The sequence below is a fragment of the Larimichthys crocea genome, chromosome XVII, assembly GCF_000972845.2.
Source record: "Larimichthys crocea isolate SSNF chromosome XVII, L_crocea_2.0, whole genome shotgun sequence".
Lineage (NCBI taxonomy): Eukaryota > Metazoa > Chordata > Actinopteri > Sciaenidae > Larimichthys > Larimichthys crocea.
Window position 1 is genome coordinate 14,205,433 of NC_040027.1, and position 288,358 is coordinate 14,493,790.

The 288,358-nt window shown below is 40.1% G+C and overlaps 7 protein-coding genes across 12 annotated transcripts in view; 1 reads left to right on the forward strand and 6 right to left on the reverse strand.

Annotated features, from left to right (window-relative positions):
• Positions 1-19,555: 19,555 nt before the first annotated feature.
• On the reverse strand, positions 19,556-42,224 carry tprg1 (tumor protein p63 regulated 1). Its single transcript, XM_010739537.3, has 6 exons — positions 42,071-42,224; positions 41,491-41,826; positions 39,383-39,474; positions 35,519-35,695; positions 24,137-24,290; positions 19,556-20,733 (listed from the first exon to the last, which is right to left on the reverse strand). The coding sequence occupies exons 2-6, from the start codon at positions 41,806-41,808 to the stop codon at positions 20,539-20,541; spliced, it is 936 nt and encodes a 311-aa protein (XP_010737839.3). The 5' UTR covers positions 41,809-41,826; positions 42,071-42,224; the 3' UTR covers positions 19,556-20,538.
• Positions 42,225-68,740: 26,516 nt separating this feature from the next.
• On the reverse strand, positions 68,741-211,604 carry lpp (LIM domain containing preferred translocation partner in lipoma). 6 transcript variants are annotated; one of them, XM_019275360.2, is made up of 12 exons: positions 211,321-211,604; positions 204,067-204,141; positions 187,177-187,222; positions 157,918-158,117; positions 145,385-145,482; positions 142,172-142,294; positions 123,749-124,345; positions 107,359-107,455; positions 94,559-94,728; positions 77,561-77,739; positions 74,979-75,099; positions 68,741-73,999 (listed from the first exon to the last, which is right to left on the reverse strand). In XM_019275360.2, the coding sequence occupies exons 4-12, from the start codon at positions 158,111-158,113 to the stop codon at positions 73,871-73,873; spliced, it is 1,710 nt and encodes a 569-aa protein (XP_019130905.1). In that variant the 5' UTR covers positions 158,114-158,117; positions 187,177-187,222; positions 204,067-204,141; positions 211,321-211,604; the 3' UTR covers positions 68,741-73,870. The 6 variants fall into 6 exon arrangements, with proteins under 6 accessions (XP_019130905.1, XP_019130899.1, XP_019130901.1 ...); XM_019275354.2 differs by having other exon boundaries at positions 145,385-145,485; XM_019275356.2 differs by lacking the exon at positions 211,321-211,604 and adding an exon at positions 210,675-210,772 and having other exon boundaries at positions 145,385-145,485.
• Positions 211,605-234,227: 22,623 nt separating this feature from the next.
• On the forward strand, positions 234,228-240,770 carry bcl6aa (BCL6A transcription repressor a). Its single transcript, XM_019275343.2, has 9 exons — positions 234,228-234,258; positions 236,368-236,539; positions 236,639-236,860; positions 236,960-237,916; positions 238,166-238,347; positions 238,438-238,605; positions 238,700-238,830; positions 239,128-239,265; positions 239,392-240,770. The coding sequence occupies exons 1-9, from the start codon at positions 234,228-234,230 to the stop codon at positions 239,533-239,535; spliced, it is 2,145 nt and encodes a 714-aa protein (XP_019130888.2). The 3' UTR covers positions 239,536-240,770.
• Positions 240,771-242,359: 1,589 nt separating this feature from the next.
• On the reverse strand, positions 242,360-246,532 carry smx5. Its single transcript, XM_010739531.3, has 5 exons — positions 246,400-246,532; positions 246,121-246,188; positions 243,177-243,207; positions 242,986-243,045; positions 242,360-242,820 (listed from the first exon to the last, which is right to left on the reverse strand). The coding sequence occupies exons 1-5, from the start codon at positions 246,400-246,402 to the stop codon at positions 242,695-242,697; spliced, it is 288 nt and encodes a 95-aa protein (XP_010737833.1). The 5' UTR covers positions 246,403-246,532; the 3' UTR covers positions 242,360-242,694.
• A 1,780-nt stretch (positions 246,533-248,312) lies between these two features.
• inpp5d (inositol polyphosphate-5-phosphatase D) lies at positions 248,313-261,839 on the reverse strand. Its single transcript, XM_019275373.2, has 27 exons — positions 261,530-261,839; positions 260,991-261,054; positions 258,285-258,420; positions 258,067-258,199; positions 256,581-256,721; positions 255,829-255,919; positions 255,668-255,745; positions 255,498-255,578; positions 255,268-255,391; positions 254,463-254,569; positions 254,239-254,341; positions 253,953-254,149; positions 253,761-253,878; positions 253,576-253,672; positions 253,117-253,255; positions 252,807-252,915; positions 252,534-252,622; positions 252,356-252,437; positions 251,370-251,459; positions 251,179-251,289; positions 251,008-251,087; positions 250,835-250,922; positions 250,603-250,749; positions 250,459-250,522; positions 250,174-250,371; positions 249,643-250,091; positions 248,313-249,553 (listed from the first exon to the last, which is right to left on the reverse strand). The coding sequence occupies exons 1-27, from the start codon at positions 261,667-261,669 to the stop codon at positions 249,513-249,515; spliced, it is 3,297 nt and encodes a 1,098-aa protein (XP_019130918.2). The 5' UTR covers positions 261,670-261,839; the 3' UTR covers positions 248,313-249,512.
• Positions 261,840-262,037: 198 nt separating this feature from the next.
• gpr17 (G protein-coupled receptor 17) lies at positions 262,038-268,382 on the reverse strand. Its single transcript, XM_010739529.3, has 2 exons — positions 268,021-268,382; positions 262,038-265,325 (listed from the first exon to the last, which is right to left on the reverse strand). Exon 2 carries the CDS (start codon positions 265,315-265,317, stop codon positions 264,301-264,303), a length of 1,017 nt encoding a protein of 338 aa, XP_010737831.2. The 5' UTR covers positions 265,318-265,325; positions 268,021-268,382; the 3' UTR covers positions 262,038-264,300.
• Positions 268,383-269,210: 828 nt separating this feature from the next.
• myo7ba (myosin VIIBa) overlaps positions 269,211-288,358 on the reverse strand; it is a 20,103-nt gene continuing 955 nt past the window's right edge. Inside the window, exons 5-48 of the mRNA XM_019275351.2 lie at positions 287,668-287,852; positions 286,792-286,913; positions 286,563-286,705; positions 286,325-286,438; positions 286,079-286,232; positions 285,925-286,001; positions 285,714-285,833; positions 285,315-285,454; positions 284,991-285,201; positions 284,773-284,908; positions 284,525-284,688; positions 284,287-284,427; positions 283,529-283,687; positions 283,342-283,434; positions 283,155-283,249; positions 282,983-283,067; positions 282,667-282,885; positions 282,315-282,527; positions 282,018-282,227; positions 281,766-281,930; positions 281,384-281,686; positions 281,138-281,298; positions 280,925-281,051; positions 280,724-280,843; positions 280,382-280,555; positions 279,781-280,008; positions 279,532-279,699; positions 279,325-279,442; positions 277,269-277,395; positions 276,989-277,155; positions 276,717-276,898; positions 276,501-276,622; positions 276,251-276,405; positions 275,902-276,055; positions 274,777-274,932; positions 273,984-274,089; positions 273,779-273,892; positions 273,605-273,692; positions 273,402-273,508; positions 272,672-272,857; positions 271,287-271,403; positions 271,030-271,113; positions 270,836-270,955; positions 269,211-270,749 (exon numbers count right to left, since the gene is read on the reverse strand). Coding sequence (XP_019130896.2) covers positions 270,654-270,749; positions 270,836-270,955; positions 271,030-271,113; positions 271,287-271,403; positions 272,672-272,857; positions 273,402-273,508; positions 273,605-273,692; positions 273,779-273,892; positions 273,984-274,089; positions 274,777-274,932; positions 275,902-276,055; positions 276,251-276,405; positions 276,501-276,622; positions 276,717-276,898; positions 276,989-277,155; positions 277,269-277,395; positions 279,325-279,442; positions 279,532-279,699; positions 279,781-280,008; positions 280,382-280,555; positions 280,724-280,843; positions 280,925-281,051; positions 281,138-281,298; positions 281,384-281,686; positions 281,766-281,930; positions 282,018-282,227; positions 282,315-282,527; positions 282,667-282,885; positions 282,983-283,067; positions 283,155-283,249; positions 283,342-283,434; positions 283,529-283,687; positions 284,287-284,427; positions 284,525-284,688; positions 284,773-284,908; positions 284,991-285,201; positions 285,315-285,454; positions 285,714-285,833; positions 285,925-286,001; positions 286,079-286,232; positions 286,325-286,438; positions 286,563-286,705; positions 286,792-286,913; positions 287,668-287,852 — 6,426 coding nt within the window. The 3' untranslated portion in view covers positions 269,211-270,653. The remainder of the gene's footprint in view (positions 270,750-270,835; positions 270,956-271,029; positions 271,114-271,286; positions 271,404-272,671; positions 272,858-273,401; positions 273,509-273,604; positions 273,693-273,778; positions 273,893-273,983; positions 274,090-274,776; positions 274,933-275,901; positions 276,056-276,250; positions 276,406-276,500; positions 276,623-276,716; positions 276,899-276,988; positions 277,156-277,268; positions 277,396-279,324; positions 279,443-279,531; positions 279,700-279,780; positions 280,009-280,381; positions 280,556-280,723; positions 280,844-280,924; positions 281,052-281,137; positions 281,299-281,383; positions 281,687-281,765; positions 281,931-282,017; positions 282,228-282,314; positions 282,528-282,666; positions 282,886-282,982; positions 283,068-283,154; positions 283,250-283,341; positions 283,435-283,528; positions 283,688-284,286; positions 284,428-284,524; positions 284,689-284,772; positions 284,909-284,990; positions 285,202-285,314; positions 285,455-285,713; positions 285,834-285,924; positions 286,002-286,078; positions 286,233-286,324; positions 286,439-286,562; positions 286,706-286,791; positions 286,914-287,667; positions 287,853-288,358) is intronic.

A 288,358-nucleotide genomic window follows, 5' to 3' on the forward strand; every position in this document is an offset into this window, starting at 1 on the left:
TGATTTTAGGGAAGTGAAACACACTCTTTGGCTGTTTAATGAGATTTTAGCGGAGGGTAATTTGTAAAAAGATGAAAAAGATTCTTCCATCCTTTATCCTCTTTAAGAATGAACAAAAGTGATGAGACACCAGACAAATATATTTCTGTATTTAAATCCTTTCCGGTAGCTTACATGAACTCTTATTTAAGCATACACACATTTCGTGCCACATCCTAGCACATTCTTCAAATTCAATATCCAACTCTCCCTCCCACCCAAGCAGCATGACACTGTAAACCTAGAGGTCTTGTGTGGTTTTCAGAGATGAAATGCAGATGAATCAGTAGGCTAAAATAAAAGGTAGGGTCACAGCGGGGGGAATGATAATAAATAGATGTGGTGTATCCAGGGGACACAAACCTATAAGCTGCTCTCTTGTACTTTTAATAAAGACATACAGTCTCTCTCACTCCTCGGACAGCCTGCTGTGCACCTATGACAGAGGGCAAACATGCATGATGTGGGCCAACCTGGTGACGTGACTCTGCGGTCACACAGCTGTTATTTTGAAGATCTACTCTAATCTACTACTAAGTACAAGCGATCGCTACCAAACAATATTTCATATCACACCAATAAGCACGCCAAAAACAATCACACACAGAATAACTTTATATTTGGTCACGTGCTGATCTTCCGTAGGTAATGTTTACTATGGCAGCGCATTAGCATCATATACAGTATAAAACATGGACATTGTGTCCGTGACGTTACCCACAGGATTCTGAAGAGCCGCTGTGATGATGAGATTGTGGTGGCTCTGATTGCCACTAACTTCCTGCCTCCGTCGTCTCCCGGATAATCTATAAATGGGCAAGATGTGGATCGCCAGCGGGCTGAATGACACCTGGGTGCTCAAAAAAGTCACTTGTAATGGCACCAACCTGTCAGTTGAAACAGCCATACTGTTAATTATGCATAACTTTGAGCCTTTATGTAATTTGAACAGGTGAGTTATATGAAAGTTCACCCTCTGTACAGGTATAGAGACCAAAACAGTTTTTTGTACCAGGCTGTAAACATGTTTATTTCTGCTGTGAAGTTGGTCATTTTAACATGGGGGTTTATGGAGATGGACTCACTTCTGGAGCCAGCACAAGTGGACGTTCAAGGAACTGCAGTTTTTGGCACTTCTTCATTTCACACGGCCACGGAGGTTGCCGCTTGGTTAGCTTTAGCTCAGTTAGCTGTTTTCAGGTCCACTTGTCTTGGTCTGTGTTAAAACTGGAGCTGACAAGCGGGCAATGCAATCAGGCTCAGCAGCTTATAGGAAATAGTTAATGGCAGTTAACTGAGTAAGAAGCCTCTGGGAGTTGTCAGCGACATCTTCACAAAATAAAAATGGGCTTCTAACTGTTGGACTAATAAATAATATCAGTTGGCCTGCTATGTCTTATGTTGTGGCAAAGTTGTTGAAAGTCATGTAATCATAACAAATGCACATGTATACAACAGAAGTATTGTGCTCTGTAACCAGGGGCACCAAATCTAACATAATGTTCACCTCATTGTGGCAATGACCAACAGATCCCTACCACAATGCCACTATCTTGACTAAAACTAAATTTTGGACAAAAATGTGTGAAATTTAGTTTTATTACTCATCCTGTTGTTTCCTTCTTTGGCTAAGATGAGTGGTGCATAAGTACTAGTAAATATCAAACTTGCAATAAAATTTGGGTCATAATGTCGAATATTCCACAAAATCAGGACTTAAGTATCTACAGTAGAGATGTGATATGATTACATGAAACACACTCGTTTTGTTAATTAATGAAAAAAAAAACACAGCAATTTTCTGACAACATGGAAAAAACACGTTTCCGGATGTCAAACCTCAAGGAAAATACCGTTGCTGTTACCATGTGCACTGGACTGTGACTGTCTCACTATATTCCCCAGGGTCACTTCTGTAAAAACAGTTGTTGTTAATCAAATGACTCTCTTAAATAAAAGTGGAAAATGAAGCTCAGTCTCTTCTCACAAAATCACAACCACAATAAAACCTCACTTGTAAAAGTTCAGGGTGATTATTATGTTATTAATACAACAATTTCCCTCTAATAAAGCTTTTACACACACTGTAGCTTTGACCATGGTCTCCCTCTCAACATAACAAGGACAAACTGACCTCAAGATGTCATTAAATATGATATTTACAACGACACCTGAAACCCTTACATCATTAATTACTCTGAAGCTCAAACGTTGGGAGCCAGTCACCGAACCCCTATTACTTCATTTGAGATGTATGTGTGTGTTTATGAGTTGGCAGCTACGTCAGTGACATCTCTGGTACTATCATCAGTAGGAGTGCACATATGTCTAACGTGGTTATTATCCTCGCAAGGCTCTGATTTGAGAGCGTTAAGCTCGCTTTAATCTGCAATTGTATCTCCGGTCAAACCCATAGATGGCAAACAGCCTGTGTGACTGTACAGACAATGTCGCCTTCATTTACTTTGGTGTATTCATTGTCCTGAAGGCATTATGAGGCCCCATTCAAACAGCCTTATTAATGTCAAGAGTTTACATACGGGATGCCAAAGAGCAGTTGGTGGAGCAGCTGATGAAGTAGCCCGGACGTTTGCTGCACTATGGAGAGATGTATTATGAGTGTCAGTCACATACACCGCACTGTGGCCAATCACTCTCACACCGTGAGGGGGTTATGTGGGCATACTTGTGTGCGTCTGTGTGTATATTCCAGTTGGTGACTAATGCAGGGGAAATCCAGATGAGTCAAAACTACCAGTGTCCGGTGCAGTGTCTGAGAGGTGATAATTTACAGCCTATGCACTAAACTGCCCAGCAACTTGGCATTGTTCATAACATCCCCATAGGGAAACTATTTTAATTTTTTCTATTTTAACTGACAATATATCAGGGGAAATTTGAGCATCAAGAAGATGAATCCACTGCTCGTACAAAACAACAAGAAACTTTCAGTTGAAGCAAATAAATTCAGTTCCTGGAGCAGGGAATATTTTCATTCTCATACAACCAGTCCCTCATTTTCATAATGGCACTAAGCTAAAGAGCCGTAAACTAGCACGAGTTTTTCCATGTGACCAGTAAAACCTGTATATTCACTGAATCACTATTTGCGGTAATATCCAGACTCCCAGACAATTACTGATGCTTTCCCACGGTGTGATTCAAGTTTTTTTTGTGTGTCTTTTGTCACAGTGACTTTTACACCTGATATCAGGCTCTTGCCTCGTTGGGAAAATCAATCTTGCCTGCAGCAACAAAAAGGCAACGAGCCAGAATTGAATAATTCATCCAGTCTAACCAGCGTCAGTTGGAACCAGATTTGTTTGGTAGATGTTTATACGCTACATGAGTGATTATGTGTGATCATTTATTTTAGTCAAACTAAACAACAGAAGACAAGGGAATTCAAAATTGTAATCAGATTACAAAAAACGTCGTCTAGATTAGAGCAGCTGTAATTTTTTTTTTTTTTTGAAACTGTAATGTAACTTTAGTTATTGTACACATTACATTTTTGGTGTTTAAGTAGGACCTCACAATATTATTCATTTTATTATATTTATTCATTATATTTATATATACTGTATTTATAGGAGTAACATTTAAGTTGCCATTTCACATGCCCTTTCCAAGAGTATTTTTAGTTCCTACCTGACAATGTTTTACGAGGGACAGTTGTGACCGTGACAGACTCGAGAGCATCTTCGGTAACAGCAGAGTGAGGAGATCTGCTGTGAACCCAGAGAGAGTGGAGTTGGTGTTAATTAAAGAAGATTATTCAGAGAGAAACTGTTTTCCACTCATTAGCCACAGGCCAGAAGGACCAGAGAACACTATCAACAAAGACATTAGGGTTACAATTACTTACAAACACACATATTATCATCGCAACAGTTACATAGCACACAAACAATTAGCAGACAGTTGCCTAAAGGACATGGAGCAACATTAGTATGTTTGCGACCTGAAGAAAGTCCAACATTTATTCTCTGGTCTACACCAACTCCTATGGGAGATATCTGGCTGTTTGGCTGCTAAATGTTAGCAAATAGCTGGTGACCACAGTAGACTGTTTTCAGCAGCTAATCTCTAACTTTGTCTGTTTCTGGGCAGGTCGCACACAGTTTTTTGGGTTTTTTTGGCTTTCTTGCCAAAAAAAGCTGAAATTCTCGCTGTTTGTGCTTGATTGAAAGCAGAGTTTCTGGGCTATAAAACCAAAACAATGAGCTAAAAGTGGCTAAAAGATCAGTAGAGCTGAAGGGCATCGCTGTTTTCTCAAAAAAAAAAAATCCACATGATGTTTTCCTGGCGTTGTCTTGGTGACAAATTTGTTATGTTGATGGTTTATTTATTGATTTTGGATTGGTTCAAAACACAGACGTTCAGTTTAGTGTCATATATGACAAAGAAAAGCTTAAAAATCTTCACATTTGAGGAGCTGGAAGCCGCGACTAACAAAAACAATTAATAGATTATTGAAATAGTTGAGGGTTAATTTTCTGTCAGTTGACTAATTGAGTAATTGATTAATTGTTTCAGCTTGACAAGTGAACCCCATTCACATTACTTATGATCTAATTTGTTGTCAGTACAAAAAAAAAATACTAAGCATTGTATCTCTAAGTTCATGTTTGCTACCTAAACTTTAACTTAAACTTATTAATGGGTCATAAAGCGTGCTGCACTAATGTTACAGGGGAATCTGAATGCAGGAGGATGTATAAAAGGGGGACAGAACAACACTGTGATTCCACAAACAGCACCCTGCGTACAGTGTGTAGATTTAGTTAACCAGCAGGCCATGAGGGATCGCAGACTAAACAAAAACATGAAACTGTAGATTAAAACCTGCTTGGGTTCAAACGAGTACCACTGCACCGCTTTGTTTTCCACAGAAGTGCAGAGTCCCATCACGGACTAGAAGTGAAACACTTCTGGCAAACACAATCAAAGCTTTCTACCTACCAGCCCCAGATCTGAGAAGCAGACAAGCAGTGAACCACGAAGCATCAATCATAACTAATCCAACACTAAACCTGTCTTTGCTGTCTTTTGATGTCAGTCAACATCACTCATGGTATTAGCATAGCGCAGTGTAATTTCACATTCACAATGGAGAAATGACTGAAATACGGGCTACCATGTAATTACATAAATAAATGCCTAATGTGATATTCATGTGGTCCACACACACACACACACTGAAATAAATCTGTGTAGCTGACTGCTAAATCTCGGTCATTAGCAAACTAAAGATAAAATGTAACTCAACCATTATCACCTGAGATAAATTACATGACGCTCAACTTAAAATGCTTGCTGCTACTAAACATGCTCCTCTGCCTTTCTAATCATTTCTAGGCAGCAGGTTTATCAGGATTAGATGGTGATCATCTTCTCAATTGAGAGCTGGCATTAAATGAGGAAATTGTCCGGACTCGGGGGCCGGGGTGATGATATTTTACACTGAAAGAGCAGGTGTTCCAGGGACCTGCTTCAGCACTTCTCTGAGGTAATACAATCTTTCATATTCTAACTTTCAGAAATATAGTCCATGATGTAAAAGTTGTGGACCGGTGTTTAGCAACCACACCGCCGGTATCCCGGCAACAGGTTGACAAGTGTGATTGGTCTGCCCCTCAACCCATTAAAAAGCATGTATGCGTAGGACATAATGATGCCTGGGGGCAGCTCAAAGACACATTACCCCCCCATACATGAGCTTACACTCGTCCACATGTAATCTAAGCGAGGGGTTGAAGTGTCCTTTGTCACTGGATACGCTTTAAAAATAAAACGCGCTGTCGATGTTCTGGGATGCTTGAATGAAAGTGGATCTTTCAGAGGCATTTCTTAGAGTCTCTGATGAGTAGATGGATATAGTTCATCTGTAACATACCAAAGCCATCAAACAATTGCACGTCGACCACGGTGTTCATCGAGATGCCAGAGCACAAAAAAACCCTCTGAATACCAAAAAACTGGGTCATCGTCATTTTCTTTTTTAAACAGAAGAAATCAAATCTTGTGTCAGCCTAAGCATCCATGCATGAGCGAGCATGTGGCGCTGGCTTAACAGCAGGACAAAGGCTTGTTTTTATCACCATTAAATTTCAATCATGAGTCACAGACGATAAAACGGCATGACTGGCAGCATTCAACAATGACCTTGATTTTATTAGATTTGTCATCCTCGTTTTTTTGCCGACCTGTTCTTCGTGTACAGGAGGTGACGTTAGCTCAAGCCCGAGACCCGTGTAATCCTTTTCGCTAATTGATAGGCTCAAAGAATTTACATGGCAATGACCACATCTGAAAGTTGATCCAGGAGAGCAGGAGGCAGTGGGATGGGAATGTTTGCAGGGTCAGGTAGACCAGGTTCCAGCGGGATAACGTCACACGTCAATCTCCGATAGTGACAAGGTTTTGTGATTGTGCATTTGTTTAGGTGCTGTGGTATGGCTGTGTAAGTTTGTTGGCAGCGTGCTGAAGGCCAGTTCTGCTCTTCTCGTCTTACTCTTGCTATAGCCGTACATGATGTCTCTATCTGCTGCCAAATCATGCCAGCATTGCAAAAATGCCTTCACAGCAGGTGATGTGGTGTTTTCAGGATACAGATGCAGATCGCGGAGAACCGGCATCCACATCTGATAAGTTCATAAAGAGACGGTGTCAGTGTTCACTTATAACCAAAGTGGAGTCTGACTCACTAGGCAGCGTGTCTGGTTGACACCTGGCTCAGCACTCAAACACCTTCGTCAACCATTTTTGTTCACAAGCACAGCAAAGATATCACTACTCTGTTGAGTTTAGACATTTATTTACAGTTTTCTGCAGCAATATTTCTGTGACCAGGAATGTTTCTGAAAATACACTTTGACATCATACCTACTTTGCAAAATGGTGGTATCATATGTAGCTTTATATCTAATTTAACTGTAACAAGAGAACATACTCTACTCAATGTTATCATCCATGTGATGAAATTCAGTCTTTCAAGGCGTGCTATGACATTTTAGGAGAATTCCTGAGAGTTAGATGAGAAGATCGATTTCTCTCATGTGTCTATGCTAATCATGAGCAAGCTGCTAGTTAGCTTATCATAGGACAAAGATTGGAGGTAGGGGTAAACAGCTAGCCTGGCTCTGTCCAAAGGTAGAAAATGTGTTTCCTAGCACCACTAAAGAAGTAATTTCAACAGGCCAAGTGGTGACCTCTGGGGCTGTGAGGTGAAGAATAAAAAAAACTGTAGTTCCTTGAACGGCCACTCGAGGCTGGCTACAGAGGTGAATCAGTCTCCATAAGTCCCCATGTTAAAATGTCCAATTTCACAGCAGAAATAAACATGTTTACAGCCTGGTACAAAAAACAGTTTTGGTCTCTATAGCTAATTTCCCCGTTCATGACAACTGTACTGAGTCTGAATTTTTATATAATTCACCTGTTAAAATTATATTAAGGCTTAAAGTTATGCAGAATTAACAGCGTGACAGTGCAATTACAGGTGGCTTGAGCACCCAATTTTTGAGCCAGTGGAGGCAGAACTGCCAAGATGGTGACGGGGTTTAGGGTTTGTGTGGATAAAACAATGTAAAGTGTTAACTAATGAGCTTTAAAGGTGTTTTATGTATTAACTTTTTTAATAAGCTAAGCTAAGTGCCATATGTTTCATATTTTACATATAGATACGCCTTTCCAACTCATCTTGTTTAACTGAAACGTTCGTTGTCGCAGACATTTTTCTGGCTAGACACGTAAGATAAGTAAGTAAACAAATCACTATTTTGGCTGTTAGCAAGTTGTTACATTCAGTTCAGTACAAAACAAGGCTCACACAAGCACTGTTTATAAGGTTAATGGATCAGCAGACAGTCTTTTAATAGACTAAGTGTTTAACCAGGCTGTAACATAGTGTGCTGCGCACGGCTGAGTTGACAGGTTAGTGAGTTAGTGGAGCTCCACTGCCAAAAGCCACTGATTCGGTCAGTGACCCCAAAGATTCAAGAAGTCTAGACAGTTCAGGCTGTACATTCTGTGTTAATGATTTGTTTTAAACTTTGAGTACGCCATGTAATTCATCCCAACAGCACACCATGAATCAAATGACTACTACTACTGACCTGCATGCACTCTTTGGTTAGAGTGGCTTTGGAGGGAGGCCTGAAGAAAGGTGGTGTGATTTTTTTTTTGGTTGCATGCTTCCAAAATTCAGCTTTCATTTGCTAGTTTCTCCAACCTTACCTACCACAGCTTTAACGTGTACTCCGGACCATTAAATGGAAGAGGGATCAATCCTTTCATCAAACTCCTGGGAAGAAAAAGCAGACTTCCCCGAAATATTACATCAGTTTCAAAAGAAGCAGTTGTGTAAATAGACACGTCATTTGTGATTACTGGTCCATTTCGCAGCACAACACGCCCCGAAATGTTTTAATATGTTTGCTACTTATTATATTATATTACTTATATAATTATTGTCATTTTGTAGGTGATTAACACTTTCAAACTAATAGTGTGTAAACTGCAATAAAAATGCTGATGATGTCTCTTACTGAGGGGCTTTGGTAAAGGTTCATGAAAGATATGAGAAGTTTCTTTGCTGACCACTTTATATCACATGTAGCATTAAGAAACAAATCTCAACTTTAGTGCTCTTCTTCAGGCAAAATCCGACCAAAAGAAGGTGGACCAGAGAGCAGATATGAGTATCAAGTTTCGTGTTGAAATTCCTGGGAAAATGTTAATCTCATATGTAATCTAATATAGCCTAAAATAATAAGCATCGATCACACACGCAAGTCACGCAGAGCGTGAAAAATCAAAGTTTGTCATATTAACAAGAAGCAGTGTTGCTATGCATACACAGAAATATACTGTTGTTGCCTTCTGGGTTTGTTTTTGCTTTGTAATGCAAGAAGTCAGTATTAACCAAGCAGGAAAATAACAGGTCTGAAAAACAAATCCGTTCTTAAGAGTACAGCGGGCTGGCTGAGAAGGTTGCAGGACAGGTTTGTTGAGCCTCGGGGGCCTGTGGATCCCAATCTGCTCCTGCAGTCTCTCCTCACTCAGCTCCTACAGTACGACTTGTTGCGTCTACATAAGGCGCATAAACCATTTGAAATATGTGTAATCCTGACAGACGCTCATATGCAGCTAAGTTAAGTGATCCCAAAAGATCTCAGAGTCATGCCATTCTCGGTTAGCCTAAGAGTTCTAAGAGGAAAAACCCACCTGATGACAAATCTCTGAACTTTCACTGCTAAAGCAAACACATCAAGCTGATGGTAAGGTTTAAATGAATGCTTGTCCAGTGCTGTTTTGGGTGATACTTGATATGCATTGCTGGCTTTTAGCATTCATTATTCCCTTCAGGTTTTTGTTTCGGCGGGGGAAAAAAACGAAGAAGAGTGGAAAATGTGATGAATATGTCATCAGTCAGCTTTTCCATGTAATCTACAGCCGCCAAATTACTCCTTTTCAGCTCCACCCCAACCTGACACAGCCAGGTGCTTAGTTGTAACACACACACACACACATGCACACACACACCCTCAGGTGGACTGCACTCATAGCAAAGGATGGGAAAGAGATCAACCGTGGGGTGAACTCGGACGAACGGTTCGAGTGCCAAACCTACTGTAAGGTGATTCTCCTAAGGCATTTCTATAGAATGCCACACACACGCACACACACACACGGAGGCGTCATCACACCTCTTCTCCCTCCGTCAGTATTAGTCACAGAGAGTCATTGCACAAAGAAAAGAGGCTTATCTTTCATCATGCAAGGCCTTTCAAAACACCACACTATCCCACTTATCAAAACAATTTTTAAACGGGTTGAATAGATTTCAGCAATGCCAGGAAGTGCAGAAATGTAACTTAAGTCATTTCGGGCTTGGTTCTAATCACGTTGAACTGACCCGTCTGTGACCAATCTGCACTGCGAGCCAGACTCAGCACTGTGTACTCTGTGGCACAACAGGAAATGCCACAGCCATGTCAGTGGCACCTAGTGTCTCATGGCAGACTGAACACTGCAGGAATGTAAACTCTGTCCGCACACAGACATCACACCCGTCAGCGCTGTCTGACCAATAGGAAGGCGTCACAGTGCCACCAGCAGGTTTGTGCACAAAAATGTGGCCCTTAAATCTTTCCTTTAAATCCTTTTCCATCTCTACGATCAGCCAATCAGCCTTGAGAGCACGTAGGCATACGTTTATTTCTCAGCTGGGATTCTCTTTAGGTAAAACACTGGCTGCATTTCATCAGTACATGCCTCAAGATCATATAAATCAGGCCAGTGAATGCTATGGCCATGTGAGCCGTGACAAATGAATTCTGTTTTGCGCCTCCTATGAGCTTCGTGTTGAGAAAATATTTACTGTGCATGTAAAGTACGTTCAGGGGCTGGCCGGCTCATGTCTACTGAAGGTTAGCAACGACGGACATCTGGTGAAATTGTAGCCCACAGCTGTCGCCAGCCTGACATCTCCTTGCTCTCAAATTTATCTCCCGCCACTGGGACATCTGTGTACGACATGCCAACCATATCAAGGACATATTTTCAAACTGTGAGGAGGTTGCTGGGGACACAGTGGCTTGACACAAGAAGCCCCAGGGTTGCTGCTGTTGGGCGGAGGGAAGAAGGTCAGAGGGAAGGGGGAGCCGGGGCACTCACTTAGCGTCAAGACATCACATTCTTCCCTCCTGTGCCGGAGGTCAGGCTTGGGGACAGTTAAAGGAGAGCGCTGTCTTTAACCAGGGCTCAGACTGACATCTTAACCTCACTCATAAACTGCTCCACTCGCTGAGGAAACAGGCCCTCGAGGCAGAGATGGTCACTGCTCAGACCAGTGTGATTAACATTCTTAAAGGATAATAACACTATTTTGACACATGGCTCATGTGTGGTATGTTTTCACACCCATAGACTGCGGTTAGACTCTAGGTTTGTCATGGTTTTGTATTTCTGAGTTTTTGGTTTTAATTTTAGGCTGAACAATGCCCAAAAAATGTGCCTTAAAAAATCCCTAAGACGTGGCAGCGGTGGAAGAAGTTCTCAGATCCTTTACTGGTAAAAGTAGCACAGCATACTCAGTTACTAGTATTCAAAATGTTACAAAATAAAATACTTTAATTAACAGACAAAAGAAAGAATCAAAAGGAAAGTATTCATACAGAATGGCTATGAGGATTATTATATTAATGAATTATGATCATTGATGCATGAAAGTGCTACTTTACTGTTGTAGTTGGTCATAGTGGAGCTAATTCAACTCCTTTATGTATATCTGGTTCACATTTAATTGAATTACCTCAATGTTTTGTTAAATCTTAATCTTTAAAGTAACTAACTATAGGTGTGAAATAAGTGAATAATGTACAATCTCTCCTAAAATGCTGAGTTGAAGTTTAACGTAGCTCAAAAGTACATTACTTGTGTAGAACTCACATTTATAATAACAATAGGGGTGGTGGTGGCGTTAATATAAATTAGACAGATGTTAAAGTTAGATTTAGAAATAGAAAAATAAACACTTTTATTTATATTTTCCTCAATAATAATAAAATCATTATTCATGTTGCATTTCCTGTATTTTATTATTTTTTCAAAAATGCCCCCTCATGCTTAAAATTTAGATGAGAGTTGATGACAGTTTCACATAGAGTATGTATGCCTCAGCACTTTAAAGCCATGTCTCCCCAGTGTGAGTGAAAAGTATGGGAATATTTCAGACACCTTTTGCATAATTCCTTACACATCTTCTTAAAATTCTTCACAGCATATCTGTTATCTTCTGTATCTGCACTGCAGCATTTGAATAAAGGTCTGTGGTTTAAATAAAGCTTAGCTGCACAACATGAGCTTGTATACATGAACCCTGCAGTGGATCTGTCAGAGTTTAAGAGGCTTAAACTGTAGAACATAAACTTACCTGATAAACTCATTGGACATGCTTACACTTACAAACACTGCTGAGCCAAGCCCATAAAAAATGAACTTATTTGCAATGTTTAAATCAAACTTACCACTGTGCATTCAAACATAGGGTGCAGCAGTACATTTCCAATGGCTGCACATGCTGTCCCTATATGCACAAAAGAAACCAGACTGTTGTTTCCCCCTGTTGGCAAGAAGGTGAATGTTAAACACTAAACACTAAAGTTAAATAAATGGAACTTAAGTTGATTTAAGTTAATGACAAACTACTGTAAATCATACCTCAGACATAAATCAAACATGTTTTCCTCTGTAGCAATAAAATTTGGCATTGGCATCATTGGTATCAGATTGCAGACAGCTATGATGCGTATGTGTATGAGGATTTTAATATGAATGTGGGTTTAGTGCGTGTGTGTGTACATGTCTGAGGCTCAGGCCGGTCCCTGTGCAGACTCTGCTCATACTCCTTCACTGCAGCCTTTCCAGCAGCTTGTCATCAGCGCTTAGTCTCGCCACTGCTGACCGTCTGCCCAGCGTCTAATGGGGGCATCCTAAAACAAGGAGCCGGATGACTGACATGGCAACACAGATTCACTCTCATATACTGTCTGACATGTGAAATATGGCAGAGAATGCAGTCACCATCCACTCAGTGAACAGTGCTCGTCTAATGTTGAATACATGCCAGTATGGTGATATTCATCAGTTACACAAGCTGCATGTACGGACTGGAGCTACAGCTCAGTCAGCACACTTTCACTTGACACTTGACATTTTATAACATAATCATACTGGTACACGCTGCTGAACTTTAAGTAATAATAACCTACTGAAGAATGGACCTGTATATTTACAATGAATAACTGGTGAACTATAAACCATAACCTCACAGTGCATGTGTACAGTATGTAATTTACACAGGGATAAAAACTTAAATCAACACCTCCTGTATCAGGGCCTCACATGTTTGATTAGTTTCCATAATATGCTGTAATTACTACTCTTAAAAATTTGATTGTATTTTCACAATGACCAACTTAAACTAGCAATTATCCTTATTTAATAAACACTTTGCAACTAAAGCAATGAGCCCTCACATTTGTCCTCTCAGTCAGGACCTCTGTTCATAATTTGTAGTAATTTAAAGTGTAAATAGTCCTACCAATCACAGCACAGTGGAGTGGCAATATACAAATACTGCACACCCTTCAAAATAAAGGTTTGAGTTAGTCGTTCTTCATGGTGATTCCACAGGAGAAGCTTTCACCTACTGTTTCTTCAAAGGACCATTTATTATAAAGTTCTTCCCAAAATTTGGTGTAATTTGGTCATTAAAGTGCAATATATAATAATCATTTTAATTAAAATATTACATTTTAAGTTCAACATTGCGTAATCTCTCTCTCTCTAAAGAGTAATTGTAGAATTTTACAATTTACAATTAGAAATGACACCACAATTATTTCTACACACAGCCACAGATTAGTCAACATGTTAGGCGTATAACCGCTATAAGATAAAGGCATACCTACTTCAAGTTCACAAAAAAAGCCTTTTTAATGGTGTATAAACTCTCCCTTTGTTGTTGTTGTTATTATTTTTAATCAAAATCAGGTCACATTGCTGCAAAGGGTGACTTAAAAAACAGTCGTCAGTACTCCAAAAAACCTTTAAACAGAAAAAAAGATTAATACACATAAAAAGATTCTTCAAAGTAACAAAAGTGCTGCAGTTGTGACTTACAGAACTCGTTTTATGCATTCATTTAAAATGCATAAAAACGTACCTCTAAATGAGTGTCGACTACATGCAAATGAAATAGGAGTGTTGAGCCAAAAGTAAGCAAACATAGAAATAGAATAAATAAACATTACTGCAGGGCTCCAATAAGTAAATGAGTGGACACCGGAGCCCTGCGGTGTGTGAGCTGTGACAAACGAATTCTGTTTTGCGGCCTCCTATGAGCTTTGTGTTGAGAAAATATTATTTAGCAAAAAGAAAGCAATGGACATTTAAAATACCTACTAGACAGATGATTTAAACTAAATTCCTGCCCGTCACTGGACAGATATGCAATCATACTTTAGCCGCACCCTCTCTGGACACGCCCCTGCTCTCAGCAGCTTTAAAGCCTCATTATATCATGTGACGCAATTTAATTTGGGTTTTTAGCAAATTGTTTGAAAATTCCCTTAGAGAAAACAGAGAATTTTGTTGTTTTTTTTGCAATTTTGGGACAAAAGTTTATTTGCTTTCTTGCCAAGAAGTAAGACAAAGAGACTGATGCAACTCTTGTATCTGTCTGCACATTATGAAGCAAGACAGATCATTTAAATATAAAAACTGAAAACAGATCTGACTACCAGCAAAGCCAAGAAGCAGTCCAGCACAAGGGCGGGTAAAACTGCAACTTGGGCCAGGCCCCTTCGTCTTTGTGCTAAACTAAGTCAACTGGCTCCAGGATATAACTTCATATTTATCGTACAGACACAATTGTATATGATTTTTAATTAAATTTTTGGCAAGAATGCCAATAAGCGTATTCTCCGTAAATTATATTAAAAAGCCTTTTAATACTTTTGATACTTTAAGTACATTTTGTTGACAATATTTCTTCTCTTACTTGAGTAGAACCTCTAGATGCAGGGTTTTTGAGTTTTTATTGAGTATTTTTATGCAGGGACAGTAAACAGTGATTTAAATACTTATTCCACCATTGGAGGAAAACTATGCATAAAGGAAATAAATTATGTTTGTGTTATATTTGTTTTTCTTTAGTAATCCAGGGTATTTAAAATATATCAGCTACATTTGGTGACTCCTTCTCCTCCTTCACATTATTTGAGGTTCGAAGCAGAAAAAAAGCTCTTATGTTAAAAAATTGCATTATAATCATAAGAAAAAGTTATATCAATGCATTTTGAATGCCTAAAAAAGGAAAATGATGAAAGAATCAGATTTATTGCTGCTCTGATTTCACTGTAAACAAAAATATAAAGGTAGAGGAGTCAGATAAAGGTTGCACATTTCTTGAATGTCCCTCTCAGCTTTTGTTTTCCATAATAAGAATCCAGGGTGTGTTCTGGGCTGTAACATTCTGCATAGTTGGGAGGGTTAGTGGATTTGACAGTTCTCCAAGGGTCCCATAGCCCTGAGTTCAACGAACTCACTCCAGACACAACAGTGACAGCTGAGGGGAGGGATAAATAAAAACAGTGTGTCTATCTCCATTACGAGACAGCAATCCAGACAACAACCCAGTAGCCTCTGCGCTCTGCCAGAAGATCCACATGGAGGAACAAACACATGCACGCTTTTCCTCACACATTTGCTCCTTCACACTTACTGTAGTTACTGCTGCGAGGGCAACAGATGGAAAAACCAGAGAGGCGAGAAGAAGGGGAAAGCGCCGCAAGAATATAATAAATGCTGTTGGACTTGGCCCGTTAGCAACCAGCATTCCTCTGACAGGTGTAACATGTTTACCAAACAAACAAGCAGCACAGATGTCAGAGAAATGAAAATGGGGACTTCAGCTTGCATGACCTGTGAAAAGAAGCCTGGTATCCAAGCTGGCATATCTTTGAGGGCTTTGAAGGTATTTCAGAGAGATGAGAAGACTGCGTGCCACACCAGGACAGCAAGAGTGTCTTGCAGAATTTGTCTTATGTTACTCGCTCCAGGCATTCCAGGCAGCTCTGGTTGTTAGCTGGGGCCATCCAGGGTCACAGGCACTGATGGACAGTTTTTAAGCCTCTCACTTTCCTGATCACATTCCACTTCAGGGCAGTGGGAAAATCATCTCACATCACGATCCAGCAAAATAACCACTTGGACCTGTCGGGCTACACATAGAGACTTCCGATGAGACCCGTGACTTTGACCTCCAGCAAAACCACTTGCACCGCGCCGCCTCTCCAACAGGCCTCACGTTCACTCGGTTATTTGTTCAGTGCTTATTTAGTACTGTTTTCGTACACAATTGTGCTTTCCAACAAGTCACTGAGCAACTTCTGAGATTGTGTACAGACTAATAGTGTCAGTCTAAAGTCACAAACTGCGAGCTGATCAGTTTGATGTTCTACTGGTGGAAAATAATTGGAGAAAAGCGCAAGGCATATTATCTAGCCCGAGGCACTAACTTACCTTTTCAGAAAGGAATGCAATCATTAGCTTTGAAAGTCGTTCATCTTGTGAGTCCATGCACTTCTCTTTGACAAAGCGGTGATATACACTTACTGTACTGTACTGTGAGCAAAGGAAAATGTGATGAAAGAGATTAATCGCTCAGATTCAGAAATAAAAAGAATTGCTGTTTAATTTAGGCGACAATGTTCAAGTAGTTTAATAATTCATTATTTTACTGTCCATGTTGATACTATTAATCATTTCTAAAGCTGTCTCTCTCATACTTCCACCATAAACACTATAAAACCTATTATTAAAACCCCATATTGTTGTGTAATCAAATCAACTTAAAGCAGCACTAATCATTTTTTTAATGTCAACAATGAATCAAATGACTATATGCACTGTGAAAGAGGTAACTTGTATTTATGAACCCACAGAGTAGTCACTCTACAGTTCCCCTCAGTTTTACAGAGCCTTTTAGTGTCTTTCAGCTGATTGTTTTGGTTTACTAAAAAGTTTTAAGTCAAGTAGATTATAACTTAACCAAATTTACATTTTGTTTGTGGCTTCTTTTTTTCTTCTTCTCTGTCTCCTCTATGTCAAGAACTGATCCTCAAACTCTTAAATGCTAACTCTTGTTAATATGACTGAAAAATTGTTAATTGCATTCTAATAATTAAGATTCTTATTTGTTTGGCTCAGCTGTAAATGGATATATAGGTTGCTCTTCTTTTGTTACATTACAGTGTGGCTGCTTAAAGCACAAGTACGTCCAACAGTGGTCATGTCTTTAGTCTATATAAGCTGTTTTGACAAGTTAAGTAAAGATAATGTGTTTTATTACAAGTTAGAAATCTGAAGTAAATAAAACTGACTTGCCTTTTTTTAAGTTAGCGTTGTGTTATATTGTTCAGATGAAATAGCTTTAAATGTTTTACAGTGTAAATTTAACAGGCTGCTGTGCTGTGCTGAAATGTCGCTGTCATCGCTGTCCTTAGATAAAACCTCTGATCATCATCACTGCAAATCTGTCAGTTGTGTCTAATAATAAAGTATCTACCCACATGTCCTGTCTCAGTAGTGAATCCTGAGTACAGACTGTGCATGCATAATTCAGTACCTTAAGGGCTGAACATAATGATCTCTAATGCAAAAAAAAAAAAAAAAAAAAGAGCATCTGAGGACAGAGATGGATCATACACAATAACACACCCACACTCCCTTCTGTTCCCCCCACATACACACACACACACAGAGAAAGGCCAAAATTCACGTTATATCCCGACATTAAGAGCAAGTCACATCACATCTAGATGTCAGCCAAGTGAAGTGATGCTGGTAATTATTATGAAAATAAAGGTTGACAGAAAACAGGAGAAGAGGGGAGATTGGGAGCTTCATTAAAGTTGAATTCAGACATGACAGAACATGTGAAGTGCATCATGTGAACGGCACACGGCATAATCACAAACATTACATCGCGGGAAGTCCATTATTTCAAATGATTTGTGACATGACAGTTAAAGAATATAATGATTACAGATATAAATGTAATCCATGGAAACCAAGCAAAATAAATACACACACTTTTTTTTAAATAGTATCCTCTCAATCATCAGGTGGCCTAAACGTAAAACTTTACGTTTTCTCGAGGGGGGCTAAGCTATGCAACTTTAGGAGTCCTCATTTATTTGGCAGTTAATCCTTTTTTCTGAACATCTTTTTTACAACTTGAAGAGCAGAAATATGGATGAGGTGCTTCGCTCCAGGCCAGAGCAGCGCTTGATCCAGGATTAGAGACACGTCCTCGTTCTGGGAGGAAACACGTTAACCCCTTCAAACCCTAAGGTTATGATACATGATACTAAAGGTGCTGAACTTAAACATATAATTTACCTTGTGCAATAACAGCTGCATGTATTCCTGAGACGCTCTCTACTTAACCTTGTTTCCTGAAGAGAATAAGAGACTAAATACACCCCTGGCTTAGTTTGTCATTCACTTGTATTGGTCACTCAGGAACGGATGTGTAATTTGTACACATGTGGTGTGTTACACAATTTCAAATAAGATTTTCATTAGATCAGATCCTGCTTTTGCAGCTATTTCTGACTGGCATATTAAAATGATGTAATTACCTCTCTATATAGTAGATCTCATTTCTACTGGTGAGGCCCGCCATTTCCACAGCCTACCTATGAAGGAGTGATTCAAAGAAAACACTGCATACATGCAATCCACCCACCAAAACGGGAGAAATATGAATACCGGTACTGAGAAATGCAGTTCACTGTAATCCCAATGTTGTCTTTTTCACGTTGTTTGTTCTTAGCTGGCTTGTTAATGAAATCCACAGGTAAGCCTAGATTGAGGAATCACCTGGTTTCGTTAAGAGTCGGATGGTGTGTGAACCACACAGCTTTACCGTGAGGTCGGGACTTCTGTGTGCAGACTAAGCCAGCTTGCTAGATGATCAGTAAATCCCTCCAAATTGTAGGGCTGCTCATTTAAATGAAATGTCTCATTTCTATTTCTACACCTACGAAGACGCAATGTCAGGGTGTGGAAGCTTTGAAGTCGTTTAGATGCACCTTTGGCGTAGCTGAGCTGGGAAGGATGAAAGTAATGAGTAATGCAACACATTACTTTTCTTGCTGCGTAATTAATAATTTAATTAGTTTTTAATGAGTAATGTGAAAGTAAGTGAGTGATTGATTACAATATTTCAAGTAACATGCCCAAGGCTGATTTTCTTTACATCAGAAAGTATTTAACTGGTGACTTTTTATTGTAGCAGTCATGTGAAATACTATTTGTCACTGACGGTACATTCACAAAGAAAGCGAATATAATTTTTTGCCAGACAAAATCAGTGTAAAGCCGGGTGACGCAACTGTGAATTTGGCGATACGAATACGTGAACTTCATGTTGTTGCACCTATGATGCTACTTCACATTTAAACAGAGACTGGACCAAAAAGGAGAAAAGTAAGCAAGGAAGTTACCCGAGTCTACCTGGAAAGTGCCTCCAGCTATCAGTTATCAGTTATGCTTTTCTATAAATCAGGTTAGCATTTGGCCATAAGCGTTTTAAAAGTTGTTTGCTTCAGACAGACCTGACAGTATGAATTCAGACTTTTTCACAGATCAACAACATGATGTAGTTATTTCTGCATCCTCTTGATCTGCTAATTAGCAAAATCTGTTTATTTTGAGCTCATACTATTGTAGTGAGCGAGTAACAGAGGTAAACTCAAACTTGGAGTGAAGATCTGCTCTGTGTTTTGTGGGAACACAGAATAAAACCAGCACTGTGTGAGCACAATCGTCAAAAATGTGGCATTTTGTTGTGTCAAATATTGCAAGATGTAACGGTACAGTCAGTATCAACCACAGCAACTGTGCGCAGCATGAAATCAGATTGCAGTTTAAACCATTACTGATCAACTTCTTTATTAAAACGTTTGATTGAGTTTGGTTTGGCTGTAAACGGATACACAAGTTGAATTCCTGTCAAAGTAGCTACTCACTGAGTGTTTACTGTAAATGCACCAGCTAACACAAAAGAAACAAGTGCCACTATATCAATCAGGACTGAAATCATCAATATCATTATACAACTTTAAAGGTTTGATAACATTATTACATTTTAACTGCAGCAACAACAGGACATCACAAGATGTGGCGCTGCTAAAGAGTCGATGGTCATCACCAGGTTTTTATCTTTCAGCAAATGCTAAGACGAAACCAGGGTATGATAATGTGCACTGAACAAAAACAGCGCACAGGAATCTGCATGAAAAATCTGCATATCTTACACCACTATAAAGGAAAAGAGAAGACAAAATATGTAAGCCTATATTTTCTTGTATGTGTCACGCTCACAAGCCTAACAGATGATACCAAAACAAGGCAGAGCGACACACAGTAAACACACAAATCAAAGGGGAAATTCCAATATGACTGTATGCACTGTAAAAATACACTAAGAGTGATAAAAACCAAACTGACAAACGTGCCCCCATGCTCCAGTGAATCTCTAAGGAGCAAGAATGGCAAGGGAACGAGCTTTTAACAGAGACACTGGAGGAGGAAGAAAGGAATCTCATTGCGAAAGAGTTGCATTACCATATCACTGAGGAGCAAATACAAAGCTCCTTGAGAGCAGTGGGGGATCCGTCATCCAGTGAAGAGCGGTGTTGAAATGTGGATATTTCTGAGTACTCAGACACCACGCACTGGTAAATAACAGCGGGGGAGAGGTAAACACACAGTTGTTTAAACCTCATACAGAACATCTGCCAATGTGACACAAACCTGAGAAATCTTTGGTCAATCCGTGAAGAATTTAAATGAACTCACTGACATTAACTCAACACATAATCTGATTAGCAACAAAACTGGAGAACATCAAAAGAGTTAGTAGCCCAAGTTTCCCCGAGCCATGCAGTATCCGAGTCTGTTCTGGTTCCCGAGGAAAGACATGAGGCCCACGTAAGCGTCGATATGGAGGTCCTGTTTCAGGACCAGGACGCCGTTGGCCTTACCAGGAACCGGCTTTGTGGCGTGAGCTTTCTGCGCCGCAACCTTGAGATGCTCACGAAAGTTGTGGATCTGTGGAGAAGAGAGCGGGAGGATCAGAAATATATCTGAAAACACATCTCCTCTTTACAGATCTTACAGATTACAGATGAAGGTTTTCTTATTTCATCTTTTCCTGTTTTCATTAAAAATGTTAACAGAGAAAAGTATCATAAATATTATGAGAGGCTCATTGTCACTTCTGAGCTGAATGCTGCCCTCAAAAATCTGAGGAGCTCGATATTAGTTGTTTGGGTTTTTACTGTAATCTGATCTGACTCCATGTGGGATTCAAAAGGGCTAATGGCTCAAACAAATCCTACTTCTAATAATACTAAAATCAGTGGAGGGGGAATCCAAGCGACAAACTCTGTGGCTGAGAAGTGAAGTCAACAAAGAAGTGCCAAAAACTGCAGTTCCTCAAACGTCCACTTGAGGCTGGCTACAGAACGAGTTAGTCTTCTACCAACTTAAGAACATATCCAGAGTTAAGGGCTTTATGTCCCAAACAGATCAGGAGAAGCTGATCCATGCTTTCATCTCCAGTAGACTTGACTACTGTAATGGTCTTTTGACTGGACTCCCCCAAAAAAGTATCAAACAGCTGCAGCTCATTCAGAACGCAGCAGCTCGAGTTTTGACCAGAACAAAGAGATCAGAACACATCACCCCAGTTCTTAAGTCTTTACACTGGCTCCCAGTTAGCCACAGAATAGATTTTAAAGTTCTGCTACTAGTTTACAAATCACTGAATGGTTTAGGCCCACAATACATAAATGAAATGTTAGTAGAATATAGACCCAGTAGGGCTCTGAGATCTACTGACTCAGGTCAGATAGTGGAGCACAGAGTTCAAACCAGACACGGTGAAGCAGCATTTAGCAGTTATGCTGCTCACAACTGGAACAAACTACCAGCAGGACTGAAATCAGCCCCAACTCTTAGCACTTTTAAATCCAGGTTAAAAACTTTTCTATTTTCACGTGCTTATGGCTGAGCTCTTTTGAAGAACTTTTAAAGAATTTTTAATCATAATCCAGTGATTCGCTTAATGTTTTAAATTGTTTTCAAATTTGCTATTCTAATGATTTTAAATGACATTCTGATGTTTTTAATTAAATTTTCTTCTCTTTTTAATTTTTTATTTCTATTGCTATTGCTTGTCTTAATGTCAAATGTTTTTCCTTGCCTCTGTAAAGCACTATGAATTGCCTTGTGTACGAATTGTGCTATACAAATAAACTTGCCTTGCCTTGCCTTGCCTTCATAAGTCCCCATGTTAAAATGTTAAAACTAATTTCCCCGTTCATGACAACTGTACTGAGTCTGAATTTTCATATCAATCACCTGTTAAAATAATATTAAAACTTAAGGTTATGCATAATTAACAGCATGGCTGCTTTGACTGACAGGTAGGTGCCGTTACAGATGGCTTTGATTGGATCCACATACTGACAATAACTAAAACTGTAGGCTAAACAATAAGGCATACACAAACAATATATTCACAAGCTTTTTTCCCTGTACAGACTTTGAACTACATGATGTCCACGTGCTGCTTCCTGGCTGGTAAGCAACCTCTTGCCATCTCAGGTGCTCAGAAGCTGAGAGAGGTCAGTCACTGCACTAGAACGTCAAGCATGAAGTTAAACCAGCTTTATTTTCAGAGTAGAAATGTAACATTTATTTTGTTTTTATTAGTGTTTTCTGTTAGTTCCTTTTTGCTCACCCGAACTGTCAGATTTGTTTGTTTGATCACTCAATCGCTCGTTGATAAAGAGAGTATTCTGGAGCATATGCTACAAGCTGTAAAGTCACCTGACTAAGGTGATACACTTAGTAGACCATAATTCATAGCTTATTATGAAAGTAGCAGAGGTCAGGGGTCAAATCTAAAGCCCTTTGTACACAGAGATCCAGCAATAGAGCCGTAACAAATGCCCACCACTATGACGACAGTATGCTTTTTCACACTGGACCAAGCAACTGTGGCATAATGCTGCTCCAGCAGCGTGTGATTTTGGACAGCCCGCCGGCATTCAGGCAGGGCTCAACGTAGGCGGTGCTGAACGTCATCGCGATGCTATTCCAGCAGTTGGGAAACAACACGGGGGAGTTTTACCGTCCCTTTATTCACTGACAAACTGTAACATAAACTGCACATTTTCTGTCAGACTGACAACTTCACTGCTCACCCTGTTTTCCTCTGCTCCGCTCGCATTCGTCGTCACTTTCTGCTGCTCTCTTTCGCTTCACCCTTGCGATACAGATGATTTGTTTGCCGAAAACAACTATGATCCTCCGTTCTGTCTTTGTATTTTTTTATACAGAATGACAAAGCGGAATAGCCCCGCAACAATCTCGCCTTGAACAGGCTGTGTAAAAGAGGCTTAAATCACCCATCTGCTGTAATAACAATAAAGAAGGCACATTTCACAGTGTCATATCATAATAAAGATAACACCGCATTCTTAGTAAATGTGCTTGAAGGTCTGAGTCTGTCAGGCTCTCATGTGTACAGTCATTCCTTTTGTTTTATTACTCAGGGTGATCGCAGAAACAGTATGTACCGTATGACATGTTGGAGAGGTTACAAAACAGGTGTGAAATCTTCATTACATAGTACACGATTGCTTCATTGCTTTTTTTTTCCTCATGCTGAGTCGTCAGTTGTAATTAAAACATCTCGGTGTGCTGAAATACCCATACAGGTTTTGCAAACATGTCATATTTTTGTTGTTTGGAATATGACACAAAGCTAAAAATAAGTCGTTGGAGCGTTGTACATGTTTACAGTTCATGTTTATCTGATCTGATCCAGATGTGTCAGTTGTGAGTTTTGTTCTGGTGAAAATGACACATGAATGATATCTAATGCCTAATTCCAGTAAATCTTTCTGATGTGGTGACTCATTTAACCACAAGATGAATCTCACCGCACCGTTTGTTTTTTTTAAGTGATAATAGTTAAGCGTTTCTCATGACTGTCAGAGGACGCACCTCTACCTGGATTAGTCATAAAACAAAATGTAATCAAATCACATATTTCAACAGACTTTTTTTTTTGGTGACAATTTAGGAAGGTCAGTTCGCTCCAATCGCAAACTTTCTCCTACAGCTGTCTCATAGTTTCAGTTTTATGAGCTGAGATTTTATGAGATATGATTTTTCAAACTTGTGCCAGCTTTCACTGGAAATAGTACCAGCGATTGCTCGGGATATTGTTCCCGGAAAGAAATGTTGCAGTTGAGTTTTGTTTTTTTTTCTAATGCTATGAACATATAATTGGGTGTTGGGTGTTTTTTCAGACATCTATTATATTTCACAACGTCAGCAAATAAAACCACAACTATTCACATGGCTCCACACCACAAGAGGTAAGTGAGAAAAAATGTTCAAACAATACCATACTGTTGGCACTGATTGATATACTTACGTCACAGAGAGCGAGGAATGTGGCACTGATGTTTCTCACGGGGTGATAGGTGAAGGTGATGAAGGGCAAGTCGGTGGCAAAGGGGTTCCACCTGGAGGTAAAAGTGGGCTCTCTCATCCGGTCCCAGAAGATTCGTACCCCGTCCCCCTCCCTCCTAAAACACAAAGAGAGAGACAGTCGAAACACAGATGACAAAGTGTCTCTCTCTGTCGGTGGCACATTTGTGATGTTGTCACCACATCAATAACATTACTCACTGATTCCAACCCGTTTGTTTTCCATGGAGAATTATACACAAAACACTGAATATAAATGTTGTTTTTTTGTTTTTGCCTCTGGCCACATCCCCCCAAAAAAGCAACAAATTACAGTACCAGCCACTCAGAATTGTCGGCTGCCTGCCGGATATATTCAGATAAGCAAGGGCCTGTCATGGACCAACCGGCAATTTTAGTTGCCGCCTGCATTTCTATAGGCTGTCACTCATGTAAGTGACAATTATGTGGCATAGAAATGTTTTCTCCTATGGCTTTTATCACAGGCATCACATACTGTAAGTAATAAGTGCTGAGAGAAAAAACAAACTACTTTTTTCCTCCCAGCTACAAATCGTAATGAGCTTGTTAATTTAGTTTCTTATCACAAACACACTTTGACTGCCATCTCTGTGGTCGGGGTTTGGTGTGGTTACCTTTAAATTACACATTTCAGAGTATTAAATAGTATATCATTTCTATTTTAATATTAATTGTAGAGTATTTTCTTTAACTAGTTCAAATACACTAATAGTAAATTGCCCCCTTTAACCCCAAACGTCACTGTTTCATATTGTTCTCTGCCTTTAAGTACTTTCAGTCAGTGTGCACAAATAAAAATGTATAGTCTCCCTCTGACATGAAAACATGGCACTAATCTGTCCTCAGGGTAAATACTTAATGTGGGGGTAACCTCATGTTTACCAGGCTTAGAGGTAATCTACAGAGTGTTCATCATTTTCTCTTTCTTCTGCTGCTTTAGTCATTTTAAAGTAAATACCATAGGTTTTAATGAAAATGCCCTAGGGTCATATCTTTCATCAGCCTAATGACTGAGAGCAAACAGACCTCTGAACGCATGTTGGAAATGATTTTGGTGTTGCTCTATGTGCTGTGAAGATCCTTACAGCTCTCTATTTACTGTTTGTCTATTAAATGTGATCAGGAGCTCTTTTACATCTAAGACGATAATATCTGGGCGGGACACAGCGTCTTTGTTACTGTTCAAAAGGTACATGGTCACAGTGAGGTCATAACACACTCCGCCTGCAACTGTTAGATATAAACTAATATAAATGATGTTCACAACCACACTAAAACTCAAACCTTAAAAAACAGTTTAGTTTTCAAGAGTAGTCTACCCCAGAAATCAGAAAAGAAATCTTTCAAGAGAGAAGATTTCTCACTTCCAGCTTCTCAGCTGTGATGATTTGCTGTTTTTCTTTGTAAAAACTTAAAAGATTCACTACGTTTGCGATGTACTCTATAGAATTGTTGGACTCAAAGGCTCAAAATTGATGCAGAAGAACCAGCAGATATCAGCTTTTTTTTTTTTGCTCCATGCATTCTTATTCTTTGTACAGACTTACTGCCTAGATAGCACACAATGCAAATCAATCTAGTGGGAGGTTCGGATGTGATATGCTAGTGGTGACCACTGACAGTATAAAGAAAGGACTAGAGTTGTCACGATACCAAAATGAGTAACCACGATACTCTACAAGTATCACGGTTCTGAGTATTATCGCGATACTGCTGCCTTTTTTTATTATTATTATTATTTTTATGAACTGTAATGTATTTGTACAAGTACAGTGCATGATAAACATGATACTGGTGAAGTAAGAATTAGACTGAAACAAGTTTGAAATAACGAGTTTGGTTTTTTGAGCAAAATTAGTAGTGCAACTGCTGACGACGACGCGGCAGACTTGCCGTTTGGGCCCGGTGCTTCTGCCATGGTGAGTGTGTTGTCTCCTGTTTGTGACTGTAAGCCGTGCGCGCATCTTGACGAGACAGAACTTTAGCTTGTTGTTTGTTTTGAAGTGAATTTCTATCAAAGCGGAGCTGTCTTTGTGGAGTTTGTTCTTGCCGGCAGAAACACACGAACAGCCAATCAGCTAACAGACGGGCGGACCCAGCGTGTGGAAACAGCCTATCATATCCCCGGACATCACCAGTAACAGGCAAACAGCCAATCATTCAGCAGCTGTGTAGTTCGGTTGCAGTAGTTGCCATGTTGGTTTGTTTACAAGCGAGTTTCTAATATAGTAGGAACGGTTACGATTTGGCACCGTGGGTATCGTGCAACTCTAGTTGGTTTCATGTCACAGCTGCTTGCTTCAAACCCAATGACGCTGACTCAAGTGACATCACTTGAGGACATTTATCGGACTTCCCACAGCTCCCTCTGGTGCCACAGAGAACTTTAAACACCCTTTTGTTTTCATTTTCATTTGTAGTATTACTCCCAAACATCTGTTAACTGATGTATAGACCAACAGATTAATTGATTAATCATGAAAATAATTTGCAGAATTATTGCTAATTTATAAAAAGAACACTACATCATCAAGTATTTTATAATTATATATATTATTTTATGAGATTTTTCTTCTGTTAGACTGAAAGGAATACTAATAATGGCTTAACAAATCGTCGTTAATTGATTTCAGCAAAACTAAACACTGAATCATTTCATGGTGAAGTTCAGGCTACATTACCATCCCTTTTCTGTTGTAGTCGTCTGATCATCACCTGTTTGACAACGCAGGTAAACAACTCCCGGATTAACCCTGATTCAAAACAGTAGCTAGAAAAACCTGCAGTGACAGGTTTGACTCCTCCGTCCGACATAATTACCCTCATTGTAGAACAACACAAAGAATACTGTTACAGTAAACAAAAGATAGAAAAAAATCAGGTGGAAAGAATTGATATCCATGCTTCTTCTTTTTTTTTTTTTTTTTTTTTTTTTTTTTTTTGCTAAAACATACAACCAGTGGTTGAATTTAAACATTTTGACAACACGAGGGATCACATTTGTCCATATCTGATGTGGTTTTTAATTCAACAACATGGTGTTTTCCTCCTTCCTTTCTCAAAGAAGCTAAAAAATTTGCTGGAAAAATGAGAAATGCCCACACACCGCCCTCAAACAAACACAGATTCAATATCAGAGATGCCTGTCAAGATTTCATTGTTTTCTTAGGCACTGTGCATTGTTGAAACCTTTCTGCTCTATGTTATGTTATGCAAGTCATTTGCCTGCTGCGCACTTTTAACTCTGACTATAGTATAATAAGTATTTTTGTAATTCAAACCCACAAACAAGTCCTTGCTGTCTTTGTAACCTCTGCATTTGATTTGTGGACGTGCACACACTTGGGTTTATTTAGGCAGCTTTCAAGAAGCAACTTGCTAAACAATTTAACACATAAAAAATTGGTGCAAGCAGCGGTCATAAAATGTAGCCTGTTACGACAATCAAACAACCTGGTGCATCTATAGTCTACCTGCTGCTTTGCATAAAACAGTACCAAAGAAGATAAATAAATCAGGATGAAGGCGATTTCCCAACAGTGTTCTGATTTTCTTAATGATCTGTCACGCTGGTGTGCTCATTTCACCACAAACCTTGTGCAAGAGTACTTCCTGCCAAACAGAATTAAACACCTGAGGCTAAACAATAGTGGTGTAGCGGTTGATATGTCACGGTCCCAGGGAGAGGCTGCATCATAATGCAATCATCTAGCCCTGTTTACACAAGTACTTTCAAAATGACAATGCTGCTGCTGAACATTATGCGCCTCCTCCAGAGCCGGTGTTGTGCAGGGAGAAAAGGGGGAGGTAAAAAAAAAAACTTGGTACAAAAGCAAAGCCCAGACTAAAAGACTGATTATATTTCAGCAAAAGAGAGTGAGGATGGTGGGTTTACATTTGTACACATTGCCCTTTGTAAGAGCACATAGCTATTGCCCTCGTATAAATGGGGATATGAAAAAGCTTAAAAGCTTAAATTCCACAGGTAAGCTATCACTGGGAGAGGGACCAGCCCAAACAGGCAGAGCAGGGCTGGGCTTTCCAGCCAGAGGCCTTGGAAGTCTTCACTGTGTTTATGTGGCAGAGCTGGGGTTTGGACTTTCACTGCGCCTCACTTTGACACAGTCACAAACTACAGAAACGGTGAAAGCAGGCTACACCTTTCTCCATCGGTTTCTCTAAAGAAAAGTCCAAAACCTGTCTCACAAATACTTCAACAAAGAAGCCAAACCTAGAGAATCCACCCACTACTGACTTTTCCACTGGAGTTCAACTTAATCCACTGTGTTTATACAAAACGCACACATGCATAAGAGAAACACTGTATTCTCAGCTTAAGGGCAAGTGACGAAAAATTCCTCCCTGGGCTTTCAAGCACTTTGGACTCATAAGTCAACACACAAGATAAATATCAAGCCCCAGTTCCAGTTGTCATGGCAAGTGTCCCACATTGTTTAAGAGTGAACAAACAAATCTGGTCCGATTGCTCAATAGAGCCTGCAGGTTTGTCAGCCATCCATACACGTATCCATCCAACAAGGTTTCATTGAACATGTGAAAGGACTAAAAAGAGAGGAAACAAGTAGGAAAAAGTTAAACACAAAGAATTGAGCTTACCTGTTGTACATCATTTCTATAAAGTATTCAAGCCTCAGCAAGATTTTTTTACATTATTCATGATAAAGCTGCTCATGCAACCTACAGCAATGCTACTGTGGATGTCATGATGCAAAAGCCGTGTTATCATAGCTGGAGGCTGTTGGCAAAGATATTTTTCTAACTTGAAAAAAAGTCCACAAGGTTGAAAGCTGCTTCCAAAAAGGTGTATGAATTTAGATCGGCATGGCCGAAACATTAGACATCTACCTGCGTTTATCAGTTCATGCTTTAACACCCTGGGAGCAGCCTGTGTGCAGACTCTGCTGCTGATCTGTGCTTTGTTTGTAAGGATTTGAGTGTTTTTTCATTCTGTTTAGTGTTTGAAACAGGACTCACGCTACAGGAAGAATCCAATATCTGCAATAAGCTGTCACAGTTACATAAACGACTCAAGTGCGAAATCTTTACTTTAAAGTCTGTATTTATTTAGTCGTTTTTGGCAATCCATGCAGTGGACATCTTATCAATGAAAGTGCAGTTGAGGTCAGAATTAAAGGAAGTTTCATCCTCACTGTTGCAACTTTATTTTACAGCTATAAAAGAAACAAATGCAAAGCTTTTTATCTCTTAGCATACTGTGCAATGCCAATCCTTAATGTCAAAATGCTGAAGACGCCTGTGCAAGTAACACCAACAAGTATTCAGGGCTTGTTTATTTAAAACCCTGTTATCATGGCAACAACTACTTTCCCATGGCTCCACAGTACAATTAACCAATGTTCACACTTAGATCATCAGTGCAATCAGTCAACTACATCAAAATTGAGCGCATGGCAAATGCCATGCCAGCTAAGAGACATTATACAGTCTTGACCTGTCATACATGAAGATGTCACTGAAGCTGCTGCAAGGGCCAGAGCTTACCAAGATAGCCTGTGCTAAAGAGCTAGGAATCAAAAAGAAGAGAGAAGCTTTGGAGGTTGAAAAGGAAGCAGCAGCTGCTCAGATAAAAGCTGAGGTTTTAGAAGCAGCTGCAGCCCAGGAACATGAAGACGTGCAATATGTAAGAGGACTGCAAGAACCAACAGCAAATGAAGCTCAATACTCAAGATTATGCTTCAGTGCTGCACAACACTGTTGTTGTGTTGTTGTTGGAACAGTCCCACGCTGAAGACATCACCTGTTGTCACAGAGGAAAGGCCCACACACAACGTGTTCACACCCTCAGTGAACGGGCACACATCGACAACCGATCACATACGTGCGTCAGAGACATCAGACAACATGATCAGCAACCTTCTCCCTGCCAGAACGCTCCGTCAAGTTGTGCGCCATACTTGGCGATCAGAGCAACCACTTCGCTGGCTCTGTCTGAATTATTCCACCTATTTGGGATCAAAGGCAGCCTATCATCATCTGATGAAGACGTGTGCCGGCATGACGGAGCTGACAGGGAGGAAAGGCACGGACTTTCAAATCGAGGTGTGTGCATGGATCTCCCACATGGAGAGCAATGCAATAACGACCAATAAATCTGAACACCAGAGGTCGCTCTCGCACATGCTCACTATAAAACACATTGCTCCTTACATTCCCGAGCTAAGTCTTGACACTCAGATGATGAGCATGCTGGGGAAAGATGATATGAGTGCATAAGGTCTCTGCACAGTGTCTAGAGGCTGGGTAATCAAAGTGTGCACTGACAACCCTCACGAGTGTCTTTAGAAACCACTTCCTGCTGAATCGAAGCATGGCTACCACAGCATTCTGGTCCATCCCTTCTGGTTTGCACTTAGTGGGACCATCATTTAATTTTCAACATGACAATGACCCCAAACGCACATCCAAGCTATGCAAGGGCTGTTTAACCAAGAAGGAGAGTGACTCTGCTGTAATCATCCGACCTAAACCTAACTGAGATGGTTTGGCATGAGTTGGACCGCAGACTGAAGGAAAAGCGGCCAACAAGTGCTCAGCAGCATATACAGGAACAACTTCAAGACTGTTAGAAAACCTTTCCAGGTGACAAGCTTGTGAAGCTGATTGAGAGAATAACAAGAGTGTGCAAAGCTGTCAAAGTAAAGGGACGCTAGAATATAACATAACATATAACTTTGTTTGTTTGTTTGATTACCACATAATTCCACATAAGTTTTTATGTCTTCAGTGTTAATCTACAATGCAAACAACCACTGAACGAGAAGGTGTGTCCAACCTTTTGACTGCCACTGTAGTTGTACAGAACACATAACAGGAACAGTGCAGTGGAAATGTAGTTCTGAAGGCTAAAGTTTAACCTGAACTAGAGACAAATCTATGATATCTCAGCCTCTGCTATACATTTTTTTGACAGCTATTTTAAAAATTTGTTCCCTGTGGGTCCCTTAAGCACTTTAGGAAAGTGCAGCTCTAAATCACTCTAGTGCCCCTTTAACCTTTCTTGTACTGTCAGACATACATTTTTTTATAGATCTTAGCAAAGTGCTAGTTGCACCACTCTACTCTATAAGAAGCTTTTTTTGCAGCAGCAGTTTACTGAGCAGACGAGACTGTACCACAGTGTGTATAACATGTAAGGTCGACACACAGTATAATAAATACTCTTTTTCCCATTTTTACAACTGATTTATTCATATGACTCCCCCAGGAATGCAGCCTCACTGTCATGAGTCCTCGTGAAAATACTGTGCTATTGCAATTCAAGTAAAGTTTGCATTGTTTGATTTGGTTAAGGGGTAAAAACTGGAGTGTCAGTGCATAATTAAAAGAGAATTGGTGTGTGTGTGTGTGTGTGTGTATGTGCACACGTCTCACTTGCTAAGGGAGGAAAATGCTTTCTTTACATTTCAAGCCCAAATTTCAGCATTTAATTTGCTGCTGTTTCACATCACAAGTCGTGGCTCTGACTAAATTATCATCTGATGAGGTATCCTACGGTACATTATGCTGATGATGTCTTAAATAGCTACTATGTACTGACTGCCCTCTGCTGTCTGAATGTGTAAGCTGCTTCCGTTTGTAGGTGCGGTCGGAAAACCTGCAGAATGAGAAACTACAGATTTAACACTCTGCTGATTTGCATATTAAAACAAATGTAAAAAATAAATAATCAGGCTTCTTGTCTCTGCAACTGACAATGTGAGGAAGAAACTCTAGTTAATAAAAGTGTTTTAAAAAATTGAAGGTGGGGGCTAAATAACACATTATTCCCTCTGAAGCTTTATCCAGATATAAAAACTACATCTGATCAGATGAGAAACGAAGACGTGCAGTGCTGGGATTATTTCCACCCATCATAAATATATATATTTTCTACAACAGTTACTGAAGCAACCTCTAGTGGGACTTCTTTAAACCTCCACACCCAACTCTTTCAGACAGGAATAAAAAAAATAGATGATGTGCTGGGTAATTAGTTTGTCTAGACAGTTTGGAAAGAAGGCACTTAAAACTCATCTTTCCCAACAGATGCAGAATACACTGTGCTTTTTCTTCATGGGCACACCTGGAGAATGTACGATGAAAACAAAATCATCAGGACTAAAAATACTGGCACTCCCTTAACATGTTCTGTTGGCATCGTCAAGGTTTTGGGGAGGCTGATGGAGCACAGACGAGGCTACGGGCACCAAAATAAAACACTCCACAGGGAGACTTTGTTCTGAAGAAGATGGTCCAGGAACTCTGGGGTCAAGTGTTCATGAACGTGCTTTTGAGTCTCAGTTCAGTAAGTATTAATGATACTGTAAAATATACACAACCTAAGGAAGCCTTGATGTACAGGTTAGCACGATGATATCCAAAGAAAACAGAGAGAAAAATGATGGTGGAGGTCTGAGATGTCTTAACTTTGATTTCATGACATTTTACAATCAAATGTTTCAAGAAATGAAAACTTAAAAATATAACAAAAAAGATCTACAAGCACTTCATACAGCATGTGCAACATCTCTATCAGTGTTGCTATAGCAAAAAGAAAGTGAGGAAAGTGCTTAGCAAGAACTGTGCAACATTTAATGCGATTAAATGTGGCAACGTGGCCAGAAAAAACGGCCTAACTTTTCTGATGCAACTCTGAAGTTGTCAGATGTGTTGCAGCCCGTGCAGTAGATTGACTTTTTCCGGCAGCAGCGATTCACACTAGCAGTTGCAGAGTCATCCATGACAACATCAAAGAGATGAAGAAATGTGATGTGGCGTGCTCCTGCTTTGAACAGTCTCTACTGAGGGTGCACACTGACATCAAGTGGTCAGATGACAACTGTCAGCTGGAGACAGCTTGAATCTGAACAATAACACCTCAGGAGTAACAGTCAAGTGTCATCGCCGTGACAGCTGAAGAAGCAGCTGATTCATGTCGATGTATTGATGTGGAGAAATGTAAACTTCCTTGTTTACATTAACACGTGTAGTTATAATAAAACATTTTATATTCCATCACTGTCTGAGCTTTACGATGTATCGGAACGGTCTTCAGTATTTTTCTTTTGTGTTTTCTGAAAGGTCAGCCTGTTGATGGACATTTTACTTCCAATGTTGAAGCACAAAACTGAATGTGAAACACATGCACAGACATATACAATAAAACAGACTTCATAACGCAGCTAACATCTCAGAAAATTAGTTTAACTCTTTGGGAAATGTGCTCATTTGATTTCCTGACTGAGAATGAAATAAGTAGCTCAAAATCAGTTTTACATCTGTCCTTGCTTTCTTAGCCAGAGAGGCAAAGTTAGCAACTAGCCGGTGAACGTTGTGGAGCATTTACTGCTGAAGAGGTAGTCAGTGAAAGGACAATCCCGATAGCTCACCTGGCAGGGCGTACGCCCCATGTATTGAGCCTAAAGTCCTCCAGCCTGTGTCCCTTCCTGCATGTCACCCCCTGTATTTACAGTCTATCTCACCAGGTATCACTATCAAAAAAAAAAAGAAGCAGAAAATTCCCCCCAAAAATATCTTCTAAAACGAATGTTGATGGAGACCAAAAGCAGAGCTAAAAGGAGAGTGTGTATCAGATTTAACCACGACTCCAAATGGTGCTCATGAATATGTTGCAGTGTGTTACAAACATTTATGAAAAGTTAAAAATGCTGAAATGTTAAATAGGCTTAAAATTAAGTGACATCAACGCAGCAGCTGAATAATTTCACAGCCTGACTTTCAATACTTTTCTCTCACACTGATTTTGTGATGTGGAAACAAAGTTTCATGCACTATTACAGCGGTTAGGGAGGAATCATTTTCATATATACATGAACTTTGCTGCAGATCAGTTTCTGCCAAAAATAAAACGGAATGACCTAGACGAAGAAAGAAGACACTTCCTCGGGGAGAGACAGAGAGGAAGACAAGGCGAAAGAGGGAGGAAGTAGTGAAGATGAAGAAAGAGGAAATGTTTGAGGCTCGAGTCTTTCTTATTTGAAACCGTCTTTTTACTGTTGGACTCCCGGATGGCTTTCACGAGCGTTTTATGTATAATTTAACGTAATGTGCAGAGATAAAGCCTCCAATAAAGGCAGCACTCTCTAAGCTCTTCACAGCGCATTACGTTTTATTCATCAAATTACTTTTAGTTGGTTTGGTATCCCCTGAGCCGTCTTTAAAAGGTTTAGATGAAAGGGCTACATTAATTTTGCCACTAATCAGTTAAGCGACAGCTCCAAGTGACAGCTATGCACTTCTTACCCCTGACAAACTCTCTGCACACTCGTCTCTCTCTCGCTCTGCCACAGTTTGTTTCAGCTCTGCTGTTCCACGTGTCCCTGGTCGCTCCCTGACCCGATCCTCTGCATGTATCCCTCTCACCACATGGCCGTCTGATGCTGCCCTCAGCATCCTGTCACTCAACTCAAATCATCGTTGACAGTTTTTAGTAAATCATGCATACTCTTGCAGTCTTTTGAAATTCATTTAAAAGGCTGCATGTTATTAATACCTTTCCTCCCCAAAATGTTCACAAAACTTTATGTGTTGCACGATGCATTAATTTAAAATAAGTTATGAAACGATTACATACTAGCAAAAAAAAAAGGCATGTTTGGAGTTACGGACAATTTCCACTGGGTACGGATGCGACGCATTTCGTGTGCGCCGTGACTGCCAGAGCTAATAGCGGTTGTTTTAGTCAATGTCACAGTCGTGTTTAGAAGCATCCCACAAACGGGTCTCCAACGAGAATACGTGGCTGTTTTACTAACACTGCAAACAGTTAATCTTCACAGAGGTCGATTTTCAGAATAAAACACCCTGAGCAAACTTCAAATAAAAACAGCCAAAAGGGAAACAAATTATCTACATAGCATATTTACATATTTAGAAGCTTATACACCAGGGAAAAATTACCAAATCTGAGCAAGTTAACAAAGTCTGGCAGGCAAAACACTGCTGGGTTTTAAGTCGCATTGAGGACGGAACAAAAACGGCGTCACAGGCACAACTTGATGAAGAGGGTGAGGTTTTCTTAACATGTTAGAGAACAGAACAATTTTAAAGTAGACTTACTGAAAATGTCTCAAACTGAACTCTGTAACACAACGCTGATTCAAATGTCAACCAATATGTTTATATTATATAAAAGTCTTAGAGATTCCTTGGTTACTGTTACCCACTGCAAATTACAAGATGTTGACCTTCTGAGGTTAAAGCTTCAGGTTTTATGGATATGAGGTACAAGTCTACTGTTGAAGAACTAATCAAGGGCACTTACTTGAGCAGGGAGCGCTTTGGGAAGCTGAATGTGCCGTGGGAGATGCGGTCCACAAAGTTCAGTGGGATCCTCTGGACTTGATCACAGTTGAACATGACAAAGTCGTACTTGAAGATCATAAGAGAGTTGTCGGTGATGAAAACAATACGCTCCTTTTCATTATTCCAGTGATCCACCCTGAAAGAGACAGAGAGCGTTGTTAGACCTTCAGCGAAAAATCTTTTCTTGAGAGCTATAGTTTAAATATCTATATTTTAAGAATAATAATTTATTGTCTCAGGCAATTCTTGAGTCAAAGTTGATTTATTTTTCAAAAAGAGGATGACTGGAAAGTCAATGACACTAAGAGCATCTTTAAAAACACACTTTCCTACATGCATGACATGTCTAATCCTTCATGTCTTTGTTAGTGTGTAAGGAGTATAAAAACTGGTACTTATTTAGTAACACTTAGTTCCCAATTTATTAGGTCCACCTAGTTACAACTAATAACAGAACTGTTTTATATTAAATCATCCCTTCATCAAGGTTAGAGTGTTCAGTTTTTGTTGAAACTGTCTTGTAGCAGAGTTTCAGGAGCAGAACTATACACCTCAACTGTCCCACTTTCTCCTATAAAAAACCCTCTTGTCCTCATTCGCTCTCGTATTCTGCACCTCTCCCACCCACCCGTCGGGCCTGTGTGCTACCCCACCAAAGCTTCCCCATGACACAGCGACAGGTCGAAAAAGTACGAGCGTTCATGCTCCTTTATTTTGTTAATGAATCATTTAAACGTATCCTGTTGATGGTGTGGTCCGTGCTAGTCAAGTGTTGATTAAACTGTATTATAAGTATGGAGCCTCGTGTAAACGGGGTGGACAAAATACTAAAAATAGTTGTACCTAATAATCTGGTAATAATATTTAAACGTAAAATGATCCAGTAGTTCATTAGTTCTGCGCTTCGATCCTGTTAATTATCTGAGGCTCTCAACCTCCACCGAGGGGTCAACTGATGATTAAAGGAATAGTTCAAGATTTGGGGAAATTTGTTTTTTTGCATAGAGTTAGACGAGAAGATCAATAACTCTCATGTCTGTATGCTACATATGTAGCTGCAGCCTCCTAGCTTATCTTAGCTCAGCATAGAGACTGGAAACAATGGGTAAAATGTAGCCTGGCTCTGTCCAGAGTAAAATCGTCCATCTATCTTTGTTTCAGAAATGCCCTTGGCAAAGATCATACAATATGCATGCAAGTAATTCCAAGTTTCAAAATTTTACAGACCAATAAAATTAAATAAAATAAAATGTATATTTACTGAAACACCTTTAAAGCAACAAACTAAAGTCTGCTCTGTCTCATGTCCTCATTGTGTGTTCAACAATGTCTGTCTTCCTAAATGAAGTGACAAAAAGCATCATCTCAAACACACACTTCCTCCCTCACCGCTGCGCACACAACTAATTCATGGTGGCATAGACTCTCTTGGAGTGGTTCTCTTTCTTACGGCCCACTGAGCTGAGTTCATGTGGACAACTCTAAGTGAAACCCTCTTGATTGCTGCTGGCAGCCGTAGGGCAAAAAGGACAGTTCACTGAACAGTCAAGGCATCATGGGAAGGTGTGGGTGAAGAGCTTTGACTGCGCTAATGAAATGAGTTAACCTTGACTGGGCACGGGCGTCATGGATGGTACAGAGGTGTTAGAGAGATCCAGGAACAGACTGTGGGTGTCTGACGAGCTGCCACAACAACAAAGCACAAGTCAGCAAGATGACGCAAAGGAATAGTTTGACATTATGGGAAACACACTAATTCACTTTTTTTGCTGAGAGTTAGAAGACTGACACCATTCATGAACACCAACCAGCCAATTAGAACAGGTTAGCATAGCAAGCTGTTAATTATGCATAACTTTAAGTCTTAATATAATCTGAACAGGTGAGTCATGTAAAGATTCACCCTCAGTACAGTTGTCATGAACGGGGAAATCAGCTATAGAGACCAAAACAGTTTTTTGTACCAGGCTGTAAACATGTTTATTTCTGCTGTGAAGTTGGACATTTGAACATGGGGACTTATGAAGACTGACTCACTTCTGGATTCATTTCACAAAATGTATATAAAAGAGAAATAAATTATAAATTAAAGTGCCAAAAAAACAAAAATGGAACAGTCACAATATTAAAAATAAATGAAGTGAGATCATCTTACTTTTTCTAAAACGAGTGAGAGACCTTATCCAGTCAGATCTGAGGAATTTCTCATGCTGACATTAGACACCAGCGTCCCTTTGGGGAAATATCAGCTGCAGCACTGAATTAGCATATAATGCAGTCTTTCTGTTGCAACAAATCCTGCAGCGGCTTCTGTAGCGCTGATAACCGCGGGCCAAATGTAGGACAAATGTTAACGTGTGCTGGACAGAGCTGCATAAATGGGATGTATTATTCATTCTCACACGGCCGGCCCTTTAAATGTTTCCTGAAAGCTTCTCCAAGGAGTGATAAAACCTGACATCTGTAAGTGCACTTGGTAAATGTCCTGCAGTCACTTCATTTGGCTTCGAGGCAGTTACATCACTGCTTCTGCACTTCTGACTGCTGCGATATTCTTGGAATTTGTGGTTAAAAAAATACATTTGTGCTAATTATGAGCCTGTACTGCAGTATATCATATATGTGTGCAATATAAGAGAATCATAACACCCTCTCCCGATGAACAGCAGGTTACACAGTTGAATGAGCAACACATGACACTGTGAACTCAACAAGGTAGAGTAATAATTAATTTTACCACCTCCCCTATTTATTATTAATGAACACCTTATTATAAACAATTATAATCAACAGCTTCTAACACACTGTAACAGAGCATATAAGAATGTACGATTAGAGTTTATGAATCAAGTAATCGTATACCACTGGTGCTACAGTATGTGATATCCCTGAAATACTTTTTAAAAATGAAAATAACTCGCTGGAACGTAATTTAACATACTGTACACTTTGCATTTTTATGATTAGTTACGAACCTAAATTGTGATGGCAAGTTCATTAGTGGAGGTAAAATGAGCGGTTAAAAAACCCGACAATCGTGGCTCCAAATTGGAAATATTAGGAAGAGAAATGTGGATCAGTACAACGACTTTAACACCAAGCAAGCTCTGGTTCTTGAACTGGTTCTGTCCAGTCATCAATAAGTAATCTTAGGAATAAACTTGCCTTCTGCTTTAACGGTCTGTGGCTGAACAGGATCAGCTGCTGTATTTTAATGACCATTCTCATGGTGGTACTTGGAAAACCTGATATTTTATGAGGTGGTACTTGGCGTTAAAAGATGAAAATCATTAATATATTTGATATTTGGTTCACTGTGATGAGAGTGAATGTGAATCTTTAATGCAGAAATGCATACAAATTGTTTCCTACCTCTTAAAGGTAAACAATTCTTCTGTGGTAGTTATATACATATATTTATACTGCTGTTTGGACAAAACAAGTAATTCACATATGTCAACTTGGACTCTTTGATGGGCATTTTTCAGTATTTTCAGAATCACTATATATAAATGTAAATAAATCCTCATATTTTATATGAACATAAATTAAGAATTATGTTTTATATTATTATATTATTGTATTTATTTGGATAATTTGGATAATTAAAGTATAATATTTATAAAACTCATAAGTGGACCTTGAGTTACAGCTGCTTATAAAATATTAAAGAAACACTTCAAAATGTCATTATAGCTCATTATAACCCACTGGAATACTGCTTATAAATGGTAAATGGGGGTGATGGGGTTAAATGATACTTGGCACACATGACAACACAAACATGACGCTGTGTAACAGAAACATGGTATGATGAACTCACTCTGCCATCAGCCAAATGCTGCGAATGCTGCCATCTATTTCTTTATCCACCAGAGCTTCAGTGTCTTTGATGCCTTGATTCAGAGTGCCAGGCTGAGGAGACAGAAATGCACGGGTGTCACTTTCTAATTTCCCATTGTGACAATCACAATGTGTGCACAGAAAGCTTAAGGGGTAATCTTTGAGGCAGATATGCAGCTGGGATCGTTACTCCAACAAAATGTCAGCGCGTCGGTGTGTCAGACAAAAACAACAATAAACAAAAAGACGACGCCTCGGCATGTAAAAATGACTGCAAATGAAGAAAGCTGAGTGTGCAGCTTCCTGTATAAATCCGAGTAACTCAGGTGTTTGAAGAAACAACAAAAAGCTTCAGTACACAATACGTTACACATCCAAATTGGCAGCTGTGAGTTTTTGTTTTCTGCTGCAATCCGCACTCAACGTGTCATTCTCATAACATGCGATCCTTGTACTTTGTGTTTTATTATGTCAATGCCAAGTTGGAGAAGTTACGTAATACGGCCATGGACAGAAAAAAACATGGACGTCGTATCTGTGGCGTCACTCACAAGTTTCTGAAGAGCTGTTGTGAAGCTCAGTGTGTGGTGGTTCTGACTGCCGCCATGTTAGAGACCAAAACAGTTTTTTGTACCAGGCTGTAAATATGTTTATTTCTGTTGGACATTTTAACATGGGGGTCTGTAATGACATTTCTAACTTACTAATTACTTATGGGCCATGAGTTTAACTTCTGGCACAGTCATGGATTGAAATTATTGTATCAAAAGTGACTCCATAAGCCTCCATATTAAAACGTCCAACTTCACAGCAGAAATAAACAACGATGAAGTCTTTGCCAACACTGTGGCAGACAGCGGTGCATATTTTGTCTCTTCAGGAACCTGTGACGGTGACGTCGCGCATATGTTGCCCATTCTTTACCCTGTCAGTGGTGCAGATGTATTACACTGGGGAACAAATTGAAAAAAAATTCAGTTGAGTTAGATTTTCATGCTGATTAAAACTAAAATTGGCATGCTGATTCCAAAACTGCAGTCATTTATTTTTCTAGCACATCAAGTTTTTCTCCACATCTTACGCTCCACATAAGCAAAATTCCACTGATCAGCTGTAGTAAGACTTGCCAGCTGATTACGATTGGACTCATCTGCAGCTACGTGGCAACTTGTTTGTGCAGTCACAGTTGAGAGGGTGCGGTGAGAGGTGTGGGCAGCTGCCAATAGGTCAGTACTATCAATATCTGCAAACAGAAAGCTAACATAGTAGGAATGGAGAGGATTTGTGCTGCCTTTTCTCTTAACCTTGTAACCATGGGCATACCACTGTAAGTTCTATTTGGTTTGATGCTGTTTTTGTAGTTTTCAAAGCTTGTAACTATTCCATCGTAGTGTTTTATTTGCATAGGTAAATATATCCTTTGTTCCAGATCATGTCTGCTCCTGCTACTTCTCCTAGTAAATGCCTAAACCATTCTGACTCCTTTTGCTATATTTGTGGTAGTTTCACCATTCCAAGTCAGAGGGCAAATATCAGTGCATTTATCAAACAAGCATATTTTGCATATTTTAAATTAAAACTCTGTGATCAAAACAAGCCATGGGCCCGTCACAAAGTGTGCAAGCGGTGTGTGGAGAGTTTAAGGATGTGGACCAAAGGAACATGTGAAAAGTTGGTCAAATCTGGTATCCCCATGGTTTGGCAAGAGCAAAAAGATCATTGCAACAGACTGTTACTGTTTGTTTAGTGAAAACAAGCACATATCTGTTAAGTACAGTATTTTCTTATATTTTCTAAGAAAACTGGAATGATATAGTTCAAAAACTTGACGTGATAGAGAAAAACTGAGCACCCAAAAATTTGTTAAAAACAGCTGCCAGACCTAACTCAACACAAATTGTGTTCCCCAGTGTTATTATTGCATCCTGGGCCACATCATCATATAACATCATATATTTAAAGCCTTAAAACTAAAAGTACGGATTATGCAGGATTAAACGCTGTTTGATCATCAAACTTTTGAAGCTGGCTTTAAGTACAAGCATCTTGTTCACTAATTTAGCTGTTGACAAGTGGAAAAGTTTGTACCCTCAACACAAAGAACCTCAGGAGCTTGAACTGGTCCACAGATGTCTCCAAACTGATGGCAGTAGGTTTGGAGGGGGGCGGTCCGACCTCCGCTGCCCGCTCCTCTGTGCTCCCTGTGCTGGCAGCAGGTGGGGCCGAAGCGGAGGAGGGGACCGCACCGCCGTCCTGCGCGGCCCGCTCCTCAGTGCTCCCTGTGCGGACAGCAGCAGCCTCACTGTCCTGCTGGCTCCCGGAAGAAGAGCTGAGCTGCTGCTTCTCCTGCTCCTTTTCCTGCTCCTGCTCCTCACTTGGCAGTCCTTCCTCCTCAGCTCCTGCCATGATGGAGCTTTAGTACACCTTTATAAAAAAATAAAAAAAAACACTCATGTTTAGTCATTTATTAAGCGAAAGAGGTTATTTTGAATCAATGCATGGTGACTTGCAGGTTGTCAGTCTTGTCCCTCCGGTGGTGCGGTGTGCACACCGAAACTTAACATCCCTCGACACAAGTTTACTCCTTTAAGGACTAAATCACGTTAGATCGACATTTAAAGGATTTTAAATAAAGCAATAATTACATAAAAGTATTTATGATACGTACCGGTGATTATCGAGGTCACAGAAAGAGTTCAGAGATGAATAACCTGCAGCAACAGGTGCATGACTTCCTTGTTCCGTGTCGTAAAGGGCGTAGGCTGCAGCAGGCTGCATGTCAGCTGTGCACACAGGCCTTTTCATTGCTCTCATCTGATTTACATCGAGACAAACTATAAACACTGCACACCTACTTTAAACAAGACAGGTTTCATGTACTGCACTGACTTAAAATCATCTCAGTTTTTATGCACTATCTATTTTTAATTGTGTGGACATGTAGTTTGCAGCTTTCACTTTATAAACAGTATTTAAACATGCAGATTTACATCTCACTTAAATTATACTACACTATATTTACTGTTATATGTGCATGATACAAATGATACAACATGCATATCTGTATACATGAAAGAAGTCTAACGTCTATATAAACTTTTTATTTATTTATTTATTTAATTTGGGGTATACCTTCATTTTTTTTTCCTATTTCATTTCTTATTTATTAAGAGTATTTTCCAACCTTGTGAGCTACTGTAACAAGTGAATTTCCCCAGTGTTGGGTTCATTAAAATCTATTATCTTATCTTAAGATAAGATAATAGATTTTTTTGCTACAAGGTGCACGGCTGGATTAACCTGTTAGGAGGATATTGGCTACAAAAAGCCGCTCTACTTGTGTGTTGTTGTTGTTGTTCTTACAGTAGTGGCACGTCCACTTACTCACCTCACTATTTTGGTGGTTTCGTGGGTATAGGCCAGTAAACTCCAACTGGTCAAGTCCAGCCTGTGAGATCCAAACATCTGGCCCTCACCGACCTACTGCACAATTGCAGCTGTCATAGCATGTGAAGTGAAGTGTATTTTGCCATTCACCACCAAAGCTAAGACATCTGCCACCTAAATGGATTATTACCAGTAATAATAACAACATGACAAACGCTCTAACACTCTGTGACTTACCCGATATAAAGAAGACAATTAACTTCATTAATCCCTCAATAGGGAAATTCTTGTTATATATGTAGACCCAAAATACAACCACACACAAAGGGCTCATAGACATACAAATGTGAAGACATGGTGGAGTGATAAGCAGCCATGTAGCAGCGCCCTGGGAGCAGTTTGTGGGTTCGATGCCTTGCTTAAGGGCACATCTGCAACCAACCAACCGGCCCACTTCATACTGTGGTCCATGCTGGACTTGAACCCTCCAGTTCTCATGCAAAGTCCCAACCAACGAGCTGGTAGCAAGAGCTACTTTGTTTGTTTCCTCTGCCCGGTCGCACAAGCGGTGAAATCGTCTCTATTGGACTGACACAGTACTTCAAGAGAAATCTGTTCGATGTGAGCGTGATTGTGTGTGGTCACAAGCACCATTAACCCAGCATTCATAGCATTTCATAGGATTAATCACAATTCAGTGCATGTGGTGCTCTAAACTGTGTTAAAGAGTTCAGCTCTTCACCATCACCTTTTCAGAGTAATGTCAATGCTCTTTTGCTGCACAACGTTGTTCGCTGGGCTGAGCAAAGACCATGTATTGTACAGGGTGAGACCTGCGTGATGTGTCATTTTTTATTCAGCCTAGTACAGGATCAAGACTGAAGAATAATTATTTAGGTTGTAATACAGAAAACACTTAGCTGCGGGCTAGATTAACCCTGCAGGCTTTTGCGACACTATTCATTCTGTTTATGAAAGATTTAGCTCGATTTGATTTCCTCTTTTTAAGCTTGTATTCTTGTCTTGACATCTTTTCCTAAAATACCAGTGAATGGCATTCGTAATTCAACCTGGACAAGAACACAATCAAGCAATCGCGGGATGAACCAGATCACTGAAAGCAAATAAGACTTTTCCCTCCCACAAATCCTTGAATAGCATCGCCATTTAAACATCAGTCTTCATGTGAGCTAATGTTTTCTGACATAGCATACTGTAGGGCCACTCGTTCCCCAATCACAACTCTTTCATGGAGCTCTTCCAAACGCCTTGTTGGAAGTTTAAAACCAATCCAGTTGTAATCTCCAGCCGTCAAAGAAATGCAGACAGATTTCTAAAGGCGTTCTTTCTGCAAGGTTGCTTAGCTACTCCCACGGACTGCAGGCTGAGATTTTCATGCTCTTTAGTGTTTAGTGTGAATGGACAGTAGCTTTCAGTCCATATCTCATTTAGGGTTTTTTTTTCTTAATAATGAATTTTGCACTGGTGCAAGAAGCTGTGAATTTCTTCACAATCTCCATGAAATTTGTAATCTCCCTGCTGTTGTTCCTTTATTTGATTCTGTGATAACTGCAAACTAAAGAGCAGAGCATAATTGAATCACAGACCTGGTGGTAGTTTTATGGAAATAGCTCAGCATAGCAGCACCATAACATTGGATTTCTGATGCTGCGTGTTTATGTAAACCGGTGAACTTAGAAACCCTTTGCCCCGTGATGTATTCGGAGAAGCAAGGATATTATGATATAATCCATACTGTTGTATCTAGGCCAAGTAATCAACACTGCATAACTGGTAATGTTGACTGTTGTCAAGCTGTAAGCGCTTCAGTCGGTGCTGTATAAGTTTATGCTTCAGTGTCTCCATGCAGGTTTTTTGGTGCTCTCCAAAGACATACATGTTTATCACCGATGGAACCATCAATTATTAATAGGTTAAATAATACATGTCATACTTCCGGTGGATGTTTTAGATGAAACAGCGCTGCATACAATATATAATGGCACGGTGAGTAATGCAGCACGTGTTTTTCTTTGTAGCACAGTGCAGTTAATGCTCAGCAGTAACTTGTGTATCTGTGTGTTTGCTGTGGTAGTGTGTAAGGTAGTGTATGTTATGTATACACTGTTTCCATGCATCCATCCATTTTCCAACTTATCCTCATTGGTGTCACAGTGGGGCTGGAGCCAATCCCAGCTGACTTTGGGCGAGAGGTGGGGTACACCTTGGAAAAATCGCCAGCTCCATCACAGGGCACATAGAGACCAACAACCATTCATGCACATTCACACCTATGGGCAATTTACCACCAATTAAGTCACCAATTAACCAATTAACCTGCATGTCTTTGGACTGTCAGAGCGAGAGTACCCAGTAAGAACTCATGCAAGCTACACAAAGCTGAGGTTCGAACCAGAAACCTTCTTGCCTGGGTGGCACAGGAGACAAAAACTCCAGCTGATGGGGAGACAAATGCTACAAAGTCTGCTTTACAGTATATTGAGGTAGCTGCAGAGTTGGAGGCAGAACCCCAAACAAAGCCATAAATGCTGTTGGTCGAGTCTTTGTACAAAGTGAAAATGAGTTGAATATCTGCGTCCAATAAGTGAGTAGTGAAGGGCAAGACCAAAACAAATGGACATGGGTGGCTGGAGCCTGGTGGCATCTTGTCTACATGGAGTCAACATCATTCGATTTTAGAAAGCTAAAATTGAAAATGCTTTTTTAAGATCTTGTGAATGAGCTGTATTAATATCATTTCAATATGTGATGAGTAATTTGTTTTCTTTCTTTGTAAATCCCATGGTAGTCTGTAACTTTACCTTGATCACCTTAAATGTTTGGATGGATGTCTGAGGGCCACCAAATCTAATTATTTTTTCTGTTTGCTCGGGGTCTTTTGGGATATAATTTGGAAAATTCAGTAAAAATAATTATTTAAAAAGACAGAAAGGATGAAAATGTTAATAAATTGGAATGATTTTTTTCTTCATGGGCATGTTGTACGCTGCTGGAAAAAAGCATCGTGAGTTGGTTGAATCTGGGCCAGAGAATCCTCTGTGAGATGACATCAGTTGACTTTACAGCTCAAACAAACACACAAACATGTCCAGGGGCACCCACCCTTCATCTTCAATGTTCTCGGTGGATGGAAGTAATTCAATTATGTCCCAGCACGTTTGTGTTTGTTTATCCATATTGCAGCAAAGCCTGATTTAACTCTCCTGAGATATCACACAGGATCAGCAGATGTTGCGTAGACCTCTGTGACCCCATAACTTCCACAGACATGATCTGTATGTGTGTATGTGTATGTGTGTGTGTGTGTGTGTGTGTGTGTGTGCAGTAGCTTGCTGAGGCATAGCTACACTGGCAGCTTCTTTTTTTCCCCTGCTTAGCCTGTGAGTAATGTTGAGACCAGAGCGCGGGGGCTGGGCCATGAGGGTTCATTAACTCAGCTGAAGCCTGATGAGCTGGAAAACTCCTAACCTTCAATGTTTTAGCCCAGTAAAAAGCTCCACAGAGCACTTTAATTTTCCCCAGCATGGCAAATAGCCTGAGTCTATGTTGAGGCCTTCTTTCATTTTTGAACACTGATTAACAGATAATAGAAAGAGAGGAGAAAATAAAGGTGCACTGCTGTCAGTGCATCCATATCAGTTCCTTGATTTGGATGTTTTACAAAGCTCCATCAGGTTACATGACAGGAAGAAAAGATAAATATTCAATAAAAAAGGTTAAATTAATACTTACCTAAAGTTAACTTTTGCATTTCATTTGGACCACACATAATTCTTTCTGACAGTAATGTTTTCTTCTCAGGACCACTGCATGTTGTCTTGAGCTGACAATAATGTGGCGTGGGAGAGCTGCACATATTGACTGTGAGCTGACCACAGTATTTACTGCCCAGAGGCTCCACTTCCAGATGACTGCAGACAACTGCTTCGCTTGACCTTGGCTTGACTAGCAGGCCGAGACCTGACCTGTCAAGTACGGTTCACGGGGATGTTTAAGGTCGATGATGGAGAGTTTCAGCCGAGTCTGTTTGGTGCTTGTTGAGCTTGAAAGTGATAGTATGTGCATAAATCAGTGTGACATGTGGCTGTCGTTTCTAAAAGTTTCAAAGCCTTGACCTTCTACATCCAGATCTAAGACAAAGCTTCACATGAATAACTTGTGGTTCATAGGCTCACACTTGGGGTTAAGAGTTGGCATGCAAAGTTACAGCTGAGTGCAACTAGTAGTACACATCCTGCAAATAGGAGAAAAGACATTTTAAAAGTTTTGTTTTGTTGGGGAATGCACATTTGCTTTCCAGTAGAGAGTTTCATGGGAGTTTTTTTAGCAGGACTGAACAAGCCTTCATCACCAGTGTGTAGGTGAGAAGGGTGTGATGGAAGTCCTCCGTACATCTCCAGCGTCTATCCAGAAAACCACATATTTAAAGAAGATAGTTTGAGTATGAAGATTGAGAAAGGAGGTGCGTAGTTATTTACAGTAGCATAAGACTGTCCTTTACTGTGTAACTGTTCCTGAAAAAGGGTCTTAAGACTGGAGATTTCCCAATCAGAATTAGCTCACTGTCCCAAAAACAGGACTTTGACTTTGGTGGCAGCGAAGCTGGATTGTCAACCAGCAAAGTGGGCAACTGCCCCAAGATCCTAGACCATGATCCCAGATTCATGAGGACCATGAAATATCCTTCCTTGAATGGTAGTTCAATCTGTAAGATGATCCCTGTGTCAAAATCTAGTTTTGTACCTTAGTATAGGAACACAATGCACAAAGAGCGCTCACCTGGGGCAGGTTAATCCAACTACGGCTCTACAAATGGTTCATGATTACTGCACCATACTAAAAAACTGCAAAACCTCACAGTGTATAGGGACATACAGTATTCAATAAGAGGCCGAATCAGTGTCAGAGCAGAGACAATGAGATGCATGGAAATATTTCAAAATGTTTACATTGCTCCTGAGGCTGAAACGCAGCTGCAGTTAAGTATGCAAAGCTGGAAAGTAACAGGAGGCTTTGCAGACATTAGTGGTACAAAGATTGTAGAAATACCACTTGGGTAATAACTTGGTATTAAATCATAACAGCAGAATGGGGGATACAAGCAGCTCAAACAAGACTTTCGCCTTGTATTCTTTCCCCATGCCCCACATTTAAGCACACAAAACGTTTCTCCCCTCGGGGCTCAACCTCAAGTGGTCCTCATGAGTTCAGTTATGGTGCAAATATCAGACAGGGCTAAGAGCTGTATTAGTGTACTTAAACAAACCTAGTAATGGGTTTTGTCCAGAGGGAGAGATAATCCAGCCACTAAGTGGCAGTGTTGTTCCAGTGATGATACAATACCAACAGAGCATGCAGAGTGGGACCAGCGGGAGCAAATCCATGTTCTACACGTGAGATTACAACATGCTTAACTCACCAGCCAACCTTTGTGTATAAACCAACACCCAGAACAACAGAATATAATATATTATCACTAAAGCTCACTGTACGCTTGCCCTTACTCTCTTTCTTACCTAATTCTGTTTCATCTTTCTCACATCACCTCTGACTATAAAGCCGACAAGCCCTCCTGGCAGATGTCATTACCAATCCAGACTGTTTCTCTGTGACATATCGTGTCACCATGGACATACTGACTGCTCCCACTTGGCCCATCCACGTAGCACAAGGCACAGATCAGATATCATACAATTCATCATAAATTGTGATGTTTCTGACTCATCTGAGTTGCACTTTAGCCTTGAGCTCGAGTGAAACTGGCACTGAAAAGTAGCCAGAAAACGATTGCTTTGATATGTTGTACTAACAGGAGGAGGATGAAAGCCAAATCAGAGTTGATGAATTAAGGGTGGCAAGTAACACATTTATTCTTAACTGCTGCCTTTTAGCAAGGCAGTATATTTCGGGCTTTCCTGCCACGCTCATTTGATATTACGTAACCTCAATAAACTCTATCAGGAACTTGTTTTTAGAACAAGCATCAGCATTTTTCTCTCTTGTTACTCATTTTACAATAGAAAAATGAAACTTCGACACACAGATACAGATGTTTTACTGGATATTTCATCATGGGAGTTTCACTCGAGGTGAGTAATATTAGCGGGGTTTCCTGGAAACATACAACCTCTGTCACTATGACTGGAAGGATAAAGGTATTAGTGAATGTTGAGGGTTTCCTCATGATACCACTGCTACTCTGGTGCTGCAACAATGATTTCCCTTTTGGTAACTACATGTTTCCCCGTGGTACTGAGGTGTCACTGGCATGTGTGTGAAGTCCTCAGGGAAACATAAACACATGCAGTCACTCTGGGAAAAGCCTGCTCTGCAAAGTGCCAACACTTTTCTCTCTTTTAGCATCAGCAGCATTTCACCTTAATTTGATGTCAAAGTAAAACTTCACATGAAAGACAAATGAGGCCTAATTTATGGTGCTCTATGTCTTTGTGTCTCCGGTTTGCCTGAGGTGAAACAGCCATTCAGGAATTCCTACAAACAATGCTCCACCTCTACTAAGTAGAAGTTCACAGATTTGTCATGCAATGCCTGTAGGAATACAGTGAATTTTCTGCTCTGCCGCAAAATCGCTTTATGCTCCACTGGCATTCCTCTTGCCCGTTTGTTGGGGCAGTGCACAGCCTCATGTGATTTATTGAGCTTGATTGCGAGACGAGCAGCAATTCACTGCCTCCCTGCCATCATTAACAGTGTGTAATCCTGAAACAGGCCTAATTTTTTATTGTTCGTTCCCTTCATTTCTTGCTGAAATGTGTTTTTCTCCACAGCTCAGATTCTAGTCTCGACATATGCCCTTGTTTAGTCGAAAAACTTTTTCGTGTGCAATTGTGGAACATTAAACCAGTAAGGTGCATGTGAGGATGTTGTCTCTGGTACGCCTCCATCACATCATCGCCCACAGTGTCACTTCTAACAGAGGAGAAGGCAGCAAACACTTCCTTTTCAAGTGATTTCTTTGGGAAATGAAAGGCATTGTGAGAGAGAAACCCAGAAAATGAGGAGGAATTACAACAAGGTAGCCACGCAAGGCACCGGGACTTGGAGATGATGAAAAAGAAGCCCACTTTAGAACAGAGAGCCCTACAAGTCCCCATGTTATCAAAGCCAATGCAGGAGGCAAAGCTCCTCCCAACTTTCAGTCATTTCATGCCCTCACATAGCTTCTCATCTCCGCAGAGAGGTGAAGTTTGAAAACAGATAAATAGTTCACCCCATTTAGCGGCAAAGTCGAACACCTTTATTTCCCCACGAATGTTTGTTCATTGTAGCTGGGTGGCGCCTCATCCAGAATTTGTGCCTTTGCTTGTTTGTAAAAAGGGATGTGCAATGGCTACTAAAAATAGCTCCATTGACCCACTTTTTCAATAGGACTCACTGGCATTGTTAAAAGGAATAGATCACATCACACAAGACCTTTAACAGAAACCTCTAGTCATCATCTTTTCAATATAGTCTTGAGCTTACGACGACAATACCCGCAACATGCTTTTCTTGTATTTAAATGTTCAGCTAGGCCAGTCTCTGGTTTCAATCAGTTTACTACAAAGGCCATGCATTGTGGTTTCTCCAGTGTCAATAATCTACTTGAACATGGACAGGACTGCCTTGAAAATACTCTCATACTAGCGCTGTAATAACACGTCTTTATTATGTGTCTTTTATTAGTGAGACCCAGTCTCCAGGCTGGTGATTTCAGGGACCATGGGTACTTGAACTGTAGAGGGTACTAGTGCAGTTACTGGAAAGATTAATCGGCTAATTAGAAAAAGGAGGAAAATAACCATCCAAAGTAGTGTTATGCTGATCTATAGTAAAAATACAGCTACAATGATCACTAAGCTATACCTGCTTCAATAAGCTACTGCACAGGATACACCTCCCACCAACCTGAGTCAGTTGTAATACCTTAACATCATGTGAGAATGCATGGAAATAATTACCTTAAAGTGATGAATAGGCCTACATGGTTGAAATTGTTAGCTAAGAGAGGAAAAACATTTGAAATAATATGGCAAATGTAATTGGATAAACCATTTAAATAATTTGCTGAATATAACAGATTAACAGGCGAATAAATTAGCTAAAAGTACTGGATTAAAGGAGCAGGGTGTAGAATTTTGATCTAGTGGTGTAATTGTGTATTGCGATGGTCTTATTTCACCCTGTACTGAACGAAAAACTATATACCCAAAAAGGGCTATGTACATGCCAACGGTTAGTTTATCCGTTCTGGGCTCATTCTAAGGTAACAAAAACAGAATAATCCTTATTTTCAGGAGCTTATACACTAATAAAAACATAGTTATACATGTCATATTCTATTTGTACCATATTCTGCAAATAGAGCCTGATAAATCTGACACACTGAACCTTTAATGGTTTAAAGATGCAGCTTCTCTCACTCCAAGTGTTTGTGGTAAGAATGCACACTTGACCAAATCAACAGTGACTATTTAATTGTATGAAAACATACTCAACAAAATATCAACTTTTTGTGGTGTTGCTAAACATCCACTTTAAAATCAACTTAAATTAACACTTTTGGAACATGATTGGTGTTGATGGAGGAATTTGAGCTCATGGGGATTTTGAAGTATAATGAAAACCACTGACCTGCAGGGGAGCTGTAGGGACATGTGTAAGCCATTTAGTTGTTTAGATCAGTGGCTGAGTAAAAGGTCCAAAGCAGTGGAGGGCAGTAAATGGCATGTATCCAGGACAGTCTGCTGACTTTTCTCTTTTCTGATTGAAGTCTCTGGACTCTTCTCGGAGCGGAGTGATAAATCAAAAGCTACAAAAGGGGAGCTTAGAAATTCTTCCAAAGAAATCTAGGCATGGGGATACAAAACAAAGGCTAATAAAATGCACTTTATAATACTCAGAGGATTCATTATCTTCTCTTCCTACAGTTCATGCTGCAGTATATATATATATATATATATATATATATATATATATGCTGCTTTGTTAAAGATCTGCTAAACCCACATTATTATGTACTCATGAATGGTTCTGCAATAATAAAGACCCTCTGAACTAAACATTTTCTCCAAAGTGAGCTGCAAGTCATCTAATAGAGGCGATGATAAGTGTAAAATCCTGGACAACTCCCCTGACACCTTCTTGTAGATCTGAATCCAGAGAGTGCGCTCTGAAGTGCTGCACTTTCATGGGAGAAAAAAAAAAGAGGCCTGCTCCTATGGCAACAGAAAATCAGTTTAAATGAAGACAAACAGGAGGCCTCTGAACCTCCACCTACGCGCGCACTAAAAAACACAACCTCCTTTCACAAATCCATCAATGCGGTAACTTTGTAGACTCGCTGACTGCTAATGGCTCGTAGCATGCACCGCTTAAATAGGTCACGACTGGGAATAATTGTATTAACTGCTGTAAATAGAAATAAACAGGGGAAAGTGAAGAACAGTAATGGCTTGTCGGGATCTATTCAGAGGCTTTCTCAGAAAACGGCGGAGAAGTCTTGAGGGAGGCACTCAGTGTCACAATTTGGCTTTTTGTAAAAAACTGCCATCTGCTTAAAAAAGCCAATTATGAACAGAGAGAGACGGGAAAGTAAGAAAAAGTGTCTTTAGGACTGGAAGTTTAAAACCTGATAACATTCTTCAGAAAATGAGCTTCAACAATGTTCACTCATATCTGAATTACAAAGATAATATGACTTTGGAGCTCTTATTCTACTTTACCTTACGTCTCTGACCTATTACACAGAATGCATTAAAATGTGATTAAGTGGTCGGTAAGTCAGAGTGTGGAATTATTGAGGAGAATATGAACTGAAACATTTAGTTATTTAATGTAACCAGGCCAGTCCACTGTCTCTCTGTTTTTCTGGATCTTCCCTACAATGTTTGAATGTCATGACTGATTCTGAGACACAATGCCAAGAACAAGCTGTTCCCTGAGCAGCCCACAAATATGTGCAGTGGAGGCTTTTGCAGTGAAACAGCAGGAAGTTGATCAGTTCTTCAATCGACCAAAAGTCAATCCAGCTGGTCAGATGCACACACATAAAACACGTTGAGCAATACACTGTTGTGCTCTCTGTGTGGTTTCACGGTGTCAGATGAATCCCTTGTAGCCGACTGTTATTTCCTGGTTTCTTTGCAAACATATCTCGAGGCCCTTCTATCTTGGGAGCTACATTTACTCGACAGCACATTTGTAATGTTTGCTGGTCAAGCTCCGCTACTATCTCTGGCTGGCGAGAGCAAGGTATTCTTTAAATGTTTGAACAGATGGCTCCCAAGAAGTCTGGAGGTAAAAATAAAAACATGTGCGTAAGTCCTGAGAGCTCAGAATGCTATCTATTCTTCATCCCTTATCACCTCTGGGATCCTGGCCTCGGGGCTGATGGTTTTGGAAGCACATGCACACTTGGCCAAAAACAACAGCCAAATGGTAATATATAATTTTGAGGTTGCCTACAGTATGAAAGCATTCCACTTTGAACGGTATTGTAGATGCAAATCATGACTTGAAAACCCTCAATTGCATTCTGAACGTCTGCAGAAACACAATTTAAATTCTGAACTTAAAATATTGTTCATGTCTACTAAGAGCGAGAGTGCAGTAACATTCACTGAAATACAGTTTTAACTTTTTAATGGTGCTATCCAGAAAAAAAAAAAAGCAATGGGATTTTATTCTTTTTAATTTCTTTGCTCCTTTGGGCATCCCCAGAGCCACGCTGGAGGCTGTAAGTTCAGTAATGGTCAGGATAAAAATATCAAAGAGCCACATGTGCAATGCGGTCTGATTGGACTTTAACATCTGTGTGGTGGTGGTGGTGGTGAAACAGCACAGTAGCTTTGATGGTCGATGAATCTTCCTCTTGTGGTATTTGGTACAAACTTGTCTTCAAATACAAGAAAACTAAATATTATCTACACATGTTTGTTTATCGTGTGGTGTGTTGAAGTTGTATTGCCCCCAGTGATCAGAGTGAAGTGGTCATTGTTCACAACTGTTATTGTGCTATTGTGTCTGTTGGTTGGTCAACCGCTTATATTCATGGTCCTCAGAGGATGAACTGACTCCCACTGACTTTTCCTCTGGCAGTACCATGAGGTTTAAATTTGTGATTTTGTCTGTGAAGGAACACTCATTTCCCTTTCAGGATTAAGCGAGAGCCAAACAGCCAAACATCACGCAAACAAGACACAGCAGCCAGCTAATATTACTTACAACAGCAAGGAGTCAAGCTTGGCGCCTGTCTTTCAACCGTTTATTTCACAAAGCTCTTTCCAACGACTACATGTCAGTCTCAGATTTACTACTTCTGTCCTGTGGCTTCTTGTTTGGTCACTCTCCTTTCTTTCTTCTCAGTTTCCTCTGTTAACGTTCCCTTCCATATTTAAACAATACCCATCTCCCTGCTCTCTATGATGGCCAGCTTTTCACTCGGCCATTCAGAACAACCATTAATATCCTGTGTAGTCTGACAACACATCTTACAAGCTAGTTCTGTCTGAGCATAACCCAACCTAACAGAGCTGCTCATAAGGCTGTTGACTTTCACTCTTGTTACAAAAGCATTACAAATTCATCAGACTTTTTCTGTCACAGCTAGTGTGAACAGGGCAACGGGGATAAGACCCAAATGTCGAGGCAGAATGTGACAGTTCAGTGATTTATTGCTGAAGTGCAGGTATTTATATAGCCATATGGGCTACAGGCAGGCGGACAGGCAGGTTCAGGTGGATTCCAGATAGCAGGTCTGGCTACAAGGCTTGAAAGCAGGACATGAGCAACAATGCAACTTTGACAAACTGACAGACAAACAATTGGTGTGGATTGGTGTGGAGAGCCGCTGATTGTTGGAACGGGTGTGAAGATGTGTGGGTCAGTTTGATGAAGAGGGAAGAAGGGGTGGAACGACACCTAGTGGGAAGCAAAGGCAACATAGGTGCCTAAGGAAACAGAAATGTAGTTTTAGACATGAAGAGTGAAAGGAGACAGACTGTGGCATTTTGGAGGGTTTCATTTCCATCATTCTTTCCAGTAAAGCCCTCCGAAATGAAACCAAAAAGAAAAGCTGCAAAAGAAAAAAACACCCGAAAAAGCTCTACTGAACAGTTTAGAAACCCATTAAAAGACTGCAAATCATTACATTTTAATTGTAACCAAGCAACCATAGTAAATTTTGACTTCCTCGTAGGTCTAAGAGTCTATACAACCCCTCCACAGCTACATCAGGCCTGTAGAGACATTACTAATAGTGCTCCAGGACCCCAGTGTCTCTCTTCCTCATCCTAAATCACCAGGCTGGCCAAATGGCCCTGGAGAAAAACATTTGACAGAAACAAAACATAGATCTCTCCAGTTTTTTCAATGTATGCCTGGGGTACATGCGAGATGAAGACACAGTGTGAAGGGTGACATGTATAAAACATGAGCAGATTGGGAGAGCGAGGTAAGCACTGAGCACTGCCTTGGAGAAAAGACTAAATATAAAGTATATGTCTGATTTATGACCCCTAAGATTTTAACGTGACGATTTTAGGCTGCTACAGTATTTCAGACAGTACATATAGTACACTGAGAGTAGTAGCACGACAGAGGTAACCTCCATTCACACAGCAGAGATGTACAGCGAGTACATCTTGTCATCAGAGACAGAAGGCTTGTATGGAAACAATAGGAACGTTTTTCAGATAACACAGGAATAACGTGAAATCTGTGTTAGGATGGTAGAAAAAAAAAAGAACATTATTCACATTGTTGGAGTCCTGCATTAAGTCTTTGCCAATCAAAGGATACAAGATAAGAGAGCTGACAGCTACACAGGAAAACACATTACTATTTCAGCTGGCGTTGCTGCTTCCGTGCCACTCCGCAACCATTTTGAGTCATCCCCGTCTTAATTGTTAATGATTTCTTCAAATGCGATGCGGTATCGCTCACACTTTCCCTCAGAAGGTGCCACATTCCAAGATGTAAATCCGAGGTTAATCCACAAATTAGGTTTCCGCAGGCGGTGTGCGTGGATATTGTGAGAATGGGAAAGTATGCCAGGAGCATGAGAGTGTGCTGTCAGCCATGCAAACCTGAACCACAGACTAGATCTTCAAAATGACTTTGATCATGTAGTTCTGAATCATTTACCAGTGAGATGGAGGGCATGAGAAACACGCGTGGCCGGTGAGCGATGTGGAAGCTAATGCTAAAAACACGGAAAGCATGGTTATCCTCAAAAGGGCTAATTAAAAATTAAGAAGAGCTGGTTTTCTAGGGGTCTGATCAGACACACAAACATTAAGGAACAATTCTATAAAACCTGTATGAAAGAGGGAAATGTGACCACCCAAAAAAGTCACGATCGACTCAAGTTCAAGCTCATACTTTAACTTCACACAACCGGGTGTAGGCAGCAATCACTGGACGTACAGTAGATACATACTGTGTGTGTGCACAGCGAGACAGCGAGGGCAAAAGAAAGCAGACTAATAAGATGCAGGTTCCAGGTGTGCACCAAGACATTGTATTGCTCAAACAACACCCATGTAAAAGAATTGTTGGCAGCATCTTGCGTGTTGTATATCGAAGTTCATTATTTTTGTCTGGGATGGGGGAAAAAGTTTGTAGAAGTTGTCTGGCAGCCAACCTCCATATCGATAGCTGTTGTCTTGAGGTCTCTTCCTCTCTTTGGGAACCTGCTCCAGCAGGCGAGACAGCAAAAACAAAAAAAAAGCTCATTTAGTGGCACCCGGGTAGCTCACCTGGTCCAGCTGGCACCCCGTATACAAAAGGATACTTCCTTACCACAATGTCCTGGGTTCAATTCCAGACTGTGTCCCTGGTTTCATGTCATCCCAGCTCCCATTTTCCTGTCTCGCTATAGCTGTCCTATCCAACAAAGGCATTGAAGACCCCAGAAAAAAAAAATTAAACAAACACAACATGCTGATATATAGATTGTATGTGATACAAACGTTTGTTATTAATATCATTTTATACTATTTTTGATAAACACTGTAAATCATTGTACCTGTATGAGAATACGTGAATTTGACAATGAGCTGAAAGACACTAAAATGGACTGCTTTCCAAAAACTACAGGTTTGTCGGCTTCGCACAGCGTTCATTGGATAAAAGAGATGGCAAGGCACATAAAGAAGAGCGTCGTGGAGCTATTTGAAGGCATTTCAGGAGTAAACAAATCTAATATCTGGTAAGACATTTCCCAAAATACCAGTAATCAGAAACTCTGAAATTTCTCTGAACACTAGTCAGTTCAGATGATCAAGTGCATTGTGTTTTCCTGCACTAACACTGACATTTAAAGGAAAGTCAACAGATTTATGAGACAAGCTGTTGTAAGGGTTTGCCTGTTGGAATCAACACAAAGAGTTAAGCTGCCGATTTTAGCCACAGATGTCAGTTTATAAAGCACTTCCTCTCAGTTTTATGTGCCTGTGCTAAAGCGTGAGCCATGTCTCACAATACAATGAACAGTTGGACACCTACCAATTGCAACTTCTTAACTGTAGATACCTTGAATAGTGACGGTCAAAGAACGACAGGTTGCTAGGAGACTGTCGCAGAAAGAGCCCAAGGAAGGCATTAATGCTGACCTTTAGCAGACGACAAGGTAAGAAAGTGAAAATGATGTATCACGTTGCTCATGCATCAGAGATAAAAAAAAAAAAAGGAAATAAGTTTTGTTTTGTGACTAAATGATGGAGAATCAATGAAGCAGAGTCACGAAGTTAACACTATAGATTTGATACTAACATCAGATACTTGAATCACTGTTTCCATGACTCATGGCATAAACAACACGTCACACTGTGGGTCTAAAACACACAAGTGTTGACACAAACACATTGTCTTTCAGTAACCGATGCTGAAAGTTTGATTCAAGTTCCCTAAATTCTGGTATGACTTTTAAAATGCACACCAGACACGCTGACCGCTGCTGCAGACCACAACATCATATTTGAAATTGCAGGAGAGTTTCCATCAACATCCATGCAGAGTTGTGTGTGGGCCCTTTAGTTGAACTGTGTACGAAATGTACCTCAAATATGAATCACCCCAGTGCCGAGAGCCGCAGTGTGAAAGTCTGGTCATATACTGTACAAGAATGTATTCAAATCAAGTCACTCATCCGTCTCTGTGACATGTAGTGATGTGAGAGCGAGCGCTCTGTTCATGTGAGAAGAAGGGACTAAACTTTGCTGGATGGATTTCTAAATCTGTGATAAGAAACGACACAAGAAGGATTTAGGTTTTAAGACAGCAGCATGTGTGGGTGTCAGTTTGCCACTTTTCTGACAAGTGGTCTAAATATTTCACATGGCCTACATTCAGGTGATCGAGACATTTTGCTAGCATTAATTAATAACACCTAATCTTCCATATCACAGTGTGTAACACTTCCAGGAAACTCATCATATTCTTATATAGGCATCTGATATTCGAATACTTTGCGTCCATCAGAAACTCTTGGATCGAGTACACACAGAAATACTTTACCATCTCGTGAAATACTATCAGTATTTATAAATACGTAGGAAATGCTGTTGAATGTCATCTCCAACCAGATGAATCTCTTGGCTGGCAGGTGAAAAGAAGCAGCTGGTGACTCCATGGACTCACATGGCTGTCGACGCTCTCTGCAGGCCAACGGGAGTTAAGTAGCATCTGGAAAGGACTGTCGCGTAAAGGGGAAAAGGTCATTCCAAACTGGGAATAAAAATGGCCTAACTGAAATCTAAAAACATCTAGCCAGAGTCAGGCTAGCTGTTCTAGCCTGACTTCTAGTCTTTATGCTAAGCAAAGCGCACAGAAGTGAGAGTAATACTGATCTTATCATTTAAGTTGACAAAAAAAAAAAAAAAAGCAAATGTCAAACAACCCCTATAAGGAGCTTTAATTAAATTATTACTGCTCTCAGGTTAAAAAAAAAAAAGAGCTGATAAAATTAGCCATGTTCTGTGAGAGGGTTTGTTTTGCATCTGAGGATTTAGAGATTTGTCACAGTCTGACAGGAACAACATGTAATTAAGCGTTCAAGTGAAAAAAAAAGTGAGCGGACAAAAATAATAACAAAAATACAGTAGTAGTGGTAAACTGGATAGTCTGTAATTTAAGTTAACATTTATTATGAATGACCTCAGAAGTAGCTCATAATTACAAATAAATTAGTATTAAAAAGATAATTAATAAATCACCTCTTAAGGATCGGTAATTACAGTATTAAGGTGTTCATTGTATTGCATGCACTTTTACTTATTTATATTTAATTTTACTCCCTCATAGTCACATGAGTATGTAATGTGTCATACATGAATTCATATATCAAATCACGCATAGTCATGCATTAATTAAATACGAATCTCATAATAAACAATTCACAAGCTGAACAATGAGGCGGCCAAACTCTCTTTTCAACTGTTAAGTGTCACTTGGTTAGAGCAACCACAACGTGATAGTTTAACTTTTTAGGAGAACAATGAATTTGTCTATCAAAGATCCAACAGCACAAACACCCGTTCACTAAATTATGTTGCATTCAAAGCACAGCTACTACACACAGCCTTGGAGACATAATCAATAATGTTGATTACACCATAAAGCATAGAAGAACATTGAGAGAAAGAAAACAACTCACCAAGGTAAAAACCTTCCAGAAACAAAGACACTATTGATATTAAAAATAGTCACTTTGGTTGATTCATTTCTTCTTTGCTTGAAAAAAATATTAGACATCTAAACTGTAAGACTTTAAAAACAAGCACGGTGTTTCTGCCATTGATTGAGTCCAATACTTGGTTGTTTCTGCTAATTTATTGCACTCTCGAGAAAAATAACCCACTCAAAAACAAAGACAGAGTGTAAAATCTGAATAATTTTCAGTGAGGAGCTGATTTCTGTAGCAGTAGCATTGTGTTGATACCTTTTCACTTAATCCACTCTGTGAAGTGAATAGACCCAGTCATGATCGTACACACAACCTGTGACATTCAGCTGTTTATACACAAATGTTGGAGTGGTAATCCACAAAATCCCCCCCAAATCCCCTTAATCACAGCTGGTTGATCCTGAACGAAATACAGTCTAAACCACTCACTCGGGCGTTTGATAAACTGGAGACATCAGAGTAAGAGAGGACGCGGGAAGACGACTAGAGTGGGTTAATGGAACAGCTTAACACCGTTTCACTGTCATGCAAAGTTGAATCATCAATGTACTGTAACAATACACCCTGGTTTCTACAGATGGATAATCATGTTTTGTGGGCATTTGGTCATAAACCGAAGTAAGACAGATACAAATTTGGACCCGATGCTTCATGAAAAATCAGGGGAGTCGATACAATTCATCCTGTGGGGAATGTGAATTTATCTCAAATTTCAAGGCAATTCAGCCAACAGTTATTGACACATTTAATTTAAAACCACAAATTTCAAATTCATTGTGACTCTCAAGGAAAAGTCCAACATTATGATTCATCATCTGGGGATCATGAATGCACAAAATTTGATTCAATCCATAATGTAGATGTTGAAATATTTCACTAGATAAGTGAGAACTTTCCATGGCAATCCATCAGAGAGTCAAAAGTGTTGAAACAAATGACTATGTAGACTGATAGCATATAATTGAGGCAAAATTGAAACATTGCTTAACTTTAACTCAACTTTGTTTAAAGGACCAGTGCGTAGGATTTAGGGGCATCTAGTGGTGTAGTTGCTGATTGCAACCCAATGGGCTCACGCATGTCCTCCTTGCAAAAGGCCCAATCTAGAGCCACTGTTTAGTTAGTTAGGTTAGGGGTGAGGTGTTGGATGTTACTTCTATGAAACAATGATAAAATAACTTCATTTCGCTGCGCTTCCTTATTCTCATTCACTGTCTACGTCGCATGACCACTGCTTGCACTTGCACTGTCTTGCTCTCTCACTGGACTCAGACCAAAGGAAACTTCTTTGTGTCTCTGTTTTGCAGCATAAACTGTGAGTCAGACTCAGATTTAGAAGCTGGATACATGAAATAAACAGAGCCAGGACACAACAGGTAGAGTATCACAGTTTAGTGCATGAATGCACCTGGATATTCTCAGTTTCCAACTTGGCTGCCACAATGTGATGCCAGGTTGCATTTCTAAAGAAGTTGGCTCAACTTTTCTGTTGCAGGTCGCTGCGTTATTTTTGGACACTCCCCAAAATGCAGTACACCCACTCAAATGAATGGAAAAACCTGCATTTTCAGAGTGGAATCTGAAATCTAATCTTTAAGTGCATCCAGCCAAGCGAAGATGTAAAATAATACACAGAGCTTGTTACCAGGCTATGCAACACATTGCATAAGGCTATTAAAACCAGTTTAAGAAAACCATGGAAAGAAGGCAGAAAGAACAACATGTGAACTTTATGACAGAGCAGAGGTGCATCTGAAGTCTTCCCCAGTAATTCAAGCCAAAGAGGCAGAGTTGGATTAGTTTGGAGTGTCTGGGCAAAACAGTGATGGGGAAGGGAGGGGCGACAAGTTTGATGTGAATAATTTATCACTGATGTTTCCACTGCCTTTGTTCTAGGTCCAAAGGATCCGGGGTTTCAAGTTTTAATAGCATTTGTGGCTGGACTTATTATGTGTGATCAAATAATTCTCAGTCCTGGGATTAAAAAACAAGTATTCTTTGCTTTTTTCTAGCAATGTAAGTAATTGAGGCCACATGGGTATAGCCCATTTCTTTCTACCCTTCACCCTCTGATTTTAATATTGCAAAACATACAGATGTGTGGGTATTTCAATGACTACGTACTCATCAAAGTTGTTCAATCATTTATTGATTTAAACATTTACTTTGGCGAAAGTTCACATTATTAACTGGAAACAACAGATGCATCCAGTAAGACAGTAAGTAGTACTTGTTAATTCTTAATCTGTCTTGCAAAGACTCCTTTGTTGATAGGAGTGCACCCAAGCAAGATATGCAAATCCACCCTCATGCAATCTTCATGCACAGTCTTGATATATATTGTACTTTAAATGCAACAATGACAGTGGCCACAGAAGTTTATACTACAAAGATACAATAAGTTTGTCTATAGATAAAATAAAAAAGACCTTAGTTTGGAAGCTGGCATTTGAGATAATTTTGGAAACTGATGTTATCTTGTTTAAGTGTAATTATGACATGGGTGATATGTTAAGAGAGAAATTCAAATAGAAAAACGAAGCTGAAGTGATCAAGAGACGTCTCATTTCATCATGTGGGGTTAACAGTTGAACTCTGTGATGTCTGGAGTTTCTAACACTGTTTGAATTCTGCGCTTCTGAGAGAATTCAGGCACCTCAAACGCACATTCATTAAAAGCTCATGAGCTAAAAGAAAGATTGCTGGATGGATGTGAAAGGGTAACTTCTCTGGCATTTTTCCCTGAGGCAAAATTTCAATTATCCGACCTCCTCTGAAGAAAAAAAATAAAAAATAAAAAATGAAAACACTTGATCAAAATTGCCTTATTTCCAGAGCCGTCTTGAGCTTTGACATCATTGCGAATGATCAGTTTACATCAATAAACATGAGTCCTTAACATGCTGTTCTGAAAAGAAAAGCAACAGTTTGTACAACTGCCCAAAATGGAAACAACTCTTTTCAAAATTGGTATAATGAAACGAGGCTGATGACCAAATCTGAAGTGTCACTTCAGGGATCATTGAGCAGAATGTTACAGCCGCTTGTACAAGTGACTCACAACCAGGGTCACTCGTGAAGCTGCTATGGCCATGTGGAAAAATGGAAAAACTCAAGTAATTAAAAAAATTTAAATAAAGAAAAAGGATGATTTTATTTAAAAGATGCCAAACATATAGCAACATTTAGTTTAGGAGGAAAATAACCATCCAACCTCACGTTGCATTTGAGCTTTTAGTGAATTTATTATCTCACTAATGATCAACTAATATTAGAGGGCATAAAAATAGGTTAGCTAGCCGGCAGAGAAAACCAAGTAACAGCAGTAAGAATGCAAACTCATCCATCCATCCATCCATCCATCCATCCATCCATCCATCCAAAACAGAAATCTAGATTCCAAACCGACTTAAACATCGACAAGTAAACTTCCTTGAAAATGATTCCTTGAGAATGTCCAATTCAAACTCAGTTGAACACATTTGGAATATAACGGGTGGTGTTAATATATGTAGGTGGAAACAACTGGCCCACCACGGTACTTGGACCTTATCGCCACATGAAAAGGTTCTTGTTTTCAGTATGACGTGACGCATTCCTGTTTGTAAGCATAAAAAGCAGCCTGGTTCACATGGAAACACATGGCTCTATATCTATTAAAATCTTCTCTGTGGAGGTTCAGGTATAATTGGTTGCACTTAACAATCCCACCAACTGTCAAGGAAACAAGAAAGTGGTATTCATTTTGTGCCCACTGTTCGAGCATTCAGATATCCTCCGCTGGCTTAATCAGTCTGCCTGCTTTAGTGTGAGAATGAAAGTTCACACTGAAACACAAGGTTTTGCATTAAATCCATGGACGACTCTCTGCCTCTTACCCTTAGGTCAAGAGGTGACAGCTCAAAGAGCGCCTTAAATCATGAGAACTGCTTTACCTTTCAGTGGAGCTGGAGAGACGCACCTACACTAAGTCAGTAAAGTCTGTGGATTTACGCGGATCTCGATCCTTCCTCTGCGTTGCATATAAATCAGCTATGATTCGGTTTGACTCGGTGGGTGCAGTATGAGCCTGACAGTTAGACTGTGGTAAGGGGGGGGGGCGATGGTTGTGATGTGGAGAGAGCGAAAGGGCATCAAGCAGCACTGCACTGTTACCTCTTCATAGTGAAAAACATACACATTGTGCTATAATACTGCTATAAAAAGTAGTAAAATCATCTAAATGAATGATAAAACATGATATCCTGTAGGCTGGTAACAATACACCTTATTACCACAGGATCCACCAGAATCTACAGCCATGCAATGCTCATAATGACAGCGCTACCATGTATTATGTTCACCAACTACCAAGCCATAGCATGCCATTATTAAGCCACATAGCACAATGCATTAAGTACAACAGAGGATGAGGCTAATGCCAGGCGGGAATAATGTTGGACAGTTCTGCAAAACCACAGAATTACGTCCATTGACAAGGTTTTAAAATTATTTTGTTCTATAATATTTGGACATCAAATCTGCATGATGCAAGTAACAGTGGTGAACTTATTTTCAGGGTTAGGAGTTGATTAAGGGTAGGCGTAGACTCTTGGCAACAGTTAATTAAAGCTAAACTGGAACTCACTAGACATCAAATGTTGAGGCGCTACTGTATATATGAAAAAATACCTCTGGTTCTCCTGTTTGTTTGTTTTTTAAAGCAACATTGCGTAAAAAATTGGTATTTTTGCAATTTAGCTTGCCAAGCTCCTGGTTCTGGCACACCACTGGTTGAAAACCTCCTGTGGTCCAAAACGCCTGTAATACAAACACTAACACTAACCACGGTGCTCTGAACTCATAGTCTGGGCAGCCCGGCTAACAAACTGAATTAACAGCAGCTAACAGCAGCTACAGTTCACAGCAGTTTACCTCACTGTCCACCAGAAAACAATTCCTTCATAAAATAGGATCCAGTTTCGCCAAAATCAGTGAAATAGTTGGTTGTAGTATCACAGTTATTTAAAATGTTTTTAATGGGAGAAAAAGGAAACGTATGTCACATATGTACATATATTGTGGATGTAATTTATGAAATGTGTAGGCACTGTGTATGTTGATTCATCGTGACTGACATGAGGTATCTTTATTCTTGTCGTTTTAGGAGAGCAAACGTCAGCTGTATTTAACAGCTGATCTGTATTTAATAGGTCCTTGCAGCTCTAAAAAAATCCCTGAAAACACACGGCCTCTCTGAACCCTTTGCTCGGTTCAGATCCAAACAGTGTCAGTCGGCTGAAATAACAGTGGGAACATGGAGAATCGTCCAACATTAACAGAACGACTGTAATCTAAAAGAGAAATGTGAATCGAATTGTTGTTTCTGGTGGACTCTGCCAATTGTCACTTCCTGTGTGTGTGTGTGTGGGAGTATGTGAATGAACAACATGGGGACACTTTCTCTGTGAGCATTGTATAACTGTAACTAAGTAACTGATCCTGGAGTGGCTATAATGAATCTCAGTTATGAAAGGACACCCTTTGACAAAGCACAGCGATTCAGACGAATGTTATCGGCGTAGTCTCGCGTATCAAATGAGCAAAGTTGATTTTGTGTTATTTCATGATAGATTTTTGGAAAGACATATTTGATAGTTTGCTCTCAAATGCAGTAATTAGCAGTACTACAGTACCACGCTGTGTTTCATTCAGCTGAACCCGAGCCTTTTTCTGTCACTGGCAGTTTAACAAGTGTTCGCACCACAGCTCACACGCCCCGTACTAAATCAATTACCATTCATTTATTAATCTCTGCCAGACTGTAGATAGTGGAGCCTGCTTCAAGTCTTTCTGCGATAACGTCACCATGTCCAATGTGGCTCCACGGCTGCTGTTGGTTCTTATGTAAATCAAACTCGCATCTGTACAAGCCAGCGTGTAGTGTGCATCAGCAGCTGCTCGACAGCTTTACACTCTGGACAGCAGCTCTTCTTTGATGAATGATGCCCAAGTAACAGAAAATAAAGAAAGAGTGTTTGAAATATGACTACGGTTTGTTCTTGGATTTCTCTATGAATGACTTATTAGTTGCTGCACTGGTTGATTCTGATTATTATTGTTATTTCCCCACAAAACAACTTTGTATTTCTAATTTACAGTCAGAACATTCAGAACATGTTGAGTGGAAAAATATTTTTGTATTGGAAAAGAACATTTCAAACGGATGAAGTATAATGAGCACCACATGCAACTCCTGGAAGTTTAACAGTTCAGTCTGAACTAAAGACAGTTACTGAAGTCATGATGTAAAAATTGATGTTTGGGTGTTTTTATCACATCTAGTGCTTTATGTCACCTACAGTGTGGACCGGTATCTGGTCCAACAATGACAGAAAAACAGTTTTTTCTGGGTATTCTTTGTGGTATTTTAGAGCTTATCATTTCCTAATAAACAACAGAAAGTTGCTGACTCATCCTGATTGCGTCCAAAGAAATGTTTTCTCACATATTGCACCACCGGAGCGGAGTGATTCCTGATTTATAGTCTATGACTGATTACTGATTACTGCACAAAAGCACAAACTTTGTAACTTTAAGCACTGATTTTGGTCAAACTGGATCATATTTTATACAGAATATCTTTGCTGGTTTTCCCCCTGATGCCCTTTGCCTGCTCACCTTCAACTCTCTGATATTTACAGAGTTTCCTGACGGACAGATAGCGTTTGCTTTACGACTTAGCTGCTAATTAACTGCTTGCCTGCTGTTAAACACCAAGGAAATAACTCTAATGTTAGAAGGTGATTTACAGACTAACGTACGGATGTTTAGCATCTGATGTCTGCCATGTACACTATGCCATTCACCAGCATGCTAAAACCCCCAAAAGACCGACCTACATTGGTATATGCAGAACCAGCCTGCTAGAGTGTTTAAAAAATGACTGTTTGTTCATGTTCAGATACAGTATCATAAAAATATGCAAAGGATTGATTCAGATCTGTAACACACGACTCTTAGGATGAACATGGTGGTGACATATTTTATACAATAGATTATATGATGAAAATTGTTTATTGAACATTTTAATGCTAAAAATAAAGACGTTAACGAACGAACAAAGAGAATAACAGTCTGCAGTGCAGTAGTCGCCTGCAGCAGAATATTGAAACAACCAAACACAGTTCTCATAAACCAGTCTGAATGACGCTTGTACAACAGAGTGACCGCCAGAGGTAAAATTTTCATTTTACATGATTGCAGTAGTTTTAGAGGCTCCGCTGCATGAATAACGGCACTTAAAATGTTTAGTGTTCATTCATGAATGAGTCATGCAACATTCAGACTTTTGCATCAGCATGAAAACGGAGGCACGTTAACCGAGGGAAGGAAGGAAGTTTGGTTTCTGAGCAACCTGTGACAAAGTCTACAGCCCTGATCAAGTGGAAAGTTTCACGTCTATGTTGCATTATTACTCCAAATTGCAGTTTCTCTTTCTCTTTATAAAGTACTACAAACAAATGACTGGCATCCTTGAACTCTATGGGCACCTTGGCCAGTCCTTGGACGCTCACAAGATGAGGCACTAATAACGGTTTCATGCAACGTGCACGTTGGGATGACTCGGATTTGTGTCTCGTAGTGATCTAGCGAGAGCAACACTGGCTCAGTGATTACATCACTGCCTTTAGCCAACTCAAGGACGCCCAAAATCAATGCTCTTGATGTAAATGCACAGTGGGAATTTACTTTAAAGCTAATAACATTAAGCTCAGAGCGCTGCGATGTGGGCCCACATTGTAATGTTATGTAAATCTGACCATATGACAGCTTCGTTTAAATGGGAGTGCGCAAGATTATGCATGATAGTGGCCCATTTTGCTCCCTTGTGCTCATCTCTGCTTCCCGGTAAATAATTCAGACCATAATTCTGCGTATTAGAAGAAGACATTCAGAAATGCCGAAGCAGGCCCCCGGAGACTTGACGCTGGAATTTTATGCAGGGGAAGAAATTGGAGGGTACATCATGTTGGCTGGAGGGCCCATCACTCATCAATTTGTTTGCAAACACCAAATTTATGTGCAGTAAAGCAAGTCCTCGGCTAAACTGCTGGAGGGCTTCACTCCCTCTCTCAGACACACACACACACACACAAACACACACACACACACACATATATTAATATATATATATATATATAGACAGTATCGCCTTCAGCATATTTAGGAAAAGATTACGAGGAAATATCCAGTTGCTGCCTTTTGGAAATCTTCAGTATACCAGTTGAGAATAACGGGGCGAGTTTGTGCTCGTGCTCGCATCAGAGGCCGGAGAGCAATAAGCTAATCACTGTATTTACTGTAAGCATCAAGTCGGCTGTGGATAAATACTTCTGTTATGATTATGCATCACTTCTCAGTGACCAGAACCAGAACCCCCCCGCCCCACCATGCTGCTGCTGCTGCTGCTGCTGTTTCATATCTGACATTTCGAATAATAACACAGGCTTTCTAGTTTTGTCCACAGAGATCACTTTGCCCCCGCTCTAACATTTCTGACTGCTGCTTCAATTTAGCAGTCTGCAGGAAGGAAAATGAAGTGCTCAGTGACTTACTGCTGTTATGCAGCACACAAGTAAAGATGACAAATGGAAAGGATTAAATCAAGCGGGTCTTTAAATTATTCTAACAACTCCATCAAGCTGATCCAAGCAGTAAGCATACTTCATAGCTGAGTGCATTTGCTGATCGTGGCCACAAGAAAGAAAAAAAAGAAAAAAAAGAGAGACTGCACACTGTATCTCTGTGTAATTAAACCGTTGTCCCAGACGTACACTCAAAAGACTATTGCAAGTGTTAGATTTCTATTAAGCAGGTGATTTCAACTCGTCTAAAGTGCGGCTGGGGACTCGCAGCATAAGACGGGAGGAAATGAATCGGAGCTGTGTAAGCACGGGGCATTTGCTCTCGCTGAAGAGCTTTAAAATGACTCTTGAAGAGAGAGAGAAGGAGCCGTGGATTATACCGGTATGCTGCTCACGAGGTCACCGAGAGGTTTCAGTGGGAGCATGAGGAGAAGACTGAAAGATAGAGGTTATTACCTGGGCAATCCCACAAAGCAGGAGACAAAAGGGCCAAAGTGTTAACCAGTGATGAGGCTGCACAGTCAGGCAGGGCAGGGCTGGATCAGAAGGAGAGATTTTGATATTTTTTGATATGATTCCCCCCCAAAAAACGCCTTAAAGCAAACAAAGACAAAGATGCTATTGCAAAGCTTTTATTGAAGAAAGAAAAACAGTTGACTACATGCCCCTTCCAAAGATCAAAAACAGATCAGATACTTTACTTTAACAACAGAGGGTCGAGCTCTTTAAGGCGAGTCTCTCTCATTTAAGACTCCGCCTGATGGAAACATCGACTGTATGGACTCAGAGTTGGCCCAAACAAAAGGATCTTTTTTACTCAGGTACTTTGGTAAAGACAAGTAAACATGGCTAAATCTTTGAGTGAAGCACAGCAGTATGCTGCTCAGTCAAAGGCACTTTTACAAACATGGGTAGAACAAAGACAGTAGACAACACAAACACACTGAACATATAAAAAAATCATTAAACGGCCTTTTCTTTTTAGACTCGTAGCATCAATCTTTTGGAGAAGATTCATGTCAGATATGCTCCCACAAAGACGTGTGATGTGTGCACAGACTGCCCGTACAAATATACGTAAACAGGAGAGTTTAATACAGTTTTTATGGCACGTCGACAACCTCCAGCAGAGGTTTGACTCTGTGCTCGTGGATCAGACCAGGGTCGGCTCTGTAGAAAACATGTGCTAATAAGCCAACACTAGAATATTTTAAAATTTTAAAACCAGAAAGACTCGAATAATCAGTATTAGTGTAATGTATTTATCATTTAATTAGCAGTTTGAAGCCTGTAATTTAAAATAGCACTTATCTTAAAATAATTTTTTAACCAACCATTACACCATCATTATCTTATCTCATCTATCACAGCTTCACCTCATCAGGGTCGCATGGGGCTGGAGGAAGGATACACTATGGACAAGTTCATCTCAGGGCTGACGCATGACACGCTCACTAGAGTCTCCAATCAACCTGCATGTCTTGTTGGAGGAAGCCGGAGTACCCGGGTGAACATGCAAACTCCACATTACCTGAGAACCTTCTTTGCCGTGAGGAGTCAGTTCACCACCGTGCCGCCATTGACCAGAACGTCTTCAATGGAAACAGACGCTTGTTATGACTAGAAACACAGCTGATGAGAGCGAGCGGTGAGACTGAACCGAAAACAATCTGCAGAGCTGAGGGGAAAAACTTGATGATAATTCTCTGTGGGTTTGTCACGAGCGACCCTATTTATATTTGATCAGTTGTTAATATGTAAATGTTGATTTGCGGGCTTTAAATTGTTGATAAGAGATTACAACACAGTACTTTTTTTTACTAACAACACGTCTTGTTCTTTTTGTCTCAAACATGCACAACGGTGTGAACGCGAACCAGGATTTCCAGATTTGACAGCAGTCTCTAAGAAGAAGCTGCTCTGTAAAGCAGACTCTCTGCAGTGTTGTGAATCACATTTGTACGTGGACGTTGACGTTTGTAGCTCATAATTACTGTATGCCTCCTCCCGCCGTCATTAATTAAGTTAACCACAGCACTAGAATGATTCAACTGTGCAATGGTCATGCCTGAAAGCACAGCAAAATGTTCCTACAACATATTGCTCCAGTATTGCAATAACATGTTTTCCTGTAGAGTAAGAACCAGAGGCGGATCTGAATAATGGATACCACTTTGGCTTCAGAAGACTATTGAAGAAAACCAAAGCACAAAGGTCCACTCACTAACTTCTGACCTAGTATTGCTTTTAGAGGCAATCGGCTATGAAAAGTACCTGAATTAGAATTTTAAATCACTGTATTACTTTTGCTCCGATACGGTTTTTGAATTCATTATCAATCTTCTTTTCTTTTTATTTTTGCACTTTCTGCCTGTTTATAGTCACTCTGGAAATCTCCATCCGAAGATGTGAGATTGTGCTGTCTAATTATCCGAGCAGGTCAGAAAGCCTCGTGTCGACCTTTAACAGACAGCCATGAGATGCTAACTTAGCCGAATCACTAGCAGCATCCCTGCGAGCTGAAACCAGGCAACACATATGACATAATGGTATATGGAGTGTGTATTTTTTGTCCTCTGTTGCCTAACAACCAGTGCTAACAGATGAGTCTGTGGGTTTTTTTTTGTTTTTTTAAAAGATGTAGCATTAAAATAAGGTGATTAAATGTCTTCTGTAACCAGAGAGACGCACAGAGCCGGATCTCTTTTTGATAACCGGTAACGTACAATAAAACACATTTTTGTGCCAAACATTTCTTCAGGCATTTAACCAATTTCTTTACTTGAAGTCTCGAGGAGTGCACTCATCGTTTATGACTTTCACTCAACTGTAAAAGTTGTTTTTTGCTTTCTATATATGGCAGGTACGGCATTGATGTACTGATGGAAAAATTCCTGTGGAAATGGAGTTTAGGTTGCGTAACCTTGTATATACCTGCAGTGCAGAGCTTTTACTGTATTTCTTTTCTTGTGAAAAGAAAAATGAAATATTTTAAATATTCTACAGTTCGTTGTACTTTGCTATAGAAAATGTATCACTATTCACCGTTCTTTCAATAATGGGCTTATTAGCACAGTTATTTACAACATGTTACCCTGGTTAAACATCGCCACAGTCAACTTGATCACAAAGACTCTGATGTAACCAGACGTACTGACTACAGTAGATTACAGTATATAGAGAGGTTTTATTTGTAGAATCACTTTCTGATATCTAAATGGCACGAAACACCACTTCTGAATGTGCGAGGAAAACAGTACAGAGAAGTAAAATTACAATTGATTTGTTCATAATATATCCATCCACATGCACGGGAAATACTCTTGTCTTGCATTATGTGGAAGACTGTAAAGCAATCCAGCTAATAAATAAGCAAACCAGTCCTTTACTTTAAAGGTACCCTGTGGAGTTCTTCAGTGTTTCTCACCAAAATAAAGCGTGTCGAATTAATTTCTTGTTAAAAATTTGTAAAGCTAATGTAACGTCTGTATAGTTAAAATCACGTAACTTCTAGCTTGTAGTCGTCTTCACTGCTTTCGCAGAAGTGTTGCTATGTTCTTTGCACGTTATGGCCACCAACGGTCTATTAGCAGGACAGCATGAAACCAGCTGCATGTGTTTCACCTAACGACAGCATAAAGACTGGACAATGCATAGTATAGTACCCGCAGCCCCGTTTTGAAGCTGTCTGAGACTGACTTGTTCTGTGACCCAAATGAAATGCCAAGAAATGCAGTTCCTCTAAAGGCCACTTGAGGCTGGCTGCAGAACAAATCAATCCCCTTAAGCTCACAGCTATGCCTACAGCTATAGAGAGATTATGACACAATTGGCTGTTTTGTGACGATGCAAAGATAAAAAAAAATAAAAGGGGGACTCCACAGGACACCTTTAACTCACCATCATCAGAAGTCTTATAACTCGTGCTGCTGTAGGAATTATATTTAAGTAATTATCAAATCAAACAGTCAAACTACTGGTCATTAATTCTTGGATGGAACAAATAATAAAATCATTTTGGGGAAACTCTCACGGTCCCTTCTTAGCCCATTAAACTTTAAACAAACACTAAATATAAAAGACAAGTGTCAATGGTACAATCAATACTGACAAACAGCACAGTGACACACAAAGTCACGCAGTACCAACAGCATAGTTTTGATTAAAGGATTACTATAAGGACACTTATGCTTGAATCTGTACAGGTAAAATATTTCCTTATTCATAAAAATTTCTTATAAAGTGTCGATGCAATTAATATTAAAAATTGCATAGCCATCTTGAATCCGTTATCTCTACCAGACTGCTTACACTAAAATCTCTAATCTAATCTATGTAATTGTAATTGTAGAGGGAAAAATTACATATTTATTTGCTCGAGAACTATATAATTTTATATTTATATGAATGGAATGCCATGACTGTACTGTTAAGGCCAAACAGAAAATAATCGATTGTGTACACAAAAGCAAATTCGATTGGAAAATTCAAAGAAAATATGATGTTCCACATTCCACAGCTGCCTTATTCAGGATTTTGTCTTTGTCACTGTGAGCGACTGTTTGTGATTCCTGTGGTCCCAATCAATATAATGTATGTTTAATATAGTTGCATACAAAATACGTGCACGGTAAATATGGCAGTTTAAATTCAATTCTTTGGTGTTCAGTTATGCAGAACTGTGTCGCAGTAATGAGTTTCCCTATTTGTGTACCGTCTGTGGATTTACACTGTAATGAACACGAAAGAATAAAAATGTACTGTTTGCTCATGGATTATTCTAAATACTGCTAAAGCTTACAGGCACATCCATCCATGATATCTTCACCTGCAGGGCAGATGTGTCAAACATTTTCTATGTTTTGGAGTCAAGACTCCTTTTTTTTAGATCACAAGAACAAGTCAGCGCGAAATATTTGGCCGTGCATACATACGTGCATGCATGCATGCATGCATACGTGTGCACCCTGGCTAGAACATGTTGGTTAAAGATGATTATAACATTATATAGTAATACTGAGTGACGATGTATATGGAATCTGGTGGATTTTTAGTAATTATAAGCACAAGTTTGACATTTTTGGTAATATATAAAAGATTGAAGCCACTTTTGTACCTGTGCAGTCAATAGATGGCCACATTTTATGCTTAAGTTGGCATAAAGACTGGGAACTAGTGCAGACAGTTATCCTGACTCTGTCCACAGGTAACAAAAAACACCTACCAGCACCTCTAAAGTTCGCCAAGTAACACTTTATATGTCATTCCCTTAAATACGTACAAAAACTGAAGCTGTGGCTTCACAAAGGGATATATGGTGGACTGCACGAGAGACAACACGAGTGAACTTTGAGGATACAGTTAGGTAAAGTTTTTATGCTATATTTAGGACACATGAAAAAAGCATCAATCTTCTTACTTCTTACTCTCACCAAGAAAGTGTGTAAGCATATTTCCCAAAATGTCAAACTGCTGCTTTAAAAAACACACAGCTTGTTTCTGCTGTGCTCGTACCAAGTCAATGGATACACGTATGTAGGTGAACATGTGATGCTATTTCTTGTTATTGAAAGTGAATATATATATAGAGGGATATATGTGTATATGCTGAGGAATGCAAGCTTCTGTGGATCGGTATGTTTGCGAGAGAAAGAAAGAGAGAGAGAGAGAGAGAGAGAGAGGGAGAGACAGAAGGAGCGAGTGAGCGTTGGGTTATCACAGTGGAGGTGACCGGGCGGTGGGTTGCTCAGAGGTCAGTGGTGGCCTTGGCGGTGAGGGCCTGGATGCGGCTGGTGTTACAGTTTTTGCAGAGGACGTGTCCGTCCAGAGGGTAGCAGCCCTGGTTGTCCCCCTCTGAGAGCAGAGAGCCACAGTCCTGCAGGACACAGATACTCTGTTAGTCCACAAGCACTAACAAGAGTCATTAGCCACGCTCACCGATCAGGCACATTCATACGCTCACTGTGCTCACACCCTAAATGAGACATTTACTGCTGTTTAAAAAAAACTCCCAGCCAGAGTCAAACTGCAGGAGGCTCCATGTGGAAATGTCTGTGAGGCTGAAGCCAGAGCTTTGAGTTTCTTCCTGCTGGTGAGTCTGGAGGGGCAACAACTGGTTATTACTGCGTAACAAACAGACAAAATCTTAAATCGACGTGTTTGCTCTATTAAAGTGCAGCGTGTGAATCTTTTGTCTGACTCTTGCCTTCAGTTTGTTGTTTGAACTGGCACCTGTACAACTCATCGGTCTTTTTACAGAGTAATAAACACACAAACCATGTTGGCAATTTTACACACACACAAATACAGACACATACATCTTACTTTATGGCATTTTATTCTCATTGTCTTTGACAGTCTCTCGGTCTCTCTCACACACACACACACTTTGAGAAATACAACTCTGTCTACCCGTGTCTCCCTGGTGACAAAATTCCTCTCTTGTTGAGCCCCTTCAGCTGAACTAATCTGCTTTGCTTTCTTTTGACCTTTATGTCTGCCAAACTCTCTGTGTACTCACACTGGCACGGCTCTTTGACAATGTGACATGTTACTTCTTTTTTAGCCGGGCACGTAATGTCTCAGTGCCGCTTATCTGCCGGCGAGCGGCGGCTGACAGATTGGTTACTATGTAAGTCCATGAACTTTGCAGAGGAGAGATGGAAAAGCTATTTCGAGGCAGGTAAGAGAGGGATGATTCAGTCGTCTCGCTGAAAAGGTGAATCGGGGGACGGGCATGTACATTATGCCTTATACCTTCACGTCGTAATGAGCCGTGCAAGATGGTACATAACCGCTGCTGCTAATTATAGGGAGCTCACATGTCAGGAACAACAAACACTTAGGGAACATACCTCACAGCGGTAACACTGCACGTGGAAGTCACGGTCCAGGGCCACGATACGGACGGTCTCTTCCTGGCCCGGTGCTGGCATTATTGGCTCAGAGCACACACAGCAGCGTGGAGCGAACTTCCTGAAAGAGAACCAAGGATAACAGAAATCAGCTCCGCTTATTAACAATAACAAAACAGCAAAAACAGCAAAACTACACTAAGAATACAGATGTCGACTGACTAATCTGGGCACGTGGAGGTGCAGTGGTTAGCGCTGTCGCCTCACAGCAAGGGTACCCTGGCTTCATCCCACAGTCCAAAGACATGCAGGTTAATTGGTGAGTCTAAATTGGTCGTGGGTGTGAATGTGAGTGTGAGTGTTTGTTTGTCCCGATGTGGCCTGTGATGATGGATCTTGTGACTTTTCCGTCTCTCGCCCAAAGTCATTTGGGATAGGCCACCAGCTGCATGCGACCCTGATAAGGATAAGTGGTTACAAAAAATGCATGACTAGTCCTGGCTTGTGACCCTTAAAGTCTATCTGATCATTACGTATGTGGCGGCAGTAGCTCAGTCCATAGGGAACTGGCTTGGGGAACTGGAGGGCTGGTTAAAGTCCAGCATGGACCACAGTACAGTGTGGACTGGTAACCAGAGAGATGTCAGTTTCACCTCCTGGCCACTGCTGGTGAGCTGCACCAAACCCCTGACTGTTCCCAGAGCGCTGCTACATAGCTGCCCATCACTCCACCACATTTGCATGTCTATACGCCCTTTGTCTGTCTATGTGGTTACATTTTGGGCCTATACGTGTAAAACATAAGTGAATAAAGAATTTCCGCATTGAAGGATTAATAAAGCGAATCTTCCTTTTTCTTTGTTTTATTTCAATGATAGGTCAAAAAGGTCACCTAAGCGATCGGAAGAATGTATTATAAAGACAAATGCACAGGATGAAAGTATTTAATTAAAGAAAGTAACTCTGGAAATGCCTTCAGCGGGAAGAGGTCTATCTAACAATAGGCTCAATGAGGATCTGAAAAACGAACTGAGTTTTCAGGTCGTGTCAGGTGACTGAAGGCTGAGCAAACACTTCTATTTCACATGCTGACTGAATGCTTGGGAATCAGGAAGTGATGGGGGTGTGTGTGGCTTTGGGGAACCACGGCCATTCTGTATTAGCCAGAAAAAAAAAAGAAAAAAAAAGCTGAAGCTCAGGCGGGAATATTCCTCGACACAAAGGGCTGCGCTGTTGAGGTCACACTTGTCATGTGGAATTAAAGAACAGCCCAGTGCAGCTACTCCACAAATAAAAAAAGCTGTGCACTCACACCAAGAACCAGCTGTTTACTTCTGTTTCCCTTCTGGTCACTGAGCAAACATTTCTGGTAAGGTGGTGGTTATGCAATCCGTGGATTGTGACACAATGACAGGAATTTACTATTAAATTCAGCTGCATCTCATAAAGCACTTCCCGAAAAGAAAACACCAAGATCCCATGTTGATTAGGTGGAATTTGTTCAGTCGTCAAAGGATTTCAAAGCAGCATTAGTTGATTTTAGCCACTTGGGGGCCGAGGAACAAGCTCTAAACACAACACTGGCATAATATCACCTTATGGAGTTGTTACCCAGGAGGCATAGAACAACATTAACATTCATTTGGAGTTGCGTTTCTATCCTTCAAATGGAGGATTGGCTCGTAGATGCGGCACAAATGGACAAAGAATCAGCTCAAGAGGAAAGATTTTTTGATTCACGAGGGCTTTAAAAGAAAAAAAAAACTTGCTGCATTGTTTGTATATTTGTCTTGTGTTCCAGTTGGTGTTCTTTCATATATCAATGTAATCTACCATAAGTCATAATATTATACTAATAAGAACGCTTGGATAATTAAATGTGGTTACTACAATCAGTGATGTCACTAAAAAAGGTAAAAGGGTGTGCTGCAAACCCAAAGCCGAAATTACCATGAGCATTCCTCGCCTCGTGGACCATTTCCTTGCCCATTTCCTTCCTTGACATTTGGCCTTGGGAGAAAGAACAGGTGCTCCCTACTCCTTTTGGAAATTTCTCTTCTCAGATTAACATGGGAGTAGATTGGGCAGTAGGTGTGTGTTGAGGGCGAATCTTTGTGTTTGACGCCAAAACTATAAATCTGACAGCTTCCGCAGTGTTATCACTGCGACTGCCTCGAATTTTCCTACATTTGGAGCGGTACTAATGGTGGTTATAATATATTTAGTCAATACGAATTGTACAGCTATTTTAAAGGTTTTAAATTGGAGCAAGAAATCTGACATGTCCGTCAAATATTCACTCTCCTTTTGATCTGTCTCTGTAGCTGCTAAATACTCCATTATGTTCACCTGCTAGTCGCTGTGTTTATCTGTTTCTTAACAGAGAATGACATGACTCAATCAAACAGTAAAGTTAGACGCCATACAACCAAAACAGTGGGCTGAAAGATGCTAAAACGCGCTGAAGAGCTGAGGGGAACTTCAGAACTGTCACAATTCACTGTGGGTTCGTCACTGAGAGCACACGTTACATAAAGTCATTTGATTCTGATGTTAATTGCATGAAAACCTGAAGTACATACTTGTGAAAGTCCTCGATGCAGTGGATGTGGTTGGAAGCGTCCACGGTGAAAGGGATGCCGTCCAGGCTGCGGTGGCACACCACGCAGGTGAAGCAGTGAGGGTGGTAGGCTTTCCCTGTAGCCCTCAGGATGCGCTCCATGATGGGCTTACTGCAGATGGTGCAGGTCTCAAGGGTGTTCTGTAGACACAAACCCACAGACACCCACATGATTACACAACCAACCTGATGATGAATGTGGTGATACTGATGATTCATTTTCAAAGGCCCTTGTTTACAATTAGCACTCTGCTGCTAACAAATTTGAACCAGCATGACACATTTTTTTAGTTTTTTCCAGATAAAGTTTTTCTGCATTTCCTCCACACTTTGTGATTTTTAACTTCCTGTTGACAGCGTTACACTTCAGGTGGCTCGGCTCCCACTCGTGCCAGTGCATCAAATAAATCCACACTCGGGACCTTTAGCTCGGCTGTCCTCAAATGCCTCCGAAGCTGAAGGAATCTGATTAGCACTCCTCTCGAAACACAAACACAGTCATTTTTCAGCTGCCCTCACCCACACTTCATCCTCCCATATGCAAGAGTGTGAGCAGTAAATATTTCCACTTTGTGATGACTGCAGGTTTTCTGCAGCCAGCCGACTGGGCAAGCGGCCCGCGGGGGGACGTGGCAGCCGCCTGCCTCTGACTTATCTGTGGCATCTCTCTTCTTAATATCTGCCGGGAGACGCCATTTGTTATTTCAATATTTCATAAATAACGACTGCCTCTCTAAACAGCAATGCAATTACGGGGGGTTGGATATATCATGTGAGGGTGATCGATGTGCGGCCTGATGTGGCTGTGTGCGTGCTGATGGGCCCTACTGTCACACTGCTTCTCGCTCAGGCATTTCCTGGATCTCAGCGTCTCACTGTTCTCCCCCCTTTTTTCTGCGCTTGGTTGGGCTAAAGAGTGCACGGTTCAGCTGTTCCCATTGGCTCCCACTGTAGTAGCAAGCTGCCTCAGTGTTTCCAAACACAGCTCGGGGTGTGTAGCAACACTGCGCTGCGTCATCCGGCTGCCTCCCAGACGCACCGCCGGGCCCTGCCGTTTAAAACGACACTTCTGTGACCGCTCGGCCGAGGTAAACTCCCAGCCGTCCCCCTGTCCGGGGCTGCAAAGCATGTGCAGTGGTATTTATAGCCTATATGCTAATGAGCAAAGCAGCTTTACGGACTGAGGTTCACTGAAACTACAATGTAAGAACGTTCCTGACACGAGGGGTCTTGGCTTTTGCTTCTGAGGCCTCCTCATAACACGATCATGCCTCACCGGAAGGTAAGAGGGCAAGAGATGAGAGCTTCTGATGTATGACTCGAGGCAGTAAAGAGGTGGTTTGAAAAATGGCCGTTTCTTCAAAGCACTCCTGGAGAGGCATTATTTCATGAAAAGCAATGTGTGCAGACAAGCTCTGCATTCTTATTTGTTCTTTCTTTCTATTTTTTTTTTCTCTCTCTCTCTTTTCTCTCCCCGCCTTGTCCAAGACGGTAATAGAAATAAACATTATTCCCAGGGCAACATTTGTGTACAAACAATGTCCATATTGCAATCCTGCTCGATCCTGGAAGTGGAATGAAGCCTTTAATGAGCTCGCTGCACTGAGCCCTTGAGGTTTGCCTCACGCACGCACACACAGACAGAGAGAGGTAGAGGTAGAGAGGCAGAAAGAGAGACGGAGAGAGAGAGAGAGAGAGAGAGAGAGAGAGGGAGGGAGAATATATTTGCAACCTGAGAATGTGAGTAAGATACCGGGGCCAAACAGGACTAAACCATCCTCAACTCTTACTCATCTGTCTGCTTTTCCACTTACTTATTCTCATCTGCCCTTCATGTGGGAATACCTTGCCCTTGTTTAGCTTAACTAGAGCATATGATTTCACAGCACACAGTTCCTCCGGGCCATTGTAATGAGTACAGTACTCAAAAGACAAAATTTCTCTCTTTCCTCTCTCATGGTAAGATTCTATGACCTCAATTCATTCATTCTGCTCAGCTTCTGTTGTTTTTTTTTAGTCACTCGTGACTCCTTTTATTTAGCATTAGGTAACATCTATTAGGCCCGTTACACAAATGTGGGTCTGATGTCAAAACAAGGGTTTGTGTTTGGGTACAACCTCCACAGATGGTTTAAGAAATTCTGCATAAATCACTTCATGCCCTCTCTGTCAGACATCCAGGTCCTTTGCAGTTTGCCACTAGAGGGCTGTATACGTCTGCAGATGTCCGGGTTTTGCTTTTCCCCTGACTAAATGTGATGTATTCAAGCATATGTATTCTTTTTTTTCCTTCTCTCCCTCATACATTTCTCTAAGTGTTTGCCCAGAAGGCTAAACAAATGTCTAGGCAGATGAGGTAAAGTGAATTTAGGTCAGACAGCCTCGCGCTGAACTGAGGGGTGAGCGGAGCGCGTTAAAAGTCAATTGTGGCCCCCTTTCCCTCATTGTAAGCCGTTTCCCTTTGCTACAAAGTGCTATCATGGCCTCACACCAAACACACTGATGCATCGCGCGGTCCGCTCCAGCTTCCCACTATTTCGCAACGGGCTCCCAAACAACGTTTGACACAGCTGTCTGTTGGAATGAAGAGTGCGATGACAAACAAAGCATGTAACAGGGAGTTAAGAGGTCCCATGTGCTCTGCTCTGAACATGAGACACGAGACCTGACGGAGAGAGAGACGAGAGGCAGAGACATGGATAGTCGAACATCACGCACAGAGAATCATGTCAGTGTCAGTTTGAGTTTTTTTATCTCAAAGACATTTAACGTGAGGGATAATTTGACTCATTTCTACAGCGGGTCGGCTTCTGATTTGTAACTTTATTGGATCAAACGACAAACTTACACACAGCACAACTGTCTTTTCTTTTAAACACAGGCTCAGGAGACTAAATGACATGATAAGAGTCATTTGCAGCTCATTAATTTGCTAGTATCAGCCCAGACTGTTATCCTCAAATTGTTTTCTGATAACTATAATGTACTGTAAGACAAGAAAAGCAGCCAATCCTGACATTTTAGGAGCTGGAACCATCAAATGTGCAATTAAAAACGAACTATTAATCAATTGTGAAAATAGTTGTCCACTTCTTGTTATTAAAATACTGCTGCTCACCTATTTTTTTTGTTAAATTAGAACGGTTTGTGTCTTCACACACTCGGGAGGTCAAGGATTCACCCCCAATTAAAATATCACAATTAATTCAGACTATAGTTTGTATGTTTCCGTGTGAAACAATGCTGCAACAAAGACGTGTTCTCCGTGTTTGCGGATGAACCCGTAAACAGCTGGAAATCTGTTGTGGCATGCTGCTAAGTTTAAGCTGTTCGCCATCTCCTCTGACCGTATCGACAAAAATTTTACACCTATCTGTTCTTTTTTTTTTTTCTTCACATGGCCAAGTCAGGCTGACAGGAGGCAGGCTGGAGTTCAGCGAGACTGCACGCGATTTATGACCTGGCACGCTGAACTCGAGAGTGGGCCAAATTTACAGATGATCTGATTCAGTATGTGTGTCCAGGCCTTCACAGAATGTGCCTGTCGGTGCCAGGCCATGCTGTCTGAATTAACTACACCCTACTGAAGGTAGCTCGAACAAGAGCATGTTTTGAAAGAATGGTCTGAGAGCCACTGCTGCGTTTGGTTTCCTCTGCAGCGAACAAGAAGAAACTGACTCGGTCGTGAACTACGAGTCAAATCACTGACCCTCCTACTTCCTGAGGGAAGGTGTCTGCTGCGCACTTAATGAACCTTGACAAGCCGCCTCTCTCCCTCTTTTATTACTTAATATGGGTCAATCAAGCTGTACAAGAAATTATTTTGCCAACAGATATATAATTATGTACTCAAGAACTTATTTTTCAGCAGGAAGTCCTTAGAACAGCAAGGATTGGGAAATAATAGAGATGAAGGAACTATGATTCATAATGAGAGATACTACAGAGAATGTGAAAAGTCATAAACAAGCAGGAAATTAATTCATTCTTGCTGAGTAGGTGCAAAGACGGACACAACTCGCACGTCTCTATGATGGACGTATGGAAGTAAAAAGATTCATTCCCATGGATGTTACTTCCTCTAACTTTTCTCACGCTATAATCACTTTGAGTCACTTGGCGTGACGTGATGGCGTGCATCATGTGATGATCCCTGAAGTCCCTGGAGTGCTGCTCCTCGGGGTTTTGGTCTGTACAATAAATAAGAAACTAGCCCCAGCAGCTGATTGGCTTCTTGGCTAGGTGTAGCGCCTTCCTGGACTCTCTTCCGGTTGCCTGGCAACCTCACAGTGATGACAAGACTCCAGTAAATCACTGCGCCCGACTAGCCACCGGCAGAAAACGCAACTTGTTGTATTTACACTTTGTTTTTTTGTTTTTTTAAGGTGCTGCGAGGCTGATTTGGTGCTTCCTTTAGACAGAGCCAGGCTACCTGTTTCCAGCCTTTATGTTAAACTGAGCTAACTGGCTGCTGGCTGTGAATGTTTGACACAGATAGGAGAGCGGTGTCAATCTTCTCATCCAACTCTCGGCAAGACGGCGAGAAGCAAAATGTTGAATTATTCCTTTAAACAAAGACTGACAGTTTCCGCAGTAACAAAAAAAGCTAATAAACTTCACACGTAGGATTTATTTCAGTGCTTTTTATTTTTTATTGGGTTGCATTTTATTTTCAGGCACTCCTGTTATTTTGTCCTTCCTCTAAAAATACTACACAGTCTTCTCTTTAAAAGTGAAACACCTGCTGCTCGCTGAAGATCAAGAGGACTATTTAAGACCTGCTAAGCCTCACTTAACCTTCATTAAGATGCCTGAAAAACACTCGAGACATTTTACTTATTTCCAATGTCCATCTATTTATTTACAAAATCTCATTACGTACAAGCTTTGAGTCACTCCACAAAGGTCAGTATTCATGCCGCACCGTATTTGTGCAGATTTCAAGGACTTTTTTTTTTACAGTAATTGGGAAGTTTTGGGAGCTACCTTGAGTGAGTTTAAAAACCATCTGACACAGCAAAAGACAGGATTATTGTGGTCGGGGGTTAAAGAAGGAAAATGAACTTGTTTTCCACATTCTTAAGCCAAATCATGGAAGTCTTAGCCTGCCAGAAATCTGCTTTGGTCGAGGGAGGTTGGGAGCTCATTTAAATCTCCACACATTTGCGAAGGGATTGTGGGAGCACCACCCTTCCCTGATCTGTGGTCTGCTCAAGCCACAGAGGTGGAGAGGTCTGTGCGTAACGAAGTGTGTGTGTGTGTGTGTCTGTGTGTGTGTGTTTCCTTTCAGCTTGTTGAGTTCAGTGATCACGATCATCTCTCCCACCTCCTCCTGCGAAGGTTAACAAGCGAACAGCCCCCTGCCATTTCCACTCCCTGAGGTCCAACACACCCAAGACCCCCCGACACGATCTCATCCCCAGCCCTTGATATCCAACATAAATTTGATTTTACATATCAGTGATTGCTTTCCAGTGACCGTCGCTCTCTTGCCATCCTGACTCTGCCCATCTGCCTGTGCAGTTTCAAAGCACATGAAGATATTTTAACATGATTTGGCTCCGTTTGTGTCTTCACTGCTGCCCGGATGCAAATGACGGAGGTGTGTGTGTGTGGTTTTTGTTTACATGTAAGTGTGAGTGAGCATGTCACGCAGTAGAAAGTGATTCTTTTAACGGTTTTGGTAACTCTGAGGATCACTGACCTTGACACTATCAGCTGTATAATTCACAGCGTTTGTGACACTCATCAGTGTGCACGCCAGACACTCACAACGAGTGAGCGCTAAGGTGTCTCTGACCTGGAACGGCCTTGCTTCCTCTGAGCGTAGGTCTGCCCCGCTCAGCTCGCCTCAGTCTGTCTGTGTAATAAATTCACACTGGGTTATGGATGACCAGTACGTGCAGGAATTGGGTGGCACTCAGCCAGCCGGAGCCTCCTCTCCTGTTGTTTTTTACATTTAGTTTCTATCTCTGCCCGGACGTTTTATGAGCAGCCATGAGATCCTTTTCAGCGGCAGCTGCTCAGCACAGTGCAGGTTTCGCTTCTTTCATTCCTCAACATGCGGTTTGTCAAAAGTTACACAAAAAACTCCCAGCGTCAAAAGAGATTTCAATATTCATATATTCTATTACACTTCAGCTGAGCGGCTTTATCGGTCCGCACACGTTTCTTATTTTGGCCAAGTGGTAATATGGGGCTGCAGCCAACATGAAGGGACAGGGCTGACACACAGATCATGCCTCGCTCAGGCCTTTCTTTACAGAATAAAAGGTGGCAGCGCGGGCCCCGATCTCTCTCTCCGGCTCAGCCAAAGTGGTTAGCCTGCCTGTCTGCCTCTCTGCCTTAAATTCAGCTCCGCAGCAGAATGTGACCCCTCTGGACTTTGGGCAATGTCTCCTGCTCTGGTTACAGAGAGAAACTGACAAAGACCCCGGCAGTAGTTCTCTCATGCCATGAGTTAGAGTGACATTGTGGTGGGTCAGCAGTGGGTCACAGATATTTTTCTCCTGCTCGCTCCTGGGGTGGCAGGCAGGAGGGGGGTCTGTGCTTAGACAAAAAACATGTTTTAGAGAGCCCGGTGTTCGGAATCACTCTCTGTTTTCCAATAACAATGCTGCTTTTCATTTACTTGCTTGTAATGGATAGGACAGCTGCATTTCCTGTAGTGCGGATCAGTAATAAGAAATAATGACCTGCTTGAGTTTAGCAAGCTCACACCCAGCGTACAGTGCAATTATACACACACATAATTGTCTTGGCAAGTCTGGAGACGTACTAAGATGTGAAATCCTATTCATGCAAGTGCTATCTAATTGGCTCACTCCTTTGAGGAATTAGACCGAGTTAATCACGTCTGAATATACAGAACTCAATTAGAACTCTGCGAGCTAATGCAGACAGCCATGAATATTTGATGACGAAGTCAGCAGAAAGCCGTGCCGCTCTGTGTTCGCGAGCCCGCCTCAGACGACATGTAAAAACCGAGGGTGGGTGTATACCTGCCGCCGCCGCTCGCAGTGTGCGTGCCAGCTCTCCCGGTGTGAGCAGCAGCTGTGCAGCCGATCGCAGACTTGCGAACCCCGCCGGCGGTGAGCTGCAGCGCCGCAATGATGAGCAGGGGAGGGGGCCCCTGAACTCACCACGCTGGCTGCAAGTCTCCAGATCTGACTACCTGGATATCCATCACAGAGAAGTGACAGGTGTGTGGGTGGTGTGCAGTCATTTCTAATCAGAGACATATTACTGTCAGAGAAGCTACATTACAAAACTTTCTTCTGACTGGATGTGAGAGGAGCGATCAGGCTGTGATTGGTTGTATCCTATCGTATTACCCCCTCTCCCTCTCTCTCAATGACAGCGGGGGCTTTAGGAAAGTTCTTGGGGATATCCCATTGTTAGGTGGGTACGATGTGCTGTGGAGGACATCCATCACCAGAAGCCCAAATACAGCTGGCACCATGCCTGTCGCCTCTGGGTGCTGCGCCACCCTCAGAAACTTCCCTTTGCTATCTAGATTGTGCGAATATGATGCTTTTGAAGTCACTTGTAAAACTGAGTAAACAAGGGCAGCTTTTTTGTCTGATGTACCCCCACATCACTATCGGGATTAACCCCTTCATCAACACCACCCGTCATGTTCCAGATGTCTGCATTTCCACCAGTGTTAAAGGTCCAGTGTGTAGGATTTAGGGTGCACATAACAATGTTTTCATTAGTGTATAAGCATCTGAAAATATGCATATTTTTGTATTTATTACGTTACAATGAGACATCACAGGTCCTCTCCAACAGAGTCTTCCACGTTAAACCACTATGTTTCTACAGTAGCCCAGAATGGACAAACTAAAAAGTAGCTCCAGACAGGCCACCCATGCCATGGTCACCATAGTTTCCCCTACAACACTTGATGTCACTGAATCCTACACAGTGTTCCTTTTGGTAACACCACAAAAAGTGTATATTGTTACAATATTTTTTTATTTTATTTCGATGTTTAGGTCAGTTTTGTTGAGTTTGCATTCTTACTGACACTGGGCGTGGCAGAATCTGGATCTTTCAACCATTCATCCATGGCTTTTAGCTGTAAACTTATATCCATTGTTCATCCATAAGTTACAGCTAATTACCCGAAGAGATAAAGATCTAAACCATGTATGCATTACTTTAACGTTGGCTCACTTGTTAACTAGTTTTCATGCACTCTGTGCAAAGATTAGTTACAACTCACAGGTTCAGAGGTTCAGTAGTCTATGATTGTGACAATAACATTAGGATTGGTTGAGAATTACTGAACTGAAAGTGAAATTAAAGTCAAGTGCATTACTTTTGAATAACAGCCTATGAATTACTTTGAACAGTATTAACGTGTACAAAATGTGTGAATTTTGGTTATTGCAGACTTCCATATTCTCTTGGGAACCACACTGCACACTTCTTGTTCACAGGCTTCCCCTTTTCTTTTAAGAAGAACCATTAAAAAGAAACAAATGACAAATTTAAAAACGAGATGTTTGTGGTCAGGAGAAGAAAGCAACTTAACAACAGTCTGAATATGAGGGATATAAAAGTGACTAATTTGCATGTCTCAAAAATATGGAAACGTGCAATGCTGATATATAAAAAAAGAAAATTCATATTAAGAGTTTGTGCTCAAAAAGTTGGTCTGCATGACAAAATTAATTACACAAAGAAGGCCTCTCTGATAGTTAAGCCATGAATGGGTAGCCAGGATGACATCACCATTTTCCAAGATAGACAAACAGACATAGAGGGTGAAAGCTCATCAGTCAATCATGAACGTTTCCTGGTGACTGGCAGGTCAGGGCTGCTGTGTGCAGTTATTCCTTTACAATAGCAGAATGGAAAATCTTTTGGAGAGTGTAGCCAATGAGACCAAAGCCCATTTATTTTAAATAACACAGACGTAGTACAACACCTGATAATGAACGTAATTACATTCAAGCAACTTGGTGTCCGTGACCTTGGTGGTCTCTGAAATTCTGTCAAAAGAGGCAGAAACAGATTAAGGTTTTTGTGTGGGCAAATCCCTATCTCTTTATTACTGCTCTTTCAATATTAAGCTCTGCTCCTGGTGTGACCTTGTGTTACTTACATCAGTCTCATTACAGTACACTTAAACTGGCTGCACTTTGGATGATCTATATTCATGGGAAGTGGTAGTATAAACAGGAAAAGTGGGGACGTGATTCTACCTCGTAGAGGGAACTGAACATTGTCTGTAACCTTTTTACCGTTCGCTGGTGTCAGTTAAGCAGACTAAATAGATCTGTCATTTACATCTGAGAAACTGAAACAAAGGGCAGGTAAGGAGTCGTTAAATTACCTGGGCGAAAACCTGGCTGTGGGAATGCTGAAGAAATTTGTAAGGACTAGTAACAAGGACATAAAACCGACTTAGGGCTAAAAAAGACTCTACCCAGTGTAAGCAATTAACCTCACTGACACTGAATCCCACTGCTGAACTTCTTCAAAGACCAGCCAAGCTATCGGATAGAGGACGAGTCCTTGTTGCTCTCAGCACTGTTAACTAATACGCTCTCGTGGTTAGAAGCGCGATTTCTAAAGTGAAAGGAGACATAAAATTACTATTCACTTATAAGAGTATCATTTCAAATAGATGTGGTGACCTTAATAATTCCTCTGACTGAGAACATTTAGGCTTGAACTCTCGAGAAGGTAGAATGACTGCTCGAATATAATTATTTCATTTGCTACAATGTGCAAAAATCTCAAATTCATATTTAGAAATCAGAGACCATCAGCCGGCATGTCAAGGTCTTTCAGATTCCAGCCCTGGTCGATGAGGTTCAACAGTGTACTCTAACAGCACTTGTACTTTATATCGACTTTCTATTGACGCTTAATAGAAAAGAAAACTCTCCTTGAGCAGCTACTTTGTCAGAAATACAACCGAAGTGCAACCTGTGTTTCAGTCAGGTCAGTAATAATTTGAATAACCACAAGTAGTTTTCCGCCCAACAGTAAGTTGCTGTAAAGTTGGGTTATTCTGTTAAGAAGTTGGAGGTGAGAAGCTTGTTGCCTGCAGCTCTTTATCCAACCGCCATTACTCCCTAGCAAAAATAAGAAATGATCCACTAATGTAAAGATGACAGTTGTTTTGTCTTGTGTACAAGATTGTGTTCGGCGCTGACACTGTGTTTCTCGCGGCTGTTTCACCAATATAAAGCTCTTATTTGAATTAGTAGCAGTAGGAAATGTTTAGTTTGCTTCATCAGTAACGTGATAGAGCTCTGCTACGATGGTAGATAGATACTTTATAAAATAATGAATAGACCATACAGCAGAAGGGGCTGTAATTACTGTATGTCTCATTGATGTCAGCCTCAACTCACAAATTCAGTGTGGGAATGGAGGACGCCACTAACAATGATAACCACTATATAGAAAGGTACTTATAAAGGCTATATTGAACTAGGCACATATGCAACTTGTTTCCTGTACGCTGCTGCCATCCCAGCTAATCGCAGCTATTCCAGTCAATGTTTAAAACCCAGCCATTTGTGCCGTGGTCTGTGTCAGGAGTGCTGCAGAAGCTGGTCTCCGATGAGAATATGCAGCTCACGTTGGCTGGAAGCCAAACACAGAAACAGCATAGAGAAGCCGGATGATTTTCAAAATAAAACACCCTGTACAAACTCCCGATCCTAAAAACAGCCAAAGGGAAACAATTTAACTACGTAGCATATTTTCATAAAGAACATAAACCATGAAAAATGACCAAATCTGAACAAAATCTGGCAGATAAAGCGCTTCTGAGACTCCTGGTAGGGTTTGAGGTCACATGGACTGGAATGTCTACAGCTTCAAAAACATGACGTGATTTCATGAAAATCTAGAATAGATTATAACTATTTCTGTCATTACGACGACAGACATGAATACCCCACAGAAACTGGCACAAGCGAGTGCAAACAACAGCAGAATACACTCAGCACATATCTGGATGTAATCTGTCTGTAGCTGACACACTGAGAGTACTCTTGCCCTTTCAAATTACAGCATTTTCCTCTAAAGTGGAGCACTCTTCTTAAATGTATTACATCTCATATTCCTGCTCTCAGCAGGCTTTGTCTGAGGTCACGTCCTTCAAGAATGTAAAAAAGCCCCCCCCCCCAAAAAAACATCAACTTTCTGCACCTTCAAGTGCAATTTACTGCAAGACGATGACTTGTGGCTAACTATAAAGGTTTAGTTTGATCCTTAGGTTTTGGGTGAACACATGAAACACATGCAATAAATGTCATTATGCTGTAAATCTGTTTACATAATTGGATCTCCAATTATGCGAGACCCAGTTAGGCCTGCCTGGCTGTTATGGAAAATACTGTTGTAATATCGTCCGGCCCCACTGGGTTTCTTTCCTATTTGTGAATTTCCAGATGCCCTGTGATTAATTTGTTCTAGTTCGCAGAAAACATAAAGTCAGCAATACTTTATATCTGCTGGAAAACGTCTCACATGAGAGCTTTCTTGGAAAACACTTAGTGGCACTAAAACTCAAAACTGCTGTCTCTCAGTAACAATGATGGACGGCTCGCCGGGTGGTGTTTGCACAGGCACTCTTACTGCCGTACTTTGAAGTCTTATCGTGTGTGCAAAACGTGTACTGAGGGGAAGCTGTGGGACACCTCGGGCTGAGGCACGTGTGCAAAGCACTCCATGCAAAACGAGACATTAATTGAACGTCTGTATAGTTTTATCAACATTTGTGTGTATTCAAATACGCAGCAATTACACCTCTGTGGAGGTAAGACAGGGAAGTGCCGAAGACAAAGGCCGACTGCTAGGCTGCAATTTGTGTCGCCAGTGGTGTGACTGAGGTTGGTTAGACAAGAGAGATAGCGGGTCGTAAAATCAGGAAGTACACAGGTGACGATAACAGATGTGGGTGAGTTCCTGCACATTACTAAAAGGAATTAATGATATCTAGACAAACAATTTGAATGAGGCAAATCACCCAGCGGAAGAGATGGATCTCGCTAATACAAATGCCGGCATTGTTCCACAGAATATGTAAAGTCTGAGCCCAGATAAGGAGGCTGCTGATCGCCTACTTTGATACATGGCAGAAAACTTTATTGGATGGCAATCAGCGTGCTGTGCAAAATGTATTCCTGCAATTCCTGGCAAAGGGATTAATAGATTTTTTTCTTGCATGCTATTATACTGATTGTACACACAGTAAGCTTCCTCAGGCACCTGTTATACCTGTAAGGTATTCTACAACAAATGTAATACACTGCCAGAGGGTGTTTTAATCTATTTCACACAGTACAACACACACGGGATAGCAAAAATACACAAAATACTTAAAGTAATGATAATATTTTCACTAAAAATACAGTTACAGTATTCACCGATTGTGAAATTAAATCTATGTTTACTTATTTTGTATCAGCCCACCTGTGAGTACAATATTAGACTGAATTAGTCAAAAAGTATCAATCAAAAATGCACATTTTAAGCCCCTATTTTAATTTAATACATACAAATCTAAATTTAAAGGGCCACTCCATCAATTTTACAAAGCAAGTTCAGTTTGCTCGTCACATAGAGAACTATTCACCTGATGAAAAACAGGTTCCCAAAGGCTAAAAATGATAATGTCATCACTGCTTGTGGACTATTGATGTTTAGTAAAAAGCCACCTATCATGTCTGCTACAACTGCTGTGAACCAGGATAACAAAGGAATTTCTGGACTGAAATGGGTCAACTTTGGGACAAAAAAAACAAAACAAAAAACACATAAAATGAAAAATACTTGGTACATTGGTTACCATTGGTTAAATGTGTCTATGCAGGGTTGCCTTGCTGGTAAAACTAAACTGAACCATTGTATCTGAGGAGTTGTTTGTTGTTATAAGACACTATAACCCCAATACTGAAGGACTGGTTTATCTTCAGAAGACTGTTTTCTCAGTGTAGGTTTGAACAGCGTGAGACCTCAGCTTAAAGACAATTCTGTGGAGTAATGTTCCTCCAGTGGCAACATTTAGTTCTGTTTTTTTTGTTGTTATCTTTTTAAGTTTATCAAGCCTGCTTCGCTGCGAACATCTGTGAAAAATTACCCTGATAATGTCATCACAGCTTGTGGGTGAAAAATGTTTAATAAGACGCCAAGTGGGAGATTCTAGTTTAAAACGTTCCAAGCAAAGGACGGTCTAACTAAACACACTGGATTATGGGAAACGTAAGATCCAGTGTCCCACCTTTACTTCAAAATAAAAGTCAGCATATCTAGCAGGCTCTGCTGCTGTGTGATTTTACTTTTTTTTCCCTTTAGTTTATTTACACTTTGGACAGAGGCAGGATAACTGCTTTCCCTTCTCTCCAGTCTTTATGTTAAGCTAAGTTAAGCACCTGTAGGCTTTGGCTTAGTATCAGTATAAATGACTGATGTGCCCCTTCAAGATGGAAAACAAGGGGTTAATATGAATTTAATATGCTGTTACTATAACGTGGCAGGTTGAGGTGGAAAACTTTTGTCAAAAAACAAATTCACCGTTTCATTTATGTTCGTTTGTTCTTAGAGATTCCTAGACTGACTGACTTGAAGGCTAATTTGAAGTTTTCCTCTTTCTCTCTGGGATATGACATTTCTCTTCAGAGACTCAACTCTCACGTTCATTCTCTAATCGTACAGAGGCGTATGACCCTGAGGATGGGAATAAAAGAAGAAGAAATTACTTTCATTAAGAAATTCAGATTTCCCCCCATCCTTTTGATCTTGTGCCAGAAGAACATTTATGCTGATGAAATGCATAAATAAAGTTCTTAAATTATCCCGTTCCTCTTTAGCGCATGTATCAGAGTTGGAGAACTTCCAGACAAGACAACTACAATCACAGTGAGTGCCTCTGAAAAGGGATGATTTAAGAGATGGCCTGCCACTGGTATAAACGTCATGTAGCTCAACTTCGAGACTTTACTGGTAAAGTGCACATCAAGCCATTTCCTGCAAGTGATGTGAAAGAAAATTGAGAGTATGAGTTAATATGTGCTGTGTAAGAAGAATCAACAATATCAGTGTGTGTTCCAATTTATTTCTTTAGGACGATTTTTCATCATTATTCCAAGATGTTTTCTAAAAAGCATCTACTGTATCAGTTTTTTAAAGAAGATGCCCTGGTCATCAAGATGCTTCATCCCTTTTCCAAGAAAAGTCAGAACCTCCTCGTCAGTTAGCAAGCTGCAGGCTGCATTGATACCACTGACAGCATAAATAATGGACAAACTAAACATGAACTCTAGATCGAGCATTTGGCGTGCATTTGACAGCCACTGTAATTTCGAGTGTGACTTACTTTCAGGTTGCAAAGCACAGATACACTGCTAGATGTTACTAAATCCTTTTTGGCTTTTTCAAGCTTTATTTTTGATAGAGACAGCCGAAGAGTGATAGGAATGTGAGGAGATAGAGACGGGGAATGATACGCGGGAAAGAGCCACAGGTGGGATTCGAACCCTGGGCCGCCGCAGCAAGGACCGAGCCCCTGCACACGGGGCGGACGCTCCACCAACTGAGCCAAACAACACCCCCAATCTTTAAGACCTGTGAACAGTCTTTCAAGCTTCACGTTTTCAAAGCCCCCCCCAAAAAATGAAATCCCTGCACATTTTGAAAAAAAACATGAAGGTAATCTATTGCCCAACATTTCCTGCACTCATTGTCCTGCACAGCCGTTGTCCGTCTCAGCTTCCAAAAAAGACCCACAAACATGATATTGCTGACAATAAGAAACTTTCACCCTGTCATATCCAGCAACTGGACTGATGACAAAACCTGGCCATATTCTAATGAACTGAATAAGGGAAACACTTCTGCAAAACCATTTCCTTGTGGCCTTGCAAGATGACGTGTCTTTCCTGACAATATTGTGCAAGGAAATACTTTTATGTCTGTTGCACAACACACTGGCAGGGAAACCGGTCACAGATTTGTAAGAAGGAATGAAATTTAAAATAACTTGGGCCCCTTCTGGGATATCTTCTTGTCAGTCATCTCTTTAGTTTGGTCAACTTTTGATCAGAGGAGTGATTCAGTTCAGTAAAAATAAAGAAATAGATGAGACAAAATCTTCTAATCCACAAAGAGAATTAACGGCATGTTAGATTCTAACATGATTTTGACTTTTAATAACTCAAGTGAATTTAAACCATATCAGACTGCTTATCGGCTGCAGATAGTTATGCATCAGCTCACTAAATGATGTGCAAGTGAAAACAATGTAATTATCATCTAATTCGCCAAAGAAGAGATATCTGAAAATATAAAAACACAATGAATGCATCTCTGATTCATTATTCAAGGAGAACAAATTAATAAATCCATCAGGTTGTTCTGGGTTACAAAAAGTTTTGTGCTAGCCTCACTGCTAATGACTATCACTAAGGTTAAATCTGAGACTAATTCGTTTCACAGCTTCTATTAACATTAGGATTTGATATCACTGTCACCAACAGGCAACAATAAAAATGGAAATTTCTTGGTCTTAAAGCTGCACCAGCACACATGACATATTATCATATGTTGTGGAAATTTCTCTGCTGCTGGTGAAGAATGAAATAGAGACTTCTGCCGGCCGACAAGGTTTTATTTTCTTTGCAAAGAAAAGGTCAATCAACACGCGAGCGGTCAAGATGAAGAAAGACCCCAAGCATGGGGACACCTAGATATTTATACCTGAGGGACACTCCTTTCACACCTCTTTGTCTGCTGCAGGAGTCGGACCCTTCAGGAATTGTTTCCACACCTGTTTGTCTGTTGCAGGTATCAGCGTTGATTGAATTTACTATTACATTACAAAGACAAAAGGACCTGGTGTCTTATGTGGGGAGGTTGTGCGTCTCTAGTGGTTGATTGAGTTTACTATTACACATATGTATGTCATATGTATGAGCTGTGTCATTAATTTAGAGTCGTATATTGACTCCTCTATGTTTCAGAGCGGTTTTGCTGGAAAGAGCTGTGAAAACTTTCCCCGATTATGTCATCACAGCTTGTGGATAACATGGAAATGAATCAAGCAATGGAAGGTCTAACTAAACACATTGGATTATGGGAAACGTATGATTCACTGTTTGTTTTTTTAACCTTTCCCTTTTCTTCGGAATACAAGTCATGATGTTTGACTGGCATGCTCTGCTGCTTTAATTTATTTTATTGCGATTCCTCTTTTTAAATTTTAGACAGAGGCATGAAGCTAAAGCTAACCAGCTGTAGGCTCTAGCTTGATACTTAGTGCACGGACATGAGAGTGGTGTCAATCTTCTCAAACTGACGAAAGCGAATAAGTGTATTTCCCCAAATTCCTGTAAGGTCACGAGAAGTTAACGTTAGGCAGCTAGCATGCAGTGGGCTTTTTGGGGCTTTTTTTTTTTTTCAGAGAAACAAGTTGATAAAGTTTGTAGAGCTGAGCGAAACTGCAGAGTCTGGTGGTGAATTCTGGTAGTTTTAGAGTGACACTGATTCATTGTTAATACACAAGTACTGATTAGTACAGCCTTAACATGAGCTGCTGCTAATGGTGTTAGGAGTAAGCCGTTAGCCAGCTGGATAGCGCTTACCATTACTGAGCTCAACTCAGCGTCTATAAGTTCAGTACTTCATTCAAAGCTGTGTATTTTCAGGAAATAATGAAAGACAAGTTTCACCGAATGACCAAAAACAAAACAAAGCGAATAAAAAAAGAGGAATTGAAGATGTGTGTGGAGAGAAGTGGCAGCTTGTCTGGCTTTGATGAAATGAAATGTGATCGCCTGAAGCGAAAATATACGAACATTCCCTGGCACAGGGCTGCCAAAAAAGCCCACCTCTGATATCATAATGTGCATCTTTGAAACATGGACACATAAATAACCAGAGTGAGCCAAAACCAGGCGGTGTGGCAGGGGGGAAAAAATTAGTTACTTACAATATAGCAAGGCTCACAGTACGCCTTCTTCTCCACGGCGAAGAAAGGCTTGCCACGCAGCTTGGTGCTGCAGGTCATGCAGACGAAGCAGTCGACATGGAAGACCTGATCCATGGCAGTGCAGCCGGTGCCTTCACCCACTACGTTCTCTCCACAGCTGGCACAGCGCCCTGGGGAGAAGAAGAGGAGGGGAGGCTGAGGACAGATTCATCAGAAATCCACAGATATACAAAGTCAGATGAGATTCATCAGGAAACCAACAGTCATATTCCACTCACTGAAAAAACTGCAACGATCCTATCACGTACGCTGTTAGGCAGGAGAGCTGTGAAATATGAGTGTTTCCGAGCACTGGCAGATGCTCTGATGATAATACACAGCTTGACCTGATAGGAAATATCCTACAGTGTGCGGTGATTTCTCACAGTTTTAGGACAATGATACAACATCTAAGGTCAAGAGAAATGAGCAAAGAGATCTAAGAAGAGAATCAAGTATGGCTGAAATTAATGATTAATTTGATTATGGAGTTAAAGGACATATTTTATGTGCCCCTGCGCACATAAAAACTTTAGGAGAGAAGTTATTGACTCTCAAGGTGCTGTAACATCTGACTGAAGTTAAGTAAATCAAATTAGAGGTTCATTTGTGTTTCATTTGGCAACAGTGCTGCTGTGCTTTGTTCACTTTGTTCTGATTCACGTCTCTGACTGGCCTCTTAAACTCATGAGTAGGGCAGTAAGTAGAACAATCTGCCATGGCAGAGTGATGCCATTTCCAAGAAACAGAAGTGAATTTATAAAAACTGTAGCGATCACATAAACATGCAAGCTTGTTTACAAGTCTTAGTTCACTCAAATTATTACTTTGACTTTAGAGGGCAGCTGTGGCTCAGGAAGTCGAGCCACTAATCAGAAGATCGGTGGTCGGATCTCCTTCAGTCTACGTGTCAAAGTGTCCTTTGGGCAAGTTACTGAACCCAGTATTGTTTCAGATGGCTGCACCTTGAGCGGTCAGAACGACCTGTTGACCTTTTAATCTAGAACTTGTAGTAAATGCTCATCACAAGTTACCCGAGTTGACATTGGGTATTGAATTAACAGTTAAACAGTTAAGAGGCAGCAAATTCTTACATTTAGTTTTTCTGCTTCATAGATGAGTTAAAGCCTAATTGATTGATCAACATTGTTGCCTTTCTAATTAATCAATTGTTTTAGTCTTAGAAACAGGCATCAGAAATCACACACTAAAGAGCTTATGTTCTACTGTGAAAGACGAAATTTATTTATAATTTTATTGCTGCTCATTTCTATCCGACAGGCTGCCGGCTGGCTATAGATTTGTTTTAACCACAGGATACATGAGCTGTTTGTTGGCTGTGCATCAACATCAAACTACCTTTTTTTTTTTTTTTCTAAAAAAATGTTAAGCGATCCCTTCAAATGCCTAATCTTCATTTCTATTTCAAACACCGGATAAGGAAGGATTAAATACTATAATTATGCGACATTAAAGAAACCATACGCATCACCAAAGTGTGACACGGACAACATCTATTCCAAAAAAAAAAAAAAAAGAAAGAAGAAAAATCAGGCTTTAAATGATAAAAAGAAAACTTTAGAAGTACAACTAAGTCTTTGTAAAAGGGGGCACAAGTGAACTGATACTATTGCGCCAGAAAGAGCCTGATTGCATATTGCGGGACATGGCATTTGGATATCTTTAATTGAGTTGGAGATATCTTTAATTGAGTTTAAGATGTCCTCGACTCAATGCAAGTTATCTTCAACCCAATTAATAACACTGTCAATTTAATTACTGGTATCTTACAATAATAGGGTTTAAAAAGATATCTCAGAATGTTTTATTTTTTACACATCTGAGGACAGATGCAATCTCTCAGAGGAAGTATGATACAGTATATTTAATTAATTCAAGTTCAGTTGTATAGATCATTTTTTTGGTTCCCTTTTTCATTTTTTGCTTCATCTAAAGGCTGATTTGGGAGATGATTGACACTCTGTATGTTCTGAACAGAGCGGTTCAAGCGTGTTACAGACAGAGGCGAGACACTAACCGGGGGGAGATAGAGTATCTGATGCTTGCATTTTCACAGTTCCACTCGCTGTTTTCAAATCAAAAATTCAAACGGAGTGTAAAGCTGAATCTGTCTCAGGTATCAGCACAACTTTTTGTAAGTCATATTGTTGTTGAGATCAAATATCTGCTTGACTGCGAGGCCCCGCTAATGGTATTCTAATCTCAGATAACTCATTATCTTATTGTCAGCCTCAGTGGAAACTAAGAAAAGTTGCTTAACGAACGACTGGATCCGCAACTTCTCTAGTAACATTGTAACACAGATATTCGGGATTGTGTTTATTGCAGGATTTGTTGTTCACTGTCTCGGGACACATTCATAAACAAAGCAGCTGACAGATTGCTGTTATTAGATGTTAACATTTTGAATTCTTATCACAGCAGGTTAATTTAGCGGCTGCCGTCATCCGTGGCGACTTACAGCGCAGACAAGTTTTCATAGAACCTGCTATCGGTTTCATCTGTTCCCACAGCTCTATCCACACCTCAATTATGGCTGCGTTACCTACTGTACAGGGAGGCAGATTAAACAAACTAGTGAAGGCACGTCTCGGGGGGACATGTGGGTGTCAGTGGAATCACAAGCAGGGTAATCACTTCAGAGAGCCAGAGGGAAAGAGAAAGGGAGAGAGAGTGAGTGAGAGACAGAGATGGAGCATGTTGAGCCTGTTAGTGGCTTCAGATCAGAGGCCATCTTTAGTGAGTGGATGAGAATGCCAAACATGTCCCACAGGGCTCCCACTTTAAACAGCGAGAAGGAAACCTCTCAGAAATCCTTTTCCTTTTGGCAGTCTGTGATCGCGAGGGCCCTCAGGAGCTATTTGTGCGCGACTGTGTGTACAGTCACACACACACACACACATACACACACACACACACATACACATATATAAAAATAAATAAATAAAAAATCTCGCTTGCACCAGACATGCCACACATGTAGACGAGCATATATACAAACACAGACACATGTATCATATACTGTATGCATAACCGCAGACATGTCGTGACGTGCTGTGCTCGCACATCAGCAGCCCACACATGGATTCACATGATCACGTAACAAAGAGCAGCACATCTGAAGCTCTGTACATCTGGCACTGAAACTGCTTTTTTATTATTAATATTTATTATTAATATCACCCAAAATGTGAAGCACTGAATAATAATAAGAATCTAAAAGCACAGGAGCTACATAATAAATCATTATATGTGACGTCACATCGGACAGTGCTGCAACTAACGATTCATTTCATTGTGGGTTAATCTGATTGATTATTATTTTATTTTTTTTATCAATTAATTATTTAAACTATAAAATGTCAGAAAATGTCAAAATCTCCTGAAACCCAGGTTGAAATATTCAGACAGATTTTCCTCTTATAGAAGACAAAGAAAAGAAAAGCAAAAATTCACAATGAAGAGATGGAACCAGAACATGTTTGTCCCTTTTGTTTGATTAAAAATGACTAATTGATAAATTTTTCATCAATCAACTAATCAACTGATCGTTTCAGCTCTAATCTCTAGGAAATAAATAACTTTGTTTCGACAAGAGACTGGGTCGGAGGTCGTACAGAGGATGTAGTAAAGTAAAGTACAGACATTGTTACTGTAATGTTCAACACCGTGTGGACTGTTTTAAAGTTTATGATTAAAAATGGTAATGCAAACTGGAGCTGCAACTAATTCTTATTTTGATTAATGTGATCATTATTTTCTTGATTAATAATAATAATTTCCCAGAGTCTGAGGTGAAGTCTTCTTATTTCTTGAGACACTCGGTTGACTTTCAAAGGACACAAAGAAAAGCAGCAAATTTAAGAATCTAAAAGAACTTTGAGTGTTTTTGCTTAATAAATTATCAAAATAAATAGACAGAGTATTTTATTGATCCCTGAAAGGAAATTCTTGTGGTTTGGGTTATAACTAATTCATTGACAAATTGTTTCAGTTTTATTTTCATTATTAATTAGGCTGTCCATTTTCTCAATATTATTCAGTCTATAAAATTCAAGTTCCAAGTCCCAAGTTCAAAACACACTGAATTTACACTGACAATCAAACTGATACTTTTGGAAGAATTACAGCTGCCCTTCAAGTCCTCGAGTTTTATTAAACATACCACAGCACATTTAGCCCTAACTTGTACTTCCACAAGTATGTCGTTCATTGTGTGGTGTGAAAATTATTTAAAAAATGTGAAGCCTTAGAGTGACTCTAACTTTTCTTCTCCAACAGTCTTACTGTATGATAATAGAGAGAAGTGTTTTACAATGCTTCACATCAATAAATTACACACGTCTGTGTCGGAAGTAAGCATTTTCAATTTTCAGACTCTACTTCAACTGATGTCTTGAATAATACAGGACAGCAATTGAAGCAACATTCGTATTTACCCCCGTGGAGATGATCGCAAACACTTTCGAACTATTTCAGCTGGGCATAAAGGAATCATGAAAGGCCTCGCCGCTCCCCAGCGTCCCTTTGCACGGGGAATGGAACCAGAGCCTTAATATCAAAACTTCAAATAGTTCCTGTAGAACCAATGCAATGGTGACGGGGCGGGAGGGGGAGTTCATTTACACTTTACTCACTTTCTTTCCTTTCATTCTTCAACCCTCAGAAGTGTCTCTTCTCTGTTACATCGAAAGTCAAAAGAAGGACTGAAGAGAAAACCTTTTCTTCTTCTTTTTTTTAAAGAAGCACATTCCCTGTGAGCTATACAGGCTTAGAATGGTTAGACAATTTAATTGGATAAAAGGAAAAGATTAAAGAGGCCCCGACTCTGTTCCATAAATAATTGATTTCTAATGTATTTGTAGTGGCAGTGAGACGCTGTTGTTTGGGAATGGGGGATGTTGAGTGGCAGAACGCTTCAGATTTCCCTCAGTCTTTGCCTTCTTTGTTTTTTCACGCCGTGATATTGAAGCAGCATGAAAGGCAGAGAGGGAGCACACTTGCAGCTCAATTTGATCTTACATCGTCAGAAATCAAAGATCGTGCATGTAAAGAAGGAATCGCAAGGAACTTTTTTTTTTTTTTTCGTGGGAGACCAAAACTTTTCACACTATGTTACTAAAGAATACAATTCTGCTGGTGCAACCCTTGCAAACCCCAAAGGCAAAGCCAGCGACTCTAGCTCGTATCCAAAACTAATAAAAGAAACCACAAAATCCATTTTGGGACTTCAACTAAAGTTTTGCGCTTGGATTAAAATATCTGATAGATATTGTGGTAAAAACACAAAAGCACTTTTCAACTACAGCAACACAACAAAGAACGATAAAAGCAGCAAATTAAAACACGACTAATACAAATGTGAGTCCAAATAATTATCTTGCTCTACCTCACATTTTTACTGCGCTTCACCTTCTAATACAGCATTAATTTATTGAAGAGTGCAGCCAAATAAAAGGTACACAGTTGTGATAACTTCTTCACAGTTAATTAAAGTCATAAACAATAGGTCAGCGAGTGCTTAACAGCAGAAAATAATAGTCTGTCGAACACATTAGGAGTGTAACTGCCAGAGGCCACGATTTGTGCACTGTTTCATGTCTTTCCCCTCTAGGTTAATCTACTTTGTTGCTTCATATTGCCCTGCGTGCAGCCTGACAATGGCGTGGCCTTCGTTCGCCTTAGAAGGACGAGAGAAATAGCTGTCATCGCTGTATTTCAATCTCTGAATGCCTCTTTCCTAACCCCCGCCTGTAATCTCATTCCCAATGTCAGCAAATAGCAATCTGCAGAACTGCTGCGGCGATGGCAGAGGATGGAGGTTAGGCGAGCCTGTGCCACTAAGCATTACTGCTCGGCCCGTCAGGGCCCGTGGTGGCAGAACGAGGGGGGGAACTGAGTGTAGGTTACATGTTTTAGAAGCAGGTTGGCAGAAGCGACACGGAGGGGTGCCAGGGAGCGAGCAGGGCTGATGAATGGGGGGTGAAAGTAGAAGGAGGGAAAGGGCGGGGAACAGGTGAGTGTGTGTGCAGCAGACAACATGGACAAGCTGTGTGTGTTCAGAGAGATCTGTGTGTTTATATGCTGTTCATCCGGGCGCACCCGTGTGTGCTTGTAACTATGCATGCGTTTGCGTGCATGAGCATGCGGATGTCTACTCATTCCTGAGGTCAAACGCTCACTCACAAATGAAATCTAGCAACGTGAGTGCCCGGAAGCCTCAGCTGGGCTTGCACGGCAGCTGATCTTGCAAGCCTCAGTGGAGCTGTCTCAATGAGGCAGGATAGCAAGCGCCCAAGCCTGGCGGGGAGAGGAAGGGGAGGGGAGAGAGGGGCGGTCACCTCACGTGAACCGCTGCCAAAAAAGCGGGCTTCTGTCGCCCGGGAAGAGAAGCCCCGTGTTGGCACGCTGCATCAGTTGAGAAACTAGAAAGCAGCATTGCGAGGTCAGCGGCAGTGCTGGAACAAGATAATGAGATGGTGGGGGGGGGACAAAGTGGCAAAGAGGTCCCATACACTACACTGAAAACACGACACAGTGTTGAAAACGCCACGTGAGCAATTACAAGCGAGGTGATGACGTGGCAGTAAAAACGGCTCCGATCTCATTCATGAAGGATCAGAACTATAGACAGTTTCAACTGAAAACTGGAGGCTGAATTTCTTTTCAATCTGCCAGATTTGTTGATTCAAAGCAGTTATCATTATTTACATAAGAAAAAAGGGTCTCGGAAGTCAAATCCGCAGCCTCACACTGACATACATACTGCATTTTTCTTATAAAAAGGCAGCTATGATGGATCATCCGTGCCTATTGTGTTGTTATAATCTACTCTTTTGCAGTCATACATTATAATCCACTGTAGGTGGTATAGTGATGCATGGGCTTTAGACTAGTTGCCATGTCATCAGACTGCCTCATATGATGTCCCCTCTGCCCCCTGGGTGGTCGTTGACCTCCTTCCAGCAGCATTATGCTCACTTCTGTCTCATAGAGCTTGCTGCAACATATATTTACACACATCAAGAACAGCACAGCACAACAAAGGGTAACACTTATCCGCTGTGATTGGAGGAAATCCTCTGATAGTCGAAGAGGAAATAGACTCTTGAAGCTGAAAGGCCTATGACGAGATTACTGTGTGAAAAGAAATGGATGCAGGTTCAAACTAAAATGAGCTGTGGTCATGTTGTAGATAAAGAACAAAACTGAATCCAAAGATTCTATATATTAATCTGTATTTACTTATTTTTTGCCTTTATTTGATAGAACAGGCAAAAACCTGAGGAGAGACGACATGCAGCGAAGGACCACAGGTCGGAGTCGAACATAGGTTTGTACGGGAAGGACTCAGCCTTTCGTAGCCAACAGGGCACTCCAAATACTTTCAGCTGATATCAGTGAGATAAAATTAAACAGTAATGCTGGATTGGAGTGGCGGACTCTGCCACTAACAATGAATACTGCTGAATGATTAAAGATATATACTGAAGACAGTTACTGAAAAAATATATACTTTTTGTTTATGTAACTTTAGCTGCATTTTATGTATAAAAAAGTTCATTAAAATGTAAAATTATGTTGTATCAAAGTCGAACCTGAGTCGCTAAAGCAAAGCAAGGACTCAGCCTTCTGTAACCACCAGGGTGCCATGAAATACTTTATTTTTATTCAGTTATATAACGTTACTCTGTGTTTGGTACTTGCTGTTTTTTATCTAGATTTTATTTTATTTTAAAGTTAGACTTAAGTCCTGGTTGATTTGGCGAAAGCTGTGGTTATTGCCGTCACAGTAAGTAACATTTAATTTAATTTAATTTAAGACTCGTTGAGATGCTACTTTGTCAGAAATACAAAAAAAAGGAGCAACTAATGTATCCGTTCACAGTACAACCAACATGAACTCGCTCAAGTCAGTCAATTAAAATGGCAACAAGATCTGACTTGTGCTGTTGTTGTGATTTTGTAGAAAGCCACCCTGTTTTTTTGCCTATAGAAATCTTTTAATGTGAAGCAATGTGTTGGATCGAAACTAGAGCAATGGAATCTACTATAGAGGCAATTAAAAGAACGTAAATATGTAGAATAAAATGGTTTAATATTTTTCGTTTATGTAATTTTAGCTGCATTTTATGTATAAAAATGTCTCTAAATTTAAATGGATTATCATATTGTGCCTGCATGTTTACAAGAAATGTTGTTTTTTCTATGTATATCCGCCATAAAATGAACTTTTCAAGACTTTAAAGGTATACCTTCATACACTAACAGTCTTTATTGGGGGAGACGGTTGGCCAAAGGCATTTGGAGACTGTGGAGGTGGAGTGTGGTGGGGAAGCGGGGGTTAGGAGGTGGGGGGCCTTTTTTGCATAAAGGTTTCACTCTGACACACATCCCACTTGTTATGACATGTAGAGACACATCTAAAAGCAAACTCCTAAGAGGTTGCTGAGGGCGACCTCAGTAATATGCAAATAAATTCCACCAGAGCATCTTAGACAATGCACAAAGCTGTCTAAACTGGAAGCCTATTAATACATTAAGTTATGATTCTCAGTTGTGTTGTAAAGAAACAGAGGCAGCTCCACAAGAGCGCAGTGTGTGTGAACCTAAACTTTTTCTGACCCAATTACCTTAGCTGATCTGTTCTGACTCCTCTGGCCTGTACTGTTACTGGAGCTACACTGCCATTTGTATCTCTTCCAAGATTCCTCATGAACATTTCATGTGAGGTGTCTTATAAATTATGAGGGCTCCTTCAGCTGACATTATGAGGAAAAGTGGCAAAGCCTGCCTTTTCTTCTCCGGCTCTTATCATGAAACAAAGGCTAGCTCAAACCAGGAGGAAAGGCTTTCCCGACAGCTCAGAGTCCTGCGCGGAGCACAATATGCCCAAATGAATCTCTCTGCTTATTTCCAATGACTATCTCTCCACCGTCTGATAATAACATTACAAAAACATTTATGCCACTGCTCAAGAATCCCCCTGGAAAAGCACGCTGTATAAATATTGATTAGATATTAAAATTTCACATCTTTCTTAATTCTATACGGTGAAATACTGAAAGTCTGGGATTGCATGAAGGGTTTCTCAACTTGTCATTTTGGTATTAAAAAGGAGAAATAAAAACGGCAGAATGAACTACAGTGCATAAGTATCATCATCACTAATTGTAAATAATGCAAAGCATCTCATGCTTTCAATTATTCAGCTTTATGTCCTGGTTTTGGTTGACAGAAATGTAGTGATGACAAAATATTGTAAGTTCCTCTGATGCTCAAATGCCAAGGCATCTCTGTACTGCAAGCTGAGTAGCTGTGTCTTATTAGATTTCCACAAACACAGTACACCTACGCACAACCTAAGTGGATTAAACATGACGGATGATGACATTTGGAGAAAAGGCTCTTTCAGATTACTCAAATCTAATCTGGAACTCTAAATCAGGACTAATCAGTTGCTTTTCAAAGACGCTTCAATCATAGGAGGAATTTCTGGCTTGCTAACTGGGTTTCTCGCAAGAAAAGACGTTCTTTTATAGTGCATCATTTTCAGGTTTTTTTTAAATTATTTATTTTATTATAATTTTTTTTTTTTACAGTTTGAGAGAGGTTTTTTTGAGGACGGCTGCTTTTTATGTGCCTGCTTTGCCTTCAAAGGCATGACCGCTGTAATTGCTGGTCTGAAGTTGTTGTAAAAGAGTGTAATAATGTTGTGCAAAGGAGCTCAATTGAGTCTTATGAAAAGTTTCCCTGTGACATCACAGAGCAGAGTGTAACATTAATTCAATTGAATTAACCCCCTGTGGACCAATGAAAACTCACTATAGCTGTTTCAGATTAGGAGCTCATCAAAGACATTAGTGACACCAATAAAACTTTGCTATAGGAAGACAATGATCCAGTCCAGTAGTGCGCTAGAGATCGCAGCCCCACTTTGATTCATCTTGTTAATTACTAGCCTTAGGGTTTCAGCAGCCGCTCGCCCTCTTCCCCCTGAACCCCACCAAAAAAGAAGAGGCTTTTGTGCCATTACATTTTTTTGTAATTACAAAAGTCGTCTCATGCCTTGGGACCGATTCTTCCACAGCCCTGGATATACAGTTAGAAACACGCCGGACTAAAGTAAATTTTGAAGTAATCTTGACATTAGCGTGGTGACTATATGTACATTATTCAGCGGGGGAGGACGGGGGGCTCTGTGGACTTGCAAAGCAGCGTGTGCCTGTGCTTGAACTCTCTCCTAATGAGTCCCTGCAGTCACCTCAGTTGAAGACTCCTGCCCTCATCCTCTTTCTTTTCTCTTGGTTAATTCAGCTGTCGCCTTGTTTAACCACAAGATGACCCTCCTCCCCACCCACCCGGCTCCATTCTTGTAACAGCCAGCCTCTGTCAGCTCGGGACACCATCCTTAACTTGTTCTGGCTACCTCAGCTCACATATGACCCATTTCTACCATGTCCTTGTTTTAGGTGCCTTCAGCTTTATTGTTAGTGTATGGTATAGCCTAGCCCGGAGTTCATGCCAGGTCTGCTTTATGTACACATCCACCCACAAAATTAGGCCAACAAGGCTTTGAGGGCCATTCCTCTGTAAAATGACTACACTTTGCTTAAGCCAGCAGATCCATTTGACCTATGTCTAATGTGAACCAATTAAGGTTTTTACATCCGCGCGCACCAACGTGAAGCCGAATATCCCTTAATACCAGTTAAATACATGTCCCTGTAGCTATAATACACCTACACATGCTATCGTGGTGTGCTGTGTGATTATGTGCTGATATAAAGCCTGCTCCAGCGTCCCATTGAATGTATTGAGTGAGGTATCTAATGGGCATGGGAACTAATTCCAGGGCAAAGGGGATTAAAGGCTAGAGAAGAGGAGAGCACCAGAGGGCTGGCAGTCACTGGCAGCAGAGGGTGCAGAGGGCGGAAAAATAGAAATGAAATATAAATGCACACAATCCTTGTCTCTGTCTTTTTGAATCCTATTTTGCAAAATAGTATTAAAATTGGTATTTTGTTTAATCCTGGCAGGTTTTTTTTTTCAAAGGATAATATTAAATATAGTTTAATTTAATAATAATAAACGCTTCAGAGAGAGACTGTTAAAAAAATGCAGCTGGACAATCAAACAGGATACAGAGTTTTATCAAAATCAGGATGTTTCATCTCTCATTCTCATTATACCCTCAGCGAGAGGTGCACCTTTATCCTTTGATCAGATTGATGTAGTTTTGAGACTCTACCTTGAGGACTGCTTCCCATACTGGTAGATATGCCACGGCTGAGTCTACACTTGGAAATCAACGAATAGGAAGCAGTGAGAATACTGGGTTAACCTTGCCTGCATAATACACACACCTGTACTCGACAGCCTCCAGCCATTTTCCAAAAAACACTGCTCCTGTGATACGAAACTAACTTTGTGGGTCACTGGGTGGGCTAATCTAGGAAACCTTATGCCAGTTTTATCTATTAACCCACTATCCCACATTGTTTTTTTAAGCCTTTATCGCCATAAATGTGGCGCGGGTTTGCTTTTTGTAGTACAACCAGTTTCTTCTTTTAGTTTCACAAAACGTCATATGACAGAGTGAGCGCTCCTAATGAGACGACGCTCCCTGCGCTAATGTCTTCAGATCTGATCTTGTGTGTGTGTGTCTGCAAAGCTTTTCTCAGTGTTCGTGTTACACGTGAATCAAACAGTGACTCATGGGCTAATTTTAGCCACTTGACTACTCTCACCTATGAATGCTACATTGTGACTCTTGCTGTGTCAGAGGTGCTTAGAGCAGAAGGTATAAGACCACTTACAGCAGAAGTGATTACATTCTTTTGTTTGATGACAAATGCACACGAGTACGTGGTCCTGTTATAATGTGGTAATAAGAAAGTGGAGTAAATTTTTCATTGATTGCGTGTGTAAATAATGCGTCTCAAGAGACTTAATCTATTTATATCTGTGAAATAAATCAATACAAATAAAATTGATCTTCTGTCAATACTGTGTGCTCTTCCAATGTGAGAGAGGATGCTGTCTCTATTCGCGTGGTCCATTATCGAACAGTCTTTGGCTGCTGTAAATCTCTGAGTAGTTAAGTAGCTAATATAACGGCAGCATAAACGCTGTGATGCTGAAAGACACAGTATCTAGACATGAATTAAAAACCCTGTTTGGTTTAAATGTATTTCATTCTAGGTAACATCATTAACTAATTGCCTAGCCCACAGCTAGAAATGCTTCTTGTAGCAAGAAGAAAGTAGTCAATCATAATGCAGGATTGCTTCAATTATTCCAAAATAAAGGTGCAACAATGTAAATGTAATAATACTAATGTAGCAAGATAGATAGATAGATTATCTTCCTATACAAGTCTTAAAACAGTGAAACTAGGATTAGAGTTCAAACTGCCATGGGACATTATGGGATTCAGCTTTTTGGTGACAAAAATACAGCAAGCTATTGTTGTTGTAATAAAAGGCCTTAGTCACAGCAGTCACAGTTTGACTTGTCCTAGTAGAAGGAGGTGTTAGTATTAAGACAGGCAATGGTTATGTTCTGTTCAGGTGTTCATGACGGTATGACACAGTATCAGGACCCTTCAACTAAAACAATGTAATAGAGTAAGAGGTCAGTCATTATTATTTGCTTCTGAGGCACATCAAAATGTCTTCTGTGAAAAAGGCTACTGCTAACCGAGTGTGTGTGTGTGTGAGATGAGCCATCTTTCTTACCAAAATATTCCTCAGACGGTGGGTTGTCCATGTCAAACAGCATCTTCTTGGTCAGGCGCTCCAGTTCATCTTCGGGGTGGGCAACAGGAGCACTGCCCTGAGAACCAGAAAAGGAACATAGTTGTGATTCACAAAGCCGACCCGGCTAATGACGAAACATTTCAGCGGTTTCTTGAATTTATTTACCACCTCACTGATGGATATTATCTGCGGTCTGTGCGATACAAACGCTGCTTAAAATGCAGGAAAAGTGCAGGCATGTGTTGCTTAACAAAATACGTCCAGGTTTGACTTAAGGATTCACAAAAACCTGAATTCAATAAATCAGGATGAAGCGCGCAAGGTCAAACAAAACACATTCACTGTAATCAACATGCAGTGGATGGTCTTGAGTCTGCCTTTCCCCTCTGAGATATCTGACCCTGGCTCAGGCCCCAGTGGTGGTGCAGCCTAGAAGGTTGTGCATAACCTTCTGTGCAATACAAGCATGTGGAGGGGAAAAAACTGTGACCCTGACTAATCCTTGTAGTTTGGAAAATAATGATAACAGCAGAAAAAAAGAGGAGGTCAACATTAGAAGAAAGCTACTTTTTAAGTGTTGTGCATTTGGGTGATAGGTCAAGAGATAGTCATTTAGACACTGAGCTTCCAGGTGTGAGCGGTGTCGAGGCCTAATCTGTAGGAGATTTTAGAAGGATGACATAACTTTCTGAAGATGCCACTTCCTTCCTTTCCTTGTGAGCTCTGACATCTACCTGCTGTGTGTCTGTATGGGGCTGACGTATCGTGCCTGACATTTTCTGCCAATCATCCCGCTGCTCCCCTTTCACCACCATCCCAGCCCCCGGCTCAATCCCATCACAGGTGTGTGTATGTGTGTGTGTGTCCTTTCCAGACACCCTGGAGACCTGAACTTGACTCTTTTCTTGCTGCGCGGCTGAGCTTTTTCTGAAAATCAGTGACACTCGGATGACCCTTCCTAGATCTGGGGCCGGGCTGGATCTTTACAGTAGATTTGATTTTCAATATTCTATCACAAGCCGAGATCTGAGCTGACCTTTGAGGTGTTCCTAATTGTTACATCTGGGAGTTGGGTGAATGTTAGCGACCGGTCTGGTTTTGTCTTAATTTATCCGTGGCTTACTGTGTCGCATTAAGTGATCGGATTTGTCAATAGAAGATTGAGTGAAAAGATGTTTTTGTATCCAGAATGAAAGAGCAGTTACAGATCGTGTCAAACAACTCTTCTGGTGTTATTGATGGCTAAATTTGTATGCTCATAATTTTCATTAATTTGATTCATTGTATGTGTCAGTCCGGTTGCAAGGGTGAAGGGTATTAGATGATAGATATGATAATAGATCTATAATAGATATTATATATATATATATATATATATATATATATATATACTCTTATGTATGTATATGTATATAAATGGAAATGCAAACGTACAGTAGGTAGGTTTTGGTGTAAGAACATGCACCAGTCGACTGAGTTTAACTCCAGAGATGGTGAGAAATGCTGAGCTCTGATTACTGTCCACAATGTATCAACCAGCACCCAGAACTTTATGATGCATGACTTTTGCTCAGCCCGGCTCGGGATGCAGCAGGCTGATAATGGAAGCCCAAACAGCAGGCCTCATTAACTGTGAGGGATCGACACGTTCGATGTGCAAATCTTTCTGCCATGCCGGAGCGTTCTCTAGAGAGCAGCTGGCACCTTGCGCCTCCTCGGCCCGCTCGACCGTAAACGGCCAGGATCACATCATGGAGGATTAAGGGGAGATGAAAGGAACATTCCTCAGCGGTTGGATATTCTCTCTGTTCTCGACTTAAATTACGCAACCTTGTTTTAAAAATAATACACAACGGTCAGTGTTGGGTGCGCGTGTGGAAGAGGCTGAACTCTAATGCGACAACCTGTATGAAAGAGTAGATAATAAGTCTGTACAATATCCAAACACCTCAAAGAAGTGCTCTTGTTGTAAACATCCAGCTCATTAATGCCTGTGTTGTTAGTTTGAGACAGTGAAGAGGACGATTTAACACTGTTAATCTTAGCTCCACATCAAAAGCACATTGGAGAGGGAACGAAATGCTGCTATTACCAGAAACAGACTTTTGAGTTTAAGCTTCATTTATACCTTATCCACTCTTTGACACCCTGCAGCAATGCACTGTCAGGGAGTTTAAAGCACCTTGTTAGGGAGTCTTTTGTGACAGCATGGAATAATTTTTCACTTGAATAAGAGAAAGAAATTGCTTCCCTGCATGCTTTATGATTGCTTCGCAGTTCGTGTTCGGCTTTTCAGGGGCAACAATAGAAACCATACAGCAGCTATACGTGCCGGAGACATGGTTTTTCAGTTATGTCTGGCTCAATTCAGTAAATTGTTTGCCTGCGCCCTCAGGACACTCAAGACATGGTTTCACTGAAGTTTTGTGCTCAAATTCAGCGGTGACTGGATTAACAGCTGCACCTATTTTCCACTGTTTTCCCAGTACATGGAGGATTATAGTTTCAGGTCATCTGCCATCTGCTTTTTAATAGCAAAAATCCTATCAGTTGTAATACCCCTGAAAGACATCCTGATGGATCATCAAATGCCATCCACTTGACAAACAATTCAAGCTGCTAAATGCCAGACCACTTAAGATCCAAAACAACAATCACACCTGTAAATGGCCGTGCTACCTGATACAGCATGACAGAGAACGGTGAGCAGACAAAGCAGAGCCTGGGAGTGGAGCAAGGGGGGTGGTTGGGCATAGAGGCATGCTCTCACCTAATGCCCTGACAGCACGGTGTCCTGCTAAGAACCAACCAACCAACATCCAGCCCAGTGATAGAGTGAACAGGAGAGACAACTGTTCTCAGGGCATCAGGTAGAACAAAGGAGTCTAAGTGAACAGGAAGCAGGTACTATTTACATATCATCACCTACACAACAGAGGGAACTTACAGATCTGCTGTGTTACAATAATGATGCAACGTTACTAAAGTTATAGATTAAAGTGAGAAAGAGACAGATAGTTTATTGTTCTATTTGTCCTGCTGTCTGAATCCAGACATACAGACAGAAACAAATTAAAGTCACACTGAAATTAGTCAGTACCCAGTGGTAACTTCTGTGAAAAATGAAGCCAAGCCCAAAAATGCAGTTCCTCAAACGTCCACTCGAGGCTGGCTACAGAACAAGTCACTCTCCATAAGCTCCCAACTTTAACTTATATTAGGTTTAAAGTTTTTCATACGTGAGAGCAGGCAGGTGGCTTGTTTGAGCTGCTTACAAAATCCACTGAGTCGTGGATATGGTGAGTAGTGCTGCCGACCAATGAAGCTAGGATGGTGGCTACGTGTTTGGTACAAGTGGCAACCTCCGTGGTTGTGAAGTGAAGACTATGCAGAAGTGCCAGAAACTGCAGTTCCTCAAACGTCCACTTGAGGCTGGCTACAGAACGAGTCAGTCTCCATAAGTCCCCATGTTAAAAACTTCACAGCAGAAATAAACATGTTTACAGCCTGGTACAAAAAAAGTTTTGGTCTCTGTAGCTAATAGTTCATGACAACTCACCCATTCAAATTATATTAAAGCTTAAAGATGTATGACGGGTATCAGGTCCACCAATGAGGCATGCTTAAAGATGTATGACGGGTATCAGGTCCACCAATGAGGCATGTATTTGCAGATTTTTAGAGACGGGAGGCGGAAGAGACAGAACCGCCAAGATGGTGGAGGCGATACTGATGCTCCTGATTATTGGCCTGGGCAGAGCTACTCTTGGTGAATCTTTGTGAAACTCTATATGCTCAGGATGATTCGCCCAGGATATAGTCTGTGATGTAGTTGCTAGTCTATGGTTTCTTCTTTTTGTAACTGTTACTCTATAGACTCTTTCTCGTATCCACTAGGGGGGTCGCATCTCAGTGATTCAAACGTGTTCGAGGAGTGTTAGTCAGTTGTGTTAAGGACATGCTTCATCTGCTGGAAGGATGGTGATATAGAACATATGATTATGGCGTAGTAGTACCGCAACACAGGCGTTGACGGAGCACCTCCCATTTCTCAAATGTTAAATGCCCATCCAGAGGTTTGAAGCTTAAATATTGTTTACACACAACGATTTCATCCTTAACTGGAACATGTAAAATATGCATAAGTATCATTATAGTTTGTATTTGAGTTCAACTTTTGAGGAATCATGATCTGTATCAGCTCATATTTAGGCCGGCACATTTTTTTTTGCACGGTTCAAAAGCAATATGGAAAGACAATGAGACAGAGAGCCACTGCATAAACAGCACAAACCACTGAGCCGAAAGTGATAACCAGAAGGGAGGAAAATGCAAACACTGTAGCGAGAGAGGACCCAGTGAAATGCTAACACTAATCTATGTCTCTAAACCTGCAGTCATCTATCAGCTGTGCTCCGTTTTACTTCCTGTAAATACAATATCGCACCTTAAACCAAAAACAATTGTCTTACCTTTTACAATAGCTTCGACATTTCCCGCACGATCAGCACAAACTAAAGAAAGACATAATCACTCGCAGACATATTTATCCACAGATTAAATGATGATGGACTTTACAATACAAAATGCTCTTTAGTGTCAGTGCAGCTGCAGACTTAACTCAGGCTTTTAAAAGCTTTAAGTCAGCTCTCCATCTGACGTCCTGGCTTTTGTTTCCTTAAATCATCAATGATATCATGTGAAATGGACACAGAGCCTTTGAAAAGGAGATGTCTTATTAAAAATAATAGTAATATTAACAACAACAGCAGCAAATGGACCATTGCATTAGTTAGGGTTCTTTTTTTTTATTGGATTGGAATATCTAAAAAAAGCATTTGTTGCTGCAACACTAAACGAGTGATTATAGCAGCTTAGGCGACTCTGTTTTACCAGTGAACAATGAAAGGATTGCTGGATCAGTCACACTATCCTTTCAGTGAGTTGGTGTGTGTTTGCGTGTGTGTGTTTTGATGAGGGGGGGAGGTGTTACACTATGTCGTGTGTCTAGAATCAAACATAAGGGTTAAATACTTAAAGATGTTTATTTTATTTTTTTTTATTAAGAGCCATCAATGTATAATGGATGGCATTATTTGAATCCATTCCCATTTTCTCAACTGCCTTTGAAAGCTAGAGATTGTTTGTGTCACTATGACACAGTGGCGCACTTCAGTAGAAACCTCTGAGGGAACCTCATTCCTGTGATTCATTCGTAAAAAGACTGGCCAGACGGAGTTATATTGATAATAATATAAAAGGACAACCCTGTTTTGATTACATAGCCGAGGTCAAGATGCCACTCTGAGCAGCATTAAGGATGCAGTGGGTATTCCCGGGTATTTGCGGGAATGTTGCTTTGTCATTCTTCTGGCAGCCGCATGTTTAATTGAAGAATGTGTTGAGAGGAATCACATGTTAGTGGCTTTATGTAATCCAGTTGATGAATTTGCTTGCTTGTGATGTTAAACAGGTTATGAGTAATCTGTACTGCATTACACTCGGAGAGGAACCATCACAGCGCTGCATATTAAGCTCAAGGCCACCTTCTGAGGAGGCACAGATAAAGTATACATTCTCTCCAAACAAAATAGGTCATGCTGTTTCAGCTCCAATTAAATGCGGAGAAAGAAAAAAAAAACAACAGTCAACTGTAGAGCAGCTGTGTACAGAGCAGCCGACAATAATTAAAAATTAACCAATTCTATAATTGACATTTTTCACAGCCACTCGAATCTTTGCTTGCAAACTGAATTCATATAAAAAGGGGATGAATTTCAAGGCAGTATGCAGACATGTAATGTATGTAGAGGGGCCTTTCAGTGTTTGTAAGATTGTGCATGTGTAAAAACTAGGTCATCTGTTCGGAACTGACACATCCCCCTGCAAACAGATATTTGAAAATCTAGAGTCTAGAGAGGGAAGCCACAAGCAATCTGAAAAGAAACAAGAACAAATGACTGCACAAATTGTCGGGACGAAGATGAAACTTATTTGGCGTCTCTTTGTACACCATTACAATCCTGTGATTGTAGCAAACACCATATTACACAGGATGCAGGTTTCCCTGGTTTGGGTGAGAGCTCCAAGTATTTCCCTGTTGTTTCCTCATGTGGTAGCATGGATCCATATTTAAACTCATGTGGTGGACATAATGAAGATTCATACAGGTTATGTCTTCAAATCGATGTATTGGCAACCTGCGCTTCCCTTTTGTAATACACAGTGTTGTTGATCTCCTGTGTAATTTCGCCTCCTAGCAAACCATGATATATCCTTTTCCTTTCCACCTAAACAACCACATGGTTTAACTGAATGACACCCTGACGGATATCCGTTGACCAAACACTACCACTAAAATGCTGGAGTCAATGATACACAAAGCCCTGATCCGCTGAGAGATGCTTCCTTGATGAGAATAAATGTTTAGAAAGTGCACACGTTTCATGGATTCTGAGCCAGGGGCCGGATAAGAGTCGTTCTGTGGACAGAGGAGGATGTTAAGAGGGCAGAGAGGAATCTAGTTTCAACAACAGTCAAAAGAAAAAAACAAAGAAAACTTGTTTATGTGCAGAGAGGTGTTGGAACTGACGGGAGACCATATCGACAAGGAGCCAGCAGGGGCCACTGTTTATGCAGGTGGTTTTGGCTGCCTGGTGTCTGACAGCTTCATACCTTTATGCAGCTGTACCTGTATGTGTTATACTACTAAGACATAAGCACAGTCAAACAGTGTCACTCAGTTGACCAGAGTTAATCAAATGAACTCCTCTTGTGTTTTTCACACTATCACAAAAGAGGCTTTAAGCTAAACAGATTCATGTGTTCGAACAGCTGCTGAATAAATCTGTTGTGTCACCCAGCGTGCCGCAGGATTATGAACTAACCATTGACATTGCAAAATCTACATCTGCATCTCTTCACTACAGGCCTGTGAGGAGAGGTCGAAAACGAGAAAATAAACAAACTGCTCAGACATTTTAGATTGCCGGGGCTCACTGAACTGCAATGACAAGTATCGATCCGGCCAGTTATTTACCAGCCATGCTGTTCGTCTCAGAGGGGGCCAGAGGAGAAGAGGGTGGCAGGGCCTATTATTTATGAGCGGTTATGTGACAAACACTTCTGATCTACTGAGGGTTACCACTGACCGAACGAACCGGCCAATCAACAAACTAACAACAACAACTAGACAACGTAGTCCTTAATTTTTTTGAGTGAAACCAATAAGTTAATGCACAAAAATGAGTAATTCTTCAAAAATCAAATTGTTGTAGGTTAAGAGTGCAGCATTTCCCTGGAACGCTCACCAGTGTTTTTCTCCTATGGGAACCCCAATGCTTTTTGCATGTGTACACTTGTTGTAAACTCTAGAATAACAACAAAGAACATGTGTAAAAACAGATTATCTCTACCTCAAATATGTACTTTTACATACAAGGATTTATTGTTTACTACTACTAGTAAATCACTACATAATTTAATTATATTATTATTAAATTAATTAATATCAAAGAATTTCACTAGACAAATAGAATAACCACCATTTCATGACTGATTTCAAGAGTTTCATGTTTAAAATGATATATAATTTATGGTTAGAAAACTCAAGGATTTCCAGGGCAAGATGTTACAATCACCAGAAAACCTTGAAACTTATTATACACCAACTATATTAGGCAGTTATTTTGCAAGGCAATTCATTTGGAGACTGGATGTGACATATTCTATAAATAGATACATAATACAAGTTACTAAATTTGTATTAATATTAAAAAACAAAAAACAAAACAGCTAAAGAACTGTATTTTTCAGGCTATTTCCAGACCATTAATGGTTTCAATGACAGGTAACAGCTCCTTTTCACAGCAGACATTTTTACAGGAAAACTAAATTGTCACTAATAACATTAAGTAACCCACACCACAAAGCAAAGGTGAAAAATGCCTACAGTAATTTAACACATACGGTCCCCTTCCCCTGTAATTTTCGAAAATTACAAAATGAATGAGAGCCAAGGAAGGAGGTGTTGACAAGACATGATATTAAAACGTTCACTGCAGGGTTTTTTTTTGTAAACAAACAAGCTTCTGTTTACACTCTTTATTTCTCACACTGAACGTTGAACTGTTGATCAGAGGAATAGCCTGAAACAACTAGCAAGAATGTATTCGAGACATTGCTCCACAGCACTACTAGTGGTGAAAAATTATACAGTGTATTTTCTTTCATTTTCCAGCTGTTGATTTCCTAATGGCAACCTCCATGGCTGTGAAGTGAAGACTATGCAGAAGTGCCAAAAACTGCAGTTCCTCAAACGTCCACTTGCGGCTGGCTACAGAACGAGTCAGTCTCCATAAGTCCCCATGTAAAAATGTCGAACTTCACAGCAGAAATAAACATGTTTACAGCCTGGTACAAAAAACAGTTTTGGTCTCTATAGCTAATTTCCCTGTACTGTTCAAATTATATTAAGGTTTAAAGTTATGTATAATTAACAGTGTGGCTGCTTTGATTGACCAGTACAGTAGGTGCTGTTACAGATGGCTTGTTTAAGCACCCAGGCGTCATTCAGCCCACCTCAGATCTATGTCTTTGCTCATTTTTAGATTAGCTAGGAGGCGGCAGATACAGGCGGCCAGAGCCAACACACAGCTCTTCAGAAACCTGTGGGTGACGTCACAAATATAACGCCCATGTTTTATACTGTCCATATTGATTTCATAAATCTAACACCAAATATGGAAAGTTCTGTAATCCACTCCACGAGTCTGCCATGAATTCAAGAGAATAATTAAAAATGTTAATTAATTAGTAATCAGTTTATTAATTTAGCAGTCCACAAAATGGCTTTACAATGAAAACTGTTCTATCAATCCCTTTATAAACTCTCATAGCCTAGCGACAATTTTGAATGTTCTGGTGAACAATACACACTGTATCTGATACACAATAAACACAGTGAGAATTAATTACACAGAAAAATGACTAATACAACTTTTACCTAATTATTTTCATATTTGAAAGAAGGCCTATCACAAAAGGTCCATAGCTTTGACCATTAATCACTTTAACACAGAATTCATAGTTCCCTATATTTATCAATACTACTAATGCCTCTGTTACACTTAATGGGTCTAATTCATTTTTGATGTCGCTTGTGGCTACATTTGCATTTGAGATTTGTTAAAGTCCCATTTTGCGCCTGGAAGCAGCTACTGTAAGGAACATTTCTGATGTGCTGGCATGAGAAAATGAAACATAAGGAGACCCACTTTCCACCACTGACCTAAAGATCAGGTCTAGAGGACTGACCTTTAATCTATGAAGCATTCAGTAACCAGAGCCTGTGTGGACCACCACCAGACAGCATGTTATCCAACAACATGGTTGTAGGCACAGCACTAATTATATGCAGTAGCTTGTATATGTGCAACGCTATAGCAGTCCAACCGATCCCTGTCACACAGTCTGACCTGCATTAGAGGTGTAACGACTTCTGCGAAGAATGTGTGCTGCATGGTTACAAGGTATAAATCAGTCAACTGATATGTGCCAATAGATTTAATATTCCAAACTGACATGAGCAGGGAGGGTGAGAGGGTTCAACTGCCTCCAGTGGCTTTTTCTGTCGTATGTGCCAGGCTCTCTGCATGGACTTCAAATGACTATGAGAATATTACTTTTATCTAAATATTTATATGCACGTCATCTTTTTTTTATTTCTAATTTTAGTAAAGGAGGGTTTACACTATTAGCTGTATCCACCTTGTGAATGTATAATGACACAGTGTGTGTATATATACATGAAGTTACAGTGTCTCTAAAGCCCTTACACATTCTTCCCCAAACCCACAAATTTCAACTCGACTCACTACTGATATTTTGAAACCTCCTACTTTAAAAACATCAACAACAAATTGTCATGCACATCTCTACCCAATGCCTGTTGTAGCTTTGAGTAAAATATATATAGCTATGATGTTTATGTGTATCGAAAATAGTGCCTTCAAGAGGGGTCGTATTTTCTGTGTTTACAGGCTGTATCAACTTGAATGACCCACTGCTGTGGTTTTCATTCACTACATGGAAAAAAGGATATCTTTAAAAAGAAATCAGAACTCATGACATGTGCTGATGTTTTTAAAAAATGAGTTTACCTTTCTATTTTCAAAAATCACAGTATTTAAAAAGGTACCATGTTGAGTTTTTTTTACCACTAGTAGTGCTATGGATGTGTCCCTGTTTTGTTTCTTGTGCATGCACACAAGGATGCATGTGCATTAGCACACAGCTGCTATTCTCTGGTCTACAGGTCACAGTAATGTGCCAAGAAATATATAAATGTACCAGGAAAGGCAGTGAAGAAGACTAGTACATCACGCAAACATCAGATTTTCAGGACACAATATAACTCAAAACATCTGAAGTTGCACTGAAGTGTGCTCATCAGAAAATAACTTTTTATTTTGCTGTTTAACCAGCTTTCTCGATGAAGGCACTCACTCACTCTCATTCACTGTCTATGTCACTCAACCACTGCTGTCTGTCTCTCTCACTGTCTCTCAAATTATTTAACACAAACCAAAGGAAACTTTTTTGTGTTACAACTATTTTGCAGCATAAAGCAACCCAGCCACAGATTTAGAAGCTGTGTTCATGAAATACACAAAGCCAGAACACAACAGGTAGACTTTAGTCCATGAACCCACCTGGATAGTCTCAGTTTTCAGGCTGACTGTGGAGGTTTGACAGGTCTGATTGGCAGCCACAGTGTGATGAAGTTATTCCAAAGTTGGATCTGGATCAACGTCTCTGCCACAGGTCAATACATTTTTTGGTGGCCCACACCACTGCAGCCAAAATGCACCGCCCCCACTTAAATGACTGGAAGAATCCTGTCTTTGTCAAAATGTTCGCTTTAGGTCAATAACTACTGTATGAGAGAGGTAATTATAATAAACAAAGTGCACAGCGCCTGTTTTTTCTTGTATTTTGATTCTTTGTCTGATCTTGGTTTCTTGAACAGAATAGGAAGAAACAAAGAAATTGTTGAAAGGGCAGAATGGCTCACAGGCGTAATTGGAGTATTCATACTTAGATATGAGTGGGTGTGCTTTTTCAAAATCATGACTCATTTTGTTTTTAAATTATGCTGTAAAGACAATATCACTGTCTGAGAAACTGCACGGAATATGTTCTAATTATATTTTCAGGTTCATTACTTGCACCTTTCTCGCAAATTGCGTGCACACACTGAGTTAATTTTAGCGGGGTCATTTTTCTTAAAGCTCCACTGTACATTAAATTCGTAGAAATTGCAACAAAGAAATAGAAATTATGATTTTCTCAGTGGCATGTGAATATCAAATAGAAAGGTAGAGGCTGAGAATTTAAGGCTGCTTTTTCTGTTAACACTCAGGCTCAGTAAAAAAAATACATTTTTAAAATTCCTCGGGTTTCTAAGGAAGTATTTATTTCTTTTTCATGTAGCCAGAGGGAAATTCTGTCGATAGGAGAGTAGAAAAACACACAGAATTTGTGGATGGGCTTTCAATGTAATGGTTCGATAGTGTTGTGATAGAAACAAAAATGCATCAGGGGTCAGAAAAAGATAATGAATGTGAAGAATATCAATCAATGATCTGAACCATGTTTTTCCAAAAAAAAAAAAAAAGAAGAAAAAAAAAAGCTACTTCATCTATACAACAACAAAAAATGGGACTATTCATCATGACAACGCTGTAATGTTTTTTTGTTTGTTTGCTGTAGAGATTCATGGTGCATCTAAACAGAGTGAAGATCACAGGGCTGCAGATAACATGTCTTCATCTTGTCGAGGCCCTGGGCTCTCACTTTGTAGTTACATACGGTAACCTTGCACCAGGCAATGACTCCTGGTAACCCTGCACGCAGTCCGCTTGCTTTTTTAAGAGCTGGTCATAGCTCTTGAGATTAGGGCAGCTGGGGTCAGTCACCTGAGGAGAAGGGATCATGTATGATGTAAACAGAGCAAGTGTTTAACCTGATTGCTTTTGCAGGTATAAATATAATTACATCCCGTGCATATGCACAGCTGCTTTTGCTGTGATATTCAACTGTACTGAGGGAGAATTTATTTTAGAACTCACCTGTCCAAATTATATTAAGGCTTAAAGTTTTGCGTAATTGACAGTGTGGCTGTTTTGATTGACAGGTGGGTGCTGTTATAGATGCTTGTTTGAGCACCCAGGCTTCATTCGACCCGCCTCAGGTCTACCGATGATCGATACCTTTGCCAATATTTAGCCGACGCAATGTGGAAGAGATGCCAAGATGGCCAACGCTACTTATTTTGAGCTTCGAAACATCTCTTCAGAAACCTGTGGGTGACGCCATGCATACGCTGTCCATTCTTTATACTGTCAGTGTCGTGAATGCTATATCTTTTTGTTTTTGTGGAGTCCCCCAAGAGTCTATCCCGGGAGCCCTCTCATTCCCTATTTACATGAATTACATGACAGACATACAGTAATATATGTATGCAAATATACACAACTGTATGCCCCAATATGTAAGTCCTGTATTATGCCTATCCTTGCTGATATTAAAAGCTGCATCTCCTGTACTTGAATGACTTCAAATCAGAGATCCCTATAATTACCCCTCCTGATCCCAGTACTTGCATTATTAACAGTCTCTCATGTAGTCTGGGTGCCTTATTTCATAATGTCTAATTAAAAGCCAATAATCTAGCTGTAATTTTGGACTCACAGCTGTTTTTGGTGCACTTGTGACATTAATGGTGCAATCTTGTTTTATTAAACTTTTTCATTTTTGTTTTTTGACTTTTTCTGTTACTTTAATTATTATTTCACGATTTGATCTCATATTCATTTATATTTTTGGATTTTATTAACTTTGCTGATTTTTTTTGTTTCACTGTAATGCTCTTAGTTATTAGAGAGCTAGTACAGTTTCCAATCATGATACCTCTTTAATTAAAATGAACAGGTGTTCATGATGCATTTCAATGACGTGTGAATAAAATAGATTGCATATAAATCAGGAATTTCCATTTGAATACAGAATTAATGATTTAATACACTGTCAAAGATAATTTCTTAAGTAATGTTTACACAGACAGTCAATTGCTCATTTTGATGGATTTTCACAGGTGTCGGTAACTGCGTTCTTTCAGACGTGTGTGGAATTTTGTGAAGTGACTTCAGGGTTCATGTCAGGTCGCCACGTATATATATATAAAGATGGGTCTTTCAACACATCCTGATGGCACCATATGCAAACGTTCTTGTGTGGGTCAAAAGGCAAAGTGGCCAGTACCAGAAGGCAGAGAAATGTCAGATATTTAAACATGTTTGACAGTTGAAACCATCATTGACCTTCGAGGGGGCTTTAACTGGCTGCGGGGATTGAGCGGTTCAAAATAATCCTCCCCTGTCAAACGTCACTCAAGCTCAGCAATAACACAAGTCATCATCCAGCTTAGCTTTCCTCCAATTTCGGGAAAGACGGAGAGACTCGTGGAAATTGGTATGTTAACCGGCAGCCATGAAATCTGTTAATTTTTTGGACTACAATAGAGATCAAACACTGCTGGATTTGGGTAATTAAGCGTCCTTGGAGCCTGTTGATGTGAGAGGCTGTTTTTACACCTTCACTTTACGTGTGAGTAAGGGCACATTGGGAGGATTGCGTGCTGGGTGACAGGGGGTAACGTGGGGTGAGGCGGGGGGCAGAGCAGCTCAGCTAATCAGAACAAGTCTACATCATAGAATTTCATCCAAGGAGTTCATCTTGGACTTCTAATGACACTGACCTTCTATGAATACCCTCAATTATGTGAAACGATCTCTTGAATAAAGTCCTCAATCAAAGTCACAGACCCCCTACTGAGAAAGTATCGGGTATTACATAAAATCACTGTTAAGTGACTCGACTGATAATTATGACAAATACATGAATAGTTCCTTTAATTGACTATGTTTTGGTTTATTTACATAACAGATTAAAAGAGGCACATCCCACTTTTTTTTAGTAGATTTAACACCATTTGTAAAATGTTATGAACGTGTCACGACATTGGGTCAAGCAGAGTGATGATCATAAAGGCAACGTTGACGGATTTTGCTTAATCTTGCTTTTATTAGTGTCTCTGGTTTATTAAAGATCTGCTACACTATGCACAAATAAACAAAAAAATCTGATTAGAGCTAAAGTTTGGATACAAAAGGTTTGGAGGGTGGGGGGTCGGGGTCAAACATGATGTGACACCATAAAGTCATTTACAGCAGATCATCGAGTTGAATACGTGCATATGGAGCATTAAGTTTCCTGATGTGTTTCAAAGCATTCAAATAAAGAATGGGGGTGGGGAGGGAGGCACAGAGCCTATTATCCTGCTACAGTATATCCTTGGGAAAGACAAATATATATAGCGTACGCTATATCTGTAGTTAGCGATTTGCTTTTATCTGAAATCAAAGAGATGCCTACAAATCTATTAAACGCCACCTTTTGTTTTTTAATAATGCATCATGCAGGGACCGAAGCGAGCTTTTCAAGCAAAATGTAGACTTTTGTTCTGAACAAATATAATTAGACTTATTTTTAAGACTCTGCAATGTTGAAGCTAATTTGTATTTAGTAAAATACAGTCCTTGATGAGCTATTCCCAGAGGCTGGTAGGCCCAGTTTGTATTTTGAACCAGCATAAAATCCTTGAATTAAACAAAACTCAAGGGCCTTTCACTTTCCAGAGATTGTCGACGGCTGGATATATTGAGATTAGAATAGCTGTCTCTGTGGCATTGACAACTCTGTTCTAAGGGACGACAGTATTTTGTAATTTTTCTCAGTCATGTACAGTTCTATAAAAAGGTCCATTGTGCAATGCTTTTGAAATCTTAAGGCCAGGCCTCTGACAGTCTTATACCACTCTTGCCAAGATTAAATGTAATGCTTTTAGACCTTATTATAAATGTGCTTTTTTTGTGTGTGTTAGTATTTCATTGTTTGTGTGAATGACATGGTACCCCTACGACATATTTTCAGAATAGACTTTTAAATCTAAAAATTTAAATAGTTTTGAAAACAATAAAGATTTATCACCTTGGTCATCATCTCGCATGAAGTTTACTGTGATTAACAGTGACATATTTTCAACTTCAAATATTTTCAAAAATGGGTCCTTGATACCGGATAGAGGTAGACCGTTTAGTTATGTTTAGATCTTCACCCTCGGATATAGTCTTTCTTTCTTTTCTAAATTAAATGAAAAATAAAAATCACCATAAAGGTTTAAGCTTAAGTTTACTATGCACAGTGGGTGGATATACTGTATACACATAAATATGTGCTGCCTTTTATGAGACAAATGAAAGCAGATGGTGTAAACCCCCAACAGAGAAGATGTTTCAAAAATTCATAAAGGTTAAAACAACTGTTTATTCAGAGCATTTCAATGAAAGACGGCAAGCAGCTCCCCATTGCATTGCTGACTGATGCTGCACAATTATATGCATACTGTACGTACACACACAGATGGCACAGAGACAGAAGAACTAACAAGTAATGACTTGAACACAAGCTTGACAATACCAGGCTGACCTCCTGGGCTTAACGGCACTTTATCTGAGGACATGGTTTACTGTTGAGAGCATGTTTCTGATACAAGCGAAGAGTTTTAAAAGGTTTGAATTATGTTCATGATGATAAAATGGAGCAGGACTCCAACAGACAGATGTGATTTCAGCCATGCAGATGTTGTACTGAAGTAAACCAGAGCTCCTTATTTCCCTTCTGCGTTCTACATGTTCAAACCCTTTCTTATTGTCACAGAATTTGAGTTGCGACTAAAAGGACAGAATTTTAGATACAAGGGTTCAAAGTTAGTTTTCCTCCCATGGTGTCTGGGCCCAGACTTTGAGATAGAAGGGCTGAAATATCCCAGAGAGGTTTGGCAAGAGCAAGTTGAGGTGGTTCAAGAGCAAGTTGAGGTGGTTCAAGCATCCAATCAGGACGCCTCCTAGACTCCTCCCTGTGGAGGTATTCCAGGGATATCTAACTGGGAGGAAGCCCCAAGGCAAACCTTTAACACGCTGGAGGGATTAAATATCCCTGCTGGCTTCAGAACGCCTCAGGATTGTCAGGGGGAGCTGGGAGATGTGGCTGGGGATGCTTGGGCTAGTCTGCTTAGCCGACTGTCACCAATTCAGAGTATGAAAAGTGACGAAAATTATGACGAGGGTAGCTGCAGTATGGATGGATGGATGGATGAATACCGTTTTCCATGATTTTTCCCAGTTACGTTTACATAACTAAAAATGATGGCAACTGATGTTGTATGTATGATTGAAAACATTCTTACCTTTGGTGGAACAGCTGGTCCAGCGGTGTATGGAGCCAAGCTTGGTGGTACATCTGTGATGTAGGTCTTCTTGGGGCCTGGAGGTTGGTATGCTTGGGCGGGGGCCATGTCAGGTCTCCTGGAGCCTAAGCCACCTACTTGAGGTACTCCTGGATGGTGCTGTTCTTGATACCCACCCTGAGACATCGGGGAGAAGCCAGGCTGGGGTGGTCCATAGGCAAAGTCGGGACCTTTGGGCTGGGCAGGCATGTACTGCACCTGCGCAGGGCTGCGAATGGGCTGCTGGCCAAAATGGTGTCCACCTGGGGCTTGATGCTGGGGACCAGGTTGGGCCGACCTTACCTGGACATTGAAGGTGGGCTGGCTTGGGGTTGAGGCTGTAGCATAGGATGCTGGGACAGGCTGAGGGGCTGTGTGGCTTTGAGGTTTGGCCACCGGGCTGGCAGAGGAAGGGGCGATAGATGAGACTCCCCCAGGAGCCTGAGGTTTGGGTGTAGACTTCTTGGTGGCAGTCAGAGGTGGCTGGTTTGGAATGACCATACGTTTGTAACCAGTCACTGGAGCATTCGGGGTGGAGGTCGCCGAGGATCCAGAGTTCTGAAAAACAGCAGCAAAGGTTGGCTCCAGTTAAAACGACCAAATAGCTAAATTACACTACTGCTCAATGAAAGATGCAATGAACTATGAGCTGAAATAGACATCTATGGACAAAGCTATACATTTTAGACACAAGGCAACTAACCTAAAGACATGCTGATGGTAAGAAGAGATGTTCACCATCTTAGTTTAGCATGCTAACATTAGCTAATTAAAAATATGGGATGATGGGAATGTCATTAGTTTTGCACATATTTGGTGGTAAACCAAAGTACTGGACAACTTGAAATTTGGGCCTGATGACGGCGACGGATTCAGGCTCATGAGAGTTCTTAAAATTCATCCTGAGGGTGGCTTAAAAGTGTGTCGCAAACTTCATGCCAATCCATCTGAAAGTCTTTGAGATATTTCACTCAAAACCACAAATGATCACCAACATCATTAGGATTCATCCATGAATGTGTGTGAAAATGCCATCGACTAGTTATTCAGATGAAGTGGTGTACTGACATTCAGCTAGCATGGATAAAACACATTGTAACTAGCAAGTTACAACAACTGGACGAACTGAAAACTCTGATAAATTAAATGCTGCTGAATTGTGGAAATACAACAGTTGCATTCAACGTCTATTTACTGATACTGTGGTTTACACTCAAATGATTATCCACCCTGCCTCCCCAGAGTCAATTACAAGGCTACCTCGACAGCAGAGGCTCTACACTGTCCACGACCACCCATAATCTATTGCTAATAAAGCAGGAGGGGAAGCAATAAATTGTTTGGCAGAGGACGCCATGACAGCAGATTGGCAATGGCACATGACACTTGTGCTGACTCCGGCTGTTTGGACGGGAAAGATGTTAAATCACTGAGATTTGTGGTGCTGGTGTTCCTGGGAAGAGACGACTGCAAAGCAGCTACACAATCCACTGCTGGGATCCTCACAGTCTGAACAACTGTGGCATCTTATGCACTGGCTAAGGCTGTAACAAAATATAGCAGCGAATAACACCGAGAATAACAGCGTTTCGCTCAGATGTCAGAGGCTCCTGCCCTCATGTAAGTAATAATTGTTTTTCACTACCACTACATATCGGTGTCAGACGTTCAGCCAGTCTAAAAAGGGTCTATCATTAACCTTGGATGGCCTTATTAGGTTATTGCCTGAAGCCAAAATTCAGAGTCAATTACTAAATTTGCAGCACTGTGGGAACAAAAATGAACACTTGTAGTCTTTAGACCCTTTGCAACTCAGTTTTGATGAGACGTCTTCTAAATTGGGGCAGAGCAACAATTCCAATCGATTTCCCCTTAAAAGTTGATCAAAGCCTGCTGCACAGCAATGCCCCAAATAGCTGTTTTGCTGCATTGCTACACTCCTCTGTAATTCCTCGGTTAAACTGATTTTTTTTTAAAAGCACTTGTGTTGTATTTCTACCAGTGAAGAAATATACAGTAAAATTTAGTCTGGGATTCTTATAATGTACTGACATAAACAAAAAATTCCAAGTTTTGGTAAAAGAGGTGCACACATCAACTTTCTAAATCCCATCTAATCTAAGTCAGAGGGGAGCCCCTAAGGAACCATTAAAAGCTCCAGAAAATATTTTCTGCTTTCACCCCGATTTCTGTCTCAGTGATTAGTGCTGATGTTTATTTAAAAGTGTGTCTGTCTGCATATGTATGTAAAAAAAAAAAAAAATCTCACAATATGCCCTTTAGGAAGTGAAATTACTTAATTTAAATGTTTCATGGGTTTTAAACACTCTAGATTATTAATTTATCTTTAAGGCCTTAGAACCTACAGTAGCATTTAGTTAGCAGAGCAGTGGAAATGCAAATTGGACCGCTCAAAATAATTACACTGTCATGGTACATTTTCCACAAATTACATTAAGAGAATGGATTCACTCCTTTCTGAGGGTGATGAAACTAATCAAATGTGTACAATCTGAACAAAATGTCTACGTAGTGGAGAGGATTTTCATATTAACTTAGTTATCGTTTTAGTTGCTGCGTGTCTTTGACCCGTGAGTGTTAATGAGTGTGCTCTGAGATAATGTCATGACTACTAAGTGAAGAGATTGATAGGTGGGACACGGACGATGTGTTAAAACCCTTTCAGAAGTCAGATTATTTGGCTATCAAAGAGAAACTGGTACTTTTTAACTTTGGCCCAACTGTGCATACAGTATATAGGAAGTCATGTCTTTTTATACAGCTAACTTTATTACCTGTATATATGTATTAACACTTACATATATTTTTTTCACATTATATTTTATATTGTTCTTTTCTACCTAAGATGTTATAGTTTTGTATTTTATGCTTTAGCTGTTGAGTGCTCTTGATGCTGAGCTGACCAGTTCCTCTTTTCCAACACATTTCATTGTATTGCATTGTTGACCCTGTGTTAACTGGTACATGACAAATAAACCAGAAACTTGAAATTTCCCATGTTGTTGTACCTAAATGACTAATGAGAGGAAACATTTCTGAAACTGGTCCAGTATCGAGTGAGTCTGCGAGGGAGCGCGAAATTAGTGTGCAGGATGTGTCAAAGTATGCCCACTAAAAGTGCTTGTTTGTGCCATGGACAGCCTCAGATGAGAGTTAGTTGTTTTTGTTAAAAAGTAAGATGCTTTTTGTTTAACCAGAAATTAAATCACTCCTTTCAAAGCCACCAGACTCCACTGAAGAAAGCAGTGATTTTATGTTGCTGGTCTAACAGGCACTGCAGCGAATCACCACAGTTGTTGTGTGGTGGTGTGGGTGGGGTGAGAGTGGCGTGTCTATTTGTGCTGAACGTAACTACTGTGAAACAAACTTTATCAATGCCGGTGCTTGCTCACTCTCATTCACTGTGTATGCCTCTTCAACCAGTGCTGTCTCTCACACTCTAACACAAACCAAAGGAAAATTCTTTGTGTCACTATTTTTGCAACATAAATTGCGATCCAGACTCCGTGAGACAGCAGAGTTTAGTCCATGAGTCCACCTGGATAGTCTTAGTTTCAGAGACCTTTCAGGCTGACTGTGGCTGTATGACCGGTCTTATCGGTGGACGTAGCATGGCGTCGGGCTGTGTTTTTCTAGAAGTGGGATCTGGCTCAACTTCACCATCTGTTGCTGCGTTTTTTGGTGGACACCACCAAAATGCACTACCCCTACTTTGGTGGACTTTGGTGAGTTCGAACAAATGTGTTAAAAACCCCAAAGTCACACAAAAACAAACCAATCGGTGGACCGACACCTTCTGTGTTCTGTGACGCATAATTAATGTTTTTTTCCCCAATGGAGTATGATTTAAACTGTTTCCACACATTAAAAAAACAAAACAAAGAACTCAGTTTGTAATGTTCACAATTTGTAATCTGAGACTGATTTGGACAACATCATTTTGTAAAACAATAATTTGACTGTATCATCACAATAATATTCCAGTGAGTGTTGGCAAAAGATAATACTGAATTATTACAAACTGCTAATTTATTTATTTATCTTCATTTTACAAGGCTGACAACGCTCATCTACATCCACCTACAATCAAATTACATAAAGATTCAATATTTTTGTATCATCTGACCTGCCTGTGTCAGGCACAGTTTGAAATCTTCAGTTCTGACCCAACATATAGCATCAGTCTGAATGCATACTGTGTCGTTGTCTCTAACACCCCCTCCATACACAAACAAAACACGCACAGTTTTTAAGAAAGTTTTCCCTAACGCCTTCAGAAAAGTTAACCCTCACTCCACACTGTAATTCAGACTGACTTTGCAAACAACTTAAGTGTGAAATTTCACAGAGGCTCTCAAGAAAGCCTTTTGACACATTAAAAAAGATTAGGAGAGACTATACAAGCCTTGGGGGGCTGAGTAAAACTGTTAACTTTGCATTTCAAACCACGAGGGTGGGGGGATTTTTTTTAAAGCAAGCTTGGGGAAAACCCCTAAAGAGGAAGAAGTTCTGCATCTTTTCAGTCTCATCTAAGACCTTGGATATTTTTTCACTCAACTTTTTCCCTGCTCCTTATTCATACAAAACTGATGCTCTCGACTGTTGGCTCTACAATCCATTTGCATCTGTCTATTTCAGCACTTACACTATGACCATGGAAGAATTCCCAGTCAACACTTAAGCATTCACGGATCTTCCCTCCAACTTTCAGTCATTTTGACTGCACAATCAGGCACAATAGTCACATTTAATAAACCATCAGGCTCAATGCAGTCATGCAATTGAGGGTATCAATTCTCTTCCTAAAATAGTCCGAGATAAGGCACATTAAATATGATTAAACAATGTCTCTGTGGAACATGGCGAGACCTCTAGCCGTTTTGAACTATCTCTCCGTTTGCAGATAAAGTGTGTTCTACACATACTGGGAACTTTTCGCTCTGCGTATCTTATATCAGCATATCTGATTCCTTTTTTTGGCTCTTTCAAGTGATAGTTGCATGACAACCCTCGCCTTTAACAAGTGAATATTTCAGCAATGTTTTCACCCACGCCATATAAATTAGAATAAATGTTTAATGGGTGCCCTGTATACACATTTTGTCCTGAAATACTACTACTGTGACTCGTCTTATCACTACTGATTATATCCTGGGATTACATGTAATGGTCTTCTGAGAAGCATTGCTTTAAATTAATACATGTTTTGGTGTCCTAATTTATTTCTCATGGTCAGTTGGTCGGGTGCTTTTACAAGTTCTCACAACTACAGTTATCTTTAAGTGCTTTTCCATTTGGACAGAATGGAAAAAAAAAACATTTTTACGCTCGGCAGAGGTGGAAAAATGTCCAAATAAGAGCAGATTCAGACAGAACCCGGTGCTGCGTCAAAAACACAAACCCCATTTGATCGGGGTAGTGCGTTTTAGCTGCATCGGTGCAGGCCGAAGGGGTGTCCACAAAGAAATTCTGCAACCTGCGGCAGAGAAGTCGAACCGGATCCAACATTTAGAAAAACGCAGCCCGATCGGGCAAATCTTCCACTGTCACCCTGAAATGTCTCTGAAACTGAGACTATCCAGGTGGATTCATGGACTAAGCTCTGATAATCTACCTGTTGTGTTCTGACTTTGTTTATTTCATGTACCTACAAATGTACCAAACAAATGTTTATCTCGATGTGCTAAACTTCTGGTTGATGGAAACATGCATTCATTCAGATTTTCATTCAAACTTTGTGCTTTGTGTTTCTTTGGATCTGAAGTATCACACTGAAGTTGGACAGTTGCGTTTAAATGTGCAAGTATTCACACACAGTACATCCTAAATTTTACACATGAGAGTCAGACTGTAAAAGAATGGAAAATCAAACAGGCTAACATTATCTGAGGACATGGGAACAGTTTAGATTCAGGATTTACTGGCACTGCTGTGGAAGAAAACTCATGAGGCTTTTGAAGCTGAAATAAAAAATAAAAAAAAATCTACAAAATCAGTTACCAACTCTCCAAGTAGTTCCTCTTGATAATATCACAACTATTGTATTTGTTCTGTGGCTTCTAATATTTAAACACTTTATCATTTTTACATAAACGGACTGAAAAGGAAACATTGATACACAAAAGTACAATATTATCTACTGATAAGACTTTTTTAAACACAGGTCTTTAACAAACAATCTCGAGAGGGGATCCCTCAGATCTAAAATTAAATGAGAAACTGTGACCAAGATACATACTGAACGAGAGATTTTACAGCACGTATTACAATTTCTTGTTACTGACCGACAGATAATGACACCACATGAACTATTATGGGCCGATATATATCGATTGATCAAGCTGCATTTCAATACAAAATTATAAAAATTATACAATTTGCTCAACAAAGTCGCAATCATCAGTCCAACTGTGTCATTTAAAATATTTATAAGTTACTGGTTTAAAAGACTGCTTAAAGAAAAACTTACTTTGTTTCAGAAATTTGAAAGATTTTACAAAAATAAAATAATAACAGCTTGCTTGCTTTTTATTTGTCTGGCCTAAGAAGCGTGTAGGTCTTTGTACATTTTGTCTCATTACAGTGGCTAAGTAATGTCTTCAGTCTGCCATACAGATATTAGACACACTTACAAATGCAGGGAGAGATATGAAAACACAGAATAAATTAGGTGCTGGTCACTATCTATGCAAACATAGCCCAATACATTTCATTTAAATCATACCATGCTGTGCAATTATATGTTCCTGTGCAGTTATATCTATTCATTTACACTGTTTATTTCTCCTGCTGTTCTAACCATCTTTTCATGACAATATTACCTTTCCTTTTTCATTTCCAATATATACACACACACACACACATTTTAATATAATGCTACACATCATGTGTGTATTCAACAGGCTCATTTAATAACAATTTCTGCATGTCTGTATATTTGAAAGATGTGTATCACTCATTTTATTTTACCTCTTATTTCTAGCATATCTTTGATTGATCTATTTTTATTTGTATTTATTTGTTTATGATCTACCTTGTGTACTGTGAGCTGCTGTAACAAGTCAATTTAATGAATGTATCTTATCTTATATCCAACACATGACGTAGAGAGTCTTTGGTTTCACCACCAGGACAACCCAAAGACAATGTAGATTTTTTTGCAAAATTTACAGTTATGTAATCCCCTAAAAAAAAAAAAAAAAAAAAAAACTGGGTTTCAGAACAAAAAAAAAAAAGTATGTAATGTTTCTGGTATGATGTAACAACATCATATAAAGTAGGGCGTGCTACTCACTGATGCAACTAAAAAATCATTTTCTGGGCTTCTGTGTGAAAAAAGAAAAGTCCCTGAGAGTCACCGATTGTGGCACTTCTGCAGGCTATCTTTACAAAAGAGGGAAATGTGTGTTGTGTAGCTCTCACACAGCAGAAACTAATTGTTTCATTCACCTCCTGCAGTACTACAGGCCAGTCTCTCACCACATGCATCCCTGACTCATCCCTGTAATGAGCTTTTCATGCGTTTGTGACCCCCCTCCTGCTTCAGGAGGTGAAATTCTGCATCCATCGCTTACAGTATGTCGATGTCATCAATCCCACAGACTGGCAACTGTAACCGTTCTCTCCGAAGCTGCGTGTTTGTGTGCGTGTGTGCACATGTTATTGGGACAATGGTGAGCCTTTTAGCATTGTTACTGGGACTTCATGATGTAAAGAGGCTGACTGTCACAGCTTTTTGGCTCAAACTAAATTTGTCATTGGCTCACCCTGTTAATAAAAGACAAAGGGGTGATACTATGCAGTTTATTTGACTAACAAACATTGACGGAACACATTGAGCGCCCGAAGGCGTGCGCCTCTCTCCACAGTTGGCTGCCCCTGTCAAAACTCAGAACCTGCTGCCAGATTGACCTTAAGGTCAATGGGAGCCACCGGCACTGTGGCAACATCTCTGCTCCATGCAGCAACAAAGCAATCAAAGAGAATAGCAGCACATGAAACAAACAGAGAGGAAAAAGTTAAACACCACCCAGCCCTATAATTACAGAGCTGGAGTGTCATCTTGATGCAGTTCTGGCAGCTCTTAGAAATAAGCTGCTGACGCCACACACTTGTGGAGTCAGAGCCCTGAAGAGTAAAATATCCATTGCAAAAAATAGCTGCCCAGGGCTTTGACCTTTTATAAGGAATAAAAGTCGCTGGCTAGCATACCAGTGTCATGCCAATGACAGCAGCACAAGCTGGAAACAACTGAAGCCAACATTCCTCAGCTAACTGTCACCGTCAAAGAGTAAAAAAAAGGCAATGTTTTAACTGAAAATCTGGATTTGATATGGGCAAACTGTTTTGTTTAAACAACACAGCAGCGGCTAACCATTCATTTTCTTTATGACTGACCTTTGTGTTCGCAGGAAACCATTTGCAAAACCAGCAGTGATAAATAAAATATAATATGTCACTAAATGTACCTCATTACATGTTTTCCTGACTGATGCAAATTTATTCCGCCTTAAGAGACGCTTAAATCAAAGCGTCTCAGTGTTGTGACAGCCGAAACATGTGAAGGGCATTCCTGTCATTATAGTATGACAGCAGCTCAAGTATACATGGAAACAGTAAAAGTAGATACACTAAAAACAAGGGCATACAATGTCACGGTATATATACTGCAAAGCCTTCAAGTGGCTGTGACAAATAGGACAGGTGAGCGAAACAATGATGGAATAAATGAATGAATATTTCAGTGAGTCACGTTCTACATCCATGAGTCGCTTCCAGTCAAAACAGGCTGGATATAATAATATGTCTCCCTAGAAAAAAGTATAAAAAGATACACTTTTGGTATCATCTGACACCTGAGAGAAAATGGAAATGAGACCATCACCAGAGTGCGTTGGTAGATATCATGGATAAGGGAGAAGCTAACAAAATAATAATAATAATAATAACAATAATAAGATTTAATTAATTGATCCTCCAATGCTTAAAGTTTTACACGAGGCCCGAAAGGCAACCACACAATTGTGTGATGGGCAGCCACGTAACGGCGCTCAGGGGCAGTTAGGGTTTTCAGTAATCTGGTGCCCAGGAGGTGAACTGGCACCACTCCAGACACCTGTTCACGCTCCATGTTGTGGTCCATGCTGGACTTGAAGTGGCCACTGTGTGGTTCATTCATAATGTCACATAATGTCATTTACAAGCAAGTTAACATGATGCCTGGCTTTGTCGAAAAGTTTAAAAAAACAAACATATATAATATAAAATGTTTATTAGCGAGCGTAGAGGTGCTGGTAGGGAGGTTGTGTTGCCAGTGCACAGAGCCAGGCTGTTTCCCATCTTTACCAGTCTGCTAAGTAAAGCTACTGCTGGCTGTAGCCATATATATATATATATATATATATATATATCACACATTGACAAATTGGCATTGAACTTCTTAACTCTTGGTGAGAATGCAAACAACAACAACAACAAACTGTCGAACTACAGTTATCCTTTAAAAACCAAAAAGGGCTTAAAGTGCTGTATATAGATAGATTCACTTTTTTTTCTCAATGAGAGATCTCAGAGAAGCCAGGCTGCACACTCTACCAATTTAAAGACTGTGTTCATTGTTGTATTTCTTATTATATGTTAAATATACAGTGTGTAAACTTCTGAATGTGACTGAGGTCTAATTTATTCAGTTCTCCGTCACCTCCTGATTCAACAGCACAGGAGAGGGAGGTGTGGGTGGAAGTCAAAGGTCCTCCACAGCTTCACTTCACTTCAGATTCGATGTGACTCCATTCATTAACTGTATCACTTCTATTTGGTATTTGAGGTATTTCTATCTGTGCAGCGGTTAGGTTACCTTATGTACCTTGGCGATGGAATGACATGGTTTTCTTACGCCATGAATCTTACATTTAAAAAGAATAAATGACACACGAGTATACCTGACATAAAATATGAGCGTAGCTATTCCATGTTAACCCATAAATGAATTCATTTCTGCACCCATCATACGCAGAATTTAGGTTTAAGCGATGACGAGTGCTCCTGAAGGGATGACGAATTGAAATCTGGAGGCCGTCCCTGGAGATGCCTCCAGAGTTTGAGTCTCGTACGGAGGGAGCAGAGGAAAGGTCACCAACCCTATCATGCTCTCGGGGAGCTGAGACACCGCCAGGGTGGTCTAGAGTCTGCATTCTCTGTGATCGTTCAGCAGACGCCATGATCAGTGGGAGAGCGAGGCAGCGATTTTGCCGTGTTGTGACAGCGAGTGCCATCCGCAATGCTCTGCCTGTTGAGAGACGGGAGTGTCACGGCATGGCTTGACTGGCACAGTGTGAAGGGAGGCCTCCTTAGGGCACTCAAGTGGAAGGATCCATCTCAGCAGCATTTCAAGCACTTGGCTTTAGCTAAACTGTCAGCAGACTTCAATAATGCTCATCTGTTTGGTATGGACGTGACAACTTATTACACAGACATCAAGGTATTTGACACAGAGTGAAAATACAAACAGACCAATGCGTGCAGGGCTGCAGCTTGTCTGCTGACGCAGTAGTGAAATGACAGTAACACAATGCCCTTCGTGTTGGTATTTCATACAGTATGAATCATGTAGAGCAATACTGTACCTGCTGCCGATAGAAATGCAAATACACATGCTGTGTTGGGACACTCGAGGACAACAAACAGATTGTATTTGCATTAACAGTATTCAAAAAGTAAATAAATCTGCCCACGTCTCTGCAGTATGTTTCAGTATTTCACCAAAAACAGATGGGATATACACTTAGTTTAAAAAAACAAACATTTTTACCTGTATATAATCACAATCAAACTTGATTACGTAAAAAAAAGTTTAGATTTATTCAGTTCCCTGAATCACTGAGATACCAAGGAGACTGTTTTTAGTTTTGCAAAGTATTTAATGTATGTGACATGGTGAAGCCATGTGAGTCTCTTGGACCTGAACTGAAACTGACCAATGGAAAACCTGTTTTTTCTAATCTACATGGTTCTTCAGATCAGGTGTAAATGCAAACTGGATTTTTAGTGTTGTTTAATTGGCTTGAATTGGTTCACCATCCCTCCTGCCAAGATTCCTTTGGACAAATCTGAACACAGCGATCACAGTACAAAAAGTACCAAAACATACACACCAAAACCTTTCAGAGGAAGTGGTGGTGGATGGGAACACGATCCAACGATCGATCTGACCTCAATCTGCAAGGTGCACTCAAGAAGAGCTGAACAGATCCTGTAGCCTGTAAGTGTTCTTTGTATAATGAGATGCAGATGAGGGAAATAATCAGTTGCTAGCAGCCAGCCAGAGAGCGAAATGATGTCTCACTTGGACAAGCAAAGACAAATGTTTCCTTATTGATGTTAGGGTAAAAGGACGTTCTTACTGAATTGACTTTTCTGCTTACATCCCAGGCACATCTGACCAAAGATTGGCTTGAGCATTCTCAGATGGTTTTTAGTGACACGTTTGGGTTCACTTAATTTTTCTGTATGAAAACAAACAAAACCAATGGAAACACCAGCGGAAAGGTTTACCAACTCCTAACCAGAGCTAATGAACCATAGGTCTGAGCCTCTTGAGAGGTGAGATGTCTTCATGGATCTACAACCAAGTCCAGTTGCCCCAGATGGAACACTTCTTAAAGAAAGATGACTTGGATGACTGAGAAACTTCACAGACTTCATTTTTGAGTTTCTTCGTCTTTTGGTACCACATTTTCTGTAACAGAGCAAATTCAGGGTTCAGGAGGCCCACCACAATAGAACAGGACCCTACCCAAATCAATCAGACCCAAGTCAAGTCCTATGTCATGCTTCAAATATTAGGAACCAAGTGAAGACGTCTAGTCTTTAGGCCATATCAGACCAGATCAGGAATTGTGGTGAATCACCACAGGGTTGTGCGGCATATTTGGTCTGACTCCAGAATTTAATAATGCACATATGAACTCTGAAGTTCATGTAACTTTTCTAGACAGCATTAAACAAATGCACACTTTAGTTTCCAACATGGACACAAACAAAGAGGCAGCTTCACTGTTCCACTTGACTGTAAGTGAGTCTTTGGTCCCAGAAGTTCTGGCAGAACACACACACACACACACACACACACACACACACACACACACACACACACACACATACATAAACACAAACACCCCTCCTGATGCAGCGCAGCGTAACCGGGGAGGTTTATCCTGGTGGCTAGTGTATGTCGAATACAGAGCTGAGGCGTTCGATATTTTATTTATTATGCCGCGCATTATCGTTTCGCAGCGCGTGGATGAATCAGACAGGAAGAGCTTTTTAATTTCAACTTAGATCACATCACACCGGACTGAATCGGATCAGATAGAGGCGCAGCTTTAAGGGAGGAAGTGCATTAGAGTTTAATTAAGACAAAAATGTCACTGCTTAAAGTGGAAAAAAATAGTAACATGGTTACTTAATTGGTTGTACAGTGGAAGTAGTTAAGTGCATCAACACATAATAAATTAGACTATTTAAGTGACCATCCTAATAAAACACAGACTAAACAGAGTACGGTGTTTAATGCGGTATTTTCCATTCAGAAAGCCTAAATCAAGGACGAACTTACAACACCAGTTACATTTTATTGTGTGTAGAACAGGAAGACAATAACCCACTGTGTCTGGAAAAGCTATTTACTCTCACGCTTGCATTGTTTTTGTAATTTTTCATGTGCACATTAGCAGAATATGATTGCTAATTTTCAGACACCTGCCCACAAGCATTTAAGCCAAAACTATCAATCTCTGTCTATGAAGGAGGTAAAAATAAATTGATACTGGCCAAAATGTGTTACTCAGAAAATTACAATAAACAAATCAGATGTGACAGAGCCTGTTTGGATTTAAATACTGACACACATTCATATTTTGAGGTCTTCCTCTCATATTATCTGGTTATTTTCTGATGGCCACTTTTCTTCAGGCTGTGTAAAACATCTTCATCTCGATGTATTTGTAGATTCTAAGCAGGAGGGAGGGGTGATGCGTTTGATTACTAGAAAAACACCAGAGGTCAGAGTGAATTAGAGGTCATCGCAGTCGACGCTTCTGCAGCCTCCACCAAAGCAGCGCGGCTGCTCTGCCCTTTGATGAACGCACTATTTTGACACTCATCTGGGCCTCCTTGTTAACTCCCCCACAACAGAGCTGATGTGCTTAGACAGGCCTACGCTGCATATTAGTTGGGCTGGTTGAGTTCAGATTGCACTGCAGTACACTTGAAGGATTTAGCATGAACACGCGCTCTCGTGTGTTTCTTCCTATCAACGTGCCAGACGTGATCTTAAACGATGTAGGGCTGAAAATATACAGGGATGAAGATCAACCAGACAGTTCACCAAGTCACTGATTAGCTGTTACAGGTCATCAGTACAGCTGCTCCAGTTTTTTTGTTTTAACGTTTTTGAGTAAGGATGCTAAATGCTAAATACCACCGGGCACGACCGCAGTCGTTCTAGGGAATGTTTGTAACTACACCACAAGCGCCGCAGGCACAGAAACAGCATAGACAGTCCGGTCAGTTTACAAAATAAAACACCCTGTGCAAACTTCGGATCGTATAACCAACCAAAAGGGAAACTATTTAACTACGTAGCATATTTACTCATTGTAGACACACATAACGCAACGAAAAATTAAGTTATCGAAGTGTGAGAGTTGCAGCTGAGATGTGACGGGGACGTGCCCAGTGGGGGTCCTGGCATAACTTTAACCTAATGCTAACTTGCAATCAGCCTGCAACCAAGTCTAAGCAGGTGTTTAGACTGAAAACAGACCTGCGTTAAAACAAAGCAGGCGAACGGTGAGATGTGAAATACACTCTAGAAATTTAAGTCGCAACAGTAGATCTATGAGGTTTTGAAGGTTTATCAGATCTTTTTTAACCGTCAAATAACATTAATGATATTCTGCGCAACATGATTTGTGATATGACAAGAAGGAACAGAAACCTCTAACAGAATAAAGAGCATAACAACATTATGAGGTCTGGCTTAATTCTTTTTGCTGTCGGAGGATAAAACAAACAAACTGTAACACAAACTTAGTTAACTGTGTCAAATAACAAATGGCATCTAAGATGGAAGTGGAGAGAGAACAAATGGGAATTATATAATGATCACGTTTCATTACCCACTGTTATGCCACAGAGAATACCAACTAAAGCAAACAAAATTGTTTTGATGTCTGTGAAGCATCAGTGCCGGCTGAATGTTTGCAGGAATGCTCCTTAAGATTTTTATGAATGAGCAGTAACGTCCATTTCAATTTCATCTGGGAGGCGAGTGCGCATAAGGTCCCTTTGCTGATTCCAAATTTAACATCGGGAGGAGGAATCCTCTCCTGGAAGCTTGAAAAGGGGGAGCGCGAGCTGGCCTATTGATTTTGGAGAGCTGGCTCTGTAATTGCTTGAGCGCGGGAAGCTGTAAATCAAAACCGCTGGTTACTCTTTGCTTATACAAGCGGAAGATTACTGTGCAGCCGTTGTGCCAATGGAGTATGAAACCTGGCTCACGACACACAGACCAGTGTTATGTTGTAGAATAATGCATTGAAAGGAAGCCGAGCGCGGACTGACAGGAGCAGCTGGGTAGGGGAAAAGGTCAACCTGAGTTAATCAGCTAGAATCAGCATCAGCTGAGGAGAGACTAACAGTGTGTGTGTATGTGTGTGTGTGTGTGTGTGTGTGTGTGTGTGTGTGTGTTTGCAAATGCTCAAAATGCTGAAAAATAAACAATTAAATAGAAAGCAATTCTCTTCCATGCGCAAAAAGCTCAGAGAGAGAGATCACACAGCAACAGTGAAAGGGCATCATGATAGCACAGAGAAGCTGTCTTAGACCGCAAAGGCAGGGTTAAGTCAACAAAATGACTGATATATAACATGTCATGATTTATACATGTCATAACATGTATGTGTACTCTGCTGAGATACAGGTGGTGTATAACTCCAAAAGCTTGCAGCAGGTTGTGATAAAAATAAAACATGCAGCGACTTTGACCCTGACAGGTAAAAGCACCACGACAGCCATACATTAGTTAGTATGACTGTTCACCCACTCGTTCTCCAGCTGGGCTCTCAGAGCTATACAGGTGCACATCAATTTTTCAAGTCATGTTGACAAAAGCTTTCAGACTTCTGCTTAAAATACAGTATATATACCAGAGTTTCTATCCCAACAAAGGTATGTATGGAAAAAAAAAAAACGCAGCAGCTGCAGAAACGCATCTTAAAAAAGTGTTTACCCGCCTATCCGACGTGTATATGTGTCTTTACGTGAAACACTGAGACAATAAATCGAAAGAAAACAGTTGTGTTCACATTGTGTTTGAGATTCTTTTTCATGTTCATTTGCTCTGAAGGCAAGTTCACGGTGTGAAACTTCAGGACCTTGTCGCACTGACTGCTAGCAGCATGTAGAGGATTCATTACAGATACTGAAAAAAACAAAACAAACCCCACAACACTCAAGGTGTCAAAGAATGTTTTCTGCAAAAGGTCAGGGTCAGGTTAAAGGTCCCGTATAGTATATTTATAGAATATGTCAGAAATGGAAAATAAGATACGTTGTGTTTAGAATATCATCAGACCCTGCGGGTCCTCTTTAACGAAGCCCGCCATGTTGAGCCACCGTGTTTCTATAGTAATGGAAAAACTAGATAGGACCTTTTCTCCTTCATGCTAGGGAGGAAGGGGTGAAATGAGGGGGTTGCAACCTGCATCTACACTGCTATATGCCTCTAAATCCTGCACACTGGGCATTTAGGGGAAGTTGTTTAGTTTTGGGGAACGTTGTTGCCACGAGTAAGTTAGATGAACAGATTGGTGCCACTCTTCTGTCATGCCTGTACGCTAAATATGAAGCCACAGCCAGCAGCTGGCTATCGTAGCTTAGCAGAACATTTTCTACTTTTGGTTGCTCGTTTAATCCGTGATTAAAAACAACAAGTTGTGGATTTATGAGAGAGTTATGTGCCAGACTGTTTGACTGTATTACATATTGTTTGCTTTAAACAAACGATATATAATCGTTAGAGCTTTAAAAGGTGCTGCTGGGTGGATTTTGGTACATTTGGTAGAGCCCGGCTAGTTGTTTCCCCTTGTTTCCAGTCTTTATGCTAAGCTAAGCTAACCAGTTGCTGGCTATAGCTACATATTTACCATACAGATGTGAGAGTGGTATCAGTCTTCTTGTCTAACTTTCAAGAAAAAAAAAAGAGGAAATGACATATTTCCCAACATGTTGAGCTATTCCTTTTTAATAAGACAAACCATAGAAAGTGCATTATGAGCATGGTGAACCAGTGGCTGCATTTAACTGTGAAACAGAAGCAAAAACAAAAAGTCTTTTATCACCTGGTACACCTGGTCTGTGCAGACGGTGGGTCAATCCTATAATACGATGTCTTTATTGTACTACAAACTGTTAAATGTCCATTTGATTTGTCAAAAAGGCCCTTTACCATATTTTATGAGCACATAATTTTATGTTATTACAGTATCACCAGAACCCTTGAACACACTGACTTACCACAACAATAAGCATACTAGAAATCCTCAGGTCATATTTTACTTACTGGCCTTAAATGTGTATCATTTCAGAACCACATGGTTTACTTCCTTTCACTCTGTATCCGCTAGGTTTCCCCTGTGTGGTGCCATAATTCTCACTTTGTGTGTACTACACCCATTTTTCTCCCTCTAATCAGAGAGGCAAGAGTCACCAAACCAAAGGACGTAAGCACATGCGACCAGCGGTCCTTTGTCTGTCTTTATTACACTGCACACAGACATTTTATGTGCATTCTAGTCTAAAGAGCATAGTCACAGATGTGCTATGAATGTTAGAGATGATTTTTTTCCCCCCTCCACATGACAGACAGACAGACATAACGGGTCAGTGGGGGTAAACATGTATGTCTTGCATGAGGGCACAGACCCTCATCTGAGGCTAAATGAATAGCTCTGTCAATAATTTATTGTCTTAACCCTGTTTTCAGTCTTACATATGCATCCCTAATGAATAAATAAAACATGTAGACGCACAGTAAATAACCCACAGAATAAAAACTGTGACACCTTGAAGAATTTCGTACGGTGGTGATGCCGGTGTTGCCGTGTCTGTAGGCCTCACGGAGAACAACCTTTCAGGTATAACATTATTGCTCGAACATCTCACTAGAGATATGATCTGCGTGGTGTTCAGAGCCCCTCCGAGCATTCCTACTCCAAACACAATTGGTTAGGTTTTTTTATCCGCCTGTCCTACATTTATTGTGTGTCAAACAATTTAGTGAACTGCCCAAGGCTTTGACATTTTGAAGTTGCTCTTATTATCGTTTAATATCAACTAATGATATAGGTCGAGACTCACTTTGTCTTGGCTGCAAAACATTTTTTAAAGGATGCAGCATATGCTAATTTGTTACAGTTTATCGTCTGGTTTAATTCGTCTAAAGAAAAAAAAAACACTAAAACTATAATTATTTCATAATTCTGCATCATTCATCCAGCAGTAGCTTTTAAGGGAACAGTGCATCATATTCCTAAATATTTTAGCAGTGATCTAAGAAGGTCCCTTATTTACAACTAAATCTTACAAGGACCTACATAAGTAAAAGTACATCAGTATTATCAGGAAAATGTACTTAAGGTTTGTAATGCTGATGCATATATTATTTTTTACTGTCTAATTTTACTGTTGTAGCTGCTGGAACTGGTTTTAACCATTCTGTTAGGTAGTTTAGCCCCAAACTATGGAAAAGTTTTTTAATTTTCATCTTTTTTTCTCTGGTAAATATTTTGATATTGTTGCTGCTAACATTTGAAATATGACAAGTAGCCACAGCTAGACACTCTTTTTTTAAGGGTCACAAGCAGTACAATATATTATAATTTATAGACTTATTGACAGTTTCTGTATGTAAGAAATAAAAATGTTACTATGCTAACTTTTAGACCCGAGTAAGTAACAGCATTGATAAAGTTATTTCCTGATTGTTTCACCCTGCTTGTGATGCATAGTTTTTTTTAATCAGACTTCAGGAAGATCACTCTAAAGCCGTAGAAGACAATGTCTTGATATGATGTAGAACTGTTTTCACAGACTCCTAATGATGAGTGAACTGACCTCAATGTGTAAAATTGGACTTTTGATTTAAAATATGACCAGAAACTACAGATTCAGATGAAAAACTACATTTACCTCTAAAAACTATGAAGTGGTAGCAAATGTACTTCAGAATAAAGTAGTTGAGTAAATGTACTTAGTCAGTATGTTAGTATACACAGGTGTGAAGTTGTGTTGGGATCATACTTGTGTGCTCCGTGGCTTGTAGGGCGAGCTGCTCTCCAGGTCTGCCAGGATACTGGTGAGGGAGTCGATCTCAGCATCCAGACTGGAGCGCCTCTCCTCCAGGGTCTTCTCTGGTCCTTTAATCTGTGACCAAACATCACATATACGTGCAGCACAATGAGTGAACTTAACCAAAACAGCCCGTAATGCACTCTAAAGTTAAGGACAGATAATCGTTAATGAAGAGTAATTCGGAGATATTCTCTAACATTTTTTTTTTCACCCTCCTTACACTTTGCATTTTTAGTTTCTGAGTTCATGTTTAACCTTGACCTTAGACAATCCTTTTGAAAGCCACACATCAATAGCAGAGACTTCTCTCTGAGAGAAATGCGGTGAGAAATAAAGAAGCAATGTATTGTCTGAGAGAGAACTTTCATAAAGGTGGTGCACTATTCACCCCATGCTTTTCAGCGCAGTTGGATTTACAGTACCTCATTCTTCATGCATTATTCATCACAATCCCATCCAGCAACATTTCAAACAAAAAGGTACATTTAAAAAAAAAAAATTAAAGTCAGTTTTTTTTTCTTCCGTATCCCATATTTGAAACGTGCGCTCTATAAAAGATGATAAGAAATGTTGCAATTTCTATTTAACTAGTTTATTATCGGAGGAAGCCTGAAAGCGTCAGCAACAGGATCCAGCAGACTGAAACCTCGGTGATTTATTCATCTGCATTTTTTTTTGTCAGTTTCACCTCAGAGAAAACACAACTGCAACGTTTTTTTTTTTTTTTTGTGTGTTTTGTTTTTAAAGACAACATATCTCGGAAAAGAAAAACAAAACTGTTGCACAAAAATCCGGAAAGTAGTTAAAATGATTTGACCATTAGTGACACTCGGCTTTCTACAATATTCCCGGGATTTTCTCCATGGAATGACAGATATATTTTTAGTCTTCTGTACTATGCTGCAACTGCAAGAAGACTTCTTGCAATTGCCTGCGGGGGCTTTTTGAGTTGGCTGGATCAGTGACTGCTTCTTATTCTAATGTTATGTGTTTGGATTACCTGTCACAATCTATTACAGGCAGGGTTTGCCTCCATTTGGAGCAGAGCTGCTGCTTAAAAACATCTAAGGCAATCATGAGCAGGGGGTAAACAAAGCAAAACACTAATGGCTTGTCTCAAATCAACAAAAGAAAAACAGGCAAACTTGTTTAACGGTGATAACGAGGAGGATGAAAGGGAAGTCTTTGTGATGGGTTGGAATTTGCAGTGTAGGGCTTCATAATGTGAGCAACAGCCATGATGAGAACTAACTGTGTTTCCTTTTTTCCTCCCCTTTCTCTCTCCTGCTAAAGGTTTCGGCATTAACGCGTCATAAACCAGACATCTCTCTCAGCCAGGGTGATGAAGACAAGAGAATATCTCTGCCTTCTTCTAAGGAAATACCACTGATTTATTCATTTTCTGTGTGTGTAATTTCTTTACTGAGGCACAGAGAGTAAGATACGACGATGTTTTGATTGATATCTATCCCTTTTTTCTGAACGGCGCCTACGATTAAAGAGTTCTGCTCTGGCTACAGGACACATAATTAAGATACCAGTGGTGTATTAAGGAATTAGGTTGCATGGCCAGCGTGATTATGCAGCCAATATGATAGGAGAAGAATATATAGAAAGATGTTTTATATCTTATATCAGTAAAGCAGTTTAAAACTAATTAAGCACTAAATTTCTTGTGTAATTTCAGACCTCAAATATCATTGACTTCTACTGACTGCTGAGAGAAAAGGACTGCTGTGGCAGCGGTAAACAGGGAAAGAAGGAGTGATAAGGATTATCTCCGTTATCAGATCTGCTTATTACATATCATATACACATACACATACATATATACACACACATCACATCAATGTCAAGGCTGTCCTACGTGTTTATACAGAGCACATTGAGGGTCTGACTCAGTTCAGTTCAGCTTGTGGTCTTTTTATTCAAAATTCAAAGCTATCCTTCTATCTATCCATACATGATCTAACACGGCAGCTTTTCATTGGTCAATAAGATTTTAAATGCTAACCATACATATTACTGATAACTCTGAGTAGCCAGGTTGAATATGAAATACCAAAACAATGATCTTGTTCTGTTTTTTTTGTCAGTTGTTATAAAAATGTAACGGTACGATTTCATGAAACACGAGCCTTACACGAATGTTACCTTTAACACAGAAGAATGATCTCACACAGTTCTGCAGATTTCACACCCACGTATTATAAAACAAATTCAAATTATATATAGAACGAACAATAAGAAAAAGGATTTGTGTGGAAGTTTGGGTATCTGCTGAAAACTGACTCCCAGGTTTCTAATACGAGAACTACATTTTGTTGATGCCTTATCCGCTCGCGTGTCACTGTCTCTACGCTCAGCCAATCCTAAATGCGTTTGAGGAAAAGCAGCTCTGTTGAATGATTCGGCCAAACTCCCCCTTTGGTTAAACAAAACCACGAAATTGAGAAGTGTAACTGTCGTCGCTCAGCGCCTTTTAAAGTAATGTACAAGAATGAGAGCGCCCACAGTTTGCATTGAGGTCATAACACCACATGAACGGACAAACACTGGCTAATCCACAGGATGCAGTCTCGTACTGTCTGTGTATAAACTTTGTGTGGGAAGAGCAGTGAATTTACACACATTGCACAACTTATTTAAAGGATGTAACATTCTGTCTCCAAACTTACAAAGAAAGCATTCATTTTGGATGGAGAACTGGTCAGATCAAATGAGGGGCTTGAGGAGGATTTCTTTTCCCCTGCTTACATTTAACAAAGGAATGTGAAGCACTTGGTGGATTTCGCAGCAGAGGTCAAGTGCTGAGAGTCCAGGCCAGATATCCCAGGAGGGACAAATGCCTGTGGACATTAAGACCAGCAAAGCGAAGACAAGTGACCAGGCTCCACCAATAGGTGTCAGCCTTCTATCCTGTCCGTGCATCTATTGCTGTCAGAACTGAAGAGTTGGGGTGGCTGACTCCAGGCAGCATCTGGAGCTGGAGACGTCTCTGCAGCTGGCTACAACTCAAATGAACAGACAGTTTCTGCTGGACTTGGTGAACATGAACTCGGTGTAGAGCTTTGGGCTTTCTTCGCCTTGCTTTTGCGCTGACTTTCAGAGAGTTACTGACGACCAAGAAAATTTAAATACGCAGCAACACTTCTCTCTCACCTGAAAATCGTACGAGTTCATCGGTGGAGGAGGGAAGGAACCAGAGGATGGAGGGAAACCAGTTGAATCTTCCGCAGGTGGCGGAGGGGGAGGGTAGTCTGCTGGGATGAACACACACACACACACAAGAGAAACAAAAACGGCTCATTAAATACTTCCCCTTTTTTCTTACATTCAAACTGTCACAGTTCTCACAGAACAAACACGGCACCGCTAAATTAACACGATAGTTAAAATAGATATTGAAAAACTAGTTTGACAGAGGTGGTGCAGTTGAGAAAGAGTGGTTCATGTAAGCTACACAACAGTTCTCATGATGCTCTCCTTAAAAGTAGATTACACGGTAAAGTTGCTGAGGTTTCTGTGTTTAAAACATATGAATGGATCTGCCAGAGCTCCTGCACACGGGCACGTGAAGAACGTGCACACACATCCTTGTGCAACCACGTCCATCCATTAAAAAAAAAAAAAAACCCAAAACATGAAATTTTGCCCAAAATACACATGGAAAAGTGTGTGCGTGTTTGAATTGTGCAGATATTTGCAGTTTGGTGTGTTAAAACAAATCAAGAAAAAGAATTATGTCTTAAAATCTGTACAAAATGCTGAGGGGTTTGGATTATTCATCATAATTTCTCTCGAAGTATAAAATCAAAAGAGGTTATTACAAAAGAGACAAAGAAACGGAGCCTTGTCATCCCATGTCAACGGATTGACACATTATTGAAACAGTTTGGTTAACTAAGAAGGACTAATCTCGAGTGAGCACGTCACGAGATTGGAAATGTAAATGTTGTTGGACTAGGTGTTTGTTCTGCCAGAGGAGGGGAGAAACAAGCCAAATTTGTAGTTCTAAAGTCCACGCTAATCCAAAGGATTGCATCCAACCACATGTTTCAGACAGGATAAGGAGTTACGTGCCAAATTAAATTCTGATTTGGCTTCTCTTGGCACACGACTTAAGACCGCATCATTTGACCATGTACTTCTAAGTACCAAACCAGACATGAGCTTTGCAAATTAAAGGCTTTTATGAGACGTAATGGGAATTTGTTCCAATGCTAAGACTTTGATGAGTCCTGTTCAGAAATTCCATTTGCTTTTTTCATGGCTTTTATCTGTTTTCATTAGAATCTAATTGATGTCATCAATGTAGTTTATCCAAGGCAGCTGACCAAATTAATTAAGCGTGGTTTGCACTCGCCTCGACAAAACAGTCAGGAAAGAAAGAAAGAAAGAAAAGATAATGCAGCATGGTTAAATTTGGACACATGTCTGCGTCTTGAGCATTATAACATTTCAGAAATTGTGAGCATTGCATTAAACATTCCCTCTGGGTGTTTGAGGGCCTCCATGTGAATTGTTTATATAATAACCTTGTGACCTCCGCTAAAACTCCAGAGTGTAACAGCTCCTCTAAACCTCTGGGAAAGAAAATAAAATATGCTGCTCGACAACAAGGCTCTGCCCCCTTCCCCTCCCTTCCCTCCTCTCTCTCGCTCCAGCACGGATCCTTTTTGCCAGAGTAAAAGTCACTTGTAACTTAGAGAATTAAAACATTAAGTTTCATGTACGTCTCTCTCGAACATCAAAGATGTTTTGGATTTATCGTTTCAGGAAACATAAGAGTTGTAAATGTTTCAGAGATGCATGTTTTATTGAAAAGGTCTTCGAGTTCTGTATGTGCAGCGGTGGAAAGGAAGACGTGGAGCCGGAACAGGAGTCATTAAACATCTTAACTGAAAGGATATTTCTGGTTATGTTCTCATTTGACCTTATTCTTGTAGTATCTGTCCATGTTGCCAGTTATGTAGGGTTGAAATGTGTTAATGTGCTAACATAATCACTACTAGTGTTTGTACTCTGTTTAATGGACACCTTTTCAATTGAGTGGCATTTAATATTATAGCCTTTCTTCTTAATTAACATTCTTCAATCAGAGGAAAATCCATCGCAGATCTTCAGCTGTAGCATTTTTTAAAAAGTGTATGGAACGTGCCTCTACAGAGCCGCAGGGACTCAAATTTGATGAAACCAAAAAGTAGTTAACATGCCCTTTCAACACACATTTGATATATGCAGACATTTAAATAGCTGTGGCTGAACAATTATCACACAGCAAATATATAAATAAAAAAAGTAAAGACGCCCCGTGGAGTTTTTCGCTCAATATTTCTCACCATAATGTTCTGTGCATGTCCTTGAGGTCAGACAAACATGTTGAATGTATTTCCTTCCTCATAAAATATTTGCAAAGAAGATATATTGGGAGCAATTTAAATTTTTGTCCTTTCTCAATGCAACACTTCTTTGCCTGTTGACTACTGCTGATCCACAAAAAATATAACGTGAAACCAACGACAAGAGGTGTATTTGGTCACCCAAACGTACATCTCCACCTCTGCACCTTTCCAGCTACCAATCCAAGTCTGCTGGACTTAAACCGGCCACCCTCCAGTTCCCAAACCAAGTCCCTATGAAATTAATAAAGAAACTCATGCTTTTTCTTAATGTTTTCTTAACGCCATGCATTACTCATCCCGTTACCGTGGCGCCCTCCCCTGCCGTAGTAACTTGTTTGTGTACATTTTGAGTAACTACAGTTTTTCCCTTTTCCCAAATTCAATGTAACATTTCAGTTGAACTCTTTAGTGAACATGCGTCTTTCTTGTGATGTTGATGGTGTGCTCTGAGAAAAACCGAGAGCAATTTGGTCTTTGTCACAAACAACGATGCCACTTGGAAATGTCGCCCCCACGTTAACTGAATGTACTGCAGTAAAACTAAGCTACCTAAATAACAGCACACTGCAGGTTTGGTGTCAAGTGGCCCTACATGACCCCAGAAACTATTCAAGGAACTTTTTTTTAGAAACAAGATCTGGACAGTGGACGGATCTTCAACAGTTAAAAAGAGTTGAAGGGTAAAGTATCGAGTATCAAGCGAGCAGGCAGGAAACTTATTTCCTATTTTTTTCGTTCAATATGTTCCATGTTAAAGCAAGAAATAACCAGAACTTCCTAAAACATGGTTGTTATGAAATGGGTAAAAATAGAAAAAGAATATCTCCATACTGAAAAAACACATTTACTTTTAATACATTTTTCTCACTTCTCTATCTTTCACCGGAAGATTTCTAAACTGTCCATCAAAGGTCAAACCCTTCTCTCGAAACATAATGATAACACAGACATACATTATAAACACATAATAATAATAGTGACAAAATGATAAATGATATCTTGAGGAGGACGACAAACACGCAGGCAGCTGTGTTTACCGAAAAATACGACCAAGCCAACGGCACCACCTCAAGAAAAAAAAAAAATCCTGGATCTCCGCTGTCGTCCGCAGAAACTTCGTCCCATCTGTTGATGACGATGTTGATGTCTGCCATTTCTAAAAATCAACACGGGTTTGAGCTGTTAAGCACTTTATGTTCGGCAGGTCTGCATGGCGCTTATGCTGCCAGGCTTTAAAGCAGTGTGAGAACAGCTTCTGTGCCGTGAATGAAGCTGGCTCCATTTGTGACAATAGGGAGTTGAAAGCTCCAAGTGAGCACTAATGGGAGAAGCAGCAGGAAGATTTACTTAATACGACAACTTCCCCTCTCTTTATTGAGCAATTACTTTTAAGTAGCTTTTCTGTGAACAAGGAATCCTAATCAGTGATTAAAGTTATTTGAGAGGCCATAAGAGGTGTAATTGGTTATCGGGAACCGGAGTATTGTTAGGGGGAAGATAAAAGGATGGAGAGGGATCCTGCTGTGACACTGGGACTAATATTAAACTTTGTTTTTTTTTCAAGTAAGTGGTACATTTATAAACACTTCAAGTACTGTATATGACTAATGATTGGCAGCTGTGATAGTCTCGTACTTGCATATCTTCTGTGTAAATAGAAACAACAGTGAAGAATCTGTGGGAACAAAAAAAACCTTTGCAGTTTGCAAATGAGTCTTTTTTAAGTAGTTCTGCTCTGTGGTACAGATTAGTGCGTTCTGTGGGGGCTGGAGGTTGAGCATATGTTTACAGATTTACATATGTACACTATTGGTAGAGTTACACGTATGTTAGCGTCGGCCATCTGGTCCTTAAGGACTTAGGACAGAGCCTAGCACAACTGTATTTTCACATAATGTATCCACTATTTCAGTGGAAATGGAAGGACACTGTTTGCACAAGCGACAGCAGAAGAGATAAAATGAAGAAACATCGGGGGAGTTTTGTCCAATCACTATAAAAAAAAAATGTGTGTTTGAGTGCAGAGAACATAAATTATCTCCCACCATATGAGCTTAATTTATTGCTGAAAGCTTGAGTTGTTGGTGTCTGTTCACATTAACACGTGCTGCAATGAGCCAAAATAAGGGAGAGGGAGACACCACGGACAGCGTATGCGTGATGTCAGCCAAAGGTTTCTATACGGTTGTTTTTAAGCTCAAAATATGTGGATCTGGCTCCCGCCATGTTCACAGTCCTGCCTCTGCAGCCTCCCAAATTATTTAAAAAATCTGCAGACATGGATCATTGGCGGACTTAAGACGGGCCAAAAAGGCGCCGAAGTGCTCAAACAAGCCATCTGTAACGGCACCCACCTGTCAATTAAAGCAGTCACTCTGTTAATTATGCATAACTTTAAGAATTGATATAATTTGAACAGGTGAGTTCTATAAAAATTCATCCTCAGTTCAGTTGTCATGAACGATGAAATTAACTATAGAGACCAAAACTGTTTTTTGTACCAGGCTGTAAACATGTTTATTTATTGGACATTTTAACATGGGGCCTATGGAGACTGACTCAATTCTGTAGCCAGCCTCAAGTGGACGTTTGAGGAACTGCAGTTTTCTTTCTTCTGCATTGGCTTCAGTTCTCAGCTGCTGCTTCTGTTGCACCTGACAGCTCTACCTGCTTCAAAGTGTCGGACTGTTTAGCTGAAAAAAAAAAAATAAAAAAATCTACACTACATGACCCCTAAATTGTTCATTCTTTTATTTTTGCACAAACCTGAAGTCATCTGTATTAAAAAAAAGAAATGAGTGTCTTCCCTTTATTCAAAAATCCATAATCCCTTCCAGACAAAAAAGAAAAAGTGTTTTAAGTCCTGGGTGTCAGTCCACATGCTTTATCTCCACATACCCCTTCCAAATGTGCTGTGGCAGAGGTTGAGAGCACATTGTTTTGACATAATTATGGACCCATTTTATTCCATCTTTCCGCTGGAGAAGAGAAGCTGAGCCCTGCACTTAATTAGCATGATATGTATAGAAGAGTGATTTATGACTTCATTTGGTTTAGAGAGGGAGGGATTTGAGGTCTTTGGAGATATACTTGTTTTAAGTGTAAAGGAGCAGACAAAAACTGGCTTCTGCTACTCTAAAGGAAATTCCCATGAGAGGGGGGAGAGAAAACTCAGATGAGGAACAATAGACGGATTATGTTTTTGTATGAAAGCAGAGAAACAAATACTGTGAAAAGGTGTTGGCCCTTTTTTTTATATATTAATAGTTGAAACAATAAACGGGCTGAAATTATAATTAGTGCCTGAAAATGCGATGTTAGTAAGGTCTACTGATGAGTAAAAGTGTGATTCATCAAAGGCAGAGAAAGCAGCGTTCGCTGTCATTTCTTCTAAACAAACTGGAGAGAGAGTAAATGAAGCCAGTCAAATGTCGCTGCTGTGTGAACTCAGCCAGTTTCATAACGTGAAACCTTTCCAAGCAAAACCCCACTGTAAACGGAAAGCCACTTATTCAGTGTGTGACGTAACAGGCCATGCATCAACTTATATCACACGGCTTTTATGATGTTTAACATGACATGACTTCCACAGTGTAAATGGTGACATTTAAACATAATTACCATTTAATGGATACTTAGTGTCATTTATTGTCTCTTCATTTATCTCTCTGACAGAGAACTTTTTCTCTGACTTGTTAACTGTTATCAAACAGATTAAAAGATCATAGAGCTGCTAATGACCTAATGTGATTATGTAAAGTTTTGAGTATATTAGAGATATCATCCAATGCTGACTTATCTCATATATTGTTATATATCTGAAAGATGTATATAGTGTTTAGAACTTTATTTTTTCTATGTACTTTTCCTTGGTGGGGCATCATTAAAGTCGATCATATCTTAGCAAACATCTGAATCTGTAGTTTGTCCACGAGGGAGTACGAATATGTTTATAACATAAAAATAACAAAGAATTTAAAGTTAAAATCTGAGCCCTCTCTACTTTTTGTGATGGAAATATAAGTGACGATGGACAAAGAGTCAGACATTACCACTGCAGCTGTTGACCGACACTGGAGCGCCAGCATTGTGAGTAGACGTGCTGAGCTACTTGACTGGACCATGTTGTAGTTGTTTTCCAGGTTAAGCTATTTTACATATATATAATTTATCATACAGTTTGTATGACAATGTGTCCAACATCACCTTATGGCCACTTTTCTCACATGCGTGAATTCGTTCTTGAAATCTTACTCAGCATTCAGACTTCCTTTGAATATGTATGACACCACTTTGAAAGAACAGACCGGATATGGAGAGAAACATTTTCACAATGCCACTCACTATAAGTACATAAACATTTAGAGAAGTGAAAAGTTTCGTTTTTGGCTGCACGAGAGAACTAATAACAAATGAGATGTTATACAGTGTAGACAAAAAAAAAAGTTCAGGGCTATAAAAAACATCACGAAACCCCAAAAAAACAACATGAACTTTGTAGCAAAGATGAAGAGCCACACGCTAATACAGACTTTACACTGCAGATAAAGTACAACAAGTAGTTGAGGTATGTGTTCTAGTTAGATAAAAGTGTCCTTTGTATACGCTCAGAGCGTGAGCCTGTGGTTTCTATGGGGACACTGACACACTCATTGGTGGATTTCCTGTAAATTCTCCTGGTGACACCCATGAGGGACTCTGACATAACAACCGGTAGTCAGTTTGCCTCTGGCCAGTCAAGCAGGCAGGAATAAAAAAAAAAAACAGGTTATGCACATGTTCGACACTTTTGAACCGCTCTGAGCAAACAATTAGCGCGTTTCTGGTAACCTAGTGTGAAAAGTTTGATGAAAAACAGCACTTCTCAGGATGTTTGGAACTTTCACTATGATTATCTCGCTACAAAAACTTATTAACCCTCATAATGAGACAAAGCGATGAGACGAAACACCATGTGTCATGGCATGACTTCAGTGTACGTGCATTGTTTGAATAAAAAAAAAAAATCTGATTCAAAATACTTTCAGTTATATATTTGAATCACTTAACATTATAATATTCTGAATGAAGCTGATAATAATGACTCATTCCAGTGTGAATCATTTTATTTTGGCAGCAGACACAATTTGCTCACACACTTTAGACTTTAAAAAATCCCCGCCTGACTAAGATCATTCTAAACAGACATGAAGAAGCTGTTTAAATACTATATACTGTAAATTAAACAATAAGCCAGAGCTTAAGAGGTGTGCATGTTTTTATTAAAATCATATTATATAAAACGAAACACATCAGTGAAAACCTTCTGGCTGGAGTCAACAGAAACTGAGCCTACACTTTCGGGAATTTGACCTCACGTTTAACACTCTTCTCTCGTGCCACATTTAAACTGAAACAGAGAAGTCCCAGAGAGCACTGATTATATCTAGTCACCAGACCATGTTGTTGTCACCATCAGTATAAAGAATGAACAGCATATACGTGACATGGCTCATCATTGGACCTGAGGCAAGTTAAATGAAGCCTGGTTGCTCAAACAAGCCAGCTGTAACGGCACCTACCTGCCAATTTAAGTGGCCACGCTGCTATTTATGCATAACATTAAGCTTTATTATAGTTTGAACAAGTGAGTTTTATAAATATTCAGACTCAGTACAGTTGTCATGAACGGGGAAATTAGCTATAGAGACCAAAACTGTTTTTTGTACCAGGCTTTAAACATGTTTATTTCTGCTGTGAAGTTGGACATTTTAACATGGGGTCTTATGGAGACTGACTCAAGTGGATGTTTGAGGAACTGCAGTTTTTGTCATTTGTGCTGCACAAAAATCCAATAGCATGTGTGCAAAAACATTTTATAGGATATGTTTCTATGAGTCGTGGTAGAAACTAAGCTAAAACAAGAGGATTCCAGCCTGTTACCAGCACCTGTTACATCCTCCATCTGCAAATAACATTTCTTTTTTTTTTTAAACTATTTTCTAAAGCTTAACAGCGAACAGTAAATGACACACTGTTGTCAATACTTTAAACAAAACCAAATATAATATGCTTTAGAAATGTAGTATTTATTGCAGAGCTATTGCACTAGATTGCATTACCTTGTACAGTTATTCAGGATACTTTGTCCATCTCTCCTGCTGTGTGTTGCAGAGCTGCTCCTGATTCTAATCACATAATGTTCACATCAGTGCACCTTTAAAAATTCTTGCAAAAACACAGAAAAACATCTTCAAGTTCAGATGTTGCAGCAGAGAACCTGCATTAAAGAACTGGACCGCTCTTCATGAAGCAATCATGACAGACCCTGTTCCATATCAGATCAACTTAAACCCTAAAGTCTGATCTGTTGTAAGGAATTTGGAGTGAAGGGTCACCGTCTGAGACCTATATGTCTTTCACTTCCTCCTGCTGGGGCTTTAATCTGACGGCAGACCTCGCTGACTGTTCACCGCCCCCGTCTGCACCGGCTTCTTTGTCCTCGCAGCGAACGCGGCCTCAGACTGCTCATTCCAGCCCCGATGCTGGCCTCTGCTAAACAAAAGGGGACAGCGAGGGCGCCGTGCCAAATTGACTCGTCCCTAATTTTTATGCTAATCCTCAATTTTACATCAGACAGTCCCCACATTTGATATAAAAGATATTAAATAAATAAATACAGAAGGACCCAGATAATCTGTTCATAAAGACGTCTTATCCTTTGACAAGTGGAGATGTCTGCCGATGGCTTTACATATTTGCATGTTGAAAATGTTGACAACAACCAGTCACCCGTGATAGTGCTGTGGCCACTACTACTTTTTTTGCAGCCTATAGGACAACTGCAATTAATTAGTGTGTCCTCCATATTTTAATCGACAGTATATTTCACCTTAACTGGATCTTATGTAATGGCTGCCAAAGTCAATTTGAACAGTGTAAGAGACGGGACATAAAAAGTGGGATTAACTTTTTTTTCTCTCTGCTGGTCTCACTGAGGTCATGAGATTTTAAAAATGTAACTCAGAAATGACTGAATTCATAAAAATTCTACATTACAACAAATGTATCCCCATCCTCTTTATATTCTTTCATTAATCCTCTTAATACACAGACAATGATTAATTGTGGAAAATAAGACTGGATTAAATATTTTGTGGTAAAATGACTTTTTGGAATTACAAGGCTTTAATTATTCCACAAATCATCAGCTGGGAATGCAATTTTTTTAATTTGTTAAAAATCTGAGATAAATACTCAGATATCCAGGGCTGGTTTGTTTGTTTCTTCTAGGTGTGATACTCAAATTTTGTTTAATTAAATACTCCTGTGCTTTGTCTTAGTCTGTCGCAATAATTTATCGACTCAGATTTAAAACACGTATTTTTATTGAAGCAAAAAGAAAATTATAGTCACCAGCAAAGTCCAAACTGGGAGCCTCTGAAACACATATGATTCAGGACAGCTTAAACTTCACCAGCACTAGCGTTGCTGTTTTTTTTTCCTCTTCTGTTCTATGTGACGGGCAGAGTGCAAACACGAGCCGTCTAAGAACATCTGGAGTACCAGACAGGTCCACAACTCAAACCACAAACCCCTACAGACAGCAGTGTTTTCAACCCGACAGTGTGCTCACTGCTTGCTGAATTTCATAACCGTTTCCCCTGTTTTTGGAAATCTAGGGTTCTCTGGGGGGTTTTGAGGGTGGAGGTTTAGATAATGTTCACATTACAACACGTATACCAGATGTGGAGGTGAGAGAGATACGAGAGTCACGTTCTACTTTTCCTGTATAACAACTTGGTGACCAAGAAGATGAAGTGGGCACTCACTAGTAATGGTTATGAAATTATTAAATAAAATAACAATGATAATAGAGATTAAAGACATATGAATCATATCGTGCAAAATGTAAATTGCTATAGTCACTACGAGCATATGGAAAAATGAAAGCGAAGCATCAAGGCCTGTAAAATACAGTGTGCACTTTAAGTTTTATTCCTCACCAATGACCGCAGAAGAATTCAAACGACATATTCTCATATTACTTTTAACAGTAGAGACAGAGTGAGGGCTCTTCATTTGCATAAATCATCCTTTTATTGTGTTCCTTCGAGTCAAGAAGTCGTGTGCACGTTTCTTTTCAAAAGGCAACTAAACATTAGATCTTATAATATGAGCCTCTTTCTCATCTCAGACATCTAAGATGATTATAAATGCAGTTGTCACCGGCACTGTGGAGTCACATCCGTGTCATGTAAAACAGACACAGACATGCTCTGTAGAACACAGCCTCCAGCCTCAGTGTTTCCCGACATTAGTAACTAACTTTAAATCATCTCTCACCTGAAATGGAAACCTAAATAATGCCAGACTTATTGCAAAGGAGGAAAACACTAATTAAATATGTTACACAAATCATAGTCTTTAATAGTCTATTAGTGAAGGTGTTTATTGCACGTTTTAACTCTTACCACGAGAAGCTTTTTCACACAAACAAACATCAGCTCCCAAGAGGCCGGAAAGAGCAGACAGCACAAGGCTTCCCGAACTCACACATGACTGCAAACCACAGCACTTACACTTTATTAGAAATTAGGCATTCAGCGAGGCGTCTGTCACAATTAACATGTGGAACTTTAATAATGTAAGTTAGTGAGGGCCAGGGCTAAAGAGATATCTTAAATTCACCACGTGTTGTCTTTTTAAATCTTTTGTTTTGCTGTTTTAAAATCGTGCATTTGAATCATTACCCTGACATGAGAGCTCTCCACACAAGAGGACCACACACACCAGTGTCTCTCCGACACACAGGCCTTGCAAGATACCACCAAATGATTGTGCAAACCTCCCACAAAGACGCCCGTCTGAACACCATCAGTGGTTGTTTCTGTGAGCAGCGCTTGTGTGAAACTTTTCAGAGGTGTGCTCAGACTGATCATGAAGCTAATTTTAGGGTTTAGCATGACTGAATAGAAAGTCAGTGCAAAAGATGTGAGTGTATGCATGAAGCCAAACTTCATCTAAAGGCTTTATGGCTGTAATTGATAAATGTACAGAGGTTAAAAAAAAAAAAAAGAAGAAGAAGGGGGAGAGAGACTACAGGCCAATAACAAATTACTGCAGTTCCTGTTGAGTTGTTATATTAGTCAGAGTTTGAGCTGCTACGTAAATACACACAGCCACATGCTGTCGGTTGATATGTACTGTGATAGCCGCAGCTTTATGACAAGACAAGAATTCACTTTCAGTCAGCACACAACTTGGCAATTCAATGTTTTTCAAACTGACAGAAACAAAAGTAAAAAACACAAAAACTAGAATTACACTTCGATGTTCAGGTGGATGATCAATATTACCGTGTTGTGTTTCAGTGTTCTACCCTCCGCTCTTTTATTTTATATTATGAACTGCTCCTTTTTGTTTTACAGGTGGTATAAAAGCTTTGTTGAAGTTGGGTCAAGATTTACATACCGGTACATTAATCTGCTGGCAGGAGTCACGTCTTTTATCAATGAGTTTTTAGGACCATGAAAATATATTATACTCTAACTATGGAAACCAATATTTAAATGATCTGCTATCTGGCAAATAACAAGAGAGTGAGGGTGTGTTTTCCTTAAACAAATGTGTTACATATTAATCATAATGAGATTTGGTTCAGTAGCTGTTTTAAAGTGAACACAGACACTTAAAGTTTGGGGGGTTTTGTGCTGATTTAAAATCAGCCTGCTGTAGACTGAAGGACTACTCACAATCAATACAATGACACTGCTACTCAAGTTCACTTGTTCATGAGGGAAAGATGCAGTGTTCATGGTTGAGAAAAGGAAATAATTTAAGCTGAAGTGGAACATGAACTGGAGAGTGCAACTTTAGTTTGTTTGATGTCAGTAAAGTCGGATATGAGTAATGTAGGAGATCCTGCAGTAACAGAGATAATTGAAGTGACGTTGAGACACAGATTGCGTGATAAACTTCAGCAAGTGAAGACTGACCTTAAAGCATAAATTAACTGATGTTAAATCATTTTGACTCGACTTTGAACGGTGTCTGTCATTTGCACTCTGCACCCCTTACATCTGTCAGGTACCATCACCTGCGAAAACTACGTAACACTTTGAATTCTGACGGGGAGCAGAGCTGGTGTCGTGCTAGAACTGGAGCTGGGCGCCGTGCAATGAGGGCTTTGCATTAACTCTTAGACATGTAGAAGAAGTCCATCAAATCTGTGTCTAAAGTGACAGTATAATGGTTTTTACCTTACATTGCTTGATATTAGTGATTTAGTAGTTTCTCTTGTGTTGTTACCTGCAGAGTCAGAGTGGGTGGGGTCTCCCATCTGTTTATAAGGGTTGAACTTGGGCTTGGGTGCGACCACAGGGGCAAATTTCTTGGGTGCCTGCTGCTGGGAGATGGAGATGCTCGCACTTCCCAAAGATGGAGTAGTCTCCATCCTGGCAGTCACTTGTCCCGTCTGGTCGTTAATGTTCGCTGGGTTCCACATGGTTCTGATGAAAACAGAAACGAATCGTTAAAACTAAAGTTTGTGAATTTAAAGATGATAAAATGTGAGTTAACGTAGCACTACTATACCAAGAGCTAAGCTCAAACTAGGGATCACGATACAATGAAGTAATGTCAAAAAACTTTACAGTTAAACTTTAATAAAATAACAATTATTGAATAGCATTTTCAATCTCAATCAGCATTTTAAAGTCTGCCAGCTGTAATCATTGGTAGAAATGATAATCTGTTTTATCAAGGACAAAAGCATCAATGAACTTGGCAGTAAACTAAAAGGCCTGGACAAAAAGCCAAACTGCAGACTACTACTCTACTTCCTTAGAACAGAAATATCCGTAGTAGATCAAAATTTAACTGCAAATTCCTAAAAAAAAATACCATATGGATTAATTTAAAACATATAAATCAGTTTTTTATATATTAAAACTGGTGCTACGCAATGGACAGATTACCACCTCCACTGCCAGAGGAAGTTAGCACATGACTAATGTCATGACATGTAGTGATGTAATGGGTAAGTGGCCAGGTTAGGACCTGACTGTGGTGGTTGTGGTTGTAATACTTGGAAACTATTTGTAAAAGAGCAAGTTATTTAAAGAATGCTATATGAGTATTGTAGTATCGATTTATTACACAAGTAGTATGTCACATATTACTGCATCTATTTTGGTTCATACACTAGATGGCGTAGTTACTGATGAGCAGCAGATCAGCTAGCCAGTCTAGTGTTGGTGCCTCTAGTAGCAGGTTCATGAAAGGCCACACCGTACTTCAAAGTGTTATCGTTTGACACGATCTAAAAGCTGTGCTCCAAAGAAGAAATTAGAGGCTAGGGACTGTTCTCTTAACTACTTCTGCTATGTTGTAGATAATCTGACAATGCAGATATGAGGAGGTGTGAAATGGGCATGGTTTCAGGTTCCATCTCAAGGTATCTTCAAACAACTGATTCTGTCACTTTTTACGTGTGAGTGCAACACATTTAAGGGGACCTGCAGGTCAAGCTAAAGAGACGCGACTCATGAAAAAAACACCAGAGATATAAGCGAAGTTTCAGAAACAGTTTCATAAACATCGAGCCCTGCCTTCTAGTGAAGCCATTCGAAACAGTACTGTGTCTCAGTTTGTGTACTTCCATACTTAAACTTGCCATTTTGAGTACATAAGTACACAAGTACATACACTGTCAGTTATGGTAGAAGTGTACTCTGAGTACCTGGATGGAGCACTCATACATATCAAAGAAAAGTTGAGTAACGCTCAGTGGTCATTTTGGCGGCTGAGGAAGCTGCTTGAGCTGAAATGAATGGTTGAAATGGAAAATGTTCCTAGTTTTGCAGATATTTGGTCATGAACGCCACATTTTTGACCCAACGATGGCGCTCAAAGAAAATTCAGGTAGATCACCAACATTCTCAGGATTCATTGCAATCCATCATCCATCCAATAGTTGAGATATTTCAGACCAAATTGGTCAGATCGACTGACTAACACAGCCACGTCACTACCGTGGCTAAAAAAGGTTGCGGTGTGAACTGACTATATATTGACTACATCCTTATTCGACCACCACCAGTGTATAATTTGGTCATCTTACTCATATTGTTAAAACTTTAAAACTGTTACAACTCAATCTGAGCTTTTTATTTTTGTCACGTTTTTTCCCCACTGTTTCTAAAGATTTGTGCAGGTGGCTGTCTCCACATGCAGCACAAGTCACAGTAATTATGTTTCCAAGATTCAAGTCTAAGAGGAGCAAAATTTTATTATATTATTTTATAAAAGTGATCTCCAATATACACCTAATTTTTCTTTTGATGAACCCAAACAATACCACACAATTAAAGAGAAAGAATAGGAGGTTGGAATAAACACAGACATGTCATTAAATACCTGGAGGGAGGTTTGCAAGGGGGGGCACATTTGATGAACAATTCTGATATTTGGACATTTGAATACTGCAAAAGCAGAGTGGGCCCACAGAATGGAAACCATGCGCCTAATTTCTGGTCATGTCCGAAGCTGAATAATATTGGAAAGATGTATGAGACGCCCTAAGAGAAGAGTTCCACCAAGACATCCCCAAAGACTCAAGGTGGTCCTCCTTGGTTCAATTGGATGGTTAAACCCTGAACTGCCAACATATAACACCTGGCTTGAAAAATAAGGGTGTGAAAAGACTGTACACATTTGTAAAGAGGTGGAGTCCTGTAATGAGTCTGTTAATGCAGTAAGGAAGTTCCTCCCAACCATATTCCCTCTATATACAAGTTAAATAAGTTTAAAAAACAGACCACAGGCCATTTTAGAATTCAATTTCATTTATATTTATCGTTTCTTCACAATAAGGTTCACAGCTAATCAATATAATGTCTGTAAAGTGGGTTTTATTGGCTGACCTATATGTCTTTAATACAGTTACAGTGATAAAAACACTACAAGTAAAAGAACTTGCTGTAGCTGAGGACACAAACATCCAGTATTTCACCATCGCATTCTGAAATCACTTGAAATATTTGAACTATTTATACGCCGCGCTTTTTCCCATCCATCTTTTTGTTTGTGTTTGTTGTGCTGTGTTCTGATGTTTTTCGCTGTTTATTATCCTCGGTCTGACTGATACAGGGTTTACATTCTTTCTCCAGAGCACAGTAGAGAAGCCCACGCACAATCATCTTTTAATATCTGCTCAAATCCCTGCTCCTCCTGCCGTCTGAATGGTTCTTACTTTTGATACCCCCCCCTCCCCACTCTTAATGCTACGATTCAGACGCGCGCTGGTTGTCTCACACCCACCTGTCCTTTCACTGCAAATGCTTTCATTTCTCGACGCTCGAATGGCTAACAAAATAAAAGATTAATTAAAAAGGAGGGAAAAAAGGAGATCTTAGCATGTGTGAGTAAGACTCAATACACGACGTGCTGAATGGAATTTCTGTTTCAGTATGTGCTCCCATTCTTTGATGATGGCAAATAATTCACAGTGGGTTGTCACTTTATGCATACTGTGTACTGAAGTGTACATTAAACCAACCGTTTGTCTGTTATTTAAAATAAACTTACTTCAAGTGATTTATGTGCCACATTGGGAAGACAATCCAGACCACACCGATGACCTCAGTATATAATAACTCTGGCCATTCATGACGTGTGTGAATAAAGACATCTAATTTCTTTGCCTCTATTAAATCAAAATCTTAAAGTGCATAATAATCACTCTAAATTGACTTTAATTTCAAATTAAATCTACTTTCTGTTAGTTAAATGGTCCCAGCATGTTCTCTGGTTTCTAAAGAAAGAAAATAAATGTGCACAATCACTTCTATTGTGTTGAGGCGGAGGAAGAAATCTCAGCCACATAAAACCTACTATACACCTAACTATCTGTATTATCGATTCTATAAGGACTAAGCAGATATATGTTGGTGTTTTTTATTTTATCTTTAAATATGTCAAGAGGGTAACACTGGTGTTGTTCAACACTGTGTTAGACCTTGTCCCAATACTTCCTGACATCCCAAAACAGCTGGGCATTGTAGTTTTAAGCAAACGTTACTCTAACAGGAGTAAATACTGCATTTGTTGTTGGACTATTTTCAGTGCCATATTTAGTTCTGTACTGAATATTTCGACAATGTGGTTCAAATTGTTTTTGGACAGTTGCCATGGCGCCATGTGGGTGGCAGAAAGTTACAGTAACTCTGAACACTTTTGTGTTTTTAGTACTTTTTTTTTGTTGGTTTTTTTTGTTGACACTAATCTTCATCTGTTTTTTGTGAAAACTTGCAAACTATAGAGATGAGTGATTTGTCTTTTTTCTGTTATACAGACTACTTCATGATACATCGGGTCACCCATTCAAAAGAAAAAAGCCAAGGCTCTCTTGTTTACACTTAAGAACAGCTGTTAGCACTAGGAAGTGCTAGCATACTCTCTGTGGAAAGATCGGAGATCCATCCCGAAGTGAGGAGGAGACGGAGATGCAGAGTTGGACCTTAGCGCCAGGAGCAGAAAAGACTATACAAATCATGAGTACCGTCTGTTATCATGGTGAATGTAAGATGGAGGAGTTATTGGCACTAACCAAGCTACAGAAGGAGTATCTGAATGAACTCTCGCTCAACTTGTGAGAGTGGACAGGAAAGCAAACAACAATGTCTTATCCACACGATATGTGTTAATCGGATCAATTATTGTTGGTTTTGGAAGAAAAAGATTACCAGTGTGAAGACAACAGTCAGGAGACTGAAGCTGAGAAGACCGAGGGGAAGCGATGAGTAAAAAGTCACTCAGTGGTGAAATACACAGCCACGATTCAAACATAACAGTATCTCGATTTCACTCTGAGGCCTGGCAGTCATATACTGTCAGCTGTCTGCAGTACATCACATCGGTTACGTATCTGAAGGTGACAGTGTGCATCAACAGATCTTTTTCCATCACCTTTTAACATCATGAGACATGTCATGTCAAAACAGAGAATGGACTGTAGACGACACAGAAGACCATCCATGTCCAGGAAGCTTCGGAAAATGAGTCAGGGCGAGAGAGAGAGACAGAAAAAGCCTCCTAAGTATGTATTGTTGCATTGATTTTTTTGTGAGTTCAGCATGTGAATTAATTGACTATGATCAACATGGTTCAATGACTCATGATGCAGTTTACACCAGAAGCCTCTCAGCAATGTATTTTATACTTGCCTCTGCCCTGTCACCACATAATTCTAGCTGCCTTTTCAAGTTTCTCACCTACAGAACTGATAAAAGCACTTATGCACATATACCTTTCATACTAATATTTTGGCTAATACTAGTTCTTTCTCTGCGGAGCAACGAAAGAAGTCCTTTAAAAATGAATCGAGTTTGGTTTGAATGACATAATCTTTGTCAGGTTTAAAAGACTGGTAGCGAACAAGCCACGATTACTGTCGTGGCAACTCTTTTTTTTAAACTTTTTTTTAAACCCACATAATAACAATGTAGAGCATGAAAGTGCTTTTCAACTGCTTTTACCAAGAAATAGGACCATGAAGAGGAAGCCGTTACATGTTGAAAATATAGTCATTAATAGCCATTAAAATGGGGGTTTTACTGTAAAAAATGTTGTAGATTATAACCATATAAAAATAAAGTCTAAATGGGTGCTAGTCAAGGTTTCATTGTGTAGCTACACCACCAGGTACATTCACTATGATAAGTATTAAACCAGAAAACCACTGAAAGACAGATAAGATGAGAAGATACACGATGAAGCACAGTACAGTTCATTGAAGCATTTTGTTTGCGTCCAGTGGCGTAGTCAAAGGCCTGCTTAGTTAGCTAATAGAGAGCTAATATTTGGGGAAGTCTCAGTAAATTTACGTACTACTGAGTTTTCTTTTGGACTCTTTGAAGTTTTGGTAGCCAAATTTTCTAACAGATGATTTGGCTCCTTCTCCTGTCTCCCACTTTCCTGGAGTGTGTGTGAAGGCAGGCAGCGAGGGCTGACGGCCATTAACGTTAAATGAGAAAATGAGTTATTGGTTGCATATATAGCAGGAAGTTTTACATCCAGTCACAGTAATGACAAATAAATCAGACAATGCACAGAAAACTTAATGATATCCCTGCAGTTGTGGTCTTGACTCATCTTGAAATACAATCCTGAGTCCTCTTAGACCGAGACAAGATCGAGTGAACGCGCAGTCAATCTGAGATGATCCAAAAGACCGGTCTCGAGAGCTATAAAGCTGTTTGCCTCCCATAGCTCCTGTAGGTGACAAAGTGCTAACTGTGATGACTCATGTTGGTGATTAAGTGGTTCTGCCGATGCCACCCACGCACCAAAAAGTTAGAGTATACATGATCATGTGACTTACTTCCTGTTTTATGTATCATTGTGTATTTTTGTCAACAATGCAGTTTTGAAATATTCTCGTGTTTTATCTGACGCATTTCATTTCTTCCAATTAAAATCCAGTAAAATCCAACTCCATCTGTGCATCATTAAAGGTTGCATGATGTTTCCTTTAAAGACCTGCTGAAGTTATTGTAGCTTTCATTTTCTCAGCTGCTTTCAGATCAGATCAGCGCATTTTTACAGCACAGTGTAACCTCCAGGGAAGCATCATCTTCTAGTCTCGGAGCATGCAGCTGTGACAGCAGTGGGTACACCTACAGTCGGACAGGTCATCAGTCTATCAGAGGCAGACGAGCACAGTCACAGTTTAAAGTTTCCATTTCATGTCATAAAACTGTGGGAGGAGACCAGAGCACCCAGAGGAAACCCACACAGACAGCACATTATGCAGCACATAACATGTGCATGAACTTTGCTGTCAGAAAGGTCTGATGACGTGATGGAGTGCTTCTTTGTTTATTAAACTTTGACTTGATTTCCGGCTACTTCATAAGGCAAATTATTAATTTGCTCGCCGCTCTTTTGTATCAGCTATGACGTGTGATTAAAAACTCCCTACCTCATAAGCATAAGCGAGTGAACGCACCACAAGAAGACACGTACGAATGCACACCCACTTGCAGAATACATTGCTATAAGTGAGACGTATTGTATGGTTTAGGTCGAAAGTACACACTCGCACACACGCACACACACACACACACAAAAAGGTGTCCGTATTGAAGCCTCATGAAAGGAAAGTCACTTCTGATTGTCGGGGCAGTTACAAGATGACTCACAAAGCTGTGACACCATGTTTAACAGTTTGCTTTATGGGGGCACGGCAGTCGGGCTGTCTTCTCACAGCTGTTCCGCTGCACTTTTACAGCTGTCATTGAGGAACTGCTACAGGTGTTTCTGCTGCATTAATCTTTCATACCCACCAAGGAAACTATCAAACAAAACCATCCAAAGAGGACCACAGAGAGTACAGAACATAAAATGGCAGGGTTCAGAGATTTTTTTAAGAGGGGGGAGAGAAAGAGAAAGAAAGGAGAGAGAGCATGACATGCTTTCTAGCAAATCTTCTTTGTGGAGAGACTGTCATATGTTGAAAACATGAACAAAACTGCAGAACTTGATCTGGCGGAGTTCTTTTAAAATGCTATCGTAGCTGCAAAAGCTTGTTTCTTAACGTAGATGAAAACACAAAAATCTATATGAAAATGCAGAAGTTAACGCTCTATAACTAGCGTATACATATTACATACAGTTTTTAGTGAATTTTACTTGAACAGGAGTGAAAAGCGCATTTGTTGGGGATTGACACACATTTGGTGGTCTGGTGAATGTTTAGCAACAGACTGGCGTGCGAACAGTTGACGGAAAATGAATGATTCATTGTACTGAAGGAACACGTCACTAGGAGTAACCGTGTTGCTCGCTGTGTTTCTAATTGTTTTTGATCAAATGGAGCTCACAGAGGAAAAGATGTACTGTATCAGCACTGTTGTTACTCTTTGGTCTAATTGTTGACCAAGAGAAAAATATAAAATAATTAATTAACAATTAAAGGCTGAATGTGACAGGAGGAGTTAGAAAGTCACACAGACCTAAACATAATGTCTCAATTTCAGATGAACAACTCAGTGGAAGTTAAATAAAAGATAAGACTAGCTGCTAAATGCTCCACCACGTATGTTCACCAGCTATTCACTCACTGTCTCTCTACGGTTATTAGAGTACAGTGGGTTTTTAGGGGTTTTTCTTGCTGAAAACCGCTGCTTGCTTTCCTCAGAAACATCACTGACGAGTGAGAGTGAACCACAACAGTAAAGTTGCGGGCCAGAAAACAATGAGCTGTAAGTCACTAAAACGCACTGTAGAGATAAGGGGAGCTGCAGAGTTGGGTGATAATTCTCTGTGGGTTTATTTCTACGAGCGACATTAATCAGGGTGATTTATTGTTCATATAAAAATGTTGATTAAAGCAGCTTTAAGTGTATGGGTACATTATTACGGAGTATACTGTAACATTGGGTGCATGCAGTATACGAGACAGGACTGGTCTCCATCTGTCTGTCCTTTATGGGCAGTATTTGTGGACTGTGCTGATCATATCTTGATTAAAGTTCAGGGAAGATTACAGCACTAACCATCACTTTGAAAATTAAACTGATGGGTACATCAGCAACTGCAGCATTTGTACGGACAGACATTTTTACTCTTGTCTTATTTTATTTTTTTACGAGTATAACTCAATGTGGAACTTTTTTTTATTTGTCACGAAGGGCTCATAAACATTTCAACTTCAATAAAGTGATGCCACATTATTTTGAGGTGCTGATATAAATATCATAAACCACCACAGAGGCAGTGGTGGCCGAAAGATTAGAGAAGCTAACTTGAGGGCCCACTTCGATTCCTGGACTAGTGGGATGATTCTGATGAGTAGCTATTACCCTTCTTTCTTCACCACCATTGAGGTGCCCTTGACAAAACCCTTAATTTTCCAGCTGCTCCAGTGGAGCTGCTTAGTGACCAGCAGATCAGACTGGTTTGTCTTGGGCAGCTTCCAGTTGTGAATGTGAATGTGTGACTGAGTGAGAGAACCTGGCAGGGGTTGCTGGGGTCGATCCCAGGGGCATACCCGATGCACCATAGATATAAACAACCATTCACACGCTCACTTTCACATCTACGGGCAACTTGCAGTCACTAATTAACCTGCATGTCTTTGGACTGTGGGAGGAAGCCGGGGTAACCGCAGAGAACCCACACAGACACGGGGAGAACATGCAAACAGAAAGGCTCCAACCCACTGGTGGGTTTGAACCAGGAACCTTCTCGCTGCGCTAACCACTCAGTGAAATTCCCCTGAATTCCCCTGCTTTCACAGCAGTAGAAGAAAATGAGCAAATGTCCTTCAAAAACTTTACAGATCCTGAATACTGCACATAAAAGTGTGTCCAGTGGTATTCCTATATGCAAAGCTTAGAAGAAACAGTGAATTAAGATTTTAAAAGCCAATTACGCTGCTTTTCTCCCACCTTGTGCTCCGTCCCATGAGTGGAGTTCAGTTAACTACACAGCCCTTGGTTCACTAGGCACAGATCAAAACATCACTTCAGAAAGACATTGCAAACATGAAGATGGAGATACACTTTGGCTGGCAGATTTTTCATACCAAAGAAGGGGTTGGTAGGCAACTGGGATTAGCACTCACGGTTCGTGACGCAACGTGCGGAGGATCAGCCATGCGGATGAAAACGCTTTAAAAATTTAAAAGGTTCCCATCTGCAAGACGCTGCTGCCTTGTCTTCCCAACATTGGACTTTCTCTGCTTTAGAGAGCTGGTTGAATGGCTGAACAGGTTAATGCGACATTACACAAACAAGGGCTCGTTCCCCGTGTTCGGCTGTTTGGAAACCAGGAAGAGCAAAGAGTTCAAGTGGTCATTATGGATCTTGAAATGTTTCGCGCAGATGGGTAAATATTTGAAAGTGCCGGAAGTCTGACACCATGCGTGTGTGCTGACATATTAATAAAAGCAAAAAGCTGTTTTGGGCCTCTTTCAAGTATTAAAAATTTTATAGCGGGAGAGCAATGCTAGTGTCAGGGCATCAGAGGACAGGGCAAGTCAAACATCATGTTTTGAAACATAGCCGCTGCAAACAGCACAGCGCGCTACATGACGAGATCATCTCGACAGCAACTGAGGGATTTTATTACTGATGCTGCTGATCTAGAGGCAGTATCGTGTAGGCATCATTGATTACCGTTATCATTAAAAACACAATGAAAAATATTGGTTATTATAGATTCAGAATACTGAAATATGTATGAAACATGACATTTTCTGTGCATTGCCAGCAGTTCTTCATCAGGCACAATGACCCAGAAATAATCCCCTTTCATTTAAAATGTTAGTGCATGTAAATGTGAGAAAGTAAGTCTGCATTTACTTCTTCATCCCTTTAAGTTCCCTGCGATTAAATGTGAAATTATTTTACTTATCCCTATAAAAACATGTAAGGATGGATTAAGTAAAGTAAAACATCACCGTTAGGTCCCAACACAGTGAGAGGTCTTGGTAAGTCCCCAGAGGGATAAAAAACGACTTGTGACTGTTGTGCAAGCAAGAATATTGCATATGTTACACCCCAACAAGTTAGCAGATATTGTGTCTTTGATTAAATGATTTTGGCTCATATTAAGCGAGGCTACAGTCAGAGCCAGCGTCTCGCAATAAAACACATCATGTCAGTCTAATCTGAGCGGGAAGACAATGATGACAAAAACAAGATATGTTAAGACGTTAGGAGGTCTCTTCTTTGTGACAAAACTTTTGCAGCTGTAAAACATTTAATCTGTATATGTTTTGAAATATAAAACTCTCTTGGGTAACCAAATCCAACCACTCAAGGCCTTTTAGACTACTATGAAAGATGCCAACTGTTCATCCGACAGAAGCTAATTCATCAGTCAAACACATTCACACGCCGATGGTTGGTTAGCCTTCGGATGCAATTTCGGGGTAAAGTATCTTGCCCAAGTACATTTCAACATGCAGACTGGAGGAGCCGGGGATCAAACCACCGATCTTCTGACTAGTGGACGACCACAGTCGCCCAGTTATCAGTTAATGCGAAGAGAAGCAGACGGTGAAGAAGATTGCTGTCAAGCAAACACGGTTATTAACAATGCCCCAACGCATTTGTCAGACCTCACGGACATGTACAACTCAACACTTAATAACATTATAATAATATAATTGAAAAAAAAATAGGTCCAATGTATGTAATATATAATTACCATAATATATATATATATATATGGTAAATTGATAGATTCATTTCAGAATGTGTCACAGTATTTGTTTAGATTGGTACGTATTGATTTTATTTATTAGATTTATTAGATTTCTGAAAACTCTTTAAAAAGGTTTGATATCTCACAGCCGTATAACGTTGACCCACAGTCCTTAATTTGTTCGTCTACACCAACTCTTTCCTCTGAGACAGAACAGGAGCTGTCACAAAGAAGTTAAACCGGTGACTTTACAAGAGTCTGACTTAACTGTGTGAAAAACAGGGATACATTACTGTGAAGCCACTTCACCTCTAATACCAACAGCTATCCTTTGTGTTTCAGCGTCACCTGCTGCGAGTCGGTCCTTGAACCGGCACTGGCCACTTAACACAAACCAGCATTGACAGCAAGAAGTGAGAAAGCCAGCAGGCATAATCACCACTTTATTGTGCCAAAGCCAGAGGGCTCAGAGTTCAGTGAAGAAGAGGGTCTCAATCACAACTCATCGTGTCTACACTGAGACAGTAACCCAACCAGAGGAGGCCGTTTCCAGTTTGACAGAAGCCGACGGGCAGTATGCGTTCCCCCAGAGAGACAAGAACAAACTCGTTGGGCGGGTTGCAGCAACGGACCTCAACGGTTACCTAACAACTTCAGTGCACTCTTTGTTTCTACCAACAAAAGCTCTCTACACAATCGTTTTGATTAATACCATTATCGCATGCTTCAACTTATTCTAACAGGAGGCAGCGCTTGAAACGGTCAACGGATGGAAGTTTTAAATTGCAAATTAATCTTTCGTCATTGACGGGAACATGTTTTACAGTTGCAGCCTACCTGACTCACAGACAGTACCTATTTGTACAAGGAGCTATCAGAAATTCAGTGTAAAGCCTCTCATAATTAGGCTAATTACACAGAGGGGATAATATGGAGGTTAATCAAATGATAAACACGGCAAATACCGATTTGTTTTCCCCATTAGCTATTGTGAAGACCCTAACCAGTTGATAACCATTACAAATGAGATTTGGAGCTGTGACTACTACAAAGACTAAAAACCTCACCGCCACCACCCTCCTGCACCCCGTCCCCGAGCAGAGCAGAGGATAAAAAAATGTTTTTTTAAAGAAATAACAAAATAACGAAAAAGGTAACTGCTCTGATTCAGCCATCATGTATTCTCAAGTTGAAAATAGCTTCAAGGTGTGGAAAAAGCTCTGCTACTGTACGTTTACTTAGAGTCATTACTGAAGCCCTGTTACATGGGAGGTGTTTGGAGTGGCATTTTCAGGATTGAGACTATTATAAAAGTCTCTAATTTAAAACAGTGTTTCAGTCTTTTTTCATGTGTTTTATTCAGGAGTAAGCATGTGTGTGTATCAGCCGACCACCAAATAACCAAAGAGACTAATGGACGTGAAAGGAAGGCTGGAGGGGCGTTTACATTGTCTGTGTCAGGAGGCCTGTTGTTTGATAATGCATGTATGTTTGACTGTGCAGGCATCTGTGTCTAGGCATGCATGTACACTATACATTTGTGTGCCTATAAATGTAAAACAAAAGTTTGTTTGTGTTTTTTTATGATTTCATTTTATGGATCCGAGTGCAGTCAGCTCTGATCACTCACTGATGGTTTGGCACAATGGGGAAGAAAACTCATCAAGTTTAAGAGGTGAAAGTATCGCAGTCATCTGTATTAGCTCTCTTGAGTCATGATAGTCCAGTAAACTGTGTTGTGATTACTTGAACTATGTGTGCACCTGTTTCAGTTCACGGTACTGTTCTGACTCAAGACTCTGGATCTCTCTGGTATCTATACAGACCGCATACTGATCCGCACTCACAGTTTGTCTTTGTTTACAAACCGTTAACTGGTTACAAGAAGTCACCGAGTCGACAAAGCAGTGTGCAGATCGTACTTTGTTCACTCCTTCATGATCCGGTGGGGAGCTAACGCTAGCTGGCAGCTGTGTTCAGAAATGAGGCTGAAGTCTTGTCAGGAAATACAAAAAGCGTGGGATGAATAAGTGTGCATCATTTCTGCTCTATCATCATTCAAATGGATGTCTGTTCTCTGCTTGAAGCATCTGGCTCTGACGGTCAATAATGAAAGACAGCCTTGCAGTTTTTATTATTATTGTTGTTAAACTATTTTTTGTTCATGAAGTCCTAAAACAAAAAAGAAGGAACTCTGATTGTCCCAAGGGCTATGAAAAATATTTACTCTACTAAACAGAAATTAATGGCTGGAATTTAATTGACAGATATTTAACTTGTATTTTCAGTCTTCGGACAGTTTATGGCGACTGTTGGCTACAAGTTTTATTGTTATTAGAGGTAAAAACAGGACTTTTGGTCCTTGTTATATATTTCTAACCTCTTGGTTTCATGAGTCTGCACATAATGTTGAGAGCCACAGGTGGATAGAGGTCTTTTATCTGCTCTAAATGTCAAAGCCTCCCCATATGTGAGGGTCTTTCTCTCAAGTAATCATGCTCAAATTACAACAGTTGTTTCTAATAGTGACGTCAAAGCCTTCTTGCTTTTTTCAAACTCTACTCCGCCCTTTTTTTTTTTTTGGGCTGTCATTGCTTTGAAGGTTTTGTCTGTGATAATAAACTGAACATGTCGTACAAAAAAGAGGCAGAGACAAAGTTTGAACGGTCAAAACACGTGCAAAATAAAATATCTGTTTGAATATAATCTCTACGCCTCTTTTGTGCTCAAAAGTGTCAACATTCATTTGATCTTTAGAATTACGGAAAAAACAAGAATTACATTTCTGCATCACCTCGGCATAAAAATACTTATTCCACTAGATAATAGCTGTGTTTGTTAAAGTAACACCTCAAAACTTCCCAACAAGATTTGCATGACTTTTCTGAACAGCTGTTGAGTAGTTTACTTGAGTTGTTGGCCTTTGCTCCCTAATGACAGCAGCACAACTTTTCTGTAAATATGTGAATCTGACTTTAATGCTGACTGACAGCTTGTATCGGCTTGGGATGTATCAAATAGAATTGGATGGCTTGCATGACTGGAGTATGTGCTCCTTGATACTGCAAGTGGTAAGATGCGACGTCTCAGGAGTTTATCTTATCTGAGTCTCAGGAGGTTAATGACTGACAGCTGTAAATATATCACAACACAACCTTAACCATCTGCCGCATACCTCTGTGTTAGATAGAAGACTTGAAATAAAAAAAATTTGCATCAACAAACAAAGAAAGGATCTGTATATTTCAACATTTTCAGCAAATCAATAGCAAATGACAGAAGATGATCTACCGTCACGTAATTGTAAGGGGTCACGTTCAGCTATTAAAGCACACAGGGATGGACAGCACGCTTTAACAAAACTAATGTAATCTCCCAACGCTGTGGCTGCATTATTCAAGAAAACATTAACCATTATTACGAATGGAGCTAAGGTAAGGTGTTCCAACTGAATAACAATGCTCAGAAAAAAAAAAAAAAAAAAAGGTGTCGACATCTCTTTGTGTGCGGCAGCGAGGAATTAAATCCTGATTATAAGAGAGAAGACAAAAGGGCAAAATATTAGAGGCAGACATTTTACTTAAAAATTACAGCATTTACATTTCAAATTAAGGTTCTCATATTTTAGTTAAATGTTGTTTGATCATTTTTCCTTCTAAAATACTGTCCCACACTCTACCTCATTTGTGAGATACTACTGAAAGGACTTGCAGTAGCTCATATAAATTCAAATACTACAGACTTATATCATCCAGTGTTTTACTGTTTAGGCAATGATACAGAAAACTATATATATATATATATATTATAATATATATAATAATAGAATATATATATATATATAATAGATATGTGTGTGTGTGTGTCAGAATACAGCTAAAGCTAATTGTTTTACAGTAACTTAATGAAAGTATAGAAGTTACTGAAATTCATCATCTGGGGAATATGAACAGATCTTGCTGCAATCCATCCAAACCATGACATGTCAGTGAAGAAATAGAATGTCAGCCTCCTGGCGATGCTAGAGGAAATATCAGAAGATGACCAAAATGAGCAGGATTCATCCTCTGGGGATCATGAACGTAAGTACAAGATTTCATAGCAATCCGTCTGATATTGGTGGGGATATTTTAGTGTTGGACCGACAAACAAACACTACAATCCTGCCTCTCTCATGGCTCAAAACTGTTTAGCTATAATCAATGTTTGAGCCATATTTTTGTAATTTATCAAACATGATTGACAAATACTATGGCTACCGTAATTCAAGCATAGTTTGTCTACTCAAGAGCATTATCAGGTTAATTTTTTAACGATAAAGTAAACGATTAAATAAGATCATTACAGGAATCCTTATCAAAATGTTTAGGCTATGTGTCTACAGGCCCTAAAAAACAAATTCTTACTGAGTGACGAGGTCCTTAAAGAACAAATTTTAGTTTTAATAGTTGCTTATAATTCATGAATATGTACAAATGCTTAATATCTGAAACAAAGCACTTTCTTTTATTTAAAAAAGAAGTTATAATACCAGCCAATATATCGTTCTCTTGGCCTAAACAGTCCAGTATGAATCTGGCTATAACGAATACCTTTCAAAAAACAACAAGTACTGAAAATTTTCCAAAACTTGGCAGACGTGTATTTAATTGGGCTGCATCACGTTGTTGTTCTTTTTTTGTGTTTTTTTTGGACAAACTCTACTTATCATTTCATACTTTCCGTTCAAACATACTGCACTTGTGTGTAATGTAAAATAATTAACGCGTGTGACGAGTGATTTAATATCCAAACTGCCTTACTGAGCAGCTTCAGGGAGAACATTGGTCCTTGCCTCCAAAAATGTCAAACAGCAGGCGTTGTGCTCGTGACGCCTCGAAATTAAATCAAACCGTTAATCCAGAAATTAGAGAAGTGACAATGAAGGGCCGTTATTCAACGCTGGCCTATAGCTACACATGTCACTCTCGGATAGGTAGCTAATAAGTGCCTTCGGCTTTGGAATGGACTGGGGCAAAGTCAACAAAGTAAAGCTTATCTTGGAGGGGATAACAGTGAGCGAGAGGAGTTGCCTTGAACAGATAAAACATCACATCAAGCCATCATTAATTGGCTTCATCTGACAGGCATTATCCCAGGGCGTCTTATCACAGCGGAGGAAATGCTTATCATCCAACAGGAAGCCTTTTTTTCTGTTCTGTGCCTACCTGCATGGACTAAAGAAATGGAAAAAAAAAAAAGAAACGAACGTGGTACCATCGTCAACCTTGATGTGTTAATTGCTGCCTTTCATTTCGGAAATGAGCACTTGATGTTAAGAAGTGACTCTCAGCAGGGTCTGCTGGTAGGCTGATACTTGAGAAGCTGCTCTTGCTCTTTTAAATATTTGTTCAGCGTGGTTGTTCCTCAGATGTTCAGCGAAGCAAAATGCTGAAAAGTGAGAAGACCCTTTATTGCAAACATACAATATAACTGGGCGTTTCAAGGACAGTCTACGGTGCAAGTCTAGGTGATAATTAAGTTGACTGAGGTTTCTCTGTAATAAAAAAACAAAAACACAAAGACTCTCTAAAAAAATTTCTGAGATGTAATTTATGAAGACACGGAGCAGACTGGAATCCTCGTCTCACGACAAAAGTATGAACTGCTAGAGGACACATTCTACCGTTGGACAGAGTTAATTATGATCCTGAACTCACAAACAAGTCAAGTGACCGGCCGCTCGGCTGTAACTGCTGTTGCTGGTGAAGCCTGAAGTGAAGAAATATGATAAAAAGGGAGGCAAGCGTGTAATTTGGGGGATCAGAATGTCACCCGTGTGTGTCTTTATAACGGTATGTGTGCGGTGTTGAAGTTGTAAATCAGTTTTGAATACATGTTTATTTAAAACCAACAGTGATTGGGATGTGGATATAGTTATCTCACTGCATTTTAATCAGTTTTTGACTAAAATGCATCTGGTCTTTGAACGCCAACGCTATGATATGAGGCTGATACATACAGAAGAGTTACTCCTAAACTTAACTGAATGGATGAAAAAGAGGAAAAGTTAAAACACCATCGTAACTTTGTATTTGATCATTACTATTTTACGCACAAATTAAGTCTTAACTTAATTTGGAGCATCAGGTGATACAGTACATTCTGTTTTTGTTATATTAGGGCAGGCAGAGGGCTGTGTCAACTCCTATTTATCCATTAGCATAAGTCCCAAATTCCACCATCTGTGTGCTCCACGACCAATGTTTCAAACCCCACCGACCCCACCGGAGTCCAGTTCAGAAGCGTCCCAGAAGCTGCTTGGGCTAGCCGGAAGCCAGACACAGAAACAGCATAGAGAATCCGGTGGAATTTCAACATAAAACACCTCGTGTAAAAGTGAAAGAAATTAAACTATGTAGCATATTTACACATTTAAAGGTGTATTTAACAATTTAGCCGAGGAAAACTGACAAATCTGAGCAAGTAAACAAAGCCTGGTGGGATAAACATTCCACTGTGGGGTTTGAAGTCATGTGGACAAAAACAGAGGAGTCTGGCCTGGTTTTGGGGTAACCTTGTAAACTGTCAATCCAACTCTGGTGTGGACTTGAACAACCGAGACCGACCTAAAATACCAGGTCTCAGTCGGTTTCCAAAACAGGTGTTCACTTAATTGCACGTTTTAGCATCGACACATTAGTGAGTGCTCTCGTTGTACTAGACTTGAGTTGCTCTGAGGGAACGTTCAGACTGGGTCGGGCGATGCAGTGAATCGCAGCAGGGTTGTGTGGCGGTGTGCTGAACAGAACCGCTGTGAAATGTATGTGCATGAATCATGGTTAGCTTTTCTAATTCTACTGCATTTGTAATAATACAGCATCAATCAGTCTGTAAAAGGATTGTCTCCACGTCCTCAAGTCAGCTCAGCTGTCACTTTGTACTGACATGTTAAGTATGAGAGCATGTTTCCTTTCAGGTCTACGGCAAACGTTTCATTCAGCTTTTAGATTTAGATTTTTCACATACACATAGCTCGTCTATATCTACTGCAGGCTGTACAATAATTATTAAGTAATTGTCTGTCCTGTCATTATAATTCCGACAAGCACAAAGCGGTCACACAGTTCATGCTACAGTTCTGATTCAGGCATCAGAAAAGTGGACTTTAAGACAGAACAGTTGTGTGAAATTACAACAAGTGTGTTTTACCGTGGTAACACGTGTAACACATTAGAATTTGAATGCAGGGTTTTTCCCTGATGTGATATTAAAACAGAGTATTTTCATAGTTCCTCATTAAAAAGAAATTGGGAAACCCACTGTCACTGTTATGACTATCCCACCATAATATTGCAATCGGACTGTCAACTGATATTGGGTCCATGTAGCATGATGACACAGGTTGACTGTCAGTCTGTATAAGTTTGTGGTTATACCTCTTTGGTTTGTAGTCTGTGTGGACAGGAACTGGACTGGGGGAACAGAGCCAACGAACCACAGCTGTGAACACATCCTAAAGACTAGAGACTTGAGGTTTGAGAGTTCCAGTTATTGCGACATGAGATAATGTGCAGCAACGGATCATTTTTGCCTGATTCCCCTCTGCAGTAATATTGGTTTTGTAACAAATACCGAAATTCCATCACTGTTGAAGACAGAAAAATGTTACTCGGGGAATCTAAGGAGAGGTTTACTGTGTTTATTTGCTGCAAAACATCATGAAGCTAAGAACTGAAAAGAACATCCTACATTGGTTGTAAACAAGAATTTTTTTTGGCAAAAACGCCTGCTGACCAGATGCAACGTCAAGTTAAGTAACACCGCTCATCACGGAATAACAACGATGATTAAAACTGTGCACAGACGATTGGAAAGCACGACGTAGAAACAGAAGAAGAAAGGGGAAAAAAAAGTCACAGAAGGTATAATCCCTATACTGTAAGGATGGTGGATTAGTGGTTTTCTGGATTTCTCACAGTCACTGCCATATGGTGCTGTAGTTACACCTTTCCAGTCACACTCAGTGGAGTCAGTAGACTAAACCTCATCAAAGATCTTCACAAAAAACTCTTTTAATTATGAACCTTTGGTTAACTGTTCACAACACAAACATCAAGTTGCCTTCAGTCCCTTAAAAAACTTTTGTCGACGCTCTGTGACGGTAAACAGAGATATTTCCCACTTAAGCGAGCCTTAGATTTCCAAACCTTTTCACATCACAGGTATTGAGCTGTTATTTTAATGTTGAACACAGCTTATCCTCCACTGCTACAATGAACACTACACATCTATCCCCTTATTCAAACTTGTATTGGGTTTTTTGGCTTGGGGACATAATCCCTTCCCCGGCTTGCTCACTGGCAAAGCCACATAGAATTAACTCATCAATAACACTTTGTTTACTGAATACAGATGACTTTGCCTTGCACGGCACAGGATATAAAGACATGAATGAGTGTAAGCTCTTGACAATTTCATCTGAGCTACCATTTAAGCAATTGTGGCGGACAGAGATTTCACGTTGCAATTGTACCTGAATCATTTGGGCTTGGCCCGTCGAGAGAGGCTGACAAAAAGCCAGGGTGCTTTACCCCTTTTGTCTTGACTTACAGGTATTGCTTCAATTGTACACTCCTTTTTTTCTCAGGAGCAGAAAAAGGCCCCGGTGGGTTGGCAGATACAGCGTTGTTTCAATCACCCTCTCAATATTCTGCAGCGCTGGACTGCAGGACCACAGATACATAACAATGAGGAGCTTTGGGTCTATAGCTTCATCATGTCACACTGAGCCGAGGTTTCCTCATTCTCTCTTTAACACTCCCTTTAATTCCACTGGCTCAGCTCACTACAATGTTCTCAGCCACTGTGAGAGACAGTTATTACTACAACAAGTTTACATCTATCAAGTTTCTAATGTGTCGCTATTTTGTCTTCTAGCTTTGGTTGCTATTACACACAAAAATCGCTGGGTTAGAAATGTATCCAGGACTTATACTTGATACCACATGTTTAAAAACAATACCATACGATTTAAAGCACAGAAATTATTAGACAAATTATGAACAAAATGGACAAAACAAATGGCCGTTTTAAAGCTCAAAATCTGTGGCTGCCTCTTCCGCCTCTTGGCTAATCTAAAAATCGGCAAAGACGTGGATCATCGGTGGACCTAAGATGGACTGAACGACACCTGGGTGCTCACACAAGCCATCTGTAACAGCACTCCAATCACGGCCAATCAAAGTGACCCTTTGCTGTCAATTATGCATAACTTTAAGGGTTCATATAATTTGAACAGGTGAGCTATAGAGACCAAAACATGTTTATTTCTGCTGTGAGGTTGGACATTTTAACATTGGGCCTCATGGAGATTGACTCGTTCTGTAGCTAGCCAATAGTGCTGTCGCTGTATGATACAGAGAGATAGAAACAAGCTGGTGTGTGTGCAGTAAGAGACGGGGGTGTAGGTGTGTGTGTGTGTGGAAAAGAGAAGGTAAAGGAAGTTGAGCAGTAAGTTTGTAAGTAAACAGTAAAATAAAGCAGAGGATTAAAATGGTGACACGAGAAATAACCTTCTAGAAATATGGTAATGTATTCAAATAAAATATAAAACCCAGCACAGTCGCACCATTCTGTGGGAAATAATGTAACTGTGTGCAGGCTGTTCATTTACCAAGTGCAGGCCGTGGTATGAAAAGAAGTAGCACAGCAACATAAATTGCATTGGATGTTAGTCAGGCTGTTGTTTTAGCCTCATTTCTCATCATAAGTCTCATTTCAGAGACTTCCATGGTGCTGGAGCTCATAAGGTCACTCAGATTTGTTTTCTTTGTACAGTTAACAATGTTATTTAAATATTTAGATCCACATGAGAGTTCTTCACAAAGAGCTTTTCCTCTGAAGCAGATGAGGAGTTTAGCTCTGGGATTTCTTGCAGATCGTTTTGACAAACATATTACAGCACAGATGTGTTTTTGTAATGTTTAAACATTTTTGAGAGGCCTTGATAGAACAGACAAACGTAGTTCGATTGTGTAAATCTTAAAAATGTGGACACATTTGGACATGATTCATGATCCGCAGATCACTTCTTAAAATAAATCAGATCGTTGTCGAGCTCCTGAAGAAAAACAAAGTGCTGAAAATCCTGCTTGGCCAGAAGCATCTGTGCAGCATCAGTTGGGGCTGGGTTAAATGCTTTGGTGCCCAGTTGTTCGGAGTCTTATTTAATCTTTCACTCCTCCACTGCTCACTCTGCAGCTCTATGACCCTTGCTGACAGCCACAGAAGATTAATTGAAAAGCAAAGTTAAACTAGTTGTTTTTGGAAGGCTTGATCCTTAATTGACTCATGGCTCTTGCTGTTTATGTTCCTGCTGCTTAAAACCAAATCCAAACCACTCAATGGTCCATCGATAAAATCCAGCTAGGATATCTATGTCAGTCCTCTTAATCACTCTGGGTTTTGTCTTAATCTTTCCATCTTAAGCACGTCTTATTTACTTGTTTTCTGCTCTTCACTTTCCTTGTCAAAAGTGATCACAGCTCAACTAAATAGCATCTTGTTTTTAGTGGAAAGCTACAGTAATTGCTTAAGAATAATTCTTCATCCTCAGTGCGTAAACATGCGGCTTGATAGCAGGCGTCAAACATATCTCCACAGCTGTGAACAAAGGACACAATGGCTCTATCATACACCAGTTCAATAGACCGTTATTTTCCATTGCATTGTTAAGGCGTGCGGGTCCTCCCAGGCTACAGAGCGGCATTGATTCAATGAAATAGATTCCTGCTCACTGTGTTTGCATTCTAAATATGCACTCCAAGAGTAAGAGTGTCCCTGTGCCAGACAAAAAGTTAACCAAATTCAATGAGGTGTGAAAAATTAAGACTACACAGCTATCATGTGGAAGCTAGTTTAATCAATCTGTAGCTGAACAAACAAGAATTAAACTGCAATGGTTTTATTTCGCTTTTGACTGCATGGAGTCACTTATCAGGTAAGAATAACCCAAAATATTGAAATTAAAGGTCTGGTGTTTAAGATTTATAGGGCTGTATTTACAGAACATATGTATTATTATATATATATTAGTGCATAATCACCTGAAAATAAGAACAAGTCTAACAAATTCACGCAGGAAGTGTAAATATGTATGCGTCTTATAAAGTAATTCTAAAACATGCAGCAATTTATGTTTTAATAGTGTGAACCAACAAAGTCTGTGGCAGAGTGAGTGCCTCCCCTCCTTGATGCATCGGCTTGTGATAGCATCTTCAGGATAGAATCGCAGGGAATTTATTTATTTCAGATGCTGTGTAATCTAGTTCAGATCATTTGGCCATGTCCACCTCAACCATTATAACTCATGGATTCTTATCTACTGAACTTGGACTGGGCAGACGGTCTAAACTAAATGTGTATTTTCCAGGAGAAAGGGAGGATAAACAACTGAAGACAGTCAACCAGGCAGAAAAGGAAAAGGGAAAGATTACTCCAGTTGCCTGACTGCACTGCCAGCTTCATTCATCCAGATCTGCCAAATTTGATGTTAATTAGTTGCACAATCCCAGAATAAAAAAGGTGGCACAACAGGGTCTTTGTTAACCACTGCTTACAAAGGTAAACCTCTTCAGGCACCGTGTGAACAGCATGATATTCATTAGCATCATTATCACCGTTGTGTGTATCGTTTGTTTTTATCCAAAGTATGTTGACTATTTTCTACAGTGGTGTTGCTATCAAACATTTCGAATTCTGCCAATAATCTAGCTACTAAGGGCTGGCAGACAACACATGCACTGACAGACATCAACAGCCTGAATCTAGGGCCCAATTTTGAAAGCACCAAAATAAGTTTATATCTTTCCCTCATCCACATTCAATGTAAATATTTTGTCTCTATCATCATTAGCTGGAATGGAAATGCCTATATGGTGTTTCATACATCGCCAGACTGGGAAATGAAGCCAATTAGGGAAGTGACAAAAACTGCAGTTCCTCAAACATCCACTTAAGGCTGGCTACAGAACGAGTCAGTCTCCATAAACCCCCATGTTAAAATGTCCAACTTCACAGCCGAAATAAACATGTTTACAGCCTGGTACAAAAAACTGTTTTGGTCTTTATATTTAATTTCCCCGTTCATGACAACTATACTGAGGGTGCACTTGTATTTAACTAACCTGTTAAAATTATATTAAGACTTAAAGTTATGAATAATTGATCCACCAATGGTCAACATCTTTCCTGAGGCAGGACAGCCAACATGGCCAGATTTTGAGCTTCAAAACAACTCTTCAGAAACCTGTGGGTGACGTCACGTTTACGCTGTCCTCCATTCTTTATACTGTCAGTGGTCACAACACAGAGTAGGGCTTGTAAAAGACTACACTGGCAGTAGTCAAAAAAAGATCTGACATATAGTAATTTTAATGTGAAACTGAGACACCGAACTGATTAGAAATGTGTTTTATAGACTTGGTATGAGCAAAATAGAGACTATTTCAGATGGTATTTTGCAATGTAAGGAAAAAAACAAACACACACAGATTCTGATAAGATGCTACAGTACATGGATTTTTCTTTCTAGCCTTGAAAGCGGTTTTAACACCAAATGCATAAATACTGTTGAGATTATCAGGTTGGAAAAGCTCTGAAGAAAACACTATGAATCAGAGTAAGGACGTACAATTATCTGAAAGATGTTTACCTTACATACAGCAGGCTTTTGGAATGAAAGGAATGGCTATTGACTGAGAGAAAAGACTACAACATTTCTTTTAAAAAAAAAAGAGGTCATAATATAATTTCCCAGAAAGTCCACAAAGATAAAGCCCCTATATTCTGAAATGAATCAAGGAAAACCGTTTGGCTGTAGCTCCAGTCAAGCCCAACAAAGAGTTAAGCATTTTAAATTCTACAGTGAAGCTAAACTGTTCTTGAAATTCAGCTGGCAGCCAGCCTCGCTAGTCATCCGTCGATTTGATGTGTGCTTCAAGAACCTGGCCCAAACAGACAAACTGTGAGCCAGGAATCCAAACAAACAGTCTGAGAAACCAAGAACCATCCTTGGCAAGTTAAGTTTGTACCATCGCTGTGGCCCAAGTATGTAAGGCGGTCCACTTCTGTGCTACTGTGATGCTGTAACTGAGAAATGAAAACAAACTTGTACATGTTGTACGTTATGTGTTTTTCTACTATTTGACCTTAAAATGTGATTGAATCACTGTGTCATTACTGCATGGAACATGCAGCAAGAAAACATCAGGGTTTTCTATCGGACTAATCAGTATGTGCACAAAGCTGTGGTATGTAAGGTTAGTAAGGTTTGTGGGTAAATTGCAGTCAAGTTAAGCCCTCCCTTTATAACTGTTCACACTTCTCTTTATGTTACGTTTAAATGTCTGTAGGCTTGTGGAGTAACTGAAAGAACAAACGTCCAGGCAATTTGTGGTGTTGTGGATTTAGTTTTCAAAGGAATGACACAAAGGACAAGCTGAATCAATACAAATATCACTCTTTCTGTAAAATGACTCAACTTACCGTCTGTATTACAAAGCCCAACAACTCTGTTCTGTTAGTGATTTGTTGTGAGAAAAAACCTGAGACTCCTCTATGACTGAAGATTGAGATTGATTAGCATTAGATTTTCATTAGTGGACTCATTCTTCTACTTCTGACCATCGGCACTCTACTTCGAATGTAAAATAAGCAAACAAGATCACTCAGCTCTTCAAGAACGTAAAAAAAGACAAGTGATTTCACCATCACTGATGACCCTGACACATATTCTATCTAAAATGCATGCCAATAGTTTCCATGGCAATTTTCTACAAGTAAACAGCGAAAAAGAAAACACTGCCAGCAGCTCTTTTGAAGAATATATTTTAAAATGCATTTCTGGATATTGTTCATATGTGTATTTTTATTTACATGGTGGAATTGGAACTGTGTTTACCGACAATGGTTTTCTTAAGTGTTTATACAATCATGTTGGCTTTTAACGTAGAGCAGCCCGAGATATCGAAGGTCAAGAGTTGCATTCAAGAGTTGGTCTTGGGCCTTGCAGAGATTTCTCTGGGTTCTCTGAATCTTTAATGACATTATGGATTGTAGATGGGGAAATCCCTAAATTAGTTGCAATTGTGCAATGCGAAATGTTCTCAAACCATTGGGACTATTTGCCTACACAGTTGTTTGGGGAGCCTTGCCACAACCTCGCTTATGACTGAGACAAATCGAGGATGCCCTTTTTATACAAATGATAGCACCTTAACGATGAACCTGATTATATGTTGAGCGTTTCAGACAGGTGTCTGTTGAGCTTCAACTTTCAGTCTTTTGTTGTCCCAACATGTTGAAGGCATCAAATTCAGAATGAGTGTATATTTGCAAAAACAATAACGTTTATCAGTTCGAACATTCAATATACTGTCTTTGTACTGTGTTCAATATGGTTCACAATGGTTGGAATCTTGGCTGTATAACATATACTGCACTAAAGTAAAGAAAAAGAAGTGATTGAGGAAGTGCACTCCAGAATTAAACTGTATGACTGGAAATATGGCAGTATTTTAAGGTAAAGTCAACCTTGACAATCATCTGTATATAAAAAAATACTTTAATGCACTTCATGTTAAATAGCTACTCAAACGTGTGAAATTAGCTTTTCATTTTCTCAATGATTTAATTCTGAAAGTTTGCCGAGTTGATTTTAGAGCGACGGAGTTATAGAAATAATGGAAAACTACTTGTAAGTAATGTCTGACACCAAAGGTATCAGTTATAATCTAAATTGATCCCGTTGACAGCTCTCAGTCTCCACTTTAGTGTCTGCTGGGCTAACGTTACGTTAACTAACGGCATACTTTTACAGACTGACAGAACAAGCTGCTGCCCAGCTGCTTCGAATCGGCCTTATGAAGTTAAAATTAAAGTACAGATTCAGACTGTTATTTACAACCGAGTGCCATTAGATGCTGGTCAGTACTTGACTGCTATCTATGCAGGAAGGTAATACTACTGTAAATAGTTTATGTACAGACAGACTCCTATTTTTGGGGGGGTGGGGGGTTCTACTGTAAAACATTCATTACTCAATCATTTAAATGTTGAATTGACACCTTCAGCAGACTGTACACTAGGTTTCATTTTGCAGTTGAGTTAAATCAACAAATTAATGTCGATACAGCCGATAAAATCTAAAAACGAGGATAGCACAAGGGGATGTCGCAGTGACAGGACAGGTAACTGTCTCAATAAAGTGCAACAGCTCAAATACTATAACAGTTAGTGATTTTATGGCTGTGATAGTGGTATGTTACATAATCTGCCCATATCCGAATATAACTGAAAGGTAGTTTGACATGGCCATTAGAAACGATCACAAAATAAACGTATGCTCTAATAAGCACAGAATTTTAGACACCTGTCAGATCACACATCAGAAAACACGTTCACACTGTGCGAGCATGCGTGTCTTTCATGCTTTTTGATGATTTTGGCTGTGTCTAATAATACGTAACGATACCATAGTTTTGCCAGGTTTTTCCCCAATAAAAATAAAAGCATTTGCATGCCCTTTATCTCAGAGGGCGCAAGTTAGCTTATTATTACTAGAAAAATAAAAGAGTGTTAATGAAAGCCATAGCAGGGAAGGAAGCTTCGCGGACCACCTGTTCAACATTTTCATATTCAGTGAAGAAGAGCTCAGGTTCCCATATGAGCACCTTGCCATCTGTTTCAAAAAATATATCGAATTTTGGTATTCAAGCACTATGCATGCTTTGCTAAACACAGACACCTGAGAGCTTTCTAATTTTAATGTCTGCATTGACAGTTTTTGCAATACACCGTGTCTTGGTGCATTTGCTGTAAATACAGTTTAACACAAATAAAGCTACGTCTACGTGATAATACCAACAAATCAAGTCTACACTTTTCTATTAGAATTGAAAACACACAAGCGTGACTACAACACTGATGAAATTGTATCTTAAATCAATTATAGCGAGAACCATTAGTGTTATCAGGACATGCAAACATCATTTTGATGTAGCTGTTAAGGGAGTTCTCAGCAGCTTATCAGAAATAATGCCAACAAAGAGCCAGCTGATCAGGAGACAAAGACAAAGAATCACTGCTGGCTTAACTAATGCACAGCAATGTGATCTATAAGCCTACAGTAAATTCATTACGAACAGGTATTTTTATTTTGATATATTCTTTCAATTTATTCTCAATTTGAGTAGTCGCTCCCTATTTCAGGTGCCAATGACAATACATGCGACCTAAAAACAACCCAGATGCACAGATAACCATTTGCTGTTGTCATATTGTTTGTTATAAAAGGTCCTCGAATGACCCACTTGAGGCTGGCTACAGAACGAGTCATTCACCATAAGTCCCCATGTTAAAATGTCCAACTTCACAGCAGAAATAAACATGTTCATTCTTTATATGGTCACATTAGACAGTTACAGCAATCAGGTCACTAGTGTTAATTGCTGTTTTATAATAAATGTATACCCTTTAAATGCAAAGTTATTGTTTTTTTACATCCAAATTGTATTTATACTTCTTCAGGTTTCCACAGAGTCCATGAAGCTCAGTAATGTTTTGTAATTGTTTGTTTTACAACCATTTCCTGTGTCTTTGAGGAGCACTACATGCCTCATACCTCGTGACCTGTATTTTCAACTTTGGCCACTAGGCCAAAATCACCACAAAAGGGTCCATTTAGCCTTGCAGCGGTGCTATGAAAGTCATGACTTGAAACCTACACTAAATAATAAATCAATTCCTGTGCTGGAAGGCAACGTCAGCACGAATGTGAGAGCACTTCTATGGAGCAGCAGAAATCTGGCTTATGTCTATCTGAGGACTAAAGAACAAACTGGACAGAGCTTCATTTGAATCTGTCCTTTTCCCACATCTTCTATCTTAAAACACATGACTTCTCATAACCAAGACTAATCAAATCAATTAAGAATGTATCATGGGAACACTTACTGTACGTCATTAAGAAAACCTCTTGCCCTTTAGCCAACTTTTGTTTCTGTGGCGCATATGCACTGACAAGGCTGGGGAATTTAAACTAATGTGGATGCCAAAACCAAGATGTGACAGACCATTAATAAAAAAATATGGATACAATAACTCAATTTTGAATTTGCAATACATTTAAACATATAGTGTGAATATATACATCTATAAATCAAAAAAAATATAGTACAAATATATTTTTGCCCTCCTGTGTGAAGAAGTGAATAAAAGCTTATTATATTTAATTATCATAATTATAGAAACTGTTTTTGGATAATGTACTAATTAAATATTGTTAAATCAATATGAACATGAAAAAACTATAGATGGCATTGCCTTTTTGTGATCAAGTATGTCAGATTTCTTTAAATATTTGCAGTTAAAAAGCTACATGAACAGATAATGTGTTCATCACTTTTTATCAAAATGTGAGGAAATTACAGTAGATGGAAATTTACTCAATATTTCAACATATTGGTTGCAATCAGTACTGAATCAACACAAGACGGATCGAATGGTTGGAAAATGGATATACAAGAAGATACAAATGAGCCAGATTGTTTGTTTAAAAGCACAAACACAAATTACTTCAATAAAAATGGTCAACGAGAAGGAGAACTCCTGTCAGGATTCATCATATGTCTGCTAATATTCCAGATGTTTTCTCTAAATGTTTTATGGGAATGTCCAAAGATTCAAAACTTCTGGAAAGATGTTGTAAGATGTTTGTTAGACATGTTTAATACCAAAGTCTCCTTAAAAGCCAAACTCTGTGTACTTGGAATATATACAAAGAACTTTAAAACCGAGAACAAAACAGACCAAACCTCTGGACTTTGGACTTCTATAAGCAATGCATGCTAATGCACTATGTTAGAAGAGTTTGGACACACCATCACTGAACGGATTAGGCTTTCAGATTGTTTTGCTCTGGAAAGACTAACTTACACTGCTGAGGGCTGAAAGATTTTGTCAAGCTCTGTGAACCGTACATGAGTATCACTGAAGATCGAAATGTAGGCTATCGTAATGTACCTAAACGGAAACTGTAAATAATGTTGGAAAATATTTGATTTTATATGTATTATAACAGAAAATGTGTGTATGTATTTAGAAATATATAGACACCACCACTACAGCTGCAACAGCTCTTTGTAAGGTAAAATATACATTAATATTGTTTACAGGGAAACAATGAAAGGTAAATAAAATGAAATTAAAAAGACAAACAGGAAGGGAATTACAGCAGTGTTCACAGAGGCCGCTGTGGTGTGTAAACAAACAGTACTGTAGTGTTGTGAAAAAGGAATTAGGTCAAGTACTTACCCAAATTTTAACACTAAGTGGCGGTGGGGACGACAGGATCAGACACCTGGAAAGAAACAAAGAATAATTACTCAGCTCCACAATTAGAGCAGCAGAATTGTTTCACAAAGAGACGATGATTTAGAGCAGAGTGAATGTGGATCAGTTCATTTAAAATGTCCGATACTGGGCCGCAGCGGCTGTGTTTAATTTATCTCAGCGTCTTTCATTCACTTGTTTACTTTAAGAAAGTTAGTATTGAAGTGCAGCGCTCAACTCCTGAAGTGAAATACTAACTTTTGACTGCAGGGGATACATTCAAAAATGATAATTGTGACTGAAATTTCTATTTCTGGTGTTGTGAATGTCCTACATTCTGTTTAGATACAGGTATGGGTGGGGGTGGAATGATTTTTTTTTTTGTCTCCAGGGCCCAAAGATGTGTATTCCTCTTGCTGAGGAATTCTTTTGTTCTGATAAATTGACATTGTCAGTTTCCCCACATTGCCACGGTGTGTCATATACTATAGGGAGCAGTAGTGGGAACACAGATGCTACGTACAATTGGCGTCAGTCAATGTGACAGTTCTTGTTTTTTCTTTTCTTTTGAGGGAGGGGGGTCTATTTTTCTAAATCTGAACTTCCAAGTCGAGGAAGCAGGAAGGAATAGGAATTAATACACCTACACTCCCTTTCTCCCTCCAGAATGGCAAAAATCTCTTTGTACCCACATCGTAATTACTGGTGGGCGCCAGTTTGGGATTGTTATCCATGCCTCCTTTTTTTTTTGCAAGTATAATACAATGTTTTGAGAACATGCAGCTGACAACTAAGTCTTTTCTCAACTTCACTTCAGTTTCTTTTACGCTGTGCTAATGTTAAAGAACAAGTATCGCTTGAAGTGGCGTTCCTTGTTCTAGCATATGCTCCCTATTTTCAGAGGCGCTGTTTTTCCACAAGCACAGCGAGTAGCCGGGCGCAGAGGAAAAGTAACCAGCAGCTGAGGGGTGCCGGGGACATGCTCCTCCAGGGAAAATGATGTTGATGAACAAACTCTATTTTTGTGTCTTTTCGTGCAGTCTGACACTCTGATTCTATTCAAAAACGCAGCCTCGATTACTGAGTCAGTTTAATGTGTTTACCTCAAAAACTGTTTTACTTTCCACTTTTAATTAGGAGTTTGAGCGTTGAGCAACGAACAGTGATGTATACACAATGCTTCTCTTTATTACTATCAGTTGTTTTTTATTAAGGATTGTTAAAACTTTGTGTCAGAATACATAAAAATAACCAGATGAAGTGTACATACCTTCTCAAACCAACTTTAATCAGGGCAATGTGAACAAGATGTATCTATTGGACCTGAAATGTTGATTGTTTGATTGATAGAAAATGAACCTGCAACCATTTTCAAAATAATTTAAGTAAATTACCAAGAAAAAACACCAAATATTTCCCAATTCTGGCATGAGGGTTAACTGTTTTTCTCTGTTTTCTCATTGTAAACTGAATATCTTTGCTCAGCCAAAAATTTTATATCCTCAATTAAATGTCCCAAAAAACTGTCTCGTTTATTCAGACTATTCACTGTCAGCACTCTTTGATAGGATTTATTTTTGACATATAAAACAGTAAAAAAAACAAAAAAAAGCACCACCATTAGCGCAGCTGCTGCCCCCCTCCCAGTGACACCATCAAGGCCAAACTTTTGCCGTTTACATAAACCAGTACAATCTGTGCCATCTACCCATACAAGGTCGACTGAGAAAGTAACAGCTAACTGGGGACCTTATTAAGCGTTAAGGAAATATGTTTCACTTCCTGTTTGCTTGTCTTAAATTGCTATGCGGTTTTATTTATACCTTTATTTACCCAGGGTGGATTTACTGAGCACTAATATTATTTTTCAGTAACTCCATCCCTTAAACATATTCACACCTGGAACATTTCTAATACAAACAACAGTCTTTTACCATCATGACCTTCCACAGCTGCATGAATTTTGTTATAGGAATTCATGTATTAAAACCAGTGCTCATAGTCATAGTTCTCTTCAGCTAAGAAATCTGTGTTACCAAAACAAAAACCAAAACAGAAAAGAAAAATGTTTGATATACAGTAGTATTAATAACTGACCAGACAAGTGGAGGACTTGAAACCGATCCACTTAATTTGATTGATCTTTGGCTTACAGTCTCTGAGCTACAAATCCTAACAAAAACAAAAAATTTTCAGCATGTTCGCTGCCAAGACATCTGGAGAAGTAGCCAGCAAAAGAAGGTGTTGTGTAATTGATTTGGCCAGTAATAGTGGAAAGCACAGGTCAGATGGGCTTGTGGGTTTGCGTTTGTCTCTCAGCTGCCAACTGTAGCCAACCCAATAAGATTAAAGCAGAACCTGGAAGACAGTTGTAGCTAGTCATGGTTCAGGTTGGTCAAGCAGAGACACAGGTGGGTATTTTTTGTAACCTGGCACCATTAGTATGCCGTATAGTTATGAGCACTTCTTGTTTGCAATGCACCCATGGATATTCAGATAACTATGGCTGGATTACTCATTATTGTCAGGCATGTTCTCGTTACAAAGAGAATCTGTAAAGCAGATTTCTAAACTTTTCTTCATAGATAATGATTATGTGTAAGCCACTTTAAATCTAAAAATATGTGTATCATCTCTGCATGTTCAGAATCAATGAGATATAATTCAATTAAAATTTTTGATGCAAATGACAGCAATCAGCCACTAAGGGAAATAACTTTATTTCGCTGATTAACTAGCTTTCTCAATGTCGGCGCTCCCTCACTCTCATTCACTGTCTATGTCGCTAGACCACTGCTTGTGAGCCAGACACAGACTTCGAAGCTGAACACAACAGGTAGAATATCAGAGAGTTTAGTCCATGAATCCACCGGTCTTTCGACATTTCAGGCTGACTGTGGAGGTTTGATCGGTGTGATTATCTGATTGGTGGCCGCAGCGTGACGCCGGACTGTGTTTTTCCAAAAGTTGGATTCGGCTCAACTTCAGCCGCAGGTCAATGCATTTTTTGGCGTACACCCCTGCGGCTCGCATCGCCGCAGTCAAAACGCATTTCCCCGACACAAATGAATGGAAAAGCTCACATTTTCACCAAAGCGCCAGATTCTGTCTGAATGCGCCCTTACAGTTTGAAAACAAGCTTACACAAATCAAGCCTGAAAGGACACAAAGTCTTAGCCAAGTTTGTTAAGCAGTAATATCACCACACTAATAAATTAAAGAGACATCAGGACTCTCAGCCTGAAGCTACGGCCAAATCCAAAGTAAAAAATGTTTTGAACTGAGCTGTACATGTGCCTATTCTTAAAATACTGTGCGTATCACATTCTAACCTGCACTTCTTTTAACCTGCACCTAATTAACCCACGTACAGACCGGCTATTTACATTATATTGAATAGAGTTAAATAGGTTATTCATAAAGATTTGCCGTCACACTCACAGACCCTGAGAAATGTTCAGACTTTTTTTTTTTAAATAGTCAAATAAAATGAGCCAATTTCGCTCAATGCCAAATCCATTATGATAACTTAGGTTAAACAATTTTCAGCTTTGTAGACCAAGGGAGAACAAAAAACACAATGAGTTAAAAACGTGAATTATCAAAGCCATTAAACATTCAGATAAAGTAATTTGCTATCAAACACAAGTGATCATCCAAGTACATTAGACCATTAATGCATTTCTAAAGACTCCCAGTCTGTCAAAGAAATGTAATTTAGGCCCTGAAAAGGTCTTTATTTATCAGGTTATGATGGACGGGTTTGAAAGAGACTAAAAACAAGTGTAGGCCTACATAAGTCACTCTCCTCTTTTCAGCCTTCATGCTGGATTGGTGATCATTCTGCTATTTCTGTAGGTTATATATGATGTGTCTGAATACCTATGATGCTTTCTTAACAACAGCTGACCCAAAGATTATTCTCACACAGTCATATCCAAAGTTGAGAAGCGGTGGGTCCATTTCCTCCGTGGACACATTCTTTCTAAGTGCTTCTACAATGGACAGCTTGATTGGCTCTTAATGTTTACAGCCTGAAAAGAGAGTCCAAACCAATGAAAAATACATATCCCTGAAAACACCTTGGCCTTTTCCCTGGGCTTTATGGTGTATTTATAACCACTTCTTTAAAGCATCGCAGCAAAGTGAAAGGCACGTTCAAATTAAATTAGAGCATGTTACCTTTTCTGAACCTGGTACAGTAGAGCACCACTGGGCTTACAGGAATCTGCCCGGGGGCAGACTAGAGTGCAGGGAATAACCTTGACAGGAAGCAAGTGGCTCATTTGATTTAGACCTGACCTGCGAACCGTTCATGAGAGCTTCACCTGGACCGGCTCGCACTTATAGCTGAGGAGGCAGCCGGGCTGAGTGACTGTCAGAGCTCCAGTTTGAAATTTTGATTATGGCTCTTGTAGATGAAAATTACAAGAGTCTTCTGAAAATGCTCTTGTGAAAGTATGTGTATTTACATCTTCCTACCTCTGCACAGAATTCAAAATTCAGATCCTTTGTAACTGATAATACACCTCTCTTTGAGGCCTTGTATTATTAACCTTTCAGGCAGTACATGCAGGGAATGTAGAGTGGAATAAACGCCAAAAAAAAAAAAAAGCTCTGTATATTATTTCCCTGTCTTTTCTTCAACTTCAAGCAGACACACACAGTAGATACACTATTATTTTCCACAGTATGTCATTCCTCACCTGCCCACAGGTTGCCTCCACTGAGTTTCACTTGGCCAACTCAGCTGATTACCAGGCTGACGCAGCGGTCCAGCTTATGTTTGTTTGCCTAGTCAGTTTGCATGCTCGATTACACCTGTACGCCTGCTGCCGAGTGTATGCCTGAACATTGACCGCTACAGTTATGCATTCATGTTTTGTGTCTGCATTTCTATTGCCCCATGAACCAGTCCCAAGGTTCACCATCACAGACTCTCGGACTTTGACATTCATTTCTGATAAGTCTGTGAGGGCTCCGGACTGTTCTGCACTCAAGTGTTTGAACTCTCTTACAGACCTTTTAAGCCAAAATGTGCGCTTTCTTTAAACTTCTTCAGACTTCATAACAGCCACAGAAAAGCCTCTCCACAGGTAACAACACATTTCCAAGGTGTTGTCCAATTACTTATAAAGTATTTGGAGCCTGCACTCATGAGGGTTTGGCGTTTAGGGTGCACATCTACACTGGTCCTGTCAATCTCAAGTGTGACTTTGGTGCAGCATTGCAGTCTACCTCAATAAAAATCAATCTGCGAAGGCAATTTTTGCTGCAGTCAATTCAGTGATTATGATTGGCTAGTGGTTATCATGATTGTTGAGCTGTCTTTGACAACAATATCACAAAGAGAGTTGTGTGAGTTTTGTAATCACTGTGCTTAAACTGAGTTTATGATGAAAAGCTCTACAGAGGAACAGATCTCTCCATGTTGATAGTTCCATTATCTCTGGCAGCAAGTATGCCAAATAAACATACATTTCTTTCCTCTTGCCTCCTCCATCATATCAAATCACACTTGGCCATTAGCTTGAGCATCATAGAAGCTTGAAGAGCAATATCATATTAAGACATCCCCCCTCAGTACAGTTGGCATGAATGGGGAAAATTGGCTACAGAGACCAAAACTGTTTTTTGCACCAGGCTGTAAACATGTTTATTTCTGCTGTGAAGTTTTTGTATTGGGGCTTATGGAGATTGACTCACTTCTGGTGCCAGCCTGAAGTGGCCGTTCGAGGAACTTGATAAGAGCACAACACTCAGCAGCAAGTCTGTCAGTATCTAGTCTTTCTGACTCTGTTATGATAGCTTCTGTCTGACAGGATAGACAGACAAATCAATACAAGCTTCTCCTCCATTTTTCTGCTTATCAGGATGGCGAGTCCTGTCCCGTCTCATATGCGATTGGTTGCCTGAAAAAGGAGCAACAGTGATGACACAAATGTCTATCTGAAAAGTTTTTCCAACTAGAAGCCGAACAAAACAAGTCGAAGCGCTCCTTATTGGAAACAAACTATGATACATATCTATATATCAATCAATGATTGCACAGTGTCATGAGGTGAACATGAATTCTCTCTTCTGTACTCTCTATCATATCGGTTGCTCGTACTGATTAACCTAAATTGGATTCCAATAAAGATACAGAAAGCAAACAAAGACAAAAGCCAAGGCTTAACTAAATGGACTAAATGTTTCCGGCGCTGTTAAGAGCACTAATGCAGTAAGATTTAGACTTGGTGGAGGTGGAGGTGGAGGTGGAGGTGGAGGTGGAGGTGGAGGTGGAGGGGGCCTCCACATACTGTTGGTTTGTCACAGCATCGAGAGAAAAGCTTCTTTGTGTGCGAGTTTACTCTCACTCTTCTCATGTCATATCTAAATACATTTACAGTTAAACGGTCATAGTCTGGGTTTTAGCAAGTTGCCCTTTCATTAATGGATTATCCGGTTGTATATGATGTAGCGTGCTTTGTGGATCAAATACCATCATAGTGCATCATAGTCGCTCTAAGTACTGACAGACAGCCTGTATATGGCCTTCTCTCTTAAATCCCTCCAACTTTTATTGTTGTAGCAGCACTGAATTAGTAAGGAAAAAAATCTAGAAAGCCCTTTATTTGTTTTGTCACCTTTGAGGGATTTTTTTTTATAATTGTTAGTCTTTAACAGTTTTTTCTTTTGTTTGTTTTTGTAAATAATAATATTGAGATGTGAGCCCCAGGCATTTTTTCTCCCACACTTAGCGATGGGATGACAACTTGTATAGTAACTGTATCTCAGTGAAGAGCGGTTATTATAAAGTTTTGGTTTCTAATAATGTCATCTGGAGACACCACTTTGTTTACAGTGATACTTTTTGATGTGTTAAGAGGACACTTGTTTTTCTGGTTGCTGCTCTTGTGGTATGTCGCCATTTTGAGTTTGTTTTGCTGCATTGTTGAGATATTCTAAATCACAGGTAGGTGACAACAAAATTAGGACTCTACGCCTTGTGAAATAAAGCAAAGGAGTGAATCTCCATCAATCTCCAGCTAATTTCTCCATTCATGACAACTGTACAGAGTCTGAATGTTTATAAAACCTATATTAAGGCGTTAAATTATGTAGAATTAAGAGTGTGGACGCTTTGATTGTTAGGTAGGTGCTGTCACAGGTAGCTTGTTTGAGCTTCATTGAACCCGTCTCAGGTCCATAGATGATCCACGTCCCATTTTTAGATTAGCCAGGAGGCAGAAGAAGCAGGACTGCCAACATGAAGGCAGCCAGAGCCACCACAGCGGCTCTTCAGAAACCTGTGGGTGACGTCACGGATATGACATGCATTCTTTCTGCCGTAAGTAGTATTGACCAAGTACTAACACCTCAAAGCCTTACACAAAGCCTCATACACTCATTCCTGAAAGGAGCATATCACATCACGAACATGGATCAACCCATCTCTGATTAATATATGAACATTACACATGTATAGCATTAATGTTCTCCCTGGTAATAACGTGTCACTTCTCTATTTTGCAGACGCTGTGTCAGAGAAACTCACAAAGTCATAGTGTGATGTAAGACTTGATGTAAGGACGTGTCGAGGGGGTGAATGTGAGGTTATGTGACTCAGTCCCAGGTGTAACTCTGCCAGAACAGAGACAGCGACTTCCCACCAGTAGAATGATTTGGGTCAATAGGTAATTGCATTCCTGGACCACAGGGAACTTGTTGGCAATTAATCCTGCCAATGAGCCACATGAAATATGCCTACGTACAGCGTGCCAGTAGACTGATAAATGCAGCTCAGCTAACATAGCTCTTTCAAGGAGCGAGTAAAAGAATTTCTGCTGCTGACATCAGCGACTCGCAGCTTACAATGACACAATAAGATTGTGGCAGAACAAACAGTGTTGTGCCTGATGAAGCAGAAAATCACAACTCTCCCTACTCAATTAAGCACTGCCTAAACTTCTCAAACACAGCTCTGTATTATCCCCAAAACTGATACTCTTAAACATCAGGTTTTACCGACTATTTCAACAGATTTTTTCTGTCAGCATCCCAAACCGCCCTTTCCTTTTCTTCTGTTTTCATCCAGATCAAGAGAAACACCTGCCAGGTTAAATGTTCAGTTCAAAATAAGTGTAGACTTACTCCAGAAGGGAAATAACACCAGCTTTAAAAGGGTTTGTCACATCATTTTTAACCCCTAAAAAGGTTCATTCAGACAGGATCAGGCACTGCAGTAAATGGCCAGTTTTTTCCAGCATGAGGGAGGCACCTGGGGGTCTATTTGTGCTAAACGTGACCGCTGTGAAACAATCAGGAAATACGTTTTTATTTCGCCGATTAACCGGCTTTCTCAATGTCGACGCTCTCTAATTCTCATTCACTGTCTATGTCTCTCGACCACTGCTGTCTCTCTCTCTCTCAAACCATCGAAAACATGCAGCATAAATTGTGAGCCAGGCTCAGATTTCGAGGCTGGTTACATGAAATAAACAAAGCCAGAACACAACAGGTAGAGTATCAGAGTTTAGTCCATACTGGTCTGATCGTCTCTTTGGTGGCCACATGGTGACGTAAGGCTGCGTTTTTCCAAACGTTGGATCTGGCTGAAATTCTCGGTTGCAGATTGCTGTTTTTTTTGGTGGACACCCCCGTGGCACAGCCGTAGCCAAAACAGACTACCCCCACTTAAATGAATGGAACAACCAGCAGATTCTGTCTGAATACGGGCTAACACCTCCCCGTTATTAGTTGATATCCCATTATAGCTTTTCTGTCAAGAGAGCTTTGTAATATGAACACTTGATGCATTGAGAAGACTAAAAATAAATGAACAAGCCTTCTATTTAACCCTGTTTCACTACTTGTTGATATTTGTTTTAAATTGTAACAAATCATATCCACTAACATCCGTCATACTTATTATTCTAATCTGATTTATGAGGTTTGCAGTTTATATATTTTGGCACATCATTAGTGGCTCTGTGTTTTGCCAACAACATGCTTCAGTAATTTGACTGTCTTTAGAGGGTGGCATCTGTCACTGCATGCTGCGCGAGTCATTGTGTAAAGTGTCCCATTAGGCTCGAGCTTCTGCCTAATCTGAGATTAATCAGTTAGTGGCATCTGATCCTAAATGATAGGGACACAAAGAAAAGGTCACTTCTGGCACACAATCACTCTACTGTCATTATGACAGTCACGAAAGTGACAGTAAAAAAACAGCAAACAGAAATTCACTAACAAGTGAATAGGGATGGATGTTGAGAATGTTATCACCCAAGCAGCAACCTCTGTGAAGTCAATGTGGAAGTGCCAAAAACTGCAGTTCTTCAAATGTCCACTTGAGGCTGGCTAAAGAACAAGTCAATCTCCATAAGTCCCCATGTTAAAATGTCCAACTTCACAGCAGAAATAAACATGTTTACAGCCTGGTACAAAAAACTGTTTTGGTCTCTATAGCTGATTTCCCCATTCAAGACAACTGTACTGAGTCTGAATATTTATATAACTCACCTAATTATATTAAGGCTTAAAGTTATGCATGATTAACGGCGAGTGGGTGCCATTACAGGTGGCTTTTTTGAGCAACGAGGCCACAGGTCCGCTGATGATCCACATCTTTGCCGGTTTTTAGATTAGCCAGACTCAACACAAAGTACAGCCCCAGTGTCTTTGTCAAGTACTCATGAACATTACTATAATTTAAACAGGAATGAAAAAGTTCTAGTTTCTTGGTTGTTGTCCTGCTTCTGAGCTAGTTCTCCCCTTCTGATGAAGCATTAACAATTACTAATATCAATATTCAGACTAGAGATGGGAATTGTGAGAGCGGTACGGCGATAAAGACAGAAAAAAAGAGCTTTATTTGTTAATTGATTCAATGCGTCTACATCGGCTACTAAAGCAGAAAAAAATGCACATAAAAATACCTCAAAAGTTTTAGAAGATCAGACCTTTTTTTCCTTGCAGCTTGCCAAGTCCACACAACTGTTGCTGATCTTTAGGAACTTCCTGACTTTATCAGTTATGTTGGAAATAGCCATTGTTGACTTGGCCTTTACTAATTACTAATCAGCAACGAGGCCACGTACACAAATAGTTACACGTAACATGGCTGCCAGTATCGTGGTTGAAAAAAATCCATCAATGTCTGGTTTTAAATAACATTACCTCATTTTGTTTTGATAGTTGTTTTTCCTAAAAACGATTAAAGATAAAAAGCTGAAATATTTAGAGTCAATAAGTCCATATTTGGATGATATTTTAGAGACATTAATTTGATGCACAGACTGTAAACATCTTTGGAATATCTATACAGATGCTCTGAAACTCTTAAGTCCTATTTATTTTCATAGTCACATCAGGAATCTAAATTAGGGTCTAATTCAGAATTGCAGTAAAAACTGCCAGCAACATGAGGCCTTTCCTGTTCTCCACAGCTGACTGACAGCTTTCCTGAACATAAATGAAAGAACAGGGTACGTTTTATTCTTCTAAAATAAAAACTGAATTCTTCAAGCATGACAAAGTGTCTGGGAGAGGCTGTTGACATCTCATCACATATCAAACAGCGTCCCACCATGAAGGATGGCCATGATGTCGTGCAGTGGGTGCGGGTCATTTTTTAGCACTGGGAAAGGGAACAGTAAATGCAGGCGAAGTCTTTAGGTGAATCTCCTCCAAAAAGCGTTGAAGACCTTAAACTGAAGCGATGATTTATGTTCAAACACAATACTGGCCACCAGCATGTGGACAAAACAGCATTAAAATGGAAAGACCCAGCCAAAGGTTTGAAATCTATTGAAAAGTAATGTGTCTAAGATGGTTGTTTATTTACTCACACCATCCAGCTTGAGAGTAAAAGAAAAACTTCAACTATGATTGAGAAACAAGTGCTGAGTTGATGCTGACATATATGACTACTTATAGCGATCACTGTTGCCAAATATGCTACCAGACAGTATTGGTTTGCGGTGAAATATATTTACAATACTACTTCTGCATTTCATTTCCAATCAAGCTATAAAAATTCCAAGCTCTAATCCTTCTCAAGTATGTCAACCGCAACGGCAATTTTGTTGAGAGAAAACAGAAGCTGCGCTGCCCGCGTTTGCATGCAACATCGGTGTTCAATCTGCCCTCTAAAACACTCAACGGTATAGAAAAAAACAGCTGGTAATCAAGAGTTCAGCACAAAAGCAGAAAGTAATCACATCCTTAAAGTGATTCTCCTTAATAAGAAACATAATCTCCTCCAATTTAGCTTGACCTCCTCAGCTCAGTTGGCTCCTCAGTGTAATTGCTCTTGTTAATCATGCCTTAATTTGATGATGACATTCATTTGGAAGACTTGTCTTGAATACATACGATCTCTCCCAATCTGGGAATGCCAACATCTTGAAATTAAGGACTGCAAAGTAGAGTGAGACCAGATTAAGTCATTTTAAGAGTGTTGGACACGTCGCCAGAGACTGATGTAACCAACCGACTGGTGTCCGTCCCTGCTTATTGAACGAGTAGAGTTCAAACTGCGCACTGCAACATTCTTGATATGAAACTACAATCATTTTAATAAACTGCAGTAGTAAAAGTTCAATATCTATGTGACAATTGTAAATCTAATAAACCTGATGTTTACAAAGTGTCAAGAGGACGTGTAAAAATCAGTTACAGCTCATGACTAGCTTTGATGGCTACTCAAAAGTAATTAGGCCATCAAAGTACTCTAGAGGTTTTCCTACAGTATTTTATGACAATCTCTTCCAAATAAAGCTATAGCCTGGCTTGTTCTGGTGCACAGCTGTCAGACACAATGGTAAATGCTCAAACATGATGTAACAATAACACAAACGGAGTCAGAGAACTGAACTGACTCAGTACTGTCACAGCAGTGTCTTCCTAAACTTTGCTACCATTGGCAAACATAAGCTATTGGTCATACCAGACCAAGTAAAGTGGTCAATTTTAGAGAAGAAAAATGTATATTTTAATATCAAATAAATATTTTAACCTTCAACAGTTATACAGTTTCACTTTAAGGCCAAAAGCACTGAAAGCTTGAGGCACAAAGCAGCAGCTGTTTGTGGTCAAAAGTTAATATATTCGCATATTAGTAATATCCTAATGTTTGCTATGTTAGCATGTCAGCATGTAAACTGAAATTTTGACCAGAGGGAGATGGAAAGTGAAGGCATCGTCAGCATTTTTACAATATACAGAGACATTAATGTCCATATAGAATAGAGATAATTCACTCTGTCTTCAGTGTTACATTTTAACATTACATTGTTCATCACTTACTGAAGAGTGAATATATTTAAAAAGACATGCTATGTATGTATGTTATAGAGTGCTTATTGATTTTAAGGGACCGTACTGAAACCATTTTCCCGGAAAAAGTAACACATGTGAAGAAACAAATACAGTATATATCACAACAGCTTAACAGTTGCTCATGTCTGGGTTTAGTTTATGGTTAGAACTGATCAGTGAAATGAAAACTGTAGAGAAAAGGGGTCAAGAGGGCTTCATGTAACCTTTCATAGACAGATAAATGGCTTATAGCAGCTTATATTCAGTAATGAATGTGTGTAAGTGACACTGGCACACAAACAGACTAGACTAACTAGCTCTAAGGCTGAATGCTGATACAATCCCAGCATAATTTAAAGATAAAAGTAATCAGATAATCACACCAGACCGTCACTAAACTCACCAGCACCAGCCCTTAAAGCTAAGTAAAATCATTTACCTCTTCTACTACTGCTAGGCACCTGCCACTATATGTTTGGAGTGTGAAAATAAGAGCCAGGAGGAAGGTCAGACCTGTTAAATTGTAGATATGAGTTAGAGTGGATGTTTGAAAAAAATAAATAAATAAATGAATTCTCCAGTGACCCGAACTCCCCCCAAACTCACACACAACCACAAGTCATCCACAGGAAAACATACTGGGCTATTTAACAATTTCTATCCACAATATCTATTAAATCTGGTCAGACACAACAGACTATTGTGCCCTCATCTATAATAATAACAATAATACATTTTATTTACTTTTCTGGATACTTAAAGACACTGTACATGAAAGAACATCAAATCAGCAAAACAACATAAAGCAGTACACTAAAAACACATTAGACTAAGCTAAACATTAAAGGCTATGACCTTCTCCTATTACTGACAGATAGCTGTATACAAGGTCAGTCTCTTGGTCAAAGAATTTCTCACTGCAATGCTGAGTATTTTGTTGTTTGGTCCTAACTTTTTTCCAAAAAAAAAAAAAAAAAGTCGGTGAACAGTCAATATCAGCTCCCTGTCTCTTCCACACTTTTGCAGTGAGGCACAGGAACACTGTGTTAGGATTTTGTCTGATGCAAGGAAACAGCAATGGCATCTCCTTTACACCTCTCAAACTTTCAATCAAGCAAACAAATAGTGACATAAGTTTCCCACAAGCAACAAACATTATATAGTTTGGGGAAAAACATGAACAAGTCAATCATTTTAGCTCAATGTTTTATATTATTTGAATATGCATGGCTGTTTTACTACCACAAAACTCGAATATTAAAACAAATTTAGCATAGAATGATACTCACAGTTTGTCTTTAGATCATTGAAGCACAGAAAAACTGCTAGCTTCACTAAATGGCAGTCACTTGGAAGGCTGCTCTCAGCCTTAGAAAGCCTTATGCAGCTGAAATGACTCACATCCCCTCTTCCAACCTCTGTCAACCATCATGAGGAGGTAAACATTTCCAAATATGGAGAAAATATGAAGACAGTATTGAGGGGCAATATCAGTTTGGTTTGCTTTTTAACTTGGAATGCCATACTCTGTGAGCCAGAGTCACTCGGCAGAGCCAGTTCTGTGGTGCATACCTTTCACTAGGAATAATAATGATGATTGTAGAGAACTTTTCACAATCGGTTTGGGTTCAGTCTGACCTAAGATGGGTAAGACTGTGAGCCTGCAAGCTCTGTTTTTATGGTGGGATAGTTAAAATGTGGAGAAGGAGAAGGGTTAGTTTAAAGCTGTATATATATAAAAATGCAGATAAATATACAGTACCAGTCAAAGGTTTGGACACACCTTCTCATTCAATGTTTTTTCTTTATATTGTAGATTGACACTGAACACATCAAAACTACGAAAGAACACATATGGAATTATTATGTGGTGAATGTAAACAAACCAGAATGTTTTATTTTTTTAGATTCCTAAAACCTTTTGCTTCAATGACAGATTTGCTTTCCTCTAAAATCAGATCCATGAGGTGGTCACCTGGTGTGCCTTCTCAAACTTTAATTTGTGGAATTTCTTGCCAACCTAATGAGTTGTGTTGTTCAGAGATAGTGTTGGCAGAAAGTGAATAGCTCTGTTGTAATCCATATTATGGCAAGAACCGCTCAGCTAAGTAAAGAGAATCAACGGTCCATCATTACTTTAAGACATGAAGGTCAGTCAATCCAGAAAAAAGAACTTGTATCATGTATCATCATGTGTAGTCACAAAATCCATTAAATGATTTGATGAAACTGAGTAAGGAAGACCAAGTGTTACCTCAGAAATTAACAACCAACGGCACCTCAGAATAGAGCTCACATGATGAATTCAAGTAGCAGACACATTTCCACATCAACTGTTCAGAGGAGACTGCGTGAATCAGGCCTTCGTGGTCAATTTGTTGCGAAGAAACAACAACTGGCGGAGACCACCAACATGAAAAGAGCTGCTTGGACCAAGAAACACAACAGACTGGTGGAAATCTGGACTTCTGATGAGATTTTTGGTTCAGACCGCCAAGTCTTTGCGAGACACAGAAAAGGTGAATGGATGGTTTCTACATGTGTGGTTCCCACTGTGAAGCATGGAGGAGGATGTGTGATGGTGTGAAGGTTCTTTGTTAGTGACTGTTGGTGACCAATGGGGAGAAACCAACGTGGCTACCACAGCATTCTGCCCTAAGCATCTGGTTTTTCGCTTAGTGGGACAATGTAGAATGACAAGGTGTGTCCAAACTTTTGACTGGTCCTGTATAAATCTGTATAAAGAATTGACTTCATCAGGTGACGAGGGCCATATTAGAAGGTAAAGGGAGCCCATTTACTGTGAGAAGCTGTCTTGTCACACAGATTGTCTTCAAGTGATTAAGGATGTATAATTAAACTCTGATTACTCCCCGTGAGTGGTATAGGTCAGCGGAGATCCCCACAATATTAAGAGCCGCTAGGAGAGAACATTACGACACCCTGCCTGGATTGGAATTGTTATGAAGAGCAATTTGGCTTGAGAGCGCTCCTTTTTTCTCAACCCACTTCATCCAAATCCCAAAGGAACAGGCTGAACTCAGAGGACTGACATTCTCCCATGTTCATAAATTCTTGAAAAATATTTGTATTTTTTTATTTTTATCACTTCCCCTGGATTCCTAAAGTCCTAAATCTGGTCCTGTTCTGGTTTGTTAGCAACGCTAAATCAGTCTGAAGTTACTTAAGAATTCATGTAAGCCTAACATGATTCTAATGCGACATTTGTCTGGCATTATGTAGAAGAGACAGCTAATCAGGACCACATGAGAATGTGGCTGCAATGTCAATTAAGAGATAAGAGCCTTAAAAATCATATAAAAGATCAAAAGGCTGTGAATAAAAGATCTGGATGGATAACGTGTGTTTTTTTTTTTCCAATGAGTCAAACCAGACTGTTTGTAATAAACTCAGCTATGAGCCACTTGAAATACATGATGACACCACATGCCATGACTGCACTGGATGCCAATGAACAAGCCTGCTGAGCATTTTTTTAAAAGAAGTTCAAAATCGATGCAGCAAAACCAGGTATGTCTGTTGTCTACGTCAATTGGAAGGTCAACGGCCAGCTATCGATTTTGTCTAAGCAGGCAGCAATAGGTCTCTTCAACCCTGGTCACCACAGTGTTGTAGACTGACACCTACTGTTCCCAGTCAAAGCCAAACAATTATTACTGCAGAGGACCTCAATACCCACACGTGACCTTGTGTAACCTAGAAAAATCCATAACAGCAACCACTGACAGTGTAGAGATTCAGGTTTTGTTATACTAGTAGCTGATAACGTAGAATCAAACTGCTAAGCTCAAGCAGAGATGAGGAGTACAGAGGTCTGATGAACTCCACACCTCCAGATTTGTGACATCACTTGAGGGAGGCATATCCTGAATATCGTCTAGTCAAAGTTGTAACCCCACCGAAAGGATCAAATGGAGGACATACCCCCAGCTCCAATAATAATGTGCCGAAAGATCATGGCGGTCCATAACATGACCGGTTTGAACCTCTGGCTGGGTCCACACCTCCTGGGCCTGAAGGCAGATCAAGCTGGCACAGAAACAGCATGGAGAATCCCACCAATTTTCAAAATAACACCCTGTGCAAACTTCAGGTTGTAAAAACAGACAAAACGGCAACTAATAGCACATAAACGAAGAAATAAATCACCAAATCTGAGCAAGTTAACAAAGCCTTGCGCTAAAACTGCTTCGCAGCCACAACATGCCATGTCGGTTCCCAGCGTTATACGATCGTTCAAATATGCAGTCGTACCCTCCTTTCCCTTTAGGAACTGCAGTTTGAACGTTGCCTAACAAAGCAGTGACATCACACAACACTGCTTTGGTAACTAAATACTTCCACAGGGGAAAACAAAGCTTATTTTGTCATAAATTTGTCATCATTTTTCAGGGTAAATTGGCACAGAGTTTTATCACTTAAAATGGAAGTTAGAACTTAAGTTGCGTAAGTTGTACTACCAGCCGACACGAAAGCACAAAAACACAACGAACACAGTATATAAAGTATGATGCAGCAGTAAAAGTACAGCAAAAGCTATCTCACCTTTCCTCCTCTCTGTATGTCTGGGATGTGCAGCGATGAATCTTTGATGCAATGCCCTTCACTTTATGTTGAAATCTGTTGAGATTGAGAAATAGAGTCAACTCTGTGTTACTCAAAAGGATTACATAACTATAATAGTGCTGAGCAGGACCACAGCACCATGGGAAGTGGGTCCTGTCAACTCATAGATATTTCTTTCCATGACTGCGCCGTTCATCAGTGAAAAGATGAACTATGGGGCAGGCTCCTATAAATCCTGTATCAACCTGAGTGTACGTTTTCCATTTAAATTTTAGCCTGTCATTTCTCACCAGGCACTTGTCACAGCCTGTTGGATTAATATTTCACTGTAAAGATACAGTACAGGGAAAACAATGCTGACAAGTGACACGGGAGAAAATATTTCACCGCAGTGTGACAATTATTTAGAGAGGAGAACTCAAATCTAATATGAAGGTCTCTCACTCAGAAGGACAAGTTGGACAACTTTTTTTCCATCCAATCTTTTTTATATTAACATAATAGCTGCAGTCACAGAATTAACAACAATACCGTTTTATATTAAAATATTATTTAAATTAACATTAACCTACGATGTCAGACACATTTTGACATCATTTATGTGCTATTGTTATCATGTAGCACAGGTGATAAAGCTCAATTGCAAATCATTTGAACTTCTCTTTCTAAAATACGCAAGGCTAATCTTTTCATTTTACAGCTTTAATTAACAATATTTTGATAACTAACTCATCTGCTGTACCTTTGATTAATCGTTTACGCTACGCAATGTCTTTACTGCTTATTTTATTATACAGACAGTAAATCCTCATGTTTGAGAAGCTGTAACACGTCGGTGTTTTGTATTTTTATACTTGACAAATTGACGAGCTGTTTCAGTGTGGTTTAGTTAAGTAGTAGTTCACAGTGATGTCTAACTCAACAACAGTGTCTAATAATCATGGCTCAGCTGACAGGAGGTCATTCACACACACCAATGGCACACACTTTTAGAGTAATTTGGGGTTCAGTATCTTGCTCAAGGACACATCAACATGCAGACTGAAAGACATCAGAGATTGAACCACCGATCATCATCTGATTAATGGATGACCCGGTCAACCTCCTCAGCCGCATCCGCCCCATGTCAGTTTGTTAGATACATAGCAATCATGACTCGTCACTTTGTTGCTGGTGACTGTTTTGCACAGTAACGCCATCAAGGACTCTTAGGCGGAGGAAGGAGATGAAGCTTTCTTGCACATACTTCTGTCACACAACTCTCATCTATACTACTAGAATTTAGTTTGGCAGAGCTTGGTGAGGATGTGCATACACTTCCTCTCTTGTTATCTGAGCACCACATACTCTGCTATGGACCATGGGGATGGTGCTAGCTCTAATTTGGTCGGTGCTTTCTGACGCAAGAGAGAAAAGCCTTCTCTAAAGAAACGCCAACGCAATCAACCTGCAGAGAAATTGCCAGAGACTAAGAGTATACTACTTTTTATTTCTTTTATAACCGTACAACTGAGAGAGCTAACAGGTAACAGTTAATGAGCACCATACATATTTCATTCATTCATTCATTAGTCACTTGCTTCAGTTATGAAGAAAATATTCAGACATTGACCAGTAAAATATCCTGCAGGACAGCTGGAACGCATGTGCATTTAAGTAAAAAACAGACCACAGTATTGTTGTGCAAACTAGCCTCCTACATGTCACACCCCTTCCTGTGAGCACAGCGGGAGTGCTGAGCGGGCACTGACATGTCCTTGCTATTCCCTGTATGCTGTGTCATAAGTCTGGTCATGCTTGATTGTGTCATTATCAGTGAGAATATCCGCTTTGTTTTTCTTCTACTCTGACACGACTATGTCGCCTTTCTCTGTGATCTGTGCAAACTGTATGTTGGTGGACGTATAGGTTCTTAAACACTGTAACAAAATAGAAACATTAGATGCACCAATCAGACACTTAGACCAGTCAAACCCTCTGCAGTCAGCCTGAAATATCTCTGAAACTGAGACTATCCTGGTGGATTCATGGACTAAACTCTACCTGTTGCGTTGACCCAGCAGCCCCTTCACTGCCGCACAAACGCTGCTGCGATTCGACACAGCGCTTGATCCTGTCTGCGTGTACCTTAACCCTCAGATTTTGACCTCCCACACTTAAATTAAAAAGGCAGTTGCAATAACAATACACACAGGTATTGTACAAGCGCTCCCTGATTCACCAGCACAACATGTGGCTAACAGGAGACAACAGGAGGTTTGTGCATCTCATGCATTTCTATTACAATTCACGAATCAAGTCATAAATGTAAGCCAAAAACGAAATACCCGACAGTCTTCCAAAAGCATAAAGGCTGTTTAACAGGCGTTAACCATCTATATTAAAAATGCTGTTGCAAAATAAAATTTTAAACCATTTCTGAAGGTGGAAATAACACGTCAGATTTCTTCTTATTTTGGTTCACTTTGTCCAAAAGAGTTTTCCAGCAACCACTTTTATTTGGGTTAGGAAAAAGAGGTTCATCTTGGAAAACAGGTTAAAAAATCTTATTTATCGTGGAGCAGATGAGATATTTTTCAGCCAGGTGGTTAGAAGTATGTTTGAGGATTTCTGGAAATATCTTCAGAACAGCATCAGGTGTTGTTAAAGACTGCCAAGTATTTATTCTTTTGGAAAATTGGATGTTTAGCTCTGCAGATCAAATGCTAATAGTAATACCTGAAAGGTACCGATAGATCACACTAAGCATATATATCACAGAGATGCACGCTGGCTTCTGGTTGAGTTAACACTCACATTGAAAGATGTACTCTAAAACTGTGAATTTTGAGTCTGAGTAACGCTGCTGTTCCTTCCAGAAAAGGACACCCTCATTAAAATATGCCAAGAAACACAAACAGTAGAAAAACTTGACTAAACCTACCAGGGGGGCCCGGGCTCAAAGGCAGCTGAGGCGCTCATCTTTTAACTTTAACATCATCAACACTGTCAAATGAGTGCTTTTTAAACCAGAGATTTTAAAAGACAGTTCCGTTTAATGTTGCCTGAGTCAAATCTGTGTCTGAGCGACGCAGATGTATTCGGTTTGATGACAGCGCTCTCGGGGGACCTTGGTGTTATTGATTTGAAATCCAGCATCTAAGTCAAAGTTTGAATCTTAAAGAAGAAGAAAGAAAGTAAACACTTTCACAAAAGATGAAGATAATTGACGATGCTAAAGCTGTTTACATCAGGCAGGTAGTCAGTTATCTGTGACTAGGGTCCAGTGGAAATCTTGAGGTGATACAAACGCGCACATAAACCTTCACAATATATGTGAAACATGGAGTAACATTCGGTACTAATAAAGTTGTCCGGATTTGTTTGGTTTAAGTAAGCGGATACGACATCCATGTTTCATACGGATATCTGTTTTAAACAACTGTGGTTGTGAACACATCAGAAGTCCCCTTTTCTGAGACATTCAATGTGGATAATTTAACTTCTTATCTCAAGGTTCTCCTTTGACACTGACAGTATAAAGAAGATCGACATCACCCACAGGTTTCCAAGTAAAGGTTTTGAAGCTGGAAATATGCACCACCATGTTGGCTGTACTGCTTCTTCCACCTCATGGCTAATCTAAATATCGGCAGACGTGGATCACTGGTGGACCTGAGGCCTGGGTGCTCTAATAAGGCATCTGTAAAGGCACCTTCATGTCAATCAAGGAGGCCACACTGTTAATTATGCATAACTTTAAGCCTTAATAAAATTTGTTTTTAAAAAAAGTGAGTTCTATAAAAAAGTCAGACTCAGTACAGTTGTCATGAACAGTAAATTATCTATAGACACCAAATCTGTTTTTTGTACCAGGCTGTAAACATGTTTATTTCTGCTGTGAAGTTGATCATTTTGACATGGGGGACTTATGGCAATTAACTCGTTCTGTAGCCAGCCTCCTTTGCTGGCTTCACTTCACAACCACAGAGGTTACCACTTGCTTTAAACCAATCAAATCCCAACAATTTCTAGGTATTCCAGCTTTGTCATTAGTATTGAATGGTTAATATTACTTATTCTTTAGTCAGCCTCGAGTGGCCACTTGAGGAATTTACAGTTTTTAGCACATGCATAGATAGATAGATAGATAGATAGATAGATAGATAGATAGATAGATAGATAGATAGATAGATAGATAGATAGATAGATAGATAGACATGTAGTTTAATGTCTCATAGAGTTTACCAATGACTCTCTGTGTGTTTATCTGCAGTGCATGTCAGCAGGTTTCTTGGCAAATTGAAAAACTGCCAGGCCTTGTGACACAGCATCAACAACTGCTGAAGCCCCAAAGTCCTTTACACCAGGGGTCTTCAACCTTTTTCAGCCCAAGGACCTCTTTGGACAAGAGAGAAACAGAACACGGATACTTTCATAGACATTCTCCTTAGTTATGAGGAACCAGCTCACCTGTACATACTTTAAATTACAACTAAAGAGCTTTGGGTGGTTACCGAGGTTACCAGAGGTTACCGCTTGCTTAAACTGAACAAATCCCAACAATTTCTAGGTATTCCAGCTTTGTCATTAGTATTGAATGGTTAATATTACTTATTCTTTAGCCAGCCTCGAGTGGCCACTTGAGGAATTTACAGTTTTTAGCAAATAGATAGATAGATAGATAGATAGATAGATAGATAGATAGATAGATAGATAGATAGATAGATAGATAGATAGATAGATGACTTCATTAATCCCCCAAGGGAAATTAGGTCGTCAAAGCAGTCCAGTATATTTGAATACAAAAAAACACAACAGCATATGTCACTTTCATAGACATTATCCTTAGATATGAGGAACCAGCTCACCTGTACATACTTTAAACTACAACTAAAGAGCTTTGGTTGGTTACCAAGGTTACCAATTGCTTAAACCAAACAAATCCCAACAATTTCAAGGTATTCCAGCTTTGTCATTAGTATTGAATGGTTAATATTACTTATTCTTTAGCCAGCCTCGAGTGGCCACTTGAGGAATTGACAGATTTTAGCAGACAGACAGACAGACAGACAGACAGACAGATAGATAGATGACTTCATTAATCCCCCAAGGGAAATTAGGTCGTCATAGCAGTCCGGTATATTTGAATACAATAAAAACACAATAGCATATGTCACTGTCATAGACATTCTCCTTAGTTATGAGGAACCAGCTCACCTGAGAGCTTTGGGTGGTTACCGAGGTTACTACGCTTGCTTAAACCAAACAAATCCCAACAATTTCTAGGTATTCCAGCTTTGTCATTAGTATTGAATGGTTAATATTACTTATTCTTTAGCCAGCCTCGAGTGGCCACTTGGGAAATACAATACAATACAATACAATAAAAACACAACAGAATATGTCCCTTTCATAGACATTCTCCTTAGTTATGAGGAACCAGCTCACCTGTACATACTTTAAATTACAACTAAAGACTTTGGGTGTTTACCGAGGTTACCAGAGGTTACCAGAGGTTACCGATTGCTTAAACCAGACAAATCCCAACAATTTCTAGGTATTCCAGCTTTGTCAATAGTATTGAATGGTTAATATTACTTATTTTTTGGCCAGCCTCGAGTGGCCACTTGAGGAATTCACAGTTTTTAGCACATAGATAGATAGATAGATAGATAGATAGATAGATAGATAGATAGATAGATAGATAGATAGATAGATGACTTCATTAATCACCCGAGGGAAATTAGGTCGTCATAGCAGTCCGGTATATTTGAATACAATAAAAACACAACAGAATATGTCATAGACATTATCCTTAGTTATGAGGGACCAGCTCACCGGTACATACTTTAAATTACAACTAAAGAGCTTTGGGTGGTTACCGAGGTTACCGCTTGCTTAAACCAAACAAATCCCAACAATTTCTAGGTATTCCAGCTTTGTCATTAGTATTGAATGGTTAATATTACTTATTCTTTAGCCAGCCTCGAGTGGCCACTTGAGGAATTTACAGTTTTTAGCATATAGATAGATAGATAGATAGATAGATAGATAGATAGATAGATAGATAGATAGATAGATCTATAGATAGATGACTTCATTAATCCCCCAAGGGAAATTAGGTCGTCATAGCAGTATTTGAATACAATAAAAACACAACAGAATATGTCACGTTCATAGACATTCGCCTTAGGTATGAGGAACCAGCTCACCTGAGAGCTTTGGGTGGTTACCGAGGTTACCCCTTGCTTAAACCAAACAAATCCCAACAATTTCTAGGTATTCCAGCTTTGTCATTAGTATTGAATGGTTAATATTACTTATTCTTTAGCCAGCCTCGAGTGGCCACTTGGGAAATACAATACAATACAATACAATACAATAAAACCAGAATGTCACTTTCATAGACATTCTCCTTAGTTATGAGGAACCAGCTCACCTGTACATACTTTAAATTACAACTAAAGACTTTGGGTGGAGCCAAGTTTGACCTGTTGGTGCATTTCTCTGTCACAAATCAAAACAGTGAGGGCTAAAAAGTAAACTTTGGGCCTCTCCACTGTCATGTTAAGTCCTCGATAAAACACATATAAGTGTAATTTTACCGTGTAACGGGCACACAGGCGACACCGACCACATTTCTCACAACTAACTTAAACAACGTGGCGTCCGTTTAACCGTTAGTGGATTTTTTTTTCTTTAATGGCGACGCTATAAAAAGTTTAGCCCGGCGACAGTTAGTTAGCTTCTTCTCTCACTTTTCTTTTCTTTAAAAAACCAAACATATGTGTGTGTTAAAAGTTAAAATGTCCCCTCTTCATGTTAAGTTAAGGGGGCTCTCGTGTTTCTCCGGGTGACAGGCTGTCTCTGTCTGTCTGTCGTCTTCCGCATTGCTCAGCAGCAAAGCAAAGTCGAGCTAAAAACAGAAACAGCAGAGACGCCCAGAGAGAGAGAGACAGACAGAGAGAGAGAGAGAGAAAAGCTCACAATGTCTGACAATACTTTGTTTTTGTTTTTTTGTGTGTGTGTGCTTGCGCTAAGCAAGTTAGCTTTAGTTTAGTGTCCTCCAGTTTGAAGTCCACGCCCTCGTTTTTGTGAAGCAGCTACAGCCTGTAAAAATCACATTAAGTTACATCCTAACGAGGCCGAACACTTTGCTGTTTTTCCTGTTTGTCTTCTATATCTTTTTAAAAATAAACACACACAGCCGTTAAAGCGTTAGAAAAAAAGAAGCTCGATGGTTTCGCTTACCTCGCTTTCTAGGAAATATACGAGAGAGTGTGTGTGTGTGAGAGAGAGAGAGAGAAAGAGATGGTTCAAATCCACAACCCCTGCACAAAAACCCAAAAAAAAAAAAAAAAAAAAGTGAAACTTCTCCTTCTTCTTCTTCTTGATCCCAAATCTGGGAAGAGTTGTAGGCGGTGACGTCACGCCGTGAAATTCCAGCCGTGCTCAGTCGGTTCAGGAGTTTGCCCATGTAAGGCAGCAGGCCAGCGGTGACACCGAGCCAACACACCCCGGCCCCACAGCCGCAGGGACAACCCCGAACACAAGGATGTATGCAACAGGAACAAAAAAATGTTTATCTCTGCTTTTCTTTTTCTTTTCTTTTTTTATTCTCCCTCCCTGTGTTATATGACTCATTTTGAACTAATCTTAAATCAGAATCACTTTAAGGGTTTGACTTTAAACGTACAAACAAACAGATGATGCATGTCAGCATCGTTGTCCTGCAAACCAACATCTGCCTAAAGCACCATTGGACCTTTTAATATATATATATATATATATATATATATATATATATATATATATATATATATATATATATATATATTCTGTTCTTAAAGATGGTTAGTGTTTTACATATTACATTGCATTTAGCAGACGCTTTACCAAAGCGACTTACAGAGGAGGACATAAGCTGAGAAAGGTGTAAAGGAGTTTTTGTATAACAAAGTTCTTTTTAGCTTTTTGTATACAAAGTTCTTTTTAGCTTTTTAGTACTGTATACTGTTTTTTAGTACATCTAACGTGTACTAAGTTAAGTAGTTTTGTTAGTTTTGTTAGGCAGGGAAGCATTCTCGAAACAGAAAGGTTTTTACAAGTTTTTTAAAGGTCGAAAGGGATGTTGCTGTTCTAGTAGCCGTTGGTAGGTCATTCCACCATTTGGGGACGACCACAGAGAAGAGTTTAGAGTGACCTCGCTTTGCAAGAGGCGAGGGTACAACTAGACATATGTTGTTTTTGTTTGTTTGTGTACTGGAGTATAGTAACAAAAAAAATAAGAATTTCCCCCTGGGATTATTAAAGTGTTTCTGATTCTGATTCTGAACAGGGAAATTCACTTGTTACAGCAGCAGAAAGTTGTTTAATATACACTACAGAGGTAGAATCAAATAAAAGAGAAAAAAAAACCCCACAACGAACAGACAGAGGTATCAGTCAGCCTCTACAATAGACAAAAAAAGGCAATCAACAGACAAGTGTACAGACGTTCAAAACAAGTACTAAGGTAGAAATTTTTAAAAGTAGTGGAATGATATAAATAATATTGCACATGTAATCGGAAAGGAAATATTAATGTAATGTAAAGTGACCATAGTGTAAGAATACTGCAAAGGAAAGTGACCATAATATAAATAAATTTACAAAAGTAAGTGACCATGGTATAAATAATAACTGCAAGGTATAAGTTAAATAAAATGGAAAAGAATGAGACATGAACAGGAGACTACAACATGGTCAGGTGGTGCAGGTGTTGTATCTGTATGCATAATTAGTATTATCAGACTCCAGAACACATAACTTAACAGCACTATGGTTCAAGTTTCAGCTTTCAGTTTGTCGTGTGCAGTGAAATGTGTTGGACAAGAGGAACCGGTCAGAACAGATTTTTTTTATTTTTTTTATTACTGATCCCTCCAGGGGAAATTCTTTTTTCACTCAGTTATTTACATGCATTTCAACCCCAGAACACAACAACACACATACAAAGGGACATGCAAATGTGGAGAGAGATGGTGGAGTGATAGGCAGCCACCCAGAGCAGCGCCCTGCGAGCAGTTGGGTGGGGTTTGGTGCCTTGCTCAAGCGTACCTCGGCAGTGCCCAGGAGGTGGACTGGCACCTCTCAAGCTACCAGTCTTGGACTTTAAGTCGTGGACTTAAACTGGCCACCCTCCAGTTCCCAAGCCAAGTCCAGACCTACAGCTGTGGCGGCTAACTGCCAGCATTAAGACTGTGTATCTAAAGTGTGTGTAGCTAAAGAAGCAAAAAAAAAGAATATAAAAAAATACACTGTTGCTCTTAAACTTGGAATAAATATATATTTTTTTACCTCTTCTCAAGAAATGATTGTGACAATGTGTTTTACTCTTGATAGATGAAGTGTATCTTCTCAAAACTTTATCTCTTCCAAAAATATCACAGTGAAAATTAAACCACAGTTAACTCAATGTGTATAAATAGCAGTAAAAAGAGGAATGTGTCTGAAAACTAAATTATCCCAACTTTACGGGAAACTGTATATATGCATATAATACAAAATATACTGAAATAGAATATAAATAAATATGTATGAATGCTGTAGACATTATACAAGGTTGAGACAACTATATTCAAGTATTACTGTATAAATAGGATATATTAGACTACTGAGTAAAGTGACAAATGTGCAGACAGAGTAAAGTGACAGTATTGCACAAACTGTACTGCTGCTGAACTAGCCCGGATATCTATCTATTTATTTATTTATTTATGTTTCTGCAATACTTTTGTTAAACACTGTCACTGTCAAAAACAATATTTTTGGCCATGACTGTATGTAAATATGTGTATCTATGCATATGTATATGTAAAAACTAAGATAAAATAATCACTGAACGGGAACTCACCTCTGATTATAGAACTTAATCACTATACAGGCTATTTTATAGGTGTGTATGCACCAGTGTCCTTGAACTCTTAAAGACGGCACACACTGAAATATCAAATGCCACTTAGGGCTGATCAGAACTATTATTCTTAATCAGGGCAGACTACTTTTCCTAAGTGTCATGCTGTATTTGTTTTGTAAACTTTAATTAAGGAAATAATAACTGGACTAAGGGCTTTGAAATTTCAAGGTGCTAACTAAAGAGGAAGCAGCGCTGCAAGTGTTTCAGTACATGGAGCACTCATCCAGTGAAGTGTGAATTGCCACATGTTGTAATTTGATCAGATTCAAATTCACAAACTAGGTTGCATGCTGCAGTGCTCCCATGCACCGTCATGCACTGTCTGGAACCATGAGAAAGAGCTCATGAGTTTAGTTTTGTTAGTGAATATTGGACTGTTACTTGCCATATATTCAATTATTGAATTTAATAATAGACAACAGTGGATGTAATTCTGGCTTAAATGTGAGAATCACATAAAAAACATACCTGTATAGATGACACATAGGCTGCAGTGTAAACAATAGGTCTCTATAGGCCTAACATTTAGACATTTAGGCGGATGTGATTCATATGTTCTTTGTTTCTTTATGACTTTCAGTCATAGTTTTTTTCCTCTACTTAAAGTATGGTTAGCAAACTTTGCTTTGCATGCATGCTCTGCACATGTGACGGTCTCAATTTTTGTCACACTCAACAATTTGGGTAAGGTTTTCCATACTTCATGGCTTCTGTGTAAAGTGTCGAGGAAAGCACAATGTATTTCTGTGGGTGTGAATAGACCTCCACAAGTGTTTGGACAGTATACATGGAAGAAGACAGATTTAAGGGGTTGAACAGCCAATGGTTAGCTTTAATTAAGGAATTTATAGCCTCAGTGATTAAACACATTAGTCACCTACAGACTGACTTGCTAGTATTTATCATTTTCGTGGCTGTGAGGTGAAGCCAAAAACTGCAGTTCCTCAAACGTCCACTTGAGGCTGGCTCCAGAAGTGAGTCAATCTCCATAAGTCCCAATGTTTAAATGTCCAACTTCACAGCAGAAATAAACATGTTTACAGCCTGGTACAAAAAACAGTTTTGGTCTTTATAGCTAATTTCCCTGTTTATGACAACTGTACTGAGGGTGAAGTTTTATAGAACTCACCTGTTCAAATTATATTAAGGCTTAAAGTTATGTATAATTACTACCATGGTTGCTTTGATTTACAGGTGGGTGCTGTAACAAGTGGCTTGTTTGAGCAACCAGGTCTCATTTGGCCCACCTCAGCTCCACCAACATGGTGGCAACCACACTCTGAACTTCATAATGGCTCTGCAGAAACCTGTGGGTGACGTCATGTATACGCTATCCATTTTTTATACTGTCAGTGGTTTGCCACCATCTTATCAAAGAAACAGTATATTAACAAAGTTCTTTTTAGCTTTTTAGTACTGTATACTGTTTTTTTTTTCCTGTTAATGTAAAGGAACGTATAATTTTGTACTGGCAGGAAATGATCCAGTAAGTGTACAGCCAGACATCAAACTATGACTTTAAAATATAAACCTGAAATTTAAACGTATTGAAGACAAATTAAAATGTGCCTTACAAAGATTTGAAGTGGCGTCAGTAGATTTTTGGCAGGTGGCCATTTTGGAGCAGCGGAACAAGCTATGAACACGACACTGACATCTCCTAATGAAGATGACACAGTGAATGTGTTAGCTAACAGTTGCCTGTTTACACCATAGACAGTATAAAACATGCAGGTTGTATCCATGACGTCACCCCGCCACCATCTCCGAAGTCCTGGCTTCGCTGCCTCCCGGCTAATCTAAAAATGGGCAAAGATGTGGAGTGTGGGTTGACCTTAGGCGGACTGAATGACACGTGGGTTCTAATGACACTATGCATATTAGTATTGTTGAATTTACAGTTAAGGTTGGTGTTTTATTCCATTTTTACCATACAAATACAAGTTTTCATGAAAAGAAACACTGTTTTGCTTTATAATTGATATGAAAATACTGTATGAATGCTGTATAAAATAAAGGTTTTGAAATAAACATCACAGTGTTTTACTGACTCTAAAATATTACTTCATTCTGTATAAATTCCCTTAAAATTTTGTATAAATAAGTTTTACCGTGAAAAATTTTACTGTCATGTTTTTTTCACCGTAAAATCTACAGACGTTTTTTTACAGTGTGATGTTTTGACACACTATCAGATGTCCAACAATGCTCATGCCTCATCTGGGCTTTACCTGACCTCAGTGATCTTTGCTATGCAAAGCGGACAATTAACTTGCGTGCCCGCGATTGGATGCAAATATGATAACTGCTTTTCTCACCTCTGATACTGACAGTGTGTCCCGTACATTTGCACATCAACGCATTCATTCTCTATTGCTGCTTTTATCTCTTGTGAATGAAGGGATGAATGATACAATTACTGATTTGTTTCTATGAGCTAGTTTAATCAAAGTATTTACAAGAAATGAAAGCTCTGTCGTTATTTTTAGAGGGCCAAATGTAAAAAAAGAATCATTCACTCTGAGTCCTATCTTTTAACCGATAATTCTTACTTTACTGCGACTGATTACATTGTGCTCCAAGCAGTGAATATACTTTTTTTTTTCCTGCCGTGCATGAAGGAAGCATAAACAGCACTTGCAGATCGAGCACGCTGATAAAAACCAAGCGATTTGAGCTATTTTAGTGTCTTACCCCTGCATCCCCTCATCTCGAAGTTCCAGGGCACACTGAAAAAAGGTAATCTCATTTGTAACGTGTGACAGCTTATTTGCAAGTGTGTACACTGGCAATTTTTTAATGGGCCCGCGAGTGATTCTTCTTCTTCCACTGATTTCAAAAAGACACCCTGGAACAGTTTAGACGACACATGCCATCGCCTGTGAACTCAAGTTATCAATCAAGCGCCAATTAACATGCTCGGTTAGAGGAAATCAAGGGCTCTTTGATGTTCGGCAGTCAGGGAGCGTAGCTACGCATGTCATTGATATGATGTGTTTCAGTTTTATCCTCACTGTACCAAAACATATGACAAGAGATGTGCTCACAGGGTCAACCACAATAGGTTAACTCACATCGGAGACGCGTTTCATCTAACGTGTACTCATTTTAGCAACAGACAGTCAGAGAAAACAACCTTGTTTGTCATATTTAAGCGTTTCAATTGTTCCAGCATCGGATATCCTGTTTTATTTGCTGGTTGTATCATTGTCTTCTCCCCCACACCACTTCCTCTGAAATAGGTAAACCTCAAACACTATACACAGCTGCTTCTGCTGCAGAGTTAATGTGTACTACTTTCCTCGCTAAGTGTGAGTGAAAGCATGTGTTTTGTGCCTACCTGCTGAATAAGAAAAATGAGAACTGTCGTCTAAATGCAGCTCTCTCTACAGTTTTCAGGAATAGATGGGTGACAACGTTGACATCATGCAGGTTACATCCAGCACGTGTGGAATAATGTTGGGTTTGTGTTTTTTTTGTTTTGTTTTGTTCATTTGAAGGTTGGTATCTAACTAGAATCATTGTCAAGTAGGCAGGCCAAGTCCAGGTGCATTGCACAAAAACAACACACAGATCTTTGCCAGAGAAAAAAAATAAACAAAAAAACAACAAATGTGTCTGGGAACTATGTACGCTCTGTTAATTAAAGCCGAGATAGCAGAGATTAGTCTTCAGGCACAACCATATTACAGAGAGTCATGCCAAATAAGGAAAAACAAAAGTAGGAGACTGGCAGACTCACTACAAAAACAATGTCCCACAGCTACTAATCAAACAACTTCCAATCTAGATCTGGACCTCAGATTACGCTAATGAATTCTAATTCTTATGTTTTAGCATGTAAATATGTATTAAAATGGTAGACAGAGACAATCCCCGCCTACAGCAAAGGCTTTAGCATAAATGAGCCTCATGCTTTGAAGCGTTTTTAAATCAGCAGGATTTTATTGCTGTATCCTGAAACCTGTTTTTTTTTTTTTTTTTTTTTTTTTTAATGTGGCATTTATTTTTATTTTTACCAACTTTCTTACCTGTGGATTCAGCTGACTCTGTTCCTCAGCAACAACAGGATAGTTAAGCACTTTGGTTGATATTAGCAGCCAATAACCCCGGAGCAGCCATCAGGCTGACATGGTGTCACTAACAATATAAAACAAATCTAAAAATGAATCACTGAATAGTTGATTTTTTTTCTCAACCGAAACTCCAGAAAAACGAATTGATGGTAGGAAACAGAGGCCTGCGGGCTGAATAAGCACAATAATGCCTTGTGTTGGTTGCAGGGGTGGTGTTTCTTAAAATGAAAATCAATTATCACTGGAGCTATGTAGTGTGAGACCATATGGAGATTTAAAGCTAGATCTTTGCTGCAAGTTTCTGCTGATCAGTGGTTGTTGCAGCCACGTGTGACAATTTCAGGACGATGAGAAAGTAGCATCAGTAAAGTAAAGAACAGCGAACTGGCTCAGTGATGTCAGTTATAAAGTAATACCTAACCTAAAGATGGCCAGAAGCACCGCAGCATGTTTCAGAAGCATCACAGGAGCTCCGCTCCACAGGCGGCTGATCTGTTTTTCGATAGATGCCAAGTCAAGCAGCACAGAGCAGATCGAGCCGGAAGTCAGACACAGAAGCAGCATCCAGAATCCAGTCAGTTTTCAAAATAAAACACCCTGTGCAGACTTCCGATCATAGACACAGACAAAAGGGAAACAGATTAACTATGTAGCATATTATAACATATTTAGAAACACATAAACCATGGAGAAATTACCAAATCCGAGCAAATTAACAAAGTCTGGCAGGCAAAATGCTTCTGAAACACTCTGTGTGGACCAAAACACGGCTGCACGGCACGACACAAAATAGCCATGCACGATGGAATCTAGGAGTTTACTCATGTAATATGAATTATTGAGCATTTTTTACTCATTTGATAATATTCCTTTCTTGTCCAGGTGCAAAGCCTCGAAACTTTAACTGTGTTATCAGCCTTCCAAGGATGCAACACTGCTGACTGCTCGCTTAAAAGAGATTCTGTTGTACTATATTTGGAAAAAAGTATGTTTTGAGTCCCTAACTGCCTCTCCATCAGACAGAGGGTTATCGTCTGTATATAACACCCAACAAAATGTATGCTGAAAGAACAAGAGAGAGAGAGAGATCAAGAGACAGAGAGGAGAGAGAACCACAGCCTCCACAAGTCAAACAACGTGTTCAAAGCAACAACTCCCAAGTGACTCATCTTCTTGAATTCAGTGTCTTAGGTTTGTTTTTCTGCTCCGGATGCAGAGATCCTAATTGTGTTCCTGTTTGTTCCCAGATGAGGTAGAGACAATGAGTGGACCTGCATCTTCTGCATCTGACCATAAACCTTGTTGACATTCCTGTTCTGCGAATCTACAAACATACAAAGGGGGACGTACCGAGGGCTGCACTCGACCTGCAAAGGCAAAGACGATGAATAAAAAATAAACTTACTCACTGAAAGATTGTCATCACTTATCTTTAAAAGGACAAACAGAAGTTAATTCACTCTATTCTAGATGTCACAGTCTGTTTATCATGTTTGGCTCAAAAGGCTGCTAAATTCCTCCCAGCAACAAACAACATTAATAATTCATTCACTGTTTGTCTACAGTAGAAGAATAAAAAGCAAATACAAAATCAAGTCATTTGCAAATAATTGATACGCTTGAGATGATACCAAAAAAAGCAAACGTTTTTGAAAAGCAGGAAGGTTCTGGATTCGAGCCCATGGGCCAGTTGGGGCCTTTCTGTGTGGAGTTTACATGTTCTCTCCATACCTTTCTTATTTCAGTGGTTTTCTCCAGTGTTAGTAAAACGAAAGGACAGCGTATCCGTGACGTCACTCCCCAAAAAGTGTGGTGGCTCTGGCCGCCACCATTTTTGCAGTCCTGCCCCTGTCGCCTCTCTGCTGATCTAAAAATGAACGTGAACCATCGGCACCCCGAATGACACCTGGGTGCTCCGAAAAGCCGCCTGTAACAGCACTCACCTATCAATCAATGCTAATTATGCACAACTTTAAGCTTTGAACAGGTCATATTTTGATATTAGCCGACTACATAACATCATCCGTGGAAAGATGAAACAACAACTGCTAATGTGTCACGTCTATAACAGAGCTGTCACTTTGAATCATCTGTTATATGTGGCTTGTGTCTCTCTCTCTCTGAAGTATATTTTCTCTTCACTCTATAAATGCCAGCTAATGCAAAGCACAAGATTACCCACTTGTGACCTTTATTAGAGCTGATAGCAGCCACCATGGATACCAGGCAGCTCCGTGTTGGCACAACAAAGGCTACTAGTGGAGCTAGATTACAGATCTACGTGATAGCAGGTAAGTAAAAATGACAAACAAGCATTATCCTTCACTGATGTGATAATTACCTGCAGTCAACTGCCTCAGAAAGGTTATCATACACACAAACAACCCGGGGACGCTCCAGAAAACTGCATCAGTGCAATATAGCAGGTTATTTATGGTGACACACCCCACGGATTGATTGATTGATAATCTATAAATTCAGGCTGCATCACTTGTCTCACATGTTCCTTGTGGGCTACATTTGAATTCCATGTTTTTCTTGGAAAAGAATGTAGGTGTTACATACTTGTGCAGACAGTGCAGGGTCACTATTTTCAACTTCCAGACATTTATTTTTTGCAGACACTGCTGATACGAATTACTGCAAGGCATGCCGGAGACAGCGAGGATGCTGTGAATCGCTGATTTTATGTTTCTGTGGGGAAAGGCCAAGCCAGAAAAGTCTGTCTGGACTTATAAATATGTAAGTATAAATAGATAAATAAACACTTCATGAAATCAAATCAAGTTTGCATCTAGAAGGTTGTAACAGGAAAAAAAAAAAACATGTCTCTTTTAAAGAATTCAGTTGATCCCTCTTTTGTTAATTTGATGCAGGCCGAAATTACATCAGATGACAGCATAATCCGACATCATTATCAACATCAAAATGTTTGGCCCGGGGCCCGACGGCAGAGCAGCCTCTGTAACGGGATGATATGGATTACACTTTGCAAACCGACCTTGCCCCCGTCTCATTTTTTTATGCCTGCCAGTCAAACACAGAGATGACCGCATGCGTTGCATCGCTGCCGAATAAAAACCCAAATATCCCTCTGATGATTAAGGTCACTCATACGCCGCTCTGCAGAAGGCATCCTCTTAAAAGCCTCACAGAGAGCAGGAGAGGGGAGTCGGTGTATCGAACTCCAGTCAGTCTTGATGTCTTTATTGTTGTCTGTCCAGGTTCTGTTCACACTGTCACAGTCAAGAAGACAATACAGGAGTCAAAGTTTTCCTCTGAGGCGGTGTGACCTGTTGTTGGCTTTCGTTTGTGTGTCAGCGCAGAGGTTTAAGCTTCATCGTGAGAAGTTTATCCCTGGATCACGGGGATCTGCGGGCTCACCGGTCATTTGCAATCGCTATCCCAAGAGCTCAGATTGTGAGATTCAGATCCAGATTCGGGGCCGCTTTATTCTGAAACATGATGGAAATGTGTTGGACTAATTTGGCTTTAGCAGGATTGGCCGAATATTAGTCCACTCATCCAGTGGATTATCCCGTGGCTGTGATGAACATACTGTACAGATCTGTCAAAAAAAACAGAACAAACATATACATCTCCTTCAATGTTTGGTTCACATTCAGATGCCTTCTATTTTTCTGTAATGATGACAGCCCTCATAAAGAAACGCAGTGCCTGACGCTGACACAATAAAGCTGTGCAGCTGTTAATGGCAGGAGCTTTGGGAGTTCTTACCCGCTGAGGTGAGTTTATCTGCTCAGACAGCGTGTATACAAGTGTATTCATTTAATCTCAGTTCAACTTCAGGTGTCAAGAACGATTACATACTGATATCACTGACAGTATAAAGGATGGATTACGTATACGTGATGCACCCACAGGTTTGCAAAGAGACGTTTTGAAGCTCAGAGTGTGGTGGCTTTGACTGCCGCCATCTTGGCAGTCTTGTCTCTAACCCCCTCTAGTTAATCTAAAGATCGACGTGGATCATCAGCTGAAAAAATGACACCTGGGTGCTCAAATAAGACACCTGTAATGCTGTTAATTCTGCATAACTTTAAGCATTAACATAATCTGAACAGGTGAGCTATATAAAAATTCAGACTCAGTACAGTTGTCATGAACGGAGAAATCCGCTATAGAGACCAAAACTGTTTTTTGTACCAGTGTCAGCAGAAGAATACATCTATTGGTATAATTAGGAAGATTCGTCATCTTCCACTTTATTACAGTCTAATCTATCCTTATCTTTCATGTTGTAATTTAGTTTACCTACTACAAATTTTTGGTCCTTCAGAAACGTTTTGTTAGGATTGCAACCCGATTCAGAGATCTCACCTGCCTCTCTATTTCAGAAACTCCAGATTATTACTATTTATGACATCAATATTTCTGTTTTTATTTATAAAGGTACATTCAAGTGAAGCTAATGCTCCAGCACACACACATTAAAGTGAATTCACAGGTTCATTCTTATTCAACTCATCAGATCTTCAGATCTTCCGAGATTTTATCACGTGCAGAGGTCAATTTTCTATAAAATTTAGGGGTACCAAATTATGGATTAGCTCTTCCCACGTGGCAAAAATCTCGGTACCAAATTATGGATTAGCTCTTCCCACGTGGCAAAAATCTCCAAATTCTATAAAATGTTACAAAAGATGTATAAAAGAGCTGTGGAGCTGTTTTTGAAGCTGTAACACATTGATATCCATCACATTTTTGCTTTTTTTATTGATATTATAATGATTATTTTTATTTGTTGTTGATGTTATATTATCTCTTATCTCCATCATTTGTATGTATTTTAAACTGTGCAAAATAAACAAAACAAAAAAAAAATGGTGAAAAAACAATTTTCAGGATTTTCCTCCCTAATTTCCTCTCCAGCAGCCACATCACTGACCTTCCTATTGGCTGCAGCAGGTTGAAGTGACAGCTGGTGTGATGTAATAACACCCCCCCTCCACTAGACAAGTTATAAAGAGCAATATCTAGTTCCATGGATTGAGATCAGCTTAGGTAGATTAATGCTCTAGGACGCTGAAATGTTTGTTGTATAAAAGCACTGTTTATAAAACAATGTGTCATCGACGTGTATGAAAAACTGATCTGGCAGATGGCCCGAGCTCCGAGAGTTCCTCCACGTTAAAGGCACTGTTAGTCTATGGTTTGTGCTCCTGAGGCTTAATGGGATTTTAGACTCCTCATTCATTTTCATATAGAAAAAAACTGGGATTATTTCACAGGCGGTTTAATCTCTTCCCCCCCTCTTTTTTTTTTTTGTTGCAAAAACTGAGCCTGCCCCACAGTTTTAGCATTCGTGGAAAAGTGGAGCGACCGAGTGCTACAATCAATCAACGCTAGAGTGCAGGCGGCCTATCAGCTCAGAGAGCCAGAGATGCCCTGTGGACCGTTTCCCTAACATGAAGCGTGCTCAGTCAACTTGACTCACTTCAGCCTTGCTGCCGAGCCCGCCTTTTCCAGAAGCATTCCCATCCTGCATGAACACAATGACAGCCACGATGCTTCACCAGAGCTACTCCGCCACCGCGAGACACAGATCCGGTGCCCTTTTGCACTGAAGACAGCTTCATCCCTCCAGCTTTAAGCTGCCACTCACAGGAAGGCTCGAGCACCAGCCAGACTCTGCATCCCGGATCATCTAAGCCACTTGCCAGAAAAATAAAAACTTTGGCGAAAACAGTAAGGCGGGATGTGTTTTGCTGTGCTCTGGATCTTCACCAGGTAGAAAAGTTGACTGATCTCAGTGACTGGCACCACTGAAAAGACTTTCGGAGCTGCACAAGAGGCCCCCTTCGCTTCCTGAACTGGGCTTTGAATTCAGGGCTCAGCACTGCCGCCTGATTCCCACTACAGATCCCATCATGCCTCACTCCTTCCAGCAGAAAAAAGGTGAGACTTTTTTTTTTCTTCTCAAGCTCAACACCTGCACTTTAATGCTGCCAGGATAAATAATCGTGGAGCAAAAGAGGAAGCGTTTTTTGCTGACATTGAATTAAAGAAATAAAAATAATATAAAACTTTAATGTGATTCTGTTGGTCAGTGCTTGTCAAAGACACAAGGCTTTGACCAGGCAATAAATTGCATTAAGACTGATTAAAAACTGTGCACACATATAAAGTTTGATTATTTTGAAATATTTAATTTAGGTACACTACAAATATAGATTTTCTGATTATCTACTGTATATGATTGGTCATGAAATTGTTCACATACAAGCACATCATCCCCACCGGGTGAGTGACGGCAACGCACAAAGGCCAGAAACACTGGCTCGCTAACACGTACGCTCCATATTTCCCTATTGCGTTTCTGATGGTCAGCTAATCTCAGAGATCAAATCGATGTACCGTTGAATCACTTGCTTGCAATGTTGACAAAAGCGAGCATGCAAAGTGATATTAAAGGACATACGAGTCATGATAAAACAACTGACATCTGATAAGCAAATGGGGGTACCGAGTGCAATACATAATATCCTCACAGGTTCATGTACTGTATGTAAAAACATGTAAAAGAGACATTTAACTTGAAGATAGGATCTGGAGAGACCTTAATGATTCACGTGTGATTTTCATGTGGGTTGTACCCTTCAAGAATCTTTTAACATCTCCACAAAAAAATAAAGGTTGGCACTCTAATAATCAAAAGTCTTCTTCTTTAACAACTAACAACCCACTTTCAATGTTTGAATTTACAGCTAACAGATCACTAATGTGCAGCACGATCTATGCTATGCCTCGGTTGATTTTCTGTTACATTCAACATGTGATACTATCAAAACACGTTTGCTGTCTCACTCATGCAAAGTACAGAATATATAAGTGCAGCAGATATCGAGGGTGTGTGTGTGTGATGTACAAAAGATAACAATCGTGTTGAGCGCATGTTCTCTCGCATCAGTACTTCCACCTGGCTTCAGATATGCTTCTAAAAGCATGAGAGATACAGTAGCTGTTAACGATGAGACATTTGTAAGAATAAACTGTAAAAAAAAAAGAAAAAAAACTGCAAAAAAATATGTTTGGTTCTTCGTTACAAATTAGCATAAATGCATATTAATGAGGTTTGATGGTTATAGGAGTTGATTGTTGATTGTTGTTGTTTCTAGCAAATATAAAGAGTGGGATGACTCCCAAAGCGCTGCCTCGATTCATCTCACTGAAATAAAGGTGTAGGCGCTGACACGACAAAGTCAGAAAGAAATTCAATCAAAATTGATGCATTTTAAGCAACATTGTTATTATTAATACCATTATTATTATTATATAGTTTTTTTTTCCATGTCTTATAGCTGTAATGTCTAAAGAGCAGGTTTGTGTTTATATTTTTGTCCTCAGTTGTTTGGCATGATCTTTGTAATAGTTACAGAATTATTACCTTTGTTTGTTATGTGTACAGTGGCTTGTAAGTCGATATGGGCTTATTTTTCGATATGGGCTGAAAAATACATTTATTTACTATTATTATTATTCAGAAATTGGAATAAAAAAAGGAAAACGATGGATTTCTTTTTTTATTTGGCAAATTAAAGTTCATCGTACACGTATTTAAGTTATTATGCATATATATCTTTGATATTTCATAAAAATGTTGAAATAATCTCTTCTTGAGCCCTTGTCAGTACCCAGAGAGTTGTTTTTTTTGTGTGTGGGGTAAAGCAGTTGACTTCTGGGGCTTGGTGGGATTGCTTTCATCCTCGCCAATCCCATGTTTCCATGTTGGATTTAAATCCATTTACTGCTTTGGCTGCAGGACGAAAACCCAAAAGAACTACAAAAATAAAAAAGCTGACATGAAAATGCACCTGTATATGTAGGGCTGTAGCGATACACTAATCTCACAATACGATATGATACAATACACAATATTCAGCCAACGATTCGATTCGATACGATTCGATACTCTGACTGGACAGAGAGTCTACAGCTTGCAAATGCTGGACAAAATTAGATTTTTGTCATATCACACCTAAAACAGTACTAGTGAAGAGTTTTTGAATGAAAATATTATTTTTCAATCCCATACATATGCCGTTTTTCAACCAAGTATGTGAAGAACAATAAAATAATGCCCTTTTACTACAGAAGGTCCCATGCGTTTTTGCCTCATTTTCCTCAGGCATGCCACTTAGAAAAGCAAAGACCCTCCAGAAAGTTGGGGGGAACCTGTCATTCAATAGAAGTAGTATTTATGAAGTTATTCTGTCACTCTGCAGTCACTTTGGGCACTTTGGGTCATTGACCCCTGCACGCTGTTCTACACACACAGCTCCCCGTTTCGGAGATAGATATGTAAAACTTTGGACTTTTTGGGCAGATCCAATCCGTCCTCAGACGGTTAAACCCGAAGTGGTGGGAGCACTTCTGCTTTTAAGCATGAAGATGCTGGATTTATGTCCGCCGCCATTCTCTTGAATCTCCTCACTCTGACTGCGTAAACAGGAAGAGGAAGACGTCGGCGTCTATGTAAAGAGAGTATCTAGACGGGTAACTTGCTAGAAATGCTCTACAGCGAGACTAGCGGCTGGCTCACCTAATCGCTCTTCCTGCAAAGCCAACGGGGGAAATGGGCAGCGAGCAGAACACGGGGGATTTGAATGGGACTTAATGTATCGATACTCGCAGCTGAAAAATCGGAAAAAAAAAAAAAAACTGTGGGAAACACAATTTAAGGATGTAAGAAAATATATGTTTGACAACAGTGCTTTTAACAGGATCCCTTTCATATTTCATATTTCAGAGAGCTGAGGTGGTAGACGTGCTAAACGCACCGTTGCAGCTTTGCGTGTGGTTCTTGTTGAACCGTGGCTTGAAGCTGAGCGTGTGTGGATGCAGGCACCTACCTTGACCGGAGTGCAGGGGCAAAGTCGAGAGCTGCAACAGTTAACTAAAGCAGTGATATGAGAGCAGTCTTTATAATTTCTACAAACTCTGATGATTTGAACAGTGGTTGAGTTTCACTTCATGTGACAAACTCTACATTACACAGAGCTCATGAGCAATCAAACTATATACTCATAATGAGTACACAATACATGACAGAATTCAAACTGGTTTAGCAACTTTGGGCCTTGTTGACGAAGGATGGTACAGCAGAGCGAGATGCTATCTCTATTGCCTAAACAGTGCAAATGTTTGCTTGAAATGAAATCTTTCTGTTTTGCACGTACTTATATTTATATTTTTCCCTTCAGTCTCTTCAAATCTCTGGATGCCGGTTCTGGAGAAAGTGTGTGTTTGTGTGTTCTTGCTTTGTCACCAAAGTGCTGGACAATGTCCCAGTTATGTTCAGTCGCAGTGTGAAATAAATGCTGAAACACCCTTTGAGCATCTGAGCAGGCATTATATATAGATACAACTTGTCCTGAAGATCAGTAGTTCCCAACCTTTTTTATCCGATGTACGTAGAAGATGAACTTTAAATGCCCTTTCGCCAACAACAGCCTCAGTTTTACAAAAGATGCTTTTAAATGGGACGTAAAGTAACTAGATAGATAGTTACAATAATTTTAATTAAGTTAAATATGGTCTTTAGAATTTTGACTACTACCACTTGGGAGTTGTATAAGCTGCATTTAATCACTTTGAGACTGTGGAGGCCTTAAACAGCTCATTCAGCAACAGACTGCTACTCCCACCATGTAAGAAGGAACGCTACCACAGGTCCTTCATTCCAAAAGCCGTCAGACTCTTTAACACCACTTTCTTCTATATATTTCTTATTTATGAGTAATTTCTTATCAACCTTGTGTACACGAGCTGCTGTGACAAATGAATTTCCCCCCTGTGGGATCATTAAAGTCTATCTTACCTTACTTTTATCTGTTTGTCCATTACTTTTAGCTACTTTTATCCATTTCAACTGTCACACTGTTACTTTGTGCTAACTATCCACTAGTATCAGTCATCTATTTCAACTCAGCTACTTTTAGCACATTATGCAAAATGCTCATCTATCATTTTTAGACTTCTATATTACATTTTTGTGTATGAATTTTACTGTTCTAACAATCTATCCATTCATTTTGTTTAAGTATCTCTTAGCGAACTATTTAAACTATCCATCCATTAGTTGTACCTGCATACGCTTTCAACGGGTGGTTGGGGGGTCTGGAGCAAGCAGCAACCTCTGTGGCTGTAAAGTGAAGCTAATGCAAAGGTGCCAAAAACTGCAGTTCCTCAAACGTCCACATGAGGCTGGCTACAGAATGAGTCAGTCTCCATAAGTCCCCATGTTAAAATGTCCAACTTCACAGCAGAAATAAACATGTTTACAGTTTTGATCTTTATAGCTAATTTCCCCGTTCGTGACAACTGTACTGAGTCTGAATTTATATATAACTCACCTGTTTAAATTATATAAGGGCTTAAAATTATGCATAATTAACAGTGTGGCTGCTTTGATTGACAGGTGGGTGCTGTTACAGATGGCTTGTTTGAGCACCCAGGCTTTATTCAGCCCACCTCAGGTCAGCCGATGATCGCCGATTTTTAGATTGGCCAGGAAATGGCAGAGACAGGACTGCCAACATGGTGACAGCCAGCACCACATATTTTGAGCTTCGAAACAGCTCTTCAGAAACCTGCGGGTGATGTCACACATACGCTGTCCATTCTTTATACAGTCAGTGGTCTGGAGGCAGTCTCGGCGACATTGGGTACACCCCGGAGAAGTCACCAGTTAGTCACAGGGGCCGACGCATTAAGACAGAAAGCCATTCATGTTCACATTCACACCTACAGGCAATTTTCACATACACCACTTAACTCAACCTGCATGTTTTCTTTGGGGCTGTGGGAGAAAAACAGGATTCAGTATAGTGATAAAACCCACGCAGGGGTAGGGAGAACATGCAAACAGCACACAAAAAGGCCTCAGAACTTTCTGGATGTGAGGTGATATAGTGCTACCCGTGCCATCAATTTGAAACCATTTATCCAGTCGTAAGCCAACTATTAAGACTTCTCTGTAAGCTTGTACCTCATGGGGTACATGTACCCCACAGGTGGGGACTCATTGCTTCACATTGTGGGTACATTTGCACATCCCCAGAGTCAAAAAATAAACAAAATAATGCTGTGACAGGATGAAGGAACATTGAAACATTTCCAACACACACCCAACATATCAAGATCTAGAGTGTGGTGCTAACTAATAGGTATTGTGACAGCAGTGCGGGAAAGGGGGTTGATTCAGACAGATTATTCTTATTGGATCATTATTGAGGGTGGTGCAAAGAAACAAGACCCACTTGTTTACCATGTGAATCTCTGCACTGACACTATCACTAAGAGCGGACACCGCTGTTTAAATATCAAACTGAATCCATGTAGATACATATAACAAGGCTTTGAAACTAATCTGTGCAGAACGTTGCCCCAAATTTAACAACTCTTCCTGCATTTTGCAGCCATGTGCATGTGAGAAGATTTTTGAAGATTATATACTTTATATCCTCATGTTTTGTGGAAGTAACTGACCCATCATCCAGCAGATGGCACCCTGGCAAGGGACTGTTTCTGGTATGCGTGGAAAATTCCATCAAGTTCAACTCTGCAGGCTGCATTCCTGGCTCCTCTCAGCTGGCCTTGAGAAAGTCCTGCATCTACATGCTTTGATTTGGCTAAATTGGAATTCTAACCCACTAACACGCCTCTGCTCAGATTATGACCTTAACATGTAGCTTGTGCAGACAAGCTGGTGAACTCAAGGTTATCCACACAGACTCACTGCAGAAACTTACTGCAAAGTTTGAGTGCCTGTATTTTCTTTTTGAAATAATTGATAAAGCAGAATAGTCTTTAGCAAAGCTCCTACATGTCCATGGGGCCTTGCTATTGACCACCAGGGTTGAAACACTTGTTGTGTTGTTGCTGCTTTTACAATACAACCTTTGAGCACATTATTGAAATGTTAAGGACGAGGCGATCTAAATTGAGCACACTGCCAAATTGTTCATACTCACGATTATATTAGCAGTGCACACAAACAAGGGGGTCCTCTATCTCTATTATTCACTACTGCTGTTAATATATCAGTGTGTTTATCCCACTGACAGTATAAAGAATGGATGGGGTATGCATGATGTCATCCAAAGGTTTCTGAAGAGCTAAAAATCTGACCAACGCCTGGTTGCTCAAACAAGCCATCTGTAACAGCTCGCAGCTGTCAATGAAAGTGTCCACACTGTTAATTATGCATAACTACTAAGCCTTTATATAATTTGAACAGGTGTCTTCTATAAAAATTCCCCCTCAGTACAGTTGTCATGAACAGGGAAATTAACTATAAAAAGCAAAACTGTTTTTTGTACCAGGCTGTAAACATGTTGAAACAAATTTTAACATAGAGGCTTATTGAAACTGACATGTTCTGGAGCCAGCCTCAAGTGGACGTTTGAGGAACTACAGTTTTTGGTTTTACAACACAGACATGGAAGCTGCCGCTTGGTTTAATCTTGTCAAGTGTGATCTAGGCCGTCTTTCATCCTGGAGTGTGTGTAAGTGCAGAGACATGCAGCAGCATTGTTACAGACATGATTTATTGCCAGAATATGACTCGCCTTGTTTGTCTGTTAATTAAAGAAGCAAGAGGCAAACTTCCAAGCAAAGTGTGCTCAGCATTACCTGCAAAGAAAGTATCTTTTGAAGTGATATCAGTGAATTTTTTCACTGCATCTGTTCATTACACGTTGTGTTATTTAAGAGACGTTATAAATTATGCATGTCATATGTTTGATCTCCTCAAACAGGCAGTCAAGGAACATGTATAAATACGTACGATAACACTAGAAGAACAAATCTTTTTACAGACACGGTGCAGCTGTGTCATAATTCAGAACTGCAGTATAGGATTTTTGGTGTTTGACAAAGGGCGACTTTGTTGTGGACAAAAGACGGAAAAAAATGCTTCTGGGATGTATGGAATAAAAAAAAAGTGAAACTTAACAATATAAAAAGAAATTCTTTTAAAGAAAGGAACTAAAAAAGACCTCTGTAGCTAACAGCATTATCTGTTTGGTGTTACAGCTTGGTTGCATCATGCCTCTCAGAACAAAACTCCACACTCACATCTTTGCTGACAATGAACACTGAAGTTGGCAGAAATTTGCTGTGAAACGAGACAAAAGTGTGCAGTTTATGAAAAAAAAAAGTGAGGCAACCTCCGGGCCTCGGGCTTTTGTCAGTGGGCATTTCTATTCAATGACCTATCATGCACCAAGTGTAGGCAATGATACGGCTTCGAGATGTTTCACACTGTGTCAGAAGATCTTTTTTTTTATTTAATTTTTTTTTTTACAAATGTGCAGCTGCTTTGGCTGTGATTGTTTCTGAACAGCGTGCCGCCTGGACAAAGAGACCAGGACCCTAACGTGAGCCTGAATGGAGATCAAGGAGTAACCGATACACTGTTGATAATGTGGCCTGCGTGGCATTCCTATCAGTTCAGACGAGGTGGCTATTGATCAGCTAACCCTGCACTCTTTCTCTGCCCTTGTGTAAGTGGGTCATTTATTCTTTGCTAGGAATTGGTTGAGAAAAACTTTGCCAAGGATTTGCAGTAATTATCTCATCCTTCTATAGCTGGGCACAGCATGGGGCCTTGGTAAATTACACATCTCCCTCCTAACTCCTGGATGGTTTATGGCCGTGCATTATGCATAACTGGAGCTGGAGTGCCTTAAACATCCCCCAAGTGGATTGAAATAAAGTTGACGCTGCTCTTTGTTTGGAGCTCAAGATAGTCTTTATTTGGCAGTGCTGAATCGGAGATTGCTGTAAAAAGCGTGCGTCTTAATTATATTTTGGAGACTTTTTTTTTTTTCTCCCCAATGGTTTGTGAACACCTGGAGTGTTTTTTAGTGGGATGCCGGATCCAGATGGGCGGATGTGTGGGGCAATCCACAGGGAAATGTTGGTTACATTATAGTGGAGTGTGTTGACACATAAAGGGTTAAACAATGAAAAAAAAAGGAAAAAGAAGGCATCGCATCTTTGGCTGCAACACAAGTACACTGTATGACAAAGGCTGCTTAAATGATGTCAATAATTGAGCATTATTGTGTCACATATTTTCTCTCTAAAAAATGTGGCATGTGGAAAATTAGAGAAATAATCAAGAGGAATTCATTTTATATGAAAACAAAATAATAAAATGTATCTTCATCATCAAAACACGTGTATTAGATCTAGATATTCCTCAAAGACTTCATTAGATATATAATATATATAACAATTAATAGGTGTAGAGGAGTTATTTTAAAGTCTCAATGTGTATAAAATCCACTACAAATGACAATTCTGTATAATCAAACATCAGATTTGCTATGTTTAGTAATTATTAAAATTAATAACCAGAATGGAGCTCATGCTTTAGAGTCTTTGCAGTGTGAACATCGACTTAACCTTTAAATCAGAGCATTTGACAAGAGATTATCTCTGTTGTTTTGTCATATTAGAAGTACTCAAGATAAATGTTTTCAAAAAGGTGTTTAGACATAGCTTTCACTGTTGTAATGAGAGCTCATATATCTTTTCATTAATTGCATAAATGTGTCTTTGTCCTGTATTATCAGCTCAGCAAATGCTCCTTCTGTGCCAAGGAGGAGTGAGCGGGATGAGAAAAGACGGGGAATCCGTGCTTTGGAGTCACCACAAACAAAGTTTTCAAGGTGAGTCACTGACATTAAAACTCAGAATACAAATTACACGTGTCCTCATACACGTCCCCTTAACCGAGCACCATAAACCCATCTATTAACTGGTAATAGATATGCAAATTCACACTTCATCTCTGTGCATGGTCTGCACATTTAGCAAGGATTTAAACAAAAGTGTGGCTGGTGAGGCGTGAAGTAAAACACTTGTAAGCTAGTAAAAAAAAAGCGAAACTGTTTATTCTTGCTCAACTCTGAAAGAAATGATGCAACTGGGAGTACACATGCCTTAAATTAAATGGTAGGGCGAGAGAAAGAAAAACAAAATCACAGCAATGCATTCAATTAATTTTCTAGGAATCTTTCATTTTACATTTCAATGAGTAATGATGTTTTTTGGGGGGTTGGGACACATCACCTGACAATTTGACAAGCAGCCCTCAAGTTATCCAAACAAAAAGATATATATTTTTTATCCAGGGCCACATAACAAGTTTAAACTTAGTAACACCAAATAAACCAAGGACCTGACCCTGACATCAAAGTGCCCCACATTAATACTAACATCAAACCCAAGGTTTGACTGCATTCACATAACTGCTCGTGTCAGACTGGCTTTCCATACAACAAGTCCACTATGTAACCATGAACTTCATTGATCTTAAAGCAGCTTTAATCTTCAGTCGCTTTTAACGTTACACAGCGCAGACTACAATCTAAAAAAACAAGTGTCAATGCAACCACCATGCAAACCAAAACCGACACATGACACACTGCTCGACTCGGACGTGTACAGACAATCTAATAAAGCTGTTTCCATTTTTTTCCAACAAACCCCCCGATGTTGATTCGCAGCATTCTCCATCTATGAAGTCAGCATACCTGCAAAGAAATCTGACTTAAAAACAAACAAAAGAAACAAAAAAAGGAAACGGCGAGTCTGTCTAATTAAGATGTCGCTCTGTGCTCTCCTACGTGTAATCTCTGCGTGTTAAATGCGACGGAAAGGCAGCCAAACGACACATTACTTAAATCGTAGAATATAAATTAGTTCTGAGAATTTCGGGGGCGGGTTTAAGGGACTGGTGACGTCGCAGGCTCGACGTCCTGTGACTGTGGATTCAACCAAAAGCAGCTTAGATAGGGGGGGTGGTGGCGGTGTTGGATTTGATAACTATTAAACATTTTCTAGCTTTACTGGACAGAATAACGCTTCTTTTCACACTCTTTCAAATATTAAGAGTGCGCTGCGTTTAATGGTAAAACTACAATAGGGGACAGGTGTTAGGATAGCTGGGTTGAAAAGGAGTTGTTTTCACCACTAGGGGAAAAAAACGTCTCTCCCCTGCCCCCCTCGGGAAAGTGGTACGGTCCCGGGCTCAAATTCCGAGAATTGAGCTCGTCTGATTCTTAGAACTGGGGTTCTTAGAAGTGGTGATGCAAGAAGTTTCTAGGAAAGCGCTACCAGGTGATTTTTTAAATTCCTTTTTTTTCCTCTAATTTGGCGCGAAGTTGTTATGTACTGTGCTATTGCCGATGTTTTGTTTTGTTTTTTTTATTAACTGTAGCTCTTATTTTTTTTGTACATTTATATGCTTTTACATGTGAAGACAAGAGGGGTGCTTGTGTGACTGTGACTGTTGGTTGGTGTGTTGTTGGTGTGAACAGTGCAGCAGAGTCGAAACTCTGAAGTGGCTCTCCTTGTGTAGTGACAGGCGGTGCTTGTGCCGCCGCTGCCGCCGCCGCTGCTGCTCTTTGACAGCGCTGTTAGAGAGAACCAGACAAGACAGTAGCCTCCTCCTCCTCCTCCGCTTGTAGCAGCACTGACACGCTTTGTTTAAAAAAAAGAAAGAAAAACGGTGCAGTTATGAGCTGTTTGTCAGTTAGCCGTTAGACAGTTGTTTTTTAAAAAACGTTCTGATTTAACGGCTGTACGTTCCAACTGTCAGGCACGCGAGAGAAGTGGCTCCCGCTCTCTCTCTCTCTCTCGCGCTCGCTCGCTCGTTCGTTCGTTCTCCCCTCTCGCTCGCGCGCGCTGTCAGTTGAAGTTTGCCTGGCAGCATGGCTGTTCAAACATTACATGTTGTTGTTATTTTTATTTTTTTAAGGGGGGGGTACGGTAATTTTGCTCTAATGGAGCGCAAAAGACTGCGCCGAACAAGCCCCGGCTGTTACCGTAACACTGTAGCGGAAACATTAAGTGTTGTTGGGTGTGTGTGTCTGTTTTTTTCTTTCCACGGTTGAAGCTCCCAAAGACACGTCGTCGCACCAAGTTGTGTCTCTCTCTCTCTCTCTTCATGTTTCCACTGTGACACCGTGCTCGAGTTGTTTTACTGAGATGCGCAACCAGAGAGTTGTTGGTCTCAAGCTTTTCCTGCAAAGTGTTATGTTATCTCATTTCTGTCACGAACTGAGAGTTTCGGTTAGACTGTATATTTATGCTCAGGAGGACTATATTTAGGTCCATAAAATAACATTAATAAAAGCAGAGATGTTGAGGACCTACCTTTAATTAACTCACTAGGTTAAAGCAGATTGTCGGAGGTTATATAGTTGTTATGCTTCATAATAAATGCTCTGCTTGATCTGAGATTATAAATTCACCACCTTTTTTTTTTTTGATCTGATATCAGTATATTTAGGCTGCTTCTATTTTCGGACGGGCTCCAGTTACAGACCCAGAGTTCAAACAATCCGTCAAAAATGTGTTTGCGTGTTAAAGAAGCACGCGTTTACTTTAATTTAAATGTTTCTTAATTAACCCAGAGTTGCACTGTAACATATAGTGTGGGTGCATCACAACAAACTCGCTGTCAAAGATTTTTTTTTTTTTTTTTTACGACAGCAAAACAAAAGTACAGACTGTTTTGTTAACCTTTGCCAGCTGCACCGGCTTTGTTGTTATTACACATCTTGCGGTTGAAATCTTGAAATATTTGAATGTTTGAAAGTTTCAAGTATTGACCGAGATGCTTCTTGGACATGTTTTTTATTTATTTAACAGGTTTGTTCACAAAAAAAGAAAAAGGGAAAAAAAAAAAACCTGAGAGTAAACACCAAACTTTTAAACTCTGTTAGATTCAATAATTATTATAAAACTGCTTAAATGATTTAAAAATAGTGCCCTTATAACTGTTTATTATTTTAAATATGCGCAATTATAAATCAGTGAGTTAAAAAAAATTAAATATAATATCGTTATTACAGAATTATATCATGACTTTTGTCCGCTGCACTCAGTTTTTCCTTCATCTTCATTTGCTATATTAACTTGTCACCCGGTGGTTTACAGAGCGAGAAAGTCAGAAAGAGAAACGATACCAAAGGTTGAAATTTAAATGTCTAGACTGTGTTTATTTAATAAATGGCGCCGCCTTCTGGCCGAACAGCCGCATCTGTTTGTCCACATTGAACACCCCGTGAGGATCATAAATAATTTCAGCCTCAGTTTAATTCACTCAAAGATGAACCTCTCACTTTAGTCTTGTTGGCACGCCGCTCACCGCAACAGTACATTTGTGTGTGTGTGTGTGTGTGTGTGTGAGCGATAACCTTCATGTTTGTTTCTGTTTTGCAGAACTTGACAAAATGGCTTGCGCAGCAGACAGCTGCATACAGTTCACACGCCATGCAAGCGATGTCCTGCTCAACCTGAACCGGCTTCGTAGCAGAGATATCCTCACAGATGTTACAATCCTGGTTAACAGACAGCAGTTTCGTGCACACAAGACCGTTCTCATGGCTTGCAGGTGTGTGTTAGTTACACGAGGGCAGTTTCTCTGCTGCAGTTTGAAGCTGAAGTGACTGATCTTTCTTTGCTCTTTCTTCTTTTTTTACATGGCTGCCAGTGGGCTGTTTTACACCATCTTTACTGACTCCCACAAGTGCAACCTTAATGCTATCAGTCTGGATCCAAAAGTGGACCCAGAGGGGTTTGCCATCCTGCTGGAGTTTATGTACACCTCCCGTCTCACACTAAAGGAGAGTCTGATTATGGCGATCATGAACACAGCCATCTACCTGCAGATGGACCATGTTGTGGACACCTGCCACAGATTCATCAAATCCAGGTTGGTGCAACAAGGTGCCGTTACAAATCAGTCAAATTTATCACTGTGAGCATCTGTCGTGTTTTTGTTTTTTTCGTAACCATCTTGCTCTTTTCACAGTGATCCGTCTGTCAAGCTGCCCAGAGATGAGTTTTTAGTCAGTCCCTTGGTTTTACCTCAGGATGTCCACGCTTACCGGCCCCATGATGTTGTCGACAGTTTGCACAGCCGTGTAGCTCCGTTCAGGGATGGCAGGCCATACGGTTCAAACATGTTCAACGGGGTCAGCACCCCTAGCAACTACCATCTCTACGGGCAGTTTCCTATGCCAGGATTCCCCTTCCCTCTCTGCAAGCTGACTGATGCCAAAAACGCTTTTGCTGATCTCTCTAAGAGCGGTATCCACCACAAGCATTGTTCCCCACACGACAGCGCCAACCTCATCAGGGCAGAATACAGCAGGGCAGTGGGCACTAGCTCCTCCAGCATTATTCACTCCACCACCTACGCTTCCAGGGAGGTGGACGAGATGAGGAAGGAGAGCCACGATGGGGTCAGTCAGTCTATCGCGCTTGGCACAAGGAAGCGAGCGTTCCCTGTGTTAACCCTGGAGCACCAGAAAGACTCTGGCAAAGATCACGCTCCTCAGGCAGAGGAAGACCTGATCCATCAGCACTACCCCCTTGGAATCTCCTCCGCTGGGCGCAAGAGCCTCATGAGCAGCCCACAGAGCCCCCTTAAATCAGACTGCCAGCCCAACTCCCCAACAGAGTCCAGCAGTAGCAAGAACGCCGGCCTCTCCCAAGCCGCCGCAGTGCAAGCCCAGCAAGGCACGCAGGACCCCAAAGCTCGCAACTGGAAGAAGTACAAGTTCATCGTGTTGAATCAGAGCGCTAAAGAAGACGAGGTGGGGTTGCGGGATCCCGGGCTCCGTTCTCCTCAGCGCCACGGCCTGCAGCCCTACCTCCACCCGAGTGACTCGGAGAACCTCGACCCACAAACCACAAGCAAGAGCAGCGATCACAGCGAGGACCTACCTGTGCCCCAGGCCAGTCGTCTCAACAACATCATTAACAGGTGAGGTTTAATCAAACACGTAGCTGCATAGTTTGCTTAAGAAAATGTTAGTTTGTCTCCTGAACCAGTTTGGATGTCGTGCTTGGAGGATTTGGGGAGTAAGGAAGTTATCATATGAGCTGCTCTTGTTTTTTGACATTCACCAGGATCATTTTATGAACTTTGTTTTGTCAGAAAAGGACTCTCTCAAGTCTGATTTGCAGCATTTGTTTTTTGTCTGACTTTTAAGTATTTGTCTTTTGTCTATAGTGCACTCGAGGGGTCACTGAAGAACGGTGACAGCCACCCTCCACACTACTTGAGCCGCCTGAATTGCTCATCGTGCGGTACTCCGTCCACACAGCACTCAGAAGTCTGTCCCAAAACCTCCAGGTCCCGTCTAACAGAGGACATGGCAGAGCTGCACTCTGAATACTCAGACTCCAGTTGTGGTGAGTTTTTATGACGGACGTTAAACGCGGATAAAAAAATGATTATTTAGGACTCGAGGTTAACTTTTACTCTTGATTCCTCCTGAACAGAAAACGGTACATTCTTCTGTAACGAATGTGACTCCAAGTTTGCTGAAGACGAAGCGCTGAAACAACACATGCTTCAAGTTCACAGCGACAAGCCATACAAGTGTGACCGCTGCCATGCTGCTTTCCGCTACAAGGGCAACCTTGCCAGCCACAAGACTGTCCACACAGGTACATCTAAGAGACTCATTTATTGTCTGTTGAGTTTACGCACCTTTCCTGCTGAATTCTAACTTTTTTTTTTATGTCCGATTTCCTTTTTCAGGAGAAAAGCCGTATCGCTGTAATATCTGTGGTGCTCAGTTTAACAGACCAGCTAACCTCAAGACTCACACTCGCATCCACTCAGGAGAGAAGCCATACAAATGTGAGACGTGCGGAGCTCGTTTTGTACAGGTAATAACACCCTTACGTAAAAATGTGTCACTCGCACTTCCATTAAGCATTTTCCCTCTATTGTTTACGGGCTAATAGCACGAATACTCAACTAACTATGGGTGGGTACAGTTATTTTCAGTTTTACAGAAGTACCCATAATTATAGTGAAGAACATTCTTAAGTGTGTTTCGGCTTTTACACAATGGATACCAGCACGTCATTCCCAAGTAATAGTTTGCATTTGTTCGACTGCTCCTTTCACCACAGTTAGATTCAAAGTTGATTATATTTGTTTTTTTCAATATTTTATTTCAGGTTGCTCATCTCCGTGCCCACGTGTTGATCCACACGGGTGAGAAGCCATATCCATGTGAGATCTGTGGAACACGCTTCCGTCACCTGCAGACGTTGAAGAGCCACCTTCGTATCCACACGGGAGAAAAGCCCTACCATGTAGGTTGACATACTGTATTTCATCGCCTTTTTAAAAGTTAAAAGATCATACAACTACGTAACTTCCTTTAGAAATTTAAGGTATTACAAGAAGACATGCCCTAAAATAATGTCTTTCCTTTCCAGTGTGAGAAATGCAACTTGCACTTCCGCCACAAGAGTCAGCTACGGTTGCATCTTCGACAGAAGCACGGCGCCATCACTAACACGAAGATCCAATACCGTATGTCGACGGCAGACATGCCTACTGACTTGACAAAGGCATGCTGAACTGGAAGAAGGGAACAGTTTTAGAGGAGGCAATCTTGACCTTGGCATTTAAAAAAAAAAAACAACAACAACAAAAAAACAACCCAACTTGTACAATCATCCAAAATTGTAGTGCCACACTGTGTTCATTAGACAAACAAATTGGCTGTGTACGCCATTCTAAACGGGTTTCCACTACATGTGAACGTAGAGCCACATACGGCATCTTAGTCACTTTATTGTTTATATATAGATATAAATATATATATATGTATGTTGGGAGTGTTTCTAAGCTTTGAAGGTACGTATATAAAGCTTTATTTTGTTGAGAAGGATGGAATGTAAACAATCTGTTTTTTGAAAATACAGTATTTTATATCAGAGAACTTACTTTTCTGAAAAGTATTGAAAATTTTGATCGACGGGTGGTACATATATTTTAAGAGATAAATACGAGATTTGCGGCTGTATAGAATTGTCTATACATTTTTATGTAGATGTACGTACACGTTGCACCATGTCAAGTTGCCATATTCATGTGAAGAGGTGGGAAAAATGACATTGTAATTTGGTTTTTAGTGTAAAACATATCAGATGACTGCTGCTGTCTGATGAGGATATGCATGAGGTATTCTCTTACCAGTTGTCAGCGCACATGAAGTGGGCAACTGCATAAATATTGTGACATATTGTGTAATTATATCTGTGGGATTGCTCTCTGCTGGCAGAGCCAATCTAAGTGTTCAAATGCATTTCAAGGTACTGCTTTGTTATGACTAAGAAAATATTTTGCTTCAAACGTATTTGTATAGATGTGAATTTTTTTTTTTTGTTTAATTTGTTTTCCATAAGTGAAGGTTTACAGTTTTTGGTCATTGTTCTAGCTCCTACAGTAAAGTTGTGTACGTGTTAAAGTTTTTTTTGTTTGTTTGTACATACACTGTGTATTCAATGTGCCTTTCTCTATGGTGACTGAATTCTTCTTCATTCAGCCCAGCTGTATTAAGGTACAACTCAAGGACGCCAATTGTCCTAGATCCCTGTATGTGTGTGTGTGCGTGTGTGAGAGTGTGTGTGTATATATTTTTAAATGCTTGTCACCAACCCTAAAACATGCAAATACATCATTGTAAATCTTCAGGACTTGTTTTTTGGATTGGGCTTTGTTTTTTTTGTTTTTTTAACTGCATTAAAATTATTGTACAATGTTTAGATGTATGAATGTAAAATAAACGTATTGGATTTCTATGTATTAACACCAGACTGAGTTTGTCATACTAAAGGGAAGAAGTGACGATGACGATGCATATACAGGCACATGGGTTTTACATTTTTTAAACATTAATACTGTTAGATGCAATAAAGAGACGATTTAAATTAGGCTGGAGCCTCACCCAGCTGACTTAAAGTGAGAGGTGGGGAACACCCTGGAGAAGTCTCCAGTTCATCACAGGAAACAGCCATTCACACTCACATAAACACCAATTTAGAGTCACCAATTAACCTATTAGGTGCATGTCTTTGGACTGGAGGAGGAAGCCCATGCAGACACGAGGAAAACAGAAAGCCTCAGGCTGAGGTTCAAACCAGGTTTACTGACCTTCGTACTGTGAGGCAATAGTGGATTTAACTTGTAGATTAAATATAGCACAATATATAATGAGAATAAATATAGCTGTAGAAATGTAAATCCTGTTTGAACAGCAGGACTGGTGGATCGAAATCATTTTACTTAATCCACAAGTGGGGAAAAAAAATAACATTTTATGTACTTTGATTGTAAATAGCAATTAAAAAACTAATCTGCAACATCAGCACCATCCAGCCACTTCATTGGGTACACTTGTACAGTCCAATTCTGCCATAAATTCAAGAAGCCTATACTGTTTCAGTTTTTGTTGACACTATCAGAGATTAAATCTACTTCATGTTTACTAGTGAGGTATTAGTGAGTGCTGTTGTTGTAAAGAGTGTTTCTAACATTATAATAAACATAAAACTTCAATTATGACCTCTCTGACAACATCAACAAAAAACTGAAACATTATAAGCTTCTTAAAAGCAGAATTTATATCAGCATTGTTGTTTTGGTTTAGTATCATTGGTAGCGTATGTGTATTCATAATACTTTATTTGTCCCTCAAGCTGGAGACAGGAGCAAAGTGGGAGTTATTAAAGGATAACAGTTAATAGCAGTTACGATTAAATAATTAATTGCAACAATAATGAAGTGTGTTTATGCTGGACTGACTTACATGGATAAACCTGTAAACTTGTTAAAACAGTGCGGTCGTTTACATCTTATATATAATATGTATAACATTTTTTTCCATGATCACAGCTTGTTGAAATAAAGCTCATTCAGTTCTTCTGATAATTTGAAATACGCAAATTAAGATCTCAGTGAAAACAGATGAAATACTTCCAACGTAAAACTACAGAAGAATTCATAAATACTTGCTGTGAGGTTACACAGACTACAACATATATCTGCTTAAATGTTAGTGATGCTGTACTGTACAGAGATATTATGTACAGTTAGTTTACAATGGACTTGGGCTGTCTTTGATGTGTACCAAGGCCTCCCCTCTTTTTTTTTGTTACCGTTTGTCTATGTACTTGTGCATAAGTGTCTTTAAAACTGTACTGCTTAAACTGAAGTACAAAACGTTGATGCAGGCTCTGTGTTCTCCTGCTGTCTCTTTATTGTGCTATTTCATCACTGCCTGATCTGTTTTGTTTGTTAAGAAGGAGAAAACTAAATCCCTATAAATGACAATAACATGATCAAAATATAAATAAAATATTTTATTTTGAAGTGGCATAAAAAAAAAATCCAAAAGTCTTTTTTTTTTTTTTTTTTTTTAAGATAAGCAACAGTGCTTGTATTATGCAACAGAAACACTAGAACAGATCTTTACCTCTACCGGGCTCATAATTGTATTTAGTTGCATTTCCTTTGAACAAAACAAAAAAAGACAGTATATCAAATGAAGCCGTCGACGCGGCCTGAGAGGTGAAGACCATTTCCAGTAATTACTTACTTTGCAAATTATCAATCACCAATGTCAGGAATGCAATTAAATTCTCTCTGTCAAAGTACAGGAAAATCATCAACAACTCAGAACTCAAAACTACGCATTATTACAAAAACCCCGCCCCCCCCATCCCGCAGGCCAATCACTGCTTCTGCTGCATCGCTTCTTTTCGTGCAGCGTCTTGCAGGAGCTGCGTGTCCACCTCGTCTGCTGGTAGCTGAACATACCGGACCACAGATCCACGGATGAAACAGTTTTTCACAGACAGCTGGAAGAGATTAAAAAACAAGACAGTGGAGGGGGTTTGAAGATCATCATTCAAAGTCTCAGAGAAGCTGGCTCATAATGGATACAGGTGTTTGGGGGGAAATCTTTCCACATTTCACGCCACAAGCGAAAACTTATGAAAACACTGCAAGAAGTTTAAACCTACCATGTGTGGATATTTCTCTGGATCAGTGACACTGATGTCTGTGAGCTTAATGTTCAGGTACTGAAACACAAAAGCAGAGAAATGTGACGTCAGAATTAGATTAGAAATCATAACTGTGCAGTCAAGACAGAAAACGTAAAAGCTGAATGGCTTTGTTTGAAAAATAATAAGGAGAATAAATCATTTCCAACCTGGTCAACAGAATGAAGTGTTCCACAGATGCTGAAAGAGAGAGAGAGAGATGTTGGAATTAAAATCATTGTCATTTATGGACATATCCTAACATAAAACATGTAAAGTGAAGTGAATGAACACTTCTGCAACCAAACCACACAAACGTCACGTGAAAGCAGAGACTCCGCTGATTACAAAGATATGTGTCTCGTCACGGTGCGATGAAAACTCGGCGAGCTAGCCCCCAAAGAACAACAAAAAAAAAAAAAATCCATAAAACGATACCGTATGTCTTATCTTTGCTGTTTTGTGTCATGTTCTATTCCTTTACGAAGCTCCTGGTTGTTTACATAAAGTCAAAAAGGGGCTTTGAAAGTGAAGTGTATCCTCTCGGTGCGATATACTACCTTTGGGTTTACTTCATTCTGGATCGTCATTGGTGGGTCATGTGAATGTGGGCGGTACTAATCGTTTCATCATCAATCATTAAAATCCACCAATCAGGAAATCCACACTCTGTTGTTTTAGCCTAAGCTGCACCACTAGCTGCTTTATATTCTTTTAATACCTCTTGTTTCAAACATCACGTCAAGTCTTCTTTCCTCCTCTGGGAATCGTCGCTGAACAACTTTTGCAAACAAGCAATGTTGTTGTTATCTTCTGTAGAGTTGTCACGATACCAAAATGAGTAACCACGATACTATACCAGACAAAGTATCACGGTTCCGAGTATTGTCGCGATACTGTGGCTTTTTAAAAATTATTATTTTTATGAACCGCGATGTATTTGTACAAGTTATAAATACTTATTAATTACGTATAATGCCGTTTGGTGCATGATAAACATAATACTGGTGAAGTAAGAATTAGACTGAAACAAGTTTGAAACAATGAGTTTGGTTTTTTGAGCAAAATTGTTGCCACTGACGATGACGCGGCGGCAGACTCACCGCTCGGAGCCCGGTGCTTCTGCCGATATTTTATCGGTCCGATAAATATTGTGCATCCCTAGTATATTCCTTATACATGTCAGTCGCCCGAGTGGCCAGGACACTAACGGAAGAGAAATACTTCCGACTTTCTGACACCACTTGTCATGATGATTCTCCTCAGCATGTGCTCATTTACCTTTTGTGACAGTAAATGTTTGACCTGAGTGTTCAGTGTATTACCAATATACTGTTTTGTTCAATTGTACAATATGTTTGTGTTGATTTGTTCTGTGCACGTGACATCTATTGCACGTCTGTCCGTCCTGGGAGAGGGATCCCTCCTCTGTGGCTCTTCCTGAGGTTTCTTCCACCTTTTTTTCCTGTTAAAAGGTTTTTGTGGGCAAGTTTTTCCTCACTCGAACCGAGAATCTAAGGACAGAGGGTGTCACTCCCTGTACAGATTGTAAAGCCCTCTGAGGCAAATGTACTTTGTGACTTTGGGCTATACAAATAAAACCTGATTTGATTTTTATATCGTCACCAATTTTTTTTTTTTTCTAACATGCCTGTCTATAGTGTGTGCCTGTTCTGTGTTGTTACTTGCAATGCTGCTGCAACAAAAAAAATCCCTTCAGGGATCAAAAAGTTAGGCTATCTATCTTAGATTAGATTAGATATACTTTATTCATCCCACCACGGGGAAATTTACTTGTTACAGCAGCAGAGGAAAGTGTAGCATACACTACAGAATTAGAAAAAAGTAGAAAAGGCAAAAAAAACCCACAATAAACAGACAGAAATATCTATAACCTACAATAAACACGAAAAACAATCAACCTTCGAAACAGACAAGTACTGAGGATGAAAGTGGCATGATGTATAAAAAGAGTATTGTAATGTAAAGTGAGCATAGTGTAAGAAATATTGCAAAGAAAGTGACCATGATACAAATAATATTATTGCAAGAGTAGTGACCATGATATAAATAGCCTCAGTGTGGGGTCCCTGAGTAACTCCTTCAGCAGCAGACTGCTACACCCACGGTGTAAGAAGGGGAGGTTCCTGCTGCTGTCAGACTTTACACTAACACCTGATCATGTTGTCGTCTCCTGTTCATGTCCCATTCTTTTCTATTTTATTTAATTTATACCTTGCAGTTATTACTTATACCATGGTCACTTACTTTTGTAAATTTATTTATATTATAGTCACTTTCCTTTGCAATATTCTTACACTATGGTCACTTTACATTACATTAATATTTCCTTTCCGATTACATGTGCAATATTATTTATATCATTCCACTACTTTTGAATTTTACCACCTTAGTACTTGTTTTGGACATCTCTACACTTGTCTGTTGATTGCCTTTTTTTTGTCTATTGTAGAGGCCGACTGATACTTCTGTCTGTTCGTTGTGGGTTTTTTCCTCTTTTATTTGATTCTACTTCTGTGGTGTATATTAAACTTTCTGCTGCTGTAACAAGTGAATTTCCCTGTTCAGAATCAGAATCAGAAATACTTTAATAATCCCAGGGGGGAAACTATTTTTGTTACAATACTCCAGTATACAAACAAACAAACAAAAACAACATATGTAAACACGTAACCATCTATTAAGAACAACGCATATATATATATTTAAAAGGTATATAAAAGATCAAATTTACAGTTACATAATGTGCAACAACTTCAAGAAGTGATTGACCATGTTAGTGTCAGATTGTGGGATAAATAAAGTATGATCTAATCTAATATTACAAAAGTAAGTGACCATGATATAAATAATAACTGCAAGGTATAAATGAAATAAAATAGATCTGTCTATCTAGAGACTGCACAGAGAGGAGTTTATATTGTATTTAAGTGATGATCACTTTGTATTTACATAGTTAATTCAACGTTAAGCTGCATGTTGAGCCTCCATCATTCAAAGCCGGTCCACTGCTCCAATCAGCGACACTATTGTTAAATAACGGACAGGCTACAAATAAATAAATACATAATTACAAATCAATCAGAAACTGACCTCAGGTCGTTTTTGAGCTCCACCACCACATCCTTCCCCACCAGCGACTTGAAGAACGAGTAGAAAAGCTGCGAACAAAAACAAACCACGAGAAAACGTGAAGTTAGCAACGTGCTAACCGTCGAGCAACGATACGTGCAGCTGATTTAACGACAAACTAACGCGAACACGGTGAACACAGCGAGCTGTGAGTACAGTCAGACACTCACTGAAACTTCAGTCAAGACTTCTGCTTTAAAACTGGAGGATAAAATCAAAGAAATCACGTTGGTTTCTCACCATTATCGCTGCTACTGCTGCTGCTGCTGCTGCTATCTGCTGCTAGCTGCTGATGACGTATGAGGAGGAGGCGTGATATTGCTGCCACGTGACCAGCGCGTGCAACTACTGAGCAGCTCCGCGTGGGGGAGCCACATTGACGTGACAACACTTCAACACCTGACCAGGTGAACTGTTATATCATCAATCATAGTTTAATGTCTCATAGAGCTCGACCAATGACTCTCCGTGTGTTTATCTGCAGCGCATGTCAGCACGTTTCTTGGCAGATTGAAAAAAATGCCACACTGATGTCTTAGTTTGTACATATTTTTAGATTTATATATTTTTTTACATCTTTTACTTATATTTTATATGTCATGTTTATGCTGTTTGCACGGGATATTAAGGGGAAACGAAAATTCAGTACTCTATATGTCCTGTACATATAGCAGTATTGACTTGACTTGAAAATATGGCCAGGCCTTGACTTGAGACACAAACATCAACAACTGTCGAAGTCCAAAAGTTTTACACACAAGGGTCTTCAACCTTTTTCAGCCCAAGGACCCTTTGGACAAGAGACAAACAGAACATGGACCCCCACATCTAATTAGTATTTTTAAAAAGTGTCACGTTTTAAGCCTGGCCTAAAGTAACTTTTATTCTAACTTTTTTATTTCAGCTTTTTAACCCATTCATAGATAGATAGATAGATAGATAGATAGATAGATAGATAGATAGATAGATAGATAGATAGATAGAAGACTTTATTAATCCCAGAAGGGAAATTAGGTCGTCATAGCAGTCCGGTATATTTGAATACAATAAAAATACAATAGAATAAAATACTGAGGTAGAAAATATAAAAAATAAAAACACAGAATGGGACAAGGACACTTAAAAAACACAAGATAAACAGGTAGATAAGGTGCAGTGGCAAGATGATTGTAATAGTACTGATGATAAGTATATAATAATAATACAGTATATAATAATAATAACAGGCTAATAAATCATATAGTGGGTTATTAGCCTTTATGTGTTTATGATTCATAAAAAAAAGTTCATGCATAGTTGTTATTGATTATTAAATGCCAAGAGCTGTGCGTCTTTGGACATGTCCACTGATTCATCCAACCATGCCTCGGCTGTTTGTAGTTTCTCAGTGATCTGCAGCCTCACATTCACCATTATTTTGGTGAAAATTGTCAATTATTATGACAAAAATTGGCAGACCCCCTGCAGTGCCTCTGCGGACCCCCTACGGATAACAGGCCACTGGTTGAAAACCCATGCTTTACATTCTTTTAGATTTACTAGACATGTGATTCCTAACCTTTTTTTAGGTTGTGACTAATGACAGTATAAAGAATGGACAGTGTTTTGTGTGACGTCACCCACAAGTTTCTGAATAGAACTGTAACACCACCAACATGTCAATCAAACCAGGCAAACTATGTTAATTCTGCATAACTTTAAGCTTTAATATAATTTGAACAAGTGAGTGGTGGAAATTAGCTGTACAGACCAAAACTGTATTTTTTTGTACCAGGCTGTAAACATGTTTATTTCTGCTGTGAAGTTGGACATTTTAAACATAGAGAGTGACTCGTTCTGTAGCCAGCCTCAAGTGGACGTTTGAGGAACTGCAGCTTGGCTCTTCCTTTGCTGGCTTCACTTCACAGCCACAGAGGTGGACTAAAGTGGACATGTTTTTTTTTTTTTTGCACTTCCACATAGGCCGCTTGTTTGTGAACCCTTAAAATTAGGTAATGTCTTCTGAGTCAACCGTCTTTCGTGGCTACATTAACAGTATGGTTAGGCCCAAGTCAATCAAAAAGTATTTTTATAGCCCTTAAGTAACATAATATGCATACATAATGTTGCTGTAACTAGCACTGATAACATGAACATCAGATAAAAGCAAATGATTGGAATGTTGCAGTACTAGACCGGTCTCCACTGCAGATTTATTTACAGTTTCACAGGCAATGATTTTGACACGAGGTTGTGAGAAAAACCTAAAATAACAAACTCTAATCACGCTAATATTTGAATTTATTTGAGCATTTATTGTACATCTACAAGGCAAATATGTCATCGTCTGTGCAAGATAATACTGTGCGGTAAACATTCATTAGCTACTGTATAGTGTAAAACTCTACATGAAATGTAACAATTGTTATTATGAGAGCAGAGTTTAATTTCAAACCTACTTTTTAATGCGAGCTTAGCAGAAATGAAGTCAGAACTTGTGTCCAATGTTTATATGACTGTAAAGGAAATGTTTGGGAAAATCTATTTTGTTTGGCTTTCTTGCCAAGAACTGGACGATTTATGAAACTACAGCAAGAAACAGTTATCTTAGCTTAGCATTAAGACTAAAAACACAGGGAAGTAGCTACCCTGACTCAGTCCAAAGGTGAATATCATGGTAATTCATGAGCTTAAGGCCACATTCAGACAGGATCAGGCGCTACAGTGAAAACACTGAGTTGCGTCAGATCCAACTTTTGGAAAAATGCGATCCAACGTCACACTGCGGCCGCCAATCAGATGCTCAGACTGGTCAAACTGCTCCACAGTCAGCCTGAAATTGAGACTATCCAGGTGGACTAATATCTGATTTGTTTATTTCATGTACCCAGCTTCTAAATCTGCGTCGGTCCTGCAATTTACGTTGCAAAATAGTGACACAAAAAAGTTTAATTTGGTTTGTGGTCAATGGTTTGAGAGAGAGAGAGAGAGAGCAGTCGTCGAGCGACATAGACAGTGAATGAGAGTGAGTGGTTAATTAGTGAACAGCAGTTAAGGTCAGACCACCCTAACCCTCACACATTACCGGAAAACCCCTGTAGCGATTTACCTAATCCTGTCTGAATGTACACTCTAGCTGTTTCCCCCTGTTTCCATGTATTAATGCTAAGCTAAGCTAAGGCTGTAGTATCATATTTAGCATACAAACATGAGAGTAGCATTGGTCGTCTCATCTAACTCTCAGCAAGCAAGCAAATAGGCACATTTCCCAAAAATGTGGATCCAAGCCTTTTCTTAGTTTATTTTACATTTCTCAAAAATGCAGAGCTGCAGGAAGTTGTACAGTCAGCGCTGACCATCGCTGCAGCTTGGTCTCACTTCACAGAACGGCCCATCTTGGGACCTTCAGGATACGCTAAAGAAAGAGAAAGAGTTTGCATCATCATATCATTTGTTGTATCAATTTAATCTCACCATCAGAGAAGTTAGAAGAGATTTACTTACTGTCTTTGTGAGGCTGTTGCTGGCCAGGTCTGGCTGGCGGTCTGTGTTTGATGGGGAGCTCGGAGCTGTCTCTGTAGTCTCTGGGTTTCAGGGTCTGCGGGTCAGGCATGCCCTGCCGGATCTTGGAAGGTAAAGGAGGCCGACTGTGTGCTCCTGCCCCTTCCGAGCGCGAGGGCACCACTGGCTTCTTTTGCGATGCGGGATGCGAAGTGAGGGAGGTTGGAGACGGATTTTTGGTCTCAGAGCACGTGAAGGAGCGGTTGCGTGGGGTGGGCACCGGGGGGCGATCATTGTCTCCGTCTGCTGCTTTGGAGCTTGTAAAGCCGGCTTCTGGAGGTGTTAGATGGTCCCACTGCTGATGGTCTTGGTCCTTGCTCCATCCATGAGGTTTTCCCATTGAACCGTATAATGGATTGTCAAACATCTCCGATACCTTTTCACCCTCACCCCTAGGAAGCAAAGCATCAGTCAGTAACGTTTCTGTTTCTACTGAATCACATCAGCTATTAATGTCGCACCAGAAACACTTACATTGGATTTAAAGATTTCCCCGTGGGACTCCGTGTACCAACATCATAACCACCTTTCTTACACTCTTTACTTCCTTGCCCGGCAGTTGGAAGATTTTTTGGTGGCATGCTGTAACTCCAACCTTTATCTATCACGTTGCCCTTTTGGTAGGACATGTAACTGGGGTTAGAAATATCATGTGCTTGAGTGACGGAAAACCTGTCGACAAGAAGACAGAAGCTATCACACCGAGAAGTCACGTTTGAGATATTTCAAAGTAACCACAGGTGTAAAAATACTTCATACTTGTTGATGTCACCGCCTTTGCCTTTTGCGGTGACAGTGTCATCCTTTTCCACTTTGATGAAATCTGAAAGCACAGAAAAATAAGAATTGGTGCTCCAAAAACTGAAGAAATAATTTAAGTCCTGAGCTGATCTCCAGACTCACCATATAACTTCTCGGTGGGTTTGCCCTCAGAGGTGTGCAAGTGGATGGCGCCTGACAATGTGCCCGCCCTCTCTCCGTCATGAGTCAACGTGATATGAAACTCTCTGTCGCAGAACTGGGCAGCTCGCAGTGCAACACAGCCCTCACCTTTGGGGAATAAGACCACCAGCAAACCATGAGTGCTGCTCAAGTCAGTGCATCTGCATTATAAAATGCTATGAAGGTTAATTACCGTATGACTCGTCGCTGTCGGTCGACTTTACGCAGATGAGGATGTGCTGGTCCAAAAGGTACTCTGGGTCGGAGATGATCGGGGTGAGCTTGAAAGGATAGAAAAGACAATGGATGGTTATTGGTTGCCACAACAAGTCATCGTCCGAAATGAAAGCTCCTTCAAGATTTTACCTCAACTTGGCTGCCAAATCGAACTTTTATTGACCCGTCTGAGTGCTCTGTGTTCTCCCCCTCCGGAGTCTTGACTGTTTCTGTAGACATTTAGTGAAATATTTGATCACCTCAGCTCATTTTAAAGCAGAATCTAATGTGATGCAGTCAGTCTATACAGACAAAACGTACTTTCCAAGCAGCTGGAATGGTATTCGATGAAGAACTTGGTCTTTGATTTTGTCATCAAGGTGGCCACACAGTTCGATATCTGTATACCACCCTGAGGTGCACTGTTTGGATCTGGAAAATAAAGACATACATCATCAGACTCTGATTTTGGACAAAGTAGTGAGCAGTGAGTCTTGAGGTGGTGCTCATACCTTGTTTGGAGACAAACTGTGAGGCTACGCCGACTTCAAATGAGGCGAATACCGGTGAGTGGTCACTTGTCATGATGTCATTGGTGCACCCTGCAAGTTGTAAAGTTTGGCTAAATGAGTCTGTCATGCAAAATCAAAGTGGCACTTCAGCCATTTTTGTATTTTACTTTCCCATTATGTGGATATTTTAACTTTTGTCCCTAGTATGGGTCCGTTTGTTAGACCAAGAATGACATCTTTAGGGTTAGGGTACATTCAGACAGAAGTGGTGAGTCGCCACAGGGTGAGTGGGGGCTTCTGAGAGTGTGTCTATTTGTGCTGAATGTAACCGCTGTGAAACAATCAAGAAACAGCTTTTCATTTTGCTGATTAGCCGGCTTCATTGATGCTGGTGCTCCCTCACTCTCATTCACTGTCTGTGTCTCCCAAGCACTGGTCTCTCTCTTTCTCTCTTGAACTATCATACACAAACCAAATTAAACTTCTTCGTGTCATTGTTTTGCAGCATAGATTTAGAAGCTGGGTTCATGAAATAAACAAAGCCAGAACACAACAGGTAGAGTATCAGAGTTTAGTCCATGAATCCATCTGAATAGTCTCAGTTTCAGAGGCATTGAAGTGTGTCAGGCTATGTTTTTCCAAAAGTTGGATCCAGCTCCACTTTTCTGTCAGAAGCCTGAAACCTCTCTATAGAGCTACAGAAAATATTATACAAATTCTCTCACGGGTCAGGTTTTGCTCTTCATGACAAGTAAACTGAATCTCATCTGTAAAATTGGTGAAATGTCCCTTTAAAAACACAATAAATGTTGGTAAAAACCCTTTCTTGGAAGAAAAAACTCTGTGATGGTGTCTAATGTATTAGCCTGGCTGACTTCCGAGTATGGTAGTAGTCTCTAATTTCTGCACACTCAGCAGCTCTCTAGTTTCTGTTTCAAGACCTCTTCTGAGGAAATCACAAAACATGCTCAAGGGGAATTACTCACCATATGCTTGGCAGACAACGTGAATCAGAGGGTATGACTTCCGGAGGACACGATCACACCATGAGGGCAGATTGTATTTGGTCTGTAGTGTCATAATACAGATGTGTTAAATGCTGCTTCTCACGGTTTCTGCACTGTGGTGACTGATGGGAGCCAAAGACATCTGAATTAAGCTTACCCCGGTGGCTTTGGCCTTCGTGTAGGCATACTTCTCTCGCGTGTCTCTTTCAAAGCGATATGTGGGAGCAAACGTGATTTCCTCTTCATCTACAGTCAAAATGAAATTAAGAAGATGGTTAAGAAGATTAAGAAGACTTTTCATGCATGCAATTAATGAACGCAGTAGATGACGAAGAGATCAGAGTTGCTATAGTAATCATCACATAAAGCACAAACTAAACAACACATTTTGCTATATGTCTGTATTGATCAATATCTTCCATGTGCTCACCGAAATGCAAGAAGACCTTTCCTTCATCCCTCTCCATGCTGAGCTGGTCTTTACTGAGGAGTTCGTGGTACTGCTGCTGTTTGATCTTTGTCACAATGTTCTCAGCTTCCTGTGAAGGGAAACAGTGCAAAGTAGTGACTTTTCCTGCAGCTGAGAGCTCAGACACCTGACAACCAGCCTGCTCTTTCATGCAGCATAGCACCGACAAGACATATAATGTATATAAAAAAACAACAACACACACATATATATATATATATATATATATAAATTAGCAGGATACTAGCAGGCTGTTTTTTTTACAACTTACTGTAGATGGAAATTCAACACGGTAGTTCAGATCACCGAGCCAGAAGAGGTGGGTGAACTGATGGGTGATGTCGAACGGATTGAGCTTTTTATCTCCAAGGTTCAGAAATCGCACGATGCTCATGTAGTTTTGATTGCGTCTGTAAATAAAGCAAAAATAATTTCAGAAATTGATAATATATTCTTATATATTTATGTATTTTTATTTCTATATAAAATAATGCATATTTCTGCTTTCCAAAGTAGTGGGTAACAAAGATGTGACATTTTTTGTATATTATTATAACAAACACCACTTAGAATCCCATTTAGTGTTACAATTTTGTATTCAATCCTACCACAGAGAGCTCATACTGCCTTATTATCTGTTTTAGCAGTAAATTAACTGTAAATTGAAACATACAGTACACATATAATTTTACTCATTTAAACTTGACTTTGTTAAAAGTGCAATGTTCACCTGAGCTTCTTCTCACTTCCAGAGGTCAGGTGGCTGTTGACAAAGCCAAAAGATGTACCGTTGAACATGAAGGACACTCCCACTGCTCCTTTGTTTCCTACAAAACAAACACCACAGTGAGCGCTGATGAGTAATTGTTCAATGGCAGGTCATTATATGGTTTGTGCAGAAGTGGAACTGCTTACCCAGAGTGTTGGCAATCCCCGTCTTCACGCTGTCTGAAAAAATGTGGGAGATCCTGTTTTCGTGCTCGGGCTTCGCAAGGACCACAATCCGAATGTTCCACAGAGTGTGTATCGCCACCTGGATGTTGGAAGACATTGTGATGTATTTCTGCTCCAGCATTCAGTCTAACTGTTCATTTGTCGGCCACTCACTTGTTTAAAGCTGATGTTTGTGAGCTTCCTCAGGACACTCTTCACCGTGTCGGCCCACTCCCTCTCACCCAAAGGATCCTCCTGAGTCCCAATGACGTAAAAATCATGCGGGATGTGATCCGCGCTGTCGTCTCGTGTCTTCCCTTGGCCCTTACACTGAAACCAGGAGTTGATGTTGTGGGGAGGGCCAGCATTTCCTGATGCATGATTTGTGGATAAGAAATCATTTTCATCAATCAGTAATTCAAATTAATTCAAACATGTAAGATGTTAACTAATGTGTTACCCATGTTCCAGGTGCCAACAAACACTGTGATCATGTCTGGCTCAGGCTTCTCAGAGTGTTTGTTCTTCATTTGTTGAAGTAGCTGGCAAAACCCTTCCCTTTTCTGGTGAGATAACAAACACATTTAAACTACACTCCCATGCATTGTATCTTTGCATATGTTTAATCTATTTCCTCCACACAGCATTTCTCAAGAAAAGGAACAGGACTTAGTCAAACGTTACCTTTGTGTTATCAAATGTGAACTCTTTACGCAGAATCTTCTCTTTTTCCGTCTCCACCACGATGACGAGTTTACCGTGCATTTTCTGGGATTTCACCAACTGCAGAACTGAGAAATAATCACAGTACTTTTCTTAAAATGCGCATTGTTGAAGGTTTACAGCAGACATTAAACAACACTAAGAGTCTAAAGCCATACTCAGCAGGTCTGTGAAGTTGTTAGGCACGTTGTCAATGCTAATGTTCTCATAATAAACTAACACTCTCTTGGTTTAACATGTTATCAGGCTACAGTGTGTGTACAAAACACAAATTACAGAGAGTTTGGCCTGATGATAGTGTTAGATGTATCACCAAAGTTATCACCAAGCGACAACCTCCGTGGCTGTAAAGTGAGGCCAAATTTTGGAAAATTTGGAAATCGTCCACTTGAGGCTGGCTACAGAATGAGTCAGTCTCCATAAGTCCCCATGTTAAAATGTCCAACAGAAATAAACATGTTTACAGCCTGGTACAAAAAACAGTTTTGGTCTCTATAGCTAATTTCCCCGTTCATGACAACTGTACTGAGGGGGAATTTTTATTTAAGTCACCTGTTCAAATTATATTAAGGCTTAAAGTTATGCATAATTAACAGTGTGGCCACTTTTATTGGCAGGTAGGTATTACAGATTTCAACAATAATTGTTGATATATTTCAGTCTGGACCAAAGTAGTGGACCGACCAACTGACCGTCTTTAGAGCCACATGACTACCATGGCTAAAAATACAACGGAATGAGGTTAGAAAGCGACATGATTTTTTACTTTTGTTGTGTACAAAGTATTTGTCTTCAGGCCCATCTTTGGACTTCTTAAAGTAGAGCTTTCCACTTTCAACATCCACTTTCAGGAACATCTTTGTGGAAATACCCAGAGATTCTTGCTTGACCTGCAAGTGAAAGAGGAATCTGATCAGATAAACCACAAACGTCCAGACATTTTATGTAATTAAATTTTCCTGCATTGTCATAACAGTAACTAATTTAGAGAAGCACCTCAAACGTAACAAGCGGTATGAGAGATTTCCTATGACTTCCTCCATCATATCCAACAGACTCACACACAGAACTTTTAGCCTGAAAAAAAGAAACAGACACATTTCTTGTTGGTATATAAATAAAGATTATTCACAGCCAGTCAGTAAAATGAGTCACTTGTGCTTTACCTTATCTTCTATTGAGTAGAGCAGTTTTGTGAGCTGCTCAAGCCTAAAGGATACAGATCGACCCGAATCAGCAGACATCTGAAAATAAAGGAAATAAAACATTATGATAGGGACTTCAGTGTGAGTTGTTAATGCTGCAAAGGATCAAGAGTGCCACCCACTTGTTTTGAAAATGGTCCAATCCCTGGGGAGAGCTGTTGGTCCAGTGCTCTGTGGCAGACCTCCAGAGTGGGCAAGACGCGGGAAATTTCACTGTTTCACGAAAAAGGTCAGAGCATGGTTAATCTCAGAAACACATCAGCTATTATCTGACGATGATTTAGCCTCTGAGGGGCAAAAAGTCAATGTTTTTGGGCTTCCGCCAGCAGATATAGACAACCTTTGCAGTCCAATTAACAACTTGATACACAGAAAGACACATTTTAGCCAACCTCTATAAGAAGTTATCTGAATATCAATGCTAAACTGATCAACGATAGCTGTTGGGTGGGTTCTACGATTACATTCTGGCCAATGCCTTCCGCCTCTTTGGCTCTTGACACAGACTGTTGCAACCAAAGTCCACTCAAACATGACGTCTTCACTCGGACTACAAACGGAAACTAGAGCGCAGATATCTGATATGAGCTTAGAGCATGGTTAGAAGAAGAAGGAGAGATACTTTATTAATCCCTCAAGGGGGAAATTATTTTTTCACTCAGTTTATTTTCCATGCATTTTAACCCTGAACACACATACAAGCCACGAACTGGCACTGCTACCAGTCAACCTTCCATATTTCTGGTCCATGCTGGACTTGAGCCAGCCACCCTCCTGTTCCCAAGCCAAGTCTCTATGGACTCAGCTACTGCCGCCCCCAAGGTTAAATCAGCTCCAATATATATAAAATCTGTTGACTATACTACTATAGTACCTGTTTAGATTCTTGCAGACTGTCATTGTTAGCTTCTTTAGCCCGGGGAGGTTTGGGTAGCCATTCTGTACTTGTTCAGCGTCCTGGCAGATTGAGTTCCTGAAGTATTCCTGGATAGCCATTGCATGCTCCTCAGGTATTCTGGAAATGTGCAAACACAGGAGCACTTTAAACACGCAGTTATCTTATTATGCAAACAAGTACAATAATGTGTCAAATCAATGCTAACAATCGTCATCATAAGCACTGTATACTGCCAGTGTATTATGAGAAGTATTGCATGATGAATTGTCTGGCTGAGGACTGTCAGTATGCACTGCATACTTCACTGACATATTTATGAGACTTTCTGTCTCTAGGATGTACGTGGCAGGCCAGGTTATGCTCGAGGCTAAGAGGGAAGCACTCAACGCAGCTATACCATAATATAATATTTTATTTCGTTTCCTCATTACTTTGTAAAGCAATGCTAGGAAATACTTTGCATGTATAGTGGAAGTTAGTGCAGGTGCAGAAAGCATCTGTTCAACGTCTTTCTGCATGTGTCCAAAGTCAAATGATCTCATATCTACCCAGATGTCAATATAAGAAAAGTGCGACTTCAATTATCCACACTTTTTGAACGTGTCCCAGGGAGACTTTTTTCCAAACCTTGTCCCTCATTGTTAATTTTGAACTCAAGCTCAACCCGTTGGTCGCTCATTTTGGTACCACTGGAGAGGATGACACGTGCCTAAGTATTCGCATTCTGTTTTGGTTAGGTGTGCGAAACTACTAAGATGGAGAGATGCTGTCCCATCCACATCCATGCTCAGTGGTTAAGAAATGTTATGTCCTCTCTAAACCTCAAAAAGATCCACTACTCAGTTTGTAATTTAAACAAGAGGTTTCGGAAAGTGTGGGGACCTTTCCTGAAATACTTTGAGAATCTTCAGTCAAGTTCACTTTATTAATTAATGAATCAATCAATAAATTAATTAATTGATTATTAATCTTTTTTTTTAATTTACCCTGCAACACAAAAACTGACTTCCAGCAGTATCCTACAATACTCTAGGAACAACGATCGTTTGGACTTGTAGATGTGTCTAGTGGATGTTGGAGATAAGATTACGTGCCCTTTCATAGCTACCTTCTCTGTAAAATAGTTTTAGATGTTTCATACAATTGTACATTTTATGAATGTTAATTCAATTTCAATAAAAATGTTTAAGAGAGAAAGTAACTGTTGCGTTTCCTTATCTCTTGCTGTCTTAGTCATAATGGTATGGCTGTAATTTATTAAGTGAAATAGGGAAGAGTGTTTATTTATTTCCCTGCCTATCAGTGCCCTGGTATACTCATTGTATGTGTTATGTTAATAACAGTAACAGAGGTTACTTGCTGATGTACATCTGCAAACCTTGTGGAAAATACATAAAAACATTTGTCACAAAAAACAGAAAAAAAGTTATAAGTCACTATGCAGCATCAGTGCAAACCATACATGGACAGGTCCATATGCTGCAGTCTCGTCAGGTAGGTCTCTGATAAGGACTTGAAGGCCTGTTCAGGAGACTCTTTCCCATCATTGGCTGTGAAGTTCCTGGGTGGCAGCTGTGGTGGAAGATTATTGGATTCTGCAGGATAAAGACGAATAGGATGTTTTAGAAATGTTGACAGCTTTTTTACATAATCTGTTCAGATGAAGTGAAGTTGTTTGACCTGGCTCTTCGTCTACATCTTCCTCTCTTTGGACAGGGTACTGCAAATGTGTGACCAGACCCATGTTGGGACTATAATAGGCCTCCACCAGCTCAGGCAGCATTGAGAAGAACCTGATAGGAACTCCTTCAGAGGCCTGAAGAGCAGATCACAGCAGAAACATGACAACTCCTCAGACTTTAAGCAAAACTAAAATGTCATGTGGTGTTGGTGGACTTTTGTTTTTCTTTTTGTTACTAAATCAGGCGACACAATCTAAGTTTTACTTCCTATGTGATGTCAGATATGTCTACTTGCACCGTCTGTGGCTTCTTCAAGCAGACTAGAGCTGCAGTCATCATCAGCTGAAGTTCCTTAAGCAGACGTATAGTGTGGTTTTACAAGCTTCTTTTTTAAACTTCATTTAAAAGAATATTTATCAGTCCCATTGAGAACATAATAATGCTAATCTCAACAATGCCAGGGATCAACAGTACCTACAGGCCCTCAAAACAGGTACGAGATGAAGTCCTCTAGACATTGTTTCCACAACAGTTTAAAATGCTTTTTTGATGTTATTCTGTTTTTGTTGTGTTAGTTCTCACAGGTTTTCATCTGATTTCACATAATTGTTTGACCCATTTAACCACTGTTTCCTGAAACTTAACGTACATTCAAACAGAAGCCGGCACTGTGGCCAATCACCTCAGGGTTGTGTGGTGGCGTGTAGGCGTCAAAGGGTGAGCAAGGCTTCTGGGTGTGCTTCTATTTATACTGAATGTAACGGCTGTGAAATAATCAAGAAATAACTTTTTATTTCGCTGATTAACCAGATTTCTCAATTGTGGTGCTCCTTCGCTCTAATTCACTGTCTATGTCTCTCGACCAGTGCTCACTTTTCCCTCCTCTCTCTCTCTCAAACCATCAGACACGAACTGAAAGAAAACTTCTTTGTGTCTCTATTTTGCAGCGTAAATTGCGAGCCAGAGACAGATTTAGGGCACATAAAATAAAGCCAGAACACAACAGGTAGAGTATCATAGTTTAGTCTATGAATCTACCTGGATAGTTTCAGTCTCAGAGACATTTCAGGTGGCCACAGCATGCATTTTTCCAAAAGGTGGATTTGACTCAACTTCACTATTGGCGGACAGCCCTGTGGCCCCCAACACTTCAGCCAACATCCACTCAAGTGAATGGAAAAACTTGCATTTTCACCCCAGCGCCGGATTCTGTCAGTGCTGATTCATTGTACAGAAATCTAACACACTGGTGGCCCAAATTATTAACTACTAGCTAGACAATTACTGGTACAAACCTTAAGTTTGTGTTGTTCTTGCACATAAAATGTTTCTATGTTGGTCCAGAAATCATTTATTTATTTATTTTTATGGTAAATGTGCATGTTCACATATAAATATGCTTTCTCAATCTTTAATTCTATGCTGATGATACTGAATTATATCTGCCTACAATAACTCACAAGTGCAAGCTAGTTTCACTTCCTAAAGGTGAATGTTATCTTCTTTTTTTTACATTTTAAGCCAATCAAACATCTCATGATCTCCTGATCTGTAGATTTACATCAATCTTGCTTTTATAATTCCAGAGAAATAACTGCATTTCCATTTCTAGATGTCAGAATGCAAAACATGAGTAGGCATTTTTCAGTAAAGCCTTCACACTGCACAACACATAATGGGTATTTCATAAAACTCTAAATGTCAGTAAGTCAGAGAGTCACAGTTTGGGTCTATTTGAGGTATTTGTGTTTGGAAGTAAGTGTGATGTGTGAATAACAACAGTTTTACACATTCACTTTATCAGTAGCAGCTTTAGCATTCAGTGGTATTTACTGACTAATCATCCAAATAATAAGATAATATGGCAACAAACACACGAGTTCAATGTAACATTTAATTACTTAGAGTCTAAAGCCATGCTAGTGGGTTTGTTAGGCAGCACTACTGACAGTCTGTGCTTTGAGCTAAATGGCAATGTCAGCAGAATAACATCCTCACAACGCTAATGTTAACAGAGCTGTGGTAAACTGGCATAATTTCACATTTGATAATTAGCACAGAGTGCAGCTAAGACTGCTCAGTAAGATTCTTGAGACCAACCATGAATGTACAAATGTTCCAGTCTGAGAGTTTGTACATCTGAGCAACCAAATGGCACGCAACCGGCTGACATTTCCATCCCCGGAGCCATGCCACAAACACGTTTAAAAATTTGAGCCGAGTCAGACCCTGAGTCACAAATTTGAGAACTTGGTTTGTGAATTTGCATGATTTCTAGAGCAATGTGCGCAAACAGAAGAGCTATCATTGAGAGGACTAGTCTAAAAAAGTCTAGTATGCAGTTAGTTTACTGGTAAAAACTCATTCAGAGAAATATAAGTAGTTACATTATGCATGAACGTTACAACCTAACATGACTTGCGATTTGCTTGACCTGAGCTATGACTCGACTTGACTGGCAACTCACATGTGTGACTTACTCCAACCTCAGATTAAACATTTGAATGTTTGTCACAAATATAGTTTACTTATAAATTTACCTTTGGTTACAACTTACAACGAAAGTGCAGCATTAAAAAATAGTAGCGTTTCATTTTAAGGTTCTAAGAGAAATAGACCTTTATCTTCACATATGCAGTAAATAGCACTTACACAACCATAACAAGTGAAAATAATGGTGGCTTGTGTCAAACTGTCAACCCACCTGGACAGAGAGCTTCTTATCCTCATTTGGCAGGATTCTGTATGTGTACACACAGTTCTGGTATCTGTGGTTAAAATAAATAAATGTCTGTCACTGATATGTACGCAGGGTAAAGAAACATATTGGCTGGTGTATTCATTGTATAGAGCATGCAATTTGGGTACAGTTTAAGTACATTTTAAAAGGAAAGTATCCCAGTGAGAAATGATTTGTGTTGCACAGGGCAATGGGTGTTGCTTTGTGCTAGCACAGTATGCAAATAAAGGGGAACTAGTCTTGCGTTGCAGTGCGTATGTGCAAAAAAAATGTGATGCATTGTAATGCAGCAGGGGAGAACTGGAAACTGTATTAAATATGCCGAAATTATGACATTTAGAGTTATAACAGCCATATCATGTCAGTTTTTTCTCCATGTATTAACGTCATAGACAGTTCGTATTGCATGTTATTAAGGTTTTTAAAAACAAGGAACAAGAATCATTGCCCACTTTATGAAACTGCATCAAATATCAGTGCAATAGTTCGAAACAAGTACTTACAAAACACAGAGGGCATATGCTCCCAGTATGGACTCACTGTCCCGGATAAGGAAGCTTCCATCTCTTGCTGCTTTGGAAAGTAGATCCTCAGCTTTGGATCGAGTTATATTACCATGACACCAAGGTTGAGAACTTGGCATCCTGTTTTCCCCCAAAGAGTCTGAGCTCAAAAGTTTAGCATCTGCTCTAAAACTATATTCAAGTAAACTCAAAGTAGACTCAGTTTTTCTTTCTGGCTATTTTCATCTTTTCATAGTGCGTACTTTTAAAGATCTTTCCTTCAACTTGTTCATCTCCTGCCTCTGAAAGCTGTAAAAGGAAGCTGCCAGTACCTCGGCTCTTCAACTTCCTCATTTGTGAAGCTAAGAGAGAGAGAGAGAGGAGGGCCCTGATGCCTCGGCTCTGCCTGTGAAATGACAGGTCCACAGAGCTGTAAATGGAAATACAGACTTTCGCTTGCTGAGTACAAATCTTTATCACATTACTTTAATGATTAACCAACATTGCCACAACTCTTTCCGTATATACCTGCTTATGAACGTGAACTGAGGTGAAAAAGGGAAGTAACTAAAAATAAATTCAACGTGTAAAAAGCCTAATTAGGTTCTCACACACATTTGTAACATCTCTGTCTTTTAATCTAGGATAAAACAAGCACCTATATTCAGCCGGGCGACCTGGCTTGAGACAGAACTTGAGGAGAGCTAGGTGTTAAATAAAATATATACATTCAGGAAATACAAGTATAGAGTGGCTTGCCATGTTCATGTGATGGACAGGAAGTCTTGCAGAAATAAGAGGAGGAAAATAAGCTGCTCAAAAACCACAACATGGGTCACATGATACAAAAAGAGAACTACAGTGACAAGTCACTGCCGCCTTGGAGGTTTCTGTCCGGCACTTTAAAATAGGTTTCCCACTTTCGCAGACAACACGTCAAAGTCTCAAAGAGTAGGCAAGACACGTCGACTCATGCACAGATGACGTGAAATCATACTTTTGCTTTCAACACACACTTTTTTATATAACAGCACTTAAAAAGCAAGTGTTATTGATACAAAGGAGAAGTAAAAAAAATACAATATTAGACAGTAGTTAACATTTAAGCTGCTGGAACATCCATACAGTTTTTATTAGAGCATTTGCTCTGCAGAGTAAAAACTATTTAAAGTTCATTATTTACAACTTGAAGTCAGAGAGAACATTTATAACTCACATCTCTGTACTGTGTATGAAATCATGTCTCAAACGTCCCTTGTACAAGTTGACAGTAAATTAGGACTTATATTTTGTCATGCAATAGTGCAATATCATAGAGATGTGGACAAAACAGCAGATGCATAGCAAAGGAGAGCTAGGGAGCTGAATAATAATGAATATATGTACAATGAAGATTTGTCTAGCACAAGCAAAGCAAACACAGTGTCTCCCAGCAATTTAAAACAGTAATGGGAAAATACATTTGAAGTGCATTTAAAAATACATAAATATATATTGTATTGTATATTAAAAACAAGAGTATAGAGCCATGCTAGCAGCTCTAGTAAAGGCACAGTGGTGCTTTGAGCTAAATGCTAACATCAGCATGCTCACATGTTTAACTCTGGGTGTTGGCATGGTAACATTTGCTAATTAACACTAAAAGCAAAGAACAGTTGTGGCTTTTGGGGATGTCGTTATGTTAATTTTGCAGGTATTGTTGCTGAGGGGAACATGAAAGCAACACATAGCTAAAAACACCTTAGATAAAAAAAATTATATTAAAAACTAACTAATGAGTATTTATCACATTTGGCATAGGATACAAAACAGTAGCAGTAAATATACATTATAAGCTGACTATGTACAAAATTATTTGGTGTTTGACACACAAATCATTTCCCTACATCAACAGGAAGCTTGTAAAAACAACAACTTATTTCTTGTTGAGGTAACACCATGGAAGCTAAAATGCTAAAATACAATATTTACTTCACAATTTTCTGTCTCATTTGTCTATGACAAATGTTCTCTGCCCAAACTTTTTATGCAGATGAAGATTGTTGATGGCAGCAGTTGGCAAGTAGAACTGACAGAAAAAAACATTACAACTCAAAGCCGTGCATGCAAAATCAAAATGAGAGTGGAGTTTCGGAAGCCGAAGCAAAACATAGTGAGAGAGTTCATGCAGTCAGTCATGTGGCATTTTTATTTGTAGTTTTAGTATCCATAAAAAGATATATTTGTAGTGTTAAAGTACCTAAAACCATCTCAATATAGTTTTACATCCCATGTGCGTAGACTTTATAAAACATGGACATAGTGTCTGTGACGTCACCCACAGGATGTGAAGCAAGCGTGGTGGCTCTGACTTCACTTTACAGACACAGAGGTTGCCGCTTGGTTTTGTTTCAGTATTAATGAACCTCTCATCTGATTGGCTGGCCAACCACAAGTAACAGATTGTCACCTGCCCAGACGGTGAGTTTAGGTGGGTGTGGCTGAGGGCGGTGACTATCACAACTTTACGGAAGTCCTGACGGCTTGTTAGGGCTGTGTATATTTTCTCTGTGGATTGAGTGTTTGATACTTCCACTGTATATATATCACAACTGGACTTGCTTTTTAATAATAATAAAATTGTAAACTTACTCTCTACAATATGGAAACTTTAAATTCAAGATTAGGGGGCTACAGTGAAACATGAACCACATTGTGGAATAAGCTCAAGCCTTCAGTCAATAAAAGGCAACAGTCAATTGATAGTCAGATCATTTTGACAGCTCCAGGTCTCAAAACTCAGACTTGGCACTCACGGAGCTCTCGTGTGTTCCCTTTAACTCTCCACTGGTGGCTGCTGACATACCGGCCTTGTCTTTGCAAAACAATCGCATCAGTGTACCGCGAAATTTCTCTGCCCCAAACAAGTAGATCAGCGGGTCCATAGCACCGTTCAGGCAGGTGAGGGAGGATGTAAGGCGGTTGGCCAAGCTCAGGCCTCTGCGTGTCTGGCAGGAGATACCAGGATGGTTGTAGCCCAGGATGAAAGTGGCCCTGCTCGCATGATAAGGCAGGAAACAGACCACATAGATGAGCATGACCAGACCGATGGTGCGCAGGGCCTTCAGCTTGAGGGCCGGCTCTAACCTGGAGCCCCGATGCAGGCTGTAAATGATGAGCAGGTAACAGGACAGGGTAGTGAGGAAAGGTGGGGTGAAAGCCACAGCCAGTGAGATCAGTGCATTACGTGAGGCCTTCTCTCTGTACAGCTGCAAACACACTGTCACGCCGTCCACCGTGGAGGTCTGGTGGGTGACTAGCAGTGGTGCCATGGAGACAATAACCAGGGCCCACAAAGAAAAGCTGATGATGTGGGCGTAGCGAGCACGTCGGACCTTCAGCGACCTCACAGCGTGAACCACAGCCAAGTAGCGATCCCCGGCTACACAGGCCAGGAAGTACAGGCTGGCGTACATGTTGACATAAAACAAAAAGCCCGCCAGTCTGCAGGGCACCTCGCCAAAGGGCCAGTGTCCTCCAGTGAGGTGGTATGTAGCCCTTAGTGGGAGGATGATCACGTATGATAAGTCTGCCACAGCCAGGTGGATCAAGAAGATGTTGGCTGGAGAGGAAGAGCCACGCTGGTGAGAGAAAATCCAGAGAGCCAGGCTGTTACCATTCAGCGCCAGGAAGAAAACCAGGATGTAGAAGCATCCAAACAGGGTGTTTTCAGCTGTCATGTCCACCGCCGCACAGCCCGATGACTGGTTGAACAGCAGGGACGGCAGCTCCATTGTCGAGGATTCCATTGTGGTGACTAAGGAGACAGAGAAAGGGTATAAGTAGAAACATTTCTCCTCTTTGGGATGATTTTTATCATCACAAAGTAACATGTATGCTTGTTTGTAACAGATCAGGTCTGAGTCATGACTTTCCTTGAAATGGCTCACTGTTCAGTATTCAGACAGCAAACTACCCCGGTGACAGACAGGAAGCCATACCAGCTGAACCCCTGGACACGCCACTCTCTACCCACGCCCACACATATACTGACAATAGGCAGGGAGAGCGTTTGCTACAATGCCAGTTTCACAAGGTAACAATAGATGTCAGTGTCCGTGGCTAATGTGCACATGCCCTGAGAGCAGATAATTACTTAATTCTGACCACAACAAGTATTAGACTTCCTCCGCACACACAGGAAGTCTACTCTTCTTCTTCCTCCTACAGTGTATCTGGCCTCATAGTCTGATCGGTCATCAATAATTCTTTCATCTCAGCTGAATGGCCTCAAACTATAGCTAATAAAAGGTAAACATGAAAGTGTCTGTGAAAGAGTAACTACAACTGTAAGTACTGTGTGGCTACATGTAAAGTTAAGTGTCCAATGTTTACATCACCTCAAAGGAAATACTGTTATTCACCTTCTTTCTGGTAGTCACATTTAAAAAAAAAAAAAAAAGGTTTTATGTGTCATGTGGCTCATTTTACCACCCTTTGCCAGAGCTAGGCTAGCTGTTTCCCTCTGTTTCAAGTCACTGTGCTAAGCTATGCTAAGTAGCTGCTGGCTCCAGCTTTATTTTGAAGAGACAGGCACAGGAGTCACGTCCAACCGGCAACCTCCCCCCTGTGGCTGAAATGAAGCCAGTGTAGAAGTGCCAAAAACTGCAGTTCCTCAAACATCCACTTGAGGCTGGCTACTAAACGAGTCAGTCTCCATAAGCCTCCATGTTCAAATGTCCAACTTCACAGCAGAAATAAACATGTTTACAGCCTGGTACAAAACAAATTTCCCTGTTCATGACAACTGTACTGAGGGTGGCTGGGAGGTGGAAGAGACAAAAACAGCACTACATAAAACCTGTGGGTGATGTCATGGATGCACTGCTATATTAGTATATCTAGTTTGTTTATGTTTTACATAACTGTTGTTATGGAATTTTCTATCCTAAGGTTACACAGGATCACGTGTGGGCCTTGATGTCGTAGGCAGTAGTAGTTGTTTGGCTTTGCTAGAGAACCAAGCCTAAATAAATCCCACAGCATAAGACTCCTGAACACTTTCTCCCCTCCTGTCCTCACCATTGACTATTGACTTCAGTGATTTCTCCACAACAAGTGTACTAAAAAATGACAAAAGTTGTGTCATGCTATACTAAATGGCTGCTGGCTTGAGCTTCATCTAGAAGAGTTTGTATTTTTTTAAATGTCAAATTAGTATTATTACACCTACATATGTGAGCCCTAAAACCCAAGAAAAAAGAGTTTTTTCTTAATAAAATAACTGTACATGAAGTTTAAACTTTGGCGATATAATGTTATAATTCCCAACATTCCTCACAGCATTACATATTTGTTTTTTCCCCCAAATAAAATAGCCACACCTCAATAATAAGTCACCCACTCCTCCATTCCTCTGGCAAGCTCAAAGGAACTCCACTCCTTTAATTGTTTTTATGTCCTCCTTTTTCTGCTTTAACCAAACATCTATACACGCCAGGGTTTGATCTGCAATCTTTTTATCTCAGAAAAATCTTCTTTTGAACATTCACTTTGAAATGTGTGGAGGATCCAAGAGTAATATTAAAGCAGCATTGTTGCAAGGGTGAATTTGTCATACCAAAGATGTTTCTGTAGCTGAAGGGAGGCTCCCAATGCAAGCAGCTCACCGAGCAGTGAAATGTGATTAAATAACAGTGCACCATCGCAGGGCTCCTTCACAAAAAGAAAAAGGGATTGTCTCTAAATCGCTAAATCTCCACTTCACCAGCTCACCATCCAGACTTTTGCCCCATTAGAAAGCAGCCACATGTAGCAGTGTGGCTCTTTTTAGGTGTGTGAGCTGTGCTATCCTGCACTGGCTGGAGCTGTGAGACCCACAACGAAGGGCATTTCTCAGCCAAGGCTCAGACTCATTCGGTGCATTCAGGATCACCCAAAGAAAAGGGTTGCAGTCCCAGCAGGGATAACAAACCGGGTGCAGCCACATTTGAATGGGAAAAGCTTCCATAAATACAGATCCCAGAGGGATAATCCTAAAGAGAGGCAATCCTGAAATATGCCTTCATCACAATGACCTGCTGATCTGTGCAGGCGTTCACATGTGAAGACTGTTGGCAGCAGAGGTGGCTGGCATTGGTTCTTTTTCAAAGATTAGCCAGTAACAATTTGTTGTGACAGCTGTAATGTGTACAGTCTGCTATTGTACAAACTCGTCACAGTAGTCACAAGTGGGAGAGAGTTAAATTTGGTTATTGGATTAAATGCGAGTGCACTTGATATTCAACCTCCCCCGAAAGAAAAGCATCATGATGAGCCGTTTTGGGATTTACATGACAAAAGTGACACATTTACACATCCATCTTGTACAGTGAACTTGGTAGCTGTATAACCAGGGATATATTGCTGTACTGCAGCTATTTCTGCCTCTAAAACACAGTGAGAACAATAGAAGGGAGCCAGACTTTTAGTTAAACACATCTCTGAATCTGTGGTAAAATAAAGAGACTTACCTGAGCTTTAGAGCTTTTCAGAGTGGACTTCTTGAAGAAAATGTTAGCTTCTTAAGGAACAATTCAGCCGCTGACAGAGTGGACTACAATTAGTCCAGAAGCAGAGTGAAGACTGGGAGTACGACCCGCTGAGTGTGAGTGAAGAACTGAAGCTCTGACACAAAGAATGCTGTCCTATAACCCCCTTTTTTCTCTCCCCTCTCAAGATGTCCTTGGGAATGAGACTGTTGCTCTTTTTGTGTCTCAACAAATTTGATAACAGAAAAGGGAGTCCCGATTGGAGCCTTTTTCGTTTGAACCTTGACCCCACCCTTTCTCTCTCCATCCCCTTCTCCTCAGAGAGCCACTTGTGAGCTCCACAATAGGCTGAGTCAGAATAAGCAGCACATTTTAGCAGCGGGGAGAAGAATGGCATGCCTCAGTCGGAATGAGTCCTCGGGTATGACTCCATGGAAACCGAGTTGTGGTGGTGGCATTGGTGGTGCACCAAGTTCTTTTACCATGAACTCCCACCCCCCCACTGATAGATAGAAGATGGACTGTGCTGTTAATTGAGAAGTTTATGACTGAAGTCTCTGAGATGATCTTTTGTATATGGTCTGTTATGTTCTATAGAGGGGCCCATTCCCTATAGGAGAGCAAGTGAAAAACAAGAGCGGCTACGGAGGGGGGTTGGATGCTTGAAGGAAACAGAGGCCCTTGTTGGACTCTTGCCTCCCGGGGGCATCCTGAATTGGAATGCCCAAAATAATCAGTCACATAGCCATCAGACAGATGTGGAGAGAGGTCCCACTGGTTAAAGGGGGGGGGAGATAATATTTCTTTCATACAAGCAGATCACAGCTGTGTGTCAGACACATCGTCCCTTTCTCTTCTCTGTTTCATCGACATGCAAATGGTATTCTGTAGACTTGAATGAAGCCACTATCTGTTGCAGGACTGCGGAGAAGCTTTGACATCACTAACCCTGTTAATCTACTGCCAACTGCTAATTGCGACGGCCCCCCAAGCTTTTGTTCGGCTCCTCGGCTCCTCTGCTCTGTCTGTTGTGCGTCTCGTAACCCTGAAGCAAAAACATTGCCTTGTTCAAAGTGCTTACGATCATAAATATATCGTTCAGCTCCCAACCGCTCAGAGAGGTTTTGATGGAAAATAACACCGACCAGTTTGAATCACCAACAAAGCTTCTGATGAGAAAATGTTTATTTGATCATTTCAGCAGAAATAATTTCTCAACAATAAATGTTTTTTTTTTTAAATGAGCGTAATCATTTTAAGCACTTAAAATATTTGCTGAATATTGGTTAATTTAAAGGAAACCCATGAAGGTTTTTTGGCCACTATGGATCAATGTTTTCACAAGTGGATTGCACAAAGATGCATGTGTATGTGCGCAATCATCTCAATGATGCAATACATATCTTGTGCTGTTAACACGCATAGCAGCTTAGCAACGCGCTAACTAAGGCAAGGAATTAGGCTGTGAGTGAGCAAACATGTCTGATTTGTTTTGGTTGTTATTTTAAGAGAATTTTCAGACATTGATTCCTCAAGCAGCAACCTCCTTTGCTGTGAAGTTCCTTAAACAGCCACTTAAGGCTGTCTCCATAAGCTTCTATAAGCTTCTGTGTTAAAGTGTCCAACTTCACAGCAGAAATAAACATGTTTACAGCCTGGTACAAAAAATGGTTTTGGTCTCTACAGCTAATTTCCCCGTTCATGACAACTGTGAGCTTCAAAACGGCTCTTCAGAAACCTGTGGGCGACGTCACGCATACACCCTCCCTTCTTTAACGGTCAGTGGTCTGGCCTGAGAGATAAATACAAAGTGTTTCGGTGAGAAACACCACAAACATTTTGTTTTTTTGTTGTTTTGCTTTTTTTCAATTAAACTTGACAGGGCACCTTTAATATTTTTAAGGCAGGCAGATTAATGAGTGTCAACAGTAGTGAAAAATTCACACTCCATGATCCACAAATAAAAAAAACAAGGATTATAAATGTGTATGACAATGAATTGTTTTGCACAAACAACTTGAAAAAATATGTAAAACGATGCTTGTTTTGCATAGAAATGTCCAAAAAGATATTTGTGTAATTTTGTTCACCAGATGTGGATGAAATACTTTACAGATTTGTAAATGAATGCAAATAAATGTCACTATTATAAGACATTTATGTCATGGGAAGTATTTCAAAATAAAAGTCATTAGATTAAATAAACTGAAGTTGGAAATACGTAGAATACTGGCAAATATTCAAGTTGGCTTGTTTGTATTTGTAAATTTGTTTTGCATTTATTACATTTATAGATACGAAACATTTACGGAAATTATCATTTATTCACAAATTGTCATACACCTTTGTAAACCTTTTTATTTGTGGATCCTGAAGGGCTTGAATCATGATATGCACAGTATTAGTATCACCTAGAACATGAGTCATTTACCAAAGAAACACCAGCTTTAAATAAAATGTGAGAAACTACAACAACTTTCTTTCATGCGATAAATCAATATCCAAGTTAAAGTTGATTGCTCTCCTTCTTTGTGTGTGTGTGTGTGTCTGTATGTGTGTGAACTACATGTCGAGCGTGTTGGCTTAAGCACACATGTTGCGTCACACTCTGAGGCTCAGAGGTCGAAGCGCTGGTTCCTGGTTTGTGCTGCCTTCCTCTCTCTGAGGTACATGTTGACATACGACGTTATGAGATCATCCATCTTGTAGCCCTTTTTTTAAAGAGACAAAGAAGACGTAAAGAAATCGTACTGACGAAACTTTACACACTGAAAGCTCACGTGTCTGATGATCTTACCAGGGAGGTTTCACAAAGGAATTTGGTGCCCCTGACTAAGCTGCCAATAGTCATGTGGAAGTAGGTGCTTCCACTGCACCAGTTTGCGATGCGATTGAATGGGTGATTTGCTAGCACCTCCTGCACAAGATAAAGATGATTAATGGTAAAAAATAAAAAATAGTGGCAGGATGTTAAAGGGGCTACTGTTTCACCTTTGTTTTAGGGTGGATGATGGTGAGTCCTTGCTTGCTGATGGCTATTCGCACAATATCTGGGAATTTTTCTTCTGACGTTTGCTGAAAGGAAAAATAAAAAAGGCAAATGAGACGTGCAGTTAGCGTATCATGGGAGGGTGTTAAGAGACAGAGAGCGAGAGCATCAGATAAACAAGTCAACCACCCACCCAACCGAATGGACTATAGATAGCGAGATAAAGCAGCTTTTGTGCTGCACTCACTGCAGCCCTTACCTTCACTTCAAAGAACGCACAGCCGAACGTTGGCCAGCGGAAAACCGCCTTCAGAAAGGCCACCTTAGCTTCCTCAACAGTCATACCAGCTTGTTTGTTATAAGCGGCGGTAATAGTCTGAAAAGGAATATCACAGCATGTTATATAACACTTGTGTTTTGTGCAAGTAGCTGCACTGCTTTTAATGAAGTTAATGATTTTCCACGGTCCCTACAGCCCTGAGGCAAACTGAGATAGGGATCACAGGGATGACATAATGGTGATATTGTTCCAGATCTTACCCACTGTCAGCGAAGTCCATGAAAAGACCGAAACAAACAAGTGACTCCTGATATATCTTTTTGTGCTAAGAGCTTCGTTGTCATCTTAAAAACGCATCAAGTGTTTTGTTTTAATGAACATGTTGTTCACTCAGTCGGTCCCACATGCTGCTGTAAATACTTTCTAGCACACCAACTGTGAAACAATAGTCTCCAACAAATACAAACTATTCAGTCTAGCTTGAGTAATGTTTGCTGAAAACTACAGCGTCCAACTGTTTTAGGAAATTACATAGTCTTATATAAAAGTTTAAGTATAGTTATGAACTGTTTTAGTCTGCGTGGTACGTGATATTTTGTATTTTGACGTTAAAGTTCCAGTGTGTAGGATTTAACAACACCAAATGAATACTCCTCACCCTCTCCTCTTTATATACATATAAGAAAAACTCTTTGTCTCTTTGTCTGTTCTGGGTTACTGTACAAAAACAGCAGTTCAAAATGACGGCCTCCAAGGAACAGGACCCACTCTCACCGTAGATATAAAGGGCTCATTAAAAGACAGAACACAGGTTCAGGTTCAGGGTATTATACAGTAATGGAAACATACTAAAAATTATACTCAAAGGAATAATCCTAAATCTTACACACTGGGCCTTTTAAACTCACAAGAAGATTCATTTTAACAACTTCCACGAGTAAAACAGAAAAACAGAACACAGAGGGGATTAAAGATTACTGTACTATTGACTTCATACTTTAATACATCAGAATTATACAGTGCTAATGTCTTCATGTTTAAACCTAATCCATTTTTCCATTTCCTGTGAAACATCTTCTTTCTGTCTTTTTCATTTTTTCCGTCATGAATATTTCCTGTACTGTATTCTAACCACTGTCTCTGTCCGGGTTGGTCCATTTTAAGCCTTTTTCTTGCGATGGCCTTTCTGCCAGCTGTGAGCAGAATTTTGACCATTCCCAGACACAGACAGGATAAGGAAGTTGAAAAATATAATTTGGTCTTTTTATGTGAAGTGCTGACAAATAAGAAAAGTATAAGTGTAACACCATCCTTATCCTTTACGTTATACAATAGGTAAAGGGACTCCTAATAAAGCTTCATACCTTCTTCCACTCGTTTTCAGACATGGCCTTCAGTTGGTCACCGGGCACCAGCTCCTTCAGCATCTTGGGAATCATGACAAGCTGGGTCTTGTCATTGTTGACCGATATCCTGAAGAGCAGTGCTGCAATGTTGATCATTTCTTCTTTGGTGCTAACATGATAGCCTCTCAGGTACTTCGGCAGCTCCTGGAAGACAGAAACATATTTTATTTTTTGAGTCTGCTATTGAGATTCATCTTTAAACCTTTAAAAAAGTTGTTACTGACTACAGTGTTCAATGTTTTAATCTGTAACATTCATTCTGGCCATGATGAAACCAGAAGAAAGTCTGAAACTGGTATTGAAACTGTCATGTACAGTGTATGGACACATTCACACAGGATCAGGGCTGCAAGTTTTTCTATTCATTTGAGTGGGGGGTAGTAGAGAAAGAGACAGAAGTGGTTGCGACTTAGACAGTGGATGAGAATAAGCGAGCGCCGGCATCGACAAAGCCGGTTAATCCGTGAAATAAAGAGTTATTTCTTGATAGTTTCACGGCAGTGACGTTGACCATAAACAGGCACACCTCCGTCACCCTACACACACCACTGCACAACACTGCGGCGACAGTGATCCTGTCTGAATGTGGCCTATGTCAGGCAGGATTATGTTTATGTTTCATATCGCGTCGAAAAACTCATTAGCCTGGAAAATGTGATGGCAGCTAAGCTGCATCATTCAAATGTACCTGAGGGAAATGGAAGATAAGATCGGCCTCTGTGTCTCTGCCAGGTATCACATTGAACCACAACTTCCTCATGAAGAACACATTGTACTGTATGTTGACTGGGCCACCTGCAGAACACACATACACCAAAGAGGTTTTTTATGGGTTAAATACAAAGACACATCACGAGTCTCTAATCAGATAATGTTTTTTTTTTTTTTTACCGTCTTTGATTCTCTTGGCTTTCTTGGACCAGTCAGTGATTTGTCTCAAACTGTCAAAGAAGTAGTCTGTGTCAGTCAAACTGAGAACCTGAAACGAACACAATTACTCTTTGTTAGAGAGGAAAAACAAAGATCAGGATGTAATGTTCAGAGTTAATAAATGTCAAAATAAACCTTGTCGTGTGTTTTAACGAAAATGCTGAAGCCGTCAGCCGAAGCCAGGTCGAGCTTTTTGCTAATGTTCTGGATAAGATCCCTGATCCTGGTGTTTGTCCCAACCTCAAATACCTGAAGACGGACAAGAGACGAGAGGATCACTTGTATTACTGCAGGGATATTTGACCTAGCTTTTTTTTCTGTAAGATGCCTGTGTTTGTACCTCATCTGTATCGTTCGGGAAGTGGATTTTGTGGAAGATCTGGGTGCTGTTCAGTTGGATGGCGTCTAACTCAACCTGGTGTGGCGGGAGCTTCCTGGGCTCCATCCTATGCAGCAAAGACAGCAAATATTCAATACTCAGTCATATGTTGTTGGGTTCTTTTTTTTGCTTGACACTCAAAAGAACACACACTCTGTCACTAAAACGCAACACCATGCTGATCAAAAATAAGCCTCTGAGAGCCTTTTGTCACCGCGTTAATCATGCTGAATGGAAATCAAATGTATTTATAGAAGAGGCCATGCAAATTTAGACTGTGGTCAAGATACTGTGAAGGTAATGCAACACATTTGTTTAACGTGAGCATCGCTGCAGGCAAGTTCTTCCTCAAACGGCACAACCTGTCCTCACAAATCTACAAAGAAAAGGCCATGTAGCTCAGATGTACTGGTTGCATTTTGAGAGTTTTCACCTCATGAGATATTTAAAACACAAGGCGCCACAGTTTGACATTTCCTTTTCTCACCACACCACAGTCATGGTGCCATGTTGTGTGGCGGTGGCTGCTAAAGTGAGGCGGAGTGTTGCAACTGCCTTGTACTTTTCTACAAGCAACAGTAGCTGCTCTGTTAGTTATCACTGTATCACTTTATCATGAAAATCAGGGAGGAGCAGGAGTCACCATCACACACTCTTCATCTCAAACAACCCTGTCTTTGAAGCACAGGGAAACACGGTGCAGTGTGTGTGTGTTTGTGTGTGTGTGTGTGCTGGTGACGTATGACGGGCTAACCTCAGCGAGCTCTGCAGCCGCTGCAGACAGTCGGACGCGAGAGGCTCTCTGCGGCGCGACTCCAGAAATCGCTGAGTGTGCTTCAGAAGAGACTGGCTGGGAGGAAACAGGCCACAGCAGAGCCACAGCAGCTGCCAGCCGTGCTCCACGCTCAACCTGGGTGATGGACAGGGCAACAGCAACAGGAAAAATATATGTCAAACATCATAAAGCACATGATGAAATGGACTCTCGGTTTGTGTTCAGATATATTGCTGCACAGTGAAACGTGGGAGGGTGGTTATATTTCAGTTCCACTTCTGAGAAAATGTCTTTCTCTCTCGCTCTCTTTTTTTTTCCCTGTTTGTACTTCCTACTGTCTAAATAAAAAAATACACAGTTCTAGTTCCTTTAATTTGACTTTTACTCTTTGATTATCAATTTATTTAGCAACTTTTTTTTACTAATCAATTAACCATTTGACATAAAGAATATGATAAAGTACTAAAAAATAATCTTAATTTTGTCCGTCCGACAGTCGAAGATATTCAGTTAACCAGCTACACAGCAGCTACTTGGTCTGACCATTTCTGAAGGTGCATGTGCTAAATGTCTTCAGAGCATACACTCCTGCTTAATTAATCCAGTATAAGGTCACACATGGTGTTATACTACACTTATTCTACCCTTCCTCATCATCACGATCTGATGGGACACTCGCTCGTATGTTTTGGTTCTGTACCAGACTCCAGACTCTGTTTGTTAATGACCTGTCTTTTCTATGAAGAATGAAGAATGTAAATGAAATATTTAATGATATAAAACTGAGAGAGGCAGAAATTCCTCTTATTAGAGAAGCTAGAACAAGAGAATATTGTCAGTACTTAAGATAAAATGTCGATAATTGCTCATCAGAATACTCAAAAACAGACTTATTGTCGTGTCTGCACTACTATGATAAAAAAATAAATCTATAATTAAAGTAAGGAAAGGTTCCTACACCTTTGTGCAACTTCTTATCATTCTAATATGTTATAGATATAAATATGTGAGCTGTATCCTCTCTTAAATGTCATATATATGCAAATGTTTTTAAACAGCTTTAAATCTGATAATCTAAAATAGTGAAATAGCTTTTCAGCGTACCGGTTGTTATTGCTGGTCATCTGCTTCATGATCTGGCCATAGATCTCATCCCTGAGCTCCTCGTGTTTAGTGGCGGGGCCGAAGATCTGGTCGGTGTGGTCGAGAGGACTCTGCATCTGCTTGGCGGGGTAATCTCCCATATATTTCAGGATCGGTACGCAGCAGTCAAGGAGGAATAACCGTGATTTTTCGTAAAGTTTGTAAAAGAAAAACTTGGACTGACACCGTTAGCTGCTGATGCCATGGACAGAAATGATTCCTTGGTTGTTTTTAGGGTAAAACAAGCAACTGGTACAAAACATATGAAGAAATGCTACTTTTTGATATAAGTCAGCTGTGTTGAGGATATCAGTGAAGGCCAGACAGGCTTTGTGGCTGAGGTCTGGCTTGTTTTCCAGTTTCTTGAGCAGAGGCTGTCTGATTGGCTCTCTGGAGCAGATCCACAGCCTCTCAGGAGCAGCGTTTCTGGAAATCACCTGACGGTTCACATCCTTAGTGGGCTGCCTGTAGAATCAAGGAAACAAGATAGATATTCCTTCTGTGAGTACTGTTGGTGTGAGCATTTTCCTGCTGGTCAAATGGACGACATTTCCAAATACCTGAAGTATTCCATGGAGAATTCCTTCAAGGTGGTAGGAGCTATTCTCCCCACTGTTCCTGTTTCTTTCTGGTGTGCCTCTATGATGTCCTTCCTCTGGTTCGGAGACAAGTTGATGAGGCTCTGAAATGAAGAAACATGCGTTACGTTTATTTCTCCACTCATTCTGGGCATGATAACTCATCTGAGGAGGGTGTGTCATTAGACATGTCCGTACCATGACCTCGTTGGTGGGTTTGCTGAGCGTCGGCAGGATTACGATGGCATCGGTGGGGACGGCTCCTGTTTGTTTTGTGCGCTCATTTTGTCCCTTTATCCAGCCGCGTTGCTGAGAAAACTCGTTGTCTTTGATTATTATGATGAGCTCTCCTTTCTTGAAGCTCAGGAGCGTGGCGTCATCTGTAGAGGAAAGCACAAAACAATTAGCAGACTCTGAAAGAGATCATTAAGCAGTTACAACATGAGAAAGAAAAAAATCAGCCCTCTGACCTCGATTGTCGGCTTCCTTCAGGGTCACAGCATACTGCGATCTCTCAGTCAGTCCACTGAGGAACATCGTAATGAGGTCCGCCATGGCTCCAGCTGAGCCTCCAGTCAGAGTGAAGTCTCCTTTGAGTGTCAGAAGGCACACCACCTGCCCAGACACTTTGCTATCCCTGGGTAGGCATCAAAGCAGAATCATCAGACAAGGCAACACCACGCTGTCTCAGTAAACCTGACTCTTGGCACACTGTTCTGCTTCCTCCTCCTCCTCTAAATCTGTCTCTACCTTATGGGGTTGACTCCAGTGACTTCAGGGAAGGAGAGCTGCAGCAGACGTCTCTCTCTCTCGTCCAGGAATGTGATACCAGTCCAGTTTATGGCCACGATGAACTTGCTCTTTGGCAGTGGAGGGCCTAACAATAAACCCATGGAAGGAATAAGCCTAATAAATCGTGACTCATGGGAGATAAGATGAGATTTATATTGCTGTACAGCAGGTACATGTTGCTTGCACTTTGTATGTGAATCATTTCAGCCACCATGAAGGAAACAGTTGTGAGTGTAGCAGTGTACCATCAACAGAGATAAGACGCTTTCACTTTAGCTATGTAATCATTTTATTTTAGTATATTTTATTATAATCAGGTCTTTTTCTTCATTAATTAGTCCATAAAATTTCACAAAATAGTCAATATGCACATTAAAATGTGTCGGACATCCGTACAAGTAGATTCAGGCAGGATCAGGTGGTGTGTCTATTTGTGCTGAATGTAATCACCGTGAAACAATCAGGAAATAACTTTTTATTTCACTGATTAATCGGTTTTACCGGCACTCCCTCACGCTCATTCACTGTCTATGTTGCTCAACCACTGCTTTCTCGCTCTCTCTCTCTTAAACCATTGGACACAAACCAAAGGAAACTTCTTTGTGTCACTATTTTGCACCATAAATTGTGAGTCAGACACAGATTTAGAAGCTGGGTACATGAAATAAACAAAGCCAGAACACAACAGGTAGAGTATCAGAGTTTAGTCCATGAATCCACCTGGATAGTCTCAGTTTCAGAGGCAGAGGGTTTTACCCAATCTGAGCGTCTGATTGGTGGCTGCAGCAAGATATCGGGATGCATTTTCCCCAAAAGTTGGATCCAGTTACTGCGTTTTCCTCCTGCGGAATGTACCCTAACATCTTTAAATGTGTTGTTTTAGCTCACCAACAATCCAAAACTCGAAGATATTCAACTTACAAACATATAACACGCAAAACAAAGTATCAAATCCTTAAGCTTGAAACTTTGGTTAATAAATAACAAACAATGAAGATCATGGCCTCGGGCATAGCAACATGCTATCTGTTTCAACTGTATAATAATAATTACTTTTATCTTACTGGCATGTTGTCAGTTATGCAATGACACACCAAAAGTACCAAAAGAAATTGGACTGATGCATTTAGGAATCGGAATAGTGAGTCAAGCGAAACAACAGTAAATCTGAAAACCGAGGAAAGAAGAAATGTTCTTCCTGGCCTACTTATTCGCTCTTAACCAACTAGTCTTAACCCCAGTGGTATAGTGTATTTATAAATAGACTTGTATATCCCAGCCTGGCATAGATACGAAAAGGAGCAGCGGTGGATAATTGCTCAAAGGGGTCGGATTAAAAAAAACAAACAGCTTCACAGCTGATCTTTTTCTGTCTTCCAGAGGAAAGTGTAAAAATGTCTCATGTTCATCCATAATAAAAAAAATACATACATGCGTATATACAGGATATATACTGTAGTCCTCCTCACCTACAAAGCTCTTCACGGTTAGGCACCATCATATCGTAAAGAACTCAAAGTATCTTATTACCCCACTAGAACACTACGCTCTCAAAATGCAGGACTCTTAATGTTTTCTCAAGGTGAGAGTTGTTGAGTCTTTGTAAATAATACTATAAAGGTTACAGTCTATTTAGTTTGCTTAGTTTCTGCAAACTTTACAGCATCTGAGGAAAAAAGAATTTTCCTGACACAAGATTGGCATGAAAGATGAATGCCGATACCGTACGATACTGTTTTTTATGACAGAGATACAGTATATTAGTGAATTTGCAATCTAAAGACACACGATCAATCCTGTCAGACCAAGAAACTACTGGTTTATTTCTAATTATGAAGCGCATGATGCCTTAAATCATTTTACCTTTCCAAGTTATTTGTTTTTAAAGTGTTTTCTAGTCATCCATGGGTGTTCAACACATCAAAATTTATGCAATTATCATGATTTGTCCAACTATAAATGATTTAAAGACATAAAGGTTGGACACATTCTTTGCTAAGAAGAAGACGCCTACCTGACAGTTTGGCAACTTCAAAGAACCTCGAGAAGAACATGGGCCATTTCTCTCTGGTGAAGTCGACCATCTCCGCCTTCACTGAATCTGCCTTTTGTCTTGAACTCAAATATGGAGCCTGGTGTGGTTTAAGAAACATTAGATCTACTCAAGGCCAGTGCAGAGCTTTTTTTTATGTCCACCTTTCTGATATGTGGTTTGACTGACCTCAGCGTAAGCAGTGCTGACCATCTGCACCCATTTGGCCTCTGACTTGGCCTCCAGCAGAGAGTTGGTGATGCAGTCCTGAACAGCTTCTTTAACATGTTCTGGACTGCTGTCCGAGCCATGTTGAACGTATAAATGCTTTGCGGTGAGCTGAACAAGATCATCTTCCTGCGAAAGTTAAACGTAGGAAGAAATATGTCAAACTGACTGCAGAGGATGTGTAAGACAATCATCCAAAGTTCAGCCCACCTTATCACTCAGGTACTCTCCAAACTTCAGACCGTGGATGACTTGTCTGTAGATGAGGTCTGTGCTGAGCTTATCCTCTTTGCAGTCATGCCAGGGGGTGAAGATCTCCTTGCGGAAGAAGAGACGCCATGGAGCGTGCTGTTCCTGCCCTCCCCTCCTCTTTACTTCCTGTTCACACTGGGAGATGGCATCCATCACGTGCTCTCGGCCGCTGCCCAGAGCCCACACCTTCAGGACAGGTCAACATATGAAGTCATGGATATCTACGGATGTTAAAATGACTAAAACAGGCTTAAGGGACACCTTTCCCCTGTGTTTTAAAATGTTTTATAATTTATTTATTGGAAAACCTGTAGATGACATTGCAGTATACGCCGCTGTCAGTGTTCTGTACTGAGCTTTGTGGGTGCAGAGTATGTTTTTACAAAACTATCTTTAAAACGTTAAAAAATGTAGACTGTTAAATTGTTCTGTTTTTGAGTTTTCTCTTCTAAAAATGCAGAGACAATTTGGATTTGAGTGTTATGAAAATAATCTCTGTAAGAAATTGTACTTATAACATACTAGGAGGAGTGTACACAGAGCAGTTGTGACTTCGTACCTTTTCATACAAGGCGACATAGATAGAAAAGCCGAAGGTGTCTGTGAGCTTGACTTTGTTAGCCAGGAGCTGGCAGATCTCTTTGGAGGTAGATGCCGAGTCAACAGGCAGGTTAATGGAGCGTCCGTCCAACATCTTTACGGACACAATCATGGGCTTTTTTGTCTTGGTGGCCTAAGACAGTAAAAGAAAAAAAGAAATCTCAGAAACTGATATCTCAAAACCTGGACAAATGAAACCAATCTGTTACTGTGAGAATTATCAATCCATTTCTACAGCAACAATACAGATAGACAATCCATTTCAAATGTTTAAAGCAGCATCTTCTGTCAGTGTCAGCACCTGCAGCTCCAGCCAGGCTGGAGGCTCCCCTCGCTCTCCGTTCAGTCCCGTGCGTCGCAGCCTCTCAGCACAGTAGGTAGCGTAGTCTCCCGGGGCAAATCGGATGAAACTTTGCAGGTACTGCCGAGACAAGAGGTAAAAAGAGATGAGAAAACTTCGCAACGCTGTTTATGAGACTGAAGCAGCTTCACTTGTACTTACCTTCATGAAGCGGTCACTGGGAGGGAAAATGCCCAGACAGAGGGACAGAAGGATCCAGCCACGGAAGTAGCTGTTGCGAACGTGGTTATCCTGGAGCTGCTTGCAGATCTGACAGTAAATCTCATCTCTGGACAGACAAATATTGTATTAAGAGTATTGTATTTTTCTTAAAGAAAATGCTTAGATGTGTCTTTAAAATTGAGCTTCTGTTACCTAAGGTCACGTCTGACGATGGCATATCCCACAATGATGTGCAGTTTTTCGAGAGTGGTCAGCGGCCGGTCCAGGGTGAGTCCTTCTCCACTTGTGACCTCACTGTTCTCGTTCACAGTCTGCAGGGTGGGAGGCTTGGCCACCTCAGTCAGATCATCTGACTGTAAGAAAAAGCAGGAAGTCCTCTTTAATAAGTGACAGAGAGCGTTAAAGCAAGTCAAAATATTTCTTCTGCTTACGCCTCACCTCCTCCATGATGATCGAAGGTTTCCTGAAGCTTGAGGGAGAGGCTCTTGGGATTGCGTTGTCTTGTGCAGAGGATACTTTTCTGTTTCTGGACAGCAGGTCAGTGAATGTGGACCCCTTCCTAGCCTGAGGGGCCCCTTCTGGGACAGTGTATCTCTTTGAGTTTTGAGAGGTCTCGCTGGGGACTGCAGAAGCCTTCCTGGTTTTTGTCAGAATGTCTTGAAAAATGGAGGTCTTTCTGTTTGGTGCGGGCTCCTCAGGTACGGTGGAAGGCGAGCTGTCTTTTTTATTCCTTAGCACCCTCTAAAGCACCCAGAAATTATGTTTTAAAATCTATGATGAGATCATTTTAATCTAATCCATGCTTAGTAGGGATATTCACCTGATCCAAGCCAACCATGTGGCTGAGGCGTCTGTCCTTTCTGGACATCAGCTCCTTTGGCAGAAGGCGTTCCTGCGTGGAGGATGCCTGGGGACGGACCTGCCTCTTTGGCTCCGGGAGATCTCCCATGAACCTCAGGATGATCCACCACACTGTCAGCGAGGCCTTGTGAGAACATGGTGGTTAATTAATGAGATATTCCTCATATAGAAACAGCTGTACTGATAAATTAAAGTGGTCTAAGAGGATTACCACGACATCTCCTTCGTCTTCATGGTAAAGCAGGGGCTGTCGAAGCCTTTGGCGGATGTGGCTGGGTGAGGCTGCACCCTGGAAGTACATGGAGGCAAATTTGGAGAAGGAGTATTCATCCAGGTCGTCATCATCTTCCTTAGGAAGCTCCTCCTCCATGGGTAGGTCGTCAATGTCTATCTCCTCTATAATCCTTCTCCCCTCAAGATTCTGAAAACAGACACAAACATGTAGTGACCCGACTCTGAAAAGGATTACAAAATGCGCAAAACTTTTTGTAGCTTTCGGTTATCGAACCTCAAATCCGACGGGTGCTTGGCCCTCCTGCCCTCCAACCATAATTGGGGGGAGGAAGTCAAAGATGCTGTCCACCATCTCCTGGTCTGTGATGGATTCGGTCTTAGCTTTGTCTTCATCCTCTTTTTTCTGCCTCAGCACTTCCTCCAATTTTTTCTGTCTCTCCAAATTGGCCTGCCTTTCTTCTTCTTTTTGTTTAGCAGAGAGGTACATCTTAAAAGAACGGGAAACAAAGCATCGTCCTGAACCACAGCTTCCTGTGACACTAAAGTTTAAACATTTATTGTTTATTTATCATAGTTATACGACCATGTAAATGTAATGGATATGTGGTTTTGATGGTTGAACTTACATCTCTTTTCATCTTTTTGAGAGCTTTCCTTGCCAGTACACCTCTGGTCTGTGCCTGCAGGAGGATTACAGCATTCCTCTTGCGCTTCCATTCCTTTCTAGCCAGATACCCTCTGAGCTCAGTCTGCAGCACAAGGGCCGCATGCCGCTTCTTCTGATAGTGGAAGTGAAGTTGGCGAGAGCGGACCTGTGCCTGCAGCCTTGCATAGCCATGCTGGACCTAGAATTACAATATAATTAAAGATGGTTATTGCATGTCAGGCCTGTATCAGGTAAAAACTGATGCAGCTGAACTGACTTAATAAAAAGGGACTCACTGTTCTGTACAGCTTTCTGCCTTTGTGTCCTCTCCAGTATTTCTGGATGACAAGAGCGGCCGCCTTTTGCCTCAGGAATTGTCTCCTTTAGAGTGTAATGGATCATACAGACATGAAGTTGCAAAGTCACATGAGCAAAAACTATTTTTGCTACAGCTTTTTTGTACCATACCTGTGTTTGTAGCCTTTCAGGACTTTCTGGATTATAAGTGCTTTCACATTTAGCTCCTTCATTCGCTCCACTTCAAGCATGGTGTCATGAGAGTCCTAAAGGAGAGAACGATAGTTTGTTTTTTGTGTCATAGTATATTAAAATATTCACATGACAGCAGACTGTACATTAAAATATAAGGCAGCACCTTGAGGAATATCTTTGTCTTGCCGGTCTTCCAGTCTTCCCCCTTAGCGAGCACAGTTTTACAAATGCTTTCACAGCATTTCTCTTTACTTTCCTGTTAGAAAAAAAAGGGTCATCATCCAAAAAAAGATGAAGAAATGTGTGAAAACATCATGATTGAAGTTATAACATCAAACCCTTCATCTCACTTTTTTAGGATCACAGAGGGAAGTCTTCAGAAGGACGCGGTAGCGACCAAGGAACTCGTCGAATGTGTAGCGGACAGGATATCCAGCCTTTCGGATCCTGATGGTCTCCATCATGCCGGAGTAACGGAGCTGACGCATGCACAGCTCTCTGTCAAACAACTGAGACAAAGACGGATGTAAATCTGATTAATTAATACCCAAATACAGACCATTCAACAAACGCATGGCTCAACACAGGAGGGCCAACTCATCTGGAATCTGGAATGATGTTTGTATTTTGGACAGGAAAGGTTTGAAAGAGGAGTGAAGGAGGCTCTGTATGTAAAAGTAGAGAAACCATCCCTTAACAGAGGAGGAGAGCACTTATCCCCCACCTACAATGCTGTCCTTTCATCCCTTCCCATGAGACTAAACAGCGATTCACACATGTCCTCATGTGACTCCAAAGACCGCCCTCCACACCAGAGCCCAGGTGAGCTGAACAACTGTCGTTTACACCAGACCTCAGGTGACTTTCAGCGATCCTGCCTAAGCTAAATACTCAGGTCTCCCCACCAGTCAGTCAGAACTGAGAAGCCTCTTGCATGAGAGATGAAATGTCTACAATCAAGTCCAGTTGCCCCAGATTTAACCTTCCCGAGAAAAGATCACCTGGATGACTGAGAATCTTCAGAGACTGACACCAAAGTGTTTCATTTATTTGTGGTGCAGGTGTGAGTAAGTTATTTTGGTTGAGTGAAACCAGCTTCTTTCCTCACCATTGGCTTCTTGAAGTCGTTGGGTTTAATGCAGCGTATGAAATACGGCTGGCACACGGTCAGAGTTTTCATCAAGGACTCCAGAGACTTACGAAACTGGCCAGTCAGAGTTGGCACTTGCTTCTTGGAATCAGAGGTTTGCTGTCAGACACAAACAAATGCCACATAGTGTAAATAAATACATACAACTATGATATTTTCGTTGGTGTCTAACGTTGAAGCTAAAGACCGCACTGACCCGGAGGCTGCTGGACGTGTTGATGACCATCCTGGGGTTGATGCTCTTCACCGTACCAGTGGTAAGCTGGTTTTGAAACGCCTGCTTGAGGAGTTTATTTGTGGAGGTCTTCACCAGTTCAATCAGATCTGTGCTGAGGGTGTCACGGTTTTTCTCAAGGAATCCTAAAGACAAGAGATACACAATGAGAACATCACAGAGGACTTTGCATTGGATCGGTTTGTTGCACCTAAAAGCTTACAAAGTACCTTTTGAATCATAGTAGACCTCTCCGGCAAAATGCTTGATTCCAAACTCTGTCTCATAGTTGTTCTTAGGGGGAATATAGATACCCCCTTTCCCATGGACCTGATTCATTTTGTGAAGCATGGTGGTATCTGTGCCCTGAAAATAAACAAAAGAGTTAAAACCCAATTTTGTTAAAGACCGAAGAATTTTAGGAAGTACAAGAAGTCAGGACAAATACCTTGGGGAAGTTGCTCTCCTCATCAATTAGAGACAACATGTTCATCGGTTTGTTGGCCAATACATCCAGGGTATGTTGGTTGTCTTGATAGTCAATGTGCTTCCAAACTATGTTTTCACGGGTGTACTCCTCCTGCTCCAGCTTGAAAACGTGCTTGACGAAGAACTGCTGCAACTGCTCATTGGCATAGTTGATGCACAGCTGCTCAAAGCTGCAACAGGACAAGAGAAAACATAGGCGAGTGGGTTACGGTCAGCTAAATGGAGCTTTTCTTTGTTTAAGCAACAAACCTCTAATGTCATGAATGTTACTGTGACCACCGACCTGTTTTTCTTGAAGTTTTCAAAGCCAAAGATGTCAAGCAAGCCGATTGACTGTTGGACCTCATCGGAACCCTCGGCTTTCTTGTAAATGGCAGCGTTGATTTTGTCCACAACCCAAATGAATAGTCGTCCATAAATAGCCTGGAACAATTCAAAAAGATCCAAATGTCTTAACTTTTGGCATGGACACTCGTAGTATTACTTAGAACTAATTGGTAAATGAGTTAATCGTTAACTGCTCTTAGCCTGAGCAACTTAACAAACTGGTCAAGAGGGCCAACTCTGTCCTGTACTGCCCCCTTGCCTCCATAGAGGAAGTGGGGGAGAGTAGGATGTTAGCAAAGCTGTCATCTATTACATCCTTAGTTTAGTATGTCAGCTGATAAAATGTGACTGTTACTTTGACGAAGGCATCCCTGCCGTCCACAGCCTGAGCCGAGGTAAGACTTTTGGTCACACTGTCTCTGGCTGTGGTGAAGAAGCGCTGAGTCAGACTATTCTCCAGCTGTTTCGGAGCAACCTGAGGAAATGAGACAAACAGAGTCAGACAGAGTCAGACAAGGTCAAGGCGGCTCTTTTTATTTGTATTTGTGATAAAAAACTATGCATACCTCCAAAAGTTGGCAGACCATGTTGAAATGGGATGATTTGTTGACTTTACAGGCCTCTAGGTTATTCACTATAGTGCCTGAAATTATGCAAGGAAACAATATTCAGTGGCTCAATCTACGGTGCATGAAAGCCATCGTATGTAGCTGCCTTTACCTTCAAACTTTACATTGCCCAGGTGAAGGATAGCAGCGAGCAGTTTGGAGATTTCCCAGGAGTCATTCTCTGTGAACATGAGGATCTTCAGAGCTGAACGGAAGTGAGCATACTCCGTCACATCATTGCGTCCTTCACAGCTGGTGCAGTTACCCTGGTGATATGATCATACGGTACATATATATATATGGACTCTTATTTGGTTGTGTAATTCATGCCATCTTCAATTCAGAACTATTTCAGTACCATGGTCAGATAGTTGTACTCAGCAGCGCTCCCAAGGGAAAGAATCTTCTTCTGCTCAGCCTGCATGCCCATCAGCATGTAGTAAAATATGTGGTAGTTTCTCTCCTCAGGCGCCTGCACACAAAAGTATGTTATTTAGCATGAAAAAATTTGACCTTAGACAGTTTAGAAAGCTAAAGAAAATCGTTGTTACAACAAAGCAAAATATTGCAAATATTAAGCCAACCAATCTTCCCACCTGACGACAAACTCTGGACTTCTCCAGCAGGTATTGCTCAACACGGGCCCCCTCAATAGCTCCACCCGGGGTGAAGTTGATGTCAATGTACTTCCCAAAACGACTGGAGTTATCATTTCGAATTGTTTTGGCATTACCGAAGGCTGAGAAGAAAATGTATATTTCTTTAAGAGGATTCGTCTCATTATGAATACTGTCTTATCACTTTAAGTTAGTGTTTTGCTCATACCCTCCAAAATGGGGTTCGCTTCAAGAATCTGCTGCTCGATCCAGGAGTGCTGGCCGCTCACTGCAGCCAGGAATTGCAGCATGAGCTTGGTGCTCTCAGTTTTCCCTGCTCCTGATTCTCCACTGATGGGGCAAAATGAAGAAGCAAGCATGCAAAAAGAAAATTCATTTAATGATAAAGAAAAACAAAATGTTTCTTTTTTATTTATTATTTAAATCCTGTCCTGCTTTGCAAACATTTTGACTGTTTCCTAAACCACTGGTAATGGTTTTAGCATTTTTATCAGCTGTATTTTTTTTTGGTTGCGAATGATGTGCAAACGTCCCAACATTAACACTGGGGTTCCACTAAGACCAATTTTAGGTCCTGCTCTTTTTACAATCTATAATGTTAACCCTGGCCTTGGAGTTAATAATCATTGACTCATTTTTTATGCAGATGACACTATTTTATATTCAGACAGGACTGAGCATGGATTAATACACTGTCGCCAAGCAGCAACTTCTGGGGTTGTGAACTGAAGCCAAAACGGAAGTGCCAAAAACTGCAGTTCGTCAAATGGCCACTTTAGGCTGGCTCTAGAACGAGTCATTCATAGGCCTTCACAGCAGAAATAAACAGCCAGTTAAGAGCCATCTACAACTTGAAATTGGTTTAAATATATCTTTTTTATATATATAAATCAATTAAAGTGCTAATGAAGAATTTGTTTTCTTTGCACCTTTAGAAAACTCTTGAACTTGGCACTAATTCATTTCACCTTTTTCTCTATAATTGCTACACGACCACAAGCATTTCGCCTTCATCAATAAAGGCTTCAATCAATCAGTCAGTCTAAATAATCTGGAATCAGCCTGTGATTAGACAAAAGCAGACCTGATGACGCAGCATTGGTTCTTTCGGTTGCGCCGCATGTTGAAAAAGCAGCTGTCTGCGATGGCAAAGACGTGCGGTGGCAGTTCGCCCAGTCGTCGATCTGTGTACATGTGCACATAATCGGTGGTGTAGATGGGCAGCAGCTGGTAAGGGTTGACTGCAACCAGAATGGAGCCTGTGTATGTCTTAAAACAGAGAGGGATGTTAACACAGGGTAACACAGCTGACCAGTGTGTGTGTGTAGTATAAACAAGCTACTATGGGGTACAGCGTGACCACAGTGACCCCCTGATTTAGTCACATGTGCAATAGATACATGTTTAGTTTCAAAATATCACTGGAGGGTCATAACCAGGACAAGCAGTACTGATATCAATAGTGGGTCAAATACAAGACTATTTTGCCCTCAGCATTTAGAAGTAGTATTTATAACAACATTAAAATGGCCTGATTCATAATTGAACAAACACTGCTGAGCTTTGATGCACTGACATGGAAACACTGGGACGCTCTGTTTCAACAGAGGCTCATTTGTCTCTATGGAGACAAACAGCACTGTGATAAACTACAGGGCAAAGTCTGACATGGAAAGTCGTTCACAGCAAGACGTGTAAGCATTTCAACAGCAGGTTATGGACCTCATAAAACTAGGTGGTTCAGAGTGAATCCTGGGGGAATAGAAATAGAAACT

Bases quoted from the DNA above. Each gene is read 5' to 3' on its own strand.
- tprg1 (XM_010739537.3), bottom strand. From the start codon at position 41,808: ATGGCAGGAGCTGAGGAGGAAGGACTGCCAAGTGAGGAGCAGGAGCAG. The intron at 39,475-41,490 runs GTACAAACTTTT...CTGTCTCCTCAG, and splicing joins TGAGGTTCTTTGTGTTGAGG to CCTGGCACTCTGAATCAAGG. The intron at 35,696-39,382 runs GTGAGTTCATCA...TGTCTCTTTCAG, and splicing joins AGCATTTGGCTGATGGCAGA to GGTGGATCACTGGAATAATG.
- lpp (XM_019275358.2), bottom strand. From the start codon at position 158,113: ATGTGGAACCCAGCGAACATTAACGACCAGACGGGACAAGTGACTGCC. The intron at 75,100-77,560 runs GTATGTACTTCA...GTTCTCTTTCAG, and splicing joins TGCATCGAGGACTTTCACAA to GAAGTTCGCTCCACGCTGCT. The intron at 74,000-74,978 runs GTATGTTCCCTA...TGTGTCCTGCAG, and splicing joins TGCAGTGTTACCGCTGTGAG to GACTGTGGCTCTCTGCTCTC.
- bcl6aa (XM_019275343.2), top strand. From the start codon at position 234,228: ATGCAAGAAGTTTCTAGGAAAGCGCTACCAG. The intron at 236,861-236,959 runs GTTGGTGCAACA...CTCTTTTCACAG, and splicing joins CACAGATTCATCAAATCCAG to TGATCCGTCTGTCAAGCTGC. The intron at 238,348-238,437 runs GTGAGTTTTTAT...CCTCCTGAACAG, and splicing joins ATACTCAGACTCCAGTTGTG to AAAACGGTACATTCTTCTGT.
- smx5 (XM_010739531.3), bottom strand. The intron at 243,208-246,120 runs GTCAGTTTCTGA...TCTCTCTTTCAG, and splicing joins GAGCTCAAAAACGACCTGAG to CATCTGTGGAACACTTCATT. The intron at 243,046-243,176 runs GTTGGAAATGAT...TTTGTGTTTCAG, and splicing joins CACTTCATTCTGTTGACCAG to TACCTGAACATTAAGCTCAC.
- inpp5d (XM_019275373.2), bottom strand. From the start codon at position 261,669: ATGCCAAGTTCTCAACCTTGGTGTCATGGTAATATAACTCGATCCAAA. The intron at 256,722-258,066 runs GTATGGTTTGCA...GCACATTTCCAG, and splicing joins CAGCATATGGACCTGTCCAT to AATACCTGAGGAGCATGCAA. The intron at 252,623-252,806 runs GTGAGCACATGG...TTTTGACTGTAG, and splicing joins AAAGGTCTTCTTGCATTTCG to ATGAAGAGGAAATCACGTTT.
- gpr17 (XM_010739529.3), bottom strand. From the start codon at position 265,317: ATGGAATCCTCGACAATGGAGCTGCCGTCCCTGCTGTTCAACCAGTCA.